The following is a 226,734-nucleotide window of genomic DNA, read 5'->3' on the forward strand; positions in this document are numbered from 1 at the left end:
ATATTTATTTTCTCATCAGACACCGCTGAGCTTGATACAGCATGCCTCTTTTGTGGGGTTTAAGCCACAAAACATTACAGTAGACAAAAAAACCAATAAAGTTTTGTGTCCTTTGAGCACAAGGTTTTCAAAAGTGACTAGTGATTTCAAAAGGTTTCCATATGACACACACATGTAAAGCAGAGACCTCTTTAAAGTGTCCAATTTACAGAGGTCAGATAATGTCCCTTTCCCTAAAGTCTAGTGCCTTTCAAAGGCATTGAGATGAGCATTCAAAGGCTGAGAATCCTAAAATCACTAAATTGCTTTGGAAAAACTTGAGCTAAAAATGTACCTAACTACAAGAGATTGATTTCAGCTGCTTGACATCAAAACCCAACAGTTGCTTTTTCAGAGGCCAAGAGCAAGGCTTACTTTCCCTGATAAAGTGTTCTCCAAAAGGAACTCATTGCATCTGACGGAAAATTAACACAGGGCATAGAAGATCACAAAAGACTATGACCTTTCTCCTATATAAATATTTAATCAGGTACTTGACCTCACCGGATTACAAATTAACAGTAATTGGGACCCAAAAGGTTTCCTCCTCTTAACAATTTTTTTCAATTGAACATGTTATTAAATTGGTTCGACTATTTTTTTTTTAGTAGAAGGGAATTTGTTACTTACGAAAAATATATTGAGGGACATTAGGAAGACTGCCATGCTTCTTACCAATTTTCTGTATCCATGTGTTCCTCTTCTTCCACACAAAGAAAGTCACCCGTCTTACCTAAGTTTCATCTGAAGAGATTGTAGACACAGGGCATAGTGTAGTTTGTCCTGGACCCCAAATCCCAGACATCAGGTGAGATGCTTAGAGACCCCTGTTAATATCCTTTTCACCTTGTACGTGTACGCAACAGAAACAGGGAAACTTCCACCAAAGCTTTTGATCATTTTTCAAAGCAGTAAAGGACGGATGTTGATCTAAGACGGGACTTCAGTTCCATTTAGGACAATGATTTTCCAGCCTGGGAATTTTGTGTGCAACCATCCTATTAAATAACATGCACATATCGTAAAAATTATATGGACATGCCTGTCCACTCACAGACCTCGTGAGTCCATAATCTGCACTCAAGCAAAACTACCACTGAAGTTTCCAAGAAGATTTTCGTTTGCCCCAGGCTTTCTGATTCTAAAAAAATGTTTCTTTCTTTCTTCATTAGTGTAGCAGTCTCCACAACTTATGCTATATTTTTATCAACAATGCAATTATTCTCCCTGCATTTTCAAAAGTTCATAAAGCATACGGAAAAAATTCATATGAAAGGAAACAGCCAGCACATTTATGGGAGAGGATTTTTACTGGACATAAAATAATTTGGTTCAGCTGTGTGCAAGTTAAAAGAGAAGAAAAAACAAATATAGTAATTCTGTGGGACTTGTTGCTTTTCCTTTACATCTGTAATCCAAAAACAACTTTGAAATGACAACTCTCTGCTAGCACAGATTCATTCTTATCTGCAAAGGGCCATGGGCATTTTTAATACCCTGCCCCACAGAAAAATTCCCATGTCAAAACAATCTCTGCCCTTCTAAACAAGAAGGGTCTCTTGGGACCTGAGAATACACATGTGCATCTTCCATTTCAGCAGGCATCACAGTGCTCAACACAGCTCAGTTGCAACTTTTCAGGTCTGACACAAACTGCTTTGGATGGCCAGAGACTGCCCCAGATACAGAACGTGAGGAAGAAGCCCATGGAATGAGGAGCTCAGACCAAGGCTGCCAGTGGCAGCAGGAGACAGTTTTACATGTGAACTGGCCACAGCATAAGTGAAAGGAAAACTCAAAGAAATGACAGCAGGAAACAGGTCTTCAAATTAATCCAACTATTTGCCAAATTAATCTCAATGCCAGGGCTGAGAGAAGTACAAAGGTGACTTTGAGCCCAACTTTGGCAGGTAAGTGCTGGAGGTCAAAGAGACATCTTGCCCTTGAAGCTCTTTGGTGCCTGTTGGTTATGTCATGAAGACCAAGGTCATGCTGACCTTCACCCTGGCAATAGCCAAAACCACATTAAACACCAGGCCCCTACAACCCACAAGTGCTGTATCAGGCTTGTGCTGGGATGGCTAACCAGGGGAATTTCCCAGCTCTTTCATTGGGCGACCTTGTAACTCTAATTTAAAAGAAGTACAGGGATATCAGCCAAATCCTAAAATTTAAATAAGTTTTCCTATAAGTGCAGTGCTGAGATTATACATTTTTCTGAGATGTCCATTCACTGGCTCAAGTCCCAGAATGTAAACCAGGTGATGTATCTTCACTCCTTTTTTCTGACAGCAGCAATCTTGCCGAGGTCTGTATTTCTGGGCTATGGCAAACACCTGGTGGTTGTTACAGTTCTTTGTCCATTTTGACTTCTCTAGGCTGGTTGCCAAAAATCACAGTTATACGTTGTTCTTTGATTTAGGCTTGTTTCTGTGTCTCAGGTACCTATGTAGACGTGTACGGCTGACTTTCCTTTTTTTTTTTTTTTTTTTTTTTTTTCCCCCAGGGTTCTCTTGTGCCAAGTGTTTCCTGAGCAAATTCGTCCTTATGCAGAGAGAGTGTGCTCTGGTGTGCCTCTGACATCTATGGTTGAAGAATTTCTGGAGTGTTTATGGGTGTATATGAGTATCTATGGGATTTAAGGTACCCTAATACGTCCACCATGGCCTCCAGCTTACACTGTAGTAATGCACAGGTCTCCTTTAAGTCCTGCATCATTCCTTGTGGATGTTTCAGGTATGTCTGTGCATCTTAAATGGAATAAGAAGCCTATACATGGGCGGATGAATTAAGCCTTTGATGTCTTATGTTAAAATGCATACGCTGTAGAAACATTTGGGAGTTCAGAATTTGTGAAGTACAATAATAACCATTCGCTTTCTTAGCAGTTATGCATCAGTTGTAACACACTTGATCACAGCTAAACCTGTGGTCTTTTCAATTAGTGATATGCCTTGAGAGATGCTGTGCTTATTCACATAATTCATATTTCACTTCTGATTTTGGAACCTGGAATATATCAACAATACAGGCATTACAGGCTAACTTACAGAGGCCTACTTGATGCAGTTAAACCAGTCCCCACTTAGGTTCACCATTTCTGATATCTGGCTCATCTGTGAATAAAGTAGAACCTCACTAGTAGGTTTTTTGACTAGTCATTCCAAGGTGTCCTTCTTGATGAATATCTTCCCAACATTTTACTTTGCCTTTCTGTGATAACTGCCATTCCTGTACTTCTTGTGACTGATCTCTAGATGATCCAGTGCAAGCATGAGAAATGTTTTTGGTTTTTTATCATTCTCTGCTTATAGGACTCAGTTCATTTGACTGCCTGCATAACTCATCCCACATCCAGGGTAAATACAGAGCTTCATACATTTGCAATAGTCATACACTGTGTTATAGCTCATTATAGGTACCTGATTGCTTACAATCACAACTTAGCAGGCCCTCCATATTCACAGCCTTCTTTCAGCCTTTGGAAAAAAAAAATTGCAGTAAGCTTGCTTGGTAATGTTTCAGTGAGTCCTTTCTTGTGTTTAATAAAAGGTTATCTATGCTTAATGTCTTGTCTTTTGATTCTAGATAAAATCACAAAACCTTTAATGGCTGTGGCATGTTCTGTTTGGAATATGCATTCACCCATCTGTCCTGTGTCACTGTCATGGCCCTCAAGGCCTCTGTTGTAGGTGAATTACGCATAATTCATTTTGTGGTCTACTTCTCTTATTAGCTTGAGATTGACAATTTGGAGTTGTTCAATTTGAGGGTGCTTCTTCTCACAATTTTTAGTGTTCTCCACAATCATTCCTGATGTTGAAAAGTGGTGCTGCCCATTTGTCTTGTGTCATTCACATGTATTTTTATCCCAGGGAGACCTCCTAATGTTTGGGGTGTTTTTCTGCAATATGCTAAATGGATTCCAAAAGGCAATCCCAGGAAGCAGCATCTGCAAAATGGTGATTTAAAAGCAAATTTTGAAGTGTTCAGTGTCCAGGGGAGCCTGCCAAAACCCTCCCTCTGTATCTAATATTCTGAAGAACTTGGCTTCTGCCGTCTCAGCAAACATTTTGTTCCTTGAGAGCAAATGGAAATGTTTCCCTTTTTAAATGATCTTGTTCAGCATCTTGTGGTCACTGCAAAATCTAAGACCAATCCTTTTTGCTATTTTTCTCCACAGCTACAAAGAACAAGCCTGTTTTATTGCTCTGACTGATCCTGTGAATGAAGCCATCTGTTGTCATGTTTTGCTGCACTTTTATTAGTGCCACATGTAAGACATTCTGCGTCTTACATTAACTGTACCTGGAATGTCACCAGGTGACCCCTTTTTTCTGCAAGCACCCTTCACTTCACGCATTGGCACATTCACGTCTGGTTCAAGTTGTTCCCAGAGCTATGAATCTGCTGGGCTTTGGCACACATTTCAGTGACGAGACCAAACTTATGCCCATGGACTACTTGCTCTCCTTAATGCATTACCACAACGTCTTGTTTTACTCTTTGTGCCTTTGAACATCAGTGACACTTCACACTTGGCCAGGCCTGGAATTTGTCCCTTGCTTTCAGATTTCAGTCTCACCTTTGACTTCTCCAACTCCATACTTTCTTTTGAACAAGTGCGCTTCAGTTTTTCTCACTTCTTTCATTTGTGCTCCTGGGCCTAATTTGTGCATCACATGGAGGCCATTTGTGCTTTGTTTTATTAGGCATTCTTTTGACTTTGCAGCATCTTTCTTTGTTGAGCAAATGCACAGCTCACCTCTGTATGCTATTTATTCATATCGTTACCTGCTCTAGTCTGAGTGATTTTGCTAACACATGGCTTGTTTTCCTTTCTTGATATTGGCACATATACTGGACTGTTTTTTTCCTACAGACCCATTTGACTGGTGTTCACAGACATAGAATCAAGCATTTAGTCCGAGCATTCAGAGAACTTTCTACTGATTCACCTCAAATTGTGTTGCTCTGAACAAGGGCACTTTTCATTGCTCTAAATTCACACGGACGGGCTAATTCTGAGTCTGTGATAAGTTAGCCTCTTGTTACATCTATATTATTGATAATATCTCTTCTAGAGGATTTGTAACCCCTGATGGAACTTTGAAGATCAAATATCCATTTCATTCACTTTGCTCTTGGGAAAAATACGGTTCTTCTATTCACCAAACTTGGTCAAAAACTAGTAGCTTTTATGTTTTATTTGAGTTTAGAATATTCATACAGCCTCTACACATCTGCTTGAGCTTTCTCCTTACCTTTTCCGCATCCACCATCCTTTTAAAATATTGGAGAATTTTATCTGCTCCAGCCATTTGTTCTTTAGCACAGAGAAAATAAATTTCTATTTTTCTGCTCAAGGAAAGCTTAGTTCCAGTTTGTTCTTCTTTTGGTTTTGTCTTTCTAAACCTTGAAATAGATCCTCTTGGTGGCCTGCTGATAAAATTGCTGAGCTACCACAGTTGTGTCCCTTTGTGATGAAAGCAACATCGCCCATCCATAAGTTAGAAACAACCCCATAAGCCATCCTGAGTGCAATCGCTGCATTTCCATTCCTTATGTCTCTACAGGCAATCACAGAAGATTTGCAGATCTGCCAGCTCTCCATCAGTTTGTGAGAGTTAGTCCTAATGAGGACAGGGAAATATCACACCAGATTACACTTCCCTGGATTTTTTGCCAAATCCAAAGCAATCTGTTTTGCTTTCCTCTTAGGATTTGTTCTCTTTCTTGGTCTCTCAGCACCCTGGTTTGTGATGCATTGCACAGGCAGATCTTCAGATTGGTGTGCCAGTAAGGCAAACTACTAAATTTGGCGTTATAGCTGTTATGGCAATGTCATACAACAGGCATCACCTGTAACTTCCTACTTTAAGCAATGTATTTTCCAGGAAACCTGTGGCATTATCTAATAAATCAAACAAAAATGGCCATGAAAAATGATGAATCTGTGTAACAGAAGATTTGAAAGACAAGCTAGCACATTTGGATTCAAATGAATGGTCAAGTATTTAATATACTGCACTGAACCTCAGCAAACATAAAGGAGTTTGTGTTTCCCTTTTTTCTGAATCTGCCTTACCAACCTTCCTGCCAGGCTTTGTGCAGGACTATTTCGAACAGAACAAAATTGTTTTGTCTCTTCTCCTAGGCAAGAAAACACCTCAGTGCTGTCATCTCCATGAGTTATTTCTTGGAGTTTTTCACTTATTTCTCACCATATAGATACAGAGTTTTGCCTCATATTTGCTATTAGCACACAGATGGAAAGTTGCGTAGGTGGACCAGAAATAGTTGAGATGTGTGAGTTGGAGTTCTGACTTTCCCCCATTTATTTCTTCCTTTTTCTTTCAATTGGAAAAATTGTTGTGAAGGTGGTTAGTGTGGACTTAACAAGCTTGGTGTAAGCACTTTGAAGTTCATTTAGATCAGAATCCTTAGGACTAAATTGGGCCAATTAAACCCAGAGAAGAACTTGCCATGTAGCTTTGGGACTTTAACTGTCATCATGTTCTTCAAAAATGTAGCAGGCAGCTGAACACGAAGTATTCAGCCCTTTTTAAATAGGCTGTACTGTTCATACAAAAGTGAGCATGTCAAAGGGGTTACATGGAGTGCTGTGTCAAGAGGGAGATAATGTTAGGACCATTGTATTTTGTTGAGTTGAAACCTTGTCCTAAACATGAGAGAATTCTGGTCTGCAGACTGCTCGAACAAATCATGCTGATTATTTTTTTTATTTATATATATATATATAAATTTTATTTTTATAAATATATATATTTATATTTATATTTATATTTATATTTATGTTTATATTTATATTTATAAAAAAAACCCAAACATACTTCAACATACTGTTTGAAAGTGTGCATGCAACTATGATCCTAAATGAAAATACAGATGTACTCTAATTCCCTTAGAGTGGCTTGCTCACTTGTTTGCTTTTGGAAATGAAAGAAACTCAATTCCATCTTTCTACATGAAAGAGTGTATTTTCTTTAATGTTTAATTTTTTATTCCTGTGCCTTGACTTTATATTATGAGTTAAATATTCGTACTCAAGGAAAGGTTTTTATCTCAAACCAGCCCAATTATGTATCTATGCTCAAACACAAGGGAATCCCATTCTCATACAAAACCACCCAAATTACATAGGTGCCTGCATGTATTCCCAAGATGGAATTGAAGGATTTTGGGATAAGGGAAAGGACTGGAAACCCATAGAAAAGGAGGCTCCACATTTAAATTTTGTAACCAGAATCAAATTTGTATTCAGATTTCATTAACTGTAAATGTTTTCAATTTAAAATATAACTGATAAGTGGGGATTTTCTCAAAGCCTACACCATCCAGCTGTTGTAGACTGGTAAGTCATGAACCATATAAAAAGAATTAGAAGGAAAAAATGAGCGATTAGCTGGCCATACATATTATCCAATAGGGATGAAAACAACAAAAGCAACACAAATGGTGAAGACATTTTTCCCAACAATTTTTGCCTCCTCCATTGTTTTGAAAAGTATTTTTTTTATTTTGTACATCATTTTTTCTGCGATAATTTTTCCATAAGAATTGTGCTTAATTTTAGCAGTACCCACAGTCACACTCTTTATGCCAAAAATCCTACTCCTTTCCATGAGCCTCTTCTGATAAAGTAAAAATATGCAATTGCTATGCAAGCAGCCCATCCCACTGTGCATTTCATTTGTGCATTGAGTGTTCTCTGTAAATAAGAAGAAAAACCTACAAACTCTTAGCATCCAAACAATTGTTTCTTTTAATGTAGAAACCCAAGCTAAGGTCTGGAATAGGCAGATATTAAACTTGATTAGTCTAAATATATGCCTAAGGACAGCTTTATGTTAATTCTATGTACCGCCCCCTCCGCAGTCCATTGAGTTAAAAGCAAAAGCACAGACAAGAGGCAAACATGGAAAATGCCATTACTGAATTTTGAGAAAAGCAGCAACCTGGTGTCTATGAAAATTTAATAACCATTGACTTTTTTTTATTATTTCGCACTGCAAATCCAGGACAAACTTTTATTTGACAATCATATGTCCTTTAAAAGAGATCCATAAGTCTTCAAATAAACCAGACTGTTCTTCCCTCTCTCTTTCCCTCTCTCTCTCTCTCTCAATCCCTCTCTGTCTCCCCTTTTAATGCCCACATCTCCACTATCAGGAACAAATATGATTTCTGATTGAACATCACTTTATTTGCCAGTTCTGTGGTCTTTTCTTATCTTGTTCCACACTTCTCAGGCTTTGTGGTTAAATTATGTATTAAGGTCAATGTCAAAACACGGAAGATCTGTAATCTACAGGGAGCTCCCTTTTATTCGTTATTACAGTGAAGGCTGAGTGCAACTGTCAGGGAGCTTGGGATGTGCTCAGCATGGAGGCTTGCTACACAGCAGGGCTCTACAAAGCCTCTCTCCTTGTTCTCCCAGGACGAACCCTTGATAGATTTACCCAGATAACCCATCTCACTTTAAAGCTCTCTTGTCTCTGCTTCAATCTGAAAGCTGTCAAGTGCACCTATATAGTAATGTCATAAATCAAACGTAAAATGTGTACACTGGAGACACTGCAAGTGTCATGTATTCACTTGTACTTTGAGATCTTCTAAAGTAAAATGGTGTCAGAATAAGGAAGGCTGGGAGGAATGTTTTTTTTCCTTAAAAACGACAGAATATTTGAAGAGGTTGGCTGTAAACTTTTTTTAAAAAAAACTTCTGTTGTTATAAAGCCAAATTCTGGTTTATCCTAAATTAATCAGGGACAGCTATTTAGTAAACAAAAAAAAAAAAGTTTCAGGAGATCTATCTGTAAACAATGTGATTTAATGCAAGACTATGTATTGATTTTGTTTCTTTGGTTTTCTTCTTGACAAGCATTTGTCAACATGGATTTGTATTAGCTCCCAGGTTTGTTTATTAAAGACGCATCATTCTTTCCCTGAACTAGAAACAATTCTCTTGCAACAGGAGTACCACATCAGAGGGATCCTAAAACAAGATGCCAAGCATGACAAGAAAGAAAAGGAGCCTTCTATGTGGAACATGCCATCACTGAACTTAATTTGTTTCATATCTTTAGATAAAGAGAACTTTAATTTTTTTTATTGGCAGAAAAGGCTTGTTATTTCTTACTCACTGGAGTCTGCATTTTATTTTCTTACAAGAGGAAAGGGTTACATTTGCAACATTCAAATTGCCTCATAATCTGATAACTCCTAGCAAAATGTCCTAAAAATTGGTTGTGCACTTCAGACTTTCTTGACTTTAAATGCTCTGACTCAAAGCATACCTATTTTGAGGCCATATGACATGCAAATAAGGGAACCTGTGAATTGTACTGTATTGAGAGGCTATTAATCTGTGTCCCGCACTGTGTCTCAATCAAGTTTACATCATTAATCTGCAAAGAGCAGTTAGCATTACTGTGAAAGAATCTCACCCACTGAAGCCCTAAAAGAGGATTGTCTCTCCTTTTAAATCATTTGGAAGTGAAAAGTATCCAGCTCAGCTGGGATGCAGAGCGTGTGCATTTTCTGGTGAAGGGCAAGGTGAGGCCCAAGAGGTGTTCAGCTCTGGAGACAGATATGTGAGTCTGAGCTATAAACCAGTTGATGCCAAAGGTCACCCCAGAGGGTGCCAGATTTTTTAGGCTGGGGAACCAGCCTGAACTGCATGTGATGCTAGGTTTTTCATCCCCCTTCTTAGTGTGGATTGAAAATCTCTCCAGCTCCTTCACTAAACATACCTCTGGACTGCTTAGATTCATAGAGGTACTTGGATCTCTTGAAGCAATAAAATCATTCATCCTTATTTCTACTGTTTCTGATATTATTACATCATGAAATATTTCAAAAGATTTTAGGTACAGGCAGTGACTTTTCCTGTACTCCATACTACTGAAAGAGGTGTTACTTTTGCACTTTCCTAATCTACATGCTTTGTCTTGTTTTCATTTAAAACAAAGGCCTTTCTGCATGGTAGCATCTGCTCCATCCTCTTTCAATTTGAAAATGATGCAGAAATGTTTTGCAATCAGGATCTCAATATGATCTCTCTGGAATCATACTACACATAAGAGTGACCATGCTGGGTTAGGTCAGAGGCCCATTTGCCCAATTCACTGAGCACACTTTTAGCAGTTTACCAAGATCTGTAACATGGAAAAGGTGCAGAGGAATGTCAGGAAAAAACTGATTTAAAGGAATCCAGGAAGTATTAAAGACTGTCTAGTCTTGTTGTCATCATCTGGAATCTTTTGATTATTCCAAGCAAGAGAGGACTTTGTGCTTTTTACTTTGAAGTGTAACTAGATCTACAAATCTATTAGTGTTTTTATGTAGAAAGACAAGACTTTATGAGAAGAGCAGTCCCAACCTCACCATCTCCTTTACCAGGAGAAATTTTCCTGTTCTGTCTTAAATATTTTATTCATCATTATTGAAGATGAGAAAGTCTGAAAAAAAGTTTTTCCTGCCATTCTTCAGCCAGATTTCTTTGGAGTAATTCCCAAGTAATAGCAGTACTCTGTGATACTGAAATTTAAAAGACTGAGATCTCACCAGTTGTGTCTCTGTATTGTAGGCTTAAATTCAGCTAAAGGAGGCATTGGCTATGACAAAAAAATACCTTAGCTGAATGCTTCAGTACATGGATCATTGTATACCTTTTCTTACCCAGGTGAGTAACTTTCTACTGAGACTGGTTATTACTAGAATTAAGGATTTGCCTGTTGAGGATCATGATTTTCCAGACTGTTGAAGTAAAGAAAAGGTAAATAGAGTTGCGCTTTTAGATAAATGTACAGTCTAAGATATCTATAGAAAATATGACGCTGTAGTACACCACAAGGACACAGACTCTGACTTCAGAAGGCTGAAAATTAATCCTTTATTTTTTGGGATGTGTCTCTCTTATATACTATTCTACACAGACCAATTCGATTGGTGAAGCAAAGACAAACCTCTTCAAACACATTGGTCAGACCAGAGGGACATCAAGATGTCCCTCCTAGGAAAAAGAATGCAAATAGAGTTTACATTTACAAAAATACTTCTCTTGTTTACAGAAATTTCCCTGGGAAAAGAATTTCAGAAAACCAAAACATCTCAGGCACGAATCAGGGCTACAAAAATATATTTTTTTTTCTCTGAGAAAAATAGAAATTGAAATAATTTCACTTTCTTTAACTATACAAGATAAAAAGGTCAACCTATGTTCAGATTTTACTCAATCCTTCCTCACTTGTAAACTCTCAAAAGCACCTCTGGGTTCCAAAAGTACCTTGAACTTATCTGTTTAATGTAGCAACTATTCTAACACAATCTTTTTCCCCTTTTTGTTTTTAAAAAGAGACAAGTTTGTTGTTTAATGTTCTTCTTTTTGTAGAGGTCAGAGTGTATACCCTAGAAGCTTGTGGTTACATTATTATCAGCAGTAGCTGATCAAAAGAGGAAGGAGCATTCAGCAATACAAATCACATTATTATCCACACTTTGCACTTTTAAATTCTTTTCAGTGTCAACATTCCTAAGTTGCAACAGTAAGGGAAGCAACAAGAAAAGTCATTGAAACCCCTGCAGACTTTTTAACAGGTCACTGTTAAGAGAGAGCAAGTTTAGGGTTTTCTTTAAATCCTTGCTTTTTTTATTCACAAGCAGTTGAGTGTCAGGCTCACCACTGCTCCACTTTACATGTATGCTTTCCACTTCAGAAGGAAAAGCCATGGTGCTTCTGAAACAAACCCTATCTGAAGAGCCATGAAAATAACTTCTGACTACCAGGCCTAATTAATGCCTCCATGCTGACCTCTACATCCAGCCCATATCAAAAATGTTACAGCAGTGCTGATTCAACATGAACTCAAGATCAGGCAAGACCTGGTACTAATGAATACTAATGAACAGTAATTACTGGAACTCTGCCACAGAAATCCACTTTAGAGACATATGCTAATGGGCTTTACACAATCAGGCACAGGACTTCATATCCACTAAGAAACTTCTGCTAGACTGAAAGCAAAAGGAACCATATGTCACAGGCAACCCTGTTTGCATCCATTTTCTCCCTCAATCCCTCATACCTGGCATCCAGTTTCTGTCTCCCATACAGGCCAGCTCAGACCCAGCTCAGGTCTCATTTCCATAGCCAGCACACAGGGTCATTTGCATCAACTTGGTAGCAGAGTTTGCTTTCCTGCTCTTGTTTCTCTCTCTAGATGGGCAAAACTCTCTCCCTCAGGACTGAAAAAAACTGGGATTGTTAAGTTTGGAGAATAGAAAGCTCTGGGAAATCCTATTCCAGCTTTCCAGTACTTGGAGGGGGCTATAAGAAAGAGAGGGGTAAATTTTTAGCAGGGCCAGTTATGGTAGGATAAGGAATAAATGTTTTAAAATTAAGGAGGATCTATTTAGATTAGATACAAAAAATAAGTCTTTTAAAATGAGGGAGGTAAAACACTGGAACAGTGGTGGTGGATGCCCCATTTCTGGAAACCTTTAAGATCAGGTTGGATGGGACTCTGAGCAACTTCATCTAGTTGAAGATATTCTGGTTCATTGCAGGGATCTTGGACTAGATAATGTTAAAAAGGAGCCTTTCAACTTAAACCATTCTGATTCTATGAAAACATAACCTAAGGGAAAGAAATTTTGGAAAGATAGATCTTTATCAGTAACAATTGTGTAGATAATATTACTTGTTACTGGGAAGACATAACGGGAATTTAGATCAGCATGTATGACGTCTGGATCTCCCCCAATACACGTAACAAAAAAATTACCTGCCAGAAGGAACACACGAGGTATTTTCTTACATGATAGTGGCCAGTCTGACAAGCACCCTCCCTTTTGCAAAGTCCAACGCTGGTTCTGCCCTACTGAGAGGATACCCTGACCTCAGTGAAAATTGCTCCTGAGATTACTTTGATTTTCTTTTCATTTCTGAGGCCTAATCCTTACAGTGAAGGAATAGTCAAAGGAATTAAATGTAATGTAATCAAACCCCTAAGTGAGATGTTTATGCAATAAACTTACTATTCTGAGTTAGTGCAAGAGGCAAAGTAATAAGTACGCAAGTAAAGGAATCAGGCTTAGGGCTCAATCTAGCATCTAAGGTTCTGAATGTCGGGCAACATAGAGCTAGAACACCCCAAAATGAAGATTGAAGAGGCATTATGTATTCCTCCCTGGACTCACAGATATTTGAATTGCACAAGCTCTAAAGTAGCTGTGTTTTTATTGAAGCCTCAGTTCCTGGAATTATATCATTAGAATCTTAGCTTTCACTTCACTTTGTAAGCCATTTTCTAACCCTGGTGGGTAGAGGGCAAGATTTTGTAAATACGACCCACATGATCACTAATGGCTCCAAAACAGAGTGCTAATTTAAAAAAAAATAAAAACTATCCAAATAAACAAAACCCAAACAAAACAAACAGCAAGCCACAACTTTGACTTCTTTGACTTGGTTTAGCCATGTGATTTAAAATATCCTCCCCTTTGGAGTAGGTGTTGAATTACAACACTCGGAACTAAGGGCTGTGCACAGACTGTATAGAGATTATGTTGAGAGTGCTGCCTGCCAAAGGATTTGCACCCATCTTTGAGCACAATATACAGTGACTGGCCCTGGTGGCTCCCACTGAAACCCCTCAGCTACCAGGATGTTGCTGGTCGTAGCTCACTCAGGCTGTTTAATATGCTCTGAATTTGCCATGTGTTACTGGTAGCTTCTGTGCTGGTCCTTGTCTCCCCAAAAAATGGAAAGGAGCTTCAGGAAGAAAAACGTAACCAGCCTTGTCCATTTCCATGTGGACAGAATGAAAAGAGAAAGAACAAGGGCACACAGCAGGTTTACTTCTTCATTTGACGGCACACTCCTACACTTCTTCAAAAGATTTGTGAGAGTTCAACACTCCCCCAGCAAGAGATGACAGCACAGCACTTGTTTACATGATATAAGGAAATGACTGACATGACAAACAGCTGCATGTTGGGCCCTGTAGAGTCATGAACACTAAGGAACACAGGGATCTGTCGTTAGCACTGCTGGTACTCAGTCACTACCTTAGCTGTAATTTAGCACTCTATCCATTCACATTTGTTGTTCTTCGTGACTTTTTGGTGCTCAGTTATTCTCCAAGGGGATTTTCTGCCTCTGATCCTCAGTCCCTGTCTTTTACTTCTCCATTTGCCCCTACTGAATGTAGAGTTTTCCTAGTAACTCACACTTGCTCATAATTCATTCTTCCTCTGACTTCTAAGTTCACTGTTTGGTGAGCTGGGAATGGAATTTTGTGGTTTGGGACATTGTTTTAGCTGGTGTGTTCACTCAGAAAGGGCAATGGCTGGACCTGTTTGCATTTAAAAGTTTGTATCTTTTTGGCTAGAACAGAAATATTTCATATTTTTCCCTTTAAATAAAAGCCCAAACTCTACAGAAACTCAACCTACCACATCACGGAGAGAAATGCATCAAACAATAAAGAACAATAAAAAACAATAAAGAACAACAAAATCCCATGGATGAGTGGTTTGACATCTGGTTCTTACTTCTGTACTTCTGCACCTCCTCTGCAGCCTTCTCCCTTCTCTTATCCCTGCTGCATTCATATCTTGCTAACTGAAATTGAACTAAACAGGACACCACGATGAACCCATAACAGTAAGCAGAAGTAGAGGTGTATTTATCAGCTGTACTATTTAGGAAAAAAACACACCTGCCAGCTGAAAGACCTCAATATACTTGACTTTCAGTCTGGAAAGGCAAGAAACAGAATTTTTTTGCTACTGTTCAGTCAATATACGAAAATCCATATTCCTTGTCCTCTAAGATGTTAGGGAAGTTATCCCATTTCTAGAAGTAAAGCAGTACTAAACTCTTCTTGTCTCCTGACCAGCAATCTTCTGCCTGCACTGCCAAAGAGCTCTTGCTCATTTAAGTATCTCCTGAAATTCCTGGGGTTTCAGAGTCTACAGAAGGTTATAATCCTTCTTGCTACTTTTTTCCCCCAAGCAGGAAAATGATTTTTTCCTCCTTGTCTATTGTCCAAAATTAAGAAATCTATTTAACTACAGGTACCTGGAGCTGACTGCATTATTTCTGGAAAAGATCCACAGAATCTTTAATTAGTCACTACAAGCAGAAAGAAACAAATGCAGTGTCTGTCTGCTTTGTTTGTAAAACTGCTCCTCCTCATTTGTTCATCAGAACAAAAGGTTTTCTCTCAGTCAGCAATCAAGTTGTTAAACTAGAATTGGATTTTCTCAATCACGTATGTTTTGCAGAATTTAATACATTAACATTTCTGGTCATCTTCATCAATGGATTCTTTTTTTCCATGTTTTTCTCATACAATCTTCCTGTAGTTGATAGAGTCAAAGAAATTCTCAGTACTAATAGACCAGACTTTACTAATACAAAGAAGCTACACTCTTTATGAACTCTTTCAATTCAACCAGAAAACATTGTAAGCATTCATTAACATTTTTCAAACTATTCAAGAGCAAACAGTGAGATACACTACCCAGTAAAATCAACATTTAAACATCTGCTGATTTCACTGGAACCAGAAAGTATATCTGAAGGAAAGTGCTCCTGCCACCAAGGTCATTCACTCATCAGACATATAGTCCCACAGATTTAGGGTTCATTAAGTCATAAAAACCAAGGTTTTATGGCAACTTTGGCACCTGTTCCCTTAAGTTCCCTTAAAAATATACTATGCTGGTCTGGAGATGAAAAGATGTAAGTGCAATGCCTTGAATACTTTGATATCAACAGTGCAAGAGTCACATACGAGCAGAAATAGATCTGTTTTCACATTCAGCTATAAGCTTTGCCAGAAAGATTCCCATCCCACCTGGTAGTCCTTTCTCATACCAGAAGACAAAAACGTACCTTTTTTATAACTTGTCTTGTGGAGAACATGCTAAATTTGAGACACTTTTCAAAGTTGGCCTCTTTCAAAAACTCATCTGCCATTTCTGAGTTTTTCCTTTTTATTCGTGGTAAAACTTCATGTGTATTTTTGTGAAGTATTCCAGGTTTCAAGCAGGTTTGCAATAGCTGTCACTTCATTCCTAACAAAAAGTTTCTCTGAATGATTAGTAATCCATTACTTTCTACCCATCTTGTTCATCAGCATCTGGGCAATCTGGTAAGCATCTGAAATGTCTGAATGTTCTAAAATACAGCATCTTTTTAGCCTAAGTGGAATTTACCTTCAGTCTTCAAAGTCAAAACAAAACAAATAACACTGGCAATATGTAGCATTACTCCCTCCAGAGCTTGCTTCCCATATCTTCAAAGAGCTGCACAAATACTAAGTTCCTCACTTCTCTGTAAGACCAGATATCATCATGGACTTTTTAAATATGGTAGAAATCATGCGGGATGAAAGAGTTAAGCAATTTTAACTACACAATACATCAATTCCAGATTGGGACTTGAGCATTATAACTTTACAGAATCAGGTTGCAAGTTGGCTGAACATATCACTGACAACCTTTAAAATATGCAGTAAGCATAAAAACTTCCCACGTCTCAGCAATGGAAACAAGTCAGATGCTCAGTGAATAGTATTTTACACAGTATTAGACAGGAAGCTCTTGAAGGGTCCAAAGTTTAATGAAGGACGGCAACAGGTCCTGCGTTTGCAACTTGAATCCTTAAAGACCAGTCCAAGGTTATCAAGACAGAGGTCATGTCAAGGCAAAAAAAGCATAGATCTTGCAAGGCAAGTCACAAAGCCCAGCAAAATTACAATCCAAAGCAGAGTAGAATAAAAAATAAAGCATGCCAGATGGAGATATTTTAAAAAGCCAAGGAAAACTATGATCCTACAAATCTTTGGCTGACATCACTTCAAAACTAGTAGAATCCAACATACCCTTCCCATTACTAGCTGGTTATGGGAGCGTTAAGCTGTTAACAGTTATTACATCATCAAAGAAGACATTGCTTTAATATGCTGTCAGAACATCATGCACCCCTTAAATATTTCATAAAGAAATGAGAACACCACTTTGAGAGGAAGAAAATGGTGTTTTAACATACATCTTGATGGCATCCTTGTATTGCATCATTCAGGGCTCATTGGGCAGGTGCTTAAATAACATATTGAATAACTGAAGTTTCTGGTCTGGAGGTGGACCAAAAGAAGTGCGTCAGGAAAAGGAATCACTCATCCTTTATGCTTTATTGTAAATAGCAGTGAAAAAGATCTGGATTTGATAATCAATGCTGAAAATACTCTATGAATTCTGCAGATTTAGTGATTGGTAGGAATAGTTGCTCATCTTGGTGACTGCTGGAAGAGTATTGTTACATACAGATGTTTGCCTAAGTGAGTTTTCCCACTGACTCCCCTGTACCATCAAGGCGGTCCTACAGTGCTGCAGTCTAATTTAGTTACAGGCAGATTAGAGAGTTTTTCAGTGAATCTTTAAGGACATGCTCACTCAAACTCAGTATTCCCATGCATCTTCATTCAATAATAGCTTGGTATGATTGGTTTTCAGGAATAGTAAAAATAGTTTGAATGTGAAATATTATAAGAACATTTTAAAAATATTTATAAAGGGTGGAATTAGAACATTGTCTCCAAATCTGTGCAAAGTTTGAATGTCCCAATTATAGAAAAATCACCTCTTTCTCCATTAAATTCCTCATCTTCTTTTCCTTTTCAATTTATTTAATTGTAAATCTGTTGTAGGAGAACCTCATCCTAAGGCACCTTATCATAATATATGTAGTAATTTGCTGAACAGATTTTTTCATACAGTTCGTAATTTCATTAAAGTTATCATCCTGCAGTATTGGAGAAGTTTCTAAGCAGCTAAGTCACAGGAGAGTAACTGTGCAAATGATTATGGTCAGTAATATGGGAGGAAGTTCTGTCAAGAAACACCAGATTTTCAGTTTTGTGCAGGAAAAAGCTACTAAGAGTGTTACTCTTGGACCAGGAAAACTGCTGGATGTTGCAATACCCCTTCACAGAATCTTGCTCTCATCTTAAAGCCTGTTCCTTTAATAGACAGAACATTTCACAGAAGGCCTCCAAGAACCTCCATCCTTCCACATTGAAAACAGGTATGTCTATTGTTGAAGGCTAGTAGTACTTGTTACTCATTCATCTTCACCCTAATGAGGATGGGCACTTGTCAACATTAGCAGAGGAATTGAATTGTATTCATATACCCGTATACCCTTATGTATACAGAGGTCCAGACTTAAGACAAACTTGTTGAGGCAAAATGGATAAAAATAAAAATCATGTGGATGTATGTGAATAATTATATTGCCAACGAACAAACTTTTTGTTGTTATGTACAACAGAACCTACTTGAGCTTCTTCCTCTCTCTTCTATAGTCAGCTCCACCAGTTATAGTTCATTCTTTTGGACAAGCTGTCCAGCAGCAAAGCAAAAACTTTCAAAATACCACAAATTTTTGCTTTTACCTCTCCCATCTCTCTTGGAGTATTGCTGAGGTGAACAACTATATTACAGAATGTGAAGAAAAAAAAATCCAAATCATTAGTGTTCTCTTTTGAATACAAAAGAAGAATAATTTCACAGTGCTTTCCCCCCCAGTCCTCCACCCTGTTAGAATACTCAGCTCTGGGAAATGTAATTGGCTGTTGCTCTTTCTGAAATTCCTCAGCAAGGTACTCTTTTACTGAGAGCTGTATGAACACGTAACTGTCTTCTAAGAGTGGCAAAAGGCAAACCAAGGAAATGAGAGGCAAGGTGGTTCCTGAGACCTTCAGAAAGAACTTATGGTAAGACAATGATGAGAATGCCCCAGGAACACTCTTTTCTCCAGGAGCTGGAGATATGAGATATCTTATATATGTTTTATCTCTTGATAGCAGTGCTCAAGACACAAGGAGTATATGATCAATAGCATCTCCACGTCTACAAAAGAAAATTAAAGAAAAGACAAAGGCTTTGGGAGAGGTCTGTCATCGCCAGTAACCCAAAGCCACAGAGGAGGAATATATTCCCTCTTTGGTTGTGCAGCTGTTCAGTCTTGGGCTCCCTTTTCGGCTTCTGTTTCTCTGTAATACTCCCGCCCTGATGCACAATTGTTGTCACTCTGTGTAGAAAACAGAAATCTTCAGAGTTTTGGCACCGAAGTTCTAGGTAACTTCTCCCTTTATTTTGCCACTGCTAGCCTTTCTGCATGCCTGAAAGTACTGTGGAATGAGGCTACAGATGGTGAAATCCTGTCACCCAAAACATAAAGGAGAAAGAGTAGAATTTACATTTTAGTCCATCTCCGACTGTACTGTGTTGTCCCTGCAGATAGCATTCTGCTCTTTTCCCACTGTATCCACAGTGTCAAAAATGATAAGCCAAAAGCTTTTTTTTATACAGCTGAAAAGATGTATTTCCCAAGTCTCCTTTCAGATTTGATTGTACCATATTTATCACAGATGAGATTATTTTGTGCATGTGCAAGCACTCTTCCTTCTAGATTCTTTATTTTTTATTGAAACTTCCATTTCTCAATTTTTCAATAATTTCTTTTTAATCTTGACAAAACCTTCCTGATTCTTTCTCTGTTTCTTTTCTGAAATCAAATATTCTATCCAATTAAATTATCATCTTTATCCAGTATTTAGCATGAAGAGTCTCACTGTTTAATACATACTGTCTTGTATTTCTTCTTTCCAATGCTTAGTTTTTTTCTTCAACTGTTTGTACCTCGGGGAAGATTCATATTTTACCAAAATATCCAGAAACAGATTAAACACATATCCCCTCTTATCTTCAAAAGATCATATCTAACCCCTTGTAACATGTTGAGGTATGCAGCCTTCATCCAGTTTCTACTGAAGACAATTAAAATATAAATTTCGCCTTTAAAACAGACAATTCAAGCCCTTGATAAGCAACTACAGCAAATACAGGTAATAACCAGAAGGAGAAATTATTTCCATAAATGGAGGAAGACACCAGTCTTGAAGCTATAAGTCTCATGCTCACATGTGCTTAAAATCCATCAAAATACTCCTTTAAAGAAATAGAGGAAAAAAAATCTCAGACTATCATATGACACAATAAATTCTATCAGAGTAATAAATCAAAGATTCTGATCATGATTACAGATATTATCTCTTATTACCTGCAAAAGAAAATATAAGCCAGATAGCCTATTTTGTATCCAGAATGTCTCTAGCGGCTTAGCAGCTTTCTAATGAATATCAGCTTAAAATAAGCTCATCTCCTTAGAGAACTGCTTCTGTGAGGGATATATTCCCAAAGAAAACCCATGACTGCTAAATAACCTTTGTTATACTCATATGGCAATGATCTATTGGCCTAGGAAGCATGTACATTTTGTATAATTCTCAGTAAAAGGTATTTTTTTTCCCTGGGAGGTTTTAAGAAAATATCCCTTTTAAATGTTGATGTAAACCTAATTCTCTTTCCTGACTGATTAACAAAAAATATTGCTGCTGTGAAGGAGAAATGTCAATGAATGTGACAGCAACCCAGGCTGTAGAAGAAAGACAACAGTAGAAGAAAGACAAAGCCTGTAAGAGAACTAAATGAAGGTACTTTCAAAACAATCTACTTAGGTGATGTGAAAGCTTTTAAAATCTCGCATGTAAAAAATGATTTTTTGTCACTTATGTGTATTTCCCACCAATTTATAATGAAGAATCCTAGCAGGCTCATGATGTAATTCTTATTCATGCCATGAAAGCTATTGGAAAGTTACCATATAGCACCTTTTGCTAAATAAAGCAAATCAAAAGAAAGCCCATTATTATTTGGATATGCTTTTCTGACAGATAGAGTGCTGTAATGGGGAAACTTTTTCAGCAACTAATCTGTACCCAACATAATTACAGTATTTGATAGTTTAGTTTCGACATATTTGTTACTTACCTCATTATCTTCCTATAAACCTAGATCATCATATTTAATTATATTTTTAAAATCCTTCATCCGTGCTGAAAAGTTTTAAGCAGCATTCTTTCCCTTGCTCTTTCAGTACTTCTGGAATATGTTGTTTGATTAGTGCATGCCCTTTCCTCATTTAAATATGCTAAAATACTCACCTCTTCTGATTAGCAGCCTGCCATGCAAAGCCTTTGTGTTGCACTTTCTACTGATTTGTACTGAATTTCACTGAGATCCAAGTATGTGTCTCCTCTTTTCTATTGAACTCATTTATCTTTGACGGTCAGCCTCACATGTGCATTTGGTGTCAAGTGTTGGAGAGAGAAGCAGTCACAGAAAGGCCTCTGCCCCTTAATCTTAATTTTAGTACTGAAGGGAATGTGGATTCGATGCCTAGCAATTGCCTTTCAAGTCAGCAGCAGAACCACAGATAATTATCAGAGTTTGGATTTGAAAATACTGTGCCAGACAAAAGGCTTCTTGACAAGTCTGCCTCTAGGGGATGGGAAAACGTAGCAGGATGAAAATCACAGTGGCCTAGTACAATGAGAAAGTAGTATACAACCAGTTCTTGGGTCAAGATCCCACAGTGTCTTCAACATATTGTTGGTACAATTCCCTACCCAGAGCAGGGAAAGGTTGAATAGGTGTCTTGGATCTTGCTGTCTCAGTATTTCTAGAGCGTTTAATGAAACAAAAGTTCTTCTGGCCTTTTTCTTGCTGGGTATCTTTCATTTCAGCTGATTTCAATGCAAATAAAGGGCCAAAGCCGCAGTTGCAAAAACAGGGTAAAATCTGTCTTACTGAGGCAGTTGACAGCTCAGGTGGCAAAACTGAAGCCTCCAACATCCCTTTATCACTGGCACAACTTCTGGGCTGACCGGGCAAATGTGGGAGCTCTGCACTGACCAAGGTGTCCCAGATGGAAAGAGAAAGACTATGCCCAAAATTATGTGAAGAACAAAACCTGCACCTGTATCTTCAAGTCTTTTATGTATATGCTGCAAGTCTTTTGAAGAACAGTTAATGTGTCTTTACTGAGAGACAGTGGAGCTGAAATCACTCAGCTGTCAGCTCTGAATCTTTAGAATAAGTGTCCTTAACACCCTCACACAGGCACACCTAGTTTTACTGCTATCAGTCTTTGCTTCCCTCAGATAAGCACTCATGGAACAATGTGCGTTAACCCTGAAAGGCACACAAGGCACACCGCACATCCTATGGACTCAAAAGAGTTACACGAGCATCTCTGAGGTCAGAACTGAGCCTGTGGACTTTAAAGTTCCGTCAATATTCAACCATAGCTGTTCAAACTACTTTGTTGCATTGAAAGCATATGTGAGGGCATCATATTGCAGCCAGCATAAGCCACACGAAAAGCATACCATCTGCAGAGCACCCAAGCCCCAACATCCAAATTCAGCTCTGCAGCTCCATTACAGCAAAGCCAGGAATGGGTAGTCTTCCTCTGGGATAGGTAGACAAGCTGTCTTTAGGTCTGCTGGTATTGGTGGCAGCTCTCCTGTCCATGTGACTGCTTTTGTACCACTCAGAACTTGCAACACTCCCCAAAACACATCCAGGTGAGCTGGGAGAGGTAAAAAGCCCTCTTGAGTCCTTCCATCCCTGAAAGCAAAATCAGGTTTGGCCTTAACTGACAGTCAACTAGATGCAATTAAGAAGTGGGAATGGTGAGCAGCAGAGGAGGGAATGCCATCCATAGCTCATTGATTATTCTGTGACAAATGAATGGACCAAATACTGAGAATTCTTTCCAGAGGAGAATGCTGAGATCCCATGAGGCAGAAAGGGACCTTTTGGAAGGAAAGTGTTGGCAGCCCAAAGACCCAAATATTTACATCTGAAGCTACAATTTTTCAACCTGCAAAAACAATGAAAAGAAAGGAACTAAAAGAAAACACTTTTCCTGTAGTAAAGAAGTCTGATAAAAAACGTTCTTTCATCTATCATTTGATACTCAAATGCACTTTCCCATTCACAGTTGGATGGAGATTTTTTTTCAAGTTCAATCCTAATTTATTTATCTTAAAGCAGGCAATGTACTGTAATTTTACAATAAAGGACTCCCAATCAAAGCTTACCTTATCCAGAGGTAATTAATACAAAGATTGTTGAATTAAAGATGTGAGTCTTGACACTTTGGCGGGGGGTAAGGGACATGGTCTCAAAGGCACAAATTATGCCTGAAACAGACCAATTAACACCATGTATCTTCTTTTATGTTAACTTCAATTAAGGTTTCTTAAAATTTTTAAAGTTATTTTCTTCTTTACAATCTCAGAATGTCAGAAATGTACATCAAAGAAAAACGCTTCAGTATGAACACCATAGGTAACGCTCATTTGCACACAAATCTGCATATTGGAAAGGAGTTCAGAGCCCATTTTGCATGAATTATTGCCGGATGTGAGTCAATGAATTAAACAGCTAAAAAATAACAATCATCCAAGTGATTATAAGCTGCAGCTACTTATGTTGACATAATGAATTTCAAAAAAAACCACATCAGAATTTGAGTTAAGTTATACTGGAAATAAATAGGTGATTTTAAATACAGTGCTGGTCAGGCCTGTGTATTCTACAATACTTTTCAAATTCATTTTGCTTATCACGTTTCACATATCCTGCACTGGAAAAGGATTTTTTTTTTTTGCCAGATGAAACAGAAATGGAAAATTTTTCACACTCTCATGTCTGTTGGTTTTGACAGTAAATCCATTGACTTTTTCTTTCAGTGTGTCATCTACGTAGCTTTTATTCTGCAGTCACCCATCTAAAAGATCACTTTGTCCTTGTACAATTTCTCTTGCAAGCTGCCATCTCTTCATTTTGCCACTGATCTGCCAGAACCTCCTTCTTTTCCTTGTGCCAATGTGCAAGCAACATATTCCTGAAACTGTCATGGCAAAAAGAAATGTAGGCTAGCATGACTACTGCAGAATTTGTTTACTAAAGAAAGAGTTGATTCTTTGAAGGGTAAAATTTTAATCATAAATAAAGAACCAACTAATAAGCAGAAATCCAAAGCTTTTTAATTTAAAAAAATAAAAAAAATAAAAAAAAAATAAAAAATAAAAAATAAAAAATAAAAAAAATTAAAAAAAAAAAAAAAAAAAAAAACACATTTTTTGGGTCAAATTTATTCCTTCTAGGACCTTGCATGTGGCTCCCCTTGTTCCAGTGTGCTCACTCCTAATCAGAATAGGCTGCAAACAATAGATTCCTGTTCTGGGGGCTTTTCTTTTCTCCCTTACAACTCCCCCACTCATGAAGCAAGATTTTTTTTTTTTTCTGAGCTTGTATGCTATTTGCAATTGTTTTAGTGATTGATTTTGTTAGTGTATTTGGGGTTACAGATTTTCCACCAAAATTCATGAGGGTTCCACAGGGCTTTTCCTATATAGAATTCAAACCCCAGATCATGTGGGTGGTTATACATGTCAACTGGCATGCTGCTTCTCTCCTTGTTAGACGACATCCTTCTTATAAAAAGAATGGTAGTTTGAGAAGTCTGAAGTTGACTGCATTTTGAAAAATCAAGAAAGCGCTTTAAGAAGAAAGTGCTAAGTAGGATTGCAAAAATTCTGATTGGGCATAAGGGGAAAACATTCCACAGTGAGAGTGGCTATGAATGGGAAAAGGCTGCACAGAGAGACTGTGCAATCTGTCTGTCCTTACAGACATTAAAAACGCAACTGGAAAAGCTCTGAGCAGCTTGATCTCTCATGAAGTTAGGTCTGCGTGGAGCAGGGGGTTGGACCAAACATCCTCCAGAGGTCCCTTCCCTTCTGACCTAAATCTGTACATGGCTCTAATATGTGACTCTATGGCCTCAATATTAATGGAAAAAGAAATTGACTGAGCCAAAAGCCTGATGTAGTTAACAGCAATGTCTACATTTTTCTACATATTCTTTCTGCTCTCCTAAGAGCTGCCACACTCACTATGGTGCTTAAGCCAATGACAGTCCAGAACACATGCCCAGAGCAGAACTTGGGTGTTTTTGCGAGCAGCATCTCTGCTGTGCGTTGCATTTTTCTATAGGTTACAACATGTATTATAGTAATTATAGCAGCTTGTCCTTTAAAGAGCTTTAGAAGTGGAGCATGACCCCAACTTCCACTACATTAAAAATGACTTAATCATTCCCAACCACCACAGGAACAAGTAATGATTAAGGTCAAATGCAGGTTTTGTATGTACTTTGCTCTCTAAAGACCCTCAAGAGTTTGGTAGTTATAATAAATTTTACACCTGTATTACCTCCATCTTTTTATATTTGTGATCACAGGGCAAAAAAGAAAAAAAAAGGGGGGAAGAAAAAGCCAGATCAGCTTAAACTATAAGGGCTCACATTCCATCTATTTTAGCTCTTTTTTTTTTTTTTTGTCTGAGATGTCAGTATTTTTTAAAGACCAACTGTGATAAAACTTATCTTTGATCAACAATTCTGAAAACACTGGCCCTTGGCCAAAACTCATCTGTTTCTTCAGTTTGGGCTCAAATAGAAGACTCTACTTTTCATGAACTCTGTCATGAAACTCCTAAAGAACTGCAGCTAAGGAACCATTCTGTTGGGTTACAGGTAACTTGTGCTACCCCTGCTACCTAAGTAAGCCTTTTACTAAAATCAGAAACAGAGCTTGATCTTTCTGAGCATCCCAAATCTTGCTTACTGAGATTGTAGAAAATACTATTTGTATTAAGAGTGAATTATGGCCTTAGTAAAGGTGACAACCTAATCTTTTTTGGTTTTAAACCAGAAAAATTCTGCCTGTAATTCTGGCTGTTTTGTTCCACAGCTACGAACAGAGAAGACTATGGTAGCCGATGTTTAGCCAGCTAATGGAATTGTATCAGCAAGTCGGTATTTTCAATGAAAAGCCTGTGTACAGACACTTACCTACAAGAAATGCAAGTGATCTATATGCTATTTTAGGATTCACAGTGGACCATCGTGCAAAAAGTGTGCCATCACTGCTTAAAGCAACCACCACTACTACAGAGAGAAGAGTTCGTCCATTTAGCACTTCTGAAGAAGAAAAAGTCTGGCCAGGAGGTTCAGCCACTAGTGTTTTACCACCATAATACTGAACATGAGTCTAACTCCGGCTTGCTCAACCTCAAAGAAAACAACAGACATACGAAAAAAAAATTAAAATGCCTCTCCTAATGCACTCGTACTCTACCTGGACATGAATAGTAGGGATTATCTGCACTGCCATCAGTCATCTGCCAAAAAAAAAGACTGAGGCCATTGGGCAAGTAGGATAATGCCACACAATATTGTACCAGGGCGGGGAAGAAGACTGAGGGGCTTGTTAGCTGTGAGTACTCATATAGGGACAGGTTATGACAGCTATTTAAGCACCTAAACTCCCATTAGAAATAACCTGTAAGGCACCTGAATTGGTGTATTTGAACATCAAGAAAAGAGTGAATGCCTTAATCTACGGCCAACCCTTTATGAACAGAATTGCAGAATTCAGTCTGAAAACGTCATCATGAACCAAACTCTACAGAATTCTCACAATTATTACTATTAGGCCAAGTAATCATCTCCAAAGGTAAATGATGAAATTACTCTTACCTCAGTTATTTAAAGCTAGATTAGATAGTTCTCCAGGGAATTTTTTTTTTTTTTTTTTTTTTCTGGGGGGAGGGAAGCGAGGACTTTGGCTATAAATAGGAAGATATTAATGCAGGGCAGCATTACTGAAATAGCAGTGCTGTGCTATGGGGTTTTTAGAATCGGAAACTAGGGACATTCTCACTTCCCACAGCAGTATCTGCTATCCCCAGTTGCTCCTATTACACTGACCAGCAATAACACCTTGTGGCTTCTCATCCATCTGCAGTGCTCTAACTTGTACCTTTCTTCTCATGACATGTCAGAAACAGGGAGACCTTGTGCCTTTCCCATGAGATTGTGTGTGGCTTTTGATTTCAAGGTTTAGAGCCCACATGCATTTGGTTGATCCAGTAGGGCTTGGACTCTAAGAGAAGTCTTAGAGCAATATGGTCAAGAAAAGTGCAGTTTGGCATCTCTGTGCTTCAGAATGAGGAATGCATAAGACAGTCTCGTCTCCTCAACGAGAAGCACGTAAAGATGTGTTACACATCCACTTAAAAGTAGACAGCCTTTCAGTCCATACCCAATAGGCTTTGGAAGGTGTCATGTTTTCTTCTGCGTGGCAACATGTATTTTGGTTCAAGTAGCTGGAAGTGTAAGTTCAAGGTTAACAAGATGGACACCTGGAAACAGAAGGATGTTCCCTCAACCCTCTCCCATTGTAAGGATTTACATGTATGCAAGTGAAGGTAAAGCAAAGGTAGAAAATATTTCTAGTTCAGAAAAATCTGTCCTTGTCCCCTTACCTAAGTCTAAAAATATACACCATGTAAAAAGGACAGAAAAGCCAAGTACTTCAGGCAACACATGCTATCCACAAAGGAAGAACTCCAAGGGAACACCTTAAAACAGGAGTGTTTGGTGCTGTGAGAAACTGGGCCATCTACATTTTAATGCCTCTCTTTTTTTTTTTTTTTTTTTTTTTTTCATTTGGGGTGTCACCTTCCTTTGTCTGATTTTTGCTTGCTTGTTTCAAGAAGAATTACTTCTGCCTTGTCAGCTCAATCCAGAGGCAGGGAAAGTTGCAGGAGATGCTTCTTCATCTGTTGGATTTCTAATTCTGACCCATAACATTACATTACAGGTACCAACAGGCATCAACATACAGTACAGCTTCTCAATAAAGCATTTTCTTCAAGTGCTTTCTTAAAATGAGCTTTATATGCCAATCACATGAGCCAGAGTAGTGTGTATCTACACTTCTGAATTCGAAAATGGGATGTGACACCCAGCATTATGGGATATTCAATCCCTTCCAACCCACCTGCACACTTGGCTTGTCAAGGCCATGTGATTGTGTTCTCTTCCAGCTTCTAACATCCCCAGAAACATCACTTGTATGAGACCTTACTTTTTTCTCTCAGACTTTAGTGTGTAGGTTAAAGATGAAGCTGAGGGAAACGTTCCATAGACACATGCACCAGAGACGGGCAGATGGCTTCAGTAGGCTGGGTGGCTTGCACACATGAAAGCAAACATGCTTGAAGATGGGAAAACATTCTGTTGACCTAATTGCCATCCTGCTCTCACCCATTTTTCTTGTGATGAAGCTCCGCTTGTCACATTTGCCTTCAGGAATAGCAGGTGAGTTGTGAAGACAAGTATGTGAAATACCTACAGGAGTGCTATCAAGAAAATCACCATTCATGAAAATAAATAATACCAGCACTTCTGCTCTCTCCATGAATGCACAAGGGGACACACTGTGGATAATATCACACTATTTACTAATTCTTGCCTCAGTTCTTGCCCTAAGTCCCCAATGCTACTTACTGAATACTAGTCCTTTCTAATAGTTAAAAAATTCTTGATACTGTGGCATTCCAGAAAGCACAAGCAAAGATCTGACCCCTCTTCTACTGCAGCCAACATATTTCTTCTGCCTGATCAGTGATATTTTGCTGCAGCTCACACAGAAGAAAAGCTCAGCATTGTGACAAGTAGACCTTCAGAGACCAAGGCCCACCCCTTCCTCCCACTGCTGTGTGTGGCCTTCTGGCTTAAAAATGCTTTCCTTTTGCTGCAGTCACTATATGTTTTAAGCCATAATTTTCTGCTAGACTTTCTCAAGAAAAAAAAAAAAATGTTCTTCTAAGAATTGTTTAGGCACCCAGGGTGAGGCAGAGTCTGTGTACATGATGCTACAGAAATTATCACTGCCCTGTTTCAGCCCCTTGCAGACACTGCACACAGAATTGCTTGTGGCATCTCAAGAGAAGAGAAGTTGAGAAACTGGCAAGGAGGAGAAATACAGACTCTTCTTTTTTTTCCATTCTGAAAGAAAACTTAAAATGCAGACCTGCATTTCACTCCCTCTCAGTCTCATACATCATCGAAGTTCTTTCAGTAACAGTAACTTGATTTTAAGCATAAGAATGCACAGAGCACTCCTCCCCCAGCCCCAATCTGCACATACAGATATGCTACAGGACATTTTCCAAACTCCTCCTGCTGAACCTGGTTTAAAATCAGCACACAAACAGCAGAACACAAGCTACAGTTGCTGTCCACATTAACAGGTTCTTGTTGAAGACAGAATTAACAGGAAGGCAAGACGTAAAAAAACTATTGCATCATCTCTGACACAGACTCTGAAACACTGCTGCATACCTCTGATAACTTATTTCAACTGATTTATTTGAAGGATCTCTCAGTTCAGCCAAATACAGGTCCCCAGCACAAAGCAAGCAGACTATATAGTCACCTGTGCACTCTCACCCTTGCTTAGTCTTACCCAATATACTCATTTTTTCCATTTCCACTCAGCTTGATGGATACATATTGATTATTTCCCATCATTCTAATTAAATATATTTGTAGCATTGATACCTTCAGAGCCATGACTTCTTCCAGGACAATAGTACAAGGAGAAAGAAATACACATGACTATTAGGCTAAGAACATTTAACTCTCAAAAGTACTTATTTACTGGTGAGCACTGGTGTCAGTGTTCTGTGTCATTGCTAAGCTAGGACTTTGATCTGGAAATGGTCTTACAGGAGGCTGTCGTTATCAGTATCACATCATATGGCAAATTTTAAAGGTGACCTTTGGAAGGCAAAGATAGACTTCTAAAAAATCATGTTTGGAAATGGAAGCTCTTCCTGGAGACTGCCTGTCCTGTCTCATTGTACTACTAACTCTTATCCCCGTCAGAGGATTTGCATGTGACACTTCTCAGCTATTCACTGCTCTTTATTGCACAATTCCTAAACAAACCTGAAATTATAAAGTGGAAAAAAAACCCTTGGGTTTTTTTTTTTTTTATAGAATTTGGGTGGCTACATTCTTTGTTCCTTTTTATGATGCAGTGAAAACCTGTGTGACAGTTGACTCTTGTGATAGAGCACTTCATTTTTTCACAGCTCTGAGCAGCGTAGAAACAAATGTCAGCTACATACAAAGATGCAGTAATTAAGTAAACTCTGAAAGTCCACTGGCTTTTGAAGTAATGCCTTCTGTAAAAGTTGTGTAGCAGAAGGCAAACTAACCCACAGGTGATTTTCCCAACCACATCTGTAACAGCAAGGCTGCTTCTGTCACACAAGCAAACTCATATTCATTGCATTAAGTCCCAGCTCAATATATTTTGGAAAAAACAATGCAATTTCAAAGCTGCAACTGAGAAAGGTAAACATACATATTAAAAGAGTGCAAAAAGATTTCTTGAATTACCTGCTTTTTTATATTATCCAATATTCTTGCAGAGCACAAGACAGAGAAATCAGTGAGGTGAATATAAGGACAACCATTGCTTCCAACTTCACATGAAACACTTTTTCTTTAACTCTTTGAAAAACAAGTCATTAAAAAAGAACAAGAGAGAACATACTCATGACTCAGGTTGGGTTAAAAACAGTAGTATACTTTCAGTCTCTTTTTACACCAGTTTGCCAGTGTTTCCTAGGCGTCAATCTTATCTGTACTGCAGCTAGTTAAAAGGGACCTGATTCACCACTTCTTCCTCTCCTTCAGACAGTGATATCTGAGAAAACCACCATCAAGCCAGGAGGACAACACACAGTGAAAATAACTACTAGAGATGCCAGGCAGCATTAACAGGAGCTCAGGGAGAGATTCAGAAATTAATTACATCTAAGTAATTAGGAATGCCTATTTCTTGCAAGTCTTGTCCTCTAGCACTTTCCCAGGACTCGTGGATAATATTTTTGCCCTTCCAGCTAATAGCATTTAGGTTGGGGGGGGAAAAAAAAAGCAGATAATTTCACATTTTGCTGAATTCCAGTGGGTTCTGACTGGATCCAGCGAAAAAAGTCTAATAAACTGCTCGTGTGAAGAACGAGTCCAATATTATAATGTATTGAAATGCTGATTTAGGTACCATATCAGTAGATTATACTGTCATCTAGTGGCAACTACTTAACTTGCATTCCAAAATACTGGAGACCAGTCTACAGACTGCAAATTCCGACTAAGGAATTTTCTCTTGACCTGCTCTCAAAAACAGCCAAATGTTCAAGGAAAATTTCAAGGGCTTTCACCATTATAATGGAAGACTCGGACATACATTGTCACCTTGATCCTCCTGCAGAAGTTGAAAATAAAAAGGCCCTAAAAACTATCTCAGAATAGGCATAACCCCTCTAAACTTTTCTTACTTCCTGAATAGTGGAAGGTAAAAATCATGAGCTGAAAGTTAGAGAAAAGCCAGATCCCTCTATCAAGATGCAAAGAAAAACATATTAGTCCCTAACACATCACATTAGGAACTATCTGGTGCTATTCTACTCCTTTTTATAGGAATGCATTTTACTTGGATGTCACTAACATCAGAATGCACAAAGTCAAATATTAACTTGGAAACAGATTAAGCAATAAACTTTTTTTTTCCTTCACAGGAATTTCCAGATGTTCAGAGAACAGAAGTAAATGGAAGCAAAAGGACAAAATCATTACTAGATGAATATGAGCACTGGCTTAAGCATGATTAAGAAACCACAAGCTTGTTTAAGAGCCACAATCCTAAGTGTCCACCTCATTCTAATATAAAACTGCCAATAAAATAGTTGATTAAATGATTGTTAGAATCAATCCACTATTGACAGAGGCAGACAGAAAGAGCACAGTGGTATTAAACATTTTGCCAAGCTAAAGTACTGACCAGTAAGCTCAGAGAAAACCAGTAGTTTTCAATTTTCCTATGCCACCAGCCAAAGCATATAGTCTGAAGTACTCTGCTATCTTTTACTTTTCTGAAGGATAATACAGGTACAAAAGAGATCTGAAAAAGAAGTCCAAGGAGAAGAAGAGGGAAAACAGCAAAGAGCAGATTGAGCAAGCACTGAAGGATGAGCCCTGGGGAAAAAATGTACAGGACCTTTGGGGCCAGGTGCTGGCTGGAAGAGAGGAGTGTGGACACAGATGCTATTACTGCTCTTTAATCATTCTGGTGTCTGTAGACAGGGGTGAGTAAGACTTGGGGGAAGGGAAGATGCACAGCCCTGTCTGTGCCCTTGTCCTGCAACACAGCCCCCCTTCATCCCTCTCCTATAGATATAGCTCTATCTGCCCAGGGAAACAGGTGTTTGTACACCCATATCTGCACCCAAGAAACAGCTCTTTTTTTTCTGTTTACAATACCACAGATGTAACCAGCCCTCTTGAAGACAGGTCATGACTGTTACAGTGAGGTTCTGTCTGCAGCACTGTGCCAGCATAACCATAGCTCACAAATAAAGTGTCTGTATAAGAGAAAGAAAAGTAACTTCTAGCCTGCATCAGGAAGGTGGGTTTTCAGATATGTTGCTGTTATTGGTAATTTTTTGTTGGGATTTTTTTTTCTGGGCAGATGGTCACACTGTTTATCCAGACTATTTTATATTCCATTTCTTGCATATCCTGATATTTTGTTTGCTTTTGTGGATTGCTGTGGGAGAGATACTAATGTTTGCTGGACTAGACGTTTGGGTTGGACTTGTGCAGATGTCCTGGTTGTGAAATCCTGTGTTCTCCGTTACCTATTATCCATCTCCCAAGACAACCAGTTCTCCAGTGAATTCTCTTTTTATGGCCATAACAAGTAATCTTCTGGCTTTCACAACTCATGACAAACAGCAGTGTTCCACAATTCATTTATACTTATATTTTTGCAATTTGCACAAATGAAATGATCTACAGGAAGAGATTTTCAGTAGCGTAAATACATGTTATCACAAAGAATACATTTGTAACAGCATTAAAGAAACTTCAAAACTAAAAAGGATTTTGATTGCAGCAGGCCATTTAACATGCATACCCCTCACTGAAATTAAGCTACATTAGCTAATCAGTGAAGAAATAAGAGAAGCAATATCTTGGAGCGAATTAACAATGCTGGGTCTGTAAGACAGTTAATTGAGATCTGAAACATAGGGAATTACAAACAAGAGACCAAAATATTCAGAACTAGAACACGTTCTGAAGTTTGACAGCACTCCTACTTAATGAAAAATTTCTTCTCTTTTCATCAGAAAGGCATGACCAAAAAGTCAAACACTAAGGGATGATAATTCATTCATTTAACTGTGTTTTTAGCTCAGATTAATAGAGAAGAAAAGTGCAAAAGGAGGGGTAATTGGGTTTTATCCTGTGTTTCTAGACCTCTATTATCATGTGGTTACTGCTACTGGTACTCACTGCCACAAAAACAAGCAGCCTTGAACAAGAAGCTCCTGTGCTAGGCACTGCACAGAAAGACACAGACCTTCTTTAGATACCATTCAGGAGAAAATGGATGGATGGAGACTGATCATGTTTTCTGCAAGGACGTAAGGACCAGGCAGGAAGGACCACTCCAAGGGCATGGACAGCCCAGCTCCACTTAGCACTTTGAGGACAGCACTTAACCTAGGATAATAACACCCTCCACAAGGGATAATATGATGAACTTTCTCCACTTCATAGATGACAAGACGATCTCAGCAAAAATGCTCCTCGAAAAAGCACAAGTTTTATACATGCAGATGATGCTGATGACTGTGCTGACATGGGTCTGGGAAGCCTGTGGTACCCCAAAAGGCTGCCTGAGCTGCCCAGATGTGATGCCTGGAAACAAAAAGCCTTTCAGCACATGCTGTTCACACATACATCTCTTGCACATTCTGTGCTCTGCCCAGCTCATGACAGAGCAGGGGCCTGGCTTGACTGTGCCCATTGTCAGCCTTTGCCTTAACTAGTGAAGATGGTAGCCCTGCAACACAACTTGTCTGCTACAAGCTTATCATTTTAGAGACACTACTAGATAACTTCAGTTTCAACTGCTGTAACAGCACAAGAATTACACTCTTATGGACCAACCTAATGCTCATTTTGTACACTCTTATAATCTTGTATGGACTATGCATTTCACTTTTTCATTATCTTTTATATAATTAACTCACAATTACCAGGGCAATGGGGAAGGCAGGAGACAGAATATTCCAGATAAAGAAATAACATGGGTCTTCCCACAGAAAATCAAAAGTAGATTGTCCATGTTTACACCTGCAGTGAGCCCCACTGCTGCTCTTCTGATCAAAAATTCCAGCCCTTGGGTTTCTTAGGCCTAAGACTATGGCAACCAGGGTAAAAAATTGAAATCCGATTTGTCTTGTTAAGGGACATCTTGTCTCCCATGGATGTAGTTTCTCAACTTGTAGTTAGTGAAGGTAGAAATCACAACTGCTACCTAATGCTTTGCAGGATTTAAGATTTCTAGCAGCCCAAACACCTATGGAGATGGAAACTAATAGAAGGCAGCTCCCAGGTTGCACATGCATGCTTCACTTTCTTCAAAGCATTCTCATCCATTGCTGGACTGAGACAAAATCTAGACTGGCTAAACAGTCATTTTTGGGACACTTCTACAAAATCAAGCTGTGCTTTATTCCCTCTTGTTAAGGAAATTTAAGGAAACTTGTTAAGGAAAAATAAAATTAAAGGACTTTAAATTTTCCTGCCACAGCAAACAAAAAACATTGCCCCGACTCTTCATAATACAGGTAGCAGTTCCTCCATCTTACTACTGCAGCCACAGAAGAGTTTGATGTGCTCTGAATTTTATTCTAACAAAAGTCATGGAGATTTTGTGACATTTGGAAAACTGCTCTGAAAAGCTACCATATTAAAAAGGAATTATGTCCCATCCAAACCCTGGTCCCCAAGGCCAACCCCAGAAAACAAGGCCAATGAAGAAATTACTTAAGAACATAGTGCCTGTTTTCAATACTGACTGACAAGGACAGAGAAAAAGTTCCACATGACCAGTGAGTCTGGAAGATTTTAGAGTTCAAGGCTTCATCTGCAACACAGAAACCTAATTCAACAGCTTCTTCTGGTTTCTGACCCCCACCACCAAAAAAAAAAAACAAAAAACCCAAAAACAAAAACAAAACAAAACAAAAACAAAAACAAACAAACAAAAAAAACCCCTTGCTTACTTCAAGAGTTTTTTGGGCGTTCCCAAAGAATCAGATTTTTTTGTTTGCACTGCTCCAAAGAGTTTCAGAAGAAAACTGGAAATCTGCCCAGTGCTGGATATAGTCTCAAAGAATTTACAATCAAAATGGATGAGACAAATGTATTCCAGTTTTACAAATGTGAAACCAAAGCCTCAAATTACACAGAAAACCCATTACAGAGTTAGAAATTCAATTTACATTCCTGAACCTAATTTGAAGTCTTACCTATAAATATCTCTATCTTTTAATTGTACAAATTTACTTTATAATTTGCCTCATTTACAAAGGTTAATAAATTTGACACCTGAATATAAAAATTGACACAGTTTAAAAAATTAATAGGAGAAAAAACAATGCAGTCTTGTGTCCACTGTAGATTGCTACAGCTGCACTTCTGCTGAAGATCGCCAGTACAGGAGCTCCTCTTGGCTAGGCAGCAGTATCAGCTAAAGGAAACTAAAGAGCATTCAGCTGCCTGGGGCTGGAATGAAACTGATGTGCCATAACTATGTGCCAGTATATCAAGGCTTGTCCTCATTTAGACAACCCTCTTACAAGAATGAATGGTCTTGAACAGCAATATCTTAGTTATGAGAAGATTGAGAAATAACGGCAGAGAAGCAGCATAACTCAGGTGACAGTAACACTGGCCATCCATGTGGTGAAGCACTCTATGCTTGTTTTGTCATTTCCCTTGCACTGTAGCCAGGGGAATGCAAAATAACTGTCCCTTAAATGCTCATTAGGAACCTATATTCTTCCACAGAACAAGATCTTGTTGGCTGCCATGTCTCACCTAAAGTGTGTAGGGCAGGTGTTCTTGATTGCTGATGGAGTTTCCCTTACTCTGCTATGTAATGTCACCCTGCTTATGAAAGAAAATGAAATAGCACTTTTTATTTAGGAATCTCAGACTGGGATGGCCATGAAAATCATGATGCTGCTTCATTTTATTCCCTACTCTGACTGCAATAAGTTTTCTATTGTTCTAATAAATTATATATCTTTAAAGTGAGTGCTTGGAGTAGATTTAGATCCTAATGGTTAGTGCACTATTTTTCTCTTGATACACCAGAGAGACATGAAGTGACATCCTCATGGAAGTTTTGTTCTAATGAATTTCCAAATTTTAGCTAAGTAGATGTAAAGGATGGATCTCAGCAGTTTGTTACTCACTGGAGATTGGTCCTGACTGTGAAGGATGTGAGCTTCCCTTTGGGTGAATTTGCTGTTCAGTATGCTCAAAGGGATTTGCTCTTACTGCAGAGCTCACAGGTTAATCTGGTCCCTCTGAGGCATGGAAAAGATTTGAGCCAGGCCCTTCTAGTCAAATAACGCATTCCACAGAAATATATCTTCCAATAGTCCCCAAAATCACATCTCCTGCAGAATTGATCATATGTTCTAGTTTTAGGAAGTCCTGCGAAGACCAGGGAGTCAGACTCGAGGATCCTTATGGGTCCCTTTGAACTTGATTTTAATTACAAATAAAGTATCTGGTACATTAAGCATATTTTCTTGCTTATGAACCAGATCATATTTCTACTGATGTTTTTGTTCATAAATTGCTGCAAACAGCTTGGACAAACCAGAGGTGGTTTGCCTGGATCATTTACTTTGAATATTTGATACTTGTAATTTACACTGGGTGATTCTTAATCTTAGATCGATAGTCAGACATTTGTCCTTCTCGATTAGATGATAAAATTTAATGAGAAGATACAAATAGATAATGAATAATAACAGCTTGTTACATTAATATTGCATTACACATTACTTAGCCCCAAACCCAGACATTAACAAATGCAATGTAATTGACAAGCCACAGTTTAAGAGGCCAGCACACATTGTCAAATGCAAGATGAGTGCAACCAAATTTCTTCCAAGTTCTTACACTGCAGCATCCAGGCAGTTCTAACCTATACTGCTGTGGTGTCTCTAAAAAAATAAGGTTATTTGTATACACAGTAGAGTTTTTTGTAAGGCACAGAGACACAGAATTGTAAGAGTCACATTTTTCCTATCTCTTTTCCTTTCACCTAAAAATTACACTCATTCAGTATATTTCTGCAGAAACTTCACTAAAGATTTTCCTTAAGTACCTTTTTGAATAAGGGCCAAAAATCATAAAATTAAGAATTTAGGACTACAGAAATAAAATTAATAAGCTAGTGTGCCTGGGAGAGCTTATAAGAAACCACCATAAAACAATAACAGCAGTAACAATCTCATAAGAAAATGAAGGGTGATGTGCACATATGTGTGTTTAGGTTTATATTCAGTTACTCCTGGAAAAGTGTATTACACAACATAGGTCAGTAAAACATCCATGAAATTTTTTTCTGGAAGACACAATAAAGACCATACCAAACATACTAATATACTAGGTGCTAGGAATAATTTCATGTACAAGGTACACTCTTTCTCACATTGCGTGCACTCCATGCCTTGCAGGATAGAACACCCAGGGCATGATGGAGTATGAGGGAGATACTTGCTGGTACAAAGGTACCATATGAAGTCAACTCCACATTCCTCTGGAGCTGATTAAAAACCACTTACAGGGAAACTTATTAGGCCTTCTGTTATGCATAACATAAACTCACACATAAAAACTTTCAGAGTCCTGATCCAGAGTCCACCAGACAGTGAAAAATCTCCTTTTCTTTTCATGAGTGTGGGCTTTGCCTTTCCCTTTTTTTTTGCTGATTTGTTACCTCAGTCAAAGTCCAGCTCAGCCCTTCAATTGTATGATGGCAAACCCCAGCTTCATAAAACTTTTTCATGACTTCTAGAAATTAATTTTCTATCTAAAAATGGCAAGGCTTTGAAATAGTCACATGAGATGTTTGCATTCTGGTCTTTAGAGACCATAGATTCAAATGTACTTCATCCCATTTTTAAGTGTTTCCTTCATTCCTAAGACTTAAAAAATCATTCTGCTTTTGTTAATGAAAACAGGTTCTCTTGCACAGACACTTGCTCCAAGGATCTAAGGCCTTAAGACAGACATATTTAATGAAAGTACAATAGTTAGCTTGTGTTGCTTTATAGTTAACACTTTTTAACTATGTTAAATAAGGCTGAGCCATAGATCTGCAGGAAATAGCATCACGAAACAGTAAATTTGGCATAAACTGATCTTCTAAGGAGTGAGAATATTTGTCAAGTCAAATCAACTCTTACAGACTGTTTTAGACGCCAAAAAAAATGGAGGAATGTCAGAAATGTCAAAACACTTCTCAATATTTTTCAGAAACATTGAAACCGTGTATCCTCATTTTCCAAATAAGACACTGATATTTCTGTTTGGAAAGGCATTTTTTCCTTACAAATTGAACTGAGGTTCATAAAAGAGGTGTAAGAAAGGGTTAAATAAACTGACAATTAAACACAAGGAATTGCCTTAAGCTGGTCTTGGCATTGTTTTTTAAAACCAAAATCTTCAAATCCGTCAGAACTAGCTTCAAGGAAACCCATAGCTTCTTAGCTGTGAGTAGCTGAAATTATTAAGAAGGATTTGCCTCCCTAAATTTGACTGCCAGTTTTGACAACGTTTCCTCAATGACCTTGAGTACATCACTCAACAATCTGTACTTCACCTTCCTTGCCTATATACTTGGATTTCACTTGGATTGTATTCAAATCATCTCAAGAATAGCATTTACCACTATGGATTGTCATTTACTTATCAGTTTATCTGTGACAAGGCTGTTCTGTAATGTCAATGTCATCTTATTAACTGGGAAAGCAGAGATTTACATGTATTTTTATCCTAGTATGGGTTATAGCAGCTTGGTTGCTGTGGTTATTTCCATTCCTCTGAGTAATCAAGTGATTTTTCTAGCATGTTTGTAAGCATTCCTAAACTGTACAGCTCACACTTGCCTCTTGGTGTTTTCTTCAAAAATAATTTTATTTAACTGTGAAATATAATAAAGAGAAAGGCTATAGAATGCACAGTGCAGAACACGATTCCTTCCCTGCTGGGGGAGGTCTCTTGCCCGACCTACTACATTCTCATGCTTTTTGCTTTCCTCTCAGGGAAATTAAATGAGTTTCCACAACAGAGCTTTAACCACCAGTAAAACACCAACCCACTGGCACAGGTCATTACCAGCAAGGCAAAGCAGCTCACATAGAAGCAGCTACTTGTGCTTAATCTGTACTCTGGGACCTCTCAGAAGTTTTGCAATATCAATTACTGGGGCTAAGCCATCAGGAAGGTATTTACACACAGCAAGTTTCCAAATTCACTTGCTTTGTATGACACTTGGTGGTCACATGGGCTGCCAGGTGGCACAGGACGAGGACAACATGAGGCCTCTGTTCCCAGGGGACCTGTGAAGGATGTAGCCTTGATGCAGAACACAGCAGCAGCCACAAGTAGTGTAATTTCTCAAGTATTTGATGACAAAAACTCTCTCATCCAGCAAGAAGCAAGGAGCAAAAATATTGGACAATTCCCAGTATCTGTGAGTTTCATTTTGGAGCAAATGGAAGAATTTGGCTCCTTAACCATAAGAACCTGAACAAATGTGTTTATCTAAATCACACACAGGTTATTTTCTACAATGCAAATGACCTCTTGCCACATTTGCACTATTTCTAGGACCAGGAAGATCACCCAACTCTGTCCTGCCTCAACTCCTAAATAAAACAGCCCAGGGATTATTCTCTCTCACATCCCCACTATAAAATTCTCCCCAAGCAGGATAGCTAAGTCCAAATCATCATACAGCAACAGCCTCAGGCTGGGGCTGGGCTGCCCAGCAGAGCACCTGATTGTCCCAGCCAAAACCCACATCCAGCCCCTTGCTCTGGCTCCAGTTCCTCTACTGCTACTGCAACAGCTTGGGGGCACCAACAAACTTATCTGGGAGGGAAAGACAGAATGTCACTGCTACTGTCTCAAGGATGGGATGCTACATCACATGCTCAAGGCTGCAGCCTTTGCCTGTGGGAGAGGCGGACAGAGAGCCAGGGCACTGTCCAGCCACCTCAGCACTTTTGCCACAACCTGTCTTCTGAAAATGAAGAGTATCAGTACACATCCTATGGCTCCTCTGGAGTACAAAGCATGACAGCAATAATTCAAAAGCATGAAGGGGTAAATCTTCAGCTGATGTGAATTTAATCAAACTATGGCAATGAGCACCAGGAGAGGGCATTGACCACACTCAAAAGCACTCACACTCAAATAAGAAACCAAGGTGAAACTCAGGTCACCTTCAGGACCTACCATCTCTTTGTGGAAAGCAGAGTAGCTACTAGAGACCGAGTTTTGAGATGATTTCATAGCTCAAAGACCATCTGTTTCACAATTTTCTAGTTTGTGATAGCAACAAATGGAAAAACACTTCTTCCAAGCAGAAGTACATATGTATTTTGGGGGACATTATTTGTTAAACACTTAAAATTAGATGATGTTTGGTTGAAGGCAATGGTGGTTTATGTAACTTCATTGTTTTTGTTCAATTCCAGCAATGATACCTCACAAATTCTTAACAGAACCCCAGTACAGGCTTAGCTGCCTTGCTGAACTGAAGTGGATTTTTGTACTCCACCCATAGACAAGCAAATGATTGAATTTGCAGAGCAACTTTCTTGAATTCTTCCTGGAACAGAAGTCAGTAGAAGCAAGAACTTCCTTCTCAATCTGAATCCATATTTCTATTTTTTTTTTAATTAGGATCCAGATTTTTCTGTTCCTTGCTGAAACAGTCACAGAATGTCTTCTATAATCTCATTCTTTTACAGAAATAAAAAGTATTTTAACTCCATAAAATATATGTTTAGCATAAAAACCCATAACTTTGATTAGGCGTTGTTACATTTGTTAATGCCTCTTTCAGCAAAGGACCACAATTGTGGATGAGGGAATCCCCCTGCATTTTCAAATTATTAATACATATTTTTAACAGGGCATTGTACTTTTTTATACAGACACTGTTTTATAAGGTGATACCCTCTGCAATAGTCATATAAGCTTAGTTTTATAAACACAAATTCAATTCCTGTTGAAATCTACAGCAAATTTGTGATTGAATTCTATGCTAAATGCTCAGCTCCTGCATCCCTTCACTGCAAGCCAGCAAGGACAACCTCTCAGTCATGTACTTAAGCTGTGTTTAGAACCTCCCATAGGTGTTTTGAAGGTAGCACAGAAGACTGATAATTAGTTCACATGCTACAGCTTATTTTAGAACCCTACTGCTGCACATTGGTATTCGCAGGCTTCTTATTTGTCACTGCTAGGTACCACTACATGCGTCTTTATTCTTGCTGGGTTCTTCCTGCTATTATGATATCCAGGTTTTTAACATAAAAATACCTTGAATTTAAATAAATTAAAGGAAAAAAATTTGATCAAAAGACCAAGTTTTTTTATTGTACTTTCAATGAAATAAGTTAACTCAAAACACAAAGTAGCCCCAATCTTCAGAAACTCCATTTCTTATGAAAGGACATCTCCCACACGCAAATCTTCCATTATTTTTTATGGTCTGTTCCAGGCAATATCCCAAAGAATTCGATGGAAAGTCGTCTTTTTTGACTCTAAGGTTTGTCCTCCACTGAGGCAATAATATGAATGATCAAGCTATCAGAGATGTCTGAGAAAACACACATACTTGTTGTGGCAGGATGGCACGAGCAAGACACATTTACAACTATGCTGCCACTACTGTCCACAATCCAGCAGAGAAGAGTCTCAAGCAAGAGGGATTTCTCTTTGGAGATTTTATTTGTCTCAGGCTGGCTTAAAGAACATTTTCTCAAAGCATATGCCTATTTTTATTCTTTTTTTTTAAATAGTCATTTATCACAGCAATAGCTCTGCAAGAAAAATTCATGGTAAGAAAAAAATATATTTGAAAATTTGTCTTCAGAAATCCAGTGTTCTTCAAAACTGAAATTGATTTTTCTTTTTTAATTTGTCTTGAGGAAGCACTGCTACATGCATTTTGACCGGTTAGAAAACCAAGCAAGAATGACTGCCAGATATTTGAAATGCACATCCTTTCCATTACACCAAGACGAATACTGCCCTCTGCTATAAATACAGGGTCTGGTAGCATTCCCATCAAAGTTAGGGGCAAATTTCCTATTGACTTTAACAGTGCAACAGAGGGCCTTTACAGAACAGACAGAGCACCTTTTTATTTCTGGATAGGAAATACAAAAACCTGAGTACCAAAGTTTCTGATCAAAAAGAAAACAAACACATCTTATGGGCTTTTTAATAACTTTTTCCCCAATAAAAAGCATAAAGTTGGTCTGAAATTATTCTATGTTGTAACAGAAGGCATACTTTCTTTCTAGCCAGGCATCATATCATTCAATCTCTGAACACTGAGATGTAATATAAAGTAATAAAGAAGAAATACAACATAAAGTAAGATTCAGACATATTAAATTGCTTAATGAAAACACATGAAAGAGTGAGTAGAAAATATGGTTTCCTTTATTGAGAAAAATTCCCCTTCAAAAGCTTAATCAATAATAGCATTCACATTTCCTGACTTATTTTTTACATTTATTTTTTTAGAAAATTATTAAGTATCTTTAATGAATATAGATTGTCATCCTTCTGCAGCCTGGCCTGGCAGCATCCTGGATAGATTGCTCTCTGCTTACTCTGTTTCCCCTAAGATGCTGACTGTCCTAAGCAGCACGTTTCACAATTTCATTTCAGATCATTCTTGTCACTGACTTCTATCCAGTAAATGTAAATATGTATTTGCAAATGTACCTGGGGAAAAAGGAAATCCTGTAGGATTATGTTGCTGGTAATCTGGAGATGAGTCGAGCTCTTGTTAACACTTGACATTTTTATACTCTTCTACTGCAGAGCAGACTGGGGCTATGAGAGTATTGCAGAAAAACCAAGATTACTGTTTCCACACTCTTTGACCCTAATCCACTGTCCACAGGCTACTAAATATCCAGAGTATAGTGACCAGGATTGTACCCTCTGGGGATGAGGTGCTGGGCACAGAGTGGGAAAGGTGCAGATGACTCTTAGCCATACAAAGATCTTTAGAAGTTTGACCACTCCCACATTAGCCCATTTCTTCTCTGTTTGTCCTATGACCTGACATCAAGACAGCAATCCCTACATATATGGGAAAACTGGTGTTTTGGACAGCATATATCCAAAAAATAAGACCAGGGCCAGCAGACAAAATGAAAACTTGTGGAAGTTGAAGGCCCTTCTGGACTGGTACCTGATTTCTATCTGGGAGTCTTCCAGCATGGCATCTATGCTTAGGTTATACCTACTCTTTGACAACTGCTCCCCAGCTGATTAAAAAAAGTTTTCATGCTGACAAAAGCTTCCACCAGGTGTGTGATCTGAAAACACCAATTCTGCATATTTCCCCACCCCAAACCACTGGAGATGTAAGCCCAAAACTCTTCTTCCCTGGGTGATAGCCATGAGTGTCTCTTGAGGGATGACTAAAGATTAGTGAATAACATCTGAGGCTCCTTTAACTGCACTTCACAAATAAGGGGCTGGAAAATAACAGTGTGCAGAGTGTAGTGTCTGGTTAGAGCTGCACCCAGGGCTGAGCAGCAGCAGGCAGGTGAGGGGGCTGGAGCCCCCCACATACTACACCTGCCACACCACACCAGCTGCAGTGTAGGAGCAGCTTCTGGAGATGCTTTGGGTGATTGTGCTGGTGTGAAGGAAGTCATAGAATGGGTTGAGACAGACAGAGTAAAACAGCACAGAGTATAGAAGTAATCTTATTTACATATCTGAGTTAAATCTGGCTAGTTTCTAGTGCATCACTATAGACAGTGTGCACATATCACCTGGAGCATCATCTCCTTCCATTATAAACCTCTAGTGATGGTTTATAAACAGAAATGCGGTCAAGCTAGAAATAAGCTGCCACACAAAATGCTGACATCTCTAAATACCAAGAGTATCTGAGAGATTATTTTTTCATTAAAAATATTGCATTTGTTTTTCTCAGAGGAAGTAGAAATCACAAGAAAAAATCAACATTACATTACCTAATCTTTCTCATTTTCATTTTTAATTCCCTCAGCATGGGGCTGAGATAGCTCTGCTCCTTTGCACCAAGCACCATGACAACCAACAGACCCACCCGGTATCTGCACTGCCATTCAGCTTGTTACCTCAGGAAAAATGTACACACCAAATGCTCAAACTCTTTTTAAACCTATTAAATATAAATAACTAATATGATTTGACCTAGATAGCTGAATGTAATGTACCATAACATCCCAATATATTAAAAAAAGATCCGAAGTGTAAATGCATTTACAAACGTTAAGGAAACTAAGTAAAGTTGCTGCAATGAGTTCATCAGTTGTGTTATAAGAGAAGTTTTCCTTAAACTAAATGTTTTCAATATCAAAAATGGAAGCATAGCATTCAAGAACTTAGGACTAATTTTACATTATAATTACAAATTTCTATGAACAGTGTAGTTAAAGCATTTCATACATATGTACTTTTATAAATTATATACATCATAAATCTGGATAATTAATATCCCCAGAGAAAAAGCGTATTTTAAGTTGCCCCTCAAGATCTAGTTTTTGCACCTTACTGGAACCTAAAAGGCAGAGGAAAAATACCACAGCTTTTAGCAGTATTTGTCAACAAAACAAGCTGTAGTTACATGCACACTCAAACACAAATAAGCAAAATAAATATATATTAGTTCCTTGCCACTAGCCATTACACAAACATCACTTATGAATAGGTGTATTCAACTCAACCACCAGTCTTGTGTTTCCCTTTCATCTTGTAGTTTATCGATATGCTAGAAATCCCATGTGGTATCAAATGTCCAGTTTGCATTTGATGTGCAAATGCCAACAATATATCCAGTTTTACTTCTTGTCCTTATAAATTATGTTACAATTTTCACAGACAGTTTATTTAAATGTCCTAATGTTTTCCCTAAGAAGCGCCATCATTCTGGCAGCTTGTCTTTGCAACAGAATGTAAGATTCTCATCTGAAAAATTACAAAGAGCTGTTAAGATCAGGCTCACAATCTTCAGCTGATGCAAGGCATGCATTTAATTAGCACATCTTTACCTCTGCCAAATTTAAATGCCTGCATCTCTTGTTCATGCAGGAAATATGCCTAGCACTTGCACCCTTAACCTATAACTGCTTTAAAGACGAAGGGCTTGGGGTTGTCTGGCTGATCTCAACTTTATTCAGTTTAATTTTCATGTTCTCTAAACAGTATTTACACATTCTACTGCAGCTTTCTCCTCAAACATTTCTTCAGTCTTCTTCCCCTCTACCACTGAATTCCCAAAGCCTTTATTTTGTATTTGATTTGATTTTTTGTCCCTTAAATGTCTCTCTAAATACTTAGTTGCTTTTTCACTTTCCCAGATAACATCCAGAGATGTTCAAACATTAATGGCTTTGCTTGCAGCTACTGACCAGCCATATAAATCTGTTCACACACCACAACTCTCTTCATGAAAATTGGGTTCAAGTCTGTCCTAAACTTCAATACAAAATCTGTTTGAAATCTGCTGATTTAAACCAGCGTGCCACAAAAAACCACAGTTGTCAATGCAAACCACCCACCTTCATGACCCTAATGTTTTGACACATTCGAATCTGTCAGGAAGTGCAAAACAAATGAATTTCATTTGTACTGGGAGACAAATAAAATTCTTTTGGGTGGAGCTTGACCCATAAACTAATCCCATTAGATTCAGCTTTGCCTTTCATCTGGTACCACATCCATTCATCTTTTGCTCAGAAACAGGAAGAGGAGGCTGCTGCTTCTGCCATCCTTGATTCAGACCACATGAGCCCCAGCTCAAAGAGGCACAAGTTGGCTTGAGGCTGGAATTTGGTCCACAGGAGCTGACAAAATCACTTTTTTCTCTGCTTGAGATCGAACTACTCTCATAGAAGTGCAGCAGAAAGAAGGACTGTAGGAAAACATAACTAAACTGCTTGTACATTTTGTCCTTTGCAATGTTCTACAATCTATCATGTTCTTATTCCTCTTCTTCATGACAGTCAAAGTTGAGAAAAAAAAATATAAACATTAAGCTAACATGTGAGGTTATCTCAATGATTTATTATTTGGACCTTTTTTTTTGTTTGTTACAAGAGAGTTCCTTTCATTAAAGTATCACCTGGGTATGATTTCCAACAGAAAATATTTTAAATGGAATTAATTATGAAGACTACCAGGTATGCAGAGCTGTACTATAGAAATGTATTATTATCTGGTCACCTATATTTTTTAAAGTTTAAATGAGCATCTGAAAGAGGAAAGTGATGGTATAAGACTGAGAGGAAATAATGAAAAAAAACAAGGTATCAAATAATTCCTGTTGAAAACATTTCTAAACAAAAAGATTACCAGAGAAATGAAACCCCATATATGACTCAGAATTAACTGCACTTGACTATTTATGAAATATATGTGCATTTCTATGAGCATGAAGAGTGTTTTCAGCAAGGGAGGAAGACTGACTGGATGACACACAAGCACCATTAGCCACAGCCCTTGGGGACCTAAACCAAACAGATCACTGCTCATATAAGAAGAAGGTGGTAAATAGGGTAGAAAATGTAAAAGTTTGAAAAACTACAGGGCTAAGGTCTGACACTGCAGAGGATAATAAGCAAAAGCAAAAAAGGACAGTAAGTGATGTCAGTGGTAGAGAAATCAGCTGCATTACAGGCAGAGGTACATAGGTACTCATTTCAAAACAAACAGTGAACTGTTTTTGCCAAACCAGTGGCCATCAGCTCTGCAGTAGCATTTCCTTTACAGGCAGGCAATATTTCTGAACTGGGTTTCAACTAAGGGTCTTGGCAAAAACCAGTGTGGATAACGTAGGCAGATCCATTCTGGGTGTGTTTGTGGAAGCGCAGGTATACACATGCCACCAGATTTCCCAAATCTTTCAGACCCAGGTGGACACTGTAGGAATCCAATGTGTGCCATGTTTGCATTTCAAACACCAACCATGTGTATTCTGCCCCCTTCTTCAGCGAATGCAACCCACAGGAACACAAGACACCAACAGAGCTGTGTTCTTGCACTACAGCACACTAGTGTTAAAGCTTGTTAGGGCTTCTCTGCCTCTTGCCTTCAACAAAGTCTTGAGTCTATCAGTGGGAAACCCTGTTTGGGTTCAAAAGAGGGGAAAAGGAGGCTTGGTATGGTGTTTGCTACATATAATGTATGTGTGAGAAAGAAAAGAGAGTCAATTTCTACTGCATTTAAGGGTAAAGACTTTGCCACCTTTAATTTTCCACCTCCCTCTATCACCTCTATAAAAGCAAGGTTGCTTTTAAATGTGTTAATTTTTGTCTTGTTTTTTTCTTCATTTTCTGTGTACTATTCCTCTGTCATTCTCTCTGTCACAAAAATCAATAGATACTAATACCATTACATAACCAGGGCTGTTAGCTTTGCAATAACTTCTTGACACATTGACATGCAGTTTATAATTTGTCAGATATCTCTGACCAATTCTTTTCCTCTTTGCTCTCTTACATGCCTCCCAGGGCCTCATGCTAAGACTAGACAGTACTGATATGCTATAATGCCTATCTTTGTTTTACGTGAATCAAGTTATCAGGAAAAAGTTTTGTGTTCATACAAACATAAAATCACGTTTGCTAAATATTACATTCACTTGTACAAGGCCAAGGAATAAAAAGACTTGTTTCTTTGTTTGTGAGACAGATTTACATAACATTTCTACTCAAAATTCTACAACTAAACCCACTGTTGACAGTAAGTTTTGCCACATGGAAAATGGACTTCTTGCTTCATGGTATCTTTTGAGACTGCACTTCATATGCATTGCATTACAGGAAACAGTTATGTTGCAAGAATATTGAAACACTCCCTTTTATAGCTATATTATGAAATAGCACAAAAGGAAAAGGAAACGCTTTTGCAGTAGACCACCAAGACAGCACTGCACTTCAAGAGAATAAATAGCCCAGACTGATGCAGCATTCAAAAATTGCTCCTCTGCACAGTCATGGGTTTTATTTAGACGTTCAGAGCAAGGAATATCCTGCTGTAAGAGATATAGCTACTACTAGTTACTGGGAAAGAAGTCCTTTATGAATGCTTTTTAAGACAGTTTTATATGTCTCCAACATATCGACCTGATTTGCCACAAATACGTTGCTGTTTCAACAGTAACAAAACCCAACAGCACAATCAGTAAGTCACGAAGATACACACACGCTACTGCCTCACAAGTAGCTCAAGGCTGAAATTTCTATTAAAAGAGAAAATAATTAAAGCACTAGATTGGAGTTGCTCATTTTAGTGCTGCCTAACCCATCACAAAAAATACAAAAATTCTGTTGTGATTCTGAAACCACTACACATTTTAAGTGAATGAAACAGGTGATGAAACATTACAATGAAAAAAAGAGGGAGGCACATTTTTTTTTATATGATAGGAGATTATTTGTACTATGTCACTATCATTTGAGAGGGAAAGAGAGATATGTATCTGACGCATCAGATTTGATAAGGAGGAGAGAGGTGATTCTTCCTTCACTGAAGAGAAAACATAGATATATACAGATTTTTCCTAACTTACAGCTACAAATATACTGCATGTCTTCTCCTAGTAGCTGGTGATGCAGTTTATAGGCTTCACTTCAGAGAGAGCAAATCTAATATCCCCAGTAAATGTTCAGGAATTTTGTAATACTGATGACACAATGTATCACGACAAATGTGACATAAACGTGCTGCAGCATGGCAGATACAGTATGTGCACAGCCTCTGGCATGTGCAGGTGCCAAAGAGAAGAAGCAAGAAAATCCTTTCCCTTTAGCACATTCACATCATTCCCATTTCCTGAAAGAGAGGATAACCACACACACCAGCTCCTACAATGTAGGGAAACAAAAAGGGTCCATTAGCTTTAGCAATAATGGGAGACCCTCTCTATTTTTCTTTGCTTCAGGATTTGGAAGAGCTGTCTTGCAACTGAGGTCAAGATCATAGGTTAGGTTAATACAAGTCTCCAACTGTCAAGGAGTGAAGACTCCTGCAAAATGGAGAAGAATTTTCTCATACTCTTTCAAAATAAAATTCACCTGTGAGGCTTTTAGCAACTCTAGCGCTTCATTTCTTCAATATGGCTAGAAGTATTTCATCTTGTTTCTACAGAATGAATAGGAACAGGTGGAGGTAACATACACAGATCCTTTACATCTCAAGTTATTTAGAACAGATGAATTTGAAGTTTCCTTATTCATCCTCAGAGGAGTTGTCTAAGTAGTTCAATATTCACAGTTATGTATTTTTAAGCAAAACACTTAAAATTATATCAGTAGCATACATGCTGATGGGTGTTTTATGTTCTGTTTATATAAAAGCCCATTCAAGTAACTCTGTTTCAGCCTTTGGGGATGGTAAGAAGGGAGGCTTTACTTGATGAACTGCACAGAGTTACCACTGAGGAGTTACTGCACATATCTCTAGCAATATAATTTTCATGTTCTGCTGTCAGCAGATAGCAGCATGGTCATCAGAGAATACAAGAAAGAGTTTTCCAAAGCTTAAAAGGCTTCTGCCTTCTACATCTATCAGTACCTTGCCCACAAGTACAAGCTTTTGTACTTGACTATGGACCCACCAGTATGGGTTTGATCTACTTTAGGTCTTCTAGTTTTTCCCACCTCTCATGTCCAAAGAGGATGCTCTCAAAGTCCTATCCTGCACAGCATCACCTGGAGTTCAAAATTCAAAGAATTTTCAGCTGGTGCTTAATTTTTCCCTTTCACTTTCTTCATCCAGAACCCTCCATCCCACTAGGCAAGGATGACAAGTCCATCATCATGCATATGTATTATTCTCAGCTGAATTCTGTCTTTGGCAATCAGACTATGGTAAATAAAAGGTATGGCCTAAAGAGGATTCTGCTTTGGTTCTTATTTGCTTGCAGAGCAGAGAAGAAAGAAAGGGATGACTCTTTTCTTTTTTTAAGAGATGGGTATCCAAAGGAATAATTTAGTTTGGAAATTCTATATCTACCGATCTGGTATCTTTCTAAAACAGACTGTTCTGCAATACAGTCATGTAACCCAATTATATGATTGGTTTTATCTTTTTACGTGCATTTCTTTCTTCCCAATGGCAAACTAATCACTGGAATGTGCACTTGTGCAGAGCAACCTCTTGCTTCAAATTCTACTTGAGAGTTTTACCAAATTATAGCTGTATTTTAATAAGCCCGTGATCCAACAGACAACAAAGTAAACAGGAAAAGCTCTGCTGGAGCCAGACTCTCTCTGGGCTTTTCAGCTGTTTCTGTACGTAAATGATTAGTACATGTTTACATATTCATGCATGGGGGAGAACAAGTTCAGATTTTACTGTCAATACGTATGTGTGCATACCACAGTACCCAATTGGTTGTTATTTAAAAAACTAATAAACAAGGCTTTGTGAGTTTACTTTTCATTAGAAAAGCTCAATACACACAAGTCCTGGCTTTCTCCTGATCTGTTCTCAGCAGGTAACCTCAACATAACTTATTCTATCCAGTGAAAATTTTCACCATTTATCAGTTTAAAATTGATCCCTCTTTTCTTGTTTACTGTTGCAATAATGGGTCTGCAGCTAAAAGAAAAGAAGTTTATTCTTATAAATAAAAGAAACACAGTCATATTCATGGCAACATATTTCCCTGGTATTGTAGAGTTATAGAAATGGAGAAAGGGGGAGGGGGTTGCCAATGTGCAAATTTCTGTTAAACAGATGAAACAAGTCTATGAAGTATGGCTTCCCAGTTCTGGTAGCTTCTGCTTGCATTTATTCCACTTATATTTTACTGAGTAAAATTGTCTTCTATTAGGCCTTTCTGTCTTGGTAAAGTAATATCCTGCTGCTCAAAACATTACATAGTGCTGAAGTCATTGGTATCTCAAGGTATTCAACATCTCATTTAGACTCTGATGCAAAATATACCAAGGTAACTGATGCATTCCTCTCACCAGAGTACATTTCACATCACAATCACCTGGGCAGGCCCTTTTTCCACCAAGTGTTCTGTAATGCTCTACACCATTTGCACTGAACTCAGCTGTTCAGAAATCGTGATGTTGACATGGGGCTAGGAAAGTCCCTTATACCCAAGGAGTGCACAGCTGGATACTGCTGGCGAAAACCACTCACGCTTCAAGTCAAAGATGACTCTTCCAGCAATATCAAGGGGAGCTGGAATGGCTCCTTTGGTTGGCATACCCTGGCCCAGAAAACCAACAGTATCTGTAAGCTGCTAAAGTTGAAATCTTCAGAGGAAAAAAAACTGTATTACATGTGCCAGCACAGTCACAAAAAATTTTCACCTACTCAAGTGAGTTCCAAGTGTCCTTCTCCAAAAATACCTCTTCTGCCCTTTGTGGACTTTTCTAAATATCTGGCTTATCTAAATTCACCACAAATAAAACAAAAGTAAATTAAAGAACTGCATTAGAAAGAGTAGTCCCATCCTCCTAGGCATTGATCCTTATTTTATGAGAGTTCAGCAGAGGTCATATGAGGGACAGTGACATCTTTCTATATTTCTATCCCTCCATTCTCTCCCTTTTCAGGAGTGATATAGTCTCAGAGGACAAAGGTTGGAGTTGGAATAGCTCTAAGGAGCCTGGGTTATCCCCTGGGCTGCAGTCCATAATGCAGAATGGTCAAAAACAAGTGTAGAACATTCAAAAGCAACTTGTCTCTAATGATGCCCAGAACCTTGGGGACAGGCAGTTCCACATGGACATGTTAGTCTACTAAAATACTTGTCTCCTGGTCCATCTGTGTAATCTTTTCTTAATGGTGAAAAACAATAGGGTTGGGCAGAGCTTACCACCTTATTCACTGGGAACTCGTGACAATTCAACGCCTAATATCACAACCCTAACGCTGTGTGGAAAAGGGTTTTGATACTTAAAAACTCTTCCCAAAGGTATTTGATTAAGTAGTTTAGTCTCTCACCTAGTCAACACAGTTCTGTCACTTTACTACAGAGCAGCCATTAGGCTGCACTTTCAAGCAGTATTTTCCCATTTAAATTATCTGTCTGCATTAAGGTAACAAGCAAATAGATGTGGCCTTTTATGTCATTGGTTTGGCCTTGCAAGTGCAAGTTGGTACCCAGCCTCAACTCTCACTGAGATCACCTGAGCTGCAGATCTCCAGCATCTATCTTACAACATCTTGCAAATCATGCTTAGAGCCTTCATATAACCCTTTTCCTCCTTCGTTGCCTACATCTTCTGACCCATCTGTTTTTAAAGTGATACCTCTGAGGTGATGATTTGCTGTAACATCTTGCTTCTGCCCGACAGCCACTTTACTGCATAACTTCTATTTCACTGCATTCTCCAGCAGTCCATAAAGATTAGTTAAAAAAGGAAACTCCTCTCTACAGTCCAGGTGGTTGACATTGGTTTTAGTTCCTTTAACCATACCTTAGGATTTAATAATGAAATTTCTACAGAAGATCTATCGAATAGAACTTGATTCCCAAACATTGAGGCTTTAGTTTATTTTGAAAAATCAAGTGCATTTTATATTTACTTTTATATTATTTTGGTATAATACGTTTTCATTTGAATAACCTTGGTTTAATTTTCTGCACTATATATTCTTTTGTTCCCATCACCCAAGTAGCTGTTTACTGGTTAGTTACAAATTAGCATTTGTTTGATCTCAGGTGTCTTTCTGCCTAAAGAATTAGTGGTGCTTTTGATAATATAAACTCCAAACGTATATTGTTTTGAACAACTCTTTTGACCTACTTGTTTCCATAATGTTTGAGGTTTCTGTCAATGTGATTTCTCTTTATCATTTTTCTTTCCTTCCCTCTACCAGAGGCTGAATTTCTTCTAACAACCTATTTCAATTCAGTAAGACTCCCTTTATTTTTTAATTTTCTTAGATTATTGAAGTCCCCAGATTCCAAAAACATTAATTTTACATTTTGTCAAATAGAAGGAAGTTCAGTAGATTCAAACAGAACCAGACTGAATAATCTTACCTATGTAATGTTCTTTTTCCTTCACTTTGAAAAATTCAGCAACTGTAGATGAAATTCTTGTTCCTATGACAGGCTGAAATGAAAATTAGAGTGAGCTTTATTTCATTAGATATAAAATATAAAACTCTTTGTCACTTAAAAAAAAATTCATATCGCATTATATAAGTAACATGCAGGTAGTCCTGATCCATCTAGTAGGTGCTTTATTTTACAAAGACCCCAATCTTGCAATCCAATCTGAACAGAAGAGCCCTTTCACTTCCACTGAAAGCCAGAGAATCTATTAGGCACTAGGCTTATAGAGGTGTTCTAGCACTTTAAAATGCAGACAGGCTCATAACAAAATCTTTAAAAAATGTACAGAAAATGAATTCTCACTCCAGCTCAGTTCTTTTGTCTATAACATAGTCCATTATATTTTAGATGAAACAGGGCAAAATTATTGAAATGTAATTTTGGTTTATATTTTAAAAAGCAACAAAAATTGAAATTTCTGTCTCATGGAACAAGAAAAGGATCATTTAGAGAATGTTCAGGACATTTGTTTTAAAGACCTTTGAATCTGGGAGAAAACAATCTCTCTGAACTCTGTCGTGTTCTGAGATGTGGTGGGTACTGCATCATTTTCACTTCCAAACAATACCAACTGCATGTGCTCACTAAGAGGCAAAAGGCTTCATTTCGCATCTGCACGTACAATCCTTGCACCACTAGAGAACCAAGGCTGGGATTGCTAAATTCAATTTTTTAAAAGGAGACCATTTTGTTGAAAAGCAGAATAGCTTCATAGTCAATTATAACATGCTTTTAATCACAGAATCATAGAATGGCTTGTGTTGAAAGGGACCTGAAAGACCATCTAGTTCCAATCCCCCTGCCATGGGCAGGGACACCCCTTACTAGACCAGGTTACTCAGAGCTCCATCCAACCTGGTGTTGAACATTTCAGGGAGAGGGAATTCACAACTTAATAATTATACAGTATTACAAATGCACCAAAAAGGCAATTATCAGATATATTACACTGAGTTTGAAGATTTTCTTTCCAGGTTGTTTCTCAGAGATGACTACATTTGTCTTCAAGAGTAACAACACTTTCAAATTACTTTTTATAGAATATGAGAAAAACTTCACTAAGTTTTAGCCAACATTAGAAAAAACCCAAACTCAGAACTGGTACTTGCAATATGAATGGAAGGCACCTTAGAATTAAAATATATTTGAATGTTTGGTTATATATGACACCATCTATTTCAACTGGAAACACCATAAATGATTATGTAATGACAAATTATTAAAAATTATCAATTACCAAATACAGACAGGTTTCTGTAAATATCATAGTGACTTTTTCTTGGAAAGAATAAATGTTTAGGAAACGACTGTAAACTAAACTAACAAGTACAGACACAGAATAAGAGCTCCTTAAATATCTCAAGCTAGTTTTATAAATCATTGTGTAATTTACAGAGCTAGCTTATGAAGTTGCTAAATTAACATTCCAGGATCTCACTGGAAATCTTCTTTCCTCTACCATTATTCTTAGCATTAGCCCAAAGGCCTTTATCAAGACCTCCTCCCCTACAGACACAGTGCAGTGATACCAGTCGTGCAGCCGGGAACTGAGCAAGCGCAGCAGCTCTTGGCTAAATCACAGCCTGTATCTGTAATTGTTAGTGTTTCACAGGTGCCCACACTGGGCAAGGTCTGGCTTATTTCATAAGTGCTCGGTATCTACACTAAAACAAATAAAGTGAAACTTCAAAACAAAGAGAAAATTAAGCATCTTTATGGTATAACACTAACATGCTTTTACAATTATTCTGAACATTTATCATTCAAAATTAGGAGTTGAGAAAAGGGCAGAAATAGTTATCACAAACTGTCTTGGAGAGGAAACTGATTACAAATATTTGAGAAGTCTTTCTGAACAAAACAACATTATCCATCAGATATTCATTACCTCTCCCCACCACTGGTGAACAAGCTAAAACTGCAATGCTTAGGGCTATGAAGAATTTGCCATTCCATGTTCATATGGACTTTTACTATCTCTTTATAAGTGATTGAGAATGTTTTCTGATTTATACTTAAAAAAGAAAAAAAAAGTTTAAACTGCTTGACAAATATTTCATTGTCCCTATACAGCTCACTGCTGCCACTTGTTTGGAAAAATGAAAGGTAAGTTGAAAAATGCACCTTTTCCATTTTCATCTCTAATTGAATTCTCTCTTGACCCCCTTATTCCCCGTGGCTGTATTTCAGGTTTTGATGATAAGAAAAAGAATTTTGTATTTGGATAATACAATTTTCTCACTTGCCTTCAGCGACCTTCAGCTCAATTTCCTCTCCCCAGAGACACTGTATATTATAGAATTGAATCAAATTCCTTATTCATAGAAAAAAAGTTCCAATTTAATCTGAATATTCAGCATTTTACACTGGTCAGGGTGATGGATGGCAAATTGAAATGCTTTTGGTTCAGGTAATCAAATGGTAGAATTCAGACTTGTATTGAAAAAAATAATGAAGTCTATTCAATATTCTCATAAGGTGCAAAAAATGCATATTGCATGGTAGAACTGGGGGGTTTTCTTATTATCTAACCAATAACATCTCCACCACAAAAAGTATAGTAAAACATTAAGAATTTATGTAGGTTAGAACATGTGAAAAGCAGCCACCTTTGGGGGAAAATGCAGGCATTGTTGTAAGAGTACTCAGATGAGCAAGTACAAAACTGGGGGAAAAACAGACCTGCTCTCAGTGTGTACCTGCAAAGTTCAATGATGGGTTACTGAAGCCTTTTAATATTTCTTAAATGCTTTCTGAAAAAGAAACACAGCCCTTTTAATCACTTCAAGTTATTTGATAAACTAAACCACTGCAATGTTTCGTTTCCGCCCCTGAAGTTTTGTCAAATAATGTCATCAGGTATCTCGTTATTTCCAAATGACTACCATTTAATTTTGGAAAATCCTTTTGCTACTCGTGAAGTTCAACCCCAAAACAACAGCTGATTTGAACAACGCCAGCTTGGCACCATACTATTGATGAGACTTACTCGAACATTTGGGCTTGGACAAGATGTCTCCAGGAAAACAGGAGGATTATGAAACTGCATAAATTTGGCTTGGTTTAAAAATTCGATCAATAGTTACTTTCCTCCCTTCTAGAGGTGCATGGAATTAGGCTGTTTGATTTTTCAAACACCATATATAAGTTGTTTCTTTTCTAATTATTTGGAGTATTTAAGCCACAAGGAATGCCTAACTGTAGGCACCAACACTTAAGTAAAAATGTGATGCAGCAACCTAAATGTTACGGCACTGTGTTAAAAATAAGTCCTAGGCTGCCTTACTGACTGTACTAGAGTTTGTGCCTCCTCCATGTTTCTGCTCTCACCTCACACACACGAACCTGATGCACAGGCATTACCCGGGACAGCAGGATGTGGGGAACTCCTGTTCAGAGAAACTTCCCCATATCTGGCAGACACACCTTCAGAACTGGAGAAGAACATTTTTCGTCAATTCTCTATTCTCCACACCACAAGCAAGCAGTGCTCAGACTTGATCCTCCCCTGGGGAAAGACAGAGCTCTGCATGATGCTGGGCATGCTCACAGGGCATTTGTGTTCTTTAAGTAGCCTATCAGTGGAGTTTGCCTTATCAGCTTCTGTTCACAGACACAGGGTAAAGATGGGGTGTGAGGCAAGTGGAAGAAGTATGCACAGAAGCACTCTCAAGAGCAGGAAAAGTGCTCAGACTATCAAGGATAATGGCTTTTTTAGAAATATTTACAAGTTAAAGCTCTTAATGTTAAACTAACTCTGAAATTAAGAGACATTGGCAGGAAATAGTGAATCTCAGCAAGAATTTGTGACCCACAAGCATCTGTGGACAGAAGAGCAGAACCTAAGACACACAAACATATTCACTTCAGTCAAGCCCCAGATGAAAAAAAAATTCATTTTCTCAACCTTTCCCCAAGAGCAATTTGGGAACCAAATGTTACATGCACAACTGTATGGTCCTGCAATGGAAGCCACTAAATGGGTACACTGATGAACAAGAAAATAAGAGCCCATCTACTCTTCCTGGGTCCCTTACATCTTCAGGACTTGCAGGAATACAAATAAAGTGCACTATTTTATAGGTTAAAGTGAATAGGTACCAAATAGATACACCAAGTTTGACGTGTGTTATATAATCAGAAACACAAAAATTAATTTCAAATGTCAGAGAAAAGGATTTAAGCATGTGATTTTGAAGTAATTCAAGTAGGAGGTTGTCCTCTGTCCTGAACAGGGTAGAAAACAAGTGCATAGATCTGACTAATCTATTATTTGCATTTCAAGGTTCAGAACACTAAGGACATTTGCTGCATGAGTTTACTTCTGCTGAGAGTCATTTGGAATGTCTTTAGTGAACACCTCTATGAGAATATTAGAAGTGTAAAACACATGACAGCAATTTCTACTACACAGTAAAAAGGAAAATTAGAAAAATATTTTAATTTTGTCGAAAAGTTCCTCCTTCCAGAAAAGTTCTTAGTATCAGTCCTTGTAGAAGGGCTAAGTACCGAGTCAGGACAGTCAAGCTATGTGAGGAGGTGCTTAAAAGTCAGGAAACAGCAGCATTGAAATACTAATACAAGCTGGTTTCATGTTACCATGGGGACTACTCCCAAAGGCCATATTAGCCTATGGCCACTAAGCCCCATGGGGGAACTTTCATAACCAAGGGGTACCAACAGGCTCTCCTGGAGGGCAGTTCAGATCAGGAAACCAGCTCCAGCCCAGAGGAGTCTGCATCACCCAGATAAATTCAGCTGCTGTGAATACTCTTCATACATTCAAATTACATCCTTTAGCTGCAATTATTTTGCCCGAGATCATGTGGAACATTATACAAGCTTTGTCTTCTTCCAGAGTGCACTTTTCTCATTTCCATAATAGTCCCGTATTGGATCTATACCTTGGCAGTTGCTGACTACTGTCACATTCACTTCTTTTTTCAGCTGGTAGTATTAAAAGGCAAATGTTAATTACAGGGACTATTTCTCTAACCTTGTCTCTGGGACAGAATATTTAGTTGGGAATAGTATCGTTCATCACAGCTGCAGCCTATTAGATAAATGCTTCTTAAAAGCCAGACTCCTTGACTGCTGGATATGCTGCCTCACTGAGGACTGGGGGAGCAAAGCAGCTCAAGGCAGCCACTGTTCGTGCCCCTCCATGCTCCTTTCAGACCAAAGGACAAACACGTTTGTGACTGTGTGCAAAATCCTCTGGCCCAGCGTTCAAGAGGCTTTTGTTCTTCATCTGTGTGCTAACCCCAGTGAGCAGGGAGAGGAGCAGAGGTTCCCATGTTAGCTGGCACAGCACGCCTGAGCCGCTGATACGCTCTGAATGTACGCCAGCTTGGGTAGCAATTTAATAAAGCAGCTGAAGCTAATGCCATTTTTTGGCACCACATAAAAGAGTTTGTTGTAGGGTCACATATATGCATATAAAGGGTCATGTACCAGCAAATTTTCAGGAAATAGTAGACATGCACATTATTAGACTGAATTGCTGTCTGGCTCCAATATCTAAAATATGTAGCCAACTCTTAACCCTACGTCTCAGCATTCTGATGCACTTAAATCAGAAAAACGTGTAGGGTTTCTGTGTCTTAAGTGAAGTTTCTAGAGTAAGAGAAGAATATCGAGAAAGTAGCACGAGATTCTATACAGAAATACTTGAGGAGCAATACTGCTGGAATTAGTGCCACTACTGACACAATATTTTAATCTGGCACTCTTTCTTTTTTTTTTTTTTTTTTTGGATTAGGATTTTTGAACCAATAATTTTGTATTTCCAATAGTTTCTTTGCAACTACAAGGACTCCTTTTAACATGCGTGTTTAATGGAAGATAACATTATTTCATAATCATGGGACTCTAGAGCTTTATAAGAAAAACACTAAATCTTATTAAACTTGTGATAAAATTACTGGTGTTGGCAACCTTGCAGACATATGCCTAGAGCTGCACAGTGTTTTCCTCTTCTAACTACTGTAACTAAAAGGACTTTAATGAGAGCAAAAGAATGTGGCTCTGTCTGCCCAGAATCTTTTGGAATTTTCACTTTTCCCTAATGAAAATGAAAACAAAGACTTTTCTTTTTTTTTTCCTGTAAGCTTTTACAGACATCTGAACTGACTTTCGTAATGAAGAAGGATTAAGCAAACTCAGGAAAATTATAAATGTGGTTCGTATTAGCGTACTAATTAGCTCATAAATTTAAAAATAGTTAATCTTTTAGTTTTGCTGAATGAAAATAGCAGTCAAATCACAGATCAGATCTTGTAAATGGAGTAACACAGTCATGAATTAAACCCCCCAGAGCATAGGTGTCTGATCTCATAGCATTATGAAAACTGGAAATCTTGCTACTGGCTTTGAAGAGCACAAGGTGAATTTAGCCAAAGTTGTAAAATATTACTCAAGCAGCCAGATACTTAGCAAATAATAATAAAAACAATGTGATTTATTAAGTGTGTACTTCTCATTGTATTGTAATCCAACAACTAACTATATTAAATATTTTTAGTTCCGTGAGCTAATTAGAGCAGTGGTAGCTGGCAAAATTCTGTGGTTTACTGCAGTTTCTATTTAATGTATATATTTATGTACATGGATATTCAAAAGACCCTGTCCTAGAAATATCTCTGTTATTACAGAAACAATTGTGGGTACCAAGTAATAAAAATGTACTTGTCCATTACAGGATTTACATTTCACTAGGAATGAATACATTTCTTTAGCCAAAGCAGAAAAAGAGTAGAGGTGCTTTTTTTCACTGCCCTATTGAAAATCTGATGAAACAAAGAAAACTAGATTCTATCCCAAAACAAGTTTAGGTCTCAGTTATTCAGACTGGGTCCTAGCCAGGTGATGGGAAGAGCCAAGCACCTGGGCATGGTAACAGACAAGTAGCTGGCAGACATTACAGGCTGCTGGATACAAGAGCTCAGAATCTTCTCTTCCCTTTAATGATTGCACCAGGACAAGGTTAGAAGAGAACTGGGCTCAGTAACACTCAACGTGGAGAATGAATGGACTCCCATTCTCACACCCCATAAACATCCTCACACACACCTTGTTAAACACCACCCCAGAGACTGCATTTCAAGCAGTTTTCCATAAACTCCATGTGACCTGGATACAATGCTAGATAAAACCATCGGATAAAATACAGCACTAGAAGTATGTGAACCTGGGATTAGAAGATCAGGGTGACTTAATGCGGAACCAGCCTTCACATCTGGACTGCTGTAAACATCGCTCAGTCCAAGGCCCCTGTGGAAAAAAACCAACACACCAACAGTAATTCAGTAAAATGTGTAAGAACTGCTCATTGCTAGAGCCCTGGAGTGATCTGCAGTAGGAATTAATCTAAAAACATGATGGCAAACAACTGCTGAATCAATTTTCTTCTATGGCTTGTAGTGCACCTGCTCTCACAGTATCTACATTTAAGACTCTTTTTTTTTTTTTTTTTTTTTTTTTTTTTTTCCTTTTCAGAGATGTAAATATTCCTGCATCAAACCAACTGCTCAGCTAAGGAGAGAGCCAGTGACAAGGCCTCATTCTAACTACATGGTGCATGTGATAAGGAAGAAACAAAATGTGTCTGCAAGTACAGAATGTTTAAATGCCTCTACTCATGACTCAAGTTGGCAGATTACAAAAGAATTTATAATTATATCTCTGATTTGCTCTTAAGGAGTTGTGCACCAACAAGATATTAACCAGATCCTATATTACTGCAGTATTCTACCTCAAGGTGGTAGGAGACAGAGAAAATTCAAGCCTCACATCTCAATATTAGACTCTTCAGAGAGCATTGCTGGCTGCCAAACATGTGCACCAAGTCAGCATTGCTGACATATTTTTGCCTGCTTATGATGCTACTTCTGGAGGCCATATGACCTATAGTTCCCCATCCCAGCTCTATTTTTGGCAAGCTGCTGCAGGAAAGGATGGAGTGGTATGGTTAGCTGGTATGGGTACATAGTTCAATGGATTACCAGTTACTACCATTTTCTTAATATTTATCCTAAATGATGCAGCATAAGGCATGCAAAACCCTCTCCATTCCCCCCAGATTACTATCAGGACTGGGAATTTGAGTGACAGTATGTTAGACATTATCCTTCACTTAGTGGAAAGTAACATTTACACTCCCCTGAAGTCTCTCTGTATTCTATAAGCAGGTTTACAGGGAACATCAACTTGGCAGCACAACCTCAATGAACCCATCTGGCCAAAATTTTCAATAACAACAAGTTAAATAAAAGTGACCAGTTTGTCAGAGGCATTCAGCACACCTGCTTCCAACTAAGTTAGCACATCAGGAAGTCAGGACACAGTTATTTTAGTGCTCATATATATGTTAGAATTGGACTTCAGATGCCTAAATTTCAAAGTTGTGAAATATGTCAGCAGAAGCATTATAAAAGCATTACATAAGCAAAAAGCCTAATCAAAATGCAATATTGTCCTTAAAGCAGCATTCAAAAGAGGTACTGTAGTTCTCTTCCCTGAGTAACAGGCTATCATGGTTTAACCACAGCCATCAACCAAATACCACACAGCTGCTCGCTCACTCACTCCCCCATCAGCAGGACCAGGGAGAGAATTGGAAGGGTAAAAGGGAGAAAACTCATGAGTTAAGCACAGTTTAAGAGGAAAGGCAAAAGCTATGCACACAAGCAAAACAAAACAATGAAATTAATTCACTGCTTCCATGGGCAGGAAGGTGTTCAGTCATCTCCAGGAAAGCAGTGCTCCATCATACAGAACAGTGACTTGGGAAGACAAGAATCATCACTCCAAACATCCCCCTCTTCCTTCTTCTTCCCCCCACTTCATATATGGATCATGATGTCATATAGTCTGGAATATCCCTTTGGTCTGCTGGGGTCAGCTGTCCTGGCTCACAATCTCCCATGCATCCACAGTCTGCTCATCAGCATGGCAGCAGGAAAAGCAGAAAAGGCTTTGACTCTGGGTAAGCCCTGCTCAGCAACAACAAAAAGATCTCTCCATTATCAACCCTATGTTCAACATAAATCCGAAGCGGGCCCCATACCAGCCCCCATGAAGAAAGTTAACACTACCCCAGATAAAATCAGCAGAAAGGCATATGAAAAGCTCTAGAATAGGACTCAGAAAGGTCCTGCAGTGAACTGTATTTTGATCTCAGGCATGTGTTCCACCTCAACCTGCCACTCTCTTTAAGGATAATCACTCTACTTTTGAGGCTGGATAAGAGTACATCTGACACAGGCCTGTGCAAGCAAGTAAATACAATACTCCAAACACATTTATCCTATCTAACTTTAGACTTATAAAATGTGGTTATGTATACCTATATATGTACTAATTGAGATTCTTACTAAGTAGTGGAGAGGAACACTTTTAAGTCATGTTACAGCTGATCTAGGTTAGATGTCTACCTCTGGATAACATTTATCAGGCGTTAGAAATGTTGTTTTAGTACAGAGAGATTGGAGACACCTCTTTATTACTCTTTATACTCTTTATTTAGTATGTCTAAGTTGTACAGACGCAAGGTTACCAGGGAAGTAGCCCAGTTCTCACTGCAGAATGCTGATTAGGAATGAAAATATTCCTCATGAACACCACTGCCCTGTGTCACTGTACACAGTGACAAATAAAGGCAAAGGAAGTCTGATATTTAGCCAGGAACACACATTGGCAGTACTGCTAACATCACACTTGCTGAGTCAAGACTGGTGAAGCAAGATCAGAAATGAGCTGTAGCCAACAGAGCCAACAAGAGCTGGATGTGGCTCTTCAGGCCCTTCAGCACTGGGGTTAGTACCTCCTTGCATGGTATGGAGGGAGGTGCTGCGCTACATGGGTACACCAGCGTGGTGTACTAACTCCACTGCTCTGGGCTGTTAGGCCCAAGCACTCCTGTTATTAATTGGCTCAAGTTATATCAATGCACCACTCTCTTGCACTTATTAAACAAGTGCCTTACCTAAAGCATAGTCTGTGTCTTTTACAGCAGTGCTAAGTGTGACCTAACACTAAACTTTCAGGTATCAGTTGGATATTGCATGCTCAGTACTTTAATATTTAATAATTATTCCGTGGATTTTTAAAGGAGCCCATCGCTAAACCAGATGGAAATATTTCGTAAAAATGGTAAGACACTAGAACAGATTTTTTTTTCCATGCATTGATAACAACATAAAAAAGGTTCAGCTTCTGTACTCAGCATGTCAAGCCAAGAACAAGGAAACAGCAACCCAAAAGATCTTCAAGTTTCAATTCTCGGTGGAAGATCTGAACAAAGAGGTTCAGTTTAGGTATTTCTCCACCTTTGGCCAACTTTGAGCCCCTGTATCTCTACAAACACACATCCCTACCAGTAGATCCACTGCTGAGTAGACCTGATTCATCCAGACACAAGTTCAAAACATCTGTCTCGATTGCCAGTACTAGTACAACCTGGTGAGGATGCCCAAAATGCCTTCTACTTAACAGAAGGCATATGGAATTGATTCCTCTCTCTCACCAATGTTATCCATGACACAGTGTAATGAAGTCAGAGTTAGAATTGCTTTGAATCTTTACTAGCATGCCTGAGAGGACACCGTGACTGTGTGCATCTCTCAGAGGGTTTTTTTCATTTCTTTTTTTCTTATATCTCATGTTCCTCTGGGAGATCTCATTGCCAGTTTCAACAAAGGGCATCATCTCTTTGCAGATGATATCCAACTCAACAACTCTGTCAAGTCACTCTCTGATCCCCTTCTTGCCACCTGTCTTCAACATGTCAATCAACAGAGGGCTACACCATCACTAAGGAATGCTTCAAAGGCATTCAAAATGTTTTAAAAGTCCTCTTTGTTCCATGTCTCTTGCTCTGCTATCAGTCTTCTTAATTCAGCCCTTCAGTTCTCCGCCAAAAATCTTGCTGCTATCCATAACACAGGGTTTTAAATTTCTTTTCCCGTACTTAAAAGCTACTTCCATAGTGTTTACAGATTTATCCATATTTTGACATCTGCTTCCACTGTTGAATGTTTTACTCCACTTTAAAAAATGCCATTTTTAAAAATGGCATTTTGTCCACTTCGGCTTTCTAAAAACACATTTTCTAACTTCACCAGCCAATGGGCAGGAAACAGAATACGTCCCTACTTCAAAAAGTGGTGACTCCCTCAAGAACTTCAATGTGTTCTTAAGTGCAGAATCTCACTTTAAGACTTGTGAAAATATAATTCAGTACCTACAGCTGTAAGCTAAAGCTTTCTGATATACTTAGAAGAGTAACACTGGGTTTTGCCAGATGACTGTTATTAAAGTATCATTCTGGTATTACCTTAATGTAATTGTGTTGGACTGTACCAGATTTCTATCACAGCATCTCAACCCTTTCTTATCTCTGCGTCCTCTCTACAAGCTTCAAAAAATGAGACAGCAAGCCCACTCCTTCCCTTACCCTATTTTACTCTTGCCTGCATTTTCAAGCCTTCTCTTCAAACCACTGTGTCATCTTCGGTACAGACCCATGTCCACAGCATGAACATTCCAACAATTTGTAATAATAATCTGTCATAAACCTGGAGTGTCTCTGCTGGTAAAGGAAGTGGCAGAATGTAAAATGGATTAACAAAAGTGAAGTGTAGCCACATGAGGAACAATCAGTGCAGTGGAAGTAGGGAACCTGATGTAAAAATACCAATGAGTCGCTGATGTAAAAAATGCCAAAGAAGAAAACTATATGGGCCAATGGTCAACTGCCTAAACTCCACTGGTAAGTGCACCCGGGGAGCCTCAGAGGGGTGCCCCTGAGGGCTGACAACCACAAAATTTCAGTATGTGTTTTCCAGTACAAAAAAGGGGCTGCAAACAGATTGGCACACATGGTTTTCCTAGTAAGAGAATTATCCTTCTATTTGTTACTGCCTCTATCTCCTCTTTCATCCTATCATTTGCAATCTCATAACACTAACAGCAACCATAGCCATTGTGTAGAAAGAGCATTTAGTGGTCTCCTTTTAACAGCATTTAGCAGATGGAACCAGCTCACTTCCACAGAACCACAGAACAGGTAAATTGTGTGGAAGGGATTACAGTGGGTCATCTGATCCAACCTCTCTGCTTAGGCAGAGACATCCTAGAGCACATGGCACAGGATTGCATCCAGATGGTTCTTGTATATCTCCAGTGAGAGAGACACTACAACCTCTCTGTGCAACCTGGGCAATCTGTTCCAGTGTGCGTGGTCACCTGTACAGTAAAGACATTCTTCCTCATATTCAGGTAGTGTGCATCAGTTTCTGATCCTTGCCTCACGCCCTAGTGGTTGGCACCACCGAGAAGTGTCTGGACCCACCCCCTCAGCATCCCCCTTTGGATATTTAAACACATTAATAAGGTCCTCTCCTAATCATCTCTTCTCGAGGCTGAACAGGCCCATCTCCCTCTGCCTTTCCTCTCAAGAGAGATGTTCCAGTCACCTTCTCCTCTTTGTCACCCTCCACTGGACCCTCTCCAGGAGCTTCACATCTCTTGGGATGGTGAGCCCAGAATTGGACACTCCAGATGGGATCTCAGCAGGGCTGAGGGACAGGATCACCTCCCTCGGCCTGCTGTCACTGCTCTTCCTTGTGCATCCCCGGACACCACTGGCCTTGGCCCTAATGACACGGAGCCCTAATGGCCCTTGGCTGGCTCAGGGACTGCTTGTTGTCCACCAGGACCCCCAGGTCCCTCTATGCAGAGCTGCTCCCCAGCAGGTCAGCCCCAGCCTGTGCTGGTGACCAGGGTTGTTCCTCCCCAGGTGCAGGACCCTGCATTTGCCTTTGTTGAATTCCAGGCAGTTCCTCTCTGACCCTCCCTTCAAGGTGCCGAGGTCCTTCTGAAGGGCTGCACAGCCCTCTGGGGTATCGGCCACTGCTCCCGGCTTTGTGTCATTAGCAAACTTGCTGAGGCGATACTCTGCCTCTTCATCATTTTGCCAGCTCCTCTCAGAGAACCAGCGAGGAGCAGCCCATGAGAGGCCGACACCTTTTCGGAGCTCTAAGGCGGGCACGGGCGGCGGTGGCAGGGCGGCGGTTCGGCCAGGGCAGCGCCGCGCCGGGCCCGGGCGGCCCGTCACCATGGCGACCGCCGGCCGCGTCCCTCGGGGCGGAAGGGCCGCGCTCTCGCGAGATGGCGGCAGCCGGGCTCGGCCGGGCCGGAAGGAGGCGCGCATTTGAAGGCGGCGGCGGCGGGAAGGGGCGGCGGCGGAGGTGGAGCGGGAGCGGGGTAGGTGAGTGCGGCTGTCCCGGGACGTCACGGCGCTCTGGAGCTGCTGCGGCTGCTGCGGGGCGAAGTGCGGGGCTCGCCCGAGGGGAGCGAGCCTGTGGCTGCGGCGGCGGCGGCTCCTTGTGCCCGGGGCGGCGCCCGGCTGGCACTTTCCCAGGACCGTTTCTTTCCAGGCGGATGGCTGAGTGCAGCCGCCAGCGCCGTGAAGGTGTTGAGCCTAAAAAAAGTAGGGAAACGAGATGGCCTTCATTTTCGGAAACGGAATAACTGAACCGCGAAGTTATAGCGGTTTGGAAAGTTTAGTTGGTGCGGTGTTAGAAGGCTTCTAGTTCTGCCGTGGGGCGAGGATGAGCTTTAGGTTTTAGTAGGATGTTCATTTGTTAAGGTGTTTTTCGTTTCCAAATTGAAGTGCTGGTTTTAAGGCTTGTTCAGCCAAGTATTGGTATATATAATAATTTAGATTGGAAGAGACGTCTAAGATCATCAGTCATATATCTTATATCATATGCTTTATGCATTTAGATCCCATTCTGTGAAGAGCTTTTAAAAAAGCCAAGCATGAGGAAACATAGATTTTATTTGAACTGTACCAAATCATGGAGTAATTGGATGCTGAAAATCTTGATAGTAACTGTGGTTCTGTTCTCAGTGTTTCATTCCAGTCCTCTGTCTCTTTAACACACAAAAAAAAAGACCCCAAAAAACCCCACAATAACCCACCCCCCCAGAAAAGGTTTGTTTCAGGTGTGTAACTGAACCTGAAATCACACTGTCACAATTCCTGAGTTACATTGGATTTACACTGATTTTGAAAAACTGAAAAAGTGAATGTCAAATAAGAGGTTTTTAAAATATCAAATGACAGGGTTTGGGGAATCACATGGGGGGATGCAAGATTTTAAATGCATATCACAACCTCAGAATGAAAATTGAGCCTTCAGTCTTAGTTCTAAAACTCTTGACTGAAAGACTTGCTTGTTAAATCTTATTTGTTCTATCACCAGGGCTTAGCTAATTTGCTTAGATATTTAGTTCTTGGTATGTTCAATTATAAGTATTTTCAAACCTTGTTTTTCATAATGCATGTGTTTTTAACACATCTTCTTAGGGGATATTTGTAATATTTGTTAGCTATCTCTTTGAGAAAGCCCAAGTGCAGTTTCTTGTTCTCTAGTCTCCACCATTTACACAGTATGCTCTTAAAAGAAGTTATCCATTATTTAGAAGAGATTATTGGAATTGACTCTGACTGATTTATGACTTACACTTATAAAATGTTGTTGAAGTCACATGTTAAAATATTACTCCCAACTTCTGTTGCTATCTTAAGGGAATAAGTATCAACTATTTCTTAAATAATGCCTGTGAAACCCTGAAAGTCAAGTGAATTATTATATGATTGTCAAATATTTACTTTGAGTTTGAACCAATTAAACAGGGAAACTGGCAGAAAATGTCACCTGGAAAAGTTCTGCAACCTGCAGTGAAAATGAAGGTGGATGAACTCTTCTTGTGCTGGTTGAGCCAGCCTGCAACTCAGCTAACACTAAAGGACTGCTTGAGAAGAATCAAGAATAAGGAGAAACCAGAGTTTGGTAATGCAGATTCAGGAAACAGTAAAAATGAGAGTTTCACCAGTAAAAATTCCAATTCCAAGCAGTGCATATTAGGAGATACCAGATTGCCTTTGATGTCTTTCAGTCCTCCTCAGCCTTCTACTACTCTTCCATTGGCGACTCCAGCTAGCTCAAGGAACATTTCTAATGTTAGAGCAACACGTCGATCCTCAGGGACCAAAGAAGTAAGTTTGTTTCTTATTAGATTTATTTGTTTAAATGGAACTGACTTTTGTGTTTGTGGTATTGGCAAATTATGTCAGTAAATAGTTTCCCCAGAGGAGGTGTCAGGAGTGGAGTGAAGCAGCAGCAGTGAACATAAAATACTAATGTTTGTGTGCCATTAGTGTTAGTGGATAGGTAGCCTAAGCTTCCATAAGATTATCTTGGCTCCTTGCCATGTAATTGTGGATAAATTTAAGTCTTTGTGGTTTTGTTCCTTTTATAACATACTGCCTTAACTGCAAATATTCCTTTGTCTAATGCTACCAAGCACTGTTGTTAGTACAAGACTCAAATTTGGCTTCACTGAATCTGCATATTAACCAAGTAATTGTTTTGGTACTGCATGGTACACTCAGCACTTCCTTCCTAATGAGCTCTTTATTCTTAACAGACAATGCCCTCTATGCAAGAATGTCAACCCTGCCCCCAACCTGAAATATTCTTTTTAAGTTTGCAATTCAGTTCAATTTAGTTTCTAGCTCTTTCCATAAATTGTAAAAACAATTTATGTATGATCAACAGCCATGGAATTATAGAATGGTTTGGACTGCAAGGGACCTTCAAGATCATCTACTTCCAACCACCCTGCCATGGACAGGGACACCTTCCATTAGACCAGGTTGCACAAAGCCCCTTCCAGCCTAGCCTTGAACACTCCCAGGGATGGGAGATGGACAGCTTCTCTGGGCCACCTGTTCTGGTGTCTCACCATCCTCACAGTAAAGAATTTGAGTAATTTCTTCCTAGTATTTTATCTAAACCTACCCTTTCAGTTAAAGCCATTTCCCCTTGTCCTGTCACTACATGCCCTTGTTCAAAGTCCCTTTCCAGCTCTCTTGTTGGTCCCCTTTAAGTGCTGGAAGGCTGCTGTAAGTTCTCCCCAGAACTTTCACTTCTCCAGGTGGACCAACCCCAACTCTCTCAGCCTGTCCCCTTTGGCAAAGTACTGCAGCCCTGTGTTCATCTTTGTGACCTTCCTCTGGACTTGTTCCAGCAGATCCACATCCTTCTTATGCTGAGGACCCAAGAGCTGGGCACAGCACTCCACCTGGGGTCTCAGCAGAGCAGAGTGGAGGGGCAGAATCACCAGCCTTGCCCTGCTGGCCAGCTGATTTTGATGCAGCTCAGGGCACAGTTGGCTTTCTGAGCTGCAAGTGCACATTGCTGGGTCATGTTGAGCTTTTCATCCAGCAGCACCCCCAAGTCTTTCAGCTCAGGGCTCCTCTCAATCCATTCTGCCCCCAGCCTGTTTTTGCCTTGGGATTTCCTTGTCCCAGATGCAAGACCTTCCACTTGACCTCACTGAACTTCATGACATTCATAAGGACTTCAAAGAGTTATTATGCTGTTTGTGACTATAAATTTGCATATTTTAAAAATACTGCAGAATTTTAAGAGGTTGTAACTCCCAGTGACTCTATGTACTTTGGTATCTAGCTTATTACGGTGTCCAAGCCTGGTATCCCAGGGAAGCCTGCTCAGCTGGATAAGGGTAGAGAGGATAAAACTGGGATGTTTAAGACTATCGGTAACTTATTGTTTGTTCTGGATACACATTGAGTGTATAGACTTACCCTTTAACCCACAGGAGCAACAGCATGACTCTTTTGCACTGAAACATTTAGTCTGAAATGACCTCTTGGTTTCATAAATACTAATTTTCAAATCTAGTTTGACAATTTCTTAGCTCCAAAACACCACATGTCTAGTGTTTGTCTAGGTTGACTTTACAATCTTAGGAACTTGTATTTATGTATAATCACCAGCCAGACAGCAGGGCACGATGATTGTTTTAATTTTTTTTGTTGTTGTTCATACCACTGTATTTCCTGTTCTAGTGAAATGCAGAAAGTCAGTCAGCAGATGCTCAGTTTATTCTTGTATCAGATAAAAGCAAGAAAAGGCAGAGTGTCAGTTAAAACCCATTGTTATTTGCTATACTTGGTCAGTAACTTGTGTACGGTAGTTTCTCTTCATGTGTCTTGGTTGATTGCTTGAAGTAAATCCCAAAGAGAAGAACTAGAAGAGATTAATAAACAGTACCATCCTTGACTTAATTGGAATTGTTTGTATAGTGCTGAGAGAGAACCTAGAGGGGTTAGGTTGTTGTTTGCTTCAGTAGGTTGGGGAGGGGGAATTTCCAAGCAATGAGAAATTTATTTATGGCTTTATTATTCAGATGAACTGAATCTTCATCCAAAAGTTTCCTAATCTCTAAGTGTAAATTGCATTTGCAGCTAGCATCAGCTCTTAAACACTGCCAAGAATTGAGTGTTCTTCCATGACCGTGTATTTTCTCTTAGAAAGCATGCTGTACCCTTAATCATCTTATTAAACATTTTCTTATTGTGCACTGGAAATCTCGTAAGGCAGCATACAAGCAGTTAACTTACTTTGGCATGATACATTTTCAGTATCGCTGAGCTAAATCACTGCATTTGATTATGGATAAGGCTGCTGTATGCTTTTTTCCTGTTTCTTAAAATATTCCTGCAACTTTTTTGAAGGACATCAAACAATAACAGAAAACCACCATCCTTAGTAATTACCGGGAAGTAAATATGAATATGTAGGGAAACAACATTTTCTTGCTACAGGTTTCTGTACTTGTTAGCAAAAAATGTTTTTGTTTTCTTTTTGAATGAGAAGCATTCCTAATTAGGATCTAATTAGATATGTAATCTTTCATACTTTGAACAGTAGCATATGAGCAAAATAAGCTGATGTGCTGATGGCAACCATTAAACAGCATTTAAAAGTACTGTAGCCGTCAGCTATTGTATTCAAGGAGATCTTTTCTTTTTTCCAGAGATTAACTTGTAATTGAAGCCTTCAGGTTATACTTCTATCCAAAATTCAGAAGTTGCCATGTATTTTGCTGAAACACTAATGTCTTGTCAGAGGAGAATTTGCTGTCTTTCCAGACAATTGAAGCCCTGCCCTGATTAGCAAGTCAAAAGTAGTTATTCCAATAATGAAATAACTTCTGTGGTCTTTATGGAATTTTTTCGTCTGGATAGGTCACTTAAAGCCATGTTAAGAGTAAACTGTTGACTTAATCCAAATGCACATTTTAAAATCTATTCAGAACTCTACCATGAAACTTCATCTTTCAGTGTGTTTTAGTGGAAATGAAAACAACAAAACAGTGTTTGTTTAGGGATTGGGTTTTTTTGTCCCTTTACCAGAAGTACTTTGCTTCACTTGCATGGTGTTATTCACAATGAGGTGGATATCTGACTGTATCCATTGTATAAACATAGTCATTGCAAAGTTCTGGTCGCTTTGGTTGTGTGATGTGAAGTGCTTGCTAGCACTTGGTATTCTGCAAGTAGGCCTGTGATTTGTATGTACTATGTACTTCAAATAACAAAAATTCAGAGACATAAAAAAATGTCAGCGTTCAAGTCTCAAATGTTTTCTGAATGTATTGTTGAAGAAATTCTAGAGCCTTAACTTGCAAACTTGAAGAATAGCTGTTGTAGATTTCTTCTAACCCTTATCACTACTGTCCATAGATTTCGCAGTGTTTCTGGGACTCTAGATTATCCTAAACACATGGGGTATACACAATTGTACACTGTTCATCACACTGTCAAAAATGCCAGTCCTCAAGGCCTGAAAGGTGCCACAAGCAAGATGTCTAATCCTAACCAGCTGGTGTGCAAGGCATCTGGGGAAACAATTCACAGAATTTCCTATGGGTGTTTTGTGGGATAGCAGTGCAGGGAGAATATGATACAGTCACAAATACTTTAAAATTATTTTTCATTTCTCTGCATGGTCAACCTTTGATATAAAGGAACTTCGTGGAGTGGTTTCTATGTATCTTTATTTGATAAGCATACTATTCCTGCTTGTTATCCTGTGGCAATTAAAGCTCATTTTCCTCCTATTTCTATAACTTGTAAGGTTTTTTTACTTCTTCAATATATGGCTCCTTAGCTTTTTTTATCATGAGTAACATTCTTGCCAAATTCTTGTAAGCAGTTACTTGATTTAAGCATGTTGGTACTGCTGCTGTGCCTTTTAGTTTAAAGGGAGGCTAGAATGAAACTTTTTAACATTGACTGAAGTCTCAATAACACTTAACAGTTGCTTTTTGAAACAAATTAATTCTGAGGCCTTGAGGTAGAAGGTAGCTGGGCTGACACCATCCTCTTACAAGGTGTCTGTATCTGAGTTGCTGCCTCGCACACGTTCCTACCAGTAGCACTGTTAACTGCAGCGCCCGGACTGTGTGAGCTGTGTCAGCATTGCACTGCACACCAGGCTGCGTTGTGTGGGCTGTGTGGTGTAACACAGGCACTCCCCAGCTCTGTGTCATGACAATGTTAGTAGTGCCCTGTCCTATCACTGAGTGGGGAGGATGGTGGACTTGGCTTTCAACACAAGCCCGTGACTTAAAGGGAGACTGTAAATAACCTGGTATCAAACTGATGTACTTTTACAATGATAACAGGGCACTATGAGAGATGGCAGCATTAGTGTCATCTCAATAAAGCTCCTTCTTATGGTGCCAACAAAGCAAGGGCAGCCAAAAGTTCATATTAAGGTCCAGAAGAGTGCAGCTATAGGTGTTCCTATAAAATCATTATTAGTTTTGAGTGGAATGACATAACAGTAGTCAGTAGAAGCAGCACTGGTAGTATGTTGTGTTACTCATCTTAAGCTTTGCTGTACTGAATGGCTTGGAATAGAAGAATCATTATCCTAATTAGGGAACTAACTGTTCTTTTTATTTATAACTGAGAAACTGAAAGTTATTCACTGTTGATAGTGCTCCTTATTCTAAGTGTATTTTGTTACCCTGGCGTATAAATGTTACTTTTGTTAGCAGTTATATTGATTTTGTTTACACTTTGTGCTTTATTAAAAATAGTGAACTTTTGTTCTCTTTCAAAGAGGCTGTTGCACTTGTGCCCTACTGGAAATTCATATTTTTTATATGCTGTATCCAGTCTTAAGAATTTTTGGCATTTCTAGTACTGAGAAATGGAATTCAGAATTGTGTGGCTTTCTTCTTGTGTGCCTTTGAAGCTCACCTGAATCCTGACACAGGACAGTTAAAATTAATTCAATTTTGAATTATGATAGTTATTAATCAGTCATTCCTTTGTGAGTAACTGACACTTAAACCAAAAAAAGTTTAAAACTATATAATCATAGCTTACCAATCATTACTTCCAGTTGCTTCTCTGTCCAGTCTTTCAAAACAGTTAAATGATTGATGTAAAGCTATAATTAAGTTTAAACAGTGCATTTTTTAATGGATGTTCAATCTGTGAGGAAATTATACATTGATTTAAAGGAGATAAGCGTTTCTCCTTTTTTGCATTCGGTGATGGTTGAGAACCTGTTTTATATTTTTTTGAGAACCTCTTCATATGCCATACATTTACTCTGTCAGCAAGAAATAAACTTGAGGCCAAAAGTATGTATGGGCTTACTTCAGTACAAAATCATAAATGCAGCTCATCCAGTGAACTAATTTGTCCACTCTTGGACCTAGTCAATGGCTGCACAAGGTTCTTCAGCAAGTCATGTTGTGAGAAAAATCTTCAAAATGCCTGTGGTAAAATTGGATGACTGAGTCTTGGCAAATTAAGAGGTTTTGCACACACGGTTGTCTTAAAGTTGCCTTGCTTCCATTGAATTTAACTTTTGCATTGATTTGAGAAGATGCTAATTAAGCACACTCATCGTTTTTCACAGTCAGCAGCAAATGGTTACCAAATTTAGTGTTTTTTTAAGCGTGGCATAATATGTAAATAACTCCTTTGTGTTGGGCTGTTAGTGTGGTGTTCTTGTCTTCCAGTTAACCACATAGTACCCACGTCTTGGCAGATAAGATTAATTTGTATATGTGAACAACAGATACAGCTTAAAATAGGTCCATTGAAACCTACAGCTACCGAGAGGTGTTTTAAAAATGTGTTCCAGTACTTAATGTTAGATGTGCTCCTTTTGTATAGCAATCACCTTAAAAACAGCTAGAAACTGTAGAGCCACCCAGGCAGTGCTTCTTGACTACAGGTACTTGCAGGAATGATGAGCTCTTGGGATATGTGTCCCATTAACCTTGTGCATGCTGTGTTGTTTCATTTCATGTGGAACTAGACTTGCATATTTGTTCCATGCAGATCCTACTAGTAACTTTCAAGTTAAGTAAGATGAGCTGTAAGTCTAAAAGAAAAATGTGCATGAAGTTTGTGTAGGAAAATGTGGGGGGAAACATCAAGTGGGTGCTGAAGAAATCGTTGCCAAATATTGCAAGATGTGCTCAGTGTGAGTTAGGTTCAATTTGACCTTCTTGACAAAACAAGGCTTGTAGAACTTATCAAATGCCTTGACTGGATCAGGTTTTTTGGATCCAGCAGAACCAGGAGAACAGTTTCTAATGAGTTTTATTCCTTTAGAAGCTGTATTTGTATTGATAAACAATAAATAATCTTCTAAATTTTGTAAACATTTCTAGTAGATATGATCAATACTGACATATTGTGAGCAATAATCCTTGTGGCATACTTTACCAAAAGATAAAGCAAATGATTTGAAATTATGCAATATTGAAAACAATGATGAGCTAGATTATTCTTCTTACTGCTAAATCTTTGTGAAAAGTCATTATTTACGGCAAATTCTGTAAGTCTCCTGTTGTAACATCAGATTTTAAACAAAACATCACTAATTTTCTTCTCTTACTTGTTTTTAACATACTGAAAACAACACCTAAAATTTTGACTACTTGATTATTTATCAAGTGACAAATTTAAGCTTAGTATTTTAGAAAGATTTCTTTTTCTAGAATGCTTGAAAAAATATGTGAACTTCACATAAAGACTTACAGTAATGGAGACTGTAGGAAAGTCAGGACTACTGTTCCTGTTCTGGCAATGTATTTGTGGTGTTCTGCCCCTGTAAGATGTCTAATTTCTTGGGTCTTTTTTCTTCATGTGTAATGATTGCCCTTTTAGTTATTATGAAAGCTAAAGCTCACATCATTACCAGTGACCACCTTCTTTGCTCTGCCTCCTTTCTTTTCTTTGTCCTTTGGCACTGTACCCTGCTTGCCATTTTGGAAGTGCACAGCTTTCCATTTAGTTCTGTAGAAATCAGTGTAGTTTCTGTTGCCTCTGTTTCCCATATCAGCAATGATTTCAGACTGATAGAACAACACAATATTATTAGATTTAGTCTTCATGGAACTTCTCTCAGAAGAACCAGGATTGGTTTTGGCTGGTAAATTAGCAATTTGTGATTTTACTGACAGACTTGTAGGACAAAGTCTAGGTCTTAAGCTTCCTGATTTGTTGGTTTTGCATTAAGATCTTCAAGGAGGGAAATCGCAAGCAAAATCATAAGCAAGAAGCTGTCCTGCAGTTGTCACTGACTCAAAATTATTCTCTAGTGACTTCAGGGACTAAATTACATGTCAGGTTAGCCTCTGATGCTGGATTTAATGTAGTAGTTGTACTTTCATGCACCAATCATTTTAGTCTGGGAAAAGATGTTTTTGACAGGATTAATTGAAAATTCAGTTAGTTTCCAAAACAAGGAGGTACTGAACAGCTTATACAATGTTTAAGTAAATTGCTGGACAGTTACAAAATATCGTTCATGTTTTTATTTCCAGATTACTCTGTCAACTTCTAAATTAAGGTGATACAATGTAAATAATAACCATCTAGAAATGACTAAATATTCAAAATGGCAAGTGTGACTTTGAAAAGTTCTATAATGCATATCATTGGACTTGGTTGCAAAAGCTGCTGTCTTGTGGGAAAACCTGTGGCATTCTGAATCAGCCTGAACTAATTCTTTATTTCAGCCTAATTCTGCTATTCAGAGGCTTACATTGGTAAAGTTACAAGTGCATATATTGTGAACTGTGGCTTCATCTGTGTATAGTCTCGGTAGCATCACGGTTCATCTAAAATGTTAAAATACAACATCTTATTAGAGGAAATATTACTTTAATTTGTGTAATCTGTACTAGATTTTTTGCTTATATCATTCTCTCTCTAACACCTCATCAGTGTCAGTTTGGGTGGTCCTGGTTTTCATGATCTGATGAACAGGGTCATCTGAAGATCATGAATAGGCTCCATCTGCAGAACTATTCCAACAACCTTTTTCCCTTAAAATTCAGTGTATGCTGTACACAAATAAATGAAAATGTGAAGTGACTTTCTCTAAGATGGCAGAGAATATGAGAATTGTTCTAAAGGTATATAAACCATTTGTTTATTTTCAGACATTGGTTTTATAGTTTCTAGTATTGATGCTTGCTGAAGTTAGTCTGTCAGATGCAGTTAACAAACTGAAAAAGGCCCTTGCTACGTCTTTGGAGTCCAGGCTGTGTAATCATAGCAAGGTGACATGTATCTTAGTGGTAATCTGATAATGGCCTGTTCTGTGGTGTTCATACATGGCTTCCTTTTCATAATGTGCAGAAAATCTGATCAGCCCCTCCTTCCTGGCCTGCCAGCATGACCACACATCTGGCATCTAGCTGCTTTTTAATTACTTGCTGTTTTGCCTCCTAAAAATTCTGGATTCTCTTAGCAACTGTGGAAGGAACAACCAGTCATTGTTCTGTCTAATCCACAAGTACTGGAAAATTTGAATAATCAGTCAAGAAGGCATTTACATCCAAGACTTCCCTTTCCAATGGGGAGGCATTGCATCCTACAAGAAAAATTATGTGTCTAGGCCCAGATGCACATGGACTCTTTTCCAAGCCAAAGGATCAGTTTCTTCTTGTGAAGGTAGATTTCTTAACTGCGCAGTGTCAACATCTAGCAGTTCATCAGTATGTCATACTCAAAACACTGTCCAAACTTTAGAGCAATCAGTTTCCATAACTGGTAGTTGAATGTGAGCCTAATAACTTGATTCCTTCTGCTGTGTGAACATTTGTGCGTGTTATCTCCCTTGGGTTTTGTGAGTGTACTGCTGAAAAGGGATGACTCTCCCAAAGGAGAGTTAGAGATGGATAGTAGTACTTTGTTATTTTGTTCATCTCACAAGTGCGTTGTCCTCTTGTTCTCTTTTCATGCAGAGTAGTTACAAATGGGAAGTTGCTAGCAAGAAACTAGTTTCAGGATCTTTCAGTATAGCAAAGGCCAGGTATGGACTATCTGGTTTACAATTATTTCTTGATAACATCAAATAATGGTGATAGTCTAGTCACAATGTTTTGTGAAAGGGGGAAAAAAATGAACTCGGCATTTCAGGGTTGTTTGGTTTGGTTTTGCTTGTTTTCCTAGTCCAGCAAAGAATTGCTGCTTTCATTTGTCTTTTAGTAGATGTTTATGGAATATCTTTGTATTTCCTGCCTCATAGTTACTGTGTTTTAGCAAGCATTGTGAGCTGATTGACTTCTTGTATATCTTCCTGAACTGTTTATTTTCATGAATGCCTTATTTCCTTTAAACCTCTGGAATATGTCTTTAATACTGCCTTAGTCATGCTGTTACATTTTTTTCTATATTGAAAAGGTACTACCTTGCCTTACTTCTCTTAACTGCTGTGTTCTGCCCCTCACTATTAAGTTACTTCTGTAGAGGCTTGCTCTATTTGCATAACAGCCTATTTACATTGGTTGATTTGAAGATACAACAAACTGTTTTTCCACAGTTAACCCAGGAGCCACTCTTAATTTCTGCACTGTCACAGGCTGAGGGATGCTATTGAGTTCTATGTTGGTGCCATTGGGCTTGGCTATTCAGCCTTATTTAACCTTCCTCCAAAAGCCAAACAGGCTTTGTGTCATCTTGGTTCACCTGTTACTGGGTTGAAGACTAGGCTCCAGCAACTAAAGTTTTTATATGGCTGAAAATTATTTTCTTGGGGGCTTCCTGTGATGCTGGGATGCTTTTTCCAATGACTTGAGATCACTTCCATTTAATCTCTTAAGACTTTAATATGCTCTTGGTATATGCCTCTGACAAGAAATTCTGGTTTGCTAGGCAAATAGTTAAGGGTTTTTTTTAAAGTGGTCTTCAAGATTGTATTTCCTCTACAATACCCAGAATATCGTTATTTATGTTGTGTTACTCTTATGTATGTTCAGATCTTTATTAAAGTGGTAAACTCTTTGGCCACAGTCCCTTAAGCCCAATCCATTCATAGTGTGTATTTTTAGCTTTGGAAGGAAGCACTGAGCATGCATCTTCCCTGCTGTTTATTTATCTAGCTAATAATAAGCTGCCTGGATACTTGAACAGCTTCATGGCTGGGACCCAGACCTTCACCTAGGAAAGGATTTTGCCTTAGCTTTCACTGAAGAGAATTCAGATTTCGAATAAATTGGACACTGTAATTGAACATTTCCAGTTCAGTCTGTATGAAAGCTGACTTTCCCTATCCCCTGTAGTTAATTCATGACTGAAAAGGTTAAAAGCAGATCTTAGGGGATTCATGACCACATTGATTTATAAATGCTCAATCTCCTTAAATGTGGCAATTCAAACCCCTTTTCCATTTAGATGGTGAAAATAATGTGATTAGTAACTGCCAATGCACTTAAGTGTACTCAATTGTATGGAGATTGTTCATATATTGCAACCTGTGAACAACAAATATCCAGGTGTATAAATGACCCCTAGTTTGGAAACCATAGTGCTAAAACAAATTAGGCTAAAGGGGGATTGACTTGAAGCGGTGAAGTAATGTTATGGCAAAGCAATGCAGAAAATTCAAAATACTGAGCCTGGCTTACTGGTTATGATGGATTCTGAGTTGTTTGAATAAAGGAGGGAAATACACATCTCTTTCCAAAATGGAGTTCAGAACATTTCTTTGTTACTGAGGCTCCTTCAGCAAGTTCAGGAGCGCTAGACCTTTAAGGTTCCAGACTGCCCCTTCACTCTTTTAGGTTAGCTCTCCATGTGACAATCTATCATCTTAATGACATAGTACAGCCACATCAAATAAGACTGTGAATGTAGCAGCAGATGGGAGTGCGTCACCTGGTTTAAAAGGATGAAAACAGAAAGCAAGTTAGGTGAGAAGATACCTTTCCTTACCTCAAGTAAGGCCTGTTCTCCCTAATCTGAAACACAATCTGCCTTGCAATACAACCTTCCTGACCTTCCACATTTTGGTCTGGAACGGTTATCTGTTGCCAGAGTAGGATTCCTCTCCTACTCTAACACCTCAGTCCTTCATCTCAAGTTCCAGGCATGCTGCTGCTGTGTACTGCATGCCCAGTTTTCTGTTGACTTCCCTGTGGCCAAGGTTTATCCCAGGTTAGTTGATTTAGTCTTCCTAAAAGACAGTGAGTGACAGCCAGGTTTGCTCAATGCACTTGGATAGTCTGGTCATGCCAACCACAACATGTCTGACTCTTGCCTTGTCAATTCCTTTCTTGTTCTCCCACTTCCGAAAGAAATAAATATCTTCATAACGAGTTGCAATAAAGAAGCAGGAGGCAGGGACAGGACTGGATGCTAAATTAAAACCATGAAAGCAAGTGTTTTGTCATTATTTACTTTCTAACAGTGTGTGATAAACTAAAAAAGGAACCAATTAAGGCAAATTATGTTTCACTAATACTTTTTCATAGTTTCCTTTTCTCAGTTGAACAAGGATATTTACTGTGGGGTTTTAACATTATAGATTGGCTATGACTGGATAAATAGGGCTAAAAAATATACGGGAGTAAAACAGTGCCATTCAGTAAAAAAAAATCCCTGATATAGTGATTAAAGAGTTGTTTTGGGCTGTGTACATCTTTGTGTAATCAGGAAAATAGCCTTATTTAAAGTAGGAGGGATGAAAACAAAGTAAAATTGGCCAGGTCTTTCCTTTTGCACTGTTAGTAACTAAACTTATGCATGACAAGGTACAGGTAATAAATAGCCAACACCTGTATCTTAAGAGAATTTGGAGGTGCTAACAGTGTTCACAGCTTGGAATTGTAGGAGTTGCCATACTTATAACTGTAATGGTGATATTTGAAAAAAATCATCAAAATAGCAGCATTTCTTGAAGATTGCTGTGATATAGGTATATCCATTTAAAATGTGAAAACTCCATTAGTTTTAAGTTAATGTTCCGTAAACTGTAAAGGAGAAGGAACTGAAGGTCACTTCAGTTTTCACAGAAGCTTATCAGATTTCTGTTTCCATGAGGAATATTGATATGTACTAAAACTTGGCCTCACCACCCCCATAAAATGTATTTGAGATTCAATACACGGAAAATAGAGTGGTAGTGGAATCTAACTGTAATGCTAGTGAAATGTGACAGGTATGCAGTCTAATGTGGATATTAATGTTTATGAAACTATTTAAGAAAAAAAAACTGTCAATTTTTTTCTAATTTTGTGACATAATTATATTTCTGATGTAACCTTTTGGTAAAACATGATTTAAAGCAGTGTTTCAGTGGAGTAACATTAGCTTCGTTTCTGCTATGGCTTTCCATCTTAACATTTAAATTTTTAGATTCTTAAAATACAGTAGCTTAGATGAATGTAAAAAAATTTATTTTTTGACTGTGAGCCATCCTGAAAGCCTGTCTGAAGCTTTTTCTGTCATTGCCTTCATTTTTGCAGTGTAACAGGGATCTCGCTAAAGGACAAAAGAGTTTAAAGGGAATTAATTGCTGGGTAATAAGCCTTATCCTTTGGTGAGGTACTTCATTGAAGCTAGACAGTGAGTGTTTTGTGACAGAAGGGAGAGCTGGGGGGGATGGGGGGAGGAGGAGGAAGCTAGAAAATAACCACAACTGGCCTCTCTGCATTCCTCTAGGGCTTGCCTTGCTTAAAATTGGAAGCTGCTTTTATAGATGCTCCTCCAAACACGGTTTTCATTTTCCCTACTGTCCCAGTTAGACTTCGGAATGCCTGGATGAAAGGACAGGCTCCCAAAGTGACTTCCCAATCTGTTTTTGCAATTCCAGCCAAGTTCCCTTTAATGTATGGAGCGGGTGAAGTTGAGCTGACTCTTATAATATCCCAGAACTCGGGTGCAGCTGCTGCTTTAAGCGGCACTGTGTGATAATACAACAGCTCTGCTATTTACTGGGGCTCAAGTGCTTGGACTGGCACACAGACATTATATGAAATCCGAAAGCATGAGGATAAAGGAGATTTCTTTGCGACAGGATCCTGATCTAAGAAAGGAGTTGGCATTGCTAGCTCGAGGATGTGATTTTGTTTTACCTTCTAGATTCAAGAAGAGACTGAAAGCTTTTCAGCAGGTTCAGGTTTGTCTTTCTGTTCTTACACAATTAAGTTATTGCTGTCAATTGTACCTTCATAACCACTCAAACTGCAGGCAATACGTGGAAGCTGTTACTAAACTAGCAGGGTTTTGATATTCTGCTCCATATATGATTATTTCTTCTGTGTTTTAATAGACTCTGTAGGTAGTTTTGTGCAAAGAAAAATGAGAGTTTACTGAAGCACATAGCACAGCTAAAGTATGATGTTTGCACAAAGGCATATGCTGTGAAAAGTTGGTGCATTTAATGCTATTAGACTTTTAAGACTGTTTTCCTTAATCTGCATAGTTGTAATCTACATGCATTTCCCTGGGGGGTTTAATTTACCTCTTACCAGAACTGAGTATATAAAATATACTGATATAGGCTGTAACTTCACTAGCTCGAACTTAATATAGTAAAAAGTGCTTTCATACTTGCATGATGATCCTGGATTCCTTTAGATTGTTTATTTTGAGCTTTTTATTTGGATGAGATCAGTTGTTGCTGCTTGGTTCACGTGTGTACTTCTGCTGTTTTGTAGCAGTGAGTTAAAGCTACAATTTTAAAGTGTACTTAAAACTGAGAATAGCAGTATTTGAAAAGTAAAATCAGAAGGAAAACTACTTATAGAGTAAATGTTCAAGGAGATTTGTTGTCTTATGGAGTGAGAAAAAGTGTACAACATTTTTCGAGAAACAGAAATTTGGTATTTCTTTGAATACCCTTTGACCTTACCTCACCCTCACTTCGAATTCGTATACTTAAGGTATGTCAGTAAAGGCAGGTGTAATTTTTTTTCACGCTTTTTTAAGTTAGGAAAGTTTAGCAGTTGATTAAAAATTACATTAACTTAGAATTTCTGGCATTGTTAGTTATTCTAAATATAGCCTGCTACTTAATTTTGAATTCAGTGCACTAGTGTCCCTTTCAGGTGACCTTCAAGAGGGAGACATAGAGCCCTATGACCCTAAGAATGTACTAGCCTTCTGTCTTCTATATGATTATTTAAAATTTGTTTCAAGTGATCTTTATAAGCAATGTTTATTCCTTTGTGCAAAGCGGAGTGCCAGTGTTGACTGTGCTGGTTTATACCATTCAGCATAGACATGCAAGTGAAAACATTTTTGACTTGTGTTTTCTGTGCTAAACTGGAGGCAGGTAAGAGAACTTGACTAGAGACAGCAAGAAAAGAAAATACTATCTTAGTTACCCAAAAGTAGTGGTAGCAGTTAATATTTAGGCACCTCAGAGGAGGAGGCAAGTTTAGTCTAGTCATGGCATTCTGTTGTAAACAAACACAGCATTACCTTGTGTGGTGCCCCTTAACTTGATCTGTCTTTCATCCAGCAATAGTTTGATTGCTTGTATTTTTACAGGGCCTTTTTATGTTGACCTAGAAAACATCTCAGTGTAGCATGGTTAATCATACCTGCAAGCTACTAACTACTTTTAAAAACAGCTTGTCTGATCTGTAGGTTTTTTTTCTGTTTTAGGATGCTGCTGGCTATAAACTTACAGTGGAGACAATGAGCAAATATTTTTCATTTTTAACCAGTCTTGCACTTCCTGGGTAAATGGCAACTATAGAATAATGTATGATAAATGACTTAATTAGATTACAAAATTCTTCGGGCAAAACAGAATTAATAGGAGTATAAAATTAGAATATGAGGTCTGTCATTGCTCAGTTTGATATAAAGTGTTTTCTCTGAAGTTCCTTTTCTGGATGGTGGTCTGCTTTGAATTCACGATTTTAAGGAGACCTTTTTGAAAGTCTCATCAAAAACTAGGTATAGGTGCTAGTAACTGTTGATACAGAAGATGGGTATTCTTTACCTGCCGTTTTATATTAATGTTAATTCCAATTTATCCTCGTAGGTTAGGCACATTTCAAAGAATAACTATTTATTAGCTACGTAATCATTGAAGAAATTTCATGCCAAAATTCAAGACTGCTCTAGAGATTTTGTAGAATAACTTGAAACAAAAACTTTATCATTTCAGTTGCTAAGCTTTGTTGCTTTTGGAATTAACAGCCTCCTATTCCGCTGTGTAGGCTTTCAAACGCAACACTTTATGAGTATGATGTAAAATTAGAATGCCAAAGTCAAGCCGAAGTGGAAGCCAATCTATTCTTCCATATTCCTACTACAATCTTGTAATTTTATAATATGTTAAAGAAATGACAAATTCTCTTTAAGATGTTTATGCTATTAAAACTAGCATCTTAAAGTAAAAAATTTGTAATGGTGGTGGATGGTGAAATAACATGGCTCAGAATATGCTCTGAGGCAGGTTAGAATGACTGGGTCTTCCACAGGTTCCAAGAATTCTAAGGCAGTGGCTTTTCATATAGGGCCATGTAAGTAAATAATCTGGGTAGGTAATCCCCTGTGGTTTAGAAGGGGTGGGTCACTAGAGCAGAGCACATCGAGTTTCTTGAAAATCTTTAAATAGACCACCAGTAGTGAGGTGGGTTCTTCTGGAAGGTGGTGGAATAGGCAGTTCCCCAGTTTTCATTTACTGATGAAAATTGAAAAAACCTGAGCAAAGTAGGGCTTTATGGAAATATCTATTTCTCAAAAGAAAGATACAACAATACATAACTGTTGAAGTGTTCTCTATTACCTTGGGGAGCTAAATTTCTTAGTAGTATCTCTGCATAAAATGAAGTAAAACTTCAGTTCATTTTATCTTGATGAGTACTGTGTTCTAGCCAACATCTGGTGACATTCCTACCTGTCAGAGTTGGAATATAAGCAGCACCCTTATGCATGCTATATGAAGAAAATATGCCTGAAATTTGAAACAAAATTAGAATAAAATACATGTGTGTGCACTGACATGCTTATACATTTGTAACTCAATGTTAGCTAAAATAGGAAAATGGGTATTTTTTTACTACTTAGAGGCCACATCACCTTACAAAACTGTGGAGTTCTAACTTTAAAACTAGACTTTTTAAAAAGTCAAATAAAATCACGCTGAATGTAATGATTTTTAAAAGGAGCTAAAATAAAAAATCTTGCCCAAGTGTTTAATTAATCTTCTCCGTGTTAGTGACAGACCTGTGCTGGCACATTTTTTGATACTTTTAATGAATTATGCCTTTATCTGCTGTGCCTACTGGGTGATTCCTTGGTGTAGTTGTATGCGTCACAATTCAGTGTGAAAACGGAGAACTACTTGTTTCATGACCACCTGTTAATGATACTAAATGCTGCTTACACGTGCTATTTATGTCAGCTGTATGAGAACTATTTCTTCAGCTTCTGCAGTGCCTCACAAGATTGGCTTGCCTTCTGAGTGAAGTGACTTTAGTGCCTCTTGATCATTTTTACATTATTTTGTTACCAAAATGCTTCATAAATGCTTGTGACATGTTCAAGACAGCAGTGAACACAGAGTTCATAGGTACTAATGTGTGCAGGGCTGGTGTATGTTTGTGATGTAGTGCACACAGTGATTCTTTTAGTCATGAAGATGACAGTCTCATTTCTGAGACAAAGCTACTTTCAAGAAATTTAATTGAGGCTGTTGGGTTTACAGCTATAGTCTCAGAAGAAGGTTGTGTAACAACTAGAGGGGCTTCAGGCACTACAGCTTTGCTGTTAACATCAGTTTTCTAATTTAACATAATTTGTAGACCTTTTAACACCACAGAGGGTGGACCCAATACTCATTTTTACATAATACTTTTACATCAGGCAACAAATGCCTTATTAAAGAACACAAGTGTTTGCTGAGAGGGCTGGAGATGGAATACAAATCTCATTCTGACTGTAGCTAATAGATATGCATGATGCTAGCTTGCTGATATAATGCCAGTTTTCCAGAGCAGATGCCAACATTTAAAACAGAATGAAAATATATAGGCTGCCCACTGAGACTTACTAGTTGAGATGAGGTTTTCCATAAATGGTTCACTGCTAGTGGATTGCCAGGTTTTAAGCTCTAGTCTCTTTAAAAAAAACTGCAAGCAAGAAAGTTCACTTTTACCCCTTCTGTAATGGAGACTCTTGGTTCAAACATAAAATATATTGGCTGCCTATGATAGCAGCTTCCTTGTCTGTTCATGTCTGGTGATAAATCTGTTTTTTAAACTATTATTTCAGAAAATGTGTACTGTTTCTATAGAAAAGCCAATATGGTGAAAGTTTGTTACAGCTTATTTGCATGCATGATTTAAGAGTCTAGATGTCAGTTCCCTCTGCAGCTAAGTGTTGTGATGCAGCAATTCATACATTGAAGAGTTCAGATATACTTATTTTTTCCTTGAAATAAAAGAGTCGCTATTCTTTTCTCCATTTTAACTAACACTGCTAATAGTAGATGTTGTATGACTGTTGGTGGTAATGCTAGAAAGCCTGAAACAGTCCAGCACATCTTCATATAAAATGTCCTTCAACTTTTACAGGGCAAGAGGAATATGAGATTGTTTTCACAATTGTCCAAATTAGAATTTTTCAGGGCATCAGCAGACAAGCAGTTGACAGAATATTTGCTCCAGTTGTTGACTTTGCAGCTCCATAGCAAGGCTGAACTTGGTGACATTTTTTGTTTGAGAGGATTCTTCTTGAAGTCAATTGCATCTAGTGATTGAAACTTGTTTTGTTTTAAACATGTAAGGATAAAAAGCTATTGCAGAGTTTAAGTGGATATCTGTCTTAGCTGTATGTGTTACTTTTGATGTTGAACTGATGGCCTGTCCTGACAAGGGCTGTTTTCTGTAGACATATGTTAGAATTGCCTCAGGTGTACCTGTCAGTCCCTTGGCTGTGTACAATCAAAATAATCACGTACTAGGAGGAACTTACCAGCTTGTGCCCTGGAAACAGTTGGGGAACGGAATACACTGGGAAGGAATAGTAGAACTGATTTAACCTGTGATCAGAATATTTTCTGAGGAAGCTGCAACTATATGGCAAACAGCATGTATTAGAGACTTGAATACTTGATTTGACATAATTGATTAACTGTAGCCTGTTTGACAGCTACTCACAGGCACTACTAGTCATACTAGCAATGACTAATATTTTTCCACTACTTTTGTCTTATCAAGAAATGTAGAAAAAATTGTGTTTTGTGGGGTAGATTTTTCTGAAAAATCTTGCTTTTTTCCATTTTATACTATGTACCCTTTTCCATTTTTAAATTAGTAGGGCATGTAAAAGAGATAAAAAGTATCTTTACTTGGATAAAAAATGTCATCACCAACAGTGGCGGCAAATTCTGAAGAAGCCTCGCTCTAGAAGCCTTTAGTAAAAGTTTTGTCAGCAAATAAAGCAAGTTACCAATAGACATGGATGTAATGTGGAAAGATCTTGTGTTCATGGCTTTGGGGGATGCACGTAACTATGTCTTCCATTTTGTCCCCACCCAAGTGTTTTCTGAATAAATCAATAAGCTCTTCATACTGCATACTTTTGATATTGAAGCTCTATGTAATTGTACAAAGAAAAGTGTTCAGCCATACTTGAAGGTGTTTCTACAGCAATAATGCTTTTGTAGTAGCATCTTCCAGTTCCCAGCAGGACTGTATGATTTACCTGTGTCAGCTCTACCAAGCTGCAAACTGGAAGAATCCCAGTATTTCCAAAATTAGAGTTATAGAAGAACTTGAGTGAGACATCTGTTAGTGCAGCATATATATTACTGAAAGGGAGGAGATTGGTAAGTGTGTGCATTAATGGTTAGGCATCATGCAGAAAAATGCCAGTTTACCTCAGCCTTCACTAACAAGTGCATTTTGACCATTTGAAAGCTTCCCCGTGCTGCTTTTGTTTGTGTGTATGTGATATGACTTGCCTGTGGTGGCCATTCACAAATGCTTTTAGTTGAATGTGGTTTTAAATTCAATACCCAAGATGGTATGTATGGAATGCATTTCATAGTTTCAGGTGGAAGCTTTTGCTGGATGCCACTGCCTACTCTCTCCTCCTACATTAGAACTAACATACTTTGCCAGATAGGTTTGTGTAGATGATCCAAAGTTTTGCATGCTCTGCTGCAGTGCTGACCCTTCAATGGCTATTTCTTGAGGGTAGTTTTGGCTATTTCAATTTGGCTTGGTTAAAGTAAAGGGGGAAAGTGTTCATGATAGTTGTGCAGTAATTCTTATACTAAGACTTCCGAGAGTATCCAGTGGTGGCCCTTAGCACAGCAACTTTATTCAAACTGCACAGGGTGCTTCTTTCGCAGGCTGTCACAAAATTAGGAGTACTACTACTTACTCTGCTGTATTAGACTTAAAATAAAGGGGGAAAATTAGCTTCATATGGCAAACAGCTTAAAAAAAATTCCTTTTTTGTTTTTGGTTTTTTTTTACCTCAGAATCAGAAGTTAGGGTCTTTAGACTTCTTTTTTACTGTTATCTTCCTTATGTTACTCCTGACTGCTCTAAACATCACTGAATCTCTTTTGATTTGCTTATGGAATTGCTACATGCTGTAACATGTCAGTGATCCCAAAATGGGACAGAGCAGTGTACGGCTTCGTCTCTAGAGTAAAGTTGATTTAGCATTGAGGATTAATATTTGCATTGAACACAAGACCAGATTGCCATATACTTTTTTACAGAAATAGTCTTAGTAGTAAATAGTAAAGTGGCCAAGAATATGCATAAATGAGATGAGAATTTATTTAAAACTGAGATGAGTGCACAACCTGGTATGCAGGAGACTCTCACCATATTTTTCTGGTCAGAATTTGAACACAGGATTGCTAACTGGAACATAGACTGCATTGGGAGAGTTGCTGAACCCTGCTCTCGTGCATTAACTCAGGTCGCATGTATAAAATTGGAAACAGTGTAGGTTGAAGTACCTTTTTTTCTTCTAATGGTATATTGCTAGAAATTTATGGGAAAGTTATTAATTTTTCCATTTCCTTCCCCTCATGTAGCACAAATATTGACTACAGACCAAACTAGGTGAATGAAATTTTCAGAGTTAAGGCTAATAGCAAAAGTAAACTAGTGTAAAACTGCAGCAGGGTTAAAATTAATGGATGTTTATCTCTAACTGTGGAAGGAAAGAGGAGCATGTATGATAAAATTAGTCTCTATAGCCCATCTAAAAACAGCTGCCAGACAGTGACTGAAGGATAGCAAGCTGAAGTCCAGGATAGAAGGAAACAACTGGGACTAAAATGATTGTTGCCAGAGGAAAGACTCTTACGTATATACCCTGATGACTGGTTTAGCACGGGTTCATTCTCTGTAGGTCTCTCTCAGGGTTTGATCTATGTTTTATATTTCTGACTAAACTATGCAAAATGAATCACAATCTTAGCATGGTTTTAAGCCTAAAGTAATCTGATTTTAAATGATACTGCTGCAGTACTCCCTGATCTTAATGTTAGCAGCAGAACCGTGTTGCTTCTATGTGGCACCAACTGTGTGAGACTGGATGAAGACAAATGGGGGTTTTAACTTTGTTCTTTAGCTGTCTTGGTGACCTGAGGCAATTGCTTCACTGTCACTAGTGTCACTAGCATCATATTGCTTCACTGTCACTAGTGAAGCAAGTAAATTCTATGTGGGCAGGAGGAAGGGGAAGATGCAAGTATGCTGTGGTGTAGCTTACCTTATGCCATGCAGTAAAATTATTAAGATTTCAGATAAACTTACTGTTTTCAAGCTGATTTTCAGTGCAATGGTTTCATTTTAGAGTAACAGAACTTGGCAAGGGGAAGGACTAGGGAATTTTCAAAGTTTTAAGTTGTCCAAGGATCATCATTCACAGAGGAAAATACTGTTTAGCACATCAAGCTGAACAGGAAGTAGTACAATCAGTGAACTCTTGCAGTAAAAAATCTCAGTTTGGCTGGAAAGATGCTAATAAGGATGACACAGAAAGCAATAAAAAAGCATCACACTTCAACTTAAATAATTGTAGATGTAAATGTCTACCACAAGGTCAAGAGAGCTTATGTTACAGAGGACACGTTTCTCTGGGCTTCTGAGGAAAGTTCTGGTAGTAACCTTACTTTATCCTGAAACAGATTTTTGAAGGCATTTCAGCATGTTAAACTATTTGACATGTTAGAACAGGCTTTTCAAAACTGTTGTCTGTCTTCCAAATGAGAAAGAACCCTTTTCTAAATCATAATAGTGCAAGTCTTCTGTGATGTTTTTGAGATTTAAATACCATAAAACTACTGATAATGTCAATTGTTTATCTAGAGGGAGCCGTTGACTTTCCCTTTGCATTCAGTTAGACAGCAAGTTTAAAAAGAAACATTTCTGTGATTTTATTGGTCAGACTTAGACTGACAGCAATAACAGCAGGGGGAAGGGAAGGCTGGTCAGGTATTCCTTGTGAGCCTGTTTACTGATAACATTTTGTTACATTCACGGTTACTGTTTTAACTGATTGGCTGTAACACACCTTGTATTAAGAACTCATTGCATTGAATAAAGGAAAGATACAAAAAAAAAAAAAAATTATGTTGTCCTTTGAATCTCCATGTTGGCTTCCATTTTCTGTTGTGTGTCAGGGAACTTCATGCAATTATCTGTTTTCACTGTTAGGTGGTTGATGAGCTTTATATGTGGGTGGTTGCCGGGATGTTAGGATTTAAAAGGCTGAATAGCATGTCTCTGCAGAAAATCCTCTTAGCTTATTATGCACTTTGGTTCATCCACGTAAGTTTATCATAAAGTAGAAGATAGAAGACCTATTCAGTTGAAGAATTAGATTAGCTTATGTATTGCACATTGTAAACAGTATTGCAACAGACATTTTTTTCTTTTAAATGCCTAGTTAAAAACTACTAAGGAATTGAACCAGACTTCTATCTATTTGTTAGGCAACAATCTCTTTATAGTCTTTTCAGTATTTAATGCCTTTGTTTTAGTGGGGGAGATTGTGGTGCATCACTTAGTAAAATCCTAATGTGAAGTTGGGTGTAAATGTGAGGTAGAATTTTTGGGGTCCTTTTTTGACCCTGTTGTATGCATTCTGATGACTTTTCTCTAGTATGGACATTATCATGGAAATTCCTGTCAAATAGTACAGCAAGAGCTGACTGCGAACTCTGTAAATACTTTAAAATGTTTAGGGTTGGGCTTTTTTTCAGAGAAACAGGCAGAATAAATGTTGGTGTCATCAGCATTTCTGAACGAAGTTATCTTATTCTGCACTCCTGTCAAAACAATGTAAATACCAATCAGTTTAATCCGGATAGTGACAGGACAAGGGGAAATTATTTTAAACTGAAAGAGGAGAGGAAAAATTCTTTATTATGAGAGTGGTGAGGCACTGGTACAGGCAACTCAGAGAAGTTGTGAATCCCCCATCCCTGGAAGTGTTTAAGACCAGGCTGAATGGGGCCCTGAGCAACCTGATCTAGTGAGTGGCATCCTTGCTCACAGCAGGAGGGGTTGGAACTAGATGTCCCTTCCAGTCCAAGTTCATGTCTTAATCTCAAAGATGTCTAAAAGAGTATTACATTCACAAACGTACTTACCTTGCTTCTTTTCCCAGCAAGTCCTTTGTAAGTGAAGTTTTATGCACTTGCATTTGAATCCACATAGTCAACTCCTTCATGGGCTCTGTATTTCTACTTGGCAGTTGCTGCATGCAAGTGTTAGATAGACATTACTGAGCATACATTATTAAAATATCTGGGAACAAGTCCTCTCCTCCTTATTGTTTCAGAAGTATATGCTGTAGCTGAATGATTGTATCATAGCATAAGCTCTTACAGTTAAGAGAAAAGGAAAAGCCTACCCTTTTAAAATTCCTACTGTCTTTATTTTTTGCTTATAACAAAGTTAACTGCTGAATGCAACTCATCAGGTGGTAGATGGAAGAAGACTGTCTAGCTTGAAGAATTAATTACTCTTTGGAATACAGTGTATATATGTTCTCTGGTATATACTATATATTACTGTATTGTAACTATAATACTGTTTTTATGCCATTACTGTAAACAACTGTTGAAAGAGTGGTTGGAAAAGAATCTGGAAAGTTGCAAAATAATAGAAGTTTTGCCCTTTGAACAATGACCTCAATGGGATAAAAACTTCCATTTCCTCTGCTGTCAAAATCAAGGCAAGTAAGTGTTGGGTAGCTGTGGACAGTCATGCAATTCTGTATGTCAAGAATGACAACTGTTAGTGTAATAAAGATTTTCTTGAACTCTCCTATAGACAAATCTTACAGAAGTTTGTTTACATTTCTGCAGACAAGAAGTTTTCAAGGAATCCTCACTTCCCATCTGTTACATAAAACCTAAACTGCAGTGGCAACTTTGCAATACACTTACAGATCCTGGACTTCTAATATACTTATTGCAAAGGTTAATGCTCCCTTCAGTCCTGATGCTGCAGCACACATCTGTTTGAGTTATTTACAAGCTTATACAGCTGTTTTCCTTAATTCCAAGCATACTTCTGTTGGTACTCTTTCTCAGAAAGTTGCAGGGAAATTTTTCCACTAACGAAACGAGTCTCTTTTTTTGAGTCTAGCTTACTGGTACAAGTTTGAAAGATTTTAACTTAAAACCACAGGAAAATGTAGATCACTCTCTAAATGTTAAATTGACCACTGAAACGGAGTAGTTGTGCAAAAAGAGTAATGAACTGGTTCTGCAGATTTTCCAGTCAAAGATTTGATGTTAGCAGACTTCTGGCAGTTCTTGTTAATGAAGTTCCCCAGTTAAAATTATAATTAATTTTAGAACAGCCTAATCTCACACAATTAGTGCATTTTGATTGCCCTGAAATAACAGAACTGACTCCTTCATCAGCTATGCAATATGTGCCTCTGCAGAAGTAACTAGCACCTGAACAGAAAATGGTGAAGTTTTTAGAGCCCTTTTGGTATCACACGTTCCTTCATTAGAGCACATACAGCAGAGCAGCCTCAGTTGTACAAAGAACCTTTTGTTTATTGGAATTCAGACTGAGAGAAGAATCTTTGGCCCTTCTTGGGAAGGTGAGAAGAGGGAGGAGATGTAATATCAACTTTATAGTGCATTCGTTGGAGCTAATGGTTTTGGACGACAGGCTTCTCTCTTTGGTACGGTTCCTATCCCTGTGTTGATTGATATTAACAGCACAATTCAATTGTCCCATTCCAAGTTGCTGGTGGCATTTAAGAAGCATTAGTGTGCTCAGAACATCCACGTGGCAGATGCAGAGAGAGAGAGCTGTGCTTGGAGCTGCCTGTTGGATAGCACAAGGAATGTTCAAGGGCATTTTGTTTTGTGCCCTAGATGGTATTCTCACTGGATGCCTATATGTAGGCACCAAATAATTCTAGCAGAAATGATTGATCATATACTTGCTAATGCAAACGAAGCCTTTTTATAGTTTCTTCTTTGGCCAACTTTGAGAAACCAGCATGTAAAAACAGACATCTTTCAGTAGAGGGAGACTTAATTTGTCTTGTCATGACAGATTTGTAGTCTATATTTGGTCTTAAAATTGAATGAATATTCTGTCTTATAGATTATAATATTATATATTTTTGCAGTAAGTATGCTGAATTCAGATGTTTAAATATAACATTTTCATTTTTGAAAAATCATTTTTCTTCAACTATTTGTTCATCTTAAGTTCTGAATCAGTTGCTGAATTTCTTCCTTATAGTCTTTGTCTGTTGTGAACATGTTCCTGACTACAAGATGAGAAATAAAAGAAAAGCCCTTACCATATAATTCTTTTAAATAACTTGTGCTTGGATAGGTCTTACTACAAATCCTGAATTGAGATTTCCATATGTGTTCAAGAACAGCTTTTAACCTGGACCAGTGGAAATCATTTATTGTGTAACTGAGGTATCTAAATTAGTGATTTCTGAAAAAATACAGTATCCAATGAACAAATGGTTCTGATGTTAGCTTTTCTTTTTCTCTTGGGATCTTTTTCCAGTGTGTTCTTCCCTCTCCTTCTACCTTTCCTTTTAAAAGAAATTTTTCAATCTGAGGCTCTAAATTTCCATAGCTGTGGAATTTAAAAATGCCTTGCCTGTCTGTACTAGGCTTCCCTAAAATGCTGATTTACCTTGTCTTATCTGCAACATTCAGGAAATGTTAGTAGTCTGTGATTTATACTGTCCCTTTTCTCAGCTAAAGCATTCCTCATCGGGCACCTCTGAAGAACTGGAACACCTGCTGCTCTGTGGCCATTTAAGCAGCTCACATGGGAGTGGTTGTCACAGAATCACAGATTCTGAGGGATATTGGAAGGGACCCACAAGGATCATCAAATCCAATTCTTAAATGAACAGCCTGTATGGGGATGGAACCCATGACCTTGGCATTATTAGCACCATGCTCTGACCAACTGAGCTAATCTTACGTCAGTCCAGGCAGATCTTGGAAATGGGGAAAAGGGGAAATAGTGTAACTGCAAGTGCTCTTGTGAAGTGCTGGTGGGTAGAGTTGGGCTTTTAAAATGAAACACGGTGCTCACCCCATTACAGACATTATTTGTAGTGCTGGTGGTGATGTTACCTAGGGAATAAAACTTTGCTGTCTTTATACTTGCTAAAATTTTGGAAGTCTGAAGTTGGAAGGGATTTTTGATACCTTTTGATAAGCTGCCTTGTCAAGTGGACTGCTGAACCAATGATATTGGAAGTTGTTACTTACAGGATTCTTAGAAAGTGACAGACATTGACTCCTGGTATCACAGATTCAAGGGAACTTTTACCTCCATGAAATAAAACTTGTAGCATTGTTAATTCTGCTGCTGTGGACAGGAATTCTGGCTCAAATGCAGAAGAGGGGAAGGAAAGACTAGCTCAGGCTTTTTTTTTTGCATATGTAGCATTCTAATGAAGGCTCCTGGGCTGGAACTCTGCAAATTAAAATCTGCTGTCCATAAGCACCTAGTCCACTCACATAAGGAAGGACTTTAATTGTGGTAGGAGAGCTGAGTATCTTTACAGGCACTTTGGCAAAGTTGATAAAGAGTAAAGCAAAGGTTAGGGTTTTTGAAGGGATATTTGGTTTATTTTCCCTCAATTCTGGCTAAAAATGAGAGATTAGATGCAGAATCTTGAGCACGTTCACTAGGACAAGTCACCCTATAGCAGCGTTTTCACATTTGAATAGCAGTGTTGGGAATAATTGCTTGGTTTAATTGCTAAGTTTGAGTTGTCTCCTAACTCCGGGGTTACTTTGCCTATTATACTTGTTTCTCTGCCCTATTTGACATCCTTTTGGAAACTGACTGCAAGGTAAATTCTTCTTTATTGAAGCTAAATGCTTTTAAATAAATTTCTCTTGTTACAGGTCACCTGGGTTATTTTTTAGTGATATGGTGTATCACAATTCTTGAGAAACAGATTTCTAAGTTCTCATTTCATAATTGTATATACTTTACCCAAAAAAATCCCTCTGTAGGCATTTTTAATACTTTTATAAAATCTGTCATTTTTTAGGGTAAAAAAAAATCTTCACCATAACTTCATTAAATAGGTTGGTGGCTTGTAACAAAGTTATTATACTTATTTCAAAAGCTTGAAGCTGTAAAACTAGCAATACTTCAGAAGCAAAGTATTTTATAATATCTGTTAAGATAAAGGTTGAAAGGTTTTTTCTGAAACAGATAACAGAACCTGAGTAATTTCAAATCTCTAAGAAGCTGTCCAATGTATTAGTCTTGAAACTTGATATGTTGAAGATAGAAGTTGTTCTTATTAAATATTTAACATCCTAGAAGTCTTTCTAAACTACTGTTTTTGGAAATACTCATTTTTTCTAATGTGCTCTTATTCTGTAATAGTTTTTTCAATTTATAATCTGAAATCTTTTTGAAGGTGTGTTGAAACATAGAATACCAAGAGATTTAAGTCATCTGTGGAGGACTATGTGATTTCATGGTACTTGACTGTCAAATGTGTATTTATTTATTTAGGTTCAAACAAAGAAGGAAGAAACTTTGCCACCATCACATAGTCAAAACATTCCAACTTTTTATTTTCCTCGAGGATGTCCTAAGGAAAAAGTGAATATAGATGCTGTGATCGCCAAAATTGAGAAAACTTTTTGTGAATTTCCAAATGAGAGGGCAACGTTAGAAGACATGAGTAAGGTTGCAAAGGTGAGAACTTGCTGGCCATCTTCTTTTTGTACTGTGCTCCTATGGAAAGGAAAGATGAGTTCTCTGTGCTTGGTTTTCTTGTATTGTGTTTCCATCTCTCCCACACATTAGTATTTAATGATATTCTGCATTGTTGGTACCACAGTTGTGTGGAATTTTCTGCATTAACTGTGTATCAAATGACCTTATAAAAGAAACAAAACATTAAATCAAAACTTGAATTACTTTTTTTGATGCATAAACAACCAAATACTAAAGAACAGCATTGTGTGTTGCTCTCCATTCCATATTGACCAAGAGACTTAAGGCAAAAGCATTGCTAATATATGTTTTGTTTTCAGGGTGTCTACACAAGTTGGACAAGTTTTTTTCTCATTCTGCTGAACCTCTGATGTAAAGACACTGGTAAAGATAGAATGGTTTGATCACTTGAGATTATAGCTCTCAAGTTATTCCTGAAGAGCTAATTTAGAGTTATGGCAGAGTGACAAAATACTTAGCTTAGAAAGCAGCAAATATTTTTAAACTTCTGTGTAAGTTAAAGACAATAAGCTAGTTAAAATAAAGTTAAATTTCCATTTTGTTATATTGAATCAATGATTGAAATCTCACTGCATGTCACGGTCTTGGTAATGAGTCTCAGGTTCTCATCCATGTTTCTGTCACTTTGTCCAGGGTCTAGAAAATAGAAAGTGACTGCTCACAAGAGCAGGACTTGGAGTTTGCCTCACCAAAACTTTTTTACTGCTAAGCTGCATGATAGGATCCCTCTCTTCTACAGCTCCTTCCAACATAGAAGTGAGGAGGTAGGGAAGAGACACTTCTCGCTCAGCAGGAAGGTGAAAGAGTCTACTCACCTACAATTCAGTGATGAAAGACACCTTTCTGAAGAATGCTGTCTGAGGACAGTATTCATCAAAACCACTTTTTTTAATTTGTTTGAAGTACTAGTTAAACTATTGCATGAGAAGTAACTGTACTTTTGCTCCAGTGACCTTTCACATCTTGCAGTATTCAGTCTTTTTGCAGGTCCTTGCGGATGCCAGTGTGACTGCTCCCAGCTGGAGTCAGTTTTAGGCAAATTGGGCTCTTGGCTGTTATGGCTGCAGACACTTGGACTTTAGGTTCTTGTGGTCACACTGGAGTTGGGAACGTGTAGCTGTTGAGTACTCTAAAGCAAGATACTGCTGCTCAGGGCAGGCTGGCTTGCTACTTTACAGAGGATGTGCCATGCACATGCAAGGATGCAGACGAGTTGAGCCATCCTCTGAGCCAGACAAATGTCAATTTGCTCCAGTTCAGAACTGCTATAAGTGTGCTGTCTTGAGCTTAGCATGAAGATATCCAGCTCTTGGGAGGAGTTTAAGATGGACTCTGTTCAGCTGCTTGGAACATGGATGACAGACATGTGACTCACTGTGTTAGTCCATTATGCTAATCTATGATTGCTACAAGTTGCCCTGTGTTTTGCTATCTACTTTTGGATTTCAGCCTAAAGCAGATGCTTTAAATGGATTATTTCAGAAGGTGAAGCTGGTTTCAGAAACAGTTTTTAAAAAATCTCTTCTCTAATGCTTTCTTAACACTTGTAATTTTTGAAGGATCTATAAATAAAAGAGTAGCCCTCAGATAAGCAATCAATAAACTGACTTGATGTATACTTTCATTGTAGGCTTGTGAATGCCCGCTTTACTGGAAAGGTCCTTTGTTTTATTGTGCTGGAGGTGAACGAACAGGATACGTGTCAGTTCATAAATTTGTTGCAATGTGGCGGAAGTAAGTAGATTATAATTTATTAGAAGTACTGCAGTTTTTTTCATTGAAGTGTGAGATTTTAAGCTCTGAATGTGATCTTGTCTGTAAAGGGCAATAAAACACTTTCTCATAATCAACCATTGTCATCAAACTTGTACATGGGAAAATGTAACTAAATAATACTTTAATACTTTAAAATAAACAAATCTTCATTTATAGGGTTTATGGATTTTAAAATGTTTGGTAAATGACTGACAGTTCATGAGAAAAGTGAAAACCATGGCCCTTAATTGTAGATGCCCGTTCTGGACAAAGTGCTTTTTATTTTGAGTTTTTCTCTAATTCTAGCTTTAAGTTGTCCTTTCATGTAATCGATTACGTGGTGTACCCACCCCTTTAACATAAATTTAAGAGACAGTACTGCTTTAATAAGTTCACTTGGAGCATGATTTGACATTTGTAATAAACTTTTGAATAAATATTGTTTCATAGGCCTTGCTCTAGGGTCCCTGCATGAGGTAGCATAAGCAATTTTCTGTGTAGAATATTAAATGGAAATATTTACATTTCAGAGTACTTCAGACCTGCCATGATGATGCTGCAAAGTTTGTTCACCTTCTCATGAACCCTGGCTGTAACTACTTGGTGCAAGAAGACTTCATTCCTTTTTTACAAGTAAATTGCAACTGAAACTATTTCTAGGAACACAACAAAATGATGAACTGGCAAAGCCCTGAGTTGTTTGAACTAAATATACTTTTTCATGGTCATCATTAAAGTTTATTGATAATATTCAGTGCAACTGACTTTGCATGATCCACTAAGATGCTAGTGAGTGACTTGTTTTACAGTTCATCATTTTGTATAAGGTGAGGTCTTTTTTAAGCACAATGGTGAGATTTAAAATCGATTGTAGGAATAGCACCTGTATTGGAATCTTTTATGTTTCAGAAGGCAGTTAAAGTTGTTTAGGTCAGAATAGGCCTTTGGAGGGCAAAGAAGAAGTTGGATATGAATTCAAAACCTAGTAAATCTTTGTTGGAGGAGCAGCAAACACCACCTTATAGAAATGACTGAATGAAACCTACATTGACTTTACCGAATCACAGCCACAGAATTACAAGCTACAACAGTCAGCAGTGTTCAAAATCCTCAGCCTATCTAAAATGTAGGAGAAAGAATCCTATAATATTTCTAAAATTTAGGAAAGTTTTTGTTTATCTGATTTATTTAAAAGATAATTTTATTTTTAAAAGGTTTGTAGTGTTATTTGTCTGAAGCTTTGGTGAAAACAAAGTTATCAGTAGTGATTGTGGAAGATAATTTGAACTCTTTTGGTTAAGGAAGCAGGTGTGCTATTCTTTGCTAATTGTCTTAAATAGTCACTAGTGAATACTCCTTGGGACATTGTTATTCCTTTTTTTTTTTTCTTTTTGTAGGACGTGGTAAATAGTCATCCAGGCCTTTCATTTTTAAAAGAAGCATCTGAATTCCATTCACGGTATATTACAACTGTAAGTCATTTGTATCTGGAAAAACTACTTTTTTGTTAACTAAGAAAATCAAAATTAGGATTAGTCAATATATCTAAACCTCTGACCCTTGGGAAGAGTAGTTAGAGTAGGCTGTCAGTCTTCATTTCTACATAACTGGAAATCTTGTGGAAAAAGTCTTTCTTAAGCATGATAGTTCTTAACATTTGTAAGGAATTGCTGAATTTAGTACTAGTAGGAGAAGCAGTGAATTGTAATAGTGTCAGATAAGTTAATGAACATTAAATGAAGAGCAGGCTGTTATCTTAAACACTTGATTGTGGCTGTAGACTGCATTCATTAGAATCCTGAACTTAGTCTGGGATTAATTAAATGAAACCTGGAATGAAACAACTATATTAATATGATTATGTTCAGTATTAAGTGAAATAATGATAATATTGAAGCTGCTTGCTACTTTTCTTTCTGGGGACTTTTCTTCCACGGAAGGTTTTATACATGAAAAATTTCATTTCTGTCTTCCCAGGGTTACGTGACTGAAGTATTTGTTCTGTACCCAAGGGAAAAATCAGTGATATTAAATTTTCCCAGCTGTAGACTAGACAGTCGATTCCACTGAAGTCTCAAAAGATTAAAATTCTTCAAAATGACATTCAGTTCACTTTCTTTGTGCATGTGAAGACTAGCTTAATGAATGTTCTCTAACAAAAAAAACCTGCAGAATTGATCATCTTTTATCCGTCTTATACTTTGACCCAGGTTAAAATTGTGGAAGGGTTTTTTATGAGAGTGTTTAGGTTTTGTTCGTTACATCCTTCTTTACAGAGACTTGCTGGCCTATCAAGTATGTCCTGCTGCATTAGGTTTTGCTTCTTGTTATAATGATTGCCTGAGTTCACAGAACTTTCTTGTCAGTTATGACTGAAGGAATTGTTCTGCCTGTGAATTGTTTTGTGTCTTAATGGATTCTTGGTTGTATGAAAGCCTGCTCTGGTTAAATTTTGAAAGCTTGCTGCCTGTCCTGAAGAACAGTAGGAAAGATGATGTCCTGCCATTTCCAGTTACTTTTCTTTGGAGGAGCAGCTTATTTGAGTAGGTCGGAGTCTAGCAATATTGAATGAATTAGTACTGGAAGTATTTTGTTAACAGAAATTGGTGTTTAATCAAAAACTTGGTGTTAAATCAAAAAGTAAACTAGTAGGAAAATATCAACAGTATTTGGAATGCCATTTGGCAGATAAGAAATGGCAGGAGCACTCTGCCTTTTTCTTGTCATATTTTAGGATGGCATACCTGTTGACAGAATTATGGAATATTCGGAGTTGGAAGGGACCCACAAGGATTGAGTCTAACTCTTAAGTGAATGGTCCATACAGGTATCAGATCGACAACCCTGACATTATTTGCACCATGCTTTGACCAACTGAGCTTATCACAGTCTTCTAAAATTCTGTTCTGCAAGATATTAATGATAATAATAGATTATTTTACCTATAATGAAAGAAGCCATTTCATACCTGTATTCAGTTAGCTTAACTTTGCTACATGAAGTTTTATCTAAAGGATACTTCCAGTTGCAAACCAAATGAGCCATTCTTCTGCTGGGTTTTTATATATCCCTACATATATGTATGTGTATGCATATACATTACGTACATCTCTTTGACACATGTTGTGTAAGCCATGAAAGCGATCTGTTCTGTCTGCTAAGAAGTGGTACAGGTTTGTTGGTCAGTCTAGTGGTCAGGTTAGTTACATAAGGCCACGACAGAGCTGAAATAAGTTTAAAATGTTTTCTGTGACAAATGAGATATTGCATTTATTCTGCCAGGATGTTAGGTGCATACCTGAACTGTGAGTTCTTGAAGCTGTAGTCTCTGTATTGCACCATTTCTTCCTCTTCTGACAAAGCACTCTGCAGAATAGTAAAGGCAATTCTCTGACAATTTGCTTGTACTCTGCATCAGTTGATTTTAGAAAACAGTTTAAGTCTGTTCCCAGTTGTCTTTAACCAAACATTCAATTTTGTTTTTATTTTTAGACCAGTTAAATGTATAACAGATGAGATAATGACATGCAGATGGATAAAGTTGCAAACTAAGGCAAAAACCTTTTTAGAAAAAATTGCTTTGTACTGTAAGCCAAAAATGGGCCTTCCCTGAACTCACAATTAGAATTAAGTTAATTATGTTTCAGAAGCAGGATAATCTATTCTTTTGTCTGGAGTCATTGAACCAGCTGTTCTTGTTTGAAGAACGGGGGAGCTTGCTGTTCGACAGTTAAAGCTTTCTTTCAAAACTTCATCAGTACATTGCTCTTCTATTTGTAATTTAGAAACTGTTGGTTAGTTTAAACTATTGATTTACTGCAAGTAAAGTTTGAAGTGATAAAAGCTTAGCCTGTAGTTGGGAGGATATATTAATTGTGGGAAAGTGGTTACTAAAGAGATGAGGAGTTTAGATAGTAACTGCTCTCTTGCAAATGAATCAGTACACATGCAATACCAAGTCTTGCCAATTAGCAGGTATAATCAATCACCAGTTGAGCAGTTATACTTCATAATATATTTAGGTTTTTCTGTCTGGGTTGTTTTGGGTTTTTTTGTTTAGTAGTGAATGACTGACTAATTAAGTCAAACTAATTGAGGTGAATACTGAACTCAGTTAAGTAGCAGATAAAACGTATTTTAAAGTCTTATTTAAAGTCTTTAGTTTGTAAACTAAACCCAAGAAAATTATACTGAGTGCATGAATTGTCCAAAATAGCCATAGAATTATTAGTTTGGAAAATACCTGTAAGATCATTGAGTTGATGTAGATGTAAAAAAATGTCTTGGGTACTCAACTGGATGCATTTGTTTCTGGTTCCAGTATCAGTCATGGCACAAGAACTAGTCATCTTTCTTGCATAGATTTTTTTTGTTGTTGTTGTTGTTCTTCACTTGGAAAATGTTAATGTACTACTTTTAATGCTCTGAAGAGGTTTTTTTTTCAGGGAACTTCCAAATAGAATGAAGTTAAATGGGGAAAAACATTCTCTTTGCACTTGTAGGAAGTATTTCTGTCAGATGCAGATTTGTTGTGTTTGTAGACTTCAGAAGTAGCAACATCTGGTGTACTCTGATCTTTACACAGTCCCAATTCTATTTCTGTAAATACAATTATGAAGTAAAACTCTTATAGCAAATGCAGGTCTTTAAATCTGAAGTAATAAGATACATTTATAGGTTCATTATATTATATCCTGTAGATCTGGAAGACTTGAGGTAGTGAAATTGCCAGTCTACATATTTTGGATAGCATATGAGTATTCTGCAACATTACTGAGTGAGATATAGGTATTGCAGCATTGAAATAAAACTTCTCTAGATGAGTTTAGATATAAGTTTAGAAATGGTTTGGATAGTGGATAATATGACACAAGAGAAGTTCTAACTAATGAGAACAATAGAAAGAGGGGAAAGATAGAGCTCTCTAATGCTGCTGTACTAAGGCATCTTTGAGAAATATTTGGATGGGTATTTAATTATCATTGCTTAAGTTTCTTTCTACTTCCTCTTTCTTGCAGGTCATACAGAGAATATTTTATACAGTAAATAGGTCCTGGTCTGGGAAAATAACTTGTAATGAGCTCAGGAAAAGCAACTTTTTGCAGGTACATATCTAAAATTTTACAAGACAGATATTTCTACAAGTTTCAAAACGGCATTAACTGAAAGCTTAAGGGAGTAACATAAATTCATTTCTTCATTTTCCAAAGAGTAAGGAAGACCCAATTACATTAATTCTCATGCACTGCAATGTGTTTAAATGTGATTTTTTTGTATCTAGAGCTGTATACATGTAAATGTGTGTAGCAGAAGTTCGTCTGATCTACTCATTCTTCTGTGAATGCATTCATTTTCTGCCATGTGTGTTCAGTTTTGCTGTCACACTGTATGGTGTGCATTTTTCCTGAAAACAAAAAGTGTTCCATTGAAATAACATTAGATATGAACTTGGTTATGAGAACTCAGATCATTCAACAAATAAATGTCTTACAAACTCTTTAATGTGTTTTGTTTATCCTTCTGATAATAGAATGTGGCATTATTGGAAGAGGAAGCTGATATTAACCAGCTGACAGAGTACTTCTCATATGAACATTTTTATGTTATCTATTGCAAATTTTGGGAGCTGGATACAGACCATGACCTCTATATTGATCGGAAGGATTTAGCTCGACATAATGATTATGGTATGACAAATGAATCACCTTTGTTTACATGTATTAAATGACCTGTAACTTTGAGCTGAGGAAGTGGTTTAATGCCAAGGCTGGCTTCATCAGTCTGTTGGTGTAGCTGGTCCTGCTGACTCAGTGAACAAAAGCAGGGTAACTCATCTGTGATGCTACTTTGCACTTACAAATACCACATTTGAGGAAAATTTTGAATTTGAATTCTGATCTTGACAAAGAAGTAGAGGAAATATCACTTAAGTGTTACTGTATTATAAATGGTTTTGTTTGGCAATTTTGGGTTGTTATCTGGGACACAACTCATTTTGCTGATATTATTCAAGTAGCATTACTTTTATGGCAAGGCATGGAAAGAAAACTGGCAAGGTATAGAAAAGGCAAACATACCTACAGGTACTTGGCTTATTTTGGAGTTTTGCTAACACAGCTGCAGTGTGTTTTGGTTTAATACTGTTCAGCACTAGTTAGCAGGTTTACATTTGCTGCATGTAATATGCAATGACCATGATTCTGTAGTCTTGCACGCTTGTTCCTATTTTAAGTATTCTTTAGCTTGCATGGAACTGTTGGGACTCTTTTAGATGCCTCGTCTCCATCTTAATAGTGTTCTTTCAGGACTGGAAAGCTTACTTAAGCACAAAGTGATTATGGAGTATTAGCCCATGTTAAAAAGGATAAACACAACTCTGGTTGCTTGTGAGAATTTGCCTGCTAAAGTTTGACTGTGCTTTAGGACAGTGAGATAGGAAAACTGCTTTCATTTGAGTGGCTGCTCTATTAAGTTAGTATGTTTTAGAAAGAAAGCACAACTAACACAGTGCCACCTGCAATTTAATTTTGCAAATACTTATGGATAAATTGAATATCCTTTACAAAGGTAGTACTCAGTTCAGACATGTCTTTAAAATCCCTGAAATGGTTTGAAAATAGAAGCATGGGTCAAAACCATGTCAAAAATAGACCCCTGTCAGAATCAGTAAAGTATGTTTATTATGTATGATCGTGCCAGTTCTGTTTTGGCTCTTTGCCAAGATCATGTAAAACTTAATGCCACTGGAAAACATTATTTACTTGGCAAAGAACTGGGAATGCAGTTTTATTAATCAGCCAATTTTATTGCTTGTATTACAATTTTATTACTATTTCTGCATTAAGTTTGAATTCAAAACTGGGTGGTTGTAGCTTTGCTTTTGGAGACTTTGTGTTAAGTGATCCTCTCTAAAAGGACTCAAAGGGATTAATGAGCACTGCACTTGATCTTTCTCACTGATCTGTGTTGTAAGAGAAGAGTTCCAGTAAACTCTTCAATAACACAATACAGAGCAAAAATAACTTGAATAGAGTTGACACCGTTTCAAACCTTTCTTCACAGCAATTTCAAATAGGATGATAGAGCGCATCTTCTCAGGAGCAGTAACAAGGTACTTGTTTTGTATGCTGATCTAAATCCAATTTAATTTCTGCTTGTTAAATTGTGTGTTATTCCAAGGGAAAAAGATAGCTCCCCTTCACAAAGGAGCAGTGAATTTCAAGATTTAGTATCATAGTTTAAACTCTAGTAGTACTAGAGTGGTCTTGGAACCTTTGGCACAGTTCAAGTTCTTCATTCTTTACCCATATGAACACTGGCCACTGGATATTGTATGACTTAGCAGGACTGGGACTGAAGAAGGAAGAAATATTAGCATCATTCTTTTTCCATCCCTCAAACCTGTAAAATGTTCAAGGAGGACAGAGCTTTTAAGTACTAGTTGTAAAATCACTGCTTATTGCATCAATAAATTTACAGAAATGCTTCCAGTTGAGTTACTTTACATTTTTGACAGCCATTTTTCATTTCTCCCTTTGGGATTGACTTCCTCTTTTGTATTTATGGAATTTTATTAATTTTTGAAATGTTTCCTAGCACAGTATCTGAGGTAGAAAGCAACTCATAAACAGAAATAAAAGATGAGAACTTAGTAGGCGTATGTCTAGAGCTTACTCCTTTATCTGAGTTTCTTGGGCAAGACAAAACATATACCATATTTTCACAGACATCTTGAAGATAAAACAGCCAAAAATGAATTTCATTATTGAAATGTAGTCTTTCTAGGAACTGCCTGACTTTTTACTAGACAGGTTGACTACGTGCTACTTATTTAGTTCCTGCAGTTATGAGAGTGGAAACAGACAATTATGTTCTTGCCATGGACACTTCCTGAATATTTCTATTTCATTTTTATCTTCATATTCTATTCAAAAACTTTTATCTAGTGGAGTTCTGTAAAACTTTTAAGTTCTTACCACTTCTACCTAAATAGAAATTCTAAAAAGCATATGTGCTTGTATGTAATGCATCACCAAAATTATCTGAGATGGCTCTTCTGTTAACAGTTAAGCCTCTTATGAACACTGGATCATTTAGGAGTAAATAGTTAATACCAACAAGGAAAAAATCCTTAGTTTGGGTTAGTAAAAGCTACGTGTTCTAAAATAAATTTTGTTTTTCCTCATTTGCCTTCAAGAGGTAGAAAAGCACAAAAAGATGGGAAGATTAGCTACGCTGATTTTGTCTGGTTTTTGATATCTGAAGAGGACAAGAAAACACCAACTAGGTAAGAATGAATTTGTTTCATCAGAAATAAAGGCTGACTTTGTTTTTCCAGTCCTTGAATGGGGACCACTAATGAACAGCTGCAACTAATGGAAAAGACTAAACTGTCAAAACATGAGTGGAAAACTGGCCCACTTCTTTGCATGTCCTTGTTTATCAGTGTCTCCTGTTGTAGTAGCTGTAGAAGTCTATTTTAATGACTTTTAAGAGACTAATTCAATGTTATTGTTTCATAAGTTGTGGGTGGCCTATTTATGAACAGGGCCATACATTAAAGACGTTGCACCTGTTTCATGATGCCAGTGACGTTGGGAAGCTGTGCAGCTACCATTAGCTGTATGGTACTGATAAGAAACCTATCATATATCATGTCATTAGCTTGTTCAATATGGGAACATGCCCAAAATACTGAAGTTTTCATGTACAATTCAATTTTTCATTGTCTCCCTTGGTATTTTTTTTTTTAATGTAAAACCATGTCTTCTCCTTTACACCATGAACAACTATGTTTTCAAATGCAATAATGGATGGCATAGCAAATACCAGCAACTCTTAGCACAGTAAGCGGTGTTTAATGACTTTCCATGGATTGGTGGAATGTACTTGTAAGTCTAGTTTTGCCTTTGAAACAGGCAACATGAATTCTTGAAATTGTGTAGTAAGTTTGTCTCTTTGCTGTTAATGACTGAATTTCAGCATTGAATACTGGTTCCGCTGCATGGATCTCGATGGGGATGGTGCCTTGTCTATGTATGAATTGGAATATTTTTATGAAGAACAGTGCCAAAAATTAGATAACATGGCCATAGAACCTTTGCCATTTGAAGACTGTCTGTGCCAGATGCTGGATATTGTAAAGCCACAACATGAAGGTAATAAACTCCTTTTCCATCTGTAACTTCTGTTTCTCTGGATTTAGAAGTTAGTGCAGCCTTAAGAGCACTCGGTTGGTCATACAAATAAAATGCCTTGAGGTTGTCTTTTTACTGAAGTCTGTTAAAGCTTAATAATTGATCAGCCTTCCAACAGCAGGCAGGCATTCTTTCCATACTAGAATTTAATATGCTGCTTTAAAATTCCTTGTCAGCTTTCATTTTGTGCTTGTAGCCACATTTAGTTTTAAGTCACTGAAACCTTGTCACTGTCTAGCTTAGGTGAGGCTCTCAGGAAAACCTCTTGATGTTTCACTCATTTCTCACCTCTTCCAGTGCTCATTCAATTGAGTTTCTCTGGAGGGAACAGTTTCTAAACAGTGTTTGCCTCTTAGACCAGTTTAGGAAATTCATGACAAGGGGCTTAAAATTAACAGAATAATAAACTGTACTGAGTTTTTGGCTGCTTTTTGCATCCAATTGAAGTTTCCCAGACCTGCATTCTACTCTCCTGCATTTGACATTGTATCGTCTTTAGCGGATAAAATTTCAGTTTACATTTCACACCTGAAAAAAACTTAAGTAGTGAGCATGATGTTCTATAAAATTATGGTTAGACAACCAATTAGTAAGTCGTGCTTATTGCCCACTTTCTTTCTAGTATTACAAATATTTAAATTATGAGAAAATTAATTTTCTTTTACATACACTTGTCATTTATTGGGATGTGATTTTTTGCATGCCGAGAGAATTGAAACGGCTCAAAAGTAGAATGTAAAGTTTGCTATTCTTATTTAAACAAGTTAAAATGGATTTGCTTAGTGAAAACGTATCTCTAAAGGCAAATAATATTCCTTTTTCATTTACAATTTTTTTTAAGTGTGATTCATCTGAAAGCTCCTGATCCCTGATAGCAGTGGAATGAAGTCTTACACCAACATTGTGTAATGCGTGGGGGCTAGGGGACATTTAAAATGAAGCGAGGCAAGCTCTGAGAAGCACACTTACATTATATGGTTGCTCACAATCACCTCCTGAGCTCAGTGGTTCCCTTCCAGTCTTATGTTATGCTTCTGAAAGGCATTTATAACATTTCTGTTCTGCACTTAAAATTAAACAAGATTGATGTATCTCCTCTATGTCATGAGGATGATAAAAGGAGGCCATCAAACAACCAGAATGAGTTATTCAGGGTAATAAAAATGAAAGCCAGTTGAGAAGGGTTGATTTTTTTTTTTTAGTAAAAACTGAATTAGGTTTAAAATGTGGATTAAGAAAAAATCTTCTGTTTTTCTATTACAAAAAACTATCAGCATAAACTGATGTTTCACTTTGTAGCTTTGAAACAAAATAAAGACACTTTAAGAAAGTTATGGCTAAACTGTGATACAGTTTCAATAGAATGTTCTGTGTACAAAAAAACAAACTTTAATTTCTGAAGACCTGAATTAATTACTCAAACTTTCCTCCTATTGTGTTGGTGTTTGAGAGACAGTGGTAGGCATCCACATAAGCGCTACATGTCTAAGCTCCCATTGCAATAAATGGAAACCGGAGAGCAAATCAATGAACCAAATATAGGAGTCTAACTTAAACGGGGAGCTTATGTAACTGGGATTCAAATCATTTGCTTGGTTGTTGAGAGCTGCTGCCACTTGAGATGGTGTGGTGCATCAGACATCTGTGTGGGTCTGACAGATACAGCACAGGTGCCACAGGGGATTTGTGTCATTCTGGAGCACCAGCTATGAGCCAGGCAGAACACACTGGGGCCTTTCATGACAGATGCAAGCGTGGCAACCATGTACAAATGGGATTTGGATTTTGCTTCCCTATGATGTCCTTGAGTTACTTTTTTAGAAGCTGGGACACTATGCTGAGGAAATACTGTTGCAAGTATGGCTTTTATTGAAGTCTTCCATAACATCTTCAGTTAGCTCCTATTTGATTAACAATGGAAGATTGTCTGTATTCCAGGTGAATCAATAAAGGGGAGTTTTAAGGATAGTCATCTGTCTTCCCTTGTGTACCTCATATTTTTTAGCCTTTCTGCAGAAGCTTCAATATTCAGCTTTGAAATAGGGTAACGTTCCTGAGCAACCTGACAAATACTTCTAATGCTTAACGCATCCGTTGATGTGAGTCTTTAAAGTATCACACTACAAAAATCAAACAAAACACCTCTGAGCATTTAGCTTTCCTCTCAAGCAGTAAATATTGATCAGACTGGACAAGTGTGGCAACCATGACTCTATGAAAAATTCATCTGTATGAAGCATAATCACACACTGTCATCTGTCACACATTTGTCAGCTCAAGTCAGGGAAGAGGGAGGGCTGCTGCCATAGGAGATTCCTACCTGCTACCCGAGCACTCCTTGGGAAGGAATGACCAACTCACTGGGGATTTCTATCTGTTGAAGCTTAAACTAATACCTTAAATGACTTTTAATAGCTAAGGGAGGTAGACTGTATTTCACTCCAACATACTGATGGATGGTGGGACATGACAACCACAGCAAGGAAAAAAATCTGAACCATTTAAAAGTTTTGCACGCTTTGAAGGACACATCTCTAGGTGTGTATTTCATCTGGTTGCATCTCTCCCATTGCACTGAGGATCAGTGACAAATGTTGCTGAGCAGTGATGATTGAGTAATGATACTGTACCTTTTGATTCCTCCACTTTTGAGAAATAACCCCTTTGGCTCTAATAATTTTATTTCTAATTATCTTATCTCATAATCTTCTTTACAGGAAAAATTACTCTGCATGATTTAAAGCGATGTAAGTTGACAAATGTGTTCTTTGATACCTTTTTTAACATTGAAAAATACCTTGACCATGAACAGAAGGATCAGTTTTCTATGTTGCGGGTGAGTAGGAAGCTTTAAAAGTCTTTATAGCTACGGACTCAGCAATTAATTCTGTTTTGTATAACATGCAATGTGATTGTTTAGGATGGTGAAGGTGAAAGTCAAGAGGTCTCTGACTGGGAGAAATATGCTGCTGAAGAGTATGATATCTTGGTAGCAGAAGAGGCAGCAAGTGACCAGTGGAATGATGGGTAAGAATGCAGCAGGACAGTTGATATGAATCCTCTCTACTAAAGTAGAGCCTCACCACCACTGTCATTCATTTAAAAAAGAAAAAACACATCCTTCTCAAAAATACGTAATTTAGTGCATTAGTGTATGGGACTACCAAGTACATATGTGTGAACCAAAACTCTTATTCTCGAATATGTATCTCTTTTTACAAGTCCGTGTTTTTAAATTTGTAACTTGGTGAATTGAACCTTCAGATGACTTTTGTTTTCTGTTTAAATCAGTGGTGAACTCATGGAAGAAACCCAAGGTGGTGCTCTATTTTAGTGTTCATAGTGGATTCTTAGTATTTAATTCTTCTTTGCCCTATGTCTTCCTCTGAAACAACTGATGAGCACAGAGCACCTCTATAAAGCAGTTTTAAAGAACAAGAACTTCAGTATCTAAAGCTCATTCTCTGCACAGTCTTGTTAAGTAGATGGAAAAAAACCATGTGATGAAATTCAGTAGTGGTTGGGAAGACATGCATGAACCTGAGTCACCTTAACCCAGGAAACGGTCAAGTTTTTAATCTGCTACCATAAATCTCCACAGAGACTTCATGGGGTTTTTTTAAAAGCTCTGACTTACAGATTGATCTTACCTAAAGTGTTGAAGCTAACCTTTAAGTATCAGCCTCCACTGGCTTGTATTAGTTAAACTTGCATTTCATTATCCATTTATTAATCTGCATCAGCAGCAGGTGGTTATCAATAATTTCTGGGTTAACAGCTGGGTTTTGCTTTCCAGCATCTGCTTAAATGCACAGCTGCTATCGCTTCCCGGTGCTCATGCACATGTCAATACGACCCTCAATCCAGTATTCCTTCTCTTTTATCATACCCACTGCAGCTGTATTTCGTTCTTCCTAAGCCTCACTTCAGCTTTCTTGAAAAGAACTTGAGAGGTTTCTGGCAAGTACTTAGTCTTGCATTTGACCATTTCTAGCCTGTAAGTACTGCACTGGAGCAATGTATCGGTGTGTGCTTTGAATCCTTTCAGTAGAGCTGCATTTCCCACGGGAAAGTTTGGCATGTGATAGGAGAGTAAATTGGGAGAACTTAAATTCGGGGAATTATTACAGAACCCTGGTGCTGTCCTGGTTATGTTTCTTTATTATAAAATATTGGAAAGTATGTTCTTCCTGCAGCTGCCTTGTTAGTGTTCCAATATTTAGGCACTCCCTGGCATAGTTAGACTTTCATTTTCTTTTTTTTTTTTTTTTTTTTTTTGTCTGCTTCTAGGTATGATGCAGAACTGAATCCTGTAGACCATCAGAAGGCCAGTGTTCTAAAGTATCAAATGGACAAAAGACCATTTTTTGAAATGCCTTCCCATCTGGCTGATGTAGACGTGGATGAATATGACTACGATGAGGATTTTGAGTGAGGTTACTTATGGTCAGCACTTGCAGAAGAGAAGGAACAGTCTGCAGCAGGTCTGCTACACACTGATACGTTTCAGTGAGGTTTGTTTCCAGGAAGTCAGCTTAGTTTTGTCCTAAAAATATCTAATCACTACACTACCTTTTAAGTAAAAGTGCATTTATATGGAATGATGAGATTTTTGTATTTATTCAATAGTTTATCGTTTGTAAAATAGATTAAAATATTTATTTACAGATGTTGCATAATTCCTTTTTGGAAGAATAACAATATTTGATTTAAGAGAAAAGTAATCTACTGTTTTTAAGAGAACTGTGTAATTCTCTTGATGTGTGGTGCACTGACCATCTCCATCTCACCTGAGAACAGGTATTTCTGTCCTGGTATAGGAGGTAAGGAGACAATTTACACCTGCAATGTGCTCGTGCTCAAAGACAGCCCTCTTTTAGGTTTTATACCTTGGCAAGCAAGAGACGTAACAATGAGTGCACAGTTCAGCACTCATTTACAAGCAGAGTTTTGTTTGACAAGCTGTGCATATTAGTAGAATACACTAAACTGAACACTCAAGACAAGTTGGTTTTCTTCTCTGTGTAGTCCTTGTTCGCCCCAGCTTTAATTTTGCATGCCCTTTTAAACTTCAGTCTTTCCGTTGATGTTAATCATAAAAAGATTATTTAACAATGAAGTCTGAGTGTTCATACTTGATCCAAAATAGGTGTGTTAATTCATGCAGAAGGAACCAATTTTTTTAAAAAAATCCTTTGTATAAATGTTACTTGATCAGTGATGTGCACTAATTTGTTGTGGGCATTCAGTGCTTTTGTCTGTCCTCCCCTTTGTTTGTTTGCTATTGACACATTCCATGGATATTCATCAGTGTCACAGCAGCTTGAAATTGTTGCCTCACTCTTAACTGTTAAACAGGTTTTGTTGGGAGAAAAATGTACAAAAAGATGTAAGTTATTTTTTTTGGTTGCAGTGTAGATCTTTTAAAATGTTTAAAAAACATGTTTGTATTTTCAAATAAAGATTTTCATACATGTAATTTAACAGTTCTAATTTTTACACACTGCACACAATTCATTCTTACTATTAAAGAACCATTAGGATGGGTTACACAGATATGCAGTCTGGTTGGGTAATTACAACAAGTTGCATATGCAAGGCAATCAGCTTCTAGCAGGTTTTTCTTCATCCAGAAGAGAGTATTTGCTAAGCAGCTGGGAGAAACCTGTTGTGCTCAACTCCTCACACCAGCTCCTACACAAACTTACACACCTGTGTGTCAAGAAACTCATTGCTGAAGGGCTGGTGAACCTTACTGAGGGAAACTCAAGCAATTTTAATACCATTTGAAGGATTTTGGTTAATTATTCCAGTTTTAGTAGAGACTTGCCAATTTCAAATTTCTCTAGGGTTGTCTGGGTACCTTTCACTAACTGCCTATAGTTTGGGGCTTTTAAACAGTAAAGATACACAGAGAAATTTCTGTTAAGCTCTGTTCCCTCGGGGAAAGGATGACCAACTGGCTTTCCAGAAGATGATCCTGAACAGCTGTTGCACTGCAAGAGATACTTTTTCCTACCCTAAACTCCTTCCTAAGAAGAGGGCTTGTAACTGGGCAGCGAATAGCCCCAGGCTTTCCCAGCATGCAGTGCCATGTCTCTGTCACACAGCACTATGGTGCAGGGTCAATTTCTTCTGCAGAGCCTGTAGCTGTTGTTGCAAGTCTGTGTTTAATGAAGTGCCTGTTAAATCCTGCTCTCTATTGTGCTAACCAAGTCCCTTCTTTCCCAAGTAGAATAGATCCTGCTCTTATTGCAGAAGTAAGTCCTTTTCCTTAAAATACATGAGCTTGTGAGGATTACTGGACCTTGCCTCTGCAGGGTAATTCCCATCCCCAGCCCATTGTTACAAAAATTAAAGCATCCCTATCCTTGATGTGGTTCTGGGTATAATTGTTTTCCTAGTCAAGCTGTCTTCTGCCCCTCTGCTGTGTCCTTAGGCCTGAATCCACAAATCATCCACAGATGGATGAGGGAAACATCAGTCCAGGTAGGGGGATTTACTGATGGAATCATAGGGGAACCTGAGATCGTGGGGAGTGGTACCTCCCTTATGTCAGCCTGTACACCCAACTATGCACAAGGAAAATGATGGATTCACTGTGGCCACTTTAGTGTACCCAATGCCTGGGCAACAGTCATGGCTTTCACTTCCATCTTCATGGCAACTCCCAGCTCAGCCTGTGGAATAACAAAACAAAGGCAAAGGCCAGCACACATGCTGCCATTCTTTCTCCAGACAGGGTGTGGGAGTATCACACATTCAGTACTAATGGATAGCAATAGTTCTGTAGTTTATTTTACACAGTTACAATCCAAAATATATATATATATATATATATATAAAATAAAGCTGATATGATTACTGCAATGTACAATTCCAGGGAGCAGTGAGAAGGGTCAGTGAAAGCAGCTGCACGCCCCAGCCTACTGCCACTGAAACACTCTTGAGTGAAGATCATTTGGAACTTCTTAATGCAAAAACACCCTGTTTTTGAATGGCCATATTTACAGTCTATTTACATTGTCTTTCCAGGCTTTTTCCAAGTAAACACCACATGATCACTGTACAAAGGACTTCTTCCAGAGGAAAATAGTCAGCTGGTCCACTTTTTCTTTTTTTGTTACTTTGAAGCCTTGACACAAGTTTCCCAGGAACATGTTTGATGCTTAAAGACCTCTAACCACATCTCTGTAAGCAATGGAATTCAGAAATACTTTCAGATAACTGATCCAGGTTTTCCATTTTACAGGTAGGAAATGGCCCCTGCCATCACCCAGCAGGTCCTAGTGTTCACAGCTGGGCCAGGCTCCTTTCTCCCCCCACACCAGGTGCAAGGAAACACAGAGATCTCCATTTGGTTACCTCCAACGGTAAAGAACAGGGCCAGCAGAGTACTGCCCCCAACTGCTTCAAACAAGCTTGTCTCACCTGGTTCACAGTGTCTTTGATTCAGTGTTTGTCAATACCCTGATTCCAATCCTTCAGCTGTGAGCTTTTCCAAGGCAGCATCAAAGATCAGGATGCAGTTGAGTAATGATGCTCAGAAGGCCCAACCCTAGAACTGCAGCAGCCACCTCAGTAACGCCCACAAGCAGCAAGGGCGAGAAATCAACCACAGTGCTACAAAGTGGTTCTGGACCATAGACACAGAGACAACTTGATCCATGTCTCCTGCCACCTCAGTTGATACTCTCACACCACACTGACAAGTTAAAACAATTTGCAGAAAAATCATAGCATGTGCTTCACTTCTGTTCATCCTCTCAGTGTGTTAACTGTCCTACATCACAAGAAAAAAGAGATTCAGTCAGTCTTATACTATGAAGGAGACATCATGTAAGAGCCCACAAGGAATCTGAGTAACAGTGTAGCATCTAACCATTCACAGCTTAGCCACAGAGCCAGCTCTTAGAAAGAACTACAGCTTCCACAAAAGGAAAGCAGCGTTTCCATACCCCAAAAAGCCCAGAAAAGGCACTACAGGGAAAGGCACCATACTGCATAAGTAGTGCAACTTCTGTATGGCTTTGATCTTTGTCCATGGAGTTAAATTCTTCTATTATCTATCTTCAGCAGGAGCTGCTTCAAGTACAATAGCCAAACTGTCTACATTTGAACATGCATTTGACTGAAGGAAAAGATAGACATCCCTTTTTTCCCCCTTCTAATCCTCTTTAAAAATAAAAGCCCACCATAAGTTAAAAAAACATTGGCTGAACTTTACAGCAAAAACTCAAAAAGACAAAGATCATGCAAAGCCTGAATGTGGTTGTTAGATCCCAGATAGCCAGAGTCACTGGAAATCAAGGGGTTGCCTGACTCACTGCAAAAATACTGTCTGCCAAACACTGAGTTATGTTCTGAAGTGCAGAGAGCAGGGGGAAATACAAGAGGAAAACCTGAAGGAACTGCTCCACCCCCTGTAGTGGCTGGCACAGAAACCCTTAGGGGGCAGAAGGGTTGTGATTAGCTGCAGCACAGGAAAAATCATGGCCTTTCTTCCTCCCCCCGCCCAACCCCTTTCCTTGTACAGTCACTCCACATGACCCTCCTGTACAACATCCTATCTGAGTCCTTGCACTTCACTGGCTCAAAGTGATACCTTAGTTTTAGTTTTCATATTTTCCAGATTCTGTACTGTGTTAGTATATAACTTTGAACTTCACATAAAGTGTTAACAAGTTCTCTTCACAGTGTAGTTGGACAAAACAATCCTTTTCCAGCCTGAGAGCCAAGGACACTGTTACAGCTTCAGGCCCAAAAGGTATAAACAACAGGGAACTGAAGAGAGCAAACTGGGAGGATGGAACTTCGTAACTTGAAGGTGTAATTGGACATTTAACTTCAATATGTAAATGGACCAAAATTTAGCAAGGTGTAAAACCGTGACCCGTTGTCTGTCTTGGGTTGTACTGCCCAAGGTGTAGGCTCTGAAGGCATTTTTTAATAAATACCAACTTTATTCCTTTAACACTGTCTAGCCTCTGTTCTAGGTAGCCTCTCGAGGCATCAGTTTTTGGTGACTCTGCTGGGAGAGCAAGTCATCTGGAACTAGGGCTAAAAGTCCTTCCCTGCTGCAAGGATCCAGTCCAGGGCTGAGCTGAGACCCAGGCAGACACAGCTGCAGCTCTGCCAAACTTGGATCCCAAAGGCAATCAGTGCCCATGAGACAAGCCCCTGGCTATGCTGGTTGCCACTCCAAGCCCACAATGTTCTCATGCTTCCCTTCAAATCCCCAGTTTGTTCGGGGACAATTTAATCTGCCCAATAGCCTGACTGGAAAAGGGCAAGTAAAGGGCTGTCCAGTGATCAGACACGTTCCGAGTCTTTCAATCCAAAGAGCACAATGCAAACACCATTTCTGAAGCAGATATTCCCTGCAGGCCATGCAGCAGTGCCATCTCTGCAATGTGTCAATAACACAAAGCAACTGTAGCAAATGGCTCTTAATAAGGAAGCTCCACATTATGGGAAAAAAGAAAGGGGATCCTCCGCTTAATGCATCCTAAGTGACATTCAGTCCTTACGAATGACCCAAGGATGTCTAGATGCTACAATAACAATTGCCTCTAAAATGTAGATCAAGCTGAAGGAGGAAACAACAGCTGCAGCTGGAAAGGGAAGAGGGCATCCCCCTTTTCTCATCCTGAAAAGGGCCACAAAAGAGCAACCCCCTTTGCTGCTACATAGCTACCCAGGAGACTCTGACCTGACATTCACCCACCTCAACTACAGCTGTCGTCAGAGCTGGAAAACCAGCCAGAATTACCTGATCTGTACCAATGACATCAACATCTTCAGCTGTGTCTTCTGCTGGACCCTCCCCAGAGACATTTTCTGTCTTAATCTCATCTTTGCTGGAAACGAAAAACAAACCGAAAAATAGCTAAGTCTTGAGAAATCTCATAAGAGAGGCTGCACATGGAACAAGTGTGCTTAAGGCAGTGTATTTCACATAGTAAAATCTGCTGCTGGTATTCCATGCAAGGTAGCCTAAAGTTACTGGCCCAGAATTTCCCAGTATGAAACAGGTTATGCTCTCAGGAATTTTCAATAAAGCAGTTCAGAAACAAAACACTGATTTAAACAGGGGATACCTTCATATTTTATAAATTTTTGTTCTATTTTACTTGTATTCACCAGGTCCATCTAAAAAGTGTCCCAAAACTTGGAAAAGTATGCATCCTCTCAGGATTTGTGTTTCACCTTTTAACATACCAATAGGGGAAATGGCACCTAACACCTCGATAAATTAAGTGAATTAAAGGAAAATACTGCAACTCAAAAGTTGATTGCTCAAAAGTAGACTCCAGACTCCTTGTTTCTGCAACACCTCTTTCACATCCAAGTTGTGTGGCATTTCACTGGGGCATGTCTGCATGCCGCACACCAACACTTCTCTAAAAGAAAGCCACTGGGTACACAGTAATTAATAGCAGATCAGCAGAGACAAGAATCCTCTTTTACTTCCAGAGATGCAGAAAACACTTATTGTCTGGCTGCAGCAAACAACCCAAGAGTAACCAGCACCACAGATCTCCAACCTGGACACGGGAAGTGGGACAGGGAACTTTCCTCCATCCTCGTCTTTTTCTCTACATACTTGGTATTACTCCAAGAAGGCACAGAAGCCCTGTGACAGTGGCAGGAGGAAGCAGAAAATGTAGATATTGGACTAGGGAAACAAAAAAGCCTAACCTGTCCTTGGGACACAGCCCATAAGAAAGACAGGAGGGGCACACACCCTTAGCTCATGAAGTATTTAAAAAAACTGAAGGTGGATAGAGAGACCCCAAGTGTCGATGCCAGAACAGGTGAAGGAGCTTCTAAGACATCAAACTCTCACCAGTATCTTCTACGCAGCTCTCCTGGACAAAGGAATGGCAAATGTTCCTGCAAGCGCATCTCTTTAGATTTCAGCCTCTTCCTGCTTTTCCCTGCTGCAGAGGGAAGCTGGGAAGCACGCTGCTGTTCTGGGGCTTTGCTTGCTGCTCCAGCCTGGCTGGTTTCAGGCAAAGACCCTGCAACAGAGAGTGAACACAGTCATTCTTCAGCCTCACCCTCAGAGGTCTTGTGATGGACATTTCCAGTATGTTCCCCACAGCAGTGAAACAATTGGGCCAAGCTCAAAAGGACATCTGGGGCAAAGCATTCCTTTATTGAAGAAGACAGCTAAAAGCCAGTTAAAAGAAAATCCATTTAATTTGCCCACTGGTCATTTTTGCAATCTAGACTTATGAACTTGGCCCTGGTCCATAACTGCTATCAGTACTGCAGAGTCTATATAATGCTCAAGAAAGGAAGGCCTTTGGGGACACAAAGGAACAAGCTCTCTGAAGGCAAGTCACTGAAAAGAAGATTTATGCGAAAGAAATGAGAAAGAAACTAAAGGACACTGTGGAAAAATTTCCTTTCCTCCACATACAACTGCACATGTCCATAACACTTAGCAATTTAATTAGCAATTGTTTTCATAATGGCTTTATTGCATTTTAACTAAGTCCCACCATATCCATGCAGTCAATACTTCATTACAGACTGGCAGTCTATGAATGCTGCCAAAGCCTGGATGCAGTCCATCTAACTATAATTCTTTAAGGCAGGAGTACAACCTTACAGGTTCCCCAGAAATTCAACAGAGAGAAAAACCATAGAAGATGATTTGGCCCAGAAAATCTGGCCTGAAGATCTGAATCAACTTCCAGAAATACCTCTCCTGTCTCAATTATCTACAGGGCCTAAAGCAACAATGCCCTTAAGTTAACAATTAAAAGCAATCAACCAAGTCTCAGTGGCTCAGACAAATGCCAGATGTTAGTACACAGCAGAATTCAGATAATCTTGAATTCTACTCAACTCAGTCTCCTCAGCCCATTCTTACGGCTCTTGAGTGATCCAGGGACCTTGAACAACAACAAAGCTGAAGGCAAAAAACACAATTCTAACTGGGAAGTCCACAACATCCAGCACATCAGGGTACTGTACTACTAATGCAAAGAATGAAATACATTTCAACATGCGCAAATTTGCGACAGGAAAGCAAAATAGCAAATACAGCAGTTTTGCCAGACAGACAAAGAAAATACAGCTGATCAAGAACTGGGAAGTTTTCATACCATTAGACAATTTCCTCTTAAAAGAAGATGTCTTAGATGAGCCCATGGGGGCCCACTCTCCCAAACTGCCAAGGACAGAGCTCTCCTCATCTTCATTTGCCAATAAAGAGTTCCTGTACCAGATCAAGGGCTGCCATTCATCTCCTCTGCAGGACAGTGGCTCTGTTATGTACCTCTGTAAGTAACTGTACCTGGGACAAAAACAAAAGCAAGCATAAGGAAACTCACTATCCTTCCCTTCAATATGTGGGGCAGGTATTGCAAGAAAGGATTTTCGCTTTACTCTCCAAAGGTGCAAACAGAACTGCTGAAGAGAGGACACTGTTTTTCTCTGAAATACCTGACATCTCTGAATCATCTATTTAAAATTCAAATGTTTTCAAAGCTAAAAGAGTGCTTGAATTTTTAGCATTAGAAACAACACAAGATCCACAGAAATTACAAAATTACATCAGCTTCTATGAAGAGCTTCCTATGCAGGGAATGCCTGCCAATTGCTGCTGCCAGTAGAAACCTGAACAGAACAGAATTCTGTGAGGATTCACCTCTTCTGGTGGCCTTTTCTGCCTCATGGACTGCAAGATAAAGGAGATCCCAGGTGAGAGATTCACCCTGTGATTCAGTAGTACAAGAAACAGTACAGGTCAGGCAATGGGGCTTTTTTACCATTAATGCCTGTTCTGCCAAAATTAAGAACAAGAATGACCCATTAAACCATTTTTCTATATTACCAGCTCAAGTTCAATCCAATTCTCTCACTAAAATGTCAAGTGTCTGCAAGAAGCAGTCAACTGCCCTGCAGCTGTGACAATACATGGGATGTAAGAAACATTGTCTCAAATCCCTGATCTCTCTGATTCAGTCCCGAGACCTGACACTGGGCCTTCCTGAATATCAGATGAAGCTGTCACCTCTCCTGGAGCAAAAAGGCCTTCTTCAAATACTCTACTTGAAAAACAGGATATTTCCAACAAAGTCTTTCTGACCCATTCCTACTTAATAACAATAAGAAAAGAAAACCGAAGTCTGACTCAGGATTAGAAACTAGATATTCACCACATTTCAGTTACAGTTGATCACTTTAAAATCAAGCTCAGTGTTGTTAAAACAGACCCCACCTTAGCAAATACCAGAAGCGACAGTTTTAACGCCAGCCTGTGCAACATATTATTCTTTTTTTTTCTTTTTTTTTTCTTTTTTTTTTTTCTTTTTTTTTTTTTTTTTGATTAGGAGAGTGGCCTGGAAAACATCAGACGTTTAATTTGCTTTGCAAAACAAGAAAGCCAGTGCTGAGAGGAGGTCAGGGTAAGCACCAACTCCGAAACAATTAGAGTCCTGGACTCTGGGGGCCCCAGGGATCAAGAAACCCTGGTAATGGAATTTGTTGGTTTCAAACAAGCACGTATTGTAACTGCAGTCTCAGGGTCTAATCCAACTGCTATCAATGTCAATGGAAAGACTCCTACTGATTCAGGAATCAGACCCTTCATGCTGCTTGCTATTCAGCAATTCACATCTTGTGTGCATTTTGTGGCACAGAGCAATTGACAAGCCAGGTATTTTACTGCTACAGCCTGGGCAATTACAGGGGAGAGGGTTATAGTCCATATACTTTGATGGTGCTGAAATATAGTCCTTTCTAACAAATGCCCATATTCTGTATCTCATCTGCTACAGGTACATTCACGTATGTTAACACACAGACCTGGACATCAATCCCACGATTAATAAGAAAAATTAAAATAACCAGATGTTTGTTTCTCAAAGTTCATGTTGACCTAAAACATTCCATCCAATAATTTATGATGGAGCTAAACCTAAATATTTCTAAGAGGAAATATAATCTCCAGCCTCTGCAAGGCACTTCAGGCCTCCCAGAATAGAAACTGTTATTCCAGAAACATACTATGAACATACTTGTGGATAAATTGCAATTTCCCTTCTACTGAATTTTATTGTTTCCCATTTGTTCCCAGCAGCAGAGGGAAGGCCCAAAGCAGTAAGAACTGAAGTCGAGTACACTCCCTGCTAGGTTCTCTTATTTCCCACAAAACTTTTCCATGAATAAACCTACGTGAATGTATCAAATGTACCTGATACATTCAGGAATATATATCCTCTGATCAAGAGGTTTAATAAAGTCCTAGGAAAAAAAATTATCAGGATTTAGTTTTGATCTGCCCCATCAACAATTAAATATTTTCCTCTTGTTAATTAAAAACTACTCCCAGGAGGCAAACGAAATGACAAGGTTTTTTCCATTTCTGTCTTCCTTTCAAAGTAAAACTTTCCTTGCACTGGAGTGATTTGCTCAGAAATGCAAAAAGGCAGATGTGTCTTACTGTCCAATGTCTTCAAATATGCTTTCAGGAAAATGGAAGTACCTGATTTTTACAGTATCTGTAACTAAAATACTGAAGTGCAGAGATCCAGACACAAAAATGAATAGCACTGACTAAGGAAGTAATGCTAAAGGTCCAATAGAAGGAAGAATGTTACTTCCGTCTCAAGACTGATGAGAGCTGAGGCAGGTGAAGAAGGGAATAAGGTACATACTCATACATCTCTCCATTCGGGTGCACAATACCCCACTGATGCCAAAAGAAGGCTATCAGTCTTACAGTATTAAATGCAAATATTTAAACCACTGTTAAACATGGGCCCACTGGATCAAGGCATATTCCCATGTAAATAGTAAATTCTTGGATTTAAATATCTATACTATGGAAGAGTGTCACGTATATTTCAATTCCAAATACATTTCATGGAATCCACATAATTGAGGCCTGAAGCTGTGGAAATAGATAATTACAAAATAATGGTCCATGCATTATTTCTTCCACAATCTTTTGATTTACTTTTCTGTTCAGAAAAGCATTCCTGCCACTCCACTAACCAGTCAAGTCGCAAATCTCTTCCACCAAATTAACAGCCTTTCCTTTAGAAGAGTTGCCATATGTGGTCACAACTATATGTGAGAAAAATCTAGAATGCTTATTGCACATACAATCTGAAATAACTACTATTACAGTATTCAACAAGTGTGTCTCAAACTAACAGCCTGAGGGGCAGACTGATTTCAGAGGTTCTCTGAAGAGCCCTTGAGCAAATTCTGCCACATTGAAGTTCAAGTGTCCTTTGTACAGGGATAGACAAATCACAAACTGTGTATGATGGTGTACAAGAACTTAACTTACACTAGTCTTTTGTCTGGCTTTAGCAGCTTGTTGGAAAATTCAGTGATGATTAACAGAAAGCTCAAGTTAGGAGGTAAGCATTTTCCATCTACTCCAGTAGCTCCTTGAAAAGCAAATTCAATCCCTTCCCTATTGAAAGAAAACCAGAAAAGAACAGAGTAATAAAACAGATAAAACAGAAAACTAACAAAAGCAATGACCACTGACAACATGATGTTACATGGCACATACTTGTGTATCATGGCTATAGATTCTCTAGATTTCACTTGGTCCCAACCAAATGTTAGTGAAAAGCGACGAGCAAGTTCTTTGATGTTTGCAAAGGAAGAAGAGGAGAAGTCCACACCACTACTGCTGTCTTGGCTTTCTACATGTGTCTGGAACAGCTGCAAGAGAAGTCTCAGATAAGCAAACACAGGTAATCCTACAGGCAAACAAAGCACCAGGCAGACAGAGACTGATACAGCAAGCAACAGTGACCTCACACAGACAGAAGCTTTACAGAAGAGCAGGTAAATCACATGCTTCTGAAGCACTGAATGGAACAACAAGGAACTGACACAAAGGACAATGTTGTGCTCATAAGACAGGCACAAAACAAAAAATAAAAATAAAAATAAAACATGATGTGCATAAACAGAGAACTGATTCCTGAAGATGATGGTCCCACTGACCTCATCTCCTCTTGGGTCTTCTGAACCAAGTTCCAGAGGCCTAATTTGCCTGAGATGCTTTCAGAGTAGCACTGTGCATATACAAAGCAGCAAGTTTGGCAGCACCACAGTCCAATTTCGGAGAGTAAGAGTAGCCAAAGCACATCTTGAGCTCAATTAATTGTGCTTTGGGTTGGGTTTTTTTTTTTTTTCTAACAGAACATGGAATTAGCTAGTTCTTGTCAGGAATTAGCCTGTTAACTTTCAAGGTCAAGCAAAGGCCAAAAAGGGCCTGTTGTCTATGTGATACCTAAACACCAAGTCCTGACTATGTCAGCAGAATATATGTAGCCAAATGCTGCTTAGACTCATCTAAGCTCAGATTTCAAGGGCTGGTTCACAGATCTAAGCCCCCAGCAATGTGTGTGAAATAAGCAAAGCTCATGTGTCAGTATCCCCAGGAGGAGCCTGCTCTCTGGATTACAGCAGGACTCCAGGCTAGAAGCAGCTCTGGCCACGGGCAGAGATGGCAAAAGCAGCTGCCAAAATAGCTAATTGGCTATCAGTCAGCAGCTGCAAGCCCCAGCAACTGAGACCCTTCAGAAGAGCTGCAACCCACTCTTCTCCAGAAAAAAAAAAGAAACCTGAAAATACGCGGAGGGTTGGAGCTGACCAGAAACAGACACATCCATGGTTCCTCAAATTCAGAAGGAATTAAGGCAGTCCATAAAACACAGCAAAATATCCTTAACATTTGTTAAGCTTAAGAGACACCAAGTCCCAAGAAACACTTCATAATCTCACATCTGTTCTAACACTTGAAGATTAAAAACATGACCAAAAAATCGTGGACAAAAGCGTGGACAAAAACCTTTTAAAATTGATATAATGATCTGAAAGGAGTTTTAATTATGACATGTAAAACAGCATACATATAGAAAGTGCAGGAAAGGAAGTAATTTCTGTCACTAGGTTTTCTAATGATTTTGAATAATTATGGCATGGGAGGTTAAAAATCTTTGCTGTGAATACAGCTACCATAAGAGCCCCTACCTTCTTGCTTTAATCTTAACCTTACCTGCTGCAGACAGAGAATCAGTGTCTTGGCACTCTGAATTTTGTTATTGTACCTCGTCTTGCTTAACGTTTCTTTAATTATGTCTCCAAAATCACTGTAGGTCTATTAACAGCAACAAAACAATTCAGAGTTATCATTCCCCTTCTTTAGCACTGGGAGTACACAAACCACACGACTGTTCAAGTGACACAAGAAGTCCCTAAAACATTCCCAATATCAGAACGTGCAAGTTAAAAGATGAAAACTGGACCTTATAATAATATTTTGTATGTAAAGCAATAGTATGCTCCTTTAAGAGGAATGCGTCAAAGAGGATCAAATTTACACTAATATTGTTAAGTATTAGCAACTAATTGATTTTCAATTCTTAATTCATAACTAATTGTAATTCTTTGAGAAGAGCAAAGCCTCATCAAGAAACAAACAGGGTTTTCTGTACTCCACCAGTGCTTGCCAGTGAAGCAAAGAACAAGATTCATATTCAGGTATTTCCAAAGTTCTGCCAGTTGACTCAAGGAAACTGCCCACTCTGACATTCTTGGCACTCCTGAAACCCCCTTCAGAGTGGCTGAAGCTCTACTAAACCCTGATCATCTAAACCCTGGGACTCATGTGAAATGTAGGCACCTGCATATGCACTGTGTGAGCGTATGAATTAAGCTGACCACTTCAGTGTGAGAACCTCAACAGATGAATCACTCTCCAGCCATCAACTGCTGCTCTGCAGTGGCCTCTCCGGAGAAGCTGAGGAGCAGATGTCCAGACACGTCCTTTCCTCGACTTTCAGTTGCTTTGTCTGCAGTGAGGTACCTTTGTGGAACCACGAGAGGAGATCTGCCCCACTCCTGCTTGAATTTTCAGCACTTTTGTGATTATTCCAGGACTCTGAGCCATAACACTGTTAACACCCTATCTTTCATAAACACTGGAGACACTTTAAAAACTAAAAGGCACTGATAGGAAAAACAACCTTATCTAAAACATTACCTTCACATAATACTTATAGACCTCAGCGGCTGCAGTCATCTCCACCACATTATACACTATTAACTTGCAATATGCTGCCAGAAGACGCCGCTTTTTGTGCAACTCATCGAGTTTGCAAGTTTCATCCTTTCCCTCTTCTGTCAGATCTAGGGAAACAAAAGCATTGAAGCTTTGTTCTATTACTTTATTCAAGGTATCTCAGTTTAAACGACCAACTTGCACCTAAATAGCACAGACTCAGCTGTTAAGTAACAGATGCCAGCGCTCATTCCTGTGTATATCAGAAAGCACAGGTTTATTCCCATTTCAAATCTGCAGCTGATAACAGTGAAAACAGTCTTCTTCCACAGTCTCCTACTCTGATCTTCATAGGACTTTGGCATTTAGTCAAAATCTCCAAGTACAACACTGCTCATAGCTACAGAACTGAACCAGCAAGTAGAATAAAAGGCACAAACACACCAAATGGAAGGGACCCAAAAAACTGCAACTATGGGGTTTGTTTTTTGTCCTAGATTAAAACAGATGGTAGCAAAGTAGCACATAACTCATCGGAAACCCTAAAAAAGTTGTCGCACACAGTCAGCAAGAATTCCAATGAAATTCTCCAAGTGCTTATCAACAGGAGTGAAAGGAAGAAAAGTCACTTAATAGCATTAAGAACATATTAAGTGTCTGGAACATGAGCTAGTTACTAGATGGATAATTCATGGGAAACAGATACACTTAAGAGTATTCCAACAGTGCTACAAAGGTGCTTGTGGAGAGTTTCTTGCAGCAGAAGAGCCAAGACACACCCTTCCCTGCTGCACATGCAAGCTATCAGCTACCAAAAGACTTCAGTCTCTGCCCTATAATTTTGATGTGGACTGTTTCTGTTTCTAGAATGACTGTGGGCCTGGAAACAAACATAAAGCAAATGACTGATCAGAAGTGTCTGACAGTTACAGAGTTTAAACAGGAATGAAACAGCTGCCAGCTGTGCACACAAACATTGCACACATTACATCACAAAATCACTCGTTAAGGAAGGAATCTGCAATGGGATGAAAGGGATCCTTTGTGGGGAGAACTGAGAAATTGAAGGCATCACAAAATAAAGGTTTGAAACAGATCTCAGGCCATCTAACCCAAAACAGGATCAATTTTATCAGTTTCAGATACATAACAAACAACCTGAAACACAACCTGCTTCAGTAACTCCCACAACTAGGATACTACAGCCTACTTGTACAACCTTTTCTAATGTATCTTTACTAATTCAGATTCTCTTACTATCTCCCTGTTGCAATTTTGGCCATGTTATGTTGCCCATCAGTGGTTCTTGCATATATACCCATGACCCAAGGAAGTGTGGTGCCCAAAATTGAATAGAGAACTCCATCCGAACAGCTGAAGGACAAGAGTTAAACAGAGAAATCTAGAACAATGCCTGTTTTTCTAAGTATGGCACTTGAACTTGTCCTCAGAACCACAATGAACAATCTATTTTCAAAACACTCCCAAAAGAAACCAGCCTTCGTAATTATAACTTCAATACAGCATCCAAATGTGTTTGAAAAAAGGCAGTAGAGCAACAAATACTATTTCCCACTGGACTGAGAGCAGCCCTGAGGAAAAGGACTTGGGGGTGTTGGCTGATGAGAAGCTCAGCAAGATCCAGCAATGTGTGCTCACAGCCCAAAAACACAACTGGGTTGTGGGGTACATCCAAAACAGCATGGCCAGCAGATTCTGCTGGTGATTCTGCTCCTCTGCTCTGCTCTGAGACCCCAGCTGGAGTGCTGTGCCCAGCTCTGGGGCTCCCAACATAAGAATAATGTGGACCTCCTGGAGTGAGTCCAAAGGAGGGTCATGAAGATGCTCAGAGGGCTGGAGCACCTTGCCTACGAAAACAGGTTAAGAGAATTTGGGTTCTTCCACCTGGACAAGGGGAAGTTCTGGGGAGACCCTTTAGCACCTTCAAGTACCTAAACAGGGCCAACAAGAGAGGTGGAAAGGGACTTCCTACAACACCATGTAGTGATACAATGGGGAATGGCTTTAAACTGATGAAGGGCAGATTTATTTCTTAGACATAAGGAAGAGATTCCTGACTGGGTGAAGGTGAGACACTGAAACAGGTTTCCCAGAGAAGCTGTGGATGCCCCATTCCATGTTCAAGGCCAGGATGGATGGGGCTTTGAGCAACCTGGTCTAGTGGGAGGTGTCTCTGTCCATAGCAGAGGTGTTTGGAACTAGATGATCATTAATGTCTGTCCGTTCCAACCCAAACCAGTCTATAATTCTGTGAAATCTCCCCCACAGCCCCAAAATCAAAATCCACTGGTTCTTTACTCTGCAGGCTTAGAAGGGTCCATGCAATGACACAGTGAAACACTGCCAGGCCTTCCTCCAACACTATCATCTGGACCAAGGAAGTCAGTCCGCCAAACACTTTTACTTACCCAGCCCTGCTTTACTTCAGCCCTTCTCATAGTACAGGTAAATTGGCATCTCTATTCTGTGGTTAACCCACAAACCATACAGATCAAAGAATTACAGAATTCTTTGTTTATAAAGGGGCCCAACCAGAAAAAAAAACAAAGCAACTGACAAAACAACAACAAGAAAGGCCAGCCCTTTTCCCTAATACATTCACTGCAGATGACAAAGGACAGCAAAAATGGTAGATAGTTTCTCCAGTGATGAAGATGTCAAACCTTTTTCCTCTTCTTCTTCTTTGTCCATGAAAACGTGTTCCTGGATAAATGAGAACAGTTTTTCCTGAAGTGGTGTGTTAGGAAGATAACCTAGAAGTCCAACTGTTTCTTCATTATTATTTGAATCCAGGTGACTCAAAATCAGCAACCAGTCACAGAGTATCATGAAGGCCTGTACCAAGCAAATAAAGCCAAAGAAGGATTTAGAGACCATGTTACTTTTCATGCCAACTCCACTTTGCATTTCCATCAAACACAATCAAGTTTCCATCCCAGTTCTTCCTTGCAGACTAAAGATTTCTCTTTGCCTCAGCCATGGTAATTTAGGAACCACCTAAAGATTTTCAAAGCTCCGTGGGCAAGAAGAAGAGCTGTATTATGTTGAAATATCCCTCTTTTAACATATGAAACAATGGACAATTTCTCCATTTCTTTAGGTAATAGTCATAGCAGAACATTAATGAAGTAATAATAGCAACCAATACACTGATAGGTCTAATCAGAAAACACAATTTTCATTCAGATTGAAGCCTTGATTCTGCAGATGGACTCATGCAGACAGGAATCTATGCTTGACTAAAGCACTAACTTGTAGCATTTTAACTAACATAACGTTAGTTTTTATTTAAAATAAACACTGGAAGGCTGAGGGTTTTATGTGTTATTTCTCTGCTAAGAGACAAAAATATAGTAAAAAATTAATAGAATGAAACACCAGTATGAAAAAAAAAAAAAAAGCAGGCATTTAAAAGGAGATCTGAGCACAAATGCTTGTTAAGTGATACAAAAACACAGACCTTTTCTCTTACATCTTTTTCCTTATGGTGGAGGAAGCATGTGCAAATCTGACTGAAACGTCTCAGCTCCCTTCTTAGTGGAAAAAGAGTCTCCTAAAAACACATTTAGGAAAAATGAAAGGGCCAATATGTTAGAGACTATGATTCAACAGAGAATTACAGAACAAACAACAGTTGCATCTTTCTTCCACTCATATTATTCATTTAAGATAGCACAGCTGATGACATGATGAAAGAAGCTGGCATTTCACAGAACAGCTTACTAGCTATGAACAACTGCATCTGTCACAGTCGCTGAGGCCAGTGGAATTCAGCAAGTCACAAACTCTTTGTTTCTCAATCTGCAAGGAGGGCAGCACGTATTCTCTTATTCACTTCATCTTATCTGTACAAAGTAGTGACAACAATGGAAGTAGAGTCATAAAAACTTCTAGTCCATCCCACCTAATATTCGATGTGCACTGCCTTCTGGAGTTGGTTTTCTCCCTTCCTCCCCTAATGACTACAAAGGGATTAGAGTTTAACTTTGGCACTCAGAAACTTAAGACACCACTCTTTGTTAAGATGAATACAGCATGTTTGGTTTGCTTACAACCATACAAAAGACTTTCTGATCCTCCACCAGGTCCCAGCTGCACTGCACTGAGCTCTGAGCCCTCAGTGTAAAAGGAATGCCCTTACAAGAGAGCCAGATTTCATGCTATGCAGCTCTGCATTTCTAAGAAAAGGAATCCATCCCAGGACATGCTGAGGAGAACCAGGTGAGGGGCAATACACTGCCTTAACACTGCTAGGAGCAAAGAGGAAATAACAGAGCTGCTGTCCAGGATTATTTTTTTTTTCTGCTCTTGGAACTTCTCTATCTGCCAACATCCAGATTTGGCCCTGCAGAGTGGGCCGCCACATCTGCTTCCAATCAAAATCTGTCTCCATACGAAAGGCCAAATTAAAAAATGTGCTGCCCCATTACCAAGTTGAGCTAACTGTGTCTGGAGTGAAAGGCAGAACACATTAGAGCAGTGAGATGTGGACATCCACGCAGGAATGGAATGGGACGGGAATAGACAGTGAATCAGTGGCCAAATGGGTAACCTCCCAGCTAGCATTCCTCACACAAATGTCCATGTCAGCACCCTGTCCTGTATGCGCAGGAGCACCAGGGAAGGGGACAGAATGACAAAGCAGTGCAGGCAGAAATCATCCCAAAGAGGAGCCCCACAGGGTACACATTCACACATGAAACAAAACATAAAAGACTTTTCCTTTCTGGTGTCCTAAACTAGACTGTCTTCTGAAATACCTGCTAGAGCTCGGTACTTCATAAATTACAAAAGTAAATAGCCAACTAATGAGAAAATTAACACTTTCCTCGACCTTTCTGACAGAAATATGTAGGTAAATCAAGAAAATCAAAAAAGAAATAGAGCTACAGAATGTCCTGGAGTTTTCAATGCATATTCTTGGTTGCTTAAAACAAGAAAACAACAAACTCTTTGGCAGTGAGACAAGTTCCTTATCTCCATCAAGCCCTAGGAATTTGATGCACATGTTTTGCAGTAAAAATAGCGGCGAACCATTGTTCCTGCAGACTGAAAGAGCACACACAGTTGAGGAGAAGATAGAGAGAAAATGCCTTGATTCAATTTGGTTTCCTCAAGAAAACAGACAAACTATGTTTTTAGAAGCTTGCTATTTCAAGAAATCCAAAACAGGAAAATTATCTTCAACTTCTATAAGCACAAGTCTGGGTTTCAAAATTACATCAGTGACCAACCTTGGGAGAATTTTCCGAAACTGCAGCTAGTTGCCACAGGAGAGAAAAATATGTGCACTGGAGAGCTGGTAGGATAATCTGCAAATAAAAACACATGACCTTTATTTACATGAAAGGCTCAGCAGCAAAAAGCTTAGGACTAAACAAAGCATTCAAGCCTGACATTCTGCATGTTGCTTGCATGAACACTTCGTGGTAGTATTTAGATCCTTAAAATAAATTTAACAGGTTTACATACAATCAGGCATTGCCCCCTGAGAAACTTTATTACTATGGTGCTGCTTCTGCAGAACTTCTCTGACATCTTGGTGAGTTCAAGGGAAAGCAACCCACATACCAAAAAGTGTGTTCCCAGAGGCTCACTTTAGCTTAGCTCCTTGGGACTTCTTTAAAGCCTTTGATGAAAGGCAGACTCCTCCAGAGGCCAGTTCAGAGCAGAAGCCAAACCTTGGTGCTCTGATGCTCTATCTACAGGAGTCCACCTCTACCAACTGGCTGCAGGCTCTCTCTACTCAACTAAACTTCACACTTTGCCAAAAAAAACCCCAAGTTCTCGCCTGCAAACAGGCTGGTTAGCATTCATAACTGCTGAAGAATTTCACCTTGCAATCCTAGAATACACAGCTCCATCTTGGCACAATGTTTGAGGTAAGGCAACCACATAACCAAAAGGCTGCAGTTAAGACAACTGGTAATTATAAATCACTACAACAGGAGTAAACACATAAGCAACAGATCCAAAGTATTCCAAATTCGGGTTGCATGCAATCTAAAAGGGGTTCCTCACGGTCCCAACAATTTCATATGTACTGAAACTGAGACTATGCAGTCATTGGAAGTACTGAACATGACGAAGGATCAATCCAGATGTCAGATGATTATTACAGTTATAAAAAATTTCCAAAAATACTTCAAATAAAGGCATGAATTTACAGATTCCAGTAACATTATACAAAGACAGCCTCAGTCTCCCAGACTGAGAAATGGACACAAGTATCTTCCTGTCTCATAGGACACTGATATATAAAATTATTTAATACTTTGTATTTCTTTCTCCTTTCATCAAGAAAAACATCTTTCAATGTTAAATATTAACAACTCACCAGAACAGGCAAACTGCCATGTTCTGTTTCAAACACCAGGAACCTTAAAGTCTTGTCATACAGATTCCACTTGGTGAGATCATGGGCACTGCAGGTGAAAAAGAAATAATAATGATACAGTAAGCAAGAAATGAAGACTTACCTGATCAAACAGGTCAAACATATCCTATTTTTGCCATCATGTGATGTACAGCAATAACATTAAACAATTAAATATTAATTATAAGGGAGAAAAATTAAGTTTTCTAACACTGTAACCTTTAGGCCACACCTTTACAGTCAGCATGCCTCCCACAAAACTGCAGTGTTATGAGGATAGGAAAAAGAAGCTTGAGTTCTGTACCATTTTCTATACTTTATGCATACTCTGTAAGTATCCAAAGAGGTTTAAAGAACAATTTCCTTAGCCCACTCTAAAAGACTGTTTCTAACAGTCTTGAGTATTCTCAACTCAATATTAGACTTCTCTTTGCAAAACCAGAGCAGCCCCAGCATGCTGGACAGGTAAAAGACACTTTAAGAAAAAGGCCCAATTGCTCTAACCTCTGTACTTTCTTGCATGACAGTTCACCAATCTCTGGAGAACCAAGGTTTTGAGAAATCATCTTTTAACAAAAGAAGATCAGATAAAGTGAAAATAAAAAAGAGATTACACCTGCTGCAAACAATGACTGCATTCATTATACCCTCTTCAGACTGAGCACTACTATTGTCAGTAAGGCTGTGGAAAAATACCCAGCTAGGACAGAGGCATCACAGAGGGAATCTGTGTGTCCACTCTGACATCTCAATTCTGTAGCATACAGTTCTCAGACACATTAGGGCTGATGCTCAGTAATGAGTCCAAAAATAATTCTATACCCAAGAGTACAGTTCTACTAAGAAGAAACTAAACCTGGCAGCACCTCTCATATAGATCATTTTCATTCTCTTGTGAAAAACCCCACTAAATCCAACAAGCAATTCTCACTTTGCATGTGTAAGGTTGACACTTTAAGTATGTGGGAACATAAATTGTGTAAATAAACATCTCACTTATGAAAAGCCGCTATTCTTCTCAACGTAGAGTGCATCCGGGAAATTTCTCCTGCGTCTGTACAAAATCCTCCTTCCTAAATCATGGAAGTTTGGGAAAGAGAAAGGAATTAGCAAGTGTGGGCCACGGCACCTATTGTGCTCTCTTCCCAACCAACCCATAAGCTTGGATCATCTCCTCCAGCCCTTCTTTACCCTTTACCTTTAACCACACTACTCATGCCCTGCTCTACAGTCAAAAGAAAACAATGTAACTCCACAGGAATTCTGTATAAGGGAAAATCCCTGCCATTAATAAATGCAGTATTGCTAACACAGAGTAAAAAGTTGCCATTAGTCTAACATGGTCCCTCACACAGTTGTTAAGGATCTCTGGAAAGCTAAGTGTTCACATGGTGCTGACCTTCCTTGCTTCCAGCTGCCAGATCACATTCAAAGATAGCTAAAAATATATTAAATACTTTCCCATAGATGCAACTGCTGTAGTTTCCACAAGTATACTATGTGATTCTGGGGGACGAAATATACGACCAGGAATTAGAAGGGAGGAGTTCCAGGAGAAAAATCTCTTTATTTAGATATAGATCACAATACGGAGGAGTCGAAGAATCCCTGGTCTTGCACTTATCTTGTTTCTCATAAGTACACGTTCTCCCACATTGACACAGATCTCTATTTAAGACCAATAAAATTAATCTAATCTGAGGTTAGGGGATTTTTTGGCTTGACACATTTTGCAATATCCCTGTGTCCAATAAAAACCTGCCAGTGTTAACTCTCATACCATGGCATGACACCTGTTCATGACAGTACAGTTGATCAGATCAGCTGCAGGCTTCTGTTGTTCAGTTCAGCCAGCAAGCTATTCATATCCCCACCGGCTGTTTCTGCTTTTTAGACCTAATGAAAAGCTTTGAGGGAGACTGGAGTCCTTGTTCAAGGGGAAAGCCATTATTTCAAAGACCCTCAAAGCTGTTTAGTCTGCATTACAGACTGCTGTTGGCTGGGGTTTTTTTTCCTACATCCAAAGTGATAGTACAAAGGGCATCCTGTGTACAGTCAAAGATGGAGAACTACAGAACTGCACCTTTTTGGGAAGAGCTTCATCACCCATAGATTGACAGCACTCACTAGCTGATTCTGCACATAGTATCTTTGGCACAGTACAGGAGTAACTACAAAGCAACTACAGACTTTAGGTCCAGAATATCTGGTGTGGCAATTTTGTTCCTCATAAGTACACATTCTCCCACACTGGCACAGATCAACAAAATGATTCCAGTCTGAGGTTAGGGGACTTTTTGGCTTGACACATTTTACAACATCAGAGTCCAATAAAAGCCTGCCAGAAGATGTACAATGTCCTGTTGGTGGTGTGGACTACCTTGTTTATTATTTTCCCAACTCTATTCCTGCCAAAATATACTGCCAAAATCTATCTGCTTCATTAAAATGCGAAGAACCATTCTTTCCAGAGGTGCAAACCCATCTTTCAGAGTTCCATCTCCTTCAAGCAGAATCAGCAGGCAAAGAATAGTTCCACATCCCCCTTAATTTTCTTTGTCTTCCTTCTTTTTCCTAGGGGAAAAGGTCTGCTTACCCCTCAATGAGTCACACTCACCTTTTGCCAGAAGCAGTCTAGTAGCTGGTTAAGCTGTTTCATCAACTCATCTATCATTTGAGTTCGAGCACAATCCACCTGGCTATAGATGGCAATTTCTTCACGGCAGAGGACATAATAAGTCCTGGAGGAAGCCTCAAGGACAGACATGTCAGAGTGTTTGGCCACAATGTCTTTTATCTCTCTCAGTAAAGCATTCAAATGCTGCAGGTGATAAAAGGGGTTTTTATAGGTAAATTGTATAAAAATCCTCTTATGCTTTAAATCATTTCACTAGGCCCATATATCCCTATGGGTCATATAAACAAGATGATACAAATACCAGTCTAAGGAGAAGAGAGGCAGGATCAGAGGACACAACTTTTTTTCACCTATGTTTATAGCTCTCTTTCATCATTATGTCTCTGGATCTTCCTAAAGAATGAAGCAACTGCTTCAAGTTCTACTTTAGCAATACATGTCTAGCACTACACAAGGAATAAAAGATGCCTTCCCAAAGGACAGGTCTGCCTTCAAACAATGGAAGTTGTCTCCCTTAGCAATGGAGAATGGAGAATGTTTTGGACCATGTCAGCAACAGGGCCTTCACTCTGAAGTGGGAGGAGGTAACTTGTGCCATTCTGCTGACTCACTCACTTCCAGTTTAAGTTTTGGGTTGAAATTAACCTTAGAGTGTTTGCCTAACACTGCCACCCTGTAAACATCCCTGTTTAAGAACACCTTAAGCTATTTCGAGGATTTCATCTATCTGTTTCTGACTGCCCCTTTCCCATCAGCAGATATACTATCTCCATTCTTATCTTTCAGTTACTGTCATTCCCCAGCAGCTGGGAGTCAGCCTTCACAGAAAATGAAACCTATTCTGTAGTCAACTCCTGGGAGACATCAACTTAAAACACAGAGCATAACCCACCCTCCCTCCAGCCAGGAATGAACAAACCCAGGGCTGGGTCTACCACAAAGCACACGTCATTGCCCACCATGGCACATCAGAACTGACAAGCACTAAGGCTTTTCTGTGCAGCTCCAAATCAAAAAGTAAAGCCTGAAAAAGACCACTTTCCTTAAGGTATGAGACCATTTCATTGCATTTCAACAATTTTATACTTGTTCCAAATCCCATAAAACTCCCTACATTGTCACATAAACTTAGTACATTCCATATGAACTGATTACTCCAATTCCTATTCACCTTCTCTAGATGTCCTGTACTGTAAACATCTAAATCGTAATACTGAGGAATCTGCAGCAGATTGGCCACTTTTTGTGCATCTGTTGAATACTGCAGAGAAAAAACAGGATATGAGTACATTGTAGGAATTTTAATGAAATATTTAACATGCATTCACAGAGCAGCTGTTAGTTACCTTTGCCAAGAGCTGAGGAAGCACCATAATAAAGTGTTCAGTAATTTTGGTACAATCTTCCAATTGAATTTTCTTCTCTTTTACTGACAAAATCTGCAGATAAAGCATTTGGTTTCAATTATGAGATGTCTGGGATTTGAGTGGAATCTTACACGTAACCCAAGCTTAACTCATATCATATTGTCTCAGGCATATCAAGCTAAGATAGAGACACTTTTCCATGAAGAAAAGCGGATGCTTTTTTTTTGTTGTTGTTAACCTTAAATTAGATGCAAACTGCTGACCAGTCATATGTCATGGATAAAATGCTCATAATTTGTCAATAACATGCTTCAAGTGGCTCTCCTCTAACGCTCATCTCCTTCAGCATCCACTTCTAATAAGATCTAGAGGTGAAAAGAAACTGCAGCATTTCAGAAAAATAAGCTACTTTATTTCCTAAGATACTTCTGCAACAAGGAACAAGCTGTCTGGCAAAGTACATACGGCAAAGATAATGTGATGACAGGACATAAATAAGACTAAGACGCACTGACTTTTTTGGCTGCACCTCTGCCCACTGGAGGATGACCTTCAGCTGCTTCTCTGACTGTTGCGAGGATGATTTCAATGAGAGCGCTTTCCTGGGCATCGCTCAGTGCTGGAAGTAAATCAGCCTTAGCATCACACAAAAGAAAAGTGAAGACGCAGCAACAACTGATGTAAAGCCTAGTCATTTACCTGAGCAACTGTGGAAGGACACTAAAGAATGGGAGATGCAGTGTTGCTGAATAAACAGCTAGAGAGTGTTTGACTTCATTTGAAAGAAGTTACTTTCTACATTTACCGAGTACCATTAATCCCTTAATGGATGAACTTTTTGGGGCAGTTGGGCTTGCAAAAACACAGGCAGCTTTAATGAGGTCTCCTACTGATTAGTGTCTCAATTAGGATAAACCTTCTTTGAGTATCAAAATGTTCTAACTCACTGGGTCTACAAACTGATTTTAATCACACAACCAAATCCAGTTCTACTATAGCATCTATTCATAGAATCATATAATGGTCTGGGTTGGAAGGGATTTTAAAGACTTATTTAAGTGCACTTCAAACTAATTCTACAAAAAAACCCAAAACCCTCTAGTGTTAGATGTCAGTGAAGTCAATACATTATTCATTTTCTTCTGAGGTAGGAATAAAAGCCTAACAATAACTGCATTTCAATCTATTAATACTTTTTGATTCTAAAGTTTGGACAAACAAAGTGAACACAACATAAGCATTATGGCTTAACTACACAAGTATTTATTGCACAGGTTCTAAACTAACATTACTTAAATACTGAAAAAAACAAATACGTTGATATAAATATTACACTAGCAGTGCATTGAGTTGCTTCTGCTTTGTGACACCTGGGGACTGCAATTTGGGACCAAATGGTAATGCAATATGAAATGATGCTAAACTAGTTAAGGCAAGGTTCAAAAAACAGCATGGGGAGATTCATTCAGGCAAAACTAAATTCTCTGTTTACCTACCTTCTCCAACTTCTTCAGCATTTTTTAACAGAAGAGTGGTCATGCACTCCCAGTCCTTCAGGAACTTGCCTGCCCAGTCCCACAAGCTGTCTACTAGGTATGCAACATGTTTGTGTAACTAGGGATTAAAAACACAAGCTTATAGAAGCAAACACAACACTAAAAGAAATACAGCTTCATATGTTCTTCTCCCTTTGTCCAATGACAAAGCTCTGTCATTCACGCATATATTCACATGGAGTAATCCAACATATTTACTTCAAGGCCAATCGACATTTAAACATCATGTCTTCAATCTGATACAAAGCAGGAAAGTGGGGTGAAAAAGCAGGAAAAGTAGGCAAAAAATATTTAATTTTCTCTTTTTTTCTACAAATTTAAATTTAAATTAAATAATCTCTAAAACTAGCTTCTGTATTGCTTTATATTGCCAATCATAAGAGCCAAAAGCTAGTCACAGGCCTAGAAACAAGTCATCTATCCAATTCTTTGCAGAAAGATTCAAAACTGCAGTACCTGGGACACTTTGGCCAGATAGAGGTCTGCACCACTGCAAAAGCTAAACCATAAACTGCTTATCAGCACTTAAGCTGACAAAATTCTCAAAAAAACTACAGGTTTTGGCCAGCATGGAGCCATGGTACAGCAACCCACATGTCTTTCTGCCTCCAGAAAGACATGGACATGTACCAAAACCCCTGACTTGGTGGCATTAGTCTTTCAGGTTGTTTCCAGAAATTGCCTCAGTACTGATTCTCTCCATTAGCACACTTGTAAATTAGTTTTAATACAACAGAACAGATATGGCTTCGTTAAAAACTTAATGTAGAGAGTAAAAACATTTCAAACACCATACATTTCTGACCTCATGAACAGAAATTGCTTTCAAATGCAAGAGGATAATTGATTTAACATGCAACACTGGATTTAAAAGGCTTACAGGAGGGGCTGTTCTCACCTCGCTCTCCAGGAAAAAGTGTATTAATCTTTTCAGTTGGTCAGTGCTGGCCCCAAACTTTCCTCCTCCTTTGGGCTGAACTTCTTTATCTCCCTTATGAATAAGCAGCCTGCCAAAAGAAAAGCAAGTCAGTCCAGTTCAGTCACATTGGCCTTGCACTCATTTACCAATATAACACTAATTCTGTCAGGATCACAAGGACTGTATTTCTCTTAAGTGTCTACTTATTTACCCCAAATCTCATTAGACATTTTATAAGATGAAAGAAAAAAAAAAAGATTGTTTCCCATTAGGAAAGATATGCTATCCCTGTGGATCCAAAGACTATTTCTGGCAGTTTGACAGGTACCTTGCCACCTTTCTGGATGATGGATGCGAATTCCACAGAACTGATCATACAATGAGGTAGGCATTTGCTCATGCTTGAAAAGATGCTTGCTCTAGACCAAATTTAAACCTTACCAACACAGCAGGGATATTACTACACAGCCACTATTCACGTCACAGTGCATCTTGGAACTGTAGCTTCTTAAAGAAAGCAGAGTATCTTGTAATTGTAAGAGGCCATTAATGCCACAAATACAGTGGAAAATCTGCTCTTCCTCTTCTGTCTGAAGTATGAAGCACAGTATGACACTTCCATTTCCCCCTTTATCCAAAATGACTCTGACTACTGTCCACAAAAAGTGCTAATCCCAAAATAAATACAGGAAGGCCATCCCTGCAGATTAATGTAAGGCCCAAACAGCTTGGATTTAAGAGTTGGACCACACTATCAAATGTTACCAAAAGCTTGTGCACGCAGGAAGAGCTTCTGCTAGTATAATTTATGCCAGCTAAGTAAACTAAGTTAAAATATGCAGACATGGAGGAGATTTTGTGCAAACCAAGAAGAAGGGGCAGCAGGGGTGGAAAGCATAAGCATTTATACTAAAACTTAGCAATAAAACCAGAGAAAGGAGGGTGTCACTAACATCTCTTATCACACCAAAATGAACATCCTATACTGGAAAAAGTGCTGGAGAGAAGCACTGGGAAAACAAGAACAAGGATGAGATTTACAGGGTCAAGGTGTCCACAAGGCATTGGCAAGCAGGGTAGAAAAAGTGAAGTTATCAGGGCAATCACTTTGGTAGCAAAATGCAGCAGAGTTCTCAGAGGAGAAACATCACATTTATAAGAGCACATTAGGAGGAACACAAAAGACTCAGTCTAGCAGATGTAACAGCAGACTCATCAAAACAGAAGTTTCTCTTCATTTGTCTTTCTCTTAGGCTTAGCTTCACAAATTCCAGAATGCCAACATTTCAGTTAAGACAGGAAAAGACAACTAAGAGGAGATTCTGTGGAATCACAATTATTATTTCTGAATGTTCCCCCACAAAATCCTTGCCTAAATATTTTTATTTTCATTCCTTTTTGTAAGTCAAGATTATTTCTCTCAGCTGTAGAGACAGAATATTTGTCTCTTCCCTTTTGAGCATGCCAACTCCATTCAACTTCATGCAACCATTGTTGTAAGAAGCCCATTTGTAAGAGTTACTCCTGGGGAAGATAAGCCCTGTATTTCATTAACCTGACAGGAAACTGGGAGGGCTTTTTAATCTGCTACATCTCTCATTATTCAAAGCCTTTACAATGTTTAAGGCAACTTCCAAAGGGAGAAGAGGAGGCCACTTTTGTGAATAATCACCAAACTATGAAAATCCAGCAGATGCCAGGTGACAGACCAGCGTGCAAGAAGCAAAGTAATAGGAAAAGTAGAGAGAAAGAGGGCAAGTTCTCAGCATAGCATGGCACTTGTGGATGGATGATCCACACATGGATCAATTAGTTTCATATTCCCTATGTCAGTCTTGCAACTTTTCTCACATCTATTGTTTCAGGGCTGTGCAGGAAAACATGCAATTACCTCCGGACAGCATTTCTCTTCTGATTCACCAGAAGAAAGCTGGCACACTCTTTTAGCAGAAAAATTAATGCTTAATGTCCCCCTCAAATAAACCCACCTTTATTCCAAAACAAATGAGAATATGCAAGAAGTAGGCAGGCAGAGGTACCTTTTATAAAGGAATTCCCCAGCTGCTACTGCAAGCGGACGGTGAGTGGTATAAACAAACTGGTATAACATTTCACAGTCTTCAGCTGATAACACTTCCTCACAGTTCCTAGGCAAAAATAACAACGGAAGTTTTAGTCCAGATTCATCTGCAAAGAACAGTATGAATGCTATGCCCAGCTTTTACTAGACTTGATTCTCCGTAACCGTGCAACTTGTTTACATAGCCATGTGTAAATTTTTGTAGGGCATTTCTAAAAATGCTCTCAAACAAAATCAGCAGTGTTCTTCTACTCACTGTGTAGAGAAACAGAGGTCTGTGTAAGCCATGACAAATCAGGCCCACTGCACAGACACGAACACTAATTTAAGGTATATTTTACGGTTGGTTAGTGATCATGGTAAAAAGAGAAATAGTAAGAAAACAGGAAAATCATGCCTTTATGCTTAGATGTTCAACATAGAAGATAATAAACAACAAGAAACCTTCACTCTGTAGTACAGATTATTTTTAAGTTATTGTCATTTATTCCAGTATTTTAAAACTTGTATTCTATTACACTAGAGTCCCATGTAAAAAGAAATCAAAACACATTCTTGATGGCACTCTTATGGCTGTGACCTCTCTGCACAAAGATATTCAAGGTCATGACATTTTTCATTCAGCTACACATCTTGAGAGCACCACACGCCAACTAGTAAACCCAGAACACTCTCTTGAGAGGTAGAAATGGTATTCGTATCAAATATTTACAAAAAACAAACTGAAGCATCAAGCTTGAATAACCCAACGAAGAGATACCAGAGCAGTGAAGTCCAAAGCCAGGATTACAGTTTCCAAATACCTGCTTCTTACTGCCACAGCAATGTCACTGAGCTAGGCTACTTCAGAGAATGAAAGAGCAGCATATGAGATTTTACTTACTACACCCAGGTGAGAGGAAAGGGTTTTTATTGATTACTGCACTCAATCCTCCAGTATTAACATTTTTAAACCATCTACAGCTGTGGTCCAACACCCTCTCTACAAATGAGGATTCATGCTGTTCTCTTCCTAAGAGTGATGTCTAACAAAAATCAGCAGTCCTTCTTCCTCTGTTTACCCATTTGTCTCCAACCCATTGCATCCTTTAGCATCCTCACAAGTCACAAAGCCACAAAACATCCTCCAACCTGACTGAAAAAGAAGTTAGCTCACATTAGGTGAGAGTATCACTGCAACATCCATTAAAAAGGTCTTTAAATGAAAGTGCCAATGGTATGTCTCCAAAAGTGATGGATCACTTTCACAGGATAATGTGAAATAAAAGCTGCCTTACATACTTTAACCACACAATTACCTTGAGCATATATTTACAGTAATAGAACATACAGGAAGTGGGACGGAATACTTATCAGGAAATCAGCATAAAGGAAAATATTTAAGTCACTCATTTAACTATCTACAGAACTGGGAAAGTAGAGCAAAAATGTCTTTATTGGTTAAACAATAAAAAAATGAAAGAACTAAAATGGTTTTATGGTGCATTAGAGCATATGAATAAGCAGTGGTGTGTCCTGTGAAGCCATGAATGATCTAATTTATTAAACTTCTACAACTTTAACAAGTGAGAGCAAAACAAAGAATGACAACAAAGAGCACTTAGAGGAACAAAAAGACATGATATAATAAGTATTAAAAGGCTATGGGGAATTTACTGTAAAAAAAACTAGCAGTCTGACAATGTTTCTTTCATTCTTTTTAATGTCAATCTATTATTCAGTTCTTTTAAAGCACTAGTTTCCATGACAATGTCTTTGTCATTTTTTCTCTCTCTATTCTTTTTTTTCAAAACCAGTGGACAGCTTGGAATATAAGACATTTCACAAAGAGACAGTGATCTAGACTGAACCAATACAGAATCACAGAGTGCTGAGGATGGTCAGCACCTCAGCAGATCATCTGGTCCAACTCCCTGCTCACAACAGGATCAGTTGCAGCAGGTTGATGTGTCCAATCTATGAAGATAAAGACTCAACAACATCTCTGGCAATGTGTTCCAGTACTGGATCACACCCACAGTGAAAAACCTTCTTCTTCTTATGCTTAAATGGAATTTCCTGTCAGAACATGCCAGTCAAGTGCACATATTTTTTTTATATTTTATTTTTTTCTTCTTTATATTTCAGGTTTTCCCTCTTTAGCACATTTATAGAAATATTGAATGCAATACCTGAATGTTTCTATTTTGAAAGAGTTCCTTGACTAAATTGTTCAATAGCTTGAAGAGCTCAGCAACACCTATCTCTCTGGATAGAAATTAAGGACTCTTCCTTTTCAGTACTAATGAAACTGCTTTTCCATAGGTATTTTCTATCCTTAGGAAAGAACCTGGGGATCCTGGTGGATACCAAATTGAACATGAGCCACCAATGTTCTCTTGCTGAAAAGAAGGTAATTGGTATCCCAATCTGCATAAAGTGTTACCAGCAGGTTTGAGGAGGAGGTCCCTCTGCTCTGCACAGCACTGGTGAAGCCACACCTGGAGTGCTGGGTCCAGGGCTGGGCTCCCCAGGACAAGAGACATACTGGGGAGAGACCAAGGAAGGGTCACAAAAATGATCTGGGGATCATCTCTCCTGGGACTGGAGCATCTCTCCTTAGAGGAAAGGTCAAGGGAGCTGTAACTGTTCAGCCTGGAGGAAAGAAGGTTCAGGGGGATCTTAGCAATGTGTGCAAGTACCTGGTGGTGGGAGTAAGAAGAGAAAGACAGGGTTCTGCTCCTGGTGCCCAGGACCTGAAGCAACAGGCACAAACTGAAACACGGGAGGCTCCTTCTGAACATGAGGAAACATGTTTTCACTCTGAGGGTGACAGAGCACTGGCACAGGCTGCCAAGCAAGGCTGTGGAGTCTCCATTGCTGGAGATACTCAAAAGACATTTGGATGCAGTCCTGGGCAATGTGCTCTACATAGCTCATCTTGAGTAGCAGGTTGGACCAGACGACCCTTCTAACTTCAGCCATTCTGTGATTTCCAAAATTTCAACCTCCCCATCTTTAACTTTGTCTTCTAAGAGTTTAGGAATTTACCCGTTACATTAATCTAGTGCAGTGTTATTTCCCTCCTCCTCAAGACAGGAGTAGGTGAGATGCTGCTTCAGTTGCAAATGAAGCACCCCCAAACAGCAGCGAAGCAAAGGAAGGGAGAAGAATCCATTTTCTTTGCAGCACAAGCTGACAGACACTCCTGACACCACTTGAGCCCCTGATCTTTTGTTTTTTCCTTTCTTGAGTGGGAGGGAACACCTGTGTGTACTACTACTACTACTATTACTGTTCAATCACTACTCTCTGAGCCACAATGAGGTTTACCCTCATGGCTCCCACTGAAATGACTGCTCAGGTGTTTTACCTGTCTCTGCAAGCAGCAGCACCTGACTACACCTACTGCCACCAGCACTAACACTACCACTACCAAACGGGTGCCTTGCTTTTTTACATCCCTAAGGCAATCATCAGCCACACAAATAGTTCAAATACAGCAGTAATACTGCTGCGAATTTACAGCCCTCAGAATGCCAAGCAACAGATAAAGGTTAAGCCAGAAGTGCCTGCCAGTGTTGAGGCACCTAAAAATAAACAGGCATAGCCTTCCACATACCAATCTCATGACATACCATTTTCTCTGCACTTCAGTGTGAACATGTCACAAAGAAGAAATTGGGACATTCTAGAGGGAGATCACAGACCCATTTTGTTCTGCATATAGCATCAGTTGAAAGAATTCGTATCTTGTTTTTTGTTTCATTTTGTTGCGTGCAAGAGATTTGACTGTTGGAGTTGCTTGACTTGTATGTTGCTCATACCAAGGATAACCATCAAAATCACAAAAGTAAAATAAAAACACACCTGACACCCTTTACAGAGTTTTACGCTAGTCTTTGTTTTTTAGTTTTTTATTAAAAACTGTGCAGGGTAGGATCTGGTACACATTATGGTGACGACAATCCAAGGTACAGCATCTCAATCAAAAAAGAATCTGTTCACTTTGCATTTAAAATTAAGTTTAACAGATGCATTGTAAAAGCAGTATTTGAGCACAGAGCACTATCAACCAAAAAAAAATGTATGTTGAAAGTATTCTAATGTCTGCAATAAAAATTTTAAGTACAAAAATCATGTACTGCTAAACTGTTTTGTAATCTCACTCTAGCTCCTCTGCTCTCAATGCAGGTATTTCAAGACACACTTTGGCGATCAGCAAAATGACAGTATGGTTGCCACTAAAATGTAGCAACAGTCCTTTCCCACCCACTGTACAATGGGATGAGCATGTTGCAATACACTGTGATTGTGCTTTGGCAGACTGATGTTTTGTGTTTAAAACTCAGTTTAATTTTTAGTTCTGTTTAACTAAAGTAAACAAAGTCATTTTCCCCTGGGCTATTTACATATTCGAGCTAATAGTAGATTTGTGACCCTACCCACACCACCTGTAACCTTTCCCCATGCATCTACTGCAGTTACCTGATTACTTTTGCTGCCCTTTTCCAAAATCCCTCTACGCTTTTAGGTAGTTAAGTGCACAAAAATTAACAAAACTGTCTCACAGTAGGCACACTAAACTAATTTGCCTCCTAAAAGGCAATGTTTTTTTTACCTTGGTCTCTCATTGCCACTCATGTTTTCTCCCTCTTTATTTCCTTCCTAGTTCTGTAATTTCTAATTCCCCGTCAGATCCTTTGCAACATTAATGCTAACAATTATGTATAATTCAGTACCATTAATAATTTCTATTATGCTCAACCTCATAGGCTCATTTCCGTTTCAGGATCACATCATGCTGTGTAAAAACAGAAATCTACTAGCCCAAAAACTGGCATTCAATTGAGACAACATGCAACAAACAAGATGGAAAAAAAAATCTCAGCTCACAGAGATACACAAGAAGAAAATACAAATATGGATTTGAAAAGAACTAAGTATATGCCTAGCAAGAGAGTTCGGAATCAGCACTGGGATTTTTTTTAAATAATGTAACACATATAAGTGAATTGAAAAGATCAGTGTTTTCACTGCCTCTCTAGCTATCAAGAGAGAGAATGTAAAGGCACAGCAGCTTTATGTATAGTACACAGAGTAGTCAGTGTATATTCCACAGGACTGGAATGCAGTGATGCTTGAGAGATGCTCAAACCTGTTATTAACATACATGGAGCACCGCTCTGCTGCCACTGTCAAACATCACAAAAATTGTCAATTAGCAACATAGTCTTGCTGCTATACTCCCCCAAAAGAAAACTATGGAAGTCAGCCAAAGAAAGTTACTGACATATATTTTTCCCAAGAAAAATTACCCAATGGAGTAATTGGAAGAAAAAAAGCTATTCCTGGCCTTGCTGCTTGATGACTCATGTCATGATATAACAAAATATTTATTCTAAGATTAGGGACATGGTCTGAAGGTCAGTACCTCACCAGTGAAGCCTATATTTAAAAAAAAAAAAAAAAAATTAATGATTCCAGATCAAATATAGGAAATTCAGATAGAGATTCTTGCCAGTAGCTTTAAAAATAGAAACTTGATCTGAAAGGTCTCTCACACCTCACTAAAAATGCAAGTTGGGCTGCTTGAATTCAGCTGCCAAATTTGCAGATGACAAAAATTACTCATTCAAAGAGAAGCCAAGACAGCATGACAAAACTGGCAGAAGTTTTATTACACCAATGCATACTAGTAGGCATGCCACTTATACAAGCTGTCATTTATTACTCTCTTATCCCCTTTAAGACAGGGGAGTTGCTGTCCCCAACTGCATTTCATGCTTTACCACATGTATCAAGCAGCACCACCGCTCAATACCCAGACACAGATTTTGAGCTATGAGACACACCTATTTGAGACACATCAGCCCTGCAGGTCTTTGCTTCTGCAGTGCCAGCAGCAAGTCCTTTCTGCCACTATTGTAAGTGGCACTAAGGCATCAGCTTTTCCCTTGCTAGAAAAGGATCTGGATGCAGGCTCTTATTAAGAAGCCTGTACATGTGAATGGCTATATTGTCTGCATTCTCTTCACACAGAGTTATAGACTGGTCAGCACTACTCTTATCCAAGAGAAGAGCAGTTGTTGAATTTGCTTATTGAGTCCCCAACTCACACTTCCACCACTCCAATAATTAAGCCAAATCAGCAGGGCTTAGAGCAACTACGGGGGGGGGGGGGGACAGTGGAAGAAAGCAGGATGACTATGCAACAGATGAGCAAAAAGAAAGAAAAGTATGTATTTGCTAGGTCTCCACATAGCTTAATTAAAAACAATTTTATAATGTATTAGTTTTACTTATGAAAATTGCATCTTATGATGGAAAAATATAATTCAGAAAACTTTAGAAGGCATTTATTCACACTGGAAACCATATTTAAGCAAAATACAGAAAAAATTGCTTCAGGGAAAAAGAAACATTGATCAAACTTTTATAGCTGCAGCTTGCATTACTGAGAACATGATCCCTTATAATAAAGCCAGAGATGATAAACAGCTGCAGTGCCAATATAGCTCTTGTTAATTCAGATACGGAACAAGTGCAGCCATAACTGGTGCAAGGAATCTTTGTACTTCAACAATGGTGAGCTGCTCCTCCTAGCACAGGGACATGCTATCCATGGACACAGCATTGTGCTTTGTTCCAACAGCTAGGCACTATGGGGAACCAAGGGATGTTGAAATGGACATTGTGAACACAGGAACAATATAACCCTGGCTGCCACTAGTGAGGCCCAAACAATGGCACTACCTTCAGAAGAGGGTGTAGTGTTCACAGCATCATTTGCTGTTCTGATGTGCCTATTGAAGGAGGCCTGGAAAAATGCCATTCAAACCAGTGGGATGTGAAGTGAGCAGGAGACAGTAAAGCAGCACCTCAATATACAAACATACTTGAAATTTAGTGTAAATATTTACAGCACCGTAGTAGTTGGACCACTAAAGTCTACATGCTCCTCTGGCAATGACTAATAATTTCTGTCTTAAACAGAGAAGCAAGTGGCACAAGGCTACTGGATAATGTGTCATGGTGTACATGGTAACAAGCATCTACATCACCTAAATTCAACTTATGCTCTCAGACAGAGGAGATACCGAGTCCTAACATCTCACCTGTATTATCAATGGAATGCAGTGAAGCTTTTACTACCATTTTGTTTTGAAAAAGAGGGACAGAAAATTTATTCTACACATATTTTACAAATAAAGACATTTCTAAAATAAACATGCTGCTCAAGGATGTATCAGAATAAGATTTATATACTTCTGTAATACTAAGTCTAACTCTTTCCCACACTTCCAGCTTGCCATTATCCTATCAGATCTATGGCTGGGAGGTAAGCTTGCCAAGAAAACAACTTCCTGTTAGTTTTCCACCTCAGCAAAATCACACACTTGCTCATTTCCTATCAGTCAATCTGTTACGGGCTCAAAGGCTACCGGATTCTCTGCCCTGAAGCCAAGAATCTGAAAGTTCAAATTCTAGCAACAACCTCAAAGCTCAAGGCTTCCTGCACCAGGTGCAGAGACAGGAAAGATGGCAGAGTCCCCCAAGCACCTGGTCAAGGCCTGGCAATCCTGGGATAGAAGAGGGGTGGGGACCCCATCTTCAGTGGGAACTTCCCCCAAGACAGTCAAATGTTCATTTTGAGAAAAGCCAAAATTAAAAAAGGTGGAATTTCCTTTCAGAGGGAAATGTAAAGATATAAAAATGTGGTTTTCAGATTGAATCTCAGCACAAGGGTTTTCTTAACATTGGCATTTCCCACAGAAAGAAAATGTCATGTTTTGAGCAGCTTTAACTGTAACTCATATCCTGCCAGAAGCAACTGTTTCCCAGCAAATAACTGATTACAGGAAGATTCATCAGGTTTGTACCTGGATCTTGTTGCCATTAAAACAATACAGTAAATTAAAAAAGAAATTATTTACTGTGACATAAGCATCAAGAGTTTCATGGCTTGAACTGCTACTTCATGGTCCTTGTCCAGAGGCATGGACACAATTCGATCCTAATGGATGTAAAATGACAATAAAAAGATGTAACATGGTTTGTTCTCAATAAACATGTACTTTTGCTACAGCTAGATCATCTACACTAGTACAGCAGAGATTTATTTTTATTTCAGCAGCTATTTCCTAAGAGACATAAGGCAACTTGATTACTACCAAGTAGTTCCCCAGCCCCTGAAAATTAACAGCATGTTAATTTTTTAACTGAATTAATCATGCAGTAATATGATATTTTTTATACATGTAATGCATGCGTTCACAAGAAATTAACTACACGCTACAAATTAAAAGTGACTGACAACTTGTTTCTAAGATGTTACTACTGGCACTTCAGTATGTTAAATGAAGGTAAGCCTCACCCACATTACAAGCATTATCTAATCAGTTTCTCCCATTAACAGTAAAGTGCCTGCACCTACACATTACACAAGTCAGTGCCTTGCTGAAAAGACAGTTAGAGCTTAAGTCCTAAAGATATCTCATGGCATAGCAGCAATATTGCTGACCTCCAGAATTCCCAATATTGTAACTTAGCACACATGCAAACAGGTCAGAAAACCGGGAAACTTCCCATCCCATGAAACCAAGAACTTGCACACATCAGTGTGTGCAATATTTAATACAATAGCTAATTATTTAATTATCTATATCTTTATTACACCTTTATACTTGCTTGATTTGGGACTAAGAGTTTCCCCATTTAACATATGGTTTCTAAATCTCTACATTCATTTTCCTTTGCACCTTCCTTTTTCTCAGAATCCAGCTGGAAGGTGTCTAAATCCACAAATCCTGAGTTTGAACACTCAAAGGTAACAGAGGGAGCCTCTGTAACTCTTGTTTGCAGGAAATGGATTGATGGTTATATGATTACACTCCCCATCACTGAGAATGCATGATTTAAACTTTGAAACTGGTATTTTGTGTGTAGCTGTTTGGATTTCTTTTCTTTAGAGGGGAAGGAGCTGATTTTGGGTGGGGGTTTTTTGACTGGGGGATGGAGTTTGCAATAATCCATTTATACTACATCCTCCACACAGGAAGATCGCAGGACAAACAGCCTGGAGCTATTTCATCAGTTTTTATTGAATACCAATCCTGTATTTGGTTTCACAGCTTACAGCAGACAGAAAGATAAGGGACTACCACACAACCATGTAAACAGGGGTCAATCATAGAGAGCCGAGTTTAATTCTGAATAATTTATTACTAAGATACCAATATTAATCCATTTCATGTTCTTTGAGAATAGGCAATAGGCATTTTTCACTGTTAGCAACTGCTCTGACACACAGGTAAGCCCTGCACCTTTTGCAAAAAGACCATGGACTACCACCACATGCAGGCATTGATTTGTCCTGACATTGAATCATGTCCTGATTCACAAGGACTGAGATATCAATCGCATCATCTCGAGCTCTCTTATTCCAGTAATGAGAAGGTGCAACCCTGCTAGGGCAAGAGCAGCTGACAAAATCCTTAGCAGGGCCACAGTTAAAAAAAGTAAAAGGCTTACTTCTTAAATGAGTCGGGATATTGGAATATGATAAAGACAGAGTACAGGGTCAGTGAAGTCACAAAAGAAGCTCTCAAAACTACAGCATTCAGAAAGGAGATAAGGGATCCTTCTTCAAGATTCATACTGACATGGTAGATCAAGAGAGAGCCATTCCCACATCAGTGTGATACGTGGACACTATCTACAAGGTTAACCCATTATCAGGGGCAGCAAAAAGAGGATCTTTAGCAGATGAAATTCTTTGTCATTTACCAAAGATCCTGAAAAAAAACCTGGGCCAATCTGGATAAATGGTGGAGATAACTGATCATAGTGCATGCTAACACCATTTTGTGTGACCTAAAGTGAAATGGAAGAGTTCACAGAAGCAGAGGGAAACATCCCAGCAAAACTCCTTCATCTATTCCGTCAACAAGGCTGCTTCTGCAGGAGTCCTCTCAGTCAAGAGAGTGGGGAGATCAGCTCTGATCAAAACATCAGGCCCTGTGTATACACCCAACCTCGACTTAAAAAAACCGCAAACAGTGATTTATTTACCTTGAATCTGTTAGTAAAGAGATCCATCCTGGAAACAAGTTCTTTTCTACTATAAATTCCCTGCAGTCCCAGAAGACACTTCAACCGCACCTCAGCTTGCTGCAAGACAAAGAGAAATTGGCTAACAGTAAAAGACATGTATCTTTGTTAGTCACTATCAGCATTTATATCATGTAAATAAGAGTTCTCTGTGGGTGCCTACAGCAGACTACACAAATGCTGCCTCGTCTTCTTTATTAGTGACATCAGTACCAGCTCATTTGTGTGTACAGACACTCATCTCTCTCTCACACACAGAGTAAGCCTGCAGTGAGCCAAACTTAAAGGTAACATCTAAGTTTGTGTAAGGCTCCCTAAGAGTCAAAGAAACTCTCACGGACCTCAGAGTTAGTAAAAGCAACAGAATGCTAAAGATACAGGGATTGTGCTATTCATCTGTTGAAGGTACAAAAACAGGAGTATGGATGACCTACTTAGTACAACCAGCACTCTCCCACACATCAGACTTCGCTTGCTTCTTGTCAACAGTTGACTGGAACAACTGTTAAATACAGAAAAGGAGTCCAAGAAATTACAGATTTCTCTACATTCCTAGAGGAAGAGGTACAACTTAGAAATCCACTGGTTTATCACGGTGGATTCTTACAGAATTAAGAGTCATGCCTTCTCCCTATTTCTGTTTTACACTAGAAGACAGGATTTTAAGTATTCTAGGAAAAGGGTTGCTTTGATTTCAGCCTAATTAGTTCATTTAGGCAAAATATATTTATCTACACAAGGTGTCATTTCACACTATTAGTACTGCTGCTTCATAAATGCCTCAAAAAGAAGTCTTTTCCTTAGCCACCTTTTCAATTATCTCATGCATATTGTTACATCATTCAAAGGACAAAGTTTTAAATGGCATTAGGAAAGTGATTTTGATGATCCAACATAGAAAAATGATGTGTTCTGTAAATGTATAATGCTAAGCATATCAGCAGAGACACTAAGATGAACTGCAGGCTTTGAATCAGTGTCTTCATATTTCTTTCTTAATTTCTCTTGCTAACAATAGCAGGAAGAATAAACATGGAAATTCAAGAAAGGAGACCACCTACACATCGGCTATCCATTGCTACAAGTTCCTGTTCACCTGCTTAGATAGAAGGCCAAGGATGATACCCAGTGGAAGCCTTTGACTAACAGTTTTGCTTAAGACAGCATTTTGCTAAAAATATAAAATTAAAAATCAACAGGTAACAGTGAACACTGCTCTCTAATCTGCCCATGACATACCAGCAGTACTTATCCTACACTGTACTTTAATCTTAAAGTCTCTGAGGAAGGGACTGTTGCCAACACCTGCTGCTTCCTACCGCCACAAGGGCTGCACAGCACAGAACTCACTCACAGACGGTCCCAAGGTGGCACCTATCACTGCACACCAGCAGAAACTCAGCTCAGCCAATGCACTGCAAAACTGGCTCCAGCTGCCCTTGGTTATTTTTCACAACACTCTGCTTGTGAATAGGGACTGAATTTGTGCGTGGGGAATGGGACAACAGTGTGCACAGATTTGCTGAATGGTCATACAGCTCTTGGCATGTGCCTGGTAATGTCATTTGTCAGTCAGGTAGAGTCAAGCGTAGGCCTGCAGACATAAAGTGTAACACATTAAAGTGTACCATCTCCCTTTTGAAGTATCCTGTTCCCACCCAAAAGCTCTCAGTCACAACTCCATACGTGTACGTTTCTTTAAGTGCTGAGAAAATTAACTCTTGAAAATAGAAACAGTTAACTACTTCTATGAGTGCTTCTGTTGTTTTCCTATATTTTCATCTCCGTTTTCTCTTTCTCAACCACCTCCCCTTTTCTAAATTCAACATTCCCCACAGTTCTGAAAGGATGTGAAGTGATGGTGAATGATGAAGAATTTCTCACTACCTTCAGGTTCTTTCAACAGCAGCATCAGCAAACTCTAACACCCAGCCACCTACTCCCCTCATCAGGACTACCATTCTAATCTCCACAAAAAACCTGTCTGTTTGGCCCTTCAAAGCTGTGACAGAATGAAGGGGAATTATGTAAGCACATTTTCAGGATACTCTGAACACATACATTGTCCCTCAGCTGTATCATAGCATGTTTTGACCCAGACCTGATGACAGAAAACACCACTGAAGTGGCGGGCAGCTCTAGTGATCTCAGAGAGCTCTGCACAGGCTCCAGCACTGCTTGAACACATTCAGTTATGAGATTTCAGCCTCATCACTATCACAGAGATGGGGCCATTCAGTAAACCTTACTAATACAGGCTGGGACCTGGATGGTTTGATAGGACTGCTGGGTCAACACTCTCCAGATCATGATCTGGGAAGGTCTACTTCTTAGTTACTCCTGGATTACAAAGACAACCCAACTGTCTTTCAAGCCAAAATAATTTTTTTAATTGCTCCCCCTCCCCAGCCCCAACCCCCCCCCCAAAAATGCACGACAGTATATAAAAACGCTGCAGCCCCTGTTGGTGCTCTCATTTTGAAATCAGGCAATTTGACAGTGGCTGCAAATCATAACACACAGCCAGGACTGCAGTCACCAGTAGTGGTACTCTATCAGGTCTCAGCCAAATGTAGAATATGTAGACACCTCACTGTATCTTGCTCTGCTTGCATCTGCATTGCTGTCAGATTTTAAAAAAAGCTTTAGAAAAAACCAACTATTTCCAGTTTCCAGTAAAGGGCACTGGATGAGCTGTGTGTAATAATGAGAGGCACTAGCTGTTAATCTTCACAGTAGAGTACCTTAAATGAAGACACATCATCTTCCAAAAAAATGGCTTTTTCTTTTGAGAATTCTCCAAACTGAACATGTACTAAAAAGATATTGTGATCAGATAAAATGTATGCAGGAACAAACGACAGTTCTTGATAGATTTGTCGCCCTAGAAACCCAAATGCCACCTTCAGAGGGACGGCACGAGGCCGGGAAGCGGGAGCCTCGCGCGCCCCCTCCTGGCCGCCTGGCAGAGTACAGCCTGATTCACCCAGCACAAACTGCCCGCAGCTGACACAAATCCCGGGATGTTTCGGGATGTACACAGGAGCTACAGACACCTTCAAAGGCGGCCCGCAGAAGTACAGCGTGTCGATTCCGCTAATTAGCCGTTCCCGAGAAATATTCCTAACCCCCTGAAGTCTCTCATGCGTTTTTGAAGCAAGAGAAAAAGGGTATTTTCACAGAAGCACAGAACAGGTCAGGTTGGAAGGGGCCACAGGGATCATCTGGTCCAACTCCCCTGCTCAAGCAGGGTCATGCCAGCACAGGAGCGTGTCCGGACAGTTCTGAATATCTCCAGTGAGGGAGACTCCACAACCTCTCTGGGCAATGCCCTCTAGGCAACAGTCACCCACACAGTAAAAAAGTTCTTCCTCATGTTCCAGTGCAACTTCCTGGGCATCAGTTTTTGCCCACTGCCTCTTGTTCTGCGGCTTGGTGCTTTGGACTTACTGACTTCTTTTGGGTTTTTTGCTTGTTTGTTTTGGTGGTATTTGGAGAAATTTAAAAGTGCCTCTACTCAAAAGAAAAAACAAATAAACTATAAGGAAAAGGTAAAAACCCTTTGGGAAATGGCCAGACTTCCTGTAAATATTTTCTGTATCTGTCTAACTCCAGATGAGAAATGCAATATTGAAGACTATTCTACTACAAGTAGTATTTATTTGTTCATTTTTTATAAATCTAAACAAAAATTTAAATGTCCATCAAGCCTAAAAGCAGAATTCCAGCCAACATTTAACCCTCTCATCAAAGGACATAAGTAATTTTACAGTTCAGAAATAACTCCCAATTAATTCAGTGACATATAAATATAACTGCACATACAGGGATTCACAAAGAACTGGAAAAAATGTTCTCTGTTATTTAGTGTTAAAATGGCTTTTAAAATAAAATCTGAAATGGGGAAGAAAGGAAATTCTTTTTGTACCACCACAGTCTTAAACATCTACTCTCAAGAATTTAAACACTAGGATTCCTTTTAAAAAATTTTAAACAAAAAAACTTATGTATTGCCCCAAGTAAAAAAAAAAATTAAACTTTACCTTATCATACAGCATCCACCCAACATATTTTAAGTAGCTATCATTCAAAAAAGCATCTGGGTATGTTTTAATCCAGCAGCCAATTTCTTCAATGCAAGTTGCTCTGATCTCAGGAATAACATCACTGTGAAATTATACAATTGCAATATTAATACATTAAAAATTAATTTTAAAACCAATTATATTATTTGCAATATTTTATGTTCTGGATTTTCAAAAGCATGTATAATTCAAAATATTCCAAGTATCTTCATATTAATATTATAAGTTATTCTTCAGTCAATACATTAACCGCTTATAGCCACAAATTATTTTGCCATTTTGGGTATCTTCTCATTCACAAATGCGCTGCTCTACAGCCAGCAGAAAGAACTGAAAGAACACACTTGAGAGGTCCTTTCGGAAGCCCAGAGTCTTAAAAATAATTTCACTTCTACACTTTCCTTGACACCATCAGTGCCTGCAGGATGTTTAACTTGATTCTAGTATCTGTACAATCTGAGCAAGAGTTTCTGGGGAATGCAGATACACGTCACAGCTTTATTTTCACTCTTACCGGTAACGGTTCAGAAACGTCCCTTTGAAAATAGCATTCATCATGTTCTGTACCTCTAGAAGCTTATGCTCATACTGAAATATAAAGAGAACTGAATGTTAATATTGGTCCCACAATTCACTATACATGAAAAATTTGCATGAGGGCCCTTGGAAACATTAGTGTAATGCAAAGTGCTTGTGTTTACACATGGTACCAGCATAAAATTAGTGGTCTGTATCTGCACTAGCAACTGGCCTTTTTGTGGCTACATCCTGAGGAAAGATTTATTGGATACCAACTGCTAGCCTTGGGAAACAAGGCACTCGTTTGATTCAGTGAGTCTTGATGTATCAGAAACCACAGAGAAAGATACAGCACAACTATTAAGCAATCCTTACGTACAGATCCAAATTCTCTTTTCATGAAATTGAACAGGGATGGAAAAAAGGCAGACAAAGGAATTTTCAAAATACACAATGAGCATATTAAAAAACTGAATCCTGAAAATGTAGGTAGGAATTCCTGAAATTCCAAGTCACCTAATAAAAATATTCTCTCATTCACAGCATCAGGAAGGGTGACAAGTTTGGGGTTTCCCTCCAACACAACCCACTTCCTCTGTCTTTCCCATAAGATCAGACTTACAATGATACTAAAATATCCTGTCTCACCCAAACACTCCTCCTCACAAAAAGGGTATTGTGTTTGTATTAGAGAAGACCACAGACATCTAAAACTCAGAACAGAGCTAAATGATTCTAAGGTCAGGAGACAAGGAACTATACTTGATGTTCATTCATCAAGTCACCTTCTCCCTCAAGTCAGAATTATTTTTTACAGTTATAGCTCTGCCTCTGGGAGTTGAAAAGGAGCTGTCTTTGAGCAGGGAAGAAACAACAGAAACAGAAAAGCAAAAATGATATAGGATATCCCTGAAGTTCAATCCATTTTTATAATGTATTACTTACACAGAGATGACAGCCTGTGTCCTTTTTGATTCATTGCTAATATTCGGGCTTGTAATTTGCACAAACATATATAAAACTGCACTCAAACAACACCAGAGCTACTGAGACAATTAAATTTGTGTGTAAATCCATATCTGTGTGAAGATCAAGGGCTCATGACACCAATTTAGAAAAGCAACCAGACATCACAGGTTAACAGTATATAGGGCAATTAGTACCTTAGTCATGTTTGTACCACTTAATCCAGCCAGTCACATCTGCTCTGCACCACACATAGATAGATGATATACATCTATCTAGATGTACAGATAAACATATAAGCCTCAAAGAACTTCAGGGATCCAAAAACAAGCAGCCAGCAACCCTTCTACACTTTCACAAATCTCCCATACAAGACATTTCCCTAACCTCTTTCCTTTTTCTTTCTAGCTGATCAAGTCTGTAACTGGTCCTCTTGCCACTTATCCTCTTCTTCTCCACCTCATACAATCTTTGAGCATTGTGCTTGTTGACATCAAGGTTCAGATGGACACTTACAACTGCTGTCAGAAGTTTCATTGCTGAAAAAGAAACACACCCAGCACAATTAGCTTAGCCCAGAGATACGCAGCATAAATATCTTCACCACTTTACCACAAAAAGGATATGGTTAGCCAAATCCAGTTTATATCAAAAATATAAACACTACAAGATTATAGTAATTTGCTTTAAAATACACTGTTTATTTTAAAGGCAGACAAAAATCAAAAAGGGAAAATTAACTTCTCTTTCTGGTGATTTACAACCTTTGGTCAGAGTTCTGGTCAGAGAAGTAATATACTGGGCAACTCTCTTGTAAGTTTATGTTATTTTGACTTTTCTGCAAAAGAATCTAGAATTGTGGAACATCTGATTGTCGGTAACAAAAAAAAATTGAAAAAAACAGTGAAGCTGACTCAGAAATGGCTGGGAATCTTAATGCACTACTGGAATGGACAAAAATTCATGTTCTTCTAAGGATTGCTGGATGATTTGAACAGATTTCAAGTTAGATTTCTGAGCCCTCAAAGCAAACAGCATACTTTAGAATAAACAATACTTTAAATGCCCTTAGCATGCCAAAGAGAGTATTTACTGGCTTTAAGGGAAAAAAGTAGTAGCTTTAGTATCATCACACTGCATGAAAGAAAAATGTGTAACAAGCAACGTTCTTTTTAGCAGAGAGATGACAAGAATAGCAGTTCTCCAAAGGAAGCTTAAGGTGAAGCATCTACTGCAACCTCATCACATTAGTTAGTGGAGGGGGAAAAACAACAAAAAAGAAAATTGTGGAAAATCCGTTACTGAAAAATATAATACTCAGAACAGCACAATTCTGAAGTCAGTCATGTCAGGCATTAAAGAAGATTTCTTTATAAAGAAAAAATTACGTTAGATCTATCATATCTAAAGCATTCAAATTCAAATTCAATTCAGATACACATGGGAACAAACAGTTTATATTACAGACATTTATATAAAATACACTAGGAGGAAGGTGCTTTCAGTGCATAAGAGAACTGCTCCAGTAAACAGGTTTTCAATTTAGAGCAGTTTTGTTAGTACACAAATCAATAAAACTCAGCACCTCTACAGCAGCTCTGCCAGTGATTTTACCTGCCAAAGTGCTTGTGTGCCTGAATGCTCTGACCATGGAATCTGCTAAACCTGTAAGCAGCGAGATGATGGTGTCCATCAAGTAGTTATCATACAGAATGCTGCACTGGCACTGCTGGACAAGCATTGCAATGAATTCACAGAAATTGGCCTTGAACTTCTTCCAATAGGGTCCTGTCCTGATCAGTGGGTAGTCTTCATTGTCCTGTACAAGAAAGACAAGTTGAGAGAAAACACACTAATTAGTTCTGCTTGTGCATTCACATCTCTCCCACTGAACGTCAAGAGAGAGTTTTGCTGACAGTTTCACTTCATCCCCCATAACTTTTATCATGGTTAATATTCCAAAGTAGGGACAAGAAACTAGGATACAAGCTAACAGAGAGACAAAACAGCTTTATTAGAGCTACGCTGTCATTAACAGCACACATTTGAAAGCAATGTATGCAAGGTAGCTGTGAACAGACAGGAGGGAGAAAGTGTGTGAAGGCAGAGCAGAGTAACTTTCACTGGCATAAACCATGAGCACTCCTGGCTTCTTCTACTTTGTCACAGGTAGCACTGCTTTCCCACTGCCCTATCGTTCCTACAAAAGCATGGTAAAACACAGGCAGAAAATGAAGTAAGTGAAAAGTGGAGACAAACAACTGTAGTGTGAACAGGATAGGACTGTTCTCCTCAGCAGCACTGCCAGGTTAAGCAGTTTATCAGGCTAAAACTTAAGGCCAAATATTCATTCACCTATACCATCTGCACCTGAGTCTCCAAAAACCCCCACAGAAACAGTACGTGGGCAATACCTTCGACATCATGCAAAAAGCAAGTTACAATAAAAACTTAAGTATCCACAGTACAGCTGATACTGCCAGGAGGAAAGCAGACAGAGGGAAGGTGAAATGAGTTCTCACACGAAGTAGTGGAATGCACACTAGACAGACTTTGTAAATGGCAACCTCAGACAGCGTGAATTTTTTTTCATGTACACCTCACAGATCCTAGGAATGGCTCAGAATATGAATTCGCATCTTCAAAGTTTCCAGGTGTGAGTGGAGTCAAGGAACTCCAAAACTTCACTCACTATAGAAAACCTTTTCCTGAAGGCAGGCCACTGCTCAGCTGGTCCTTCACCAGAGGGCAAACACCTTCTCAGCCACATTCTAACACAGGGTCACACCCCAGGTAATCTCCTGTGCTCATAAAGTACACTTCAGGCTCTTCTCTTGTAACTATGTTTCCAAAGCATACAGGCTGCTGCTTTCTTTAAAGAGAAATGCAAATACAGACTGATCACAGGGCTGGCCGCACCCCAAAGCACATCGGGAATTTGGAATATGTTCCTGACCAGGCTGTAAGAGTCAGTTCAGAGTCTCACAGTAACAGCAACTGCCAAAACAGAAAGGGAAGTTTCCAGCAAGCCTTATTTCATGCACTTTGATCGTGGCATGGACAGTAGAAAGACCATCTACAAGTTCAGCAAATACCTACTTTATCACCATAGTTTACTCTTCCACCTGAAAAGCAGCACAAAATACACAGAGACCTCTCACTTTTTGAGAACATTTCTACTGTCCATGTTTATCACCCTGGGATACTCTTTAATGGTAACATGTACGCTGCAAACATATACACAACATGAAGGGCACACCACCTAAATTTGGACACCTAACTTGGGACTCCCTTAGATTCCATTCATAACCACTAGAGAAATAACTCTGCTTCCAGAAATCAAGACAGATTAGGCCCTGAACAAAAGTTCTTCCAGAGAACTATTCGAATCACTCAACAGAGTGATGTGAGCTCCTGCTCTGACTCAACCTGGAAATGTTTCCTTCTTTCATTACAGAGTCTACAGAAGGAGAGGAAAGTCAAAGTGCCGACAAGGAGTTTTGGTAAATCCCGCACAGAAAAAGATATACTACAGTTGTGGAAAACTACAACAGCCCTACCATATCCACCGGCCAAGTAACTGTCAGGATCCAAGGATAGGCCATGAATTTCTTATACTGCAACCCAGTTTCCTGTAATGCAGAAGACAAAATTTTGAAAGCTTGTTAATGAAATGGCACAGATCATTCATAGACAGAAGCATTACAAAACATGCAACATATTTCAAAGGCCATTAGAACTTCAGCCAATGTATGTTACAGGTGGCCCACACAAGCCAAAATATTACACCAAACCTAAATCCTTCTCATCTGGGTTTTGTTTTGTTTTTTTTATAACCAATGACAGAAGAAAGACACACTTTTATAAAAAACCTGAGTTATCTTGCTACTAGTAGGAGATAACTTGTTTCCAAAATTTATAAGCAAACTCATACAAGGTAGAACTCTCATTATTAATTCTTAGATACAGCTCCTCAGCAAGTCTACGTATATATCCCTTTTCAACGTTTGGTACTCAGATGTAAAACATCTAAACCCTAAAAAAAAAAAACATTCTGAGCTTTTAAAATTAGACAGAAATGTTTTCAGCACTAGTGTGACTTGATTCAAAGATGTTTTCTCAATTCTGCAATTATTCCAAAACAAATGGCAGTAAATTTTCTTTATCAGGTTCAGTGAAGCACAAGTATTTCTATCCCCAACTAGCTGTAGAGTTGAGCACCAAAGTTAACTCCTCCCTTCCTAAATGTTTGAGCAACAGAACGGGAAAGGGAAGAAAAACTACATAAGTACAAGGAACTGCAAGAAGTAAATGTCACAAACTGGAACAAAAGCAGAAGAGAGAAACAGACTATCTTAAAACAGAAGAAAACAGAGTAAAGACAAGATTGCCTCATCACTGAGGAATACCACAGCTCACAAAGATGAAATAAATGCCTCAATGACCATATTAAAGCCATTCTCTGCTTCCAATATCAGTACAAGTTTTCACAGAATTACAGAAAGACTGAAATTGAGAGGAACTCTCTGAGATCATCTAATCCAATCCCACCTGTTCAGGCAGGGTCAGCCAGAATAGGCTGCCCAGTACTGTGTGCAACCAGCACCTCTGCTCTCAACCCCTGGAAATGTGATTAGCATAACTAATGGCATTTTAAGAGGCAAGCAGCCTTTCTCTATAACCAAGCAGGTCATGTATTCCTTCCCTTTCCCTCATTACCAGGTCCTGAAGGTCCTGTGAACCAAGCAAATCAAACAGATTAACTTCCCTCCATCATAGTCTCATGGTACCTGGGCGCCAGCCCAAGCACTCCCTTCCTTACTGACCCTGAAGGTCCCAGGCATGCAGCCAGGCAGGTGGTGGCAATCACCCAGTCAAAGAACAAGGAAGCATTATAGCACCCAGAGGACTGTCAATAAAATCAAGGTACTGCAAGATCTAAGTGGTGAACTTTGACCAGAACTCCTGCTGGACAGTGAGACCTGAGCTATATTCTAAATTCTGTATTATGCTATTATATTGATTCTGCTTGCAGAAATCCTGTGCCATTTTAATCATAAATTCTACTCTACACTAATAATAACATACTGTTAAGAAATAAAGCTTTAATTTTAACAACAATTGGTGCCATCATCATTCTGTCAAGTGCCATGTGATGCCATGAGCAGTCAAATACTAGCTTCAGAGACTCCATAATCTCCTTGGGTAACCTGCTTCACCGTTTGACCATCTTCTCAGTAAGTTTTCTTGTGTTCAGGTAAAATTTTGTACATTTTAGTTTGTGCCCATTGCCCATCTTGGCTGGCCTCTGCACTCACAGTCTCACTGCACACCACTGAGTGGAGTTGGGCTTCCTCCTCATCATTCTGTCACATCGGGTATTTTAACACATGGCCGAGATTCCTTTGAGACAGCTTCTTTCCAGACTGAACAGGCTCAACTCCCAGCCTCTCCTCATATCCAAGATCACAAATCACCGTTGTGGCCCTTCACTGGACTCACTCCAGAAAACTCATCTCTCTCTCGTTCTGTAAGGTCCAGAATTTGACTCAGCACTCCAGATGAGTCAGCAGTATGAGCAGAGAGGAAAGATCACCCCCATGACCTGCTGGCAATGCTGTACCTAACCCAGGCCAGGAGGTTGTTGGTCAACTTTGTGGCAAGGGTGCATTGCTGGCTCGTGTTCAGTTTGTCACCCACACCAAGATCCTACTCTGAAGAGCTGCTTTTCAGTCAATCAGCCCCCAGTGTGTAGTGCTGCACAGGGTTATTCATCCCCATGTTCCTAGGACTTCCTGTTGTAGAACTCCATGAGGTTCCCCCCTGCCAAACTCTCCAGCCTCTCTGTTGAGGTCCCTCTGAACAGCAGAACCACCACCTGATTTGGTGGCTAATACTCCCAGTTTTGCATCATCTGAAAACTTTCTAAGAGTAAACTCTGCCCCGGTGACCAGGTCATTATTAAATATGTTAAACAGCATTGGCCCCAATATCAACATGAGGTACAGTACTAGTGAATAGCCTCCAACTGGGCCTTTTGTCACTGGTAATTCCCCCACAGGCCTGGTAGTTCCACCAGTTTTCAGTCCACCTCACTGACCACTTAACTAACTCATATTTCACCACTGCGTCCATGAGGATGTTACAAATTCTGTTCTTGCCATACTGAACTCTATTAACATTTCTTCCACTAATATTAGTAAGAATTTTAGGAGGAAGCATTGGTAAAAGGATCTAGTGCTGCAATTTATTAACTGAACGGCAATACCATGGCTGAATCACTGAAATCATCATGAATGAATCCTCTGAATGCTAGAAACAATAAAAATTCAAAGGCAAGATGCAGATATCTGGCAATATTTTCCACTCTCATCACTACTTTCACTTTTACTGTCATTAGTTTTCAAAAAATGTTTTTGAAATCACAGTAGTCTCAGATGGCACTAGTTCTAAACTAACTTAAACCACCAACTTAGTAAGATTTACATCCCATTTATGAAAATTGTAAGAGAGAACTTACTTTCTTTACAGAGCACAAATTCAGAGAACAGAGATTCTAAGGCAACTGCAGAACCTGCCTTTTTGCCCACCAGGACAGGTGAAAAGGTTACAAAGCTGTAATATTTCCAGGCTGATGGTAACTATAATCACATCTTTGTATCTGCCAGAGTGCCTGCACTATCCTGAGTGTTATTCAGGCCTAATTTAGTCGGCAAAGAAGTGCCAGACTACTAATTCACATGGCCAGACACATATAGGTTCATTTCTATCAAAAAGTCAGCTCAAGTGCTACTACACTTCTAAAATGAAGAAAACCATGTTGGCAAAATCGTCCTCTGTGGGAATTTCTACAGCAGCTGGTCTTTGAGAGATGCTCAATTAAAACAAGGTTGATGGCTGCTGCTTGACAAATCAATTCAGAGGCGACAAATATGGGGAAAAAAGCACAGAAGCAACTGTGAGTGCACTGCAGAAAATGTAATGTTACTATAATTAGTCAAGGACCAGTCGAGCAGTGAAACAGCATTGTAAAGCCATGTGCTTTTCTTAACAATCCACAAGAAATGAGACACTCATTACTGTTTTCACAATTATCTAAAAATCTGAAATGCATTTTTCTTCTTCTATATGACATAATAATTTATTAAAAATCGTAATTGTCAGTAAAGCAGAAAGAACATATTCAAATAAAATATCAGCTAGAAATATCTTTTCATTAACTCATCAGTAATCTATGTAAGTATTTTTTAAAGGATCTATCAACCAAATACCAAAGAAACCATTTACCTGCTGAAGTGCTGGGTTATATTTACCTCTACACAGTCATTATCAAAAGAAATCCTAAGAGAAGGATTTAGGAAGACTGCAGTCAGACAGCCCTAATAAAACTCACCTAAAAAAACCCCATACCCTGCTGCTGCTAAAATGGGTCACTACGACACCAAATTTCTCGTGCAAAAAACAGGTTTATTTTACTAAATTAATGAAGTGGTGCAGAGCCCCTGACAAGCAACAGGAATTCAACCCAGGTTGGCTCTTAAGGTAGAGCCTATTATTTATATGAAAAAGACATGCAAAATCAAAGCTGTGCCTACCTTATCAAAGGTCTCTGTCATTTTTCGCATGACATCCTTCTTGTACAAACTTTGAAACATCTCTGCTGTTACCATGCCTAAAAAAGTAGTGTTTTAAAAAGAATTACTGACAAATCTACAACACTAATCAAGTTCAAATCACAGTAAGGACTTTATTAAATTTAGAAATACTGAAAAAAGGAGAATTCTGTTTTATGTGTGTACACTGGTACAGGCAAAACATATATAAACGGACACATCAATTAACTGATAGGAAAAAGTACTGATGAACCAAAACTGAAATTCCCACTAGATATGTCTGCTCTGAGCTGTCTGGAAAGGCTATTTTCTCTGTTCATTTGTTTACTTCAAGGACTGACCAAAATTTTGCCCACTGCTAGTCAGAAACCCCAAAGTATTTCCCATAAGAGAAGGCATATTAGTCAAAGACCTAGGGAAAAAAAAAAAAAAAAAAGACGTGTAAAAGGCACATTTCTAGCTGCTTAAGTACACTCAGAAGTTTCAAACCAACAGGACAGTCTTCTTAAAACTCTTACTTGCTATGCTGAAGCATTTCACTAGCAGACTGTCCCCAAAAGTCAGTGCCTCAATGTTTTTTATGGTACAGAGCGCTTCACAACTCTCTAATAAAAGCAACTGCAATGAGGCAAGAGATTGCTTTTCTAGCCAGCAAAGCAGGGAGCTGAATTTGCTAGCTGCTTATTTTCAAAAAAGGATACTAACAAAACAAAAGATACCAGCAAATATAAAACAAATGGCAACTGAAACACTGGATTTTAATTAGAACCCTCATCAAAAGCACTATCCCTACGTGAGGATTCTGCAAAGCAATGTGACATGCCACTTCAGAAACCTGACCCTGCAAACCTTGTTCAAACACAACTCTCAGAGCTGGAATGCTGCAAGCACAAAGAATTTAACCAGCAGCATTCTTTTCTAGTTCGCCTGCCCATCTGGAGTTCGTCTTAACGAAGAGCACAGATTACAAGATTTACTGGAGAGAAAAACTCCATTTCAGAAAGCACACTTCAGACTCCTCTCAACACAGACAGTGGAAAGGGCTACGAAGAAGGTAAATTACCTTGACAGCCTGAGCACTGAATGAAGAAGTTGATGAGATCCAGAAGTGCCACATTCCTGTCTTGTTTATAAGCTTCAACCCAGTCAACTACTACAGACTAGAACAGATTAAAGAAGCTCGTTAGTCAGGAGATGAACACAGTTTGCTGCACTCCACTGAGTATACCCACAATAAAGACAAAAACCAACACTGTTCCATCTCCATTAAATTACAAAATTGAGAATAAACTCCAAGCAATTCTCTTCCATTTCTAATAGCTCTAAAAGACTCTTTCAAGTCTTAAACTGCTTCAGACAATGTTGCCTTTCACAGATGCTTTGCTTCCTGTTAACAGGGAAAATTACCACAGTTTTAATAAACGTAATATTAAAAAAAAAAAAAACTGTCCTCCTGAGTTCTTGATAGTACTGAGGTAACAATTTAATCTAAAAACAAAGAAATGAACACAAACTACAAAAAATCCACACACACATTTAGCCTCTGCACCATCTAATACTTTGTATTAAATTATAGCAGCAATTTACCCTGGAAGTTCTATTTTTCTCTAGCACTTGATTGGTGCAGTAGGTTTGAAACAGTTCACATACTACACATAAGCCAAAAAACAACTCCAAATTTCATTTCTAGGGCAGTACAGCCTACAGCCTGCAAGTGACATGGGTCTCCTGGGACAAGCCATCTAGGCTTCAGCCCACCAGTAGTTCCACACAGGCCTAATAAATTCTACCAACAACGAAACGCAAGCTCTGCTGTCTTTCCAAGACCTTCCCATGATGGTTGGCACAGCAGAAGCTCTACTGAAGTTACCACATCTGTAGCATGACAAAAGCCATCCACATAAATATCTTGGAACAATAAAGGTTTCACATCCAAAACATAAATGTACTTTTTATGCATGTGTGCACGCACACACACTTCGCTTACAGACACTACACACTAGAGACTTATCTATAACTCTTCATAAGAATATTTGGGGCTCTAGATCCTCATACACATATACAAAGATAATACATATATGTGCTCACAGAATATGGGGAGTTGGGCTTCCTCACATTGAAGAAAATTGTTAACTATATAGATGAACAGGGAACCTGGCTATTATGCAAGCTGTGGGCAAACTGCATTGGAATGAAGGTAAAAGATTAATAGTACAAGGCAAGCATGGAGGGGAAGAGAGAAAAAAAAGAAAAAAAAAACAACTGATTTTTCAGAATTCTGGACAACTAAAACATACTATTGATGAACCTTTTCCACATTTTTTTTAAATAATTAACTTTTTTGTACGTTAAGGCATTGTTTTAGGAAGACCGGTTTAGGTACAATTTCCTTCCTCTTTTTAAATATCTGACAGCTACCTCTTCACTAATTTCTTGAAGCTGCAGATGTTCTTTCCAAGAGACATACTCACAGCAGCTTTCCAATCAAACATGTTTCTTCCCCACCTATGCCAAAATTTAAATGTTCCACAGTACAAATAATGAAAATGGTCACTGTTTATTCATCTTCCCTCCACCAAGTGTTTTCAGAATTCAGTGCTAGGAATACCTGCATGGCCTGCTTGCCCATGCTAACCACTTCAAATAAGGTAACTGCTTCAACCACTTCGCCATTCTGCAGCTGGCTCACTCTTCTGCTACCAGCAGAATTCCTCCTTATGTTTTCACACTGCTCCCGGACCTTCCGCTTCTCTCTCTGAAACAAGTCAGGTAAACCAAGGACGTGAGAAAACACAGCACACAACAGACATTCACAGATACAAGTCTATTTTGCCCTCATTGTAATCACTTCCCCAGGCTGCTCAGTTGTGCACCCCAAGGACCCCAGCTATTCCTTACCAAATACAGCCATACTAAAAGGGGACGAAAGAAAGGATTCACCAGTTTGAATTTTACTCTTAACAATGAGTCATAAGAATAGGAAGGTGTAACAGAAAAGAAGTTTTTGTACAGTTGCACGCTACCCAGAATAGTTTTCAATGGCAGCTGTCATTTCTGACGAATAGAAAGCAAGCACAATAGCTCTTCTACATCTTTTCACTCACAGGTTAAACTCACTACCTGTAAATTAACATCAGCTGCACACAAAGCACAGAAAGGAAAAGCACATGCTGAAATGAACTGACTGCCTAAAAGCCAGGATTGAGGTTCTGCTGCCAATGGAATTTGAGGGTCAAGCTGTATCCAGTGACCAGCTTTTAGATGCACTGTGACTGCTGTATGCAATATTCAATTTTGTAAAAACTGAATGAGACAGAAAACAAACTCCACAATTTAAAAGAATTATAACTTTTTAAAGCTTTAAAATCGACTTACTGGTGTTTTCAGGTTGCCATTTCTCACACAGGTGCCATTCTGTGCAGCAGACTCAGGCACAGTCTCATCATGAACAGCATTCTCTCTAAGGTGTAACAAACATGTTGAAGGGGTTAGCAGTGAGCACTCAGAACTACACACTTCAGGACAAAAACCAGAAGAAAATAAAAGCAAATACATGTACTTTACTATTTTTAATTCATTGTTTGGAAGTGGTGACATTTTGTCATTTTAATTCATTGTTTGGAAGTGGTGACATTTTGTCACTAAAAGCCAAACAGCTAACTTTAAAAGAGTACAACAGAAATTTGGGGGCTTTTTCAGCCTATGGCTTTCCTGTAAGATATGCGGATAATTAGAAATCCAGCAAAGCTATCAAAAGTATCAAGAAAGTATAAAGTAAGTGAATGAAACAGAAAGCTGATGTTGACTTAATGCAGCCTTTGTTGACTTAATAGCTTTGCACCGTGAACCAGTAACACAAGTAGGCAATCACTCTGTAGGTGCCCTAAGCTAAACAAGGCAGTAACATTTGATGGGTCTACATTTTCAAAGGAGAGGAAGAAATTGGTTTACTTTGTTTATAAAACATGCTGAAGAAAAAAGACACATAAAAAACTTCATTTTCAGGTCATTGCTAATATCATGGAAGAATAATTTTATAAAGAAAGATGCACCTTCTGGGAGATCTGAAGCCATACATTTATCTGCAATGAAACCATGCCATTTTTCACCATTCCCAATGCTAACAATGTGCTTTGCCAAAGGTCATGTTTGAGTAGACGAGCTGGATCCCACTTGGGCAGCAGGTCCAGTACTGGAAGCTGGCTGCAATGGCCTCCGTTAAACTACAGTGGCCAGGACATGAAGCCAGTTGACTTGTACTACAGGAAGGCACAAAAAGAAAGTAAATATGAGAGTGTACAATTACTTTTATTTTCGTGATACTACTGCAACAAGAGAGTGTCCACTTTACAAACAAAAAAACAGTGTGTTACACTATCAGATACAGTCAATTCTCCAGTATCCAGTGTTGCCTAACACAGATGGGAGAATTAACTGTTCTATGGATGCAGGGCCAGCTCAACTCCACTTAGATTTATCAATGCCAGATAAGCATTTTTATCATTCTTCTTCCCAAGATTGTTTTGCAAAGCAAATTCTGAGACTGAATAGCATCAGCCACAGGACCACGGTCTTGACATTATTTCGTTGGTAAGAGAAGACAGGTTTTATTTAAACATGTCTCTGTTTACTTTTTTGATCTATTGAGACACTTTGAGAAGCGATGTAGAATGAGGCTTCCAAATACTCCTATAAAAATTCTATATAAATATAAAATGGCACAAAAATATATAAAATTTCTAAATACAACTATGTATATTCTTACCTTCCCTACAGAGAAATATCCCATGAAAGTTAAATTCCATTACTTGTTATAGAAAAGTTCAAAACGTGCCACAGTGTTTGACAGATGGAAGCAAAGAAAATAATTCAGGATGAACCAATCCTTATACCAGCTGTCTGGATTTCTGCATGTGAAGAGAGGGATAAACTATAGCTGCCAGCTGAGTCAGCATTCTATAAGCAATCATTCACAAAAGTTTTCAATTGTCTTCTCTGATTTAAAATTGTGAGCCACAGAGATTAAGTATCCCATGTACCACCAGAGACTTCCCAGCTGAAAAGAACAAACAGCAAGAGACAGCAATATGTATTGCTTTTCTGATGCCAGTTTGCTCATCTCAGATTCCTCTACAGACCACAAAACCACAAAGAATCCAAACATGTTTGTCAAGAAGCTGTTTCTCCTGTGTGATTAAATCCTTTCACTCTTGATTTCAAAGCAGAATGCACAACTGTGGGGCTGGACTAACAGGTTCTTACTTGCACTTGTTTCACTGGAACTACAACTCCAGTGCCAGTCAACACTGTAGTAAATTGGGTTACCAGTTTCTGCATTGTAGCTCAACATAACACTCAACACAACTTCAAAACCTTCCCTGAATTGTTTACAAGTACTATTGAGCAACTTACTCCATCCCAATATAAAGATAAATGCACTGCATTTGATTATAGTAACTATATTTGAGTTCAAGATGGTTTAAAACACTTAAATAATTCAAAAATCAGAACTGCCACAGGACAGTTCCGTCAAGGACTTGTCTGATCACGTACTGCTTTTAGCATGTCTGTCTAGAACATACTTCTCTGAAGGTTTAATTCATGCCTCTCTTTCCCAGGAACATCATGAGGGACACCACTCTGGACAGTATCTACTGGCCTTGTGCTACTTGTTTAGCCTCTTCCGCCAGACAAAATTGTAGCAAAAGGGGCCCAACAAAGTAAGGAGACGCCTGGCATATGGAACAGCATGTTACCAAAGCTCAGCAAAACCTCCAAGAGTGGGAGACCACAGATCTACAGTTCCCTCACACTGGGCCAAATAAACACCAATAAAAACATATCTCCTGTTAGAGTAACTGTTATGCACACAACTAAACATCCATCTTAAGCATGCAACTAATTTAAGTACTAATATTAAAAAGCCAATCAGTTTCCAGGTTGTTTTGGTTATCAGTGCATCACAGCACATAGCTATGCCTCAGGAAGCACTGGACAACAACAGACAAAAGTAGAGGGCTTTTTAAATCCAGATACCACTAATATTCATGTCTCTCCTTTTTCTCTCTCTCTCTTTTTTTTTGATAGCCTTTAATACTGATGTTTCCAGTAAGGCTATTCACAAGGCAGGTACAAAAATTTGCAGAAACTAGACCAGCATCTAGAAACTGAAGCCCATGAAACCCACTAAGCAATTAAATGGGATATTTAAATAGAACTTCCATCTGCACAACTACATTTCTGTAGAAGAAACTGTTAAAATAATTAAGACATCCTCTTCTTCTTAAGCAAAACAGGAATAGGAACTACCGTCCCCAGTTGGGGAAGACATGGGGGTCAACTTCTGCAGTGATCCCTGTACATGGCTCCATTTTACATCTTTTCAACTATAGGAGTGCAATGGTAGGTTTGACAAATTTTGAACTAGCTGGTTGGTTTTTTTTCCTCCCCTTGTTATTCTACACCACGTTGAGCAGTTCTGCATGCATACATTCACTGCTTCATGCACTGGAAGAAACAGCTCTCAGCCATTTAGTTTGCTTCCATCAGCAGCCAGTAAGAAAGCATAAGCAGAATGCCATTTCTATTTCCACCTTTACTGCCTGTTACATATGGCTCAGAGACTCATTTTTACCTTGTGTTACTGCCACAGTATTGTCCTTTCACTAGCACTTGAAGGACTACTGATAAGATAAAACACTTGAAGTACGAAGGAAGCCAAGTCCCACATCTAACCCTCAGACACAATAACTACTCTGATAACTTCTGAATTCAGTTTTCTTATCTTAATAAACATTTAGAAGAGATTTGGTGACTCACACTTGAAAAGAAAACTACCTCTTTGCTAAGGAGGCAATACAGACCTTATGCTGTGTAAAAGGAACGATTAATCTATGCTACTGAAAGAATCCTATCTGTAAAGGATAGATTTTAATATCAATTTTAAAATTTATAATTTTAAAATTATAAATTTCAGAACAACTGGTTCATCTTTTAGAAGCAATGTAAGAAGCTCCACTAAGCAACAGCCATGTGCCTGCCTAACACTTCTGAAGGTAACTGGCTGGTTTCACACGAAACAAACTGCAATGGACATATCGGAAGCCCTACATGTCATCCAACTCTCTCAGCTTTCATTAGAGCATAATGAAGCAAAATACATGGAGCAAACAGGCCCAGAATGTGACAGGAGGAACAGAGACCGGGCTGCAAGGAGTTCAAAGCACACAACAGTGGACATCTAAGAAGTTTCACTCTCTGAAACCAAACAAGAAATCCAAACGTTTTAACTTTGCCTTTTATTTATTTATATTTATTCTAGTAGAACTTCTAATTACCATTGTGTAAACAATAATATGAATACTTTAGCTCACCTCAACGGATGACTAAAAAATACATTTTATAAAGGAAGAAGACAGGATGGATTCCTAATCAAAACAATACAAAATACATAGAAGCAACGCCCCCATCAACACCTACAGGGAGCCTACAGATTACTTAGCACTCTTCCCCCTCAGCATTCCCAAATTCTCCAGTGAAGCGAACACAAGCACTGACAATGAATCTGCCCCCCCCTTTTTTAAGGTAGGCTGCACATTTGCACTGTGGTGAATAAGGCACAGAAAAGCTTGCCAAGCCAAGGTCCCTGTCAAACAGCATGAAACACTACATTAAAACGACGCTAAACAGTACATGAAAGGAAATAAAATGAAAATATTAGTAACAAGGCACAACGCACAGCAAATCCCGTTTTTCTTCTTTCCCCTCCAGATGACACACTGTAGATGGCCGCGGTATCTGCACGGCACAAACCCAAAGGACAGCACCCTGATCTACACACAGATTTTATAGGCAACCTGCGCCAGGTCTTACTTTTGGCTGGGAAGGTTACTGGCTGCGTTGGGCTCGGCTATCATTTCCGCTACATTATTTAAGCAGCACAAACAAGCTGACACGACCTTCTGAGGAAACTTCACCGTAATCGAGCGGGTTAAAAACTTAACAACCCTTCGGCTTCTGCGGGCGGAACAGCGGCCGAAAACTGTCAAGAAAGGCACACAAAGAGACTTAATTCCAGGCAAACCAGGGCAGAAACAACCGCCCCCGCTCCATCCTCCCCCCCTCCCCCCCCGGCAGCAGAAGGGGATGAAACAGAAAGAAATTAAACCTACCGACAACCGCGCCGTCCCTCCCGGGCGCTGCCCAGCGCGGCCGGCCCGGGCCCGGCGTCAATCACGGCCAGCGCTGGGCCCGGCAGGGGCGGGGAGCGCTGTCACATGGGCGGCGGCGGCGGCGGCGCTTCCGCAGCGGCCGGAAAGACGCGGCCGGTGACGGTCCGTGCCCGCCGCGCCGGGCTCGGCGCTGCCGATGGGGCCCGGCCGCCTCTCCTGGTCGCTGCTGCGGCGCTGCCGGCGGGCGGCGGCGGCGGCTCTGGGCGCGCCCCGGTGCCGCCCGCTGCCCGCCCGCCCGCTCAGCGCCGCCGCCCCGCTCCGGGCCCCCCTGCGCCCGTCGGGCACGGGCGGCGGAGCGCCGTGGGACGGGGCGGCGGGCGCCGGCGAGGATGAAGAAGAGGAGGATGAAGCGGCGCTGGAGGAGCTGCTGGGCCCGTCTCCGCTGGCCCCGGGGCCCGGCGCCCAGCGCGTTGCCATCGTGCACCCCGCGGTCAAGTGGGGCCCGCAGAAGTCGCCGGTCACCACTGGTGAGGAGCTGCGGGGTCGGGCGGGCTCCCTGGGCGCTAGGAGTGAATACATGCAGGGGATTTGGGATGGATTGCCCTGGGCGGTGCTGGAGTCACTGCTCCTGGACGTGTGTAAGAAAAGACTGACAGTAGGACGGAGTGCCGTGGGCTGTTGACAGGTGGTGTTCGGTCACAGGTTGGACTCGAGGATCTCGGAGGTCTCTTCCAACCTGACTGATTGTGTGTCTGTGCCGCTAGTGTGAAATGGAGCCGCTGTTAGAGCGGCGAGACCGCGACATGCGGCTTGCGTGGAAGGTCTTGGTCGCCCTTCCCTTCTTTGACAACTTTTTAAAAGACCCGGAGCTGTTAGTGAGTCTGTGCAGGTCTGTGCTTTGCCTTGCAAACCATGTTTTGGACGGCAGAACACCTCAGTGCGGGTTGCTCAGGGGAACAGTCGGGTGTCCCCCGTATTAGCACAATGTTAATTGCCCTCAGCCCTCAACCGTGCCGCCTGCCCATAAGTTGGCTGAGGAGCCGCAATACCTTCCTGAACAGTGAAGATGAAGTCTTGTATAAATCCTCTCGGGGACTTAAGTGCTGTTATGCAGTTACTTAGTGATGCAGTCACCAATAATTCCTCTGTAGGGCCTTTTTTTAGGACTGCTAGTAGATTTCTCTCAGGAATTGTCGTAACTAGCTAATATATAAGCATTAATCACACGCAATTAAGATTCGTTATGAACTTGATGCTTCTCTTTGAACACTTCTCTATGTAAGGTTGCAATGTAAAGGATTAAAGCGTCTTGTAAGTTAGCTTTTTATGTATAGAATCATAGAATGGTTTGGCTTGGAGGGAGCCTTTAAAGGCCATCTAGTCTGAACCCCCTGCAATGAGCCAGAAAATCTTCCACTGGACGTAATTGAGATAAATTACATAATTTTACAACTGAAAAGTAGGTAAAATATGAAGGTACCTTTCTGCCCAAACATACAGAAGAATAGCAGTGGTCCCTTTCCATTTATTTAGGCCTTCCAGATGAAGAGCCTGAAGTCTGAACAAAATGTTTTGGAATGATTTTTGAAGCACCACAGATACAACAGGAAATCTGTGTATTTTACAACAAACAATGAACAATGTGAGGAAAAAGTGGATCGTGATTATATTTAAAAATATGTTGCCTTTTGGACCAATGTAACCTATTAGTATATAAATTGTGTTTTGTGGTCTAGAGAAACTTGACAAATTTGTTCCGAAGAGGAAAGGTTTGGCACATCAAGACTAGAATTGCTGATCTGGTATTCTTGTGTAGACTTTGTGATTTCACAAAGTCCTCAAAAATCATTACTTCGCAGTGTAGATATTAAAAACTCAAAAGTAATTGATGAACCAGAATACAGGATTCAAATCTGCTGGTTTTAGCAATTCACAAACCAGTTTAGGTCCCTTATGAATAAGTGGCTGTGAAGTTAGCAGCAGGATATGCCATAATAGTAATTCCCAGATTATTGCTGCAAAACACCAAAGTGTTAATTGTGTGGCTTTGTGCTCATCTCAGCTGATTTCCCAGCTAGTTATTCAGTTCACTTGTTGAGGAAAAAAGCTTGGTGATTTCTTTCCTGACAATACAATTAAAAATTTTCCTAAGCCAACACCCACATAAATAATTTGTACTATATATATATACACATATACTTCATACTGTCAGAAAGATGCTTTGTGTGATAAAATTGCATCTATTCAATTGAAACTATTCAATTACTCTGATTAGAGGTAAGACGCTTCGCTCCTTGTGCTAGAGGTTTAAAGAATTTCAATGTAGCTTAGTCTTTCCATGTTCATGCGTGTACTGTGGTTATTGGAGATCTGAGCAGAGTTATGATGGTACATTGTGCTATTTATTTCTTTTTTCTCTTATTGTTCTGTTCCTGAAGCTGAATCACAGATTGCCGAAGCCGTTGCTCTTGTAGATACTCTTCAGAACTGGACAGTTCTAGACAAAATAATTATTCCTACAAAAAATCCCAACAAGAAGTTTGTTTTTGGCAAAGGAAACTTTCAGGTTTTGACAGGTAAGGACTGAGATCTTTTGGCACTGCATCACTAAATGGAAGACTTTTGCAGGCAGACTCTTCAAGGATAGGTGTGAAAGCTAAAGAGAGGGAGAATTTTGTTAATCCATCATGCAGGTTTGCGGGCAAACTTGAAAGAATTTTTAAGGTTGCAAAACCAATGCTGAATAGACATAACCCCTGGTCACTGAAAATGTGTGAGGCAACTTAGTCCATAAGTTTATGTGATTGACATAATTGAAACTGATGCTGTTCTTGGCATAGTACTAAATTAGCAATTACAACTGCTCTATGAACAAGGAATATGATGCCATTTGATGTTTTATGAGCATTCTGCTCAGTGCAAAATCGTTTGTAGTCTGGCATTTTAAAAAGAGAATTGACATTTAACACTGTATTTTGCAATCATCCATCTTTTAGAAAAGATTAAAAAATTGCCCCATGTGACAGCTGTCTTCTTGAATATGGAAAGAATATCTTCACTAACAAAGGTAATTAAATATAATATCAAATCATATTCTTTTCATCAGTATTGTTTGAAAACTGTTAATGTTAGGAGAAGTGGTCGGTTAAGATTCTGAATTTGCAAATGTTAATACATGAAGCACCAGGACTGAGTTTTGTTGAAATGAATCTTAATACCTATTGCATTTGTCCAGTTGATATATGTTTCCAGCTCTTGTGCATGAAATTTTCCAGCAGCCTAGTATAATTTATTATAGACTCTGCTCCCCCATTTGACACTGGCCCTATTTAAAATGTTGAAAAAGTTACTCAAAGTGTTTTTTTACAAAATAATGGTGTTAACACATCTTTTGTTATGAAGAATGTCAACATTTTGGATTAGCTATGTGCTCAAGTTTCTATATTTATAATGGATAACATATTTTTTCCCTATGCTGTGGATGCTGAATTGTATTTTGAATACGAGGTGTTAATTCAGAGCAAGCTTATAGCTGAATGTTTCAAATACTTAAATTTACATGCCTATCACTTAAAAAGAAGCACTGAGGGGAACAGCATACTTTAGTACTTTAACACTGGCAGTAAAACAAGTGGTACATGAACTACAGATACTCTTGGACAAACTGAAATAAAATTTTGGGGGGGTTTTTAGTATGTGCAGCATCATGCAGGGTGTAAAGTGTATGCAAACTAGCTTTGCTGGTAGTTCTGAATACTTTCCCTGATTATAAAATGAATAGATGAGATGGTTGTTCAAGTGCTTCCATTTGATGAAAGGGAAGTTGAAAATGTTTCATTTCAATTTTCTAGTTTTTAGAAAAACTCTTTGTTTTCTGGTATGAGTTCTTTTAGTGCTAGATTTGCTAAGAATTGTTTTCACAAATATAGATCTTAGCAGCAATTCAGCTCTTTCAGGTTGATTCGAGAAAGTGTTTGAGAACATGTAGACAAACATTCTGGATTTTAGAGATGGCATAAGGGAACTACTGCATATTTTAAGTGTCTTTTGCTGAATTAGAGCAAGGATGAGGGGTTTGGGTTGGTTGGGGGTTTATTAAGTATTTCATTAAAAGCTTACTATTAAATAATTTTCCTGCATTCCTTTCTATCTGCAAGTTTCAGTAATCTTTTTTTCTTTTCCTGTGTTATCCCTAGCCTTTCCCATTCCTGTATTTCATAATTATTTTTTACAAGGATTTAACCACTGAGATTCTTGAGTCTGAGATATGCTGTAAGACTTGTTGCAAGAATCCATAAAGGGCAGTGGAAGGATTCTTGCTGAATTTGATGGGCCTAGACATAAATTTCTAATTTCTAAACTGTCTTTAACTCCTCTCTTTCTGGTCAACCAAATTTTGACTTTGCATGCTCATAATGATTGCCCATCCAATGCAATGGAATCCTGAGATCTTCTGTGTTCATGTGTCCGTCAACTAAATAACTGTACTTGCTGTGTAGGAATTGATCTTCTGATACTGTGGACAGAATACATCTCGATTATTTTGTCTTACATGGCAAAAGAAAGAACTAGAAGGTGCCTGGGGCGTGCCAGTCTTCGACAGATACACCATGGTACTTCACATTTTTCGCTGTAATGCCCAGACGAAAGAAGCAAAACTGCAGGTGGCATTGGCTGAAATTCCACTTCTCAGGTACCTGGGGCTGTGCAAATCACATATCTGCATGTTTTAGTGACTATTTCTCTACAGTAACAAAACCCTGCAATATTTACTGTAAAGAAAAAAAGGGTGCTCAATGATTTATTAAAGCACAGAATTATTTCCTATAATGTCATTATTTTAAGCTTCTGCAGTGCTGAGAGGCAAAACCAGAATGTGTTTGATAATCTTACAAAATGTATTTTTCATGAAAAGGTCCTGGTTCTTTCTAAGATACAAGATGGATTGCAAGAATATGTAGGAAATGGATGTGTATATCCCATATATAAAACTGTTGAGTTTAATAAGGAAAGCTATAAACAAGTAAGATTAATTTGTATTTAAATTTTCCATATTTCTGCATTATGTGGCATAGAAATGTATACATGGCAGTTGGTATGAGTTATGGTGATGTTTTAGAGGTATATTTGGCTCTCTGAAATTTCAGAATAGCAATTCTAATTTACCAAGAGAGTTGTATGCTTTTTCAAGCTACATTTGAGCCAGAAAATTCTGGATTTTTTTTCTCCAGGCTTCTTGCCACGAGCAGGTTTTATTTACAACTCGGTCACTTAGTGATTTTATTTGTACTATCAGAATACTACTACTGCTTCACAATTTTTAGGTATTTTGGTATAACTGGATTAAAGAAAATAGCTTCCAATTTACTGTTACTCTGCTGCCAGGTCAAACGTGAAAAATGAGGTGTCTCAGCGAGATCAGCAGAGAGGTGGTTCAAAATACATCATGGGCTCAGGTAAAGTCTAAATATTGTCATGATTTGGAGGATTTTTTTCTCCATAGCTTTTAAGCAAATTTAGTTGCAACTTACTTTATTTGGAGGAGGTCAGGAGGAAAAACAGTGTTCTGCATCTAATTAAACAAATGTACAAAATATTGTTGGAAAGTAAGTTAAATAATAAGGTTTGGGTCTGTACTGGTCAAGTTTTTTGGACAGTAAGTGGTCCAGGATAAACTATTTGCTTGCCACAGGGATTTTTCATATGTGTACGAAGACATTTTAGAGTGGTTAGCATATGTTGCATAATTACTTATGCACTTCAAGAATACATAAGTTTAGTGGCTTTGTTTTTACAAGGCCTAGTGCTAGCTCACTTGATTTCCAAATACATAACTTGCTTTACAGTTTCTCTTGTAAACCATTCTGCCAATTACTCATTTGTATTTCTCAGGTGAAACATTTCTAGAAACACAGAATCGTGTCTTGAAAGAAAGAGAACTTAAAATTAGGAGTGCTCTGAAGAAACTAAGGAGAAAAAGGGCTTTACTTCGAACTCAGCGCAGAAAATGCGAGTTCCCGATGGTCTCAGTAATGGGCTACACCAACTGTGGTAAGCAAAACCTCCTGAAATCATAACACAAAAGAGCTTATATTGTCTAATTTTTAATTAGAAAGTCTAGCCAAAGTCTCATCTGTGTGTGTATAGGCTTCGTATTTTAATTAGTTTTTTTAATTGTGTAATGAATATTTGTCAGTTAGGATGCAGTTAGGAGAGCAAATTAAACTGCTTGGTTTTTTCAGTCTCAAAGACATGTTTTGGAGAAATGCCTAGCACCTATTGTGCCAAAAAGATTTTATATACAATGCTGAATACTACACTGTTAGTGTCCCTTTTTATGAATCTCTACTACTTGATCAGAATGGATGCAGAAAAATACACGGGTGTTTAGATCTCCATGAAGACTTGAGGCATAGGAAGACAATTGAGAGTTGGCTATTGATCTGAAAAACCTGCTTAGGAGCACTGTAGCTTTTCATGGATTATGTGTAGCATTCTGAGATGTGTTCCTAGGAGAACCTAAATAAAGCTAAAGGGTCTTTTTGTGCTTTGGTTTGCTTTGCTTTGCTTTGCTTTTTTGGCTTACACAAGTGAATTCTTACTCAAGGCATAAATAGACTTTGGATAATCAGGTTGGAATATCTTAAGACAATTTCATTTTCTTATTCAACTTCTTTAAAAAAACAAACCTATCTCGCACTAATTTTGTTACAACGTGTACACTCAAAGATTTGGATTATACTGTATGTTCTTCTTAGATGTCATACTTCCATACTTTTCAAACTGAAGATTCAAATATATATATATATAGAGAGAGAGAGAGATAAAACCTTTGTACACACATAATTGAAACACTTTAATTAGGCTATATACTGAGCACTTTAATGACTAATTATGTGAAACATTCATTGAGTCATATAAATGTCTCGAGTATTATGTTCATGGAGAAATGCCCAATAAAGCCCTCAGCCTAACAAGGTATATCTTATTAGTGCTTCTCTCCATTTTTTTTTATTTAGCAAGTAAATTATTTCATTTGACAACAGAGGCACTGAGGAGTGTGTAAGTGCATGCCTTCCTAATGCTGTCATGGCAGTGCTCTTCAGAGAGTCTTACAGGTGAGAGATGTGGGTAGGTCACTTTGCAGGTGGAATCAGTCTTTGATTATCTTGTGATTTCACAGCACAGCTGTAGATACCAGTATGTGATTATATATGTGACCTTAAACCCAATTCCAAGTTACAAAATGTAAGACTGTCTTCAGATTTCCCAACATCGTATAGATAACTGACCACAAGCTACTAAAATAGATCTAAAAATACATGTTACATCATACTTTTCACCTGAGCCTTGCAAATTAAGTTTTACTTGTAACACGCCATTAAAATCTTGTCCTTTTTTCATTTAATTAGGAAAAACTACTTTGATCAAAGCCTTGACTGGGGAAGCAGGACTTCAACCCAGGGATCAGCTGTTTGCCACTCTGGATATTACAGCCCATGCTGGCTATCTGCCCTCACATATGGCAGTTATTTATGTTGACACCATTGGGTTTCTGACTGATCTGCCACATAATCTGGTCGAGTCATTTTCAGCTACACTAGAAGAAGTGGCTTACTCAGTAAGTAGTTGACTCTAAAAATTGAGAAATCAAATTAATTTTCTTTTTTATAATCTTCGCCCCTTCAAAACAGGGGAAGTTAATTGGCATGCTGTTCTTAGCAAAGTAACCAGCTGACTGTAGTAAACTCCTGAGATAATGATGCAAAAATCTTAAAATCAACTAATTTTCTGATACTTTTTCTATGCAGAACGTACAGCTATGAAGGGATTTCAGAAAGGGCTTATTTGGAGTGTATGTGTCGATCTCCGTGATACTTAAACCAGATAAACCAGATTTTTCTGATAAAATATCTGAACACTGCATCCAAGTGAGTCAAGGCTAGCTTTCCCGGGAGTTAAAAATTAAATGAAGCATCTGAAATGACCTGGTTTTAACTTAAGGTTTTCTGTAGAACTGCAAGTGAGTGATTGTGATGTGATGCAGGCAGCATGTAATAAATACAAATCTACTTTAGCAATTATTTTCTCATTAAAGTTGTTATTTTCCTGTGCTATAACAAAGTGTAAAGCTGCATACATACACAGAGACATTCAAACAAAAACCCTGTATTATGGAAGGTAATGAAATTCAGTGGTAGCTAGATGCCAGAATGCCGCTAAAGATTCGACTTCACCATGTAATAGCAGGGCTTTCAAAAGTTGGCTGAAAGCATCTTGTTTGTCACTTACTTCTAATTATTTTTCGAAAGTTTAAAGCAACGTCTAGAGCAAAGATGATGAAACAATATGAATACAAATGTTGAGTTTGTTGCTTGGTTTTTATCATTCATATATATCATTGAAACTGGCAACTTTTGTATAAAGCTTTTTAGTGAAGCGTCAGTAATGGTATCCTGGGAGCTAAGCATAATGATAATCTTCTATATTTTGAATGTAAAAATAGAATTACAAGTTCCATGGAGGTTTTTTTTCCCCTCTGTTTTTGAAACAGACTTGCAGCCATTACTCTTCTAAAAGCTTTTTTTAGAGATTACTCTTTTTAATCTCCAGTGTTTTTGAAGCCTTATTGTTACAAAGCCTTGGCTTTGAAAAAAATGGATCAGTTATTATTTGAAATCTGATTCTGTAACTAGCTTGATTGACAACATTTGCTTCAGGTTTGTGGGATGCAATTTGTACTCACTAGAGGTGGAAGACTAAGCTGCTGCAAATTTTCTTCCATCACGGTCTAAGAAACAATAGTTTAATACTGTTTTAGTAGTTAATTTTACAGTGCTAATCCACCAGTGTATTATCAAATGGAGAGGAAAGTGTTTTATCTGGATCAGCAATGTAAAAATGATACACAGTCTCTACAACCTGGTAACAGGTGTTGCATATTGATCTTTGCTAGGATCTGATAGTTCACGTGAGGGATATTACTCATCCAGAAACTGTCCTCCAGAAAGCAACTGTTCTGTCAGTTCTGAGGAATCTTAATCTTCCTAGCCATTTGCTGGACTCAATTGTAGAAGTTCATAACAAAGTGGATTTGGTAGAAAGGTAAGCAAGAGATGCTAACTGTACTTAAACATTTCTTATGTTCTGGAACCTTTTTAATTCTGGGAAAAGAGATCCCACTTCAGAATATATTTAATAGTTTCTCAATCTTTTATGTATGTAGTAGCTATGGTCTGAAAAAGAATGAATTATCTTTTAATTACAAAAGAAATCACCTGAGTTGTACAAGAAGTGGCCTCTGTAGAAAGCATCAGTACAAAGTAACTCAGTTAAATTTGTCTGTGCTTGGAATATTTTCACAACCTAATCTTCATGAACAAATGTGCTAGCAATTAATTTTCTTTCAGGTATAAACCCGCTGAAGAAAATGCTTTAGCTGTTTCTGCTCTGCATGGGCATGGTTTAGAAGAACTGAAACAAGAAATAGAGAAAAAATTACTAACAGCCACAGGGAAGAAGGTTCTGACAGTTAACATCAACTTAGAGGGACCTCAGCTCAGGTAAATGATTCTGAATCATATCAAGGACTTGGAGAAATATGAAACACTTAATCATTCATGTCTTAAACTTTTCCAGTCATATCATATTGATTTTAATCTGCATTAAGAATAAGAGATAATGATCAATGTTTTGCAACCAGTTGACAAAAAATAGCCCCATTAGAGAAGTGAAGTGAAGCACTTCATCTTTTGAAGTGTTATCTAGATAGGAACCTTCTGACTTGGACCAAGGATTACAATTTGTGTCATACTTTTAAGATGCTAATATGCTTTTATATTTACAGCTGGCTCTATAAAGAAGCAACAGTTCAGGAAGTAGAGGTCATGCCTGAAGATGGCACAGCCAGGGTGAAGGTGATAATCGGCAGTTCTGCTTTTGGCAAATACAAAAACCTCTTTCCCAACAGTAAGATTTTCATGTCATGAAACTGCATCCTGTCCTAGAAGAAACTGATCTCCACAAGAGGATGTGAAATGAAATGAATGACCTGTTAGTCTCACTGCTGAATAGTTTATCTTTCTTCCCCACTTGATGTTTTTGGAATGGATGCTGTTTCAGAACCCTTCTGTATGGAAACAATAAGAGCTTTGAGCTTTATTTTGTCAGCAAGTACCAGGACAGCACTAAATTTTTTATGTTAAACCTGTTGCTGGCTATAAGCTGAGGACCTCGAACACATGGAATGGCATCTGACTTAACCTTCAGAAAAATATCAAGTTTCTTATATCATATAAATAAAGCTTTTCATTGCCTTTTTCATATGAAAATAGTATTTATTATAGTGAAGGTGTTTCAGATGGTCTTTGGAAAATGAAAGTGAGTGAAAAAACGTTATTGGTTGTATATAAATAATGAAGATCAATATGTGTTCAAGGAGAATGCATGAATGTAAGTAAAATAACTGCCATGTCTTACTGCAGTGAAGAAAAAAAAAATCAGTTAAGGCATTTAATAAAGTTAGCTCTGAACATCTTTTACCCATACAGTTTTCTTGCCTACATTAAAGTATCCACAGTACCTATTACTGTGTCAGTTCTTGGAGAAAACATTTAAGGTACAGCAAACCTTTTCAAAGAGGACAACAAAAAAAACCACAACCACAACAGATCCATTTCCTAAGTTATGAATTACTACTGAGAACCAATAAAACAGTATCACAGGAAGAAAAAACCAAACTATTTCACTCCATATTACAGAGAGAGATTAAGTTTTATTAGAATAACAAAGGTACAAAAGAGGGCACAAAAGGCAGAAAAACTTCTGCGTACATTAGCAGACATCTGAATTTGGCTTTTGCATGTAAAGTGCATCTAAAAAGTGAGGTATATGGGTGAAGTTGCATAGTGAACTTTACACAATAATTAGTTTAACTTTAATCCCGATGCTTGACATTTCTCCTGCCTTCATGATCTGTTATTACACTGTTCATTTAGAAAAACAGAATTAGTGTGTGATGGGAAATAGCCTAAACCTCTTAGTTTTGACATAAGCAAAAACTGCTTAGTGAGAGGAAAAATAATTACAGAGCTACTAAAATAGCTGAATAAAAGACCAAGCGTGAAACCCCAAATGAGCATGATAGAAGCCAAGAATCTGTATTTCTAGGGCAGTTTAAGTGAAGATCAGGAATTTGTTTCCTCTGTGTTTATTTTCAGTGTAAGGCATGCTTAGGCAAAACCTAGTAAAATGTTTAACTGCCACAGACAAACCGTGAGGGCCTCGTTTTGATATCTTTATCCTGATTAAGTGCAAATTCAATTACCTCCTAAAAATTCCAAGTAATTCTGGGGCTACCCTGGTAGCACACAACTGATAGCACATTGGTGTACACATAAAATCATTTCAAACTGGATTGTCAGTGCAGCACCTTTGACATAGCAAAAAAATTTTTTTAACTGTTCCTTTTGTTTATTTAACGAGAACTATGAAAATGGACAAGTCAATTTCACAGTGATATAAAAGAGTAAGAATTTGAGTTGCAAGTAGTGCAGAATATCCTTACAATTATAAGATAAAATCTTACATTAAAGCATGCAACTACTGACATTTTCCTCTTAGTCCTATGTAAAGTAAGATTGAGTTCTTGGGACTTTCAGTATTGCCAGCTGCTACAGAATCAAAGCACCTCCAAATGAATTACACCTATACCATAGTTCTCTAGAGACGCCAGCAAGGTACACCTGCTCTCTTTTCTGTCCAAAGGCCTCAAAACCCTGATGATGTTGAGAGACATTTTCCTACTGAGCCTTGAAAGCATTCCTGGTTTAAATTAATTGGACCTTTATGGGATTCAGGATGTTTACAGCAGGGCACAATAAATGCAGAAAAAACCTTTTCAGCTTTTCAAAGATTAAGAAGCTGAGAATTAAAGGCTATTTGTTCCAGTTCACTTTGACAGTGCAATGGAATATTAATTTTTGTGTTAAGTTCTATCACATCTTTGACAAAATCATTGTTTCCTATAAAGTCTCCAGCAATGATGTTAATACACTTTTTTTTTGGTCCTGGATACTGCTGCTTTATCCAGATTTTCAAGCATGGAAGACTCCGGAGTGTCATTTTCTTCAATGATCCAAATGGGTGTACAAGAATATACCTTAAATTTTCAGTAAGGTTAATCCCTGCCACAAAGAATTCTCCTGAAACAAAAAACAGAAAGTGACACATTAAATATTCTTCTGAGGAGGAGAGAAACTTCTCAGTATTGCATTACCTTCACATCTCATTCCAGTGGGGATCATTAAAATACCAACTTCACACTCTTTCTGTATTTGTTTCATATCCCTCCCTACAACCGTTTCCTTTCATTGCAACTGCATGCTGTAGTAAACGATTCCTGAGCCATGCTCGGTTATCCAAACATTCCAGTTCAGCTAAATTTGTCTAGTTATTCACTGCAGTCTAAAAGTTCTCCACCGACTAGTCCTCCTCTGTAAATTATGTTTGTTTCTGTGGGGGTTCTTCCAATGCTTAGCCTTCCCCTCCAACGGATGGGAACACAGGGTGCACCCACACGAGCGTTTGCCTTCGGCTGGGGAGTGTGCTTCCCCAGTCACCACCCTGCGCATCCACTTCAAAAGCTGTGTCAGAGGTTCTGAACTGAACCTCTGTCTGATTACACCAGCATGCTTGAGTGCTGCTGTTTAATGTGCAGCTACACCCTTCTCCTCGTACTGCTCTTGTATCACAGAATCGTTAAGGTTGGAAAAGGCCTCCAAGATCATCGAGTCCAACATTTGAAAAAACACCACGACAGGTAAACCATGGCACTAAGCGCCATGTCCAGCTGCTTCTTGAAAACTTCCAGGGATAGTGACTCCATCACCTCCCTGGGCAGCCCATTCCAATGCTTAACCATCTTTTCAGTGAAGAAATTCGTCCTGATTTCCAACCTCCTCTGGCAGAGCCTGAGGCCATTTCCTCTTGCTGGTCACCTGGAAGAGGCCAATTTCTACCTTGCTAAGTAGCTGTAGAGAGTGATGAGGTCTCCCCTGAGAGAAACCTTGTAGGGGCTTCCTTTCACAACAAGGCTAGTGGAATGAACTTCTCTCATCATCTGTGCTGCCTAAGGAACGAGCACTGGACTGAGGAAGCAGCCTCCTACCCCTGAGGTGGGCACAACTGCACCAGTGAGCTGGTGTGCACTGAGGGCCCCCTTTCTGTGGGTCACACAGCAAGCGAGGTGGCTGCCACAATCTCTGCAGTCTGTGCGTGTGCATACACTGACAGTATCCACACCACCAAGGACAGCGTTGTGCTCGCCCAGGGGTGGGCAGAGCACTCAGCAGCCGTGGGCACACAGCACACACAGTGTGGTTATACCCCATAAGGCAACAATTGCCCAATTTCCTACTTGTTCTGTATTGCTGTAAGTGCCCCTTCTCTCCTCTGAGCACACTCCCTGTGCCTACCTGGACGGCCCATCCGCTTCATGCGCTCCAAATACCGGATGAGAGCACGAGTAGACGTTTTGTTTCCCCACCAGTATGGGATGGGGGGCCACAGCTCACAGTGCTTCCCCAGTTCTGTTTCCTCCTCATATGAGACTATAACCTGATGGCCAAGGTGCCACAGGGTCCGCAGTGTTGGCACCACCTAAAAGGAAGCATGCCCAGGTTGAAGTCAGCAACACAGCAGCATTCCCAAAGTCCAAATACTGATGTGTGACATCACCTTGGCACAGATTGAGTTCAGATAAAGCTTTTAAATCAGCAGCCCAGTAGGTGATGGGCTGGTTTACAAGCTGCAGGGCAATAGGATCCTGGGAGCTTCAACAGATTCCTCCTTTCCTCAAACAATTCAACTATGATCATGTACATAACTCAAGGTCTTACACCTGCATAAGAGGAAACCATCCCTGTGTCAGCCCTCTTGCACAAGCCACTGCTGACAGTTTGTTAGGGGAGGAAGATACAGACCATCTGCTGCAGGAATGCAGGCAGAGAGAAACAGGAATCATTTTGGCAGATTCTGCACATTGATGCAAATTTGGCACGGTAACCGTCAAAGAAAACCAAACTACTTAAAACCTGGTAAGAGTAAATGTTAATCACCAAGAGCTACATTACTTCTCATTTCTCTAAGTGGAAAGTTTATGAAACTGGGATGCTTCAGACATTTTTAATTGAGAGAGAGGAAGACCTGAGTCAGACATTTTCTCTATCTATCTAGATAGATGGGCTAAAATAGCTCTTAGATTTAAGTGCCTCAATATGAAATTACATTTTCCAGCCTCAAAAGTTACCACTGGAGAGAACTGAGGTCCTCTGACTAGTTTTATTTGCAAAACCAACATATTTAACAGGCATTGTTTTTTCTATGAATGCTGTAGTTAAAAACTACATTTGCTGTTTGTGAAAAAGAAATGGTAGCTTTTTGATGTTCCAATTAGCTTATTAATTTAAATAAAATCCAAAGGCATTTGAAAATTAATAATGTAAGTATTTGAAGAAAGCTGAGGGTTGAATGAATCCCTCTCAGTTCATCCACAAAAGAGAGAATGCAAGCACCCATTAGGTCAGAAAATAAATTAAGGCACAAGCTACTTAAGCTACAAAACTTTGTGGTTGACCGAAGCCTTTGCTTTGCTTCAGCTGTCTTTCTAAAGCTGGAACCTCTAAAACAGATAAGCAAAGATGTGCAAAAAAAGCCAAAAAAACACCTACCAGAGATATGTATATGAACACAGGTGCTTATTTTGCAAACAAAGCAGAAATGAAAGCCTAACAAGGGATTTTTAAACCCTAGTAATCCAGATCAAAGGAAGACACCTTGAATAGTTCAGATAATTAAAATTTTAAATGCAGTGTAATATTGTCACGCTGTGGCCCGTGCCAGTACTACATACAGACCTTGCCTGAGCAGCTGCTTCAGGAACGCTTTGATACTTAATTCTGCACGACAACGGAGATGCCATCTTGAAAGACGGTAGGTAGCAGTTTATTTTAGAGTAAGTCAGCAAGTGCTTGGATATTTGATCTAAATCTATGATCCTGAAAAATCCCACAGGTGCCTAACCTGCAATGGTATCACTAGCAAAAACGGTGAGATCCACTGTGCTGCTCGCAGACGCCATAGATACAAAGTTTTCCTACTCAAGGGAAGTACTTGGTTTGTCTTTTCTCCAGTTCTCTTCCTCCTTCCTCCTGGACACAATTCAGAAATGTTCTTTCTTCAGTGAAGTGATCTCAGACCTTTCAATACCTTCATTCAACAAATTGTCATCAGCAACTTGCCCCTTCGGCAGTTAATAACTTTCTTCTTTTTAAGAGCTGGCTGTGTGTCTGAAAGCAAATTTGACCATCTTCTCCAGTATCTCTGCTCATCCACAACTTACACACTCAAGTTATTTGGGGGAACAATAAAATAGTGTCACTCAGGTCTTCAGTTATTCAGGTGAGGCCTGAATATTTCAGAATCCCCTAGTTTTGCTGAGAATTGTTCTATTTTAACTCTGCTGTACAAAATGCTTTGAAATGGTAATACTCATGCGTTACTGATATACCAGCTTCAAAGGCTGAATTTGAATTGTGAACAGGGTCATCATTCTCCTGTACCACTCACATCTCCAGAGAAAACCCTCTGTTCCTGTGCATCTTTGAAATGTTAATTGTTTAACTACTAAAAGCTCCCATACCTTGTAAAAAACGGAGCTAAAAGTTTCAACTTCTAAAATCTAGCAATCAAATATTTGCTGATTGTTTAAATTAAGGTTTTTCTGGATGTTTGCGTAACTGTAAAACTGGTTAGGAGGTCAGCTCCAGGAAAGTCAATGCCACCAGAAATCCACTGACGGCAGAGATGCTATCAAGAAGGATCTCAACAAGTTGACAGAAACCTCAAGAAGCTCAATGCAAAGTCCTGAACAGACTAACCCCACACACCAGGACAGACTGGTGGAAGCTGGCAAGAAACCTGCTTTGCAGAGAAGGACCTGAAGATTCTCACAGACATCAAGCTGCACAAGAGCCAGTAGTGTGCCCGCCTGGAAAAGGTCAGTTGTGAACTGGGCTCTATTAGCAAAGGCACAGACAGCAAATCAAGAAAAGGAGATCTTCCCTTCTATTCAGCAGTTGTGGGACTGCAGCTCAAGTATTGTTTCCAGCTGAGGCTTCCACAGTACAAAGTAACTGCGAACCGGTGTGAGTCCAGCAGCACACAACCAGAGCAGGCAGAGGCTGGAGCAGAAGCTGGAGCATGACACACAAGGACAGGCTGAGGGAGCTGAGTCTGTCCAGCGTGAAAAGAGAAGACTGGGAAGGCCTTACTGCTGTCTGCAAATACCTAACAGGTAAATGTAGAGAAGACTCCTCAGATATGCACAGCAAAGGATGAAAGTCAGCAGACACAAGAGACACAAGAGAGAAGAGATTCTGATCAGATAGAGGAGGAAAACACGGTTATTGTGAGAGTGGTCACCTTTGCATAGAAAGGCTGTGAAATCTCCATCCTTGGAGATAATCAAGAATGCACAGGACACAGCCCAACTTAACTTAGAAGCTGGTCCTGCTTTGCATGATGATGTTGGACCAGATGACCTCCAGAGGTCACTTCCAACCTAAACTATTCTAAATAGAAAAAAATTAATTTATAATTATTGCTGTGAAAAGGCAGAAAATGGATTCTTCAAACTCTATAAATATATAAGACGCATAACTTTTATTTTCCTTTCTTTCTTCTTTCATTTTCCTTTCTTTTTCTCTCTCTTCTTTTCCCTTTCCTTTCCAAGAAAACTCAGACAGGACAATGGATGACAGTTGTCTCTACTATTGTCTCACAACTCAACAGACATAACAGTCAAATTCAGTTCTCTCCTCCACACTGTGGAATGTAGGTTTGCTTTATCTCCTCGGTTCTGTTAGGTAATGACCTATCTCTGATGGAGCAATTGGTACCTTTCCAAGGTTAAAAATACAGTGAAAATAAAATATATCTAAAAATTTGGAATCAAAGATCTCACTGTGATGTATCATTCTTTTAAAAATGAGGAAAAAGGGATCTCATACTTACATTTCTAGGACACAGTTTACACTGGAAAATCTCTTTAATACAGGCAACAAGATGATTATGAAGTCTCTTGGTTAATCCATCAAAATTCCTGCAGGCTATGATAACAACTTCCTGAGGATGAGTTTCTAACCACCTCAATATTTCCCACAGAATATCCTACAAGAAAGAGGTATGGCAGCTTAGAAAGTTATCCATGCTGTGCAAGGGAAAGGACATACAATCAACAGAGCAGTGATGGTGGAGTCACTGATCACAATCACAATAATGAAAAACGGCGTTTTCTCAAAAAGTATTTTTGTAATTATATAGGGCTTTTAATGCCTTCTTCCCTTTAATAGCTTCTCTCCTTTACCAGGGAAACAGGAATGCCCTCTGTATCATCCTGGGACAATGCATGACAAACCCCAGAACATCGGGCATGTGGTGGTAGGGGATAGGCAGTGAAGAGCAGGCACAAAGATTCTGGTTTGAGGATGGGGAAAAGACTGATGCTCCAGTATCATGTGCAGCTGCTGAAACTAACTTCCAGCCCTGCTGATTTTCTCTAGTTTCAAGTCCTCACAAAAGAAAAACAAATAACCTACTCAGAAGACCTTGAGCCAGCATTTTTAGATGATGATGGCCCTTAAATGAAAGAAATGGCACTGGTTTTATAGCTATCACAAAGGTAAGGAAAATACCTGCACGGTAACTGTTGTGTAAACCATATGCACGAAGTACAAATTCATAGATGGATCATCAGCCTTGTGGGCAATCCTGAAATCCAGGTATCTAACTCCAGCCTCAAGTTGCTCCGTCACAGTCAGGACCTGAAAGGTGAAACAGAGGACAAAGGTCCTGAGTGCTTGGAAAAGATTTGTTTCTTTAGTTCAGAAAGCTAAAAGAGGGGTACAAAGTTAGCCCTATGGCATTTTTCACAGGTCTTTTGTCTTTAAAATGTCATTGTACGGCACCAAATTGCAACTTGGAAGCATTTTGTTCTCTGACAAGAGGGATTCCAATTTCCCTGCAGCACAAACTGAAAGTACAGATTAGATTAGTTTTAGACAATTGCTCTTGTTGTGTTCTGAAAGTTAAAGATCAATTAACCTGTGCATAAATACATGATTGCTCTTCACACAACTATTAATTTAAAAAACAAATGCAGGATCAGCACCTTAGAAATGCCATATTTATTTTATTAGATCAAAGACTACCATGCTTGTCTCTGGGGACCTCACACATTCTCAACAGAAGGGAAAACAAAAATAGAAAAAAACTACTGGCTACTGTTCTTTTTCAAGATAAAGTTTCTTATAAAGCTTGAATTAACCTAAAGAAGTCCTACAAAACAAAGGCACTCCTCTAGATCCACTTCCCTCACAGCACTTCCACTGGATTTGAGGACTAAATAGAACAAGTGATAAAACTGTTTCTGAGGCAAAGAGTTCCAAATGATATGTCTTTTCCTTATATCAGGACTCTCTTAGCATAAGAAAATACAATCAATTTAATTAAATATGTTTCAACAGTAATTTGTCTCAGTTCAACCTGCTAGGGATAAAAATTTAGGCTTCAGAAACCATACATGGTACTGATTTAAGTCAGAAAGGATTCAATGAAAGCTAAATCAGTACAAAGCATTACTCCTGAATATCCAAATTCGTAGCTTTAGCACTGAGGCAGAGCTTGAGACACATGGCAGGATGCTCACCTTGCCTAGTTTAACTCCTTAACTTCCATTCTTTGGACATGAATTGAGCCTCCCCAGGCTGTGCTCGAGGGGCCAGGCTGGGACAGACCAGTTCCGTGTGCCCCCGGGTCCAGGGGGTGCAGTGAGTCTGGCCAACAGCTCCTCCTCTGCCGGCCTGGTCTTCACCAGGCTGAAGCTGTTGGATGATCCATGTGCCTTGGCTTGGAATATGTTGGGAATGGGAGTGTACATGGTTATATATAACCTTTGTGGCCAGAAAAAGCACCAAATGAAATAGGTGCTCTGAACTGTCCTTCAGACAAATTCATTTCTTATCTGTCGACTACACAGGAAAACGAGACAAATTAGACTCTCTAATTAGTCGCCTGGGTTTGGATACTGAATTAGGCAGTATGAACATTGCCCCCTAAAGGGCAAAATTTAAAAGGAAGCCCTGAGGAGCAATGCTGCTTCAATCTCACACCAGGCATCCAAGGCATGACTGGAAGTTCCACAGCTATTATACAGGAAACATGTGAGCCTCTAGACTGACAGCCACAGCAGCTGGGACTCAAGCAGGCAACTCGCAGGCACTGGGCCATCCAGGAACTTGTGGGTCCTACCATCAGGAGGGCTCCATGGTGTCTGTTCTGCATACCAACGGGTGGAGTCATCTCCCCACAGAGACAACGGGAGCATGGCAGAGCAAAGGAGGGGCAGGATTGTAGCTGTGCCTCTTCCCTATCAGCACTGGGCCACTTCCTGCTCGTCACACTGGGTTTGGACCAGAAAATTACTATAATGGTGTTAAGAGATTGATTGTCACCAACAGGGTCACTTTGCCAGCCAGAAACCCACAAGTTAGGAGGTTTCTAAATCTTTCATTGGCTGAAGTCCCCTCAAAAAAGCAGCTCAAAATAAGCAAGGATCTGTGCTAAGCAAATGCCCTTCAGCTCATTGTTGCTGGCTCTTATTTGATACCTGGTAGTGTCTAAGATTCCAGTTTGCCAGAGCTGCTCAAACACAGCAAGCGAAGCCTTGGCATGCTTATTGCTATTTATCAATTATTGCGCTTTAATTCCCTAATAATGAATTACTCCTTCAATAAAAACAAAAACAGAAAGATTTTTGCTACCTCTTTAATGTTAGGTAAGTCTGTTCTTTGGAAGAACCTTCAAAAGCTGTAGCTTAAATCATGATCTGCAATTTTGTCTTTAACATACATTTGTGAGGAACAAAGAGATAACTACTATCTTAATATTAGCACATTTTTAAAAGTTAACTAAACCTTACGTGATGGACCATGCCTTCACTCTCTTAATATTTATGGGGAAAAAAAAAATCCCTTCAACAAGGGATTCTTCTGTTTCTGCTGCTGGTGAAATACCCACTATAGGTGCAGAAAACAATTGACATGTCACACAGCAGTGATAGCAAAAATGACAAGCAAGTACCTTCTGAACGAAGTGCAAGAGAAAGAAAACCTCTGTTAATTACACTAATATTTATTACTTATCACCACTATAAACATGTGAAAAAGGGTTTCTAGTACCAAGGGTCAGCTTTAAGCAACAACTTTTAGTATCATCCCTGCCTCACCTGCATGCTTTTCCCCCAGAAAAGATCATCAGATATGTATGGCTCCTATCTCATACTCCAAAGTGCTGGAGTGAGATAGGAAAGGGGATTTTCCTTGATATTAGCTGGACTAGAACTGTGGTTTGGATTTGTGCTGGAAACAGCATTGATTGCACAGGGACGTGTTTGCTGTTGCTGAGAAGTGCTTACACAGAGTCAGGGCCTTTTGTGCCCCTCACCGCACACCACCAGCGAGGAGGCTGAGGGTGCACAAGGAGCTGGGAGGGGACACAGCCAGGACAGCTGACCCTAAGTGACCACAGGAATATCCCACATCACAAGGAGTCATGCTCAGCATTTAAATCTGGGGGAAGAGGGGGAATGTTCAGAGTGATGGTGTTTGTCATGCTAAGACACCATTACACATGATGGAGGCTGGCTTTCTTGGAGATGACTGAACACCTGCACATCCATGGGAGGTGGTGAATTAATTCCTTATTTTGCTTTGCTCACGCATGTGGCTTTTGCTTTACCTGTTAAACACTCTTTATCTCAACCCACAAGCTCTCCAGCTTTTACCCTTCCAATTCCCTCCCCTATCTCACCCAGGGGCAGCAAGAAGCAGCAGTGCAGGGATGAGCTGCTGGCTGGGGTTAAACCTCAAGACCCAAGCATGGCATCTCATGAGAGCACAGATTTCCGGGCAGCAGGCTATTCTGTCATTGTACACTCTCAGGCCCGCAGCACAAGCTTCAACTTTGCCAAGGCAAGAAGAGAACGCCAGATGATGGTTACCTGTGTTACAGACCACTTCATGATAATGGGGCGCACAATGCAGGGCAGACATTTGTTTAAAAACTTCACCAGCTTGGACTCATTGACACTAACAGAAGAGCTTCTATCCAAACAGTAGGTCATAGTGTCATGACTCCCTGTAGAATACAAAAATAAATGTACAGAAAATCTCATTCCTTAACTATTTAAGACCACATTCCATGGCTACATTTCATGTGCACACCAGAAAGGCCACGACATTTGCAAGCCACACACCTATATTGTCTGAGAGCCTCTGTAGTTATGGTAAAAAGATGGAATTGTCTACAGAGGTTGTTCACCTAATATTAATAAGCTTAACATGAACTCCTTGTGAAGGGAAGGCGTTGACAGTTTTCCATAAAGCAGTCCCCATCTAAACTACACATCGCAGCTGTTTGCCTCAAACCACATTAAAATGGTCTGTTTCAAATGGCATCTTCCCTCAAAATAATTATCTTGATGAGAAAACATATTTTTTCAGGGAATAAATAGCTGAAAGCTGAATTTATCTAGAATTTGTTCTGTTTTCATTTGTCCAAATGCAGGATCTCATTGTCGAATACCCTCATCTCTGCACGGGAAAATATAGCCGAAAGCAGAAATTCATGTTCTTACACCTTTGACTGGACCAACACTTAACCTGGCACTTTAACTACTTATGTCTTAAATATCTGCTAAAAATGTCATCCTGAACTAAACCCCCACCTCCCCTACAAAAACAACAAACAAGGTGGGTGCTTGTAGGTTTCTGAGACAAATCCAAGTCTAAGTTTATGAGTGAAAGATGAACAAGATCCTCATTTGATGGACTTCAAAAATTACCTGACTCTTTCCAGCACAGGGAATTAAGCAGGCATTTGAGCCAAGAACAGTCTGCCCAAATATTTTATTTCCTTGAGTCTTAATAAATCTGACACATCTCTTGCATCATGTTTAGATGAAGCTATTGCAACTCACAATTTCATTAGGACAGGGTACCAGTGATTTTGCTAGCTTTTCTGTTCCATTATTTCTTCCAGTGTTGTAAAGCATCAACAAGAAAAGCTAACAACTCCGTGAAGTGACTTGCTTGGATCTTAACAGAGTTTTTGCAAAGAATCTGCTTATCAGTTTGGGGTTTAAGTCTTCTGTCAAGTCAAACTAATTGTTTACTGGTGCTAGGAACTGCTTTCTTGAATTGCCAGTCTTACTGGTGCCAGTGGTAACATTTCTAGTAAACAAAGTAAAAAAATCAGTTTGGAAATAAAAATTCTTTGGAACTGTCAATAATAAGTTTGATGTCTCACTCCATTTTTTCATCTTCTAAAAGCCATGTTTGATCTATTTTACTGCTTTAAACACCCAAACTACACTCACTGCAGATGGAGGATTTGCAATACTGAGGGCATGCAATAAAAGAAGTGTGTCAGAAGATACAAGAGTCAAACTATTACATACCCATGGACTAAATCTAAGTCTAAGCGAGACAAGCAGGATTCCATTGATGGGTGTTGCATCTGAGGATGCCAACCAGCAAACGGATTGTAATCTTTTACTCACGAGTCTTTTGTGATGTCATGAGTTACAGTAATGAAAGGAAGATGGGTACATCCATGACACAACATATATGATGCAAAGACAGTGAGCTGGCACCAAGCCAAGTAGCTCCAGACCTTGCATCCACACCTCCCCAGCAGCACTGTGCTGAATCTGGTCCAAGCACAACACTAATTAATGATATTTGCCGTTGCCTCCTCATCATGCTTTCAGAATCCACTCTGTCATGTTTCTTGCATGCCTTCTATGAGATAAACTTCCACTTCCAAACTGGGTTTCCTCCCTCTGGAAACCTGCCAGAGCTGTCTTGACCTGGCTGGTCTTGATCTGTTTGTGTTCTGACTTGGGTTAGATCAGCTTTGTGGGTCAGCTGGACAGACAACAAAATATTCCAAGCTAACAGCCTGCAATACCCTGTAAAAGTCTTCTAATGTTTGCTGAAATGGACTTGCCTTCAACTGGTCTTCACCCCTGTTCTCCCTGCAGGCATATTCACAAGAACAACAAACATTTGCAAGAATAACAAGGTCACCCTTAGGAGGTAGGCCAGGAAGGCAAACAAGCCCATCAGCAGGTTCTCCCCTTTCTATGATGGCCAAGAAACACCAGGTAAAGGCCTTATAGAAACAACATGGCTCCTTTTCCAGCAAAACAAAATCCCACTAACATTTTCATGATTTTTGCAATAGGAACAAAAAAAGAAAAAGAGAAGACTATTACTTTCTTTCTTCAGTCATAAGACAGATATGTATTTTCTTTTTTTCTCTCTTGATGGTTAAATAAGAAATCTTATTTTTAATAGCACCTGTCCTAGTCCCCTTAGGCTTTATCCTAAACAGAGATGTGCTTGTTTTGAAGTTAACATCAATTTAAATCACATTATCTAAGAACCCTCCATGGAATAAGTTTCTAGGTTTCAATATTAATTGGAACTCCACACTCCATTAGTTCACAATGGGCAGAAAGAAGCCAAAATACTACAATTCTTGGGTTCTCCCAGGGCTCTACCCACTGAAGACAAGAATTCAGACTATCTCTAAATATATGCCTTTCCTAAAATTAACCTGTGATCTTTTGGACTACATAAAACATTCATCTACATGCTGCGCTGCTTTCCCCCCAGACTGCCTGTCACATCTACAGGTGTGAGAGAAAACGTGGGCTAGACTTTTATTTAGTACCATTTTTGATGTGGAGGCAAAGGGAATCACCCAAGGGCTGATGGTCCTCCAGTGCCTCCACATGTGTCAGTGAAATCACATTATACTATAATTTTTTTGGACAGAATGAGAGGGGGGAAAAAAAAATCAAGACAGCAGAAAGAAGCAATAATATGACCAATAAAGGGTTAATAATACACAGGTGTCATTTAAATGCATTTACACATAACATGATAAATCCAGTTTTTATAAGCTGGACCACTTAGAAAAAATAACAGTCTACATTAATAAAAACATGTTCATTACAAGTTTCAATTCTCCTTTTTCTACAGCTTCACAGCCTCTTTTAGACAGTACAAAGAAACAAATAATAAGGTAAAATATTAATTCTCCCCTCCTGGAAACATTTTTTTTATACAGGAAGTCACAAGAATTAAGTAGGAAACTTTTATCATTGCTCAAATAAGTCAATCCTTACATTAATAATAGTATCTAACAAGATGATGCAATGTACCTCTTCCTTTTCATTTGTAAAAAAAACAATAAAAAATTCCTTTTTTACCCCTCCCCTCTAAGAAACCCCAAACATTACAGACCAACATTATTCACATAACATCACACAAACCTCCCCCACATACTGACCCAAATAATAAACACAGCTCTCCTGAAATGGGACAAACAGGATATTCCAATGCTTAAATAGCAAGCTAGCAAAACAGTGGAGAACAAAAGTTAATCTTTACCTGGAAGAGCTAAGTTATAGAGGGGAATATCCCAGAGCTTCTCGGGTAACCGTGACATCCATTGACCATTTTCATGGCACACGTGAACAACGGTTTGCAAAGGGCCATCCATTGGTATGTCCTCAGGGACTTCATAGGGTGTTCTGGGAGGGAAAAAGAAAAGAAAAACAATAAATCATTCCACATACTGCAGTTGAATTAGTGACATTACACCTGTGTGTGATGTTAAAAAATGCCAACCCTTCTCTCAGGTAGTTGCAGCAAAACTTCAAGAGCTTGTTATCCACGGCGTACGCTGCTTTTGATAACACTGCCTCCCCAGCACAATGCCAAAGGGTGGGGACCAGCTTCAGGCTTGCAAACTGACCAAGTAAAAGGAAAAACTGAGCCAGGACAAATATACACAGTTTCATTGGTATGGAGAAATTACTGCCTATATTGGCTATTGTGAAATCTCAAGGAGTACCTCCCTCCAGCATGAAACTGCATCCATTCCTTTACCCTTTGCAGTCCCAGGAGCCCGGCAATGGGACTGATAACACGGCTGGGACAGGGGCTGGGTCTGCTACCCTCAGGGCTCTAGAGAACGCTTACCTTGAAGGATCAAATCAGTTGCCACAAGAGTACATCTATGAAAAGCCTTTACAAAGATGTCAGGACACTGGATTTGCAGGTCATGCCGGCATCTGGGGTCAAAGAGGAAAATTTTCCTCTCCCTATTCCTGCTTTGGAGAACACCAAAAATGTTTTTATTACCCCTATGAGTCCATGATCATAAGTATTTCAGTTTGGTCTGATCTTCATGAAACTACTCTGGAACTGTTCTTCTCTGGGATCTTCTGCAAAATTTGCAGTGGTCACGCAGGAGTGCCAGTGGATGAAATCCAGACGAGAAATCATGGCATCACCACGGCCTACTAGAGTTATCCTGTTCATTTTTCATTTTATGATCTCCGGGATTGTGCAGAACACAAAAATAGGCTCTCCATGTTTTGGTTTGTTTTTTTTTTTTTCCAAGGACGTTCCTAGTTCAGGTGGTGGTCTGGAGATTAGAGCCTTCCTTCTTTTCACTGCTTTCAAGGCTTTATTTTGTCACAGCCAGTGTGAGAGTTTCTTTTAGATCATGACACAGTGATTACCATCATTAATATCACAGCTTCCTTTTTAATGCTTTTTTTAAAAGCAGCCAATGTAAATTATTCCTTCTTGTCTGCTATAGTAATCACAGTCAGATACATATTTTTGAGGTTTTGTACTCTACAAACACCCTCACTGGTCCCTGGTCCTTTTTGCTGCATCTTAGAACATTCATTCAGGATTGTTTCTCCCAAGAGGTGGTTGGGTTTTCCTTATATACTGGAGAGCAACAGTGCTTATATGAGAAACATTTCCTAAACATAGTGCAAGATTTCTTTTTTTTTGACAGTCACATAGGGTCATCTGAAAGGCAACTTTAGGAATTGCATTCCTAAGTTTTATGCCCATACCACACAAAAAGATACAATCTGTTTTTATACTGGCCAATACACAAAGCGCCACCTACCTAGCCAGCCTTGCTGTGCCTTCTGTGCCTCCTTGAGTTGAAAGAAACAAATGGTCTCTATATGCCATATCAGCTATTCTTACTCTTGGAAAAATATTCAGATCTCAGGCAGATCAACTCACCCACCCTCTGGCTCTGCACTTTAATATGATGAGCTTCTGTCCTCCACAGCCCCTTGTTCCGACAACAACACCTTGTCCCAGCACAGGCTCCTTGGCACCAACAGCACCCCCAGGATGCATCCAAGGGTGCAGGTTTGCCTGCTGCCACTGTCTTCCTGCCATGTGCTCTCACCACCTTGCTTGGACTAACACAGGCACAACCTCGGAGCTGACAGAATAAAGCGAGATTTCTGCCATGCCTGTCCCTTTCTCCAGTTCACCACAGAGTCAGGTTAGCACATGCTGAGGAAGTCCCTGCAGAGGCATCAAGCCCTGCAATTGTCTTTGTTGAGCTGTACAAGAGACCCCTTGGCATTGCCAGGCCAAAGCCCATGGGCAGCAGGCTCTCAGCCTAGCACAAGCTGCCATCAATGCCCCAGCCTCTGCAGGACCAGGACGCTTCACGAAGAGTGTCCTGCTGGGCCTGAGGAAAGCCAGGAGAGAGCAGACACAGCAAGACCAAGACACACTGCAGTCTTGCAAACACAGACATGTGAGAAATGCACATCTCATTCTCCTCTTCCTCTTCTTCTTCCACAGTACCCTGAGACGGCATGGCAGCCACTGGCAGCGCATGGCAGGAGCTGCACCATGGCCATCTGCTGACCAAGTCCTGTACAAAAGCGACTGGACCAGGTTTTGTCCGGCTGCCCCATGCAATGCAAAGCCCTAGAAGTTCACACTGCCACCTCTAAACTCAGCTTCTACCTTATGCTTCAGGGGCAACCTTTAGGGAGAAACCAAGGCTTGCCTGGAGAAATGAAACTGCAGCCATTAGCTGCTGCCTCACACGACTAAATCCTGAACTTCACAAATTAGAACTGCTTCTTTATTCCCCTTTTCCAGATATGTAAGTCCATCCTATACACAGTACTGTGATAAACTATTGCATTGGGTTTGCATGGCAAGATTTTTGGCAGTGGGGGAGTCTACAGAGCTGATTTCTGTGAGAAGCTGCCAGAAACTTTCCCCATGTAGAACAGAGCCAATGCCAGCTGGCTCCAAGGCAGGCGTGATGCTGGCCAAGCTTGGGCCCATCAACAACAGGGGTAGAGCCTCTGCAGTAACAGATTCAAGAAGGGGGAAAAAGTTGCTGTGCAACAGCAGCCAGGAAAAGAGGAGTAAGAATATGTGAGAGAGGCAACTCTGCAGATGCCAGGGCCAGTACAGAAGGAGGGGGAAGAGGTGCTCCAGGCACTGGAGCAGAGATTTGCCTGCAGCCCATGGTGAAGACCACGGTGAGGCAGCTGTGCCCCTGCAGCCCATGGAGGTCCATTCTGGAGCAGAGTCCCCCCTCCTTGCAGCCTATGGAGGGTCCCACACTAGAGCTGGTGAATGCCCAAAGGCAGCTGAGACCCCATGGGAAGCCCATGTGGGAGCAGGCTCCTGGCAGGACCCGTGGTCTCATGGGGAGGGGAACCCAAGCTGGAGCAGGTTTACTAGCAGGACTTGTGACCCCATGGAAAGGACCCCCATTGGAGAAGATCACGAAAAACTGCAGCTCTTGGGAAGGACTGATAGTGGAGAAATTTGTGGAGGACTGTCTCCCATAGGAGGGACCCCATGCTGGAGCAGAAGAGAGCGAGGGGTCCTCCCTCTGAGGAGGAAGGATTAGCAGAAACAATACAAGAGCAGAGACAGATGAACTGATTTCAGCCCCCATTCCACATCCCCCTGTGCCACTGCAGGTAGAGGAGGTAGAAGAAATCAGGAAATCAGAAGTGAAGTTGCATCCTGGAAGAACGGAGGGATGGGGGATAGGTGTTCTAAGATTTGCTGGTTATTTCTCATTACCTTACTCTGATTTCACTGGTAATGAATTCAGTATTTTCCCCAAGTCGAATCTGCTCTGCCTGTGATGGTACCTGGTGGGTGATGTCTACCTGTCCCTATCTTGGCCTATGACCCTTTCATAACATTTTTCTCTCCCCTTGCTGAGCAGGAGGGTGATAGACTCTGGTGGGCGCTTGGCTTCCAGTCAGGAACAACCCACGTAACTACCCTTGCTCCCCTTGCTCACATCATCTGTCTGACCTTCCTTGGGTGCTCTGCTTACAGGCAGCAATTACATTTTGAGGACTGCATTGGGATACATGCAATAAACAAGCAGTAAAACACGCAGACGTGTACAGCCGCTAGAGATCAGCATCCTCCAGCCCCAGGACACGAGAGCATCGGGTTGATTGTCCCCGGCCCGGGCTGTGCCCCGCCGGCCCGGGGCGCTGGGACACGGCCAGACCCCGGCCAACGCAGTTCCGGGAGGGAGATATAATTAAAGAACGATTCACGATGACATCAGTCAAACATATGCTGCAGCCGACCCAGAAGCTAAAAAAGCCCTCACGGGAATTTTAGGAAACCCTGTGAGGAGCAGTGCCCGGCGAGCAGGGGCCGACAGCCCCTCAGGGCGACGGGGACCGCCCAGGGCGCCGCGCTGCCCCCGCCTCCCGCTGCCGGACCCTCCGGGGAGCGCCGTTCCTCCCTCTCCTTCCCGACTGCTTTACTCACTCCGAGGAACGACTCCTTTTCCATGACGGCTCCTCGGGAACCCGTGCGCACCCCAGCTCGCCCGGGGCCCCGCACAGAGGCGGGGCGGAGCTGCCCCGCCCGGCTCAAGTGGCGGCAGGTTTGAGGAAGGTGACGAAGGGGCGGGAGGGATGAAGAAGAGGAGGAGAAGTGGCGCTGCCCGAAGCGCAGAGCCGCTCTCTGGACTGACGGGGCATTGCTCCAGGAGGAGCCTGCGGGCAGGGATAGGCGGAGGAACGGCCAGGTAGCAGTGTATGCCGCGCTGCTGCTGCATTGGAAATCTATTAATGCAAGAAGGCTTAAAATAAATATTTACAAATATGTGTATGCGTTAAAAGTACCTTGATTTCCTGCTGTGTCTGTCCGGCAAAGCTTGTCAGGCCCTCAGCTGTGGTGAAATTCACTTAGATGTCACCTGGCAGAAATCTCGGCAAGCTCTTCAAAAAGCTTTTCTGTGTAGAGGCAGGAGGTAAATAGATGAGTGAATGGCATGTAGAGGCAAACGTGCAGATCCTTGGTGCAGTTCTTGAAGCAGGGTGTGTTCTCAGCCTTCCCAGACAGATGGAGAAAGGATCTCACCTATCCCTTAGTGTTCCAACAGCACTCTAAAACACACAGTTCCTTAAGTAAAGAATGGTGAGCTGAAACTCCAGTTGAAGAATGGATAGAGAACATTAGCTCCCCTTTTCCCACTGGGCAGCATTGCTAGAGGATCACCCACAATGGAACTGGGATCTAACTGCTCTGGGATCATACTGCAGTCGGGATTACTTTGGGCTGCTGCAGTTGTTGTGCTCCTTAATGCAAGGATGTATTTTCCAGACAGGCCTTTTTCACTAACTCATTTCTGCATGAGGCAGAGCAGTGTACACATGCAGAGCAAAACTTGCTGTGATGCCAACCGCAGCAAGATCAGCTAAATGGGTAATTTCCACTGGTAAATCTCAGGACAGCAGGGCTGCCTGTTCAGGCTGCTCTTTATATATCAGCTCTTACAGAGTGTCACAAACCTAGCTGTGGGTAGATGCAGAATAGATGTGCGCCAAGCTGCAGCACTAGGCAGCACGAGCTGTAGCACTAGCAAAAAGCATGAAATGCCAAAAGGAAGGAGGTAAAGCAGAGGAGAAGGTAGGAAAGAAAAGACACTATATGATGGCTGTGTGGTTTTGCACCACCATAATAGAAAGTAGCTGAGAACAGTTACAGAGAAGTGTTATTGTGCCCTTCATGGAATGAAATAAATAGGAAAGTATTTCAATCAGAAAAGGCTAGGAGTAAAAATCAAAGTCAACTTTGATTCTTCATTTGCTTAGAAAGTTAAGACCATGAAGGTGTGACAAAACAACAGCCAGACAGTCTCTGGATACTACCATGATGAATACAGTACAGCCAGACATGGTTCCAGTCTTGTAAAACAAACCTGTGTGAAGCTGCTTGGACTAAAAGGCAAAACATGACTGTGGTAAGAAAAAATTAAAAGTCACTTTGGTGTGGATTTGAAATGAATAATGGAAAACTCAAAAAGAAGCACGAAACTGAAATCCCACATTTTATTCTGAGAGCCTTAACACAGGACTTTGCACCCTAGTAATGTGAAGTGTCTGCTAAGTGATGTGGATATGATCTTGCAGGTCTCACCTCAACAGAAATACTCTATCAGGAAATCTCAAGCCCTGTCCAAACCCTTCTAATTCCCACCCTTTCAAGTCTGAGTTTGTGTCTCAGTTCTCCTTTGTTTGCACTGGAATTACTAGAGATGTCAAGAGAGTTGCTCTTGGTTTAGTTCTGAGATCACAATCTCTCAGGAGGGATTTAGGAAGTAAGCCAGGGAATGACAGGAAGTTAATCAGCAAATGATTAAAGCCCTGAATAAGCATGTCTTCTGAGGAGCAGTCAAGGCAAGGATAACTTTTAGCAGTATTTGCAGAAATAATGATAAACAAATTTCAAGATGAAGAAGCAGGGACTTGAAAAAGCCCAAGATTTGCCCCTCTCACAAAATAAATATCTGCATTTAAAAAAAAAAAAAAAAAAAAGACAGCTCAAAAGACAAAGAACTTACTCAGAAGGAGCATATCAGGTTTTGAAGCATTCAGTACCCCCAACACAGTACTGAAGAGATTTGAAGCTGGTAGCATCTGAGTGAGTCAAAACAGGCAGATATATCAGTGTGGGGACCGATGGAAGCACAGGTCTGATTTATAACTGCGGATCACAGTGAAATTTCTGGTTTATTAGTCACAGAGGCATCAGTCATAGAGCTTTAAACTGGACTTTATATATTGATTTAAACATTTTAGCATACCAAAATGTGATGCTCTCAGTCTGAGAGAAATCAGTTGATTTGTTCAGATGAATTTAAAGTTTATGACTTTTTTTTAAAATGTACAGTATTTGAGATCTTGCATGAGACATTTGTCTTCCAACCAGTTTTTTATTTTCAGATATGGACACCTTTACTTTATGCTGTAATGTACAGAAATACCACTGAGCATTTATACAACCTTAACTGAATTTCCTCGATTTGGAGTGTTTGTTCTGAGAATGTTTGCAACACCCTGGGCAATGTGTGTATTTATTTGCCTCTGTCCTGACTTACTGATAAGTCCTCTCAACCTTCACCTAATTTCTGGCTTTGGAACAAACAGGCAACTTAATATTTCTGAGAGGAGGGTTGTGCATCTAGGGGCAACAGCTCTCCTAAGAGCCCTTCTTTGACTTGGTCCCTATGCGTGGAGCTGCCTATCAGTGATGTGCCTCTGACAATCTGGCACCAGCTGGAAGGAAACCTTAGGCAGAAGCATTGGGGTGGAATTTAGGCTGCCCAAACACATTGCAGCATGCCAGTTCCATCATGAAGAAACAACCCTGGCTTTATTTGCAGCAGGTAAAGCCAGTGATAAAATTTGGTGGCTGGCAAAAAATGCTACTGGGGTGGTTAAACGTGGGGTACAGTGTTGCTGAGAGGAAAAAATAGAGTTGAATTTTATTAGCAAAAATTTTAACTGAAATTTTTAAAACAGAAAATTGTGGGGGAAAAAATCCTCAAATTCTGCCATTTTGATCCATTCCCACTAATATAAGAGAGGCTTCAGTGGGCATGGATCAAGGTGCAGGCAAAATAATTTTCCTCTTAAACAGAAGCAAGCATGATTTTAATTTCAACTTGACTACACCATTATTGACAAGAAGAGTTAAAATTCCCTAGAATACTTTTGGTGCAGCCAGCTTACTTCATGTCTGGCACCAACAGTGCTTAAAGCAAGATTTAAAAAGCCCTTCCAACATGCACAGGAGAGCTGCTCATAATGTCCTACTATTAGGACATTAGAAGAGAAACTTATGGGGAAGATAAACAAAACTCTCTCCTCAGATCCAGCATTTGGGAAAACATGAGCAAGAAGAGAACTGGGCCTTGTTGCTAGAACCTAGCAGAGAAACTGGGGAGACAAAAAAATAAATGCATTCTTGTCCACTAGAAAGGATTTCAAGTTGCTGGTAGAAGGGAAACCTCCTCATTCCTCCCTTTGCCATTAGTTTGTTATCTAACCCTTCAAACTTGTGGGAACTCTCTGTCCTGCGTGAATCTCTGTCTTTTTTTCCTAATTGGAGCAGGTCAGAAACAAAGCCCTCGACTCTGATGTCCCAATCCCTGGAGAAGCTGAAGCGACTATAGACTCACACTTTTCGTTCACAAAGGCAGCTCTCAGTTCAGCATCAGAGGCAGCTGCCTGGGCAGGATGAGGCTGAACCATTGCCCTGGGAAAAGTAGGACCATCAAAACACAGTGCCCTATCCATGTCTTTCCTGTGTGCAGCTTCCAACTTGGTGGCACACAATGGGGAGGAGGAGGAAGGATTCTTTTTGTGCTTAAATCCATCACTTTGATGAAACTAAGGGAGTGAGTCTTGTGTCCTTCAGTGCCGTAAATAGCATCCCGCTTTCTTCCTGTGATCAGCTGTGAAAATTAGGTTCCCGTGTCCTTGGGGCCAAATTTCCAGGACTGGGCAAAGGTTGGAGGTAACAGTGTCTGGGTCTTTAAGCCCTCCAGACTTTAACTCCTGTGGTTCTCATGTTGGTTAAGTCTTGGTGACCTTGGGTTGATAATCCATTGCTGGGAGATAACTCAATGTTCTTCTAAAGCTGGTGAGTTCTTTTTCCCCCATGAATTGTTGATTTGTGCTGTTAGCCATAACCTGCCAAGGGGCAAGACCTTTTAAAGTCCATGCTTCAGCAACAAAGATGACTCACAAGCCGATACAGATCAGATAAACTGGATCCTCAGCATGGAGCCAGTCCTGTTCTGTGCCCTGCAGAGCTGTATCTTTGGCAATTTTGTAGACTTGGTGCTTCTTTTTAGTCTTTGCCTGCATTTCACACCTGTTGGGGCACAATAGCAAAAGCAGGTGAGGATGGACGTCTTGGGCAGTGCAGGCATGATCTGTGGTGATCTGCAGAAAAAACTCATCTGCCAACAGAACTTTACACCACAAACAGCACAAGTCATCCATGGCAGAGGATTTAGGTGCAGGGCTGGTAGAAGCTGAGCCCAGGATGTCAGTCTGAGTCAAACATTGCTAATATTAGATGCTAAAATCTACACCAGAAAAATGATGTAAGTTTCCCAGAGGGACCGATAAACTGAGAAAGTACTTAATCTTATTATATTTACTTATTTTATTGCAGGGTAACAAAGCACCATGTTGACCTCCCACACTACCACAGGACAGTGATTAATAGCATAGTCATTTATAAACTACTTGATACATATTACTGGGCCTCTTTTTTTTTTCTTTCCACATCTCCTAAATCCCACTGTCCATTGGTAGATTGTTTTCCACTGGTACTTGTGTCAGGAATGTGGAGGTGAAAAACTGCAGAAGGGCTGCAGGTACCAGGCTAGTTCCACTCTTGCACACCCAGGATAGCAGTTTTGCTGGAAGGGTTCCTACAAACATTCCAGTTAACATTTCCTACCAACAGTTTGTGTTACGGGTTTGGGGTTTTTTTGCCTGAGCTAATTAATCAGTATTCGGACATACACTAAATATGCCCATCTTTAAATGTTGTAATAGTATAATACGTACCCTTCAAGTTGTTATGTAGCATTTTTAGTTAGGAGATGTTGCTATCACATGCAGACTGCAATGTTGTCTGGCCATAAAAGCAGATTTGCCAAGCCCCAAAATGTTAACAAATCACCTGCTACTAAAAGCAGTGGTAAGAAGCCATTCCAATGCACTGGAAGTTCAGCAGCTGTCTAAATGAATGTCACAAGCAAGGCACAGAGAAGCTGCTGTAGCAGTGACCACACCCTACCTGACTTGTAGCTGTTTTCATGTTTCATTTTCCATGGCAATTTTCTTTCTGTTGGACTCCAGATGCAGTAAGACTCTTGTAACCACCCCATGCCTTACCCGGGAAAAAAATCCACTGCCTTTTATAAACAAAACTAATCCTACACAAGAGTCAAGTGTGAAGACTGTTTTGACAATTGGCTTTTCCATGGATTAGGATGTTTCTGATTGACAGGTTTTTCTGTAAAAACAAAGCTGGGGGTTTTTTTTCTTTCGGGTACATACCTCCATACCTATTTTACCTGAAATTATCATGGCAAGGGCAACTAATCAACTTATATTAATGAAGCTGGGTGATAAATCTCCCTTACAAGAGCACATAAATACATTTTTTACCGCACACATGCTAGAAGCTACAGGAAGCAAGGCATTTGTGGCAAGTTGAAATGCAAGTTTTTCCTGTTCCCTGGTTACAAGCGGAGAACATGATGTCACGCCCACTGTTCGTTGTTGCACTTATTGACTTTTTTATATGAACAGCTGTGCCAGAAAGATGGAAGAATTTCACTAAGTTCAAGGGTGTGATAAGAGCCATCAAGTAAAAATTCCAACATTGTTCTGAATATATTTGAACCATTTCTGATCCTGAAATGGTCCTCAGGTCCTCTTAGAAAACTTTATCGCCCTATGGGCTTTGACCATATTTTCAGTCTGCACCATGTTGAAAGGAAGGTCAGGGCTCAGCTAGTGGGGAAAGGAGGTTAACACAAAACCAAACAATTGATGGTTTATAGGAAATAGAACTTGGCAATTAGGGGGGTTATTTCTTTTTTTTGTTTGTTTGTTTTTTTGGTTTTGTTTTGTTTTGTTTTTTGGTTTTTTTTCTTGTTTGGTTTAGGTTTGAGGTTTTTATAAGGTGAAAGGGGTTTTTTAGGGAAATGAGATTTATGCAGTTGCCTAATCTGGTACAGTTTTTCTTCCTATTTTCTTACCCACAGCAATTTTTAAACCACAAGCTGAATTGAAACAAAATCTTGTCAACTATATCACAGGGTTCTAGAAAACAGCTTCTCTTCAATGTTTTGGTAACCTGTCTAAAAAACCCTTGAGGTTTAGGCCAAATGCAAAGGAGTGGACATTCTTGCCTCTTGTGGGGGTCACGTAGAGTCCTAAAATCATTAAGGTTGGGGAAGTGACCTCTAAGATCATTGAGTCCAGCCTTTAGCCCAGCAACATCATGTTTCCCTTTAAACCATGTCCTCAAGTGCCACATCCTTAGACCGAGAGGGCAGAAGGTTCAAGGAAGGGGATTTTTTTTTCACTTTCTTCCTCCTGCCATAGCTAGAGGGGGCTGATACCCTTGCAGAGGACTGTACACCGTGGGGTGCACTTGCTGCTGGTACCCTGTCTAAGAGGGTCCTGGTGATTCACCTTTAAACATCTACAGGCCCTCACTTTAAAATCCTCCTACATCTCCTCACATAGTTGTGTTGCAGCACCAAGCCCTGAGCAGCCCATCCCATCCTATCTCAGAGCTGCCTGGCTTTGGGAGGAGGTTTAAAAGGAGAACCTTGCAAGGACTCTTGCAGCCCCAGCAGTGCTCTGAGGCTGCAGCCACGTTCCAGGCCAGGAGATGTGACCGGAAAAACAGAATTAGGCTAACAGTTAGAATCAAACAGCCCTAGCCTCATGGGGCAAACAGTTTGCCAGACTAATGTAATTTTTTTAATGGGGTTTCTTTTTGGCAGGTAGGGTGTATGCAGCCACACTGTCATAGACCTGCTTCTTCTCCCATCATATCTTCTCTTTCTTCCCAGCCGCTTCTGGATACAAACTAACAACCCTCTAAAGCCAACGGGGGAAAGAGGCACATCTAGCATGCCCATCATCTAACCTTCTTCCGATTGGCTCAGAGACATTGCTGTCAAAATTCTCTGGTTGGTTTCTACCTCCTCCCTAAGGACACCACATTACTAAAGACTCACATTTCAGGTGCCCTTACTTTTTCAATATGACCACAGTCTCCAACCCCACTTTTCTTCCTGCTGCTTGTCCCTTTCCTTGTCACTGTTGATCATCTCAGCAAGGAAACTCAGTCATCTTTCAGAACACCTGCTTTCCTTTATACAGTCAGCCAGGAGATGCAGAAAGCTCTGCCTCATACATGTCAGGTTGCTCCTTTCCAAACCTGCTTTTTCCCACTGGATGCTGTGGTCTGCAAGGACCATGCCTACAGCTTGGGGCACAGAGCTGTCTCTCAGCTCTGATGTTGAGGAGCACAGTAGAGAATGTTCCAGACCTGTCTCATGCACACAAATTTCTGTGCTTCTCATTTCTGTACAAGGGGCTTGGGCAGGTCCCCCAGTCTGGACAAGCAGAATAGAAGAACTCAGGACAGAGGCAGCCAAAAACATTGAAGTGTTTCTTTGCTTGTGAGAGGAAGTGTGATAAATTTGAAAAGGTCACCCACAGTGGCTCACATTAGCACCATAAGGCAACTGTGAGGAAAAGAGGCCACAAGATACCACCATGCAAGAGCCAAAAATTAGCAGCTGGAGAGCAAATGGGAAAAGGGGAATGTAGTTCTACTAACTCTGCATTCACATTTTACCCACTAAGCGTACTGCTGAGAAAGGAAAGTGCTGGTGCCACATTCCTACTATTGCAGCTTGAAAAGAGATGGTGAGATTATTTAGTTACAGCTAATAAATCACTGCAGGGCTGGGTAAAGGGGAAAACAATGGTCCTAAAATGTTAAATTTTTTTCTGAGAACATATCCATGAGGCATCAAAATATGTGAAACTCAGTCTTCACCTAACAGCCCTCAGCTGTTGTGTAAGCAAAAAATCCCCAAATGATTTCAGGCTCACAGCTATGAGCATGAGGTTGAGAAATGCAAGTTTGTTTGCTCTTACAATCTCAGCTCCCTTCACTCTCACAGAGTTTAGGAGAGGGTAATTTAAAAGTAATATAGGATACAACTGTGCAAGCACATTTATGCAGAGGTCTATGTTCCTTCTTATTGCCTTGCTTACCCTAGACACGCTAGAGAACCAAAACCAGTGATATGCTTGTGTCCACCAGGAGAATGGTGTACTTGCAGCTTATGGGCTCTGTGTACACCCAGCTTCACTCTGATGGCAAGCATTGGTGGTCAGGATGTGGTTCTTCCCTCAGGTCCTCCTGTGCGTGCTTTCTACCAGTGTTTTCAAAGAAAAGCCAGCCAACAGTAATGCAGACAGACAGACATACAGAGCTGCTATCTTAGTGTCACATGTTAGAGGGAACACCCCAGCCACAGCTTGCACAAGGCCTTGGCATGATAATCATGGCTAAGAGAAGTATTTGCACAATCTCCAGTTACTATTTAATCCAACACCTAGGGCAAAATGTAAGGCTATTGTCTTGCAAAAGTGCCGAGTGATGTCAAGGGCTGTAAAATTTCTTATACAAGCTTTCTCAATTCAGGCTCAGAAAAACACAAATAAAAACATGACTCATATTCTGACGGAGCAGCTGAGGCTCAGCCTCCACTTTGAGCAGCACCTGAGCAGGTATGTCCCTTCATATTCCTGTCCCTCTCATCTTGATTAGGCAGGTCTCCTTCCAAAACAAAAGCCTACCATTTTGCTCACTACGTAAGAAACAAGGGCTGGGGAACTTGTTTCTTTCACCACTCTACTTTAAAACTTATCTCCAAAGGTTAGCCCACAGGCAACAGGCACAGCTTCACTGTGAAACGTGTGCAGACTGACAGGAATACAAACAAAATATGGATTCATGGCTTTTCCTACAGTTATGCAGTAAGCCTAGAAGCCTCCGGGGAATTTCTTAAATACACACAAATTGTATGTGCAGGTGCCCCCAGGGAACTGGAAAGGAATAGATATGTCCTAGACAGTAAATTCTGAGGTATTTAGTCCTTGTATGGGCAAACAGCAAAGGAAAGCTCCTTGTACTAGGACAGCCATAGTTCACATAATCATCTCCCACTGTCATTCCTCCCTGCGCACAGTCTTCATTTTCCTGAGGGTATTATGCTCCTTAGCAGCATTTTGATTGCTTTACCCATCAGCTCTTTGTATCACCTGGAGTTTTAGCTGAACCAAAGCTGGCTTACACCTGGAAGTCATTCCCATCAGAGGAGGATCTGAGCCCCAGAGCAGAGACTATAGTAGAGAGCAAATTCTAGAGAGTAAGTCATTCCATTCCAAACTAAAATCAGAGAGACTACAGCCTTGAAATTGCCATTTCTCTCCACCAGTTTCTTTTAATGCTTCTGGCAACTAGCACCCCATCTCCAGGAGAGAAACAGCTCTAATGGGAGCTAATTGGTCACAGTTGCTTCAGGGCTTGCAGAGAAGTTCACTGACACAGGCCAACACTGCATGAACAGATGTGCAGTACAGAGCAGGCTGGAGTCCAGCAGAGGCACACAGTCCACCACTAGCCAGAGCATCTGACAGAGACGTTGCACACACTTTTTCTTTACATCCCAGCGTTATGTTGCCACAGAAGGACAGACAGCCAATACCTGGTCCAATTCAGAGCCTGCTGGTACAAAAGAAATCATCCCACTCTTCTGGCATATTTAAAACATATGATTGAGGGTTTCTTTAGGAAATCAACACCGTGTGTCCTTTTGCCCAAGAACTGTGGATTGGTTGAAGAGTCACAGTGTTACATTTGATGTAGCATTGGAATATGGCTTCGTCATAAACTGATTCTACCTCAGGTCTTGTCTCAGATGTATCATCTATTTTCTGGAGTATCAAATTCAGCATTTAAAAGGAGTTTCAGCAAGAAAGGATGATGCCAGCAGAGGTCAGTGCATCACCATACTCAACCTCTTCTCTCTTATCTAGTAAAAAAAAGTTCAACTTACAGATGGTGGAGCTTTTTTAACGGGAAGTGATTTAAAATATATTTATAATTAACATGTTTAAAGAGGAATCATCCTAGCTCATCCTAGCTCATCCTGAGAATTATAATAGAGGGAGAATGAACAACAAAACTCCCTACTTTAAAAAATAAAGAAAGAACTTTTATGAATCTAGCACTTTTTGACATCAGTTTCTCCCTCACCCCTCAACTACACAAGCATTTAAAGCAGATGCTGAAAAAAAATGAGAAGTTTATAAAATTATCTTATATGGTTTTGATTATAAGAAAAGTCACTAACATGCCAGGAGATGTCCCTTATGAACTTCAATTCACCCTAAGACACTGTCTTTGAATCAACAATCAACTGTACATGGAAATGAGTGGTTGAAATGGATAAAGCCAATGGTTAAACAGGAATTTTGCCATCTGCCCTCTTGGGAAGTCCCTAGTGATGGACTGTAGAAAATAGCAACTCATTCTCAGTGACCTGCTTCTTATGGAAAACCAAGAGCAAATTCCTCAGATAGCCACCATGAAACCGCCCTGGCAGCTTTGATTCTTGCATGCCAAGCAGGGATCACCTACACTGAAGAAGTGGCAAGGAGCTGACTCATGTAACTCCCACTCACTCTTGTGAAAGTAGATGCAAACAGACCTCATTGGCAGAGGGTGGGAGGATGCAGCAACATCAACAGCAGCCAGAACCGGAAAGATGGAGTCTGAAGGGTTTACTATCAGCTTTCCTGGGCACTAACTTGCCTTCCCCTCTCTCAGCAGTTACTCCCACTAATTCCAATTACTGCCATCCCCATGTCACCAAAACCCACCAGGTGTTAGTGGAATAGGAGGCAGCACATGGGGTTCTTCTGGGGCTCCTCAAATCTGCTAAAGAGTATTTAAACAATCTGGTGTGCGCATCAGTTACCCAAGAGTGTCAAGATGATAACACTGATGTCTCTCCAGCTCTTCCAGGAAGATGGTCCTTGTGTATCTGTACAAAGTTTTCTCTAACAGTGTGTGCTCAGGGAAAGTTGTGGTGATAGGACAAGGAGTAAGGGGTACAAATTGAAAGAGGGGGAAATTAGGTTAGATATTAAGAAGAAATTCTTTACCATGAGCATGGTGGGACACTAGACCAGGTTGCCCAGGGAGGCTGTGAATGCCCCAACACTGTCAGCGGTCAAGTCTAGGTTGGATAAAGCCTTGAGCAACCTGGTCTAGTGTCCCTGCCCATGGCAGGAGGGTGTCAGATTAGATGATTTTTATGGTCCCTTCCAACCATTAACATTCTGTGATTAGTTCTGTGATAAGTTTTGGATGCCCCACCCCTTGCAGTGTTCAAGGCCAGGCTGGATGGGGCTTGGAGTAACCTGGCCTACTAGGAAGTGTCCCTACCCGTGGCAGGGGAGGTGGAACTAGATGATCTTTAAGGTCATGATACTCTTTATCAAGTGTCCTTGGTATCCTTTACATCCCACTCTCATACCAGCAGTGTAATGGACATTGCGAGCTGCAGAGAGGGTTATTAATTGTGAAAAAGGAAGTTCTTTAAGTAAGTCACCCCAGGAGTAGTGTCTGCACAGTATGAAGAGATCCCAGACTGGAAGACACAATTCCAGATGCCAAATTATTCAAGGCCAGCAAATGTACAACCTTCTCTAAGCCAAGATAGCATAGTCAAGTGTGTCCATAGTACTATTTTTTAAAGCCAAAGTTAGTCTTCCCTGCTGTGCAGAATCTGACAAGGAATTTGGGAGGTAGCCCAATACCCACCCACCCATTTACAGCTTGCATGAGTCTTGTTTTGGTGCAGGAGGAGAGCAGGGCATCAACACCAACTGTTTCTTTGACTTTCAGGTTGTCAATGCTGCAACACACAACACAAACAAACTCAACTGATGCTTTATGCAGCTCAAACAAGCTACAATCCTAGATAAATAGAATCTGCTAGTTAATTTAACCTTTCAAATGGTACCTACTGGGAATGAATAGGTCCCTGGCAGAATAAAGTGATAGCTGCCTTGCTGACATGACATGGTATTGCACATAGTATTTCAAATCCTGTTCTCCTGTAGGAAGAAATTACATGGATTCGATAATTTCTTATTGGCTGCTGCTTTCTGAAAGCAGAAATTAAGCTAGTGGCTAAATCATACCTTAATCTCTTCCTTTCTCCTTATTTAAAGACAATCACTATCTTTTCTTCACGAACCTTTCAAGACATTTCCTTCCTATAACATGTTCTCAGGTAAAACATTATTATCCAATATTCCTTGTGAGGTTCTTTAATATCTTCATGAGGAAACTCATAGTCCCTTGCTGACTTGAAAACCTCTAAATTTTTATTTTCCCATTCATAGTTAGCATCTTTACTTATATCGCTGGTATGGACTATAATGTCCTTCAATTGAAATTGATCATTATTATAAAGAAAGAGGCAAAAAATGTTATTAAAGAATTTTACCATCTGAGTATCATCTAGAAATATCTTTTCCTCTCTCTGAACAGCTGACTAATTCATCCTTGCCTTCACCTTCCCTGTGTTACAACTGCACTTCTAAAATTATTTATACCTCTTGGCAGATGCATCTTGTTTTGAGCTTTTATTTTTTAGAAGTTTTTTCCTCTATCTTCATGTTATATTCATCACTTATCCTCAGTAGCCTGACCTAGTTTCTGCTTCCAGCTTGATCCTTTCTTGTGTTTAAGGTTCATGCACAGTTCATGCTTTAATCAAGCTGATCTCTTAATGCACTTTCTCTCTTTTTTCACAGTGGGGTAGTATATGCCTGTGGATGGGTATTGTGTTATTGTGGGTATTTTTTGTAAAGCACTAACCCTTCAGTAGCCTTTATTGAAGTCTACCTTGTATCACTCAGCTGCTATTCCTCCATCTTATACTGGAATTATCATGAATCCTTTTTCTAATGGGCACTCTTCAACAGGCTTTCCATCCTCAAATTCTCATCCATTCCTCACAGTTGTCAATGAATACACAAAAATGTCTCCTTTGCTTCCTTACTTTACTTCTTGAATCAGAAACATTTTTCCAGATTAAGCAAAAAATTTTCCAAGCAATCTACTATATTTCTTTCCCAGCCAATATTCTTCGTTATTCCCAGTAACCTTGTGCAACATATAACAATCTTTTTTCTTTCCCCCCTGCAGTTCTTTTCTGTTCTGCTACAAATCTTGGGAGTAAGATGCAATTTAAAGGTCTATCTTGATTCAAAGGCCAAATTGTGCAAGATTCATGGCTAGCACATGTTTTATTTGATAAGAACACAAAGGTCAATTTCAGGATAGCTTCAGTCATCAACAGCACAACCCAGAGCACATGAGATCTTGCAAGCAAGGTCATTTCATGTGCTACTGATATGGCATCAGAGAGTGAATATGTCTGGATAGTCCATGTGCTTGTCTACAGTCAATCTGGGGTTTGCCTACAGAGTTGAGGGGTCTGAACACTGGAAATCAGTGGATCTAGGAGTATGCCACACTTCTGGCTGCTAATGTATGTCCTGTTTAAAGTTGTGATAACATCACTGAATCACAGGAGAGGGAGAATACTGAGGAGACCTCTTACATTAAAGGCACACCTTTTTCAACACAGCTGGACATGCCCCTGAAAACATTATATTTCTTTATATCAAATTCCCCAAATATACCAAATCTAGGTAATTATGCTAGTTTCAGTGCTGTGAGCAGAAAGAGCATTAAATATTTATATATACACACACACAATGTAAAAATAAGGCAATTCTAGAACACTAAATGCAAACTCCATTTTATTTAAACAAGCATGGAGTCTTTTATAGTTCATAAAAATACAGCAAAAGAATAAAATAGTAATAATATCACAATATTATATTTGTAGTGTGCCAGAACACAGGCTAAATGTCCATAAAAGAGGCAGATGTGGAATTTTTCATTTCAAGTAATTACTAGTCAAACATAATGCAGATGATAAAACGTAAAGCTTGCAAGTTGAAGTTATATCCTAGGCAGGCTTCAAGATCCTAGGTGTTCTTCTAACAGAACACAAGGAAGAAGAGTCTTCCTTTCCCTACTGTATATATATCACAAATGGGTTTCATAGCAGAGCCCAGAAAAAACCTTATTTTATATCAGATCATATGTGGAGCTTGGGATCATATCTTAGCATTTCAGCTTTCAATCTACAACAAAGTGTTTAGGCATTCTGAATAGTTGATATAGTCAACATCTTGATTTCTCTCTGCATCTGTAAAGATCCAGAATGAAGATATTTGAAGAGAACAAAATCACCCCTACGTCATTATAAGGTCTTCTTTTCAAGACTGGTAAATCCATCATTTTGACCTTCTAAGTTTTAGATAGATTAAGTGAAGAAGATTTTTAAGTTCTAGATACCTTTAGGGCCACAGAACTGAAGAAGGTATAGCCACCTGCACCATAAATCGTGAAGGCCTCACCAGCTTACTCTTTAGGGTAAACACTTCTTGCAGGAAACAGAACAATGGGAAGGATGTAAGAGATGAGCTAGTGTTTTCCAGAAACTACTTAAATCAGCTCAACAGTGAATAACAGGTATCTGTACTTGTCTTAGGGATGTAGAGATGGGCTTAGTGCCAAAGGAATAGAATGCTTCAGACTAAAATGGCTGCTTCTGTACTGAACACAGAGAAACCTCTCCTTGCAAGTGCCATCAGGAATTCATAAGAACTGAAGAGTTAGCTTAGACTTAACTAAGTTAGCTGAAGTTGTCTTCCATCAGTAAGAAACTCCTTCCTTTAATTGTGGTGATACATTAAGTGTTGAGTTATTTTCCAGTTGCTGCTGTATTTTGTGGCAAAGACTGTAGGGACATTTTTACCTGCTGGGTCATGGACACCTGGTGTCTCTGCTGTTGATTTCTGATTCTCTAATGGTCACAGTGCAGGATTACTGTATTTATGAGAGTGACCACTCGGAAATGACAGGTTTACAGAGACTATCCTTGCTGCATGTGTGAGAGGAGTACACTATAAAAATGCAGTGGGACTTAGCATAGGCAGTTATATGTTACTGAGGTGAGGGTGGCTTTCCTGTCCTCTTGGCTTTCCTAGCCCTGTTGTCAGGGGAAGTAATGCTTGTGAAACTGGTGTCTTTACATCAAACAGGTAAGAAGTGCTTCATCACAGTTTATGAGGCCCCTTCTTTGTCACACAGAATAGGTGCTGGTTAGACATTTTAAATCTCTTTTGGAACCAATTTTAATTGTGAGCACAGAGCACAGCTTAATTCTGAGCCATTGTTAAAGGGCTTTGAAAGTGCTGAAAGGTGGCGTTATCACATAGTTAATACTTTGGAAAACCTGTAGCATATTGGGCTTCTTGTTCTTTTAGTAAAGCTCCCAGAATCCCACCCTAGTTCCTGAGATTAGATTCCTTCAGGTGCTGCACTGATAAGTTGCCTATCTCCGTTGCCAGTTCTAAGCTCCTCAGTAACCTTCAATTTTTTTGTTATTTATTTAAAAGACAATAAAGTCTTTTGGTGCCAAAAGTAGAAAGTAGAAGAGCAATATGGCTTCAAAACAGATTTAAACTGAAAGAGAGTGAGTTTACATGGGATATTGGGAAGAAATTCTTCACTGTGAGAGTGGTGGGGCACTGGAACAGGTTGCCCAGACAAGCTGTGGATACCCTTTCCATGGAAGTGCTCAAGTGGATGTGGCTCTGAGCAGCCTGGTCTAGGTGAAGGTGTCCCTGCCTATAGCAGGAGAGTTGGAGCTAGATGGTCTTAAAGGTCCCTTCCAACCCAAACCATTTTCTGTTTCTGTGATTCAATATATGACTATCTAGCCAGAGAATCAGCAATCAGAATTGCCTTATAAAACCATAAGAAGCTTTACAGGAGTAACTATTCTTAGTAACAGCTGATGGATAAAATAGTTAAACACAGGAAAGGAAGCACAAGAGTGAATAGGCAGCGTACTGGAGCTTGTGGTAGCTTGTCCCTTGGATAGGTATTACATCAAAATAGTTTCCTGTAAAAGGAGCAAATTTATTCTTCTGTTCTTCTGTTATACTCAGAACCACACATATTTTACAAGTAAAGAGCTTAAAAAGCATAGTAACTCTATAAGCAGGAAATCAAACAAAGACCAGCTCTGTTAGGAATGGACAGTCTTGCCCCCATCTTCTCTTCTGTCATAATAGCCCCAAAACTCCTCCACATCTCTAGTGCACCCCAATGCAGCAAGAAGCAGCCTTATTGTTGCGGTCCTAGACAAACACATCTGCTCAGGCACCAGCCAGATCCTTCATTTTCTCTTCCATGGGCCATTAGCCTGGTCCTCCTTTCCACCCAGGCATTGGCATTCATCACAAAGGTGGTCTTTGAAACTCCTCCCTGCCTTCCAGTTTGGGCTGAGTTGGGTTAACAGAGGCAAAACTTAGCAGAGGTGGCAGTTAGTACTCTTTTCTTTTAAAAAAGACATTAAATGTCCACTAAAGTCTTATTGTTCCCCAAACCCATTTCTTATGTGTTGGGGGTTGGGTTTGTTCCTTCTTTCTCTGGGGAATTTTTTCCCCACGGGTTGCCAAGGGGACCGGGTGTTGGATACTTGAGAGTGCTTGGCTGAAACAAAGAGATGGACAAAAGGTGGAAGGGGGAGATAACGCAGGTAAAAGACACAGCTTGAGGCAGCTGCGTGCTTTTCTGCTTCCGGCGTTCGGGAGACGCGTGTCGGCCGCTCCTCGAGGATCTCAGCCGCCGCTTTTCTGCCTCGCCTTCGAGCTGCTTCGGCGCTGCTCCTCTTGCTGCAGCGTGACCCTGCACTCCCTGCGCTGCCGGGACATCCTGCCCCTGCCTGCCGGGACACCCTGCCATCCCAGCTACCAGCCCGGGACTTTTCCACTGTTCCAGCTTGGTGCTCTGAGGATCCTGCAGGGACACCGAAACCAAACTGCTCTGGGTTTTGTGAAACAAAGCCCTCAAGGTTCTTGGTACTGTTGTCGTTTGTCATTAATGCTGTAGTTGTTTGGTGGGGGGGGGGGAGTTTTTTTTTTTTGTGTTTGTTTGCTTTGTATTACATACTAGTAAAGAACTGCTATTCCTATTTCCCAAATCTTTGCCAAAGAGCCTCTGATTGTAATTTTACCTAGCAGATACCTGTCTTCCTAAACCAAGACAGATTTTGGCGCCCAAGTGTGGGGCTTGAGGGCACTGAGAAAAGAAAAGGGAAGAGAAATAGCAGTTCTTAACTAACCTAGTACTTTCTTTTGTGTGCGTTGGATATAAAAACCTCATTAGGCTGCATCATGTGGTCTAACTTAGCCTGGTTTGGGTGGCATGTGGTTGTGGCTGTATTCCTTCCATTTGCAGGCCCTTATCTAAACATGGGCCCTATAACTAAGGCTACTGTGACTGTCATCCAGTTTATTTTATGGCTTAATAAGGTGAAGAACTCATGGATTTTTAATTTCCTCTGGAAGGCAGGCACATGGATTCAGGGCTATCGTACACTAACTGTGTGTTTTTGGAGTTACTTTAACAATGGTACCTACTGTGAGGAAATGACACCGGGGGAAGTTTCTTTTTCCCAACCCTTTACCCATCTCTTTGGGTCTGCCCCACCAGTTTTTGAAGGGTTTAAATCCTCTCTGAATGCTAATGATATCATACAATGGCTGGTGCTGCTAATATGCGTATTCTGTTTAGCATTCAGAGATAAGGGAAGATTGACCTGGATAACCACCCTGATACCTAGCCCACAGAATAGGGATGATACCCCAGAGCCTGACTCTGCCCCACAGCCTGCCTCAGAAAGGACCCACCCGGATTGGGTTGAGGTTCTGGTAAAAGAGATAGGCCAAATGCTGAAAGAGTACATTTCCCCAGCTCATGAAAAACCCTCCCCCTGCCCTGAGAAGGCAGAGACTGATAGTGCAGCAGTGGAACCCACAGATGTTACAACTGTCCAGGTTCCAGCTGAACCACAAGGGCAGCCACAGCCAGCAGCAGTCGCCCCTGTGGAAACAAGGAAGTGTAAAGTGAAATCGTCAGATCCTGATATTAAGGGTAAGAAAGGAGGGTCCTCACAATCCACAGAAGAGCCACAGGTTGAGATCATCACTGAGTCCCTGACATATGAAAGTCTACGTAATCTGCAAAAAGATATTGCACGACGAGGACGTGAGGCTTATACAGCCTGGCTACTCCGAGTCTGGGACCTTATGGGTACAGGTGTGCAACTGGATAGTGCTGAAGCAAGGAATTTGGGACCCTTGACCCAGGACTCAGGTATAAATCAGGTATTTGTAAGAGAGCAAGGGCCCCTTTCCCTTTGGGAACGACTTCTAATGAGTGTGAGAGAGAGATTTGTCCACAGAGACAGAATGCAAGAGCACAACAATAGAATGCGATGGAAGACCCTTGAGGAAGGAATCCAACAGTTGAGAGAAGTGGCAGTATTGGAAGTACTTTTTGGGAGGACCGGACAGCATGATAATGACCCCGACAAGGTTAAATGCACAGGGCACATGTTGTGGAATCTGGCAACTCATGGACCATCCCAATACGCCACATTCATCGCAACAATTAATGCCGAGGATAACCGAGAGACAGTGGGTTCTGTTGCCAACAAGCTCAGAAATTATGAAAGTATGATCAGTGGCCCAATGCAGGCTCATGTCTCTGCGGTGGTGAAAGAACTCAAAGAGGAGATGAGGGAAATAAGAGAGGAGATGAGAAGGAACAGTTCCCATGTAGCACCGGTGCGAGTCACAGGCCCCAGAATCAGAGCCCAACATCCCCCAGCGAGAGAGAGAGGGTACACCCCTCGAGCTGACCTGTGGTTTTATCTGCGGGACCATGGGGAGGACATGGGAGCGTGGCATGGGAAACCTACTTCTGTCCTGGCAGCACGGGTACGTGAGCTCAAGGAGAGAAACGCTAACAGAGGGAGTTCCACTAGAATGAAGGTAGCCTCAGCCTCCCATGAGCAAGCTGCCAGGTATTACGGAGGTGGGAATGCTGTGTCAGATTCCCTCGAAGGAACCTCTACCATGTATGTCCAAGAAGGGAATAATAACCAGTGCTAGAGGGGCCCTGCCTCTAGCCAGGAAGAGGCACGGGAAAATCGGGTTTTTTGGACTGTGTGGATTCGATGGCCTGGCACATCAGAGCCACAAAAATATGAAGCTTTAGTAGATACTGGGTCGCAGTGTACTCTAATGCCATCAGGACATGTGGGGGCAGAACCGATTTCCATTGCCGGGGTGACGGGGGGATCACAGGAACTGACTCTGGTTGAAGCCGAGGTGAGCCTGACCGGGAAGGAGTGGCAGAAACTTCCGATTGTGACCGGCCCAGAGGCTCCATGTATTCTGGGCATAGACTTCCTCAGGAATGGATATTATAAAGACCCTAAAGGACTCAGATGGGCTTTTGGAATAGCTGCTGTGGAGACAGAGAACATTAAGCAGTTGAACACCTTGCCGGGACTATCAGAGAACCCATCTGCAGTGGGACTCCTGAAGGTAGAAGAACAACAAGTACCTGTTGCCACCTCGACAGTGCACCGTCGGCAGTATCGGACAAATCGGGACGCCGTGATCCCCATCCACAAGATGATCCGTGAGCTGGAGAGCCAAGGGGTGGTCAGCAAAACCCACTCACCCTTCAACAGCCCCATCTGGCCTGTGCGCAAGTCTGATGGAGAATGGAGACTGACTGTGGACTATCGTGCATTGAATGAAGTGACTCCACCGCTGAGCGCTGCTGTGCCGGACATGCTGGAACTTCAGTACGAGCTGGAGTCCAAGGCAGCGAGGTGGTATGCCACTATTGACATTGCCAATGCATTTTTCTCCATTCCTCTGGCTGCAGAATGCAGGCCTCAGTTTGCTTTCACCTGGAGGGGCGTGCAGTACACCTGGAACCGGCTGCCCCAGGGGTGGAAACACAGCCCCACCATCTGCCATGGGCTGATCCAGGCTGCACTGGAGAAGGATGAGGCTCCAGAACATCTACAGTACATCGATGACATCATTGTGTGGGGAAAGACTGCAGCTGAAGTATTCGAGAAAGGAGAGAGGATCATCCAGATTTTGCTGAAAGCCGGGTTTGCCATCAAGAAGAGCAAAGTCAAGGGACCTGCCAGAGAGATCCAGTTCCTGGGAGTAAAGTGGCAAGATGGACGGCGGCAGATCCCCACTGAGGTCATTGATAAGATCACAGCAATGTCTCCACCGACCAGCAAAAAGGAAACACAAGCTTTCCTAGGAGCCATAGGTTTTTGGAGGATGCACATTCCTGAGTACAGTCAGATCGTGAGCCCTCTCTACCTGGTTACCCGCAAGAAGAACAATTTCCACTGGGGCCCTGAACAGCAACAAGCCTTTGCCCAGATCAAGCAGGAGATTGCTCATGCAGTAGCCCTTGGCCCAGTCAGGACGGGACCAGATGTGAAGAATGTGCTTTATTCTGCAGCCGGGAACAACGGTTTGTCCTGGAGCCTTTGGCAGAAGGTGCCAGGGGAGACCCGAGGCCGACCACTGGGATTCTGGAGTCGAAGTTACAGAGGATCTGAAGCCAACTACACTCCCACAGAGAAGGAGATCTTGGCCGCCTATGAAGGAGTTCAAGCCGCCTCAGAAGTGATTGGCACAGAAGCACAACTCCTCTTGGCACCCCGACTACCAGTGCTGGGGTGGATGTTTAAAGGAAAGGCTCCCTCCACGCACCATGCCACCGATGCCACATGGAGCAAATGGACTGCCCTCATCACACAGCGTGCCCGTATTGGAAACCCAAATCGCCCTGGGATTTTGGAGATAATTACAAACTGGCCGGAAGGAGAAAACTTCGGTTTCACGGACGAAGAGGAGCAAGTGACACGAGCTGAAGAAGCTCCTCCATACAACCAACTGCCAGCAGAAGAAACACACTACGCCCTTTTCACTGATGGTTCCTGTCGCATCGTGGGAATGAACCGTAAGTGGAAAGCAGCCGTATGGAGCCCCACACGACAGGTTGCAGAAGCCACTGAAGGAGACGGGGGATCAAGTCAGCTTGCTGAACTCAAAGCTGTTCAATTAGCCCTTGACATTGCTGAAAGAGAGAAGTGGCCAAAGCTCTACCTCTACACTGATTCGTGGATGGTAGCCAATGCTCTGTGGGGCTGGCTGGAAAGGTGGAAAAAGGCCAACTGGCAGCGTAGAGGAAAACCAATCTGGGCTGCTGATGAATGGAAGGACGTTGCCACTCGTGTAGAGAAGCTGCCTGTGAAAGTCCGCCATGTAGATGCCCATGTTCCCAAGAGTCGGGCTAATGAGGAACACCAAAACAACAAGCAGGTAGATCAGGCTGCCAAGATAGAAGTGTCAAAGATAGATTTAGATTGGCAACACAAGGGAGAGTTGTTCCTAGCCCGATGGGCCCATGATGCCTCGGGTCATCAGGGCAGAGATGCCACCTATAAGTGGGCCCGAGACCGAGGGGTGGATTTAACCATGGACAGTATTTCTCAGGTTATCCATGACTGTGAGACATGTGCTGCAATCAAGCAAGCCAAGCGGGTGAAGCCCTTATGGTATGGTGGGCGGTGGTCCAAATATAAATATGGGGAAGCCTGGCAGATTGACTACATCACCCTTCCCCAAACCCGCCAGGGCAAGCGTTATGTGCTAACCATAGTGGAAGCCACCACTGGATGGTTGGAGACCTACCCTGTGCCTCATGCTACTGCCCGGAACACCATCCTGGGCCTGGAAAAACAAGTCCTGTGGAGACATGGCACCCCTGAGAGAATCGAGTCGGACAATGGGACTCATTTCAAGAATAGTCTTATAAGCACCTGGGCTAGAGAACATGGCATTGAGTGGGTGTACCATATTCCTTATCATGCACCAGCGGCCGGGAAAGTTGAACGGTGCAATGGCCTGCTTAAAACTACCTTGAAAGCACTGGGTGGGGGAACCTTTAAGAATTGGGATACTAATTTAGCAAAGGCCACCTGGTTGGTGAACACTCGAGGTTCCACCAACCGAGCAGGTCCTGCCCAATCTGAGCCCTTGCAGAAGACAGACGGAGATAAGGTTCCAGTGGTACACATGAGAGGTATGCTGGGAAAAACTGTTTGGATTAATCCTGCCTCCAGCAAAGACAATCCCATCCGTGGGGTTGTCTTCGCTCAGGGACCAGGTTGCACCTGGTGGGTGATGCAAAAGGATGGAGAGACCCGATGCATACCTCAAGGGGACCTTGTTTTGGGGTGAACTACCCATGACAATGTGGCTGCATCCATATTTGCATATATATATATGTATTTTTACTAGTTAAAACTCAATGTAATATGTTTGTATGGGAAAAAAATTCGGGGTGGATAATGTTGGGGGTTGGGTTTGTTCCTTCTTTCTCTGGGGAATTTTTTCCCCACGGGTTGCCAAGGGGACCGGGTGTTGGATACTTGAGAGTGCTTGGCTGAAACAAAGAGATGGACAAAAGGTGGAAGGGGGAGATAACGCAGGTAAAAGACACAGCTTGAGGCAGCTGCGTGCTTTTCTGCTTCCGGCGTTCGGGAGACGCGTGTCGGCCGCTCCTCGAGGATCTCAGCCGCCGCTTTTCTGCCTCGCCTTCGAGCTGCTTCGGCGCTGCTCCTCTTGCTGCAGCGTGACCCTGCACTCCCTGCGCTGCCGGGACATCCTGCCCCTGCCTGCCGGGACACCCTGCCATCCCAGCTACCAGCCCGGGACTTTTCCACTGTTCCAGCTTGGTGCTCTGAGGATCCTGCAGGGACACCGAAACCAAACTGCTCTGGGTTTTGTGAAACAAAGCCCTCAAGGTTCTTGGTACTGTTGTCGTTTGTCATTAATGCTGTAGTTGTTTGGTGGGGGGGGGGAGTTTTTTTTTTTTGTGTTTGTTTGCTTTGTATTACATACTAGTAAAGAACTGCTATTCCTATTTCCCAAATCTTTGCCAAAGAGCCTCTGATTGTAATTTTACCTAGCAGATACCTGTCTTCCTAAACCAAGACATTATGTCACAGATAACACAAACATTCAGTACACAGGTAGTACACACAGTACAGAATGAAGGAATATTTTAGCACTGTGTTGGGTTGGTTACCCTCAGGCAATGTATCACTGGAAAATCTTGTTGGCTGGCTAGTATTGAAAATTATTCAATAAACATTTTCTGCAATCCTTTCTGACTCTTATTGTATGTTGATCTCAGAGTTCTATCACTAAGGCACATAAGAAAGGTTTGAACTTATACCCTCCAGCATTACCTGAATCTTCTACGACTTGAATCATTGACCTGATCCGGTCTTGTAGCCTAAGAAAAATGAAATTTTGCACAAGCAGAAACAATTATAAAAAATTTTTGACATGCCAAGTTGATTTTTGTAGAGATGATCAAAATACATGATAAATGGGGTTTGTATACCACACAGAGATGTAAAAATAAAGGAGCTGTCCCACATGCAAAGAATTCTGCCATTGTTTTATTTGGGATTTGGGGATTTGGTTGTGTCTAATGGTTAAGCATCTACCTGTTGGACAGTCTTCCTCAAGTAAATGAGTCAGCAATAAAAGGAAAAAGGTGTTTTGATGATGTCCAAAAAAAGCTCCAATTTACCAAAAGTAAGCACTTCATTATTGACATTAAGAAATTTAAAAATTCATTTTAATTGGAGTAGATTTCCCACTGGAAGCATCAAAAGCATCTAACATTTCTCCTACATCTAGGAAGGGAATTTATTTATTAATTGTTTAAAATATATTTGTTTATACTTTTATTTATTTATTTATTTCTATATAGAGAATTATTGGGGGAATCACCAGGTACCCAGGATGAAGATACAAGTGCTAGAGCTACATAAATAGGTCTCCATGCACTAGCCTTCTTTTGGGAAAGCAGAATTAGGTAAAGGTTTTTAAGAGAAAATGAAAACAGCAAGGTAGCACCATTGCAGAACAAAATAATTTTCCATTATTCTATTTCTGCGTTTTCTTGTCACTAGAGATTTTGGTAGGAAAGTAAAAACTGAAGGTGAAAGAAATATCTTTCCAATGTTAAAGACTAAAATTAAAGTCCTTAGTAAAGATTTTACATCTTCTTATTAACATATTCTTTATCTGAGGGCTTGCAAAACGTCTCATTTCTTCTCTCATCTCCATCTAAGAAAGAGAGCACCCTAAATTTTTCCTAATAATTTCCCAAAGTGGTTTTTTTTTAATGTTTGTGTGTTTTTTGTGTTAATGGTATGATACATCAACAAAAAAAGAAAGACAACTATTTTGTCAGGCTAGCATACACCATCAAAGGAAGAGCTGACAAAAAAACACTGAGCCTTGAGACAGTTTCTGCAGTGGAAAATAAATGCTTGGCCTGAACACAACTATACAGATGTAATGCAAAAAATGAAGTAACTCCTCTCTTTAAAGCCCCAGAGAGTCATTGGAAACTTCCACAAATTTCAGATTACACTCTAATTTAATTTATTTTTCACTGATTCTGTAGTGGGTAAATTGCTGAACTGACACTGAGGTTGGTTTCCTGCTCCTGACACAGATTATCTGCAAGACCCTGGATCAGTCACAGTGCAGTAACCAAGAGTAGCCCTGCCGAGAAGGACTTGAGGCCGCTGGTGGATGAGAGGCTGGACATGAGCTGGCAATGTGTTCTCTCAGCCCAGAAAGCCAACTGTGTCCTGGGCTGCACCAAAGGCGGGCTATCACATCCTGTACAAATCAAAAGCTTTAAAATCCAAATTCAGTGCTTATTTCTATTCCACCAGTTTACTGCATTTCAAAAACAAAGTTAACCAATCCCTGGTTACCAAGAGAGAGCTCAGACCAACTCTTGCTGCAGTCAGGTAGAGAATTTGACAAAACCAGTCAGTCACCAGCACATTTTTTTAAATGCTTCACAAAGTGAGCACTTAACCGTGGAATGGCTGACTTATTAGTATATAACACTATCATCCAGTGTGTTATAGGTTAAATATAGATAAAACATAATAAATACTTCTAAAAGGCAGGATGTACGGAACAATCCCTTAAAACAGAAGCCAGCTCCCATCAGTCTCTGCCATATTGTTGACTAGCTAGTTTATTTTCCCTAGGTTACCCATGGGCAGGAGCATCCTCCCTGTCATGCTTGTCAATATGAAGGGCTGACCCACACCAGTCAAGTACTCAGCCACCCAGTAACCACATCAAAGTGTATCCTCAGCCAGGAGTATGGATACCATGCTGTTCCCTATATGCACAAAAGGAATGAACCCAGTCCTGTACCTACTTCCTTCATGTCTTCATCCTTTACCTCAAGGAAAGGGGCCTTTATCTCACTTTGGTGAACTGAGGCTGGAGAACAGCCCCAACATGGTTTTCAATCACCACTTTCTTTTTCAAAAAGCAAAAACACAAACCAGCACCTTCTGAGATCTGAAGAGAAGCAAAGTAGTGGGCCTTTGGGTCACAGAGAGAAACTCATCTTCAAGCCTTTTTGTGGTTTGAGAAGCTGTGATACAAAGAGAGAGTTCCCAGACCACTCAGACCTTGGAATCTGAGAACAGCATGCACCAAATCTCCCCTTAGAAATGGAGGAAGTAGTGGCTGGAGAATAACAAACCAGCAACCCCAGAATACATGACTGGGAAAGCTCTAGGGAGGAAAAAAAAAAAAAAAAAAAAAAAAAAAAAAAAAAAAAAAAAAGAGCAGAGGTAATAAGTCTTTCTCAAATCTAAATCGTTTCATGTTTCAAAATTATCTACTTTGCTTTTCTGGCAAAGGACCTAGTAGGTAGTCAATTTTGCAAATAACTGGGTATTTTTGTTAAATAAAGTAACTGCACTCACTTCCTATATTTTTTTTTCTTTAATTAAAGGTTAGGACACTCGACTTGCCTCCAAACACCCTGCCTTCACATTCCTCTCCAGATGGGGTAAACAGGAAATCTTGCATAACTGTCCATGTTCCTTATACCAGTTTGGCATTGACATGGTGCCAAAGGGTATTTAGCACCTTTGCTCTGAAGAACCCCCAGCAGTTTAATTACTATTGGAATCATGACTTAGGAACAAAAACAACAGTTGAGCAAACATTACAATAAGCTGAATGTTTTATTTCTCAATCAAGTTGTCCCTGTGCTGCTCTATGGACTCACCTCCCTTCCAAGACAAAAGGTAGGAGTGATAGGCCAAGCCCCTTTATCCTGTTATACAAATTATCTGGTCAAGGAGCACAGGAGCAAAGTGCTTGGTAACGACCTAAAGTAACGATCTACAATAAGCGTCTGAAAAACACCTATTGAGGGTTTTAGAGTAGGCTTCAGGTAACTGCATTGACGTAATGCACTTTGGAAAATCCTGTTCGTGGCCAAGCAAGTGAATAAAGCTCCCTTCCTAGTCCTCTGGATCTCAGGTTTCTTTCCAGACTGCAGCCCAGTTCAACTGAGGGGCCGAATACACCACATAACCTTCCCCTGTCACACCCACCTTTGAAACGGGTGGGACATTTTCCTAGGACATGTGGCTTGACCTACACCCTGCCTGATCAGATCTCAGCACCAGATCTCCCACTTGTCAGAAGGCTACCACAAAAGAGATTTGGGCAATATGGAAAATTTTAAAGGAAAAAATCAACCCAGTTTGGTTCTTTCAAAACTGTACTGAGGGACCCCTGGCTAGGAGAGGGATGCTGGGTTTGGGGAAAATGGCTAATTCTAGAGACAATCTGCATA

General features: G+C 39.7%; 4 protein-coding genes and 1 long non-coding RNA gene across 8 annotated transcripts; 2 read left to right on the plus strand and 3 right to left on the minus strand.

Moving 5' to 3' along the window:
• The first annotated feature begins 66,447 nt into the window (after positions 1-66,447).
• Positions 66,448-112,055, plus strand: PPP2R3B (protein phosphatase 2 regulatory subunit B''beta). 3 transcript variants are annotated; one of them, XM_066176491.1, is made up of 14 exons: positions 66,448-66,468; positions 67,903-68,265; positions 95,397-95,582; positions 97,255-97,358; positions 97,910-98,012; positions 98,777-98,851; positions 102,398-102,484; positions 102,910-103,066; positions 104,442-104,490; positions 105,577-105,666; positions 106,362-106,537; positions 109,294-109,412; positions 109,497-109,603; positions 110,867-112,055. In XM_066176491.1, exons 2-14 carry the CDS (start codon positions 67,918-67,920, stop codon positions 111,009-111,011), a joined length of 1,746 nt encoding a protein of 581 aa, XP_066032588.1. In that variant the 5' UTR covers positions 66,448-66,468; positions 67,903-67,917; the 3' UTR covers positions 111,012-112,055. The 3 variants fall into 3 exon arrangements, with proteins under 3 accessions (XP_066032588.1, XP_066032587.1, XP_066032589.1); XM_066176490.1 differs by having other exon boundaries at positions 66,452-66,464; XM_066176492.1 differs by lacking the exons at positions 66,448-66,468; positions 67,903-68,265 and adding an exon at positions 81,165-81,523.
• On the minus strand, positions 95,482-102,038 carry LOC136285391 (uncharacterized). The gene is made up of 3 exons (XR_010719441.1): positions 101,623-102,038; positions 100,678-100,745; positions 95,482-95,766 (listed from the first exon to the last, which is right to left on the minus strand). It is a non-coding gene; the product is annotated as an uncharacterized lncRNA (long non-coding RNA).
• A 1,498-nt stretch (positions 112,056-113,553) lies between the features above and the next one.
• LOC136285389 (cohesin subunit SA-2-like) lies at positions 113,554-171,116 on the minus strand. Of its 2 annotated transcripts, XM_066176488.1 has the most exons (33): positions 171,032-171,116; positions 170,733-170,901; positions 166,236-166,320; positions 165,469-165,615; positions 163,924-164,020; positions 162,843-162,919; positions 158,808-158,879; positions 156,862-157,066; positions 155,635-155,786; positions 154,277-154,350; positions 153,721-153,844; positions 149,639-149,737; positions 147,502-147,581; positions 139,545-139,652; positions 137,485-137,593; positions 136,527-136,644; positions 135,546-135,649; positions 135,010-135,102; positions 134,835-134,924; positions 133,643-133,846; positions 132,022-132,098; positions 130,987-131,074; positions 129,884-129,961; positions 128,110-128,202; positions 127,313-127,484; positions 124,611-124,756; positions 123,624-123,725; positions 122,124-122,278; positions 121,893-122,021; positions 118,696-118,886; positions 117,426-117,600; positions 116,349-116,436; positions 113,554-114,359 (listed from the first exon to the last, which is right to left on the minus strand). In XM_066176488.1, exons 2-33 carry the CDS (start codon positions 170,774-170,776, stop codon positions 114,351-114,353), a joined length of 3,585 nt encoding a protein of 1,194 aa, XP_066032585.1. In that variant the 5' UTR covers positions 170,777-170,901; positions 171,032-171,116; the 3' UTR covers positions 113,554-114,350. The 2 variants fall into 2 exon arrangements, with proteins under 2 accessions (XP_066032585.1, XP_066032586.1); XM_066176489.1 differs by lacking the exons at positions 170,733-170,901; positions 171,032-171,116 and adding an exon at positions 166,913-166,998.
• An 84-nt stretch (positions 171,117-171,200) lies between these two features.
• On the plus strand, positions 171,201-181,748 carry GTPBP6 (GTP binding protein 6 (putative)). Its single transcript, XM_066176493.1, has 10 exons — positions 171,201-171,558; positions 173,470-173,607; positions 174,028-174,098; positions 175,594-175,724; positions 176,417-176,487; positions 176,924-177,082; positions 178,444-178,652; positions 179,988-180,136; positions 180,442-180,594; positions 180,879-181,748. Exons 1-10 carry the CDS (start codon positions 171,228-171,230, stop codon positions 181,018-181,020), a joined length of 1,554 nt encoding a protein of 517 aa, XP_066032590.1. The 5' UTR covers positions 171,201-171,227; the 3' UTR covers positions 181,021-181,748.
• Positions 181,749-181,783: 35 nt separating this feature from the next.
• Positions 181,784-200,036, minus strand: PLCXD1 (phosphatidylinositol specific phospholipase C X domain containing 1). The gene is given in 7 exon segments (XM_066176494.1): positions 181,784-183,234; positions 184,507-184,690; positions 188,105-188,260; positions 188,785-188,913; positions 192,150-192,286; positions 195,610-195,752; positions 199,822-200,036. Coding segments are annotated over 7 exon segments (1,260 nt in total). The 3' UTR covers positions 181,784-182,938.
• Between the last annotated feature and the right edge of the window lie 26,698 nt (positions 200,037-226,734).

Source organism: Chamaea fasciata, unplaced genomic scaffold, assembly GCF_029207755.1.
Source record: "Chamaea fasciata isolate MVZ Bird 193981 ecotype frontalis unplaced genomic scaffold, bChaFas1.0.hap1 SCAF_2, whole genome shotgun sequence".
NCBI lineage: Eukaryota > Metazoa > Chordata > Aves > Passeriformes > Sylviidae > Chamaea > Chamaea fasciata.

What these genes read in the sequence shown, in the direction of transcription:
- PPP2R3B (XM_066176491.1), top strand. Translation starts at nt 67,918, where the DNA reads ATGTCACCTGGAAAAGTTCTGCAACCTGCAGTGAAAATGAAGGTGGAT. An exon ending in GATCCTCAGGGACCAAAGAA is followed by an intron (nt 68,266 to 95,396) that starts GTAAGTTTGTTT and finishes TTATTTATTTAG; the next exon opens with GTTCAAACAAAGAAGGAAGA. An exon ending in AGCTCGACATAATGATTATG is followed by an intron (nt 103,067 to 104,441) that starts GTATGACAAATG and finishes CTTTCTTCACAG; the next exon opens with CAATTTCAAATAGGATGATA.
- LOC136285389 (XM_066176488.1), bottom strand. Translation starts at nt 170,776, where the DNA reads ATGATAGCCGAGCCCAACGCAGCCAGTAACCTTCCCAGCCAAAA. An exon ending in TAGAAAGAAAAAGGAAAGAG is followed by an intron (nt 154,351 to 155,634) that starts GTTAGGGAAATG and finishes TTTATATTTCAG; the next exon opens with TATGAGCATAAGCTTCTAGA. An exon ending in GTACAGGACATCTAGAGAAG is followed by an intron (nt 133,847 to 134,834) that starts GTGAATAGGAAT and finishes TATCACCTGCAG; the next exon opens with CATTTGAATGCTTTACTGAG.
- GTPBP6 (XM_066176493.1), top strand. Translation starts at nt 171,228, where the DNA reads ATGGGGCCCGGCCGCCTCTCCTGGTCGCTGCTGCGGCGCTGCCGGCGG. An exon ending in GAAGTCGCCGGTCACCACTG is followed by an intron (nt 171,559 to 173,469) that starts GTGAGGAGCTGC and finishes CTGTTCCTGAAG; the next exon opens with CTGAATCACAGATTGCCGAA. An exon ending in TAGAAGAAGTGGCTTACTCA is followed by an intron (nt 178,653 to 179,987) that starts GTAAGTAGTTGA and finishes GATCTTTGCTAG; the next exon opens with GATCTGATAGTTCACGTGAG.